The sequence below is a fragment of the Rhipicephalus microplus genome, chromosome 3 (genome assembly GCF_043290135.1).
Source record: "Rhipicephalus microplus isolate Deutch F79 chromosome 3, USDA_Rmic, whole genome shotgun sequence".
Taxonomy (NCBI): Eukaryota; Metazoa; Arthropoda; class Arachnida; order Ixodida; family Ixodidae; genus Rhipicephalus; species Rhipicephalus microplus.
Window position 1 is genome coordinate 37,104,974 of NC_134702.1, and position 288,358 is coordinate 37,393,331.

Here is a 288,358-nt window from a genome sequence, read left to right on the forward strand (position 1 = left end):
AGACTTCTCGGGTCTGAAGTGTTAGGGGGACCCGTAAAATACGGCGAAACACACGTACCGTGCATTCCAAGAAAACGTTAGGAAACGATGCAACAATCCCGGTGGTCGGTCGTTGAAGCGTGCGATCCGCGAGAATCGCGAAAAAGCGAGACCACAGCGAAACATTTGCGCAGTGTTTCGTATTTTCAGTTTGACGATACAGTATAGGAGGGAGGAAAGATTAAGCGGAAGGACAGGGAGGTTAGCCAGTTCTTAGACCGGCTGAACGATGCAGTATAACGAACTATTGTGACCTACAGATCGTACAACGACCTGATAAATTAAAAAAAACGTTATACGGTAGCCGAGCAGTTATTCACATTTTAACAACGTGTTTCAAGTCAGATTTTCTGTGGCACTACACTCAGAAATAAATTACTGTATACAGCTATACAAATGTGTGAATAGACGAAGCTATAATTGTAATTCATCGCAACACGAATCAGAAAATGACACTGTCTCGATCTCCTTAACGTAACCACGTGCGTAATATTATTTACGACACATCGGAATAGTTAATGACGTAGAATTGGGCAGGCAGCATTGGTGACTCCATCTCACAATTTGTATTTAGGTGACAGCGCATCAACTATATATTGTAAGTCATCTGTGTTGTTATGAAGGTGTCGGCAAAATGATAAATTGCAGTGGCTACATAAATATGATCCTTCGTCCAACCGTTACAGCTCTCTACCTGAAGTACAAAAACGCACGCACATAAAAGGAACTAAACATTTGGAGGAGGTTCGAATTTTTGAAACTTGGATATCATGAGCGAAAGGTATGTAAAAATGTTATTATAGCTCGGCCGCTTATTTTTCTTTTGCTTGACCATGGCGGCGGTTGCAGTATAGCTTCAATATTGACAAGCTTCCACGCTTACTGAACTTCTCTAGAACGTGCTAATGGTGGCTTCCCTTTGCACCAGTGTTTCAGCAAGCGCATTTTCCTTCGCTTGAGATTTCGCAGCATGCTTGTATATCTATGGGTGCTTGATTATCGCATTCAGACTATCGCTTGCGCTGAAACGCACTCTAAGGCGGGCCCACTCGACGTGCCGTTCATGACGAGGCCGCGCGATCGAGCGCCGTCGAAGCAGCCGTGGTTAAAGAACGGTGACGCGTACAGCCGCGGCGAGGCTACAAAGCGAGCGCAACTGTGATTCTCGGCAGCAGATCTCGTAGCGTGACGTCGCAGCTGCCACACTTTCGCACCGGTGGCTCAAGGTGATTTGGACGCGAAGAATGGTCTCAGAATACATGATGACATGATGCATTTACAAGCTGCGAATGCGGAAGCATCAATGCCCAAATAAACGCCTGAGCCAGCAGGCAGCAGCCGCGTGTGGTGCCAATGCCAAATGTCACTGACGTCCTGGGTGACAAGAGACCGGGGAAGCGGCAGAGGCACCTTTGAACCTTTCATTTCAATATTGTGTTGAAACTTGGAACTACTCCATCGACAATCATTCTAATGAAAATAAATAGCAAAAAAAGTAACGCAGCTTCACTGACTTAACGTCGCGAAGAGTGATGAAACTGCAAGGTGGTGGCTTTCACCTAGCTTTAGTGTCCCCTTTAGACGTACTAGTTGTTTAACTGTGGTATTGCAACGACAATGCGGTGATAATGTGGACCGTCAGCTCCGGCTGTAACCGAAATTGGGTTTAATGATCTTCGGCAACAGATTTTTTCCAGGATTCGCAAGCCAAAGTCGAACTCTCTCCGGTACTCAGCAGTCAAGCCATTTTCCTCCCCGAAGATCTTTGTCGTAGCGTAGTGGTGACAATGCCTCCTTAGGTCGAAACTCGGGACCTTCAGCTCTTCTTCGCTGTCACATAGCTCGACTTCCTTTGCTCAGAACTCAGCTCGACTAGCTTCCCGCCATTGCTCTGGTTACGCAGATTCTTCCGGAGGCAGTTCCTGTTTCACCCTCGCCTTATTCGTCACCGGGCTACGAAATTCTCTGCGCCTACAGCGCAGGCTTTTATACTACTCGGTACACCCGTCGATCTTAAACAACTACGCAGTTAAAAAGAGTTTCAAGAAAGCTATTTGTACAAGTGTGGAGTGCGTGAAAAAGACGAATAGACATACATAGCTATATGAATTCCTGAGGTACTACGAAGGAGAGGGGGCTAGTGGGGGTTTCCGGCTCACCACTGGCTGCTCACATGTCGTAATCGGAAGGCCATGCCTATTTGCTCTTTAACGGGCCCTCTGAGATGTCGTTGAATGGATCTTGAGTGCGTTACTTGACAATGGAAATGAAGAATACGCACCACACTCGCTCACTGCGTGTACTCGATTCCTTTTCCTTCGTCTTGTGTATTTCTGGCTCTCTAAATTTTCTAATGATGCATTGAAAACCAATCGATCTATTCATCTTACTTCTAACATTGGAACGTGGCCGCTATTACAAAGCTTGTATGAACGGTTATACATTTCATTCGAATCGTCATACGCATGTTACCTTCGACTACCCAAGCACCGGCGTGAAAAGTGACTGTCATTTCTAAGTTTTCTTTTGAAAAAAGTCCAGATTTTTGCGTACCACAACAACTCTGTGATCGCGAGTCGCATGTAGTGTAAGACTCCGTATAAATTTTGACCGCTTAAAGTGCTTTAACATGCACCCATATTTAAGTTCATGGGCACGCTCGCATTTCGCCTTTATTGAAGTGCAGACACCGCTTTATGGAATCAAATCCTCCCCCTGTTTGATAATCATAAAAAACTAAGCGCCATGGCCGTAAGGTATAACAACAACAACAACAACAACAACAACAACAACAACAACAACAATAATAATAATAATAATAATAATAATAATAATAATAATAATAACGGTTAACGTCCCAAAACCACGATATTATTATGAGAGACACCGTAATGGAAGGCTCCGGAAATTTTGAATGCCTGGGGTTTTTTAGCGTGCACGCGAATCTAAGCAAATTGGCCTCAAGCCTTTTCACCTCCATTGAAAATGCGGTCGCCTCATCCGGGATTCGATCTTGCGATCTTGCGGTCAGCAGTCACGACCCCTAAGCAACCACGCCGAGTTCGCTGGCTCCAATAGTTTACTTCTATAGGCGTATACCACAAAACACAGTAGCAATAGAGAACACCACCCGAACAACTTTTGTTTCGCTCCGTGGCCGTGTAAACATTGTTTTGCGACATGCGTTATGATCGGCTGTCTCAGTGTCAGATTTACATAATTTAATGCCAACATTTTGGAGGCCAAGTTTAGAGCAAGTTGAAGTTTTACATGACGTATATATTATACAGCAATTCATGGTACTTACCGCGTATAAAATTGCATAATTATTGCACAGGAAGTCATGCCATAGTTCTTCACAAACCAAACTCATCGACACTCTGAAATTACATGCGGCAGCGAGCACTAGAGGCATTACTGGCAGCGAGCATCACTAAAACCACAAAAAAATTCTCAGCCGAAGCACCCCACGTTTTGTTGAACACATCACGGCCTTCACCAAATTCATTTTGTTCAGCAATACATTTCAACCAGAAAGTATATTACAAAAAGCTTTATACCACAAGAATGCTTAATTTACTATTAGTTCACAGTTCGTGCTCTCCCCCTTGCCAATAGTGCAAAGAAATTGTCAAAGTGGGCCGCGCCTCCAAATGAGGACGATGTGTCGCTATGGAATACACATACGCTTCTCGATTTTAGTAACTCGGCTGGTGTGATGGTGTCAACCACTCCCGTCCTAATCAAGCAAATTGTAGAAATTCGCTTGTCATGAAATCCCACCTGGTTAGCTCAGTCCTTCCAGGGTTCACAGAGCCCAGTTCTGTTCGGTCTCGTCACTTGCTGCAGTGTCGAATGCTCTTTAGGTTACGCAAGCCCGGACGTGTTCCACTTATCTGCGCTGGAGGCTTAGTCGCGGAGTGTCTGCTCACAATGACCTACTCTCGGATTGCGTCTGCTCTTAAAGCTGACGCAGAGCAAGCCTCATTGATTGATATGTGGGGTTTAACGCCCCAAAACCACCATGTGATTATGAGAGACGCCATAGTGGAGGGCTCCGGAAATTTCGACCACCTGAGGTTCTTTAACGTGCACCCAAATTTGAGCACAAGGGCCTACAGCGTTTCCGCCTCCATTGGAAATGCAGCTGCCACAGTCGGGATTCGATCCCGCGACCTGCGGGTCAGCAGCCGAGTACTTTAGCCACTACACCACCGCGGCGGGTCAATGCAAAGCAAGCTGAAGTTTGTTGCAGAAGCGAGTGTGTGGCAGTACTATATATAGTGCCGTACTGCACTATTAAACTGAAGTTGAATTGTATACTTTCTGTACCACTGTATGAGTCATATGTCATTAAATTTGCGATTATGACTGTACCCCAACCCTGCAACAGCTTTGAGTGTTCATAACGTGTTGAAATTAACTAACTGTTTTTTTTTATTTACTGGATGGATGGACGAACTTTATTTTGTTTTTCAGAACGTGCTTTAGCACGTTGCAGGCCACTCCCACGTCGGGACAGCAAGACCAATATTTTTTTAAAGGCCAGGTAACACTTTTTAATTAGCTATTAAATGGATTCACTTGTCGGCGCCACAGTGTACGCTTGTCGGCGCGACAGTCTACGGGCATTGAAAATAGGGATGGCATGAAATGCAACGTCCTCCTCTTCAACCTGTATGTTTTGCTGGGCAACCAATTCTCCAATACAAAGGCCCCCCGCCAGCTTTGTGCTGAACGCAGAAACGTAAAGTATGTTGTTAGCTTCATTTCCAGAGACGCGAGCTTGTGCTGAATCTCTAATATTCCTGGTGACCTTTCCTCCTAAAGTCCACTCGGCTCCTTATGCCTTCGCATAAGACGACTGTAAGGTCAAAGCTATTTTAGCCTGCATTTTCTTCTGAGTCGATTGGTTGTACAGGTCCTTCAGCCTTACCCTCTGACAGGTGCATAGGAAAAAAAAATTTTTTCGCAAGAGGGGAGAGGGGGTGGCACAATCTTTTACTAAGTGTGGGGGCCGGGCAGGCAGATGTGGTCGAGAGCCATTTTGTGCTCTGTGTACGCTATCGAAAAATATTTCAAGGTGGGGGAGAGGGAGGACACGGGCCTGTAGCGCTACCGCCGGGCTACGCCACTGCCCTCTGCTTAAGCTATATGAACCTCGCGATCTCACCTGGCACTGCACCACCCTTGAAATCAGTCCACCTGTGGCCTGTTGTTGATGTCTTGTGATGACATCATCATAGGACGTCATAATGACAGCACAAACTTGCGTATATGTGACGTCATTAATGAACACGACTTTTTCCATCGTTCCCGCTTACGCAGACGCCTCCGACAGTCCTTGCTTTACGCTGGACGAATCATGCCAGGCTCTTAAAGGGGTCCTGCAAGACTTTTTTTCAAGCAGCCTTAAAGGAGCGCATCGCCTTAAAATTCTTTAAAAAAAGCGTATCGTCTTACGAATTCACAATTTTCAAAATTTTTCAAAATTCAAAATTTTTGGAATTCATTCACAACGAGCGAAGTTACCAAGACTTGTCTCACGCTACACTTGCATTCTCTCATTCCTCGTCCCGACGAAAGCGCTGGAAGCTAAGCAGGGAGGGATGGCACGGGAAAGAAAAACGTCACGCGCGCCTCGTGACCTCGAGCCCTTTTTTTTTTTTCTGCGGGTTTTCAGTGCGATTGAGTGCGCACGCGTGGACAAATCAAACTCCCGCACCGATCTAACTAACGAGCGCGGGATGTTCAAATCAGCCAATGGCTGATATAATGTCCCTTACACACTGATTTATGGTATCCTACGTCATTTCACCAGAGAAGAGAAAGAGATTTTTAGGTGAGTTTGAGAATTTATTGCAAAAAATAGCCCGTGAGCTGCGATGATATATTAGGCTCGTGTGTTCTCCGGAGCCTAGACTACCGATCGACAGCGTTTTCTGACCATGTTCAAAAAGGGTTGCAGGGCACCTTTAATAGCTCAATGTGTGGTTTTCAGTTCATATGAAGTTAAATAACGACGACTACATACATATATTCGAACACTCTACGCTATTACAATCGATGCGAACCTAAGTACAAACAGCGCTCAGTACAATTGCGGTGAAATAAAGCCGCTATGCGCAGACAGGAGAGTTCAGACGTATGGCGTGGTTTCGACAATGTTCAGGCTTTTCGAAGTTTTTTTTTTTTTCTTGCAAGCCCGCGCATCGACAGGCCCGGCGCGCTTTCACAACGCTGACAAAGTATCCTCTGGTGTCCTTCTTTGATTTTATTCTTTTCTTTCGCATCCCTCTTTTATTTTATGTTACTGTATTCATTCATTTCTTTCCTTCGTTATTTTGCTCTTTCTCGATCACCCGTCCCGTCACTCTGTATCTCGCTCACGTTTCATTAACGCCGTGTCTCGTCCGCCGCGCTCGTTTTCCTCTAATCCCTTCTTCGGCGACGCGCAGTCCGCGCCTCCCTTTGTGTTCGCATCTCACTCAGTGACTCGCTTCATTACGCGCGTGACGCCGGGTACACGCGTCGCCAGCCCGAGATCGTGCTAATTCTCTGGGACGTGTAAACGCTGTGGCAACGACAGCGCCTGGCGAACACTCAAGAAGAAAGAGCAGAGAAAGCGCGAGCGACGAACAAAGGAGGCAACCACGCCGCGAAATAACGCGCGAGTGACGTTGGAAAACGCCGGAAACTTCGATGACACCGACTCGCCCGGTGCTGCCCCTCTCGTTCTGGCCGTCATCCTTAATACTCGTGAACTGCCACTCCACCACAACAAACTTGTAAATGCACGCCTTGAGCGCGCTGTAGGCATTAAGTGACACGCGCGTGGCAGTAAAGACCGTTCCGCACGCGTTATTACGATAACTTTCCGGGTCTAACAGCTGCAATGTCGGCTAATAGCTTAGACTAACCTAACAATGCTGCATTGCTAAACAAGTTAATTACATTTATTACGAGTATTTACGTTGTCATCGTGTGTAGTTACTGACGTCGTCGTTGAAAGCAGAACACTTGGCAATGGCTTGCATCCTAGTGAAGCGCGAAGTGCCAGTCGCGGTGTCTTGCAACGAAGCGACATCAACGACATATCGCAGAAAGACGCTAAGAAAGGAAGGGAGCTCGTCCCATCTTCTCTTCCTCAACTTCCCTGGCAATTAGTGAGTGAGTGAGTCAGTGAGTGACAGTTAGTGAGTGACAGTGAGTGAGTGATTCAGTGAGTGAGTGACAGTGAGTGAGTGATTCAGTGAGTGAGTGACAGTGAGTGAGTGATTCAGTGAGCGAGCGAGTGACACTGAGTGAGTGATTCAGTGAGCGAGTGAATAAGTGACAGTAAGTGAGTGATTCAGTGAGTGAGTGACAGTGAGTGAGTGATTCAGTGAGTGAGTGATTCAGTGAGCAAGTGAGAGAGTAAGTAAGTGAGTGAGTGAGTGAAAGTGAGGGAGTGAAAGTGAGGGAGTGACAATGAGTGAGTACGTCCTTAATACGCATTTCTCGGAAATCCTCTCGAGGTATATCCATATTTCTCCTTCATCGTGTCACCGCAGGCGACGTCTCTCAACCGTGCGAAACCTAACGACAGCGCGCCATTGCCACGACTAACTGGGCGTTGAGTGAGCGAGGAGGCCGAGAGTGGAGGCGCTCTTTTTCTTTCAGGCATCGCCGTCAGCTGCGCACGACAGCTCCGCCGTCGCCGACAACGCTGGGCCCTTGTCGAGCGACGCGGACATCTATTATTTAAATTTTGTCCCTGGCCACCAGCCCAGTCAGATGCTCGTTCTCTATTTGCCTCGTCGTCCTGCGCTCACTTGTGCCCGCCCACTTGCTCGGCTCTGATGACGGCGGCGCGGTTCCTCCACGTCCTGGAGAGTTTGCGTATAGCGTCCGTGAGGAAACTTTAGACAAGAAATACGTCTTCTTTTGTTATTATTTAAAGAAGGCAGAGGAGAAGGGAGGTTCGGTGGCACGCGGATTTATAGCCGCGCAAGATATGCCGTCCATTTCGCCACACCGGCGCCTTCTTTGACGAAGCTATTTTTGGGGAGATTTGATACCGTTTAAAAAAGCACGGCGCGCGCGAATGAACAAGTATGACGCGCACGGCGTGGTTTCATAGTACATTTAGGCTTCTGAGTTACGCTGTTTTGATGTCACCTTATAACTAAGCGCTATAGTGTAGAGAACACAGCTGGACGTCATATCAATACCTCAGACACTTATACGTGCGAAATCATGAATACACCTTTTCCACGCCAAGAGAATATTTTCTGGCTACGCCCATAGTGCAGTATTTCAAACACTCCAAAATGATAAGCACTCCTCAACGGCTTACCTCAATGAGGCAGCCATGACCCGCGGCTTAATGAAGAGATTTTCAGGATGAGGTATAGTTCGGGACTGCAGAAGTAAACCATAGTGCGAAATAAACGAGCATACAGCACTGGCACCTGCTTCCAAAGCGTTGAGTAAACGCCAAATTTTGCGTGTACAGCATCAGCGGGAAAAAAGATTGGCACAAGTGACCAGTTGCCGGATCGGCAAAATTGCAAACCGTGGCGCTGTGTTTTTTTTTTTTTTTTTACAGCGAAAGTTGTTATGAGATCACTTTTTGGGTCACACGCAGTTGTTGCCTGCCGCCACCAGTGTCCGTAACCACATCACGCAAAATTAAAAAAAAACTTGCACTAATGACACAGTGGGGCTTTGGCCCGGGTCCACTGGGTGCCAGTCCAGTATTCTACCACTGAGCTACACCGGTGCTAGTGACTTGTTGTAAAACTTGCTTCAGGCAGGCTTTATGTCACGAAAGCAATCGCGTTATTCCAACTTATAAAGCGTTTTACAACAGCGTAAGAACAACCAGTCATCACACAATGCGAATAGCGTAACGAGTGGGCCGTCCAATGTTACAAACCATCATAAAAGCTTGTTCTTGTTCCCCTATTAAATGTGACGCATTTACAGGTCCCTGATTCAATACCAGGTTTCGGCACCAAAATGTTTAGGAAAGGGACGACCCACCATGCCCATGGCGAAGCCCACCTGTTTACCTCTTCTTTATTCCGAATTCGGAACTATTTTTGAACATGATACTGCACTCTTCCTCGTTTACATAAAATAGTTAACACCCACACGTCAGCCATAATTCTTCATCGTCGTAAGCCACTGCATGGACAATTGGAACAAAATTCCTTGCAAGTGTTTAGCGGATACCACGCTTCTCATAAGAATGACAAAAAATAGCATAACGAATGCCGGCCTACTACCCAAAAGTTTATTATTAATGCCCTAGTTGGTACCAAGCAACTGTGCTTGCAGGAGTTGCGCAATGAGTGTTTTGAAAAGGATCTGAAATGCCGCTCTTCTAGCTTTCGCTATGTATGCCCAGCCGCGGTGGTCTAGTGGCTAAGGTACTCGGCTGCTGACCCGTAGGCCGCGGTATCGAATCCCTGCTGCGGCGGCTGCATTTCTGGTGGAGGCGGAAATGTTGTAGGCCCGTGTGCTGAGATTTGTGTGCACGTTAAAGAACCCCTGGTGGTCGAAATTTCCGGAGCCTTCCACTACAGCGTCTTTCGTAATCATATGGTGGTTTTTCGGAACGTTATACCCCACATATCAATCAATCAAGCTTTCGCTGTGACTGTGCTGTGTCTACCGCGCAAGCCTGGCGCTTTTTTTTCTTCTCAAAGCGCAGCGATATCGTGACTGTGACGCACATTCCATTTCCCAAAGCAGGAATGGGCAGTGGATGCACTTCAACAAGCAGCTTTTTCTGGGCAGCTGCGATTAAGATTCGGTAGCTCGCAACTTCAATCAAAAAAATAAAAACAAACGAAAAGGGGCATGACGTGCATAACCACATCTGGCGATAAGCAATGAACAACCATTTCTTTCTCTCGTATTATAGAACGTCCTTTCACTCAACGCTTCACCTTGACTTGAGAAAGTCGATGGGATTGTCATCTCTCGGCAGGGCAAGTAACAGCGTATCAGCAATACCCTGCAGCGATTCTTGAGAAGCGCGGAGTCATTATCACTCGGGCCGCGGTGCAGTGCTCAGCTCGGTAGAATGAAGGACGAAGTTCGAGTGAAGGAGCGTTTGCGAGTACGGGGACTTGAGATGTGGGCTTCAGAATGGGCCAGCGTCGAGGGTGGCTGCTTTCCGCCTGTCCGCCAGCCACCCCTGCTTTGGAAAATGGAATCTGCTTGGCAATCTCTCTATCGGCGTGCTCGTTAATAATAACGCATTGTGTAGCAGTTTTGCGGCTCCGGCCACCGTTCATTTCTGCTAATCTTTTTACCGTTTCAGTCTTGTGTTTTTGTCCCGTTTATCACGCCCTGTGGTATTTTTCCTTCAGAACTTGTAACCCTGTTTGCACGACCTGCTGTTGTGGTCTTGCGGATACAGATAGCGCTTCCACGACTGCTGGCCCAAAGGTCGCGGTATCAAATCCCGGCTGCAACGGATGCATTTCGACGGAGACGAAATGCTGGAAGACCGCACGCTTAGATTTAGGTGTCCATTAAAGAACACCATCATTAAGGGTATCTAACGGGGTTAAGGGTATCTAACTGGAAGGGTATCTAACTGGGAGACAAAAAGTTAGAGGGGCAGATGAGATCAAGAAGTTTGTGGGTATAAAATGGCAGCAGCAAGCACCGGACCAAGTTAACTGGTGGAACATGAGAGAAGCCTTCGTTCTGCAGTGGACGTAGTCAGGATGATGATGATGATGATGATGATGATGATGATGATGATGATGATGATGATGATGATGATGATGATGATGATGATGATGATGATAAAAAAGGAACCCCGGGTGGTCAAAATCGCCGAAGCCATTCATTAGGGCTAAGTCACAATCATATGATACGTAAAACCCCGACAATTAATATTAACTTAGAAGTACTTGTTGCTGGCCTAGTTCGTACAATATAATGAGGGAAAACTCTAGACGCCTAAAACATGACAAGAACAACTCTGTTGTTCTTCGTTCTTTTTGTCGTGTTTTAGGCATCTAGAATTCTGCCTCATTAGGGTTAATATTAAACCCACTTTGCACGCACTTTTGGTCGTTAGGCCCATCACATTTTATTGCAGCCTCCTTTACCTATTGTTAGTGTGAATCATTACACTCACGAGTAAGTACGTCGACGCGATGGTAAGCTAAGCAAGCGGGCTCATCTTCTTTATCCTCTGTCCCAGCATTAAGTTGATCCCCGAGATCAACAACGACGCGCTTATAACAAGCGCGCGGTCACGGGCCGGCTGGGAAGTGCGCTGTGGTCACATCGCTACTCGGCACACCCCGCGACCCATCGACGATCGGGTCCGGCAGCGCCAAAGACCACCGGTGCGGATCATTATCTTAATTGCCGCGAAAGGCTCTCCCATCGCCCCGTCTGCGGCGCTCTCATTAAGAACGCTTGTCGAGATCCATTCACTGCTTAGCAATGTTTCCTTTCTTCTTTTCCCTCACGTCCATTCCTTTTTTTTCTCTCTCTCTCTCTCTCTTTCTCTTCCCTCCCTTTTCACCCGCGATTGGCTATCGGTGTTTGAGTCACGTCTTCGGGATTACTGCTCTCCTCGTCCGACTCCTCGCTTTCTTTCACGTCTTGCCTCGGCGCTGACAGAATAAATCGGACAGTGGTGCGTGTATACCTCTCGAGACCCAGGGTTCTCCGTCGAGCACGCAGCCTCCAAGTGAGGCGAAGGGAGCGCAATCCGTAATTGCGTATAGGTTGGCGGCGAGCTTGTTCTTCGCTGGCTGGTGCTTTTCTGTTTCTCTTCGTGCGTCATCTTCTTTTCAGAAGATCGCAAGTGGCCCTAATGCCGCCACTGTAGCCTGATTCAATGGGGTATGAAAATTGTCCACATGGTTCACGAGGTCTTTCACTATTTCTTTTTTTTTTTCAGTTCGCTGCTTGCACCTATACAACGTAGGCCCGAAGGGATTGCAATTAATCACATGTGTTAATGATAAAGCCCTTTTTTTTTCAACTTTTCAGAGAAGGTAGTCGCCTCTGTACTCTGCACTGATGCATCAAAGCACAAGCCCGTGGTTAACGCCTAAAGAGGTATCGGGCACGCCCTCTTCTGATCGCAGTTGTAGCACTCTATTATGATTTCATGTACAGATAAGAGCACCTGAAGCTGCAAATGCAATGCAGCCCACGTATCCTGAAATGCCTCGAGATTATCATCATTAATTGCAGCAAACGGTATAAATCCAATATTTCACCACTTCAAACAAGGCAAACTACCTGGAAAATCTATATGAAAACTTGAAAAGTGCGTTTGAATAGATATGATCGCAATCGAGAAGGCAGGCCAACTTCGGCGCAGTAAAGCTCTGACGACGCAGCGTAAATATAACTTGATCGAATGAGTTGGTTTCGTAGTACGTGCTGTAACGAATAAACTAATTAATTAATACTCTGGAAAGAACTGCCTGCTAAAATATTGGCACGAAAATATTGCGGGCCAAGAAACAACAGCACATTCATACAGTTTTTTTTTTTTTACAGCGAAACCTGTTATGAGATCAGAACACGGGTCACGCGCGGCGCCAAGTTTTCCTCCTCCGCCAGTGTCCATAAACCAGTACCGAAAGAAAAAAAAATAATAAAACCATCAAAGTCACAATGTGATTCAAACACGGGTCCGCTGCGTGCCAGCCCAGTATTCGACCACTGAGCTGCACTTTGAAATCATTTCAAAATTGGACTTAGGCAGGCTTGATGCCGGGAAAGAAATCGCGTTATTATGAGTAATACAGCTTCTTGGAACATCAAAGGATCAGGCAGGCGTCACACAATGCAAATTACGTAACGAGTGGTTCGTCTAATGCTCCACCCCATTAGAAAACTTGTTCTTGATCACCTAATAACTGTGGCGCATACACATTTCAGGCATATCCATTCATCGTCGTAAGCTACTGCATAAAAAGAAATTGCGCTGAAATCCTAACAAATGTGTAGCGGATACCGCTCTTCTCCAAAGAATGACAAATAATAGCTTAGTGCAAGCTGGCCTACAACATACAATTCATGACTAATCATGGCGTAGTGGGTACCCAGCAGTGTGCTTGTAGCACCACAAGGTGTGTTTAGAAAAAGCTCTGAGAGGCCGCTCTTCTAATAGTGTCCCACGCGTAAATTGGAAGTCTGCATAACAAAATTACGTTGCCGTGTAGCACCTCTTAACTTCTACTTAAACAGGTCTGGTCTGGTGCCATTCCCTCTGTGCTCAAGTTGTAATGAACCCGAAAGTATCGACTATTTTCTTCTCACACGACACCGTTTTAAAAATAAAAAAAATGTTTCGAAGTTTTATTAAAGAAACTAGTAACTCCTAATACTTACTACTCCTAATATTTAGTACTTTGGGGCTGCTTCATTAAGACTCAGCGACAGGAACATCTGCGGGGCTCTCTGCGAATTCCTATGTAACACAAGAAGATCTCCTTGCTGAGCCATGTTTACTAGCCAATCCAACATTAATTATTCAACTATTACACGGTAATGACTTAACCTTCAGAAGAATTTCATATAACGATCACACATCAGTTATTCAACATATTCTATTATTTATCTTCTTTTCCTTTTTTTTTTCAAAATGTGCCAAATGAATCCCGCCAAGTCAAAACAAAGTAATCCTATTTCCCTAGCCTGGATAACCTTAAGGTATTGACTTACATTAACCGCCAGCTTCTTGGCTAACCCCTTTAGCGGGTGAGAGCCACAACAAAGGATCAAGCAAGCAAGCAAGTTTTTGCTGTGACTGTGCTGAGCGTTCCGCGCAGGCCTGGCGATTTTTGTTTTTTTTTCTTTACAAACTACGACATAAGTGAGCATCGTCGTCGAAAAAACTATCAAGAAAAGCTACGTGATGTATAGCGTTTCGATTTACGCAGAGCACACCACATAACGCTTAAAAAATAAACCAACAGAACGTGCGAACGTGTCATGCCCAGTGCGCGTAAAACTAGTGTAAACCTATGAACCTTGCGTAATCACTAGTACCACCTCCCCCCCCCCCCCCAAACCATGGCCCACGCAGCATTCGTAAAACTCATTTCAAAGCCATAACGTCACGAATCACGCAAGTATTACGCAGGCGTAAACATTTCTGTGCCATGCGCAAAGTGTAATAACCGAAAACACGGCTTGCAAAGCCAGGGATTTTAGCATATGATTAGACTATGAAGCCCGGAACATCACTCACCCGTGGCATCCAATTAGGCAGACAACCGTTGGTTTGTTGCATCGACCGGAGGAACGACAAAATCACACACGCTCGTTTCAATCACCTTGTCGACTATGCTGTACTGGCTGTACTACGAAGTTGTTTGCTCATTGTCGTCAAGCGAAGCACGTAAGATGAGCATGAAACAGAGGAGGCGTTGGATGAGCATTGTAGCGGTGGTGAAAGAATATGCGGAGCCTCTGATCGCACCCGTACAACTACTATAAAAAAAAGGTAGTGAGGCTTTTCGATGACGCCGCGGTGACCGAGCTTATCTCGGTCACACTTGCATGCCCGCCGCTTCACGATGCGTGATTCGTTCTTTGCGTTTGAAACACGGTGATTCCTGCTTGACATGTTATAGCTGCAGGGGCGTAGCCTCACCGGGCCCGTGCCCCCCCCCCCCCCCCCTTCCCCGGAATTTTTTTCCACCAAGGCATAGAGAGCGGAAAATGACCATTTTAAGTGGGTGGCTCTCCCCGAAATAATGTAGGTACCCCCCCACCCCACTCAAAAAATATTTCTGGGTATGGCCCTTTGTTATAGCACAATATAATAAAGCCTGGTGAAGAATTTGTTGTGGCTTAATTCAGCTATGACTGGGTGTAAGTAGCGAGAGGTGCAGTTAATCTAATTGTTTAGCTTGGTTCTCTGAATACGGCTACACTTATCGAGGCGTGCGGCTTGTGCTTCCTCCGTCTCCTTGGCTCGCTGCCTTATCTTAGTTTGTTTCCGACGATATGACGAAGCCTGGCTTCGTTCATTCTATGCGACTCACTTACCGTATCTGCCGCCGAATCCCACCGAGCCACCCCTTGTATAGATTATTTTACGGGTGGGTTTTTAAATGCGGCCGTAGTGGGCTGTTAAACTTTGACAACTAAACAAACAGTGTTATGGTAGACGCATACGCCTGAAAACGGCTAGGTTGCTGCATGCGATGTTCCATGTTCTTTTTATTTCACGCCGCGATACACAAAAACGAGAAAACATCGGCCCCTAAGATGGCGTTGCCCAGATGCCTTACGGAAAATAGTCTATATATATATATATATATATATATATATATATATATATATATATATATATATATATATATATATATATATGAGATCTAACAGACAGTAATGCCAAGGAATGTACAGGGGAAGTTATTAAAACCAATGGAATGTAAATAACAAGAAAGAAAAGTGGATGAAAAAATAACCAACTGTGAGCAGGAATCGAACCTACGACCTTCGAATAACGCGTTCGATGCTCTTCGAAGGTCGTAGGTTCGATTCCTGCTCACAGTTGGTTATTTTTTCATGCACTTTTCTTTCTTCTTATTTACATTCCATTGGTTTTAATAACTTCCCCTGTACATTTTTTGGCATTACTGTCTGTTAGATCTCATTATTATTGTGTTAAAACACGGAAAAACGAGCCCTTAAGTATACACCTCTTTCCCTTATATATATATATATATATATATATATATATATATATATATATTCTGACGTTACGGCAGATGACGCGGCGAGTGGCGCTGCCAGCTGCGGCGCTGCCAGCTGCGGCGCTGCCAGCTGCGGCGGTGTCTAGGCAGTGGTTTAACTCACGGTGCGGCCACCGGCCACAACGAAACAGCGATAATACAGCCAACGTAGCCCTATAGCTACAGAGAGAACTAACCCCCAGTTCCACGCAATACGAACTCTGCAGAAACAGCAGAGCTGTGGTAATCCTTTCGTTTCCCTCGTGATATTCCGTGCTGTTTTGTGAATTCGTGTGGCACGCGGCGCCAGCCGAGACCTTAAAGTGGCGTAAAACTTATACGCGAGGAAACAGACAAGACACGTTGCAGGGCCCCGTTCGCCTGCTGCAGCGGCGGCGTTCGTGTGCAAAGAAGAGAGCGGCGAGCACGCACGCAGCCCGTCTCCAGTCACGCGCGCCGAGCCCAACCAACCGTCCCGACGCAGGGCCGCTGCGTTCGTGCGTGCGCGGGCAACACGCGTGATTTCCCTCCCCTTCTCTTCGTTTCCCCTGCTTTATCGGGGAGCGCTCCCTCTCCTCTCCTCCCCTCTCCCATTTTCCCTACGCCCGCGTTTCCGGAGTGAAGCAGTGGCGCTCGGCCATCTCCTAAATGAAACTTTAATGCGCACTGCTGCCTGCCTGCCTGGACGCGCGGAGATATGACCGGATCCCTCCGTCCGGGAGAGCTCTGCCCGGCAAAGCGGCGACGGAGAAAGAGGGCGCGCACGGGGCACGTGCTTCGACGCCGAAGCTACAGCGAGACTCCGGCTTCCTCGTCCTACGCCATGCCGAAGGACCCGAAACGCAGATACCGACGAGAGGCTGCTCGAGCACGCTCGGCCTTTTTTAGTGTGCAGGACGCACCGAGCCATTGCTCCTCTCCTTCTTCGCCGCCTGCTTACCCCTCACCTATACGCGTCACCTCTTCTCCGCCTCTAAACCACCTCGCCTTCTTTTTTCACGTTGCTTTCACCTTTTCCTTGATTTTGACAAACACTGCTCTTACGTTCCTTTCCTTGACTGTTTCTCTCTGCGTAACGTCTTTTTCATTCTCGTGTGCGACTAATTCTTCGTGTTTTGCTTTAGCACTACGAAGTTGTAATGCAGGGACATTTTCCGAGTGAGCGAGAGTTTCTTCTGGTTGCCTGCAACGCCTCCACATGCTCTCTTTCTTTCTGTGTTTTTTTTTAGGTTGTTTGATTGACTTCAGCGTAAACTTTAGTGTGACAAACAGCAACCGCATGTAGCGCACATGAAATCGCATTGGCTGCACAGACACAGACCTCTCACCAACAGGTCCAGCCCTGCCAGGCGTCAGTCTTGCAGACAGACGTTAGTCTCGCAAAACGTCCTGCCCCACGAACTTGCTCTGCAACATGGGCGTCAACAGGTTTCAAAAGGGGCACTTGCCTTCTTCAAGTCGTACCTGTCCTTGCCCTCCACACAACACGCACCGGCGGACCTCTCCTTGAGCCGCGATACAACACGAGTTTGCAACCATCCGATAAAGAATCCTGCCCACGCCCATCTCCTGCAAGCCACGCTTTCGTACACGTTTGATCCACAAGTACATAGAACTGAAGATCCTTAATTCGTCAGCATTATATGGCTATTTTATTGAGCGAAAAATTGTGCGGCTTCTCGACCTTAATGCACCACCAAGCGACTCGATCACGGAACATACTGCCATGTTGAACAAGCAAGGAAACAGCAGCCGAGGTTCACACTGGCTTTCGTTTACGGGCAGTGTCTACAGCTACCACAACAAGCAACTGTATCTACTGCAACTATACCGTACAGTCGTTGCAAGAGGTCAAGAGGTCACAGTTACCAAAGCTATGAGAACTATGCTATGTGTGAGATTACGTACGTCTTAGAGTGTCCGATTCCCTTTCCTTCGACATTGAAAGGGTGGTGAAGAATTTGGTTAACTCGATTAAAAGTTTAAATATAAAGAATGACAAGGCCCTTTCTTGCAACCACTGAATATAACGATACCATTTGATGGCAACTATGGCTGAGCGTAATGAAGGGCTGCTAAGGTCTAGGACGCAGGTTCATTCCCGAGTGCCACAGCCCCATTTCGATGGCGGCGAAGTGCAGAAAAAGACCCGTGCACATGCTTACATTATGACACATGCAGATGAATTCCAGGTGGTCAAGATCAATCATGAGTTTCCCGAAAAACGGCGTTTCTCAGTCACATCGCGACTCTGACCCGTAAAACAGCAAAATTTTATTTATTTTATTTTTGCCCTATTATAACAGCAGACGCAGGATTTAACCCACTTGTCTTCGAAGCACGAAACGAGTAAAAAATACTGAAAAAAGCAAAAGCCCCAACTCGCAATCGGAGAAGTGCGAACTACAGCCAATCATCGTGCGCGCCGTTCGTGGCCAAATCGAATCTGCTCGATTCCTCACATTCGGAAGCGCAGCATGGCGGTTCATATATTCACGTATACTACACCCACCCTCGTTGCTAGCGAACCTGCTAATACCAGCAACACTAGCGGGTGGGCAGGCGAGCAGCCGCCAGCGCCCGCGTAGCGCTTCCTCGCGCCGCGCCTGCACAGACACACGCAGCCGCCCCGATTAGAAGCAGAACTCGGCATTGCTGGAGAGAAAGTTTCCGGCCAATAAATCTAATATCGCCGCCGGCGTTCGGCTATATACGCGCGAGTTTTTTATGCGACTCGTTCCGTTTCCGTAACGGCGCGCGGCAGAACTTTTTTGCCTCGCGGCGGTGGATGCCGGCGCTGCCCCGTCGTCTTCCAGCGCACATACCGAGCGTGAAAACCTCGCATCGACGCGATGAAGCAGCGAGCGAACAGTAAGCAGGCGAGCGCAAGTTGCGCGCTCTTGCGGCGTAATTAAGTTTGCAGCGTCGGCAGCATCCGCGTTCTGGAACGACGCGTCGGCCGACGAATTTTCTCCGGGCCGCTTCGCCGCTGGCCTGGCGCGCTGCTTTTGATCAGCGTTGACGTCGATGCGAGGAGGCCGCCATACTCTCATAACCGCGTACGCCTCTCAGGCGCCCCACACGCACTACGTATTACAACGCAGTACACGCGAGCTTCCTCTCCCTACCGTCGCGGTGCAGCCGCCTATTCCCCTCGCACCGTCGCGAACGTAGCTTCTCTTCGCGCGGGGCAAAATCGAGCACGCCTAATTGCGAGCTCGATTGGGCTGGAAGAGAGGCGCGCGATCGTGGTTATGTCCGGTTAGACGTTAGTGGAACTCGAGCGGAATCTCTTACCACTATTTCGACGCGTCGCTGTGTGAGAGAGACCCAGTAACTAGGCCGTTCGGCGGGGAACTAGGTCGCGCGTTCGCATCGTCGACCACGTTCTGAAAGTGGTGTGGAGTCATTGTGGAGTGGCGAAGAAGTCGATAGTGTGCCGAACTTGATAAATTGCGCGCGTTTAGGGCACACGTGAAAAACAAACAATGTCCGTAGCGGCTAATTCACATTCCGTGCTGTGCTTAAATTTACCTCGTCTCCATAAGGGCACGTGGGGGTCTTCTAGTGTTGCGTGATGGAAGAAGGGAGGTTCGTCGCAGCACTCCCCCCCCCCCCCCATTTTTTTTCCCGCGCTCATCTTGGTCGAGTATGAAAGATAGAAAGCTTCGCAATGGATGCCAAAATACAAATGAGGCAACTAAGTGCTCCCGACAATGGCCTGTTTCCGATCCCCAGTGTTCCGGAGGTAAATACAAACAGTCCTTGCTTTTCAGCGTTCGAAACCTGCCTGTACATAACTCTGAATATTAAACCATCATGTGACAGGTTCAACTAGGTGAAGGTTGCGAGGCAGGCTTAGCGCATTCCTCGCATGATTAAAATGGCGGGAGAGGGGAGTACATACCCCCTCCCTACGTACGCCCACCTTTGCTAATTTTTATTAGCTGCTCCTAGGCTGGTCCATTAATTGCTCGAATACATCCACGCACCTTGCGATTGCTGCTGTCGTCAGAGAGTCGATCAACCCCCGTGAATGTGGTTTTACCTCATAATTATATTATGTGCTGTGAAGCACTCTTTACAAAAAACCAACCCCATTGTGGTTGATCAGCTGCTTAGGTGTCTCTCTGCATAACTCCAGGACGAGGGTTCGATTCCCGGTCATGGCGGCCGAATTTTCAATCGGAACTAAACGCAAAAGCAAAACTGCACATGTATAAATATCCACGTTTTAATAGAAAGACCTCAGGGGGTCAGAGCTAACTAGGAGTCTCCCACTACGGCGTGCGTCGTAATCATAACAGTGGCGTAGCCACTACGGACATGTGCATCTTGTGTCTGCATCATGAGGAGTTGTTGTAAAAACAAATCAGTCAATGTTTAGCACTCCTCCCGTGTGCTCCATTCTTTAATATTCCTTGCGATTCATTTGTTTTCTTACTTGCAGGAAAAGAAGGAAGAAAAGAAGAAGTAATGTGTATTACAACGAACTACGTACGCCAACAACAAATGTTATTGAAGACGCGGTTATGCTCAGCATGCATGTACTTCAACGGGCGGTACGGAAAGCCAAGAAATATAACCAATATTCTCCCCGCCTATAAGCTGACTATAAATATCCGCACAGTCACAACGCTTTTATCACCGTTTCGAGCGTGACGACACAACACGACAGCGTGACCTTTCTGTAATATCCAGCTTCTTTCAACATAAAGATAACAAGGATAGCGGGTCGGCGAGAATAGGTGAAACAGGATGAAGGGTGAAGTGACGCCACAACTGACAACTCAAGGACGTCAGCGCAAGCTCTAGAAATAAAGTGAACCAAATCAGCGAAGCGATGAAGAAAAGACCGTAAAGAAAGACTTCGTAATGAAGAACGACAACAGTTGAAACGTACTACAAGCAGCCCATCCACGAATACGCCATAAAATAATAAGTATAAAAGGAACGTACCAGCGACGCACAAAAGGTTAACAAAGCCCGCGACGAGCGAAAGGGGCAGTCAGCGGTACCGTCTCGGCTTGAAAACTCATCCTTCACAAAGCGGTAAAAATGGAGGCACTGGGTGAAGAAAGAAACCCGACCCTTGCGGTGTCGCTGTAAAACTAATAAAACGGCGCCACAGCGCGCCCTTAAGAAAAAAAAAAGCAGAGTGGGCCGAAAGGATACTTTACGGTTCTCAATTGGGAGAGAAGAAAAAAAGCGACGTCTCCGCGGCCCGTTTTCTTTTCGTCCCTAATTCCCCGCCGTTTCTTTTTTTTATCTCCACTTTTCTCTCGTGTTCTCCTCCCGAACGCCGTTCCATCTACTCCCGGGCAGGCCTCCCCCGCCGTCATAAATTAAGCATTCCGAAATCGGTCGTAAATCCGATTTAGGTGACGCACGAACAAAGCACAGATAAATCGCGAAGAGGTCTGCTGCAGTTTCCCTTTGCACTTTTCCCTCTCCCTCTCCCGCTTCCCTCTTGGGCCTCCTTTTTTTCTTCCCTCAGCCTTTTCTCTTCTCGGGAACGGATTGTCCTTTCATTCCTTGCACTTCCATGCTTCGAGCTGGAAGAGAACTGCGTGTTCTTGTTTTTCCCCGTTTCTGGCCGGCCGGGAAGCATGGAAGAAATTGTTTCGTTATTCTCCGGCATCGCGCACCAGATATGGGGAATTGAACAAGTGATCCCTACGGCATCCCTATATCGGGCACGCGACAAGGCGAGCGTAGACATGCGTCTTCCCAGCGCTCCCTCCTCCCCCGTTTCTTTTCCCATAGAAGCAGAAGCGATAAACGGAAGGAGGAAAGGGAAGAATGGGAAGATGTTGAGGGAATTGGGGAGGGGGACGGCCATCCAAAGGTGAAATGCCGGCCCCGCGTGTATGGCGGTCGTAAATACGATCGCCGCACAACTGCTCTGGCGGTCGTAGGCGGCCGTCCTCTGTGGATGGTGACGGTACGCGAGACGGTAAAAAGGGGGAGGGTGGGGCATCTAAGAGCCGTTCTGCTTGCTGCTCGGTCCTGTGCGTGTCTGCGGCCTCACGCTCGGCCCCAATATCCAGTGGGAGCGGGGCGCCGTTTCGTTGTTTGATGGCACCATTTCAAAGCAAGGAGAGGAGCGGGGGGGAACGAAAGGGATCGGGAACTATTCCCCAACATCACCGTTTTCATTCGTAAAGAGACACCAAACGGGCCTTGGCGGCGTTTGCCTCTTCTTCAATAGCGGTCATTCGCGAGACATTGCGTCGTTTCGGGAGCCGTCCCACGCGCCATAACTACGCCTATATCCGCAGGGTTGCCTCCGTAAATAATCCCAATTAATTTAGCCGGCCCTTCCGAACCTCCTCCTCTTCCTATCACGTATGTGTTGAATTAAATATATACGGCCTGGCCAGCTTCGATCGCTTCGAGTGTACTTAGGCTTCCGCGAGCTGATATAGTTTTTTTTTTTTTTCCTCGAGAGCACACGCGGTACTGCAATGGACGAAAGCTATAAAGACGTGTCTTCCATAGCGACGAAAATCAATTTCCAGACCTTAGTTGTGATATTCAAAAAAAACGGTTATATGTGCAGAGCGTTGGATGAGGTAAAAAGCGTCGTCATGGAAGTATTATTTTGGACATATTTCAGCAATATTTTGAGAGTCTGTAATTACAAACTTTTGAGGCAATCAGCAAGGCACAAGAGGTCGCAAATACTCGACCCCATCGCTGTGGTGGTCAAGTGACAGCGACGCTATCAAAATCAGCACACGCTGCGCTATAGGTGCTGGGTTTGATGCCCATTATCACAAAACAACAGTTCTTATAAAAGTTAATGGTACCATTGTGCCACTCAGGGGCAGGTGCAACATTGTGTGGGACCACCTGGTTCGTATTGTCTAGTGTGACTCTGCGTAATTCGTAGCAGCGTGTGTTTGCTAGAAGAAAAAAGTTTTTGCCAAGGTAAGCTTCTGGCACCCTTATATTTACACTCGATTACGCAGGTTATAGCAAACACCATCTAAATTTTCGATGAAGTGGAGAGTTAGTGTGGGAACGTCAATGGGAACTAGCAAAGAATATTTCCTCCTTTTGTCTTGATTTGCTTAGCGAAGACCTTCTCACTGCTATAGCGGTGCTTTTGGTATTGTGGCAGAGTAATTTAACAATACGAGAAAAAGCTTTTCTCTGCTGTCCTTTTAAGCTCATTAAGATGTCTCCCTGCGGCGTTAAGAAGGTCACACAACCATTTCGTGTGCGATTGACCCTATTACATTCCACATGAACTAGCATTACACTATTGAAGTGGCAGCTCATACAACATGACTGAAATGAAATATCTTCAGTTTCATTATCTTTGCTTCCAAAAGCACTCAGGACTGATCTTTCGAGTGAACAGTATACTTGTTCAGTTGTAAAGTCTCCAAACCTCCAAGCCAGCACCTCCAGGTGATTACAGCTTATTTCTTCAATATCTCCACAACGTGCCGCACTTGTGACCAGGGGATGAATGTGTGTGTCAACCAGACATTTTCAATTAAGAGGCTAGCATCTGTTTTCCATAACCTTCCAATGTTCAATGCTCTTTCTTTTATATTTATATATTTTGGGCTGAATTTCTTTTGCAGAGATGTGAATCATTTCTTCCTTCTAGAAAGACAACATTTTACATCTTTTATACAATTATTTTAATCGCATGTTCCCCACTTGTTATAGCTTCATTCTTGCTCTTGCTTTGAGAGTGGCCAAAATCACCGCATTCTGTTTTCGAGCATAGAACGATAATTTTCAAGCCCCTTTTTGCTCCCTCCTTCCGAGATAGTATCGTGCGTAAACTAGGAAATACCATCTTAGTAGTAGGTTAGCCACAGTTGGTTACCTATAGTTGATATCCCAGTTTCCATTCCTGCAAAACAATACAGCGAAATTCAGAAAACCATTTCTATTAATTGATTCCAACATACCGTGTAAGACGCACCAGTTTTTCACTTCTTTGTTGGTTTCCTATTATTTCTTGATACCCTAAAATTAGCTTTGTACTATATACTTGAAATAATGATTTTTCCCTTCGCTGGTAATGCAGTCCCTATTGTGCATCTTGTCAGCGAAGGCTCTTCGAACACCGCCATTATGGTTTCTAGGCCGTTGATAAGCGTGACCCACAAAAAATGCACTGCCGAGGCTGTGACATTGGCTTTTTTTCTCTTGTGCAACAGCCCAGAAAGGAGAGGGTCCTCCTCTCCATGAAAAAAGTCTATAGAAAGTTCATATCTACGTGTAGTACTATACCACATGCATTGACATTGCATCCATGAAATGCTTGAAAGTGAGTCAAGAGAGGCACAACATTAGCCACAGTGTGGCAAATACACTTTATTAAAGACTATGTTACAAGTGAACAGACCCACTCTATAAACATTTCACTCAAGCCATCAGCATTCAAACAGCTTGTAACTCAGATCTTATGATGACAAAATCGAATAGGCCACAAATGTGCTGTTTTGTTCATACAGGTGACGATGCAGACGTACGTTGTAACAACATGCATCGTACACGTGAAACGTGGATGCATTCCTGAAGCAAGCCTTTTTTGTCACCTGTTATCACAGCTTGGATGGGATTTGTTAACTTAACTGGTAACACAATGTAAGTTGAAACTATCCTGAACCACAGGATAGGTGAATGACAATGAGGAGCGATGTATATACATATGTACACACACCAAGGACATCCCATCAGAATAGAAAGTACTTTTGAGCAAGAGGAATGTGGTCGGATGCTGGCACTGTCAAATGTTCTCTTACTTCTTCGCCATTTTCAATTTTTATCCACTCGACATCGTATGTCTCCGGATTCACTGCAACAAGATTTAGAAATTAAAATCAGTGAAGTGACAATGGACAGCAGGCATAATTAGTTTCCCAAGAATAAAAATGCAATGCCCATTTCGTTAGCAATACTGAAAAAATGGCCATTGCTGCCAACTCATATGATAGAAACGGTCTGTAAAAAATCCACCAGAAGAACCAATTTTCTCATGCGCACAATGTCATCGCTGTGTTCCTTTCTTTCAGAGCACTTCCAAGCTCTAAAAGTGATTTATATATCAATATCAACATAACGAACATGGATATAACAAAATATCCGTTACAACGAAGTCAATGAAAAATAGTCTTGTAATTGATACAGTATTACAATTACCTTTATAATTAATTTTTGGAATTAAATAGCTTATTTTCATTCAAGACGAAACATTGTCACGAAGTTAGAGTGTAGGAGCCAGTAGTTGCAGTTTGCCATTCACCTGCCCAAACAATGACCCTGAGCAAAAATGGAACTGCCACAAAGGTTAAGTGTTTATATACCTAACGATAATGAAGCCAAAGGAAGTACAATGAAAATGAGCTTTTCATGTCCAGTTATATCATTGGTTACACCAAACGAATGTAGAAAGTACAACCAAACTTTCATAACATTCTTTGGTGGCAGCCAAGCTCCCAACCTTTTTATGATATCATAGGGACAAGGCTCTATCACAGGCTGCAATTTGCCATTTTGTATGATATCGTATAACTAAGGCCCTGCGTGGGCTGTAATTTGTCCAAAAGATGCACAAGCTTATGATCATACCCAGACCGAGAATAAAAGCAGTTTATTGAAGTACTACTGAAAATGCCTGCGATAATAAGGCTTGTTGAAAGGACATTAAATATTAAGCTGAAGATGATGAATCTAGTGATTTTCACATACTGCCTGCCACCTTGTTAGCTAATAAAGTCCTCCTAAATTATTCCACCAGTGCACCATCATCAGAACTACGAGTGGGAACATGCGAGTGCATGGCAAATAGCCCCAATCCTTAATGAAATTGATACTCAAATGAGGCTGTTCAAAATAAGGTGGAAATGGCAACGATTTTTCGTGCACTGCTCTTACTACCACCACGTGTCGGCTTTTGCAGCCCGTGGAAGCACAGCAATGAGCAGTATTTTTTCTTCTGTTATTGCTACCATAATGCTGTATCTTGATCTTATCTTGTGACACGCTCAAATGCACTCACAAACAAACAGGTAGATGAACAGAGAAACAGCAGTATTTTTATCAAAGTTATAGACAGCTCACTGCTGTGCTTCGATTAATTTTCCTGCCTTATCACTGCAAGTGGCCGGTGACACCTAATCAGTCGACATTTTGCCAGAACCAGCAAAGTGGCCCTGCCCACATATAGTGAAACCGTGGCACCTTTTTCCTTTTGTTTTCATCAGCCACCACTGTAAATCACCCAATGTCAGATTCCATTCTGTTCAATTTAACATCGGGTTCAAGCCTATTTGCCATGAACTTTCGTGTGTCCAATTGTACTGCTTCCAATAGTACATTTCTGTATCTTTCTGCTTCTCTAACATCTTGGTGTATTAACAAAATGTTTTACAGCAGCCATTTACAATTAGATCTGTAAGCAATGCACGGGAGGGTACAGTGTATTGAGATCCAGCTAATAAATTATAACGAGACACAAATGTCTCAGACCACACACCTGAGAGCTTCGGAGTCAAGCTGTTGTGTACGAAGTCTGTTTTCCTCAGCTTCCTCGAGCCAGACACAGGCAGGAGCATCTTTTTAATCCCATAGTCGAGAACTATGCCCTTCTCCAGAGAGACCTAGAAGGAAGAATAAATATGGCTTAGGGCATGAGAATCACTGGTCTGGCTTCCCTCACAATAATCGGCAAGAAGTGTAACATAACATTATTCTGAAGGAGATGACAATTCCTCCACTACTTCCTGTGTCTTTCTTTAATGAAAACAAGACTACTGTCACTGAATAAGCTAATATTTCTATATGAATTGCTATGCTGTTCTTCATTTGCATGTGCATCTGTGTGCTTATGCATGTGTGTACGTGTGGAGCAGAATGAATCACGGAAAGCCTGTTAGCTTTTCGATAAGTGCCTAAACAGACCCCACAGAAAAACATTCGGTTAGTCTGTACCGGGGAATCGAACTTCTGCAACATTAAAAAAGGCACCCATACAGTGAGATATAGCTTAGTAGAATATAAAAGATACAAAAACATGAACAATTGACGATGAGATCACCCCGAACCAACTGCAGCAGCCAGCCATGACGACATCATGTGCTGTGAAACTATATTCATAAGCAGTACTGTCAAGCATTTTCCTATAAAGTAGGACTGTGCTGCATTCTAGTAGAAGAACACACCTACTCCAGAAAGTGCTGCGAATGTTGCATGGGCGTTTCCACTGAGATTTTCATACTGGTCGTTCTCATGTTGCAAAGAACACCACTACGTGAGAGAATAACACTCGGTGGCGTATCGAGACGAGTAGAAAAACGAGGAAAGAAAATTCTAGAGCTCAAGCTTCCGCTTGGCTTACCACAGCTAGGGTAACTCAGCTAGTGGCCTGGAACACAATTTATATATGCCGCCTCATTCCTCATGAAATTGCCGGAGGTGACAAAGGCATAGTTTGTGAAAACAAAAAGATCACTTGCATGCACACCTCATGTGCCTTTGTTTTATAAACAAAGTACTTTTCTTAATGCTCAACTAAGTATCTTTGAACAACTACAACTACAAGGGAATGAAGGGCATATAGAGACCACACGAGACAACTTATGTCATCCATGGCTTACACTACATTCGAATCCTTCAATGAGAGACGCTGATGCAAGAGAAAAATGGGCATAAGAGACATCATTGTGCCAACATTGAAGTAGGGGTTGATAAAGAAATGCATACATGGTACACTGTTTATAAGAGACACCTCACATAAAAGACAAGAACTGTTCCCAGATGCATGTCTGTTACAAAGGGGTTCAACTGTGCTCTTTATTTCTGCAACTTAACAAATAACACACTTCTCTCACTTGGGGACGATGCCAAGTAAGACGATAACAATTAGTTAAAAAACTGGAGAGAAAATCTTTCAATTATGAAGCCATGCACTCCTTGTGTTGCAAGCCACTTTGATCATGACTGTTGGCCTCAAGATCTTAGGGTGGCGCCCTCTCACTTGTGACATCAGTTTGTGGACTTTGCTCTCAACCGCGCTGCAGCAGCCACTACTCCTGTGCACGGATCCTCTGCTTCTGGCGGGAATTCTGTCGAACGAACAGCCTCACGAGGGTCAACTAACGCCCACAATGAATATTTTCGAGTGTAATTATGAATTTGATTTAGTTGCAGCCCAATCGACAGGGCCAAGAAACCTCCCAGATGTCCGATGAGCACGCCAATGCCATCAACCCCACTGCTGATAAAAAAGTGAAGCTATGTGTGATTGTTCTCGCTCGTCATCTGCAGTTTCTGCCCTGCGATACTAATTAGTTCGGGTGTTTCAAAATTTCAATAATACCTCTCTTCAGTATCTGCAAGCTTGTAAATGCAGCTAGCGAAACGTGGCGGTGTCTCATCGACAGCGCAATAGTGTATACGACGCAGGCCATGTTATTGAATGTGCGCAGTTGATGTCGTCAATAGAGATCGCATCACCGCCACGGCTCTGGTCCTGCAAACACGTGGACTTGAAAACCCGCCGCACAACGTCTCCGTGGTGATCGAGTGCTGCGCAATATTGAAGTAGTGCTCTGTGCTTCAGTGTGCTTCGTCCGCCCATGAAAAGGACGTCAGCTTTCACAATCCTAAAGAGAAGGGCATGCCTGCCCTTCTTCTTAAGATGTCTTTTTTTTTGCAGTGCAACGATAGTTACACTGAACACGAGGGTATGTATGAGAATTGCTGATTTCTGCTACTCTGGCATTCGCAAACAACACATGACATAATTACTGCACACAGCTGTTTATATTGCTGCTTCAGTAGTCAATCGAACATTCAAGGCATCTACTAAACATGCAAAAAAGCATCAATTTACGAAATTTGAGATAATCGTGCTTGGATTGCAGTTATGAGCGTCTACAGGGTGCAGGCCCGTGTCGTATCGCAGTAAGAGGAATCTTGCGGGGAACGTGCTGGTGGGAGTCTGGAAGGGGGAAGTTCCGCCCTAATGCAACCCCCGGCTGATGCAAATGACTGCAGTTTGTCTCAGTAATGTTTGCTCAGTGAGAGCGATATCACGAAGTTGTTCATATTATTACCACACAGGGCCGTCGCTTGGGTATCAGAATATAACAAATAGTTATCGCTAATTGTATATACCGCGCACAGGGCCACGATTGCGTGACAACTTTTAGTGAATGTGCACTGAACAGCGATAACAGGTTTCACTTATGAATTAATGATAAGCAGTGCCCCAGGCACGTGCTTGTCTTGATTGGTAAACTATGTATATATGTACGTACACTAACCGAATAAAGCCGTAGTCTTAGGTGCCCTGCGCTGCTCAGCTGCTTTCACGAGGCGTGCTTATGCGAGGCGATTTGGAGACCGCGTCATCGGCTTCTTGTCTAGGGGCCTTTGCGGCAGGTTTTAGAATGGAACCTCGCCTACACCTGTAGCATGCGTGCAATGAATACTAGCTGAAGTACTGGCGAGGCGCTGAAACACGGTTGAAAGCTTACCGAAGAGTGGAGCATATGGCGGCTATAGCAAAAGTCACTGTCAGCGAAGTGCTTGCTGCACACAATCAAAGAAGGCGTGAGCACTTTGCCTTTCTGAGTTTGAATATTCGTTTCTTTTCCAGCTTCGGGTCCTTAGAACAGTTGTGAAAACTAATGCCCTTTTCACAAATAGAGGCATACAATAATAATTCACCATTGTGCAACACTCTCCTTAGGAGATAAGCTACCGCAGTTATAATAAACAAAATGCTGTGCTTTTAAAATGAGCATTAAATGCAGGCACCCCGGTTGTTAGATCAGCGTTGGTAGACACCACACAAGATAACCAACTGAACTGCTTCTTTGCCGAGTTTTACCACGACGGTGGTTTTTATGCGACTGTCACAAACGAGTGCTCCAGAAAGCACACGCCGCCGAATTCTGGCGACGGCGGCGAGCACCAAAGTCAGCGTATAGAAGAAAACAAGCATCAAAGGACTCCTCGAAAGCGCAGTTTCACCGACCAACCTCCTCGCATCGGTCGGTGAGAGATCGCAGAAAAAATCTTGAAAAAAAGGGGCGTGGCGATGCAGAGTTGCGTCACCTTATGAGAGAGAGGGTCCGCACTTTCGAAAGCTCTGGTGGTGCGGAACACCGTCAAAATGACTAGAAACATCTCCCCAAGTGGCTTCCAGAATCATCGAGAAGGAAAACGCGACTAACCCCCTTTTTTTGTCACGTGTCTCCGATTGTTCTCGCAAAGACTCGCCTTTTTCGCGGCCTTGGCGGTGCAACGCACCGAAAAATTTTCTGGAACCCGGGGCGAAATGTATTTAAGCGAGCAGCGGAGAGTGGTGATCAGGGGAAGAAGGAAAAGTTTGCACCAGTGTGTGTAGAGTTGTTCCGCCGTAGGGCGAAGGCTTTGTCCTCAGTGACAAAGCAGGAGATGAAGAGGATTTCCACCTTGTTTGGGTGAAGGCTTGTGCTACAAGCCGAAGAAGAAGGGTGTATGATTACCGCCAGTGAGTGAAGACGCATTTGCAGCCGCAGCGCGTGGGAAGCCGACATGTTACCGGCGAAGAAGTTTGGTGCTTGGAGTTCGGACATTTGGCGACGCAAGGTTTCCTGGAAGAGAAACCTCAGGGGCAGTGGAACAACAACAGTGCAGGAATTTGAGTGAGTGATTCCTGGAAGACTATCATTCAAACCTTGTTCCAAAAACTTTGGACTGAATAAGTAGACAAACTTTTTAGTCTTTAAGTGTCTTGGTTGTTTCATGCATGAGATTAAATTGTAGCGCATGTTGCTGTTCGTGTCCGTTATTTTGAGTGTATCTGATTCTATATTGTAGCTCGTTGGTTAATTGGTGATGTATTGCATTGTATTGTCGAGTGTGCATATTTGTGAGCTGTTTAATTTGCCGTACTTGAGAATACATTTTTGCTTGTTTATGAAATCTCGGCTCTGACTCGTTCTTTGGACCACAGCCGGCGTCCGCTAGGGCACCAAATTAATAGGACCACATCAAAATTGTCCGTGCTTTCGTGGTGCAGTACGGGGGGGCCAATACTTCAGCCCTCAGATTTAGCCCAGTGATTGCCTTCCTAATTAACTAGATCAGTGACAGCAATGCCGCGCCTCAAAAGCACGTAAATCCTCGAACTTGCACCGTAAAAGTGCAGTTCGCAGCACCACCATCGGTCGCACACCAGGCCAATACATCATGGCAATGCAAATCCTGAGGACCCTGAAAGTAGCCCAAGCTCAATGCATTCTGATTTAAAGAAGTTTCTCCAATGATACATTACAAAAATTAGGATATCTACTACAGTGAAAGCTTGTTACCTTGAGCATTATTAATTGAAAAAAGCAGATACTCCTGACGTGTTCTCTGGTCCCAGACATCATAAGTGTTGTTTAATGGCATCAAACTCTTGTCGATTGAGTCCTGTTTGCCCACAACCCGGTTAATTCAAGCAGTTTTAGGAGCGCGTTGAGCATGAAGCGCCATATATGCAACACAAAAATTTTCAAATGGTGTTCGCAAACAAGTAAAATGACTGCCGACTTTCAGAAATGCGTGCTCAGCATTCACAATCTCATCACGATCACGTTGCTGATGATGATCAAGGCTTCAGTGGCTGTGGCAAACTTTTTGGTTTTGGTTCTTCCTCGGCGCTCACCAACTGCGTGGTTGCTCTCTATGATCGTGTCGATGCCAACTGGGGTGAAAGCTATGACAAGTGGTATTTCCGTTTTCACTGCATGCCTTAATCGCTGTGTCGCCATCCATGGTCGTGCATTATGAAGCCAGGTTTCTTAAGCATGAAATGTGATGCTCAGCTATTTCATTTCGACTGTGAGCGTAAGCCATGCACACGCCTTGAAAGCTGTGTGGGCACCATGAGTGTGTCGTTATCGACCGTGGTTTTGTACAAAACAAATGTGACACTCAGTAGCTACATTTTGACTTTGGGCTATGCACACACAGTTCAACAAAACAAAGATGGCAAAAGCTGTTGAAGCTAGATGAAAGGCTTCAGCCACAGTCCACGTGCTAGCATAAAACTCACTTGCTACATGGCGTTGGATGAACTACAATTTGCCAGGCATTCTTCCAGCGAGAAATTTACTGTCACGAATGGTGGTGGTGTTGGTGGAACATAATAAGGGATGGATTCAAAAGAGGTTTCGGTTCAAGACATGGGAGTCTTTAGTCGCAGTCAGACTGTGAACAAAGTTGCAAATGACGAACATTATGGTTTTTCCACTACACTTATGCAGCCAAAGTTCTGCATTTACGTATTCATCAAGAAAGCGAGAGTGCATAGATGTAATAGTCACTTGCTTATTGTTTTCTTGATACTTTCAATAATTCAGCATTCAGTTAATTCGGGAATTTTTCTAGTCCCGTGAAACTCCCAATAACGAGATTTGACTGTACTTTTTTTCTCTTTAGAGTAACCTTGCCTATGATGTAAAGCCGTCACTGATTATCAGCATCAGCGGCATTATACACAGGTGGCAAAACTAAAAAGCGCCAAAGAGCAGCACAACAATGCACTCACCTTGGATACAAAGACAGCGGAGTTTTTTCCAACCGAGAGGCCACGGGCACCATACATGTCTCTCATAATTATTGGCTCGCAAACCGGAATGGATCCATTTGCCACACCTGTCGAGAAATTTTCCAAATTTAAAGCAAACCGTGTCATGCAATGCATTTTGCTAGGATGTCACTTCTGTGGGGAGCTAGAGCCCCTCTTCACTAAGTCTTGGAATTTACAGAAAATAGTACAACCTCTATAATATTGTTTTAGTATTTTCATATACATACACTTTACTAGCTTGTCTTCTGTCAACTAAATTTGTTTTTTGCACCATTTTTTTCTTCTCAGTTTGGTAATATCATCATCATCAGCCTGACTACGTCCACTGCAGGACAAAGGCTTCTCCCATGTTCCGCCAGTTAACCCGGTCCTGTGCTTGCTGCTGCCAATTTATACCCGCAAACTTCTTAATCTCATCTGCCCACCTAATCTTCTGTCTCCCCCTAACCCGCTTGCCTTCTCTGAGAATCCAGTTAGTTACCCTTAATGACCAGCGGTTATCATGTCTACGCGCTACATGCCCGGCCCATGTCCATTTCCTCTTCTTGATTTCAACTATGATATCCTTAACCCCCGTTTGTTCACTAATCCTCTGTGCTCTCTTCTTGTCTCTTAAGGTTACACCTACCATTTTTCTTTCCGTTGCTCGCTGCATCATCCTCAATTTAAGCTGAACCCAGGTTTGAACCCAGTCTCCAGGTTTGTGCTCTGTAGCTAAGTACCGGCAAGATACAGCTGTTATATAACTTCCTCTTGAGGGATAGTGGCAATCTACATGTCATAATTTGGTAATGTACAACCTGCTAAAATTAACACACCAATACAGCTACATGTACAGCTGACCACGAAAGCTTGCATGACAAAACATTTTTAAAAAAGACTGTATATCAGCAAACCCTAAGCAAAATCGGCCCATATGAACCTTGAAAGTTTGGAACAAAACCCTGTCTAAACCAGTTGTATTCACTGACACTTGGTGAAAACTGGATGGCATTTCAGTCAGCTGTCAGCTCGCAAAAGATCACATGCTACATGATGCCATCAGGCAAAAATAATGTTCCACATTTGCCACCATGACTGCAACGGCACTGGCTTTTCTGTCCCTGCACACAGTAGCCATATGATATTGTACAGATGGCTTGCTTGAGCTTCTTTAATTTTGGCGAATCAGAATGCTTCTGTTGTTCGGATTGCACTTTCATTTCTTCAATTTTGAAACGAAGCCATGTCTTATCCACATGACCAGTCTCTCGAAAAAAATCTCCGCTTCCACCATGGTAGCGCTGGAGAAACGCTAAGGCCGCACCCACTCGCTGCATTTTGTGATGGCCAGGCAGCATCTTGGGGAACTCACTTCGCACGCAGTTTGTGGCCGTAGAGTCTCTCACACACGATAGAGCAGAGAGCTGACCACAAGACGAATCTCTCGACACAAACACAGTGACCCAACGACTGTCCCGAATCACCTGATACACTCGATGAATAAGGTCATCAGCTGACACTCACTTCCTTCCCTGTCTCTCGTATCATAAACGTCTGTACGTCCGGTTTGAGATTCCCTATACCACTACCGCACATTATTTTCACTCATGAAAGTTGTGTTATATGCATTACTCATACGTCAATGAACTTCAACTGCACTGTACCCCTCAGCAGGGAGAAAAGGAATTATAGCATGCACTTGACACTTGGAGGCAGACCCTATCATCCAAGGCATGTTCACGTGTATGCTGTGCAATCAGAACTGACAGCTGTGACCTCATGCTGCAAGCAGGTGTACGACCATTTTTTCGTTTTATGGTAAATTGTGAAAGATGCATACCCATTTGGGCAGATATTATCTGGCCTCCTTTCATTACCGTCTCGGGTTTGGCTCCGAAAAGGGATGGCTTCCACAGTACTAGGTCAGCAATCTTGCCAGGCTGCAGAAGAAAACAAAGGGTATGTCGACTTCATTAGACAAATGTGGCAATATATTGTTGCCAAAAGCTGTAGCAATCCACAGGGTTATTCACTATGCATAGCTAAGTTATGAGCCACATGCCATTTGAATATAAGAGCATGTTTACTTTGTATTCAGGCTCCTGGAGTTTTTTTATGCAACATCACTGTTAATTTTATGCATTAACTTTTTCGTTGCCACATCTATTTAAATTTATCACCGATGATCAATGCTTTGCATCTTCAATTCTGTCATGTTACCCTTGTTTCTCACACACCCAGCACTTTCTAGCAGTTAGTCCAGCCACTCAACTTTCAGAATCAATTCGAATTTGCCTGTTTTGGCAACACAGTGATTTTTGATAGACCTTTGCGCGAACCGATGTGGGCGTGTTGTGGAGAAAATGCACTCGTGGCCGCTCAAGGGTTATGCTACAGTGACATCAAAGTTTTGTAATAAAAAAAAACCTTTGCAAGTGAAATATCAAATTAAGGTGTCAGGCGTGCAATCTGACCGTGTTGAGCAGTAATATTTGGCAGAAATTTATGCCAGCTATTCAATAGAGAGCTGTTGGGAGGAATCAAGAAAAATTTATTCTTTAAAAAATATTTCCAAAGGTTCTCTGCGTGTATAAAGTGTAGAGGTATACATTAAAGGTGTGCCTATTTGTTGTTTGTTGTAATGTATACATTTTTGTTGTAATGTATACATATTGTAATGTATACATTGTAATGTTGTAATGTATTTGTTGTAATGTATACATAAAACCTGTGCCTATTTGTTGTTGACGTTGTTGACTGTACTTTAATGATATTCGTAGAGAACTGCAATCGCATTTTTAAAGGCACATTGAGGAGGACCTCACTTACGATTGCTTCATACAAATATCTCAAAATGGTATAATTCATAAATTGAGTCATGTATTAAGAGATGTGCATTAAGAGCCACAGTTTCTGCTAACAGGAGCTATCTGTAAATGCGACTATAGTACTTGTGTTTTGGTTGAGAGCAATATTGGCTTTACTTAGGGGCACACTTCGTGATTTTCTAAGATTAATAAGCTGATACTAGTTAGATGTTGATTAAGTTTAATTTTTTGGTAGTATTGCATGTGTAAAGTGGTCATTACATTTTTGCTAACTGTGTATATATTTCTTTCAGATGGTCCCATATGCAAGAGATTTCTGAAATCGCAAGCGTCTGCCTCCTTTTCAAACAAGCAATCAAGATGCTTCATGAACCGCGTACAATCAGCAAAGTTTCTAATAAATGGAGTTCCGTCTCAAAGCCAAGCTTTTTCGGCTGTATGCTCCGCAGGGGTCCACGGGCAAGTGGAAATAATTGGGACCAGTTCAAGTGGTTTATGGTCTAATTCCTAGTGGGGACTAGTAGCCAGTAGGTCCCAACTGGGACTAGTCCAAGTAGTTTATGTTCTAATTTCTAGTGGGGACTAGTTGCCAGTGGATCTTATGTGGGACCAGTTCAAGTGGTTTATGGTCGAATTCCCAGTGGGGACCAATTGCCGATGGGTCCCAGTAGGGCTCCACTGGCAACTGATCCCCACTGGGAATTTGACAATAAACCTTTTGAGCTGGCCCCAGTTGCTCCCAGTAGGAATATTTTCACTGGGCCCTGGTAGTCGTCATGATAAAAAAAAGGTTAGGGGTTCCGTGGGACTCTGAAAAAGCCATTGAGGTTCCCCAAGGCCAGAAAGTGTGAGAACTCCTGGTGTAGTCGGCACCTTGCCACTGGTCTTGCTGTAGTAGCCTCAAGCAAATTTCAACGAAGTCCAGAAAGGCCTCTCTTCCAGCTTGTGCTGTGACTATGTGCGCGTTCAGCGCTGGCCTGGCATTTTTTCATAATCCTACTTGAGCTCCCACAATATAGTCAATCCACCAGAAAGTCAATCAACTAACCGTAACAGATCCGACGTAGTAGTCGATTCCATGAGCAAGTGCAGGGTTGATGGTGTACTTTGCAAGGTACCGGAGGACTCTGAAATTGTCGTTGCTCGGTGAGTCCTCCTTCAGCTTGCCCCGACAGATCTTCATCTTGTCAGCAGTCTGCCAGGCCCTGCTCACGACTTCGCCAATTCGTCCCATTGCCTAGAAGCACAGAGTTTGAAAGTAATGTACCGCTTCTATATATTCACTATAAGGATCTTTTACTCCCATAGATGATGCATTACAGTTACTGATCACCTTCTGTTGCCAAAAATCGTCATCAACAACAAAAGAGTCAATCTGGTTTGTCAAGTATACACTGTTTTGGTGTTACAGGCAACAGAAGACCATCAATATCTGCTATACTTTTCCGACAAAGGTTTTGAAAACCCAACTGAGCATGCAGTTGTGATAAAAGCCCCATGTTCAGTATTTGACACAAAACAAGAAGCACAATGGTTAACTGTAGAGAAAATACTTTACCAGAGCGCTCGTAAATTAACACAGCCTCAAACAGTTAATAGTACTGCTTTGTCCTGCTTGTGGTCCTCTTTTTGATTGTCACAAACTTTTCAGTGGCAATATGTCATCTTATGCAGGTTCAAGTGGCACAAAAGATTTTTGTTAAATACAGAACAATTAGGAAACTTCTAAATGTGCTGCATCAAACACAATTAACAACAGGTTATTTCAAGAAGAAAGTTGCAGGTGCAAAATCATGGTATGAAAGATGGAAGTACTTACGAGTGCATCAGATGTATAGATGCCGATGGCGCCAATGTCATGCAGGACATCTTCGGCTGCAATGGTTTCGACTCTGATACGAGACTCAGCAAATGCCAAGTCTTCCTTGACATTCCTTGAAAGAATGAAGAAGGACACTGTGTAAGTGAAACACAATTCATACACTTTAAAGAAGTGCAAGAACACTAACTAAAGAGAGATGCGATTCGAAAAAAAAAAAACATTGCATTTCTCTGTACCCTAGGACAATCATATTTCAAATATGTAATTAGTTTTATAGTGGTAAGTCACTGCCACAAACGAGCACGCAATAGAGCACGCGCCTCCGAATTTCGGCGATGGCAACAATATCGGGTGCCACATTGTCGCCCTCCGAAGCCAGCGTTAAAGAAAAAAACAAACATCAAAGAACTCCTCGGGCGCGCCGACTCTCCCCAGCGGACACGTCACTTCGCTGACCAACCTCCTCGCATCGGTCGGCGAGATATCGCTGGAAAAATCTAGAAGAAAAGATGCGTGGCGATGCAGAATTGCGTCACCTTACGAGAGAGAGGTCCCCCTTTCCACCGCTTTGACATTAGAGGATGTTGCTGGAAACGTCTCGTCGAGTGGCTCCCGGAACCATCGAGAAGGAAAGCATGAGTCACTTACTGGTTGCGTCATGGGTCGGGGAGAAATCTCGAAACGTCTCGCCCCTTCCCCAGCCTCAGCTGTGCAACGCGCCGAAGAATTTTCTGGAACCTAGCGCGAAAGTATTTAAGCGAGCAGCGATTTGTGGACAGCAGGAGATGAAGGAAGTTTGCGCTAGTGTGCGTAGCGTTGTTCTGCCGAGGGGTGAAGGCTTGTGTCTTGAGTGACAAAGCAGGCGATGAAGAGGATTTCCACCTAGTTTAAGTGAAGACTTGTACTACAAGCAGAAGAAAGGTGTGTGATCACCGCCAGTGGGGCGAAGACGCGTTTTGCAGCCACAGCACGTGGGAGGCTGACGTGTTACTGGCGAAGAAGTATGGTGCTTGGAGTGCGAACATTTGAAGAGGCAAAGTTTCCTAGAAGAGAAACTTTGGGGGCAGCGGAACGACAACAGAGCTGAACTTTATGAGTGAGTAATTCCTGGAAGAGTATCATTCCAACTTTGTTCCAAAAACTTCGGACTGAATAAGTTGACGTACTTTTTAGTCTTTAAGTGCCCTGGTTGTTTAATGCATGAGATTGCATTGTAGTGTGTGATGTTGTTCGTGTCCGTTGTTTTGAGTGTAGCTGGTTGTGTTGTGTAGCCTGTTGTCTGTGTGGCAACATATTGTATTGGACTATTGCCGAGAGTGCATATTTGTGTGTAGCTTGGTCTGCCATGTTTGAGAATATATTTTTGTCTGTTTATCAACTCTCGGCTCTGACTCCTTCTTTGGACCACAGCCGGTGTTCGCTGGTGCACCAAATAAGACAACATCTAAATTGTCCGTGCTTTCATAATGCAGTTCGGGGGGCTGATACTTCGGCACTTGGAATGAGCTCGGCGATTGCCTCTGTAATTAACGGGACCAGCGACAGTTGCACAGTTTTCATTTTGTGCCATGACTATGTGTAAAGTATAGTTTGTTTTGGACAAACATTTATGCCACTAAACTTTTATGTTTCTCAGCCATTAATGACTCGTATTGCTTCACATTTACTGTATAATGTAAATAACTATCAATAAAGTTGGTATAAGACATTTTAAAGGATAATAAATATTGTGATATGAGAATTCTTAGAATGCTCTGCCCATTATACTGACTGCTTATGCTTTAAGTTCGTAATAATTATACAGCAGATGTCAACTTCCGAAGGAGAATATACTTGCACCCTTCACATGCCCACAATCAACTCACCCTCCCATACTCTACACCCAAGTTGTTCAAGAAGACATTGAAGGAAGTGTTAAAAAATGTTACAAGTCCTCTATCCTTGTATGCGTGATTCTTGTAAAGAACTTCGTCTTTCCAATTATCCACAGCTGAATTCATCCTGTCATTGTAATTCACCGCTGCCAGCAGTGAAGTATTACAACACATACCATCTCTGCTAGTGTTACAACTGTTGAAGAATTCCATTCATGCTTCTCAGTCTCATAACTGTCATAACCAATTCCTTTAGGTGGCATAATAATGATGGTATAATGACAATGGCATTTTTCGGTTAAAGCTACAAGTCCACTGATTTAAGCATTGATAATAGAAACCTATATCCCTTGCTCTATCAGGGCAGATCACATCAGTTATCACTGGTGCTGTATCCTGTGGAGCTTCTGCATGTGCTATTTACATTTCACTCTTCTAAGACCGACTACCAGTTAAACTGCCACACGCATTTCTTATTTTGATTTTGCTGTATTTCGTTTATACCCACAAAGATTGTCAGCAGTGCTTGGCCCAGACCACACCTCAGTGTTCAAGAAACTTTGCAATTGTAGTAGATTGTTTTGTCAAGATTTTGCACGGGACGCAAAGAGTCAAGCTTATTTCAGAGCTTGCGCGACCACCAGTGATAAGACTGGAATATTCAATGCATGATGTATAAAAGATGATGCATCCCAACGATAATCAGATTATCGACGCCTGACGCTCTTTTCGCCATTATCAGTGTACAACATGCATTGTTTGCTGTAATTTGATTTTGTTGCCTGGCCACAAGTTCGGTCAAATAAATAGTTTCATCTTTGATACACTGACTGCTGCCCCCATCAACGTCGTGACACCGTGACATATTGTGGAGGTGCTGCTTGGTCAACATTCTGGATGCCCCCGTGAACTACAGGCCCAAGCCACCAAGAAGCTGACACAAAGGCCATGCCATGAAGAACACGACGCAAGGGACAACCCAAATCAAAGTTGCCATAGGCAGAGGGGCCTCGAGCCAGAGAACGGTCTTTTTACCGAAAGCAACAGACACTCCAAGACGGTGACCTCGACCACAGGCATGATGACAACCCCTGTGCCACCTACATCAATCCTGCTCCAGCAGCCTGAAGAACAATGAACGTTTAGCAGACATTCAGTCAAAGATTCAGAAAGCTGGCTGGAAGCATACGACTGTATTGCCGTTCTCAACCATTGGAACAACGATGAAAAGCTATGGCATGTCTATTTCACTTTGGAAGACACCGCTCAGACCTGATTCGAGAACCAAGAGCGCAGCCTGACAACGTGGGACATTTTTTACACCAGGTTCCTCGCCACATTCGCAAGTGTCGTTTGCAAGGAGAGGGCAGAAGCTTCACTGGAAACATGTATGCTGCTGCCGAATCTAAACATGACCCTTGTCATAATATGTGCTGCGCGGACGCGAAACAGAAACTAAAAAAAAAAAAACGACAATAGTGTGCCGTGCGGTGGCGAAGAGGATGTGATGTGTGCGTGTATGTGCCGTGCGGTGCCTACGAGGAAGACGACAGCTCGTGAGGCGCGGCCTCGAGGGTGCGTGACCCGTGCCTTCGGCAGTGCGCGAGGTACGTAGTTCGAGGCAGGACTACCTCATTGGGCGTCTGGCCCATAGGTACGACCCAGGCCACGTCGCGACACTCGTACCAGCCGAGTGAACAGCTCAGCCTCCGCTAGACGACCGGTCTAGGAGAGCTGGCGCCAGGTTCCTGAACCTGTCCTTGTCCCGCTGGTCGTGGAGAGCTGGCGCCGGGTGCCTGAACCTGCCCTTGCGCCGCTGTTCCAGGAGGGCTGGCGTGGGTTTCCGAGGCGGACTACAGGTGCTCAAGGGCACCACTCCCTGCCGCCGGAACACGTGGGTCGTCGGCTCCAGTTCGTCGACAGTGGCGCTGAGCCACTGGAGTTCGACGCGGCGACCCTGCGTCTCCCGACTTCGTCACTGCAGGTGACGACGCCGCCCAACGTCGACTTCGCCACTGAATGTTGCCGACGGGGCATCAACGACGGCCCAGGCTACTACCCCGACGACCTGAACTGTAGGCCGAACGTTCTACTTATTCATTTAGTTTAGCCGCGTGTTTTTGTGTTAGGAACTTCGTAACGTGTGGGTTGTCCATGGGTGAAGGGTACAATAGAAGTTGGACGTGTGTTTGTGCACTGGCGTGCTGTCTGATTCTTTCTGGAGCGGTCCTGCCCCAATAACATCACAAACTGGCGAGCCTGCCAGGATCCGCTCGTTAAACCAGTGAAAGAAGACAGTTTCGCTCGAGGCAGACACACGTTCAGACTGCACCATGGACTTGGAAAAACTCGCCGCTATAGGGCTCCAACTAGGGTTCTCGGGTGCAGAGCTAAACAAGTGGATTGAGGCCCAACAGGCTAAGCTAAGGGATGAGAGAGCTGCAGAGCGAAAGGCAGCCAAAGAAGCTGACGAGAGGCAGCGTGAAATTCTGCAGCTTAAGCTAAAGCTTCAGGAAGGAGCTCAGAACATGCCTGTAGCAGCTAATGACGCTTTGACTGCGCCCAGCACCTCCTCACCCCTCAATCCGCAGAAGTTACTGCCTGTATTTGACGAAAAACGCGATGATCTGCACGCGTATCTGCAGCGATTCGAGCGCGTAGCCACAGGACAGGATTGGCCGCAAGAAAAATGGGGTCTCGCTGTTAGCCTGTGCCTAACGGGGGACGCGTTAACCGTGATAGGCCGAATGACTGCCGCTGATTCGCTGGACTACCAAAAAGTAAAGAAAGCTCTACTGCAGAGATTTCAGTTTACGGCTCAAGGCTACCAAGATAAGTTTCGGAAAGCACGAGCAGCAGATGGTGAAACTGGACGACAGTTAGCAGCAAGAATTACCAGTTATTTCGACCATTGGATAGACATGGCAAACGTATCCCAAACCTATGAAGGTCTAAGGGATCACGTAATCTCTGAGCAATTCTTGCGTTGTTGCCATCCAAAGCTGGTTGTTTTCTTAAAAGAGCGAGAGTGCAAGTCACTAGATGAACTCGCTGATTTGACGGATCGCTTCCTTGAGGCGCAGAATTTGACTAATATAGGAAAAGGTCCTGACCCCGCGAAAGAATCCAGTGGAAAACCTACCGAAGCGTCGCGGAAACCGCAACTCAAGTGTATCCTGTGTCATCGTTTCGGACATTTGGCTCCTGACTGCCGCAATCCACCTAAGCAGATGCTGAAATGCAAGTTGTGCGGTAAAACGGGACATGTCACAGAAACTTGCCGAAACCAGCATGGGAACAACAAACCGAGTTCTTCGTGCGCATTTAGCGAACCTGACTCTGCCCGGGCTGGTGCTAGAAAAATAGCCAAGCGTCCAGGAGGGAAGATTCCTTGCTCAAGTCACCACGACGACAAGAACGTGCAGGGTACAATACGTTTCCTGGCCGACGGGATGCCAGTGGTCGAAGGTCTGCTGCTAGGAAGAGAGGTTTAAGTCTTACGCGATACGGGATGCAACACGGCAATCGTCCGACGGGAGCTCGTTCCTGATGTGTGCCTGACAGGCAAGAAAATCAGTGTCGTTCTCCTAGACAGGTCAACTAGCCATCTCCCGGAAGCTATTGTACAAGTCAACACGCCGTACTTCACAGGGATGCTGAAAGTGGCTTGTATGGATCAACCCCTCTATGACCTTGTGCTGGGAAATCTTCCAGGCGTCAGAGGACCATACGATCCAGATTCTGACTGGAAGCAGGCGACTCATACCCAGGTGCATGAGTTACCTGCGCAAGCACACCCGACCAAGTCACCTGTCACCTCAAGATCTGCTTCTTCAAGCGTGGCAAAAACCAAAGCCAATCAACAAGGTCAAGAAAATATCAGGCCTTTGTACGTGTCAACAACGCTCTTACCTGACGTTACCAGAGCCCAACTCGTCGAGGAACAGCGAAATGACCCGACACTCAAAGCTGTCTTTGCTAAAGTGAATAAAGAGTTCAAATCGGGAAAGGGCCACTGTTACGATTTCAACGAAGATAAAGGATTGCTTTATCGACGCTACCGCCTTGCCACTGGCAGGACGTTTAAACAGCTGGTCACTCCGAAAGCGTTCCGGGTAGGCATACTGGACATTGCTCATGGCAGTATCATGGCGGGACACCAAGGCATCAAAAGAACTACTGATCGTGTCCTAGAAGAATTTTATTGGCCTGACCTGAACGGAGACGTAAAGCGCTTTGTCAAGTCTTGCGACAAGTGCCAGAGAACTACCCCTAAAGGAAAAGTTGGAGTCGCACCACTAGGCAACATGCCTCTTATCCGGACACCTTTTGAAAGGGTCGCGGTTGATTTAATCGGCCCGTTTTCACCAAGATCGGACCGTGGGAACCGATATGTTCTGACACTTATCGATTTTGCGACTCGCTACCCTGACGCTGTAGCATTGCCCGCAATCGATGCAGTTCACATTGCGGAAGCACTCATCGAGATTTTTTCCCGCATCGGCTTGCCAAAGGAAATCGTCACCGACCAAGGGGCAAGTTTTACCTCAGAATTAATGAACGAGGTTAGCAGGCTTCTCTCCGTGAAGATGCTAAAGACAACCCCATATCATGCGATGGCGAACGGTCTCGTGGAGAAATTTAATGGCACCCTGAAGACAATGCTAAAGAGAATGTGCCAAGAGAGACCTCGATCTTGGGACAGGTACCTAGCTCCGCTACTCTTTGCATATAGGGAAGTTCCACAGACAAGCCTCGGGTTCTCTCCGTTTCAGCTCATTTACGGCCGCCACGTCCGAGGACCGCTAACCGTGCTGAGAGAACTGTGGACAAATGAGGGGCTAGACGCAGAAACGCGGACGACTTACACCTACGTCTTTGATTTGCGCAATCGCCTAGAGGAGACTTGCAAGATAGCCCATGAACAGCTGGAGAAGGCTCGTGTGAAGCAGAAAACCTATTATGACAGGAAAAGTCGCCCTAGAAAATTATGCCCAGGCAACAAGGTTTTAATTCTGCTCCCGACTGACTCCAACAAGCTGTTAATGCAGTGGAAAGGGCCGTTCCAAGTCATCGAACGGAAAAATGATGTCGACTACGTCATCGATGTGTGTGGGAAAAACAAGATTTTTCATATCAACATGCTCAAAAAATACGAAGAGCGCGAAGTGACGGAACCACAACAGGTGTCAGTTGTTGCAGAGCTCCACGAAAATCTCCCCGAAGAAGAAGACGAAGTCAAACAAATGCCCATATTGAGCTTGTATCGCACGCAGTTCAGCACGGATGTCAAGCTATCACCACACCTCACTGCTGAACAAGTTCAGAATGTGCAAGCACTTTTTCAAGAGTATGCGGACATTTTTTCTGACTTACCAGGGAAAACAGCACTCGTGGAGTGTTCGCTACGTCTGACCTCCAATAAGCCTGTGCATGTTCCGCAGTACCCCATCCCCCTTGCCTTGCAAGAAAGAGTAGAAAAGGAAGTGCAAGAGATGCTGAAACTCGGTATTATTGAGCGGTCTCAGTCGCCGTACCACGCTCCCATTGTCGTGGTGAAGAAACCGGACAACACGATTAGGTTGTGCATAGACTTCAGAGAATTGAACAAGATTCTGGTCCCCGACTGCGAGCCAATACCACGCATCGATGTAGTTCTTGCACTTGTTGGACAAAAGCAGTTTTTCTCCAAATTTGATTTCACGAAAGGATACTGGCAAGTACCGATGGATCCAAACAGTCGTGAAAAAACTGCTTTCTCCAGCATGTCTGGGCTCTATCACTTCCTCTACATGCCTTTTGGCATTAAAACGGCGCCAGCAGTATTCGCGCGCCTTATGAGATCAGTACTGGGTGGTGTCGACAACGTTCACCATTATTTCGACGATGTCATCATTGCGACCAATACTTGGCAAGAGCACATCGACACCCTCAGACAAGTTTTTGAACGAATTAACCAAGCTCACCTCACCATAAAACCAAGTAAATGTGAGATAGGAGAGCGAAGCATATCCTTCTTGGGACACCGAATCGGGGAGACTACAGTTGAACCGCTTCTCAAAACGCTAGACAAGATTCTTGCCGCAAAACGACCTACAACCAAGAAAGCAGTGCAGTCGTTTCTTGGCTTGACCGGCTATTACAGGAAGTTTATACCTAACTACGCCGAACTGACCAAGCCGCTGACGGACCTTACAAGAAAGGGACAAAGCCACACTGTTTCATGGGGCGCACATCAAGAGGAAGCGTTTACGGCCCTCAAGAAGAAGCTCGGCGATGCTCCCATCCTCCTTGCTCCCGACCTCTCGAAGGAGTTCGTTCTTCGTACGGATGCCTCCAATACAAGCCTGGGCGCAGTATTGCTCCAGATGGGAAAGGGCCAGGTGCTGCATCCAGTTGCTTACGCAAGTCGTAATTTATTGCCCCGAGAAACCCACTATTCAACAATAGAACGGGAATGCCTTGCACTTGTTTGGGCAGTGCAAAAATTTCATATTTACCTCTATGGCAATTCTTTTGTCATTCAGTCAGACCACCAACCATTACAGTATTTAAATTCCGCCAAACACGTGAACAACAGAGTGTTGAGGTGGAGTCTCCTTATGCAGGAGTACTCATTCACAGTTCATTACATCAAAGGTTGTGACAATGTTGGAGCCGACTACTTGAGTCGCGCATAACTGCCGTTTAGGTAGCAACGTGGTTCTTAATACTACTAGCCCTCAGTCGTGAATAGTTGCCTCCTAGTTGCGACATAGCAACCCTACTTGTACGGTAGTTTTCCAACCGAACTGTAAGCAGCCTTCTGTGAACATTCTGCTACTATGTACATGCGACCCCTAAGACAATGCAGTGCAGTGCAGGGACCGTGCAGTGACCGTGCAGTGCAGTGACCATTCGTTCGCCCCGCGCCCTTGTAGTAGAATAGTTGCAAACAACTTTCTCGGAAAAGGGGGTGATGTCATAATATGTGCTGCGCGGACGCGAAACAGAAACTAAAAAAAAAAAAAAACGACAATAGTGTGCCGTGCGGTGGCGAAGAGGATGTGATGTGTGCGTGTATGTGCCGTGCGGTGCCTACGAGGAAGACGACAGCTCGTGAGGCGCGGCCTCGAGGGTGCGTGACCCGTGCCTTCGGCAGTGCGCGAGGTACGTCGTTCGAGGCAGGACTACCTCGTTGGGCGTCTGGCCCATAGGTACGACCCAGGCCACGTCGCGACACTCGTACCAGCCGAGTGAACAGCTCAGCCTCCGCTAGACGACCGGTCTAGGAGAGCTGGCGCCAGGTTCCTGAACCTGTCCTTGTCTCGCTGGTCGTGGAGAGCTGGCGCCGGGTGCCTGAACCTGCCCTTGCGCCGCTGTTCCAGGAGGGCTGGCGTGGGTTTCCGAGGCGGACTACAGGTGCTCAAGGGCACAACTCCCTGCCGCCGGAACACGTGGGTCGTCGGCTCCAGTTCGTCGACAGTGGCGCTGAGCCACTGGAGTTCGACGCGGCGACCCTGCGTCTCCCGACTTCGTCACTGCAGGTGACGACGCCGCCCAACGTCGACTTCGCCACTGAATGTTGCCGACGGGGCATCAACGACGGCCCAGGCTACTACCCCGACAACCTGAACTGTAGGCCGAACGTTCTACTTATTCATTTAGTTTAGCCGCGTGTTTTTTGTGTTAGGAACTTCGTAACGTGTGGGTTGTCCATGGGTGAAGGGTACAATAGAAGTTGGACGTGTGTTTGTGCACTGGCGTGCTGTCTGATTCTTTCTGGAGCGGTCCTGCCCCAATAACATCACAACCCTCTTGACAGAAGAGATGACAAGACTGTTTCGCCACGCAGACCCCAAAATGGCCAAAAAGAATGAAGTTTGCCTCCTCATGCAAGGAGTCAAGCAGGGCCTTCGTGCGGGGCTGATGCAGAAATTACCGACCAGTGTCGAAGATTTCCTTTCTGAAGCGATGACTATTGAGAATACATTGGACGTAGATGTACAGAACTAGCAATAAATCCAGCATTTGACGTCACAATTCAATGAAATCTGCCAACCTGCGTGAGATAATCAGAGTAATCGTGCAGGAGGAGCTGCGAAAATTTCTGCCTCCATCGTAGCCTCAGGTGAGATGCTATCCTTATGTATGTGACCTTTGCATACAACATGGTCGTGCAAGGAACAACACAGATGACACTATACAAGTTTGTCTAGGGAAAAAGCTAGCCCGACAACGACGCTTGATGCCATGTTGCCCAGCGTCCCCAATAAGAAAAACATTAACACCGTGTACCTCCAGCACACCAAAGAAGCCCGACAACTGGCCAGTCTGCGCATCCATTGCCAACAAAAAACCGAAAGCTATCGCTATGATCTTTGACGATGCCTTGTAGAATACCAGCTTAGTGACCGTGTCTGAGCCTGGACACTGATATGACAACATGGAATCAGTAAAGAACTCTTGCGACAATACTTTAGACCTCAGAGAGTATTTCGACGTCTCTGCGCACTAAACCACGAGGTTTTCCTCGACAGCATCATGAAGTCTCAGTGACAGAGGGCAGGTCCTGAGGTCGTGCATGTGGTGCACCTTAAACTGTTCTACGCGTATTAAGAAACTCGCTGACTCAGGCTGTTACTCGTTGTTATTTATTATTGCATGCTTTTTTTCTTTTTTCATGTTCTGTTTTAAGCATCGGGGCAATGCTTTTTTAGATGGAGGCATTGCAACATGCATTTCTTGTTTCGATTTCGCCGTATCCAGTTTACACTCATAAAGACTGTCAGCAATGCTCGGTGCAGACCACGTCAGAGTTCGAGAAGCTTTGCGACTGTAGTAGATCATTTTGTAAAGATTGTGTGCAGGACGCAGACAAGCTCACTCCAGAACTTGCACGACCACCAGTGATAAGGCTGGAAAGTTTTATGCGTAATGTATAAAATATAGCACGTTTTAACAATGATCAGATTATAGATGGTAGACGCTCTGTTCGTGATTATCAGCGTACAGTGTCCATTGCTTGCTGTAGTTTGAGTTTGTTTCCTGGCAACAAGTTCGGTCAAATAAAGAGTGTTATCTTTGATACGCTGACTGCTGCCCTCGTCAATGTCATTACACCATGACAATATCTATATATTCTTTGCTTAAATTTTTGCCGTATTTTTTCAGTGTGTGCTCTTTTTGAAAGTATGTCCTTAGCTTACCTCTTTTTAGATTGACACTTAGTTTATGTACAGTAAAACTTCATTGCACAATAAGGCCTTCAGTAATTTCCAACCTAAGACACTGCTTGAAAAACACATCTAAACTCTGGCGTGTTTCACATACTCTGATATTTTTGCACAACAATTGGTGTGGAATGTCATTCTATCGATCAATTTTGTGTACTTAGGTTTCATATTCCACAAGCAACGTGCCGATGGTAAGCAAGGCTGTCAAAGGAAACGCCAAGTCAGTTTGGACCCTACGTGATTTTTTAACATGCAGTTACAGGTATATTTAGGCAACATAACCTTTCGCTCCTATTGGCCACACTGATCGGGAATCAAAGTACAACCTTTGAGCTCAGCTGCACTGTGTCGCACCCTGTTCTGCCATACCACAAAATAACACGAAGCGTTATTGAAATACAGTGGCTACTTCAGCTAAAGGATGCACTACCAGCCCTATTCCTGAGGTTAAGAGGGCCCACTGACTGCAATGACTTGCAGTGCATTTAACACAAGACATCCAAAGCCAGGAAATGGATATCGTAGGATGTGATGAACATAGCCTACAGACATCTTACGCAAGATGAATTGGCCAAACATTCTTTGCATGTCCATGAGGGACATTATGGAGACACGTGGTGCACATATTGTGGATGCGTTGGGGCCTTTCCCACTACTCTAGCAGTTTGTTATGATGAATCTGATGTTTACAGCACATTCTGAATAACAACTCATTCTATGTAACAAAAGTAATAGGCATAGTACTTACACAAAAAAAGACACAATGCATGTGTACGTGCACACACACACACACACATGCACACGCACATGCTACAGGCATAACGGTTTTGCATTATAAATGGAACCTGTAGCACATAAGTACGGGCTACAAGAATTTGACCTGGAGAAGACAATGAGGACATTGCAACACACACGAGATGGTCACACCTGTGATTGCTCGCATGTGACTAAGGGGCTTCAGATGAAATATATAGTTCATGCTCTAACAGTACCGACGTCTGTCTGTGTGTTTCCACAAACCTTTAAGAAAACATAAGTGATGATGATGATGATGATGACGATGATGACGATGACGATGATGATGATGACGATGATGATGATGATGATATGTGGGGCTTAACGTGCCAAAACCACCATATGATTATGAGCGACGCCGTAGGGGAGGGCTCCGGAAATTTTGACCCCCTGGGGTTCTTTGACGTGCACCTAAATCTTAGCACACGGGCCTACAACATTTTCGCCTCCATTGGAAATGCAGCCGCCGCAGCCGGGATTTGATCCCGCGACCTGCGTGTCAGCAGCCGAGTACCTTAGCCACTAGACCACCGTGGCGGGGCAAGAAAACACAACTATACAGTAGACTGCTCTTATACGAAACGTGAAGAGACCAGGAAAATGTGGTTCATTTAAGAGGAGTTTCGTTTACTGAGAGACAAACAGGGGTACAATATTCAAGTACAAAACAAATCATATTAGAGGCAGTTGTTCTACTTAAGCAGCAATTTCATTTAAGAGAGAGTCGTTTAATAGGAGTCTACTGTACTACTAAGAAAGTTAGAGACAAAAACTATTTGGAGAGGACAACTAGAGTGTTAGGGACATCCATGTTTATGTTTCCAAACCGATGCCCGCAAGATATGTTACTTGTCACCAAATTCTGCACCAACATAGGGACGTGGCCTGGATCTCTTGCAGGCGATGAATTTTTACTTAGGATAATCAGAAGAACATTTCTGAATACAGAAGAACAACACACCTGTCTAAGTGGTGGCAGATGATGAGCATGTCGAGCGCCTCTTCAACGGTGTTCTTTGTGTACGGTCTGGTTGGGTTCGTTGACGAGGGAAGGACGTTGATCTCCCCGCAGATGCTAATGATGTCCGGTGCGTGGCCACCTCCGGCGCCCTCTGCATGGTACGCATGGATTGTTCTTCCATCAAATGCCTCTACGGTCTGCTCCAGGCAACCCGACTCGTTCAGCGTATCTGTGTGAATCATGGCCTGCCACAATGCAAGGGCACAGTAAAGACTGTGTTCCATGAACAATCAGAGCCATAAATGCAAAGCTTAAAGGAATGTTATGATTTTCCTATTTAGATATGTGTAAAGTGAACTTTCACTACACGAAAACCGTAGAAACCAGGAACATATGTCCCGCTTAACATGATTTCTTTTTGCTGAGAGATGTACAGGGTTTTAGTATTCAGGTACAAAACCAGTCATATTAGAGCCAGTATATTTTTTTAAGCAACAATTCCATTTAAGATACCTTTATTTACCTAGAGCCTACTGTATAAAGCAAGGAAATATTTTCAGTGAGACAAGCACTGGTCCGACTTCAATGATACATCTTGCATGTGTGAAGTTTAAAGTTTCTTTACAGTATTGACAATACATGCAACATAAATTTTCATAGTGCTGGGTGTGAGAGGGAAATTCAAATACTAGTGACTATACATAGTCCTGATTTAAGACCTTTAACAACATACAAAAATTACCAAAAGCTTTTTATGTTTAAAAACATTGCTGCAAAAGCTTTACAAGAACACAACTTTGCAGTGAAAAGAAACAAAAACATACTGCGACTCTAGTAAACTACTTTTGTCCAACAAGCCCGAAAAGTATCATAAAAGTCAATGCAATTGCGGGGCGGTTGACAAGAACTGTATGTCAACTGACACATAATATGGTAGCTCCCAAGCCATGGCACCCTTTAACAAGAAAACAGTGTTGGATAAGCCTTATGACAAGAGCACATCATGGCATGAATCTGTGCAACACTATAAATGAACAAGCTGACAGTGTTTTAATGTTTCCATTTAAAATATTGTTATAGCATAGACTAAAAGCACAATGCTAAGCAGACAGCGGAGCTGGTGAGCACCTATATGTAGTCCTGGCTGTTGCTGTTTTCCCAAATTGTGTAAACTTTTTCTTTCTTGCTTTCTCCATACCTTAATCTTTTTTTTCTGTTTTTGTTAGTTTTTTATTTCTAGTTTTTCTCTCTCTAATTCACTTTCTTGTTTTTTTTTTTTTGTCTCTTTTTCATCCTCTCACTCCCTTTTGATCTCTCTATTTCTCGCATCCTCTTTCTTTTAATCTCTTTCTATACCTCTTTATAGTTCCTTCTCTTTTCTCTGTCTCTCTCCCTCTTTAATTATCTCTACTTTTCTCTTTCTAGTTCTATGCTATGCTTTACCTCTCCTTCTCTTTTCCCTTTTTCTCTTAACATTTGTTCCTCTCACCCTCACTTCCCTATCCCAACCTCTTACTATACCATACCACAGGCGGTTTTACCAGTGCTTGCCGTTCTCTAGCAGCATTGTGCACTTACTGGAAACACGAACTAGAAAACGCCCTGTTCACAGTGTTTTAGCACAGTTTTAGCCTGGATTGGTAACTACGGTTGTTCATGTTTTGTTGTTTTCTCCAGATAAAATTATCCTGATGAAGTGCTTCCAACTCAGACACTGCTGCATGGAGTCAGGAATGAGGATGCAGCCTGCAATCCATAGCTAATTTCCCACTGAATTTTTCTCTTTCTGAATTTTTATCTCTTCTTTTTATCTCTGTACTCGTTCCCTCACTCATCAGAGTTATGGCATCCCGGGCCAAAGAAATCAGTGCACGTGTTCAGGGAGCAAAGCGGAAGAATAGAAAAATTATGATGAAGAACAGTACAAGGAAAGTGCATACAAGTTCATGACAATGAGCACTGTCTGATCCAAGCTCAGGAACTAACAGCCACCTTAAACAGCTCCACTATTAAATGACTAGACAATATGAAGCTGCCTTTAACACGCATTGCAACTCTCACTAAACGTAACGGTACTTGCGAAGTGCGTCAAAGTGTTAATATATAATCGTCCTAAGGAAACAGCTGAGGCACAATTCATTCTAAAAAAACAGGGTGTGCAAACACGGACACAAGAAGCAATGCTGTATGACCTGCAGGGTCATTCTAAAATCCTTCTGAATAAATTTTCTGCTTCCTACGGTTAATTTTGTATTCGAATTCAGCAAATAATGTAACAGTTTTTGGAGTGCATCGCTCCAAGAATGATTTGGCATAATGATGTTTGTTTGCTTTATATAAACTTTTAAAACCAATGCACACATTTTACAGCAGCTTAGTGCGGTAGTTGTACTTTGTACTGTACAACAGTAATTTTCTTTGCCTTGTTTCGCAGATGAACACATGACAAAAATATGCAACAGTACCATGCACTGTCATCTTTTTATCATTTTATGATTTGGCTCCATTTCTGCATTACTTGCCCAAAACTAACTAATTAATTCATCTGAGGCACTTTTGCAATAAAACATGGTAGGAGAATCATGTCTACACTGATCACATACAGCGTTGAAAAATGAGCAAGAGAGAGACAGAACGAGAAAAGTTTGTTCATAACAGGGCGAGGAGTCTTCCTCATAGGTTGGAACCCCGTGTTAAGGGCCCCGTCGGTTCACATAACTTGACATGCTCACTGGATAAGCCAGCCGAAAAAATGTGCAACTAGCCAGTGTTGACTGCTGCTAAGAGCTGTGCAATTCACTGAAGCAAGAGATGGCACATATTAAAAACAAAATTTAATGACATAAACATGGGTCTTTAGGCAATATCGCCTAAACTGTGAGCTACTTGAATGCACTCTATTCCTTGCTGCTTAGTCCAAGGAACACTAAACGTCACTCACATGACATACTGATGTGGTATAATTCTGCTGTATCTCAGTGTTACACAAGAGAGTACAGTACGTAGAAAATCTTGACTTTTTTGCCAGAACACAAGAGACCATATTTTCTTCTGATCGGTCAAGATAATGTGCTCTGCTGCATTTTGGTGACATACCTGGATGTCATAATAGTCGGCCACGTGAAGACAGGCGTCGATGGCAGCAGGAGTAGCAGCCCAGTCTTCATGCAACTTCAGCCTAGATGCGACACAAATGAGGAATAGGCAAATCAGTTCTGCAGTAGCCCACTGGAGGTTTGTGATAGTGACAAACCATTGTTTATAATTTAGCAGCACGAAGCTACAGCAGAGGACACACAGTGGCGTTGCATGAAGTGTGCACTAATTTGTCAAAATCGAAGCTTTGGTTTGTGTATGCTTCCAAATACGATGTTTCTGTCGTGGTTTATTTTCATTTCATCAGCTTGGTTTCTCACGACTGCCCTTTTACCTCATGGCTTTCGCCTTACTGAAATTCTAGGTACACCTCCACCTCATATCGATGCATGCCATTTACATATACGATGCCTGCTACTTCTATGTCATTTTCAACAACTCAGAGAGTCATCACTAAGTTATTGCTCAATGCTGTGTACAAGAAAAAGTGTGAAAAGCAAGCCTGCAGACTATGTAGTTAATTTTCAGGTAAAATGCACAAATGATTAGGTGAAAGTTTATCGCCATTTACACCCTTTACAAGAATATAGAGAGTCATAAGCAGTCTTTCTGGAAAGATCCACTTTCACAGACCATTCGCAGCACTCACTTTGAAGCAAGTATAATAAAGAACTGAGACAGCCAGAACTGTTATTTGAGACCAGGTAGGAGCGTAGGCCTAGCCAGCGAAAGCAGCGACATTGTCCGGGTCGAGCGACTCGTGATTAGCGCTGACAATGTGTTTGCCGAGCTTTGCATGACTGACTACTTGTTCATCACATACTTCTCCCTCACTGAAGACGGAGCCAAGTAGGTGTTCGTGAGGACAAGTGGTTCGTGATATGGTTTGAGACAATCCACGTGTACGATTTCGCGGCCTCGGCGACGCAGGTCCGCAGTGGGTGTGAGGGGTTCGATGAAGTAGTTGACAGCGGAAGTTTGTTCTATGATGCGATAAGGTCCATGCTACCTGCTCACGAACTTTGTAGAGGTACCAGAAGCAGCAGTGGGAGGCATCCACAGCCAAACAAGGGAGTTGAGCAAAAAGTGGTAGTGGGACCGTCCATCGTCGTGACAAAATTTCTGTTGCCCTTGTGCTGTAAGGGTGCAAGCTAATTGCCGACATTCTTTTGCATACCGAGCGGCTTCGGAAACTAGTGTGCCTTCAGATGAGCCGGGTTGGTAGGGGCAAATGGTATCGATTGGAGATGATGGCTCTCGACCATAGAGTAAAAAGAAGGGAGAAAAGCCTGTCGTCGCTTGAGATGCTGCGTTGTAAGCGTACGTTACGTAGGGAAGGATAAGATCCCAATTTGGTGTGGTCGGAGGCGACATACATAGAAAGTATGTCACCAAGAATGCGGTTGAAATGTTCGGTCAAGCCGTTTGTTTGTGGGCAATATGTGGTAGTACAGCAGTGAATCACATGGCATTCAGCAAGAAGTTCTTGAATAACATCCGCGAGAAAGACGTGGCCTCGGTCGCTCAAAAGTTCACGTGGAGCGCCGTGATGCAGAACAAAAGGTTGCAGCAGAAAAGATGCAACGTTGTCACACATGTCCCGTTTATTAGGGAGGCGATCGCCGGGCTAATTCCAAGGGCCGAAGTATCGGCCCCCCGAACCGCACCACGAAAGCGTGGACAATTTAGAAGTGGTCCTTTTTGGCGCGCCAGCGGACGCCGGCTGTGGCCCAAAGAACAAGTCAGAGCCGAGAGTTGTTAAACAAACAAATTATATTCTCAATAATGGCAGATCGAAAACAACACACAAAAATGCACACTCCACAATAGTTGCATACAATATGTCACCAATCAAACCAATCAAACCAATCAAACAACGTACTACACAGTACAATCAGCCACTCTCGAAACAACGGACACAGACAACAATTCACACTACAATGCAGTCGCATGCATTTAACAACCAAGACACTTAAAGACTAAAGAGATAGAAAACCTATTCAGTCCAAAGTCCTTGGAACAAAAGTCTGAATGATACTCTTCCGAGAATCACTCACTCAAAGTCCAGCGTTGTGTCGTTCCGCTGCCCCCTGAAGTTTCTCTCCCAGGAAACCTCGCCGAAGTTTCTCTTCCAGGAAACCTCGCGTCTTCAAATGGCCACTCTCCAAGCTTCAAACCTCTTCGCCGGAAACACGTCGGCTTCACACACGCAGCTGTTGCCGCGCGTCTTCGCTCGATAGCGGTAAACACACGCTCTTGCCTGTAGCTCGAGCCTTCACCCTTCAGGTGGAAATCCTCTTCTTTTCCTGCTTTGTCGCTACCGACAAAACCTTCGCCGACCACACGGCGGGATCCCTTCGCACTCTGGCACTAATTTCCGTCTTCTCCTGATCTCTCATCTCGGCTGCTCGGTTAAATACCTTGCGCGCGACATTCCAGAAGGTTCTCGTCATTTCGTCGGCGCGATAGATACGCAGCGAAGGCTGGGAAGAGGGCGAGACGGTTGGAATGCCCTCCGCGGCCGATGACTCAACTCGGTATGACCACGCCCCTTTCGTTCTAGAACTTTCGCGGGCTATCTCGGCCGCCGATGTGGGGTGAGGAGGTTCGTCGGCGAAGCCACGCTTCCAAGGGGAGAGCGCGCGCCCGGGGATCCTTGGATGTTTGTTTTCTTTTTTTTTCTTTTGACCTCCCGGCGTCTCTTCCGCGCGTTACCGCAAGAATTTGGCGGCGCGCCCATTTTTAGCGCTCGTTCTGTGACAAACGTCACGTGCCGTCGCGGCTGGTAGAGCGGGCATTTCTGCATATCTCGTGAGATGATTGATCGCTACAATAATCCAGCGATTCCCAGCTGATGTATATGGCAGAGGACCATAAAGGTCTATTCCAACCCGGTCGAATGGTCGCACTGGGCACGGTAACGGCTGCATTGGCGCAGTAGGACGGCTAGGATCGTGCTTGCGGCATTGGCACTCTGTGCAAGATCGAATGTACTTTTGAACGAATGTGTACATGCCGCGCCAATAAAACCGAAAACGTAGCCTGGCGTAGGTTTTAAACAAACCGGCGTGTGCACACTGCGGATCGGCATGGAAAGCAGCACATATGCTGGCACGGAGATGCCTAGGTATGATGAGTAGCCATTTGCGGCCGTCAGGGTGGTAGCTGCGGCGATAAGGTATTCCATCACGGATGGCGAAGTGGGAGGCTTGTCGGTGTAGCGCTCGAGATGGCGGGCGGGCGAGTGTTTCATGTAGGTAATCCATCAGAAACGCAATCCACGAATCTTTGCGCTGCTCCGCAGCCATGTCGATGGGTCCTGATATAGTGGAAGGAAGTTGTCTTAAATGGAGACACTCGCAATATCAGCAGAAACAGGCGAACGCGAAAGAGCATCGGCATCAGCACGCTTCTAGCCTGAAGGATAAATGACACAGATGTCATACTCTTGGAGCCGTAAAGCCCATCGTGCCAAGCGTCCGAAGGGATCCTTGAGGTAGGATAACCAGCAGAGCACGTGGTGGTCGGTAACAACATCGAAAGGGCGGCCGTACAGATAAGGCCGAAATTTTGTAATGGCCCAGATGATCGCTAGGCAATATTTCTCAGTTACCGAATAATTTGCTTCTGTTCTTGTAAGAGTGCGGCTCGCATATGCAACAACATATTCTATGTAACCAGGCTTTCGTTGCGCGAGTACACGCCAAGACCGACACCGCTAGCATCCTTGTGGATTTCTGTGGGAGTGCTTGAATCGAAATGACCCAGTATGGATGGTGTTGTAAGCAGTTCACAGAGCTTCGCAAAGGCACTGTTGCAGGCTGGAGACCATGCAGATAGATTTCGGTCTCCCTGAAGTAGGTCTGTAAGAGGTGCCATGATCGAGGCGAAATCCCGTAGGAAGCGGCGGAAGTATGCGCAAAGCCCAATGAAACTACAGAGCTCCTTGAGAGACGCGGGCATCGGAAACTCACGAACAGCACGTAGCTTAGCAGGGTCAGGGAGAACGTCATCCTTCGACACGACGTGTCCGAGAATGGTCAGCTTGTGTGCTTCAAAGTGACACTTCTTCAAGTATAGTTAGAGGCCTGCTGCAGAGAGGCAGCGTAGAACCTGTTCCAAGCAACGAAGGTGCATAGGAAAATCAGGCGAGAATATCACCACATCATCTAGTAGCACAAACACGTGTTCAATTTGAGGCCTTGTAGGATAGTGTTCATCATGCGCTCAAATGTTGCCGGCGCATTGCACAGGCCGAATGGCATCACGTTAAAATCGTATAAGCCGTCTGGTGTAACAAAGGCAGTTTTTGACCTATCATCCGGATTCATGGGCACTTGCCAATACGCAGAGTGTAGATCAAGGGAGGAAAAGAACTCTGTGCCCTGTAAAGAGTCGAGGGCATCATCGATCCGAGGCAAAGGACAAACATCCCTTTGTGTTATTTTTTTTTTTAGACGACGATAATTTATGCAAAAGCGTATCGTACCATCCTTCTTTTTAACTAAAAACCGGCGATGCCCAAAAACTGCTTGATAGTTTTACCACGCTGCGCTTTAGCATGTCACCTACTTGTTCATCGATAACACGGCGTTCAGTCGGCGAAACACAGTACGGTCGCTGCCATAGAGGTGGGTGATTACCTGTGTCGATCTGGCGGCATGCAATAGATGTTTTACCTAAAGTAGAGCTGTGACTGTCAAAATATGGCCGAAACTTGTCAGGGAGGCTCAAAAGCTTGCACCTCTGTTGTGGGTTTAGGCCTTCGTCGATGACACGATTGAAAATGTCGGCAGTGGAAGGGCCATTCACGGAACTACAGGAGAAGGCGCTGACTTCCGATGATCCATCAGGAACATCAAGTGTAGCGATGGTTTCGAATGATTCTATTGAGCCGACACACTCGCCCCGAAGCAGCGTAATGGTGAATGGGAACGGATTCGCCACAGGCACGTCGGTCACACCACCTTGAAGAGTAACGAGAGCTATTGGGAGCGGTGATAGGTGGCGATGAACGAAAGAAGCGGAAGGCGTGAAGAATGCGGTAGCGTCGACAAAGGTGAAACACGACACAGGTGCGAAGACAGTAGCGCGCAAAGGGATCTGGGTGTCGTCACTAATGACCAACTCCGCGTAGGAAGGGTGATCGGCCGCAGGTAGAGCATCACCAAGGGGACAAAAGACGACTACGGCACGGGCACAATCAATGACGGCTTGGTGATGGGAGAGAAAATCCCAACCTAAAATGATGTCGTGAGAACAGCACGGGAGCACTTCGAACTGCACTGTGTGAGGCACTCCTTGAATTACAAGTCTGGCGGTACACGCGGCCACAGGCTGCACAGGCTATGCAGTGGCAGTATGAAGACATGAACCCAAGTAAGGCGCTGTCACTTTTCGAATTGAACGGCAAACCTTTTCAGCGATGACAGAAATGGCGGCACCAGTATCAATAAGGGAAAGTACAGGTACACCTTCAAGAACGGCATTAATTACATTCGGCGGTGAACGAAGAGGGCTTGTGCTTTGCGATAAGGACGCAGTCTCGCCTCAGGAACTGCATCATTTAATTTTCCGCGTCGATTGTAGGGGGGCATCAGCACATCAGGGAGGGCGAGCGACGACGTGGAAAAGGAGATCGGCGATCAGAAGCTGGTCGGTGGCTTGGTCGAGAAGGGTGCAGTTCGGGGTCTGGAGTGTAAAGAAATGTGTGGTCGTAATCATATGGATGTGGGTTTTCACGTGAGTGGAGTGGGCGGCGGCGGCACAGACGTGCGATGTGCCCGGGTAGACCACACGAAAAGCAGGTCGGTCGGTTGTCGGCAGTGCGCCATGAATTAGGGACTCGGTGGACTGGAGGTTGTGGCGGCTGTGCGGCATAAACAGGAGCAGGCAGTGGAGGCGGCGCTCGGAACGTCTGTGGTCATGGTCGTGCTGCTGCTTTGGTGTACGCAAATGGTGCATTGACTGGTGGCACCAGCTGCGGAGGAAGGACCTCAGAAACTTGGTCTTGTATAATAGTGCATAGTGTAGGGCTGAGCGGCGCACTGCGCTTCGGTAGTCCAGAGATGAGCGAGAGTTGGCGTGCAACTTTTTCGCGCACAAAATCTTTGATCTGCTTGAGGACCAGATCTTGCGAGGAAGTTAAGCCGGACATCGATTACTGATGTGGGACAGCACAACAGGTGACGAGATGTTGCCGGCGGAGCTTTGGCAGAGCTCGGCAACTTGGGCGACAGTAGCCGGGCTTCTTTAAATGGGCATCCGAAATGCGTCCTCGTCAATACCCTTAAAGATATGCTTGACGCAGTCAGCCTCTGCCATGTTCGCATCGACGCGTTTGCACAAGTCAATGACGTCCTCTATGTAATTAGTGAAATTCTCACCAGGCAGTTGAGATCTTGACTGAAGGAGCGGCTCCGCATGAAGTTTGCAGATAGCAGGACGTCCGAAGACTTCGCTGAACTTTGTCTTGAATGCTGTCCAGGTTGGAACGTCGGTTTCATGGTTCCGAAGCCACAAGTGGGCAATGCCACTGAGGTAAAGCCGACGGTGGCCAGTCTTGTGGTTTTGTCCCATTTGTTCAAGACACTCACGAGATCGTAGGTAGCCAGCCAGTCATCGACGTCGTGATCGTCAGTGCCACTTAATATGGGAGGGTCCCGCTGACGGACCCCGCCGGAGCATACGATGGCCTGGAGAGCCATAGGTGGAGGGTTTGTGGCAGATGCAGTGGTCATGGCAGCCGGTCGAGTCCGGCTTCGCAACTCCAGGATTGCGAGGAGACCCAGCAAACTCCACCAAATATAACAAAGAACTGAGACAGCCAGAACTGTTATTTGAGACCAGGTACGAGCGTAGGCCTAGCCAGCGAAAGCAGCGACATCGTCCGGGTTGAGCGACTCGTGCTTAGCACCGAAGATGTGTTTGCCGAGCTTTGCATGACCCATTACTTCTTCATTACACAAGGTAAAGATTTGCAAACCCTTGCAGAAGATTTTGCAGACGTACACACATCTGGCAGATCAGTGTGAGTGGCGATACCTCTGCTACCTCAAATATACCATACAATGGACACGCCGTTCACATTTCGAGAGCTGAATATGGTGCTTAGCAAATTAAAAAAAGACGCTGTGCTGTGGGTCCCGATATGATCAGCAATCAGATGCTGACAAATCTGCCATATGATTGAAAGTGTGCCCTCTTGGGCATATTTAATTATGTCTGTAGCACAGGAGAGATTCCATTTGTATAGAAGACAGCATGGGTAATGCCAGTGCTGAAGCCGGAAAAGATCCTGCGAGCCTCACCTCATCGACCAGTATTGCTAACATCATGCGCATCTAAGTTGATGCAAAGACTAATACACACAAGACTAACTTGGTACCTTGTGCAGCAAGGAAGATGGCCCGCGTGTATGACGGGATTTCGCCCACGCCTGAGCGCCCAGGACAGTGTTTTGGACCTGCTGAGCCACATCGAGCACCACTGTGTGAGTGGCTTCTCTACACTCGCCGTCTTCATGGACGTTGCCAAAGCATATGACTGTGTGCTTCAAACAGGCATCATCAACAGACTCTAAGCCATGGGTGTTTCGGGAAATGCTTTTTGTTTCGTAAATGAATTTATCAGAGTCCGTTGTGTCTGGGTTAAGCTTGAAAATATTATGAGCGAAGAGCGAAGCGTTTTCCTCGGCGTTCCACAAGGAAGTGTCCTATCTCGCTTGCTTTTTAACGCTGCCATTGCCAGCCTTCTTGGCACTTTGAAAGCAGTTAAAATATCAGTCTATGCCGATGATGTCTGCAGCTGGATCTCAGGGTACCAACACAAACGTCTGGCCCGGATAGCACAGGGCGCCATTTCAGTCATTGAACGACATTTGTCGACACTTGGCCTATCTCTATCAGCGGAAAAATCTGCCTTAATGCTCTTCTCAGGGGTGCGACACAAGGTCGCTTAGTATCAGAGGCCATTCCATTCGTCATGCAACAAGTGTTCGTTTCCTGGGCATTACCATCGATGACAAGTTACTATGGCAACGAGCAGTTGATGGTATTGCAACGGGTATGAGCCCTTCGACTTTAACTGTAACAGTAGTATGGCCACATCCATACAGAGACTCAACGCTATTCGTCACATGGCAGGTGTACGCTGGGGCAACAATTCTATGTTGATGCTTAAGCTGAATGCTGTGCTCATAACAAGCTGCATTCGTTACCAGCTGCCGCTGATATCGCCATCACCGAGCCAGTTTGAATGCTTGGAGGCAGTGCACAGAAAGGGTCTTCGATTGGCTATGGGAGACCCTCAGGCGACGTCAAACAAGAAGATTAGCGATAAAGCCGAGTTTCTACCACTCCACTTCCTAGAATCTCAGGCTCTGTTGACGCAACTATTAAGACTGGGCGAGTCCTCCACAAAGGCGGCCCTTCTCCGGCGGCTAAGAGCAAGACCTGAATCACATTTTTGCGCTGCGCTCAACACATTTCGACATTTAGGCTTGAAATCGCCTCATCAGAGCCCTATCGACCCGCCATAGTCCTTAGTGGACGTTGCATGCAACTTCAGGGTCCCTAAACTGCCGACGAAATGCGCTGTTCCAACTGAGGAAGCAAAGTTTGTGGTGTTGGACCATTTGAGCACCACGTACCGTGGTCACCTACAAATTTACACAGATGAATCGGTGTGCACAGGATAGCTGCATAACGGCTTTCTGTATACCCTCCCTGAATGTGTCATGGTTGGCCCGCCTGGATCATGTTGTGTCGTCCACAACAGTAGAAAGTGCAGCAATTACCGCGGCTTTGCAAAAATTGCAAACGCTTTCTGCATGAGATGTGGCAGTGCTGACTAATTCGCAGTCGGCGTTACAGCAACTGCATCGAGGGATACCCCGAGAAAAATTTACGAGACAACCTCTGGTGCTCATTAAACACCTGATCGGCAAGAACTTCAACATACAATTTCAGTGGATACCATCCCACGTTGAAATTGAAGGCGATGAAAAAGCTGATGCCCTTGCACGCGAAGCGTGAACTTGCGTTCCAAAAATGAGAGCTCCTAAATATTACCAGAACAACAAGATAGTTATACGCAATCACTTCAGGGTGATGCACAAGTTTTCGCAACAGTCATGTGTAATCAAGGGACTTTCGAGAGAACAAGCGATGCTGCTTTATCGGGTAAGAACCGACTCTGCATACACGTCGGCTTGGTCATTCAAGACAGGACGAGGCACTTCCCCGTTTTGTGCTGTTCGTGGTGACATCGGTGATATTGAACATTTCATTTGGCTGTGCCTGCAGTTTGACAGAGAAAGAAAAGAGATGATACCCAGCTTGCAGAAAGGTTGCCACAAGCACAGGGCATTGGAAGATGTCATTTTTCCAGAAGGACCCACGGCGACGAGGAAGAGCGTGCAACGTATCTTGACTTTCTTGCGAGACACTGGACTGAGTGACATCTGGTGACTGAACCCTTTAATTCAAGAGATGCTGAGGCAGAACAATTGCCGGCCTTTAAGGCCAGGCTAACTCCGCCTTTGCAACACCACCACCACCAACCACCACCACCTTATGCAGATCACATCTTTTTTTCTTTGCACTCCTATGTTTCTTATTTCCTATGTAACTAAAGGTGCAATTTAAATGGTAATGCTGAATAGCATTTCTGATGCATAGTCATGAGTTTATGTATGTTGTTTAATAGTTCACAGAAGCTGTAGAACTGCGTAATAAAGAAGACAGCTTGCTCTACTGCATTCTCACATCTAAATATCAGAATAGGCTATTCAAGGTCTCATAAACTCAAGCGATAATAAGAAATCGACTTGACACTCTACTGTGTTTACCAACATGCAGACGCTAAAAGGAGCATAGAAGCATAAACTAGATGGCATATGCCACTGCTGACGATTGCATTTTACGGGCACCTTCCCTTCAGGCCACTCAACGGCCTGCTCTCAGACCCCTCTAACACGTCAAAAGTGTGCCCGCTTTGCCACAGTTTTCCCTTCTCTTAAAAGTTGAATTGGTGAAGAACCCTTTTGTGTCCATTCATTGAAAGCTTGAAAGCTTTTTTTTTGTGGGGGTGTGTTGGCATAAAGCATGTACTGACTGGGGCAGACACGAAACTGCATGCCCCGCACACTGAAAAGAGCTACACAAAAGTCTCAGGCATGTGCCAATGGGGCAGGGGGGAACGCAAGCCATCATAGTTCATTATTCCACCTAGCAGTTGTCACATGCGTTGTGTTGCTACCGAGTGCCCCAACCAAATGTAACTCATTTGCGACTACTGCACTTTGCTTAAGAGGTCCCCGAAAAACTTTTTTTAGCGTGGTCAGAAAACGCTGCCTATCGGTAGTCAAGGCAGCCGAAAACACGTGAGCCAAAAATCATAGCCCAGTACGTTGCCTGGAATTCACAAACAATTCTCAAAGCCAGCTCTCACAAACAAATGCTGCCATAAACCTGAATCTTCGCGCCATAAACCCAAAGTTGGCCATTGGCCAATTCCAGCATCGTGACCTGCATAGTTACCACAGCCCCCGCGGAACGCTGTGACACGCCTGCACGCTCGCACGTGATGTCGCTGAAAGTAAGTTCACGTTGATGCAAACTAAAAATAAAAACAAAACAAGAAATTTCCCAAGGTCACAACACGGACTGATAAACAGATGCAGCTCCTTGTCCCCTTGCCTTACATCCCCTTGCATAGCTTTATGCACCCTCACTGGTACGGAAGGAGAAAGAAGGCACTTGAAGCAGGTGATAAATCGCAGTAAGTCTGCTCATACTTGACAGATTCTTAAAGTGTTTGCAGCAGTAACTTCATGAGGCAATGAACCTGTTCAACGGAGACATTCAATGATTCCATGGAAAAGTGTCACAGGGCCACTTTAATACCCGCACCAATAATTGTTACTGTGGAAGCAGACTTTGAGTGAAACGGCAACAACTTTTTCCATGCCTAGCAAACATGCGGCACACAGTCATAGTTGATTACATATAGCTTCATATGGTACTATGCACAAACTTTCTGCTAAAGCCACTGTGAAAGAAAAAAAAAACACAAGCTTTACGGTGAAGACACTGCAGTGCAATTTTCTACAGTAAAATGAGTGGGCACACAGGGACCTCTATTGTTTGTTTGTTTTTTGTTTCTTTAAATCACTTTGGTAGTCCCAAACAAACACAAGCTTAAGGGCCATCTTAATAAGTATTAAAAACGAGAGGACCGTGGGCTTGAAAGCAAACTACCTAAAGCCAAAACTCAGCAAAAGAACAGCAGGATCACATCTTTTGACATACAACTGTTACATTAAATGCCACTTTGTCATTATTAACGAAACACTCAACTTCTCGGAGGAAGTAGTCTCGACGCACTGAAGAGATGCACAAAAATTAGCTCACTGCAGCGACAAAGACAACACGATGGTTCAGAAATTAATGTAAGAAGGTTGGCAAGAGTTCTCATGCTAACTAGATTACAGGAATTTCTCTTTAAACTCGTCAAGTTGCCGATTTTTTTTCATTATAACTGCTGAGTAGCAGCTGCATGATTCGTTAGTACGTACTCACCCCATCGCACCAGCTTCTACTTGAGACACGAGCTCAGGTGCAAGGCCATCAGTGTATGAAGTGTTCCCTTTGCCTGAAAGGCGTTAAATAAGCATTAAATCTGATTGCAGGAGCATGTGACCGACTAGTGCGCATTTTCACAAAAAAAAGGTAACCACGGCAAATGCAAGTGACAAAGGATATACAAGTACAGCCCACATCGTCTGTATCTGAAGCCAAGGTGAAAGCCTCTGAGGCATCGGGCAGGGTGGAATTCAGTAACGACAATAATGAAGACTAAGTAATGTAGACAAAATGAATTCAAGTAAGCAAAATAAAAACCATTGGTACTGATCAGCAAACTACTTTACAAATGAGCACTAAATCTGCAACAACCTTAGTATTCGCATATATTCTATGGCTACCATTCCTTTCACATATTTTATTTCTACATAAGCAAGGCAGGCACTGTGAGAACTCACAGAAAATGTCATAAAAATAACAATTAAAAATAAAACAATGATGGATCCCATACAGCTGAGTGGGCTGTGTTAAGACAAAGTTTTTACTGGTTTTTGTGGTGAATGCTGCCCTTCGTTTGCAACTGTTTGCAAGCGTGGAGCATTAAACCAAAGCAAACAGAACACTTACCAGCAAATGCGTCACTCAGTATAACCTAGTGTTGCACAACATGCAGATCACAAGCATCATGATGAAGGAACGACAATGACTTAATGAAAACTGTGTGGTATAAAAACAGCAAGGCACCAATAGGATAACAACAATGGAGCAACAGCAACAACAGAATGACCACAATGGAATGGCAATTGCAGCTGGAAAATGATGGCATGTGTTCCATTCATGGGGCATGTGTGCTCGAGCCGACATATTTCGAGAAGTGGATTATAGTATTCTTCAAGTGCAGCCTTCAAAAAGACAAGCACGCTTGTTGAAACGTCAGCTAAAGCACAGACCCTTTGTTTACAGATTGTTTTTTTATCCAGCAAATGAGACAGAAAGCTAACTGTTCCGAAATAATGCTGCTGGGTATTGATTCCTGCATCCTTTCTGGCAGTGATAACACATTGCAGTATGTCAACTGAATCTGAGGCTGAAGCTACTTCACCAATAACTTGAACTGATAATAAATAATGCCACGTTCCATTTCCCAAGTTTTTGTTATCGTCCCAAAACACCACACCATTCTCAGCGCGAACCGCGCCTGCAATTTTCGAGAAGGTTCCGGACTGTAGTAGATCATTTCGATAAGATCACGCCCACTGTGCGAACGGTACAGATTGTTCTGGAACCTACGCCGCCGCCAGCGATAACGCTAGAACATTCGACGGCAAGAGTATAAATGCCGAAGCGCTTCGCCGCTTGTCAGTTGTTGATCGAAGGCCGACGCTGCGTTCGCCGCTATCAGTCCGAGACTGCTATCTGTGCAAGACTGCTGCTGTAATGAGACTTTCCCTTTACCGGGCACAGGTTCGCCCAAATAAACAGTTAAATCCCAACATGAAGTTTCCTGTCTTTGGCCACGTCACGACCCCGTGACATCTGGTGGAGGTGCTGCTTCGTTCATGTACCGGACGCGTATGAGGAGCTCTTGTTTCTGGGACACGTTATCAGCAAGTCTGGAGTTCGTCCCGATCCACGGAAAACAGCCGCCATCGCCGACTTCCCGCCGCCCACTGACAAGAAGGCCGTGCGCCGATTTCTGGGCCTGTGCGCCTATTATAGGCGGTTCGTGAAAGACTTCGCCCGCATCGCCGATCCTCTCACTAACCTTACCAAGGCCGACGTGGAGTTCAAGTGGGAAACGCCACAGGAACACGCTTTCCAGGAGCTTAAACATCGCCTCCAGATGCCTCCGTTACTTGCCCATTTCGACGAATTCGCCGAGACAGAAATACATCCTGACGCAAGCAGCGTAGGTCTTGGCGCCGTTCTTGTGCAGAGGGCTGACGGACTTGAAAGGGTTATTAGTTACGCCCGCCGATCGCTATCCAAAGCAGAAGCAAATTATTCCACAACAGAAAAGGAGTGCCTCGCCATCATCTGGGCTACGTCGAAATTTCGCCCCTACCTCTACGGCAGGCCCTTCAAAGTTGTGAGCGACCACCACGCCTTGTGTTGGCTAGCCACCTTGAAGGACCCTTCAGGTCGCCTCGCACGATGGAGCCTGAGACTTCAAGAGTATGACATTACTGTCATTTACAAGTCCGGCAAAAAACACTCTGACGCCGACTGTCTCTCTCGTGCGCCTGTCGACCAACCGCTACCCGACGACCCGGATGACGAGTACTTCTTGGGAACGATAACTACGGACGACTTCGCTGAACGACAGCGGGCCGACCCGGAACTTAAGGCCCTAATAGAATACCTCGAAGGCAGGACCGCCGAAGTCCCGAAGGTATTCAAGCGCGCACTTGCGTCGTTCTTTCTACGAAACGGTCTTCTACAAAAGAAAAACTTTTCACCGCTTCGAGCTAAGTACCTCCTTGTGGTGCCTTCAGCTCTGCGACCAGAACTCCTGCAGACCCTGCACGACGATCCGACGGCAGGGCACCTCGGTGTTTCTCGCACGCTCGCGAAGATACAAGAAAGGTACTACTGGCCACGTCTTACCACCGACGTCACTCGTTATGTGAGGACATGCCGGGACTGTCAGCGACACAAGACACCGCCGACAAGGCTAGCGGGACTTCTGCAGCCAATTGATCCACCTTGCCGACCTTTCCAGCAGATTGGTATGGACCTACTGGGGCCGTTCCCGACGTCGACTTTCGGAGACAAGTGGATCGTGGTAGCTACCGACTACCTCACCCGCTACGCCGAGACAAAAGCCCTGCCAAAAGGCAGTGCATCCGAGGTAGCTAAGTTCTTCGTCGAAAATATCGTCCTACGTTACGGCGCCCCGGAGGTCCTTATCACCGACAGAGGAACGGCATTCACTGCCGACTCAACTCAAGCGATCTTGGCATACAGCCAAACAAACCACCGCCGGACGACAGCGTACCACCCACAGACCAACGGCCTCACCGAGCGGCTTAACAAGACGATAGCCAACATGCTGTCAATGTACGTCGATGTCGAACACAACACGTGAGACGCCATTCTTCCGTATGTGACCTTCGCATACAACACGGCGGTGCAGGAGATGACGCAGATATCTCCATACAAATTGGTCTACGGAAGGAGCCCGGCAATGACGCTCGATGCCATGTTACCCAACGTCACCGACGAAGAAAACCTCGATGTGAGCGAGTACCTTCAACGCGCCGAAGAAGCCCGACAACTTGCGCGTCTCCGTATCAAGAATCAACAGACGACCGACAGCCACCGTTACAACCTTCGACGACGCTTTGTGGAATACCAGCCCGGTGAACGTGTTTGGGTGTGGACGCCGATACGCCAACGTGGACTAAGTGAAAAGCTTCTGCGACGGGTACTTCGGACCGTACAGGGTGGTTCGACGTCTCGGCCCACTTGTTTATGAGGTTGTCCCCGACGGCATCACGAACTCTCAGCGACGCCGATCGCGACCTGAAGTCGTACATGTCGCGCGCCTCAAGCCGTTTCATGCGCGTTAACAAGCTGAAACAGTGTTTTTTTTTTATTTTATTATAGTTGTATCGTAATTTATTCATTGTACTTTCTAGCATTATTATTGTACCTTCATCTTTAGTTAAAGCATCGGGACGATGCCTTTTTTTCAGAGGGGGGCAATGCCACGTTCCATTTCCCAAGTTTTTGTTATCGTCCCAAAACACCACACCATTCTCAGCGCGAACCGCGCCTGCAGTTTTTGAGAAGGTTCCGGACTGTAGTAGATCATTTCGATAAGATCACGCCCACTGTGCGAACGGTACAGATTGTTCTGGAACCTACGCCGCCGCCAGCGATAACGCTAGAACATTCGACGGCAAGAGTATAAATGCCGAAGCGCTTCGCCGCTTGTCAGTTGTTGATCGAAGGCCGACGCTGCGTTCGCCGCTATCAGTCCGAGACTGCTATCTGTGCAAGACTGCTGCTGTAATTAGACTTTCCCTTTACCGGGCACAGGTTCGCCCAAATAAACAGTTAAATCCCAACATGAAGTTTCCTGTCTTTGGCCACGTCACGACCCCGTGACATCTGGTGGAGGTGCTGCTTCGTTCATGTACCGGACGCGTATGAGGAGCTCTTGTTTCTGGGACACGTTATCAGCAAGTCTGGAGTTCGTCCCGATCCACGGAAAACAGCCGCCATCGCCGACTTCCCGCCGCCCACTGACAAGAAGGCCGTGCGCCGATTTCTGGGCCTGTGCGCCTATTATAGGCGGTTCGTGAAAGACTTCGCCCGCATCGCCGATCCTCTCACTAACCTTACCAAGGCCGACGTGGAGTTCAAGTGGGAAACGCCACAGGAACACGCTTTCCAGGAGCTTAAACATCGCCTCCAGATGCCTCCGTTACTTGCCCATTTCGACGAATTCGCCGAGACAGAAATACATCCTGACGCAAGCAGCGTAGGTCTTGGCGCCGTTCTTGTGCAGAGGGCTGACGGACTTGAAAGGGTTATTAGTTACGCCCGCCGATCGCTATCCAAAGCAGAAGCAAATTATTCCACAACAGAAAAGGAGTGCCTCGCCATCATCTGGGCTACGTCGAAATTTCGCCCCTACCTCTACGGCAGGCCCTTCAAAGTTGTGAGCGACCACCACGCCTTGTGTTGGCTAGCCACCTTGAAGGACCCTTCAGGTCGCCTCGCACGATGGAGCCTGAGACTTCAAAAGTATGACATTACTGTCATTTACAAGTCCGGCAAAAAACACTCTGACGCCGACTGTCTCTCTCGTGCGCCTGTCGACCAACCGCTACCCGACGACCCGGATGACGAGTACTTCTTGGGAACGATAACTACGGACGACTTCGCTGAACGACAGCGGGCCGACCCGGAACTTAAGGCCCTAATAGAATACCTCAAAGGCAGGACCGCCGAAGTCCCGAAGGTATTCAAGCGCGCACTTGCGTCGTTCTTTCTACGAAACGGTCTTCTACAAAAGAAAAACTTTTCACCGCTTCGAGCTAAGTACCTCCTTGTGGTGCCTTCAGCTCTGCGACCAGAACTCCTGCAGGCCCTGCACGACGATCCGACGGCAGGGCACCTCGGTGTTTCTCGCACGCTCGCGAAGATACAAGAAAGGTACTACTGGCCACGTCTTACCACCGACGTCACTCGTTATGTGAGGACATGCCGGGACTGTCAGCGACACAAGACACCGCCGACAAGGCCAGCGGGACTTCTGCAGCCAATTGATTCACCTTGCCGACCTTTCCAGCAGATTGGTATGGACCTACTGGGGCCGTTCCCGACGTCGACTTTCGGAGACAAGTGGATCGTGGTAGCTACCGACTACCTCACCCGCTACGCCGAGACAAAAGCCCTGCCAAAAGGCAGTGCATCCGAGGTAGCTAAGTTCTTCGTCGAAAATATCGTCCTACGTTACGGCGCCCCGGAGGTCCTTATCACCGACAGAGGAACGGCATTCACTGCCGACTTAACTCAAGCGATCTTGGCATACAGCCAAACAAACCACCACCGGACGACAGCGTACCACCCACAGACCAACGGCCTCACCGAGCGGCTTAACAAGACGATCGCCAACATGCTGTCAATGTACGTCGATGTCGAACACAACACGTGAGACGCCATTCTTCCGTATGTGACCTTCGCATACAACACGGCGGTGCAGGAGATGACGCAGATATCTCCATACAAATTGGTCTACGGAAGGAGCCCGGCAATGACGCTCGATGCCATGTTACCCAACGTCACCGACGAAGAAAACCTCGATGTGAGCGAGTACCTTCAACGCGCCGAAGAAGCCCGACAACTTGCGCGTCTCCGTATCAAGAATCAACAGACGACCGACAGCCACCGTTACAACCTTCGACGACGCTTCGTGGAATACCAGCCCGGTGAACGTGTTTGGGTGTGGACGCCGATACGCCAACGTGGACTAAGTGAAAAGCTTCTGCGACGGGTACTTCGGACCGTACAGGGTGGTTCGACGTCTCGGCCCACTTGTTTATGAGGTTGTCCCCGACGGCATCACGAACTCTCAGCGACGCCGATCGCGACCTGAAGTCGTACATGTCGCGCGCCTCAAGCCGTTTCATGCGCGTTAACAAGCTGAAACAGTGTTTTTTTTTTTATTTTATTATAGTTGTATCGTAATTTATTCATTGTACTTTCTAGCATTATTATTGTACCTTCATCTTTAGTTAAAGCATCGGGACGATGCCTTTTTTTCAGAGGGGGGCAATGCCACGTTCCATTTCCCAAGTTTTTGTTATCGTCCCAAAACACCACACCATTCTCAGCGCGAACCGCGCTTGCAGTTTTTGAGAAGGTTCCGGACTGTAGTAGATCATTTCGATAAGATCACGCCCACTGTGCGAACGGTACAGATTGTTCTGGAACCTACGCCGCCGCCAGCGATAATGCTAGAACATTCGACGGCAAGAGTATAAATGCCGACGCGCTTCGCCGCTTGTCAGTTGTTGATCGAAGGCCGACGCTGCGTTCGCCGCTATCAGTCCGAGACTGCTATCTGTGCAAGACTGCTGCTGTAATTAGACTTTCCCTTTACCGGGCACAGGTTCGCCCAAATAAACAGTTAAATCCCAACACGAAGTTTCCTGTCTTTGGCCACGTCACGACCCCGTGACAATATAACAAGGCCATTAATGCAAATTTTAAAGAAGGTCATGGCAAGCAAATGATCCCTGGAGGAGCATGGCTTCTTGGTGTTAGCAACTAGCGTCACATAATGCTGTGGTATGGCGAGTTGCTATGATGATATGGAAAAGGCAGAGATGAGAAAGCACTTTCTTTTTTTATTACAGCACAGATTAGTGGACTGCTATTGCTTCAACCAAACTTTTATACAGATCAACATCAGCAATGCTAAGCTAGTGCATGAGATCATTTCATTGATGTTCGGAGAACTTGGAGTGTGTGAAACTTGGCTGACTGCCCACTCTTGCAAACAAATAAAAAGAACAGACAGCAAAGACAAGGAAAATATAGGCAACATGAAACTGTAGGCTAGTAACTGTGACATAACTGCAAAGGAATTAAAGTGGACAAAAGCACCTCTGCAGCCCATAGGAACTGAACCTACAACCTTCAGAAAACGCATCAGATGCTCTGCCGATCGAACGGCGGTCCCTCTCCTGTCCACATTACATACAGGGCATTTCTATCTGCGTAAACCTGGGAGTGTAGCCATGACAGCGTGCGCGGAACATTTCTTTTTTTTTTTTTTTTTGCTAGTTGACATCATGCAGCAAGTGATCTAATGCAACAAAGTTAAGGAGCCTGAGCCACAAAAATTTCAGCGCTGGGGTGAGCATTCGTGCGTGCATCCAATGGGTGGGTAGCTGGGTGGGTGGGTGGGTGGGTGGGTGGGTGATTTAGTGAGAGAGTGAGTGAGTGAGTAGCGAATAATGGTAAGTTGCTCTTACCCGTGAATCCAAAATTCAGTGGCATGCAGTCTGTACTCATCATCATGTTCCTGCAAAAGAACGAATTGGCAGACTTAGTTTCACAATGACTATCAAATTGAAAGCAATTAGTGTGCCGGTAATCTATAAGTTGGAACATTAAGGACATGGATTGCTACCCGACTACACACTAAGCATCCAAAGACTTTGCCTAGTACAAGAAGAATGGCTTGCAAGAGTTAAGTGTGCCGATACCACTTTGTACACTGTCTGCAAAACTGAAGCAAGCTAGAACAATAGCAGCAAGGATGGATAGTGACACTTGGCCGCAGCCAGAAGCACTGCAAAAGCAGGCACCTATACAGATATTGCCACATTAGTTCCCCAAGCTTTGTTACCGCCCTGTTACACTGTCGGTAATTCTGAGCACACACCGTGCCTGCAGTGTTCGAGAAGCGTCAGGACTGTAGTAGATCATTTTGTTAGGATTACGCCCACTTCATGAACATTACAGATTATTTTGGAATTTACGTGGTGGCTAGCGATAACACTATAATATTCGACGGCACGTGTATAAAGGCCAACACACTTCACCTCTTGTCAGTTTATCTATGGCCGACGCTCTGTTCGTCACTATCAGTGCCAGTGGGCATTGCTATAATCTGACCTTCAGTGAACGGGCTACAAGTTCGGCCAAACAAACAGTTTCATATTGTAATTACAGTCTGCTTCCTTCGTCCACATCATGACCCCGTGACAATATTTTAAGAACTCAGAGTATGTGTTTGAAAGATGGCAACTGATCCAGTATCACCAGCACATCGATACACTGTTCAAATATCCACTCCAGCCTCAAGACTGATTTGCACTGTTACAATAGTTGAAAGAGTTTCGCTGTTTTCTTTACGCGAGAGCGTTAAAGCGCTCCCTTTACAAAAATTCCGGCATCAGTCTCATTAGTAGTGAGTGAAAAATCATCTCATGTGTGAGTGAAAAATCAGAACGATGCAAATAAAATCAATAATAAATAATCCTGGGGAACCTGAGTTATTTGTGTGGCAAGCAGATGTCCCATCACACGGCCATGCGTCTGCTTGTGAATACATTGAAAATAACTTCCTCTGCTTAGAAATGCAGCAAAAGTGACACATGCTTCACAACGCGGCATAAAATAATGCAGTAATAATACGTGGTATGAGCGCCTGTTGCAATATGGCATCAGGACATGTGATTATTATAACAACTTCATGGTGTAAAGCCGGTAGCCCCCTACAAAAGGCACACACACTACTGCACCTATTCCCTTAAAGCCACATAGTGGGTGCATAGCAAGTTCGAAAAAGTTTCATGCATTAAGTGTTTGAAGTACACAGAGGGAACACAAGATCGCTATCAGGTTCAACTCTTAAAGGCAAAGCTTTAGGGTCCCCTAATCTTTTTTTCTAATATTTCTTTCTACTAGCACTATATCAAAAACTCACCGAATGTTTTCAGCTCCCGAAGTACATGTGGTTGCACGGGTCCCTTCCGATGGCCCTGAGCCACCACCAATCAGGGTTGTGATACCACCAGCAATCGCCTGCTCAACCAGTTGAGGGCATACATAGTGCACGTGCGTGTCTATGGCACCAGCTGTTACGATGAGGCCCTCACCGGCCACAACTTCTGTGCTGCACCCTATGATGAGCTTTGGGTCGACTCCCGCCATTATGTCCGGGTTCCCTGCTTTCCCGATGCCAACAATCTCATTTCCCTGCATTAATGACGTGAAAGGCATGCAGAATGAGTAAAAAACGAAGCTCGGTAGATGAAGCACTTACAAACTAATCTTTTCTTTGTAAACGTATAATTCAATTACAATAGTCTCATACTGAAATGAAAAAATTTTGGTTTAAGTATATTTTTGCACATATTCTTGTTTTGAGCATCTTCAGCTTGTGTCATATCAGCATAATTTTGACTCAAACACTTACCTTAAGTGCCCGTAACCTTTAGCAGCTATACTTGTAGCAACACAGTTTGGTTATTGCAAACAATTGCCCACAGCCGTTGTTATACTCCAAGAACAATGTCGTGTTTCAATCCATAAGTGCTGCACACTTTTACTCAGCATGGCTAACTCAAATTTAAGCGAGCATTCTTGAGTATTGAAAAATCAAACTTGACATATAATCAATTCGAACATCAGGAAAAAAATTGGGGTTCCAGTACCGAAATTTCTGGATGACAAAGACCTTGGAACGCTTTGTCACAATGGAATGCACAAGCAGAAGTCACTCATTTCTGTGCAGGCACGAGTAGTCACATAATGTACTGAAAACTGCCTAATCAAGGAGGCTACTGCCATTTCTATGTACTGCCATTTTTCTTCTGAAGCTTGACCGTTAACTGAAATATTCCATTCAGGATATGCTTTTCTGTGGAAAAAAATTCACAGCATATCTACAGGGTTAATGATGATGTGTGGGGCAAAGCTTCGAAGGCTTTTATCAGTAAACCATGAATCGTCCATCCATCCACACCTGCTGAGTGAGTCATCGAACTAGGTGGTCCCATACCACGATGAGCTATGAGAGAGAGACCCACGACTTTGGGAGCTTCACCCTTTAAAACAGCATCGAGCAATAGCCGAAAACTACAATACTGAGGAGCACGTAATTCCGCAGCTAATGAAGCTTTTAACCTCATGACTCGTGAATTAATGTGCAATTAGTTAATGCAGACTTGTTGATGAAGAAAGAAACTTGAACTTGCCTCGCCTCCTTCACAGAATGCAATGCCGTGCTGCAGAAAAAAGAACTTCACAAAACTTTGCGAAGCGCTCATCACCAATTATCTTTATTGATTTGTAGTTAACAAACTAATCTCAGAGCATGTTAATCATTATAAGTACTATGTACTAAATGCATCAATAATAAATCATTAACCATACATTTTAGTGGGTGTTTACATGTATGTACATGCACACACGTGTTTGTGCGTCTTTAACTGCATTTGTAGATTTTTCTTAGAATTTGGGGTATTGAGGAAATGTTTCCCCATTTTAGAAATTTTTTATTTAAAATGACTGCTTCAATTTACCATTTCCTTTCATAAATAGACAAAAAAATTTTTTTCAATAATTTTCAACAGTTTGCTATAATTCATTATGCATGTTTTTGGAGCATTGCTTTTCCACTCCTTAAAAAGCAAAGCCATATGTTTGTTATATTCATAAACATATAGGTATAACATAGTTATATAATAGGTATAACATATATATAGGTGTAACATATATATATAGGTATAACATATATATATAACATAGTGAACTGAGCGTCAGATGTTAGTGATGAATTGCCAGTAACACCGAGAAATAATGTAAGAATAGGTGAATCGAGAATATAGTTTATTTATTTATTTACAAATACTGCTGTCCCATGCCTGGGACATTGCAGGAGCGGGTACAGAAAAATCAACGAAAGCACAGAAACAAACAATAGTGCGCACAAATTTATGTGACTAACACATAAAATTTTTCCCGAACTCTACAGTGTTCATTCTACGCAATGCACCATCAAGCTTGTTCCAAACTTCCACCACACGTGGAAAAAAAGAGAATTTGAAACAATCCAAACGAGACCTGAAGGGTACAAGGTTCAAAGCGTCTGTACTACGTGTTGTACGCGCTGGTATATCAGCGAAAGATAAGGGCGCGTGAACGCGGGTCATTTTGTGTACAATCTTGTGCAACAAGATAATACTTTCCTGTGTACGGCGGTGTTCCAGTGAATGAAGTGACAACAAATGAGCAAGTGAAGACGGGGAGAAGTCCCGATCATAACGGTTAAAAACGAACTGTATAGCCTTATTCTGCACAGATTCTAACCTGTTTTTATCTTGCTCAAGATGAGGCGACCAAACCACAGAGGCGTACTCGAGCATCGGTCTCACTAGTGTCTTGTACGCAGTTAACTTACCATCTTTTGTCGAGTTTTTCAATCTTCGCTTTAAGTAACCAAGTTTCCTTAGAGCTTGACAAGTTATCTGATCAACATGTTTGCCCCATTTAAGGTCATGTGTAAAGGTGATGCCTAGGTATTTGAATTCACTCACATGTGCTAGGGTGGACCCATTGTAGTTATAACTGAAACTGAGAGGCTGTTTTTTATTTGAGAAAGTCATAGCTACAGTTTTCTTGTAATTTATAGGCATTTGCCACGTTGAGCTCCAATCGCAGAATAACGAGAATACGTTGTTGAGGACTGACTGGTCTTGAAAGGTAGTAATACAGTTATACAGTACACAATCATCGGCATACAGACGTATGTTTACAGGGGTTCCACAGATGACATTAACAACATCATTAATAAATATAATATACAAGAGAGGCCCTAGCACAGAGCCTAGCACAGAGCCTTTCTATGAGAAAGCATTATATTAAAAAAACTACATTTCGAAAAAGGCCAAAGTGATGCCAGCAGAAATGCTATGTCATGATATTTTGATGCAGCCACAATCACTCGTTGTGTCATACCTTGATTCCAATGTCGGCCTTCACCACGCCCAGAAGTGCATCAACAATGACAGCATTCGTAATGACAACATCGAGAACTTCCTCTGCATTGCGACCAGCTGCTTGCCCCTGGCCGTCTCGTATTACCTGTTGGTTCGTAAGCACAATTCCCTCCTTAGAACCAAGAATACACAAGAAGAAATTAAGCCCTCTACAAGCCCCTATGATTTCTAGCTCTCATAATAAACACTGTTTACACCCAGCAGCACCTTCACTTTTTTCCCTTTATATGCAGTGATGGAAGTGACTTTTTACTTTTTGGAGCATACTTTAGAGCAAAAAGGTACTGTTTTGGAGCAGAACAAATGTTAGTTTGGAGCAGCTACTGCTGCTTTAGGAGCACATACAATATTTGCCATACACTAATTGCAGTTCAAAGCATCATCAAAGCACCTCATAAATATTAATACTATTTATTATTCAATGTTTAACAGACAACAATCAATGTCAATTTCATGAAAAAACAATTAAAAGGATGGCTGGTTGTCAAAATATGCTGTGAAATCAGTCATGTAATTAAAATACTAGCATTTTAAGTGGAATTCAAACCAAACCGAAAAAGCTGAGCACCACATTTCAGAAGTAGCCACAGTCCAACACAACTTGCCAACTGAGCAGTAGATAATTGGTACAAAATAAAAGCAATTCTGCTCATTTTCACATTTCCCAACACTAGCCTGAAAGCCAAGCTGAGAAAAAAAACAACCAAATGAGCTCAATATGCCAGTTCTTGTCACACAAATGAGATCAAAGCTGATATTGCTGTACACTAGTAGCACATTGGGACGATAGTATACATATTCTTTTCAATTTCTTTAGGACTTATGGGCTGTATGAGCAGATTAAACAGTAAAAGTTTTCTCAATTTCTCAGTGCCAATTTCATGCAGGTTTAGAGCAATTACTACGAAAAATAGCTGTTTGGAGCAGCATCGAGCAGCATTTCTCTTTTGGAGCAGTTTGGAGCGATTGAAGCTGCACTTCCATCACTGATCTGTGAGATTAATCACAGAAAAATCTGGAAAGACTCCCAATTGATCACATTAGCAAACATACAGGGTCTGTATAAAAAGTATCGGGAACAATTTTTATAGACATGACTATGCGTCGCAGCCCTCCAACCCCACAGGCAATGGGGAGAGAGATGTTGACCTTCAAGAGGTGCCAAACGCCAGTCACCTGCAAGCACTCATTCAAGCTAGAACGTGTTTTTTGTGGACCCCAATCGAGTTGCTGGGTGCAGTTGGAAAATGCAACAAACTATTGAACAGCGATAGGACATGTAATTTTGTGTTGGACTGGGGAAAAGAAGGTACAAGGGCGTTGGACATTATTCACCAAGTGTTAAAAAAAGATGAAAGCATAACACAAACCGCAGTTTTTAAATGACACAAGGTCAATAGGGTAAGGCCAGCCTTTGCCGAAAACTGAAAATTACATTGTGACAATGCAACCAGCAGCACCTGCTCCAAGGTCTGCAACTAGCTCGTGATTAGCAGCACTGCAACAATTCCCCAACCCACTTACAATCTTGACTTGGCATCAGGAGATCATTTGTTTATCGACGATTTTTCACAACGGTGCAAGGGTGTGGCCATGTTTGATCAGGTGATTGTAACTGGCCTTTGGCGAGCAATTGGCCTGTAGCCATGCTACACAGACTGGCTGCAGCAGGGTGTAAGCAACTCGCATGCTTGCGCAGCTAAACATAGTTCGATACTTGATCGCCTAAAGATTGACAAGGTTGAGACGTTTGCGCTTGTTTGGCGCATACTACGCCACAGAAATAAGCGATATATTTACTCCACTTCACACTTATCAGTGTATGCCATTAGTTGTTAGTTTAGCAACTGCCAGTATCTGTGGTTATGAGCCATCATGGCAGCACCCACGTGGAGGTGACCACACACTTCTATCCGAACTCACATTTGCTGCTCGCCCATGCACTACCTTCACAGCAATAAATTAATGGTGAACTCAGCTATCCCTCTGCATCAACTCATGCTGAGGCAACTCATCAATTCTGTTTTGTCGTCTTTATTATTGAGATCAGCTGTGTTTGTTTGTTTCTAGCTATAGATGCTAAGCCTTCTCTCTGAAGGCTTGAAAGTATATCTTGGAAACACTGCAAAATCCTGATCAAGAAGCACTGCTCTTGAAGCTGCACGAAACAAATACAAAGCAAATAAAAGAGTAGTTCTCGGATTCATGAGCCACACAGCAGTCGACGACAATGCGACAAATTCAAGATAGAAGGAAACCACATCTGCAGGTGCCTCTTTGGCACTGCCATCTGCTTCCGTTTACTTGCCTAATGCGTCTGCACAGACACTGTGGGGACGTCGAGCAGTTAATACAGCGCAAATGGCGACATATTGAGCAGCGCTGCCAAGGGCCACATTCTGGGATTGAAAGGCCCGGTGCCAGAGGCACCATGTCAATTTAATTGTGCAAACCAGCTACGATAAATCATCTGCAACAATAAGTAAAATCCTCCCTCAGAGGACACCATATAGCGCTGTCAAAGAAGCATGTATATGTGTCTTCAAGGACCTTCCAGAATCTGCCGATTAACGAACCTACGAGTCTTCAAAAAGCTGTTGGCAAAAATTTCTTCACACTCAAGGGATGTAGTTTCATGTCTTTTAAAGCATTATATCAATATCTTTACAAAATCTAAATCAGACAAACAAAAATCTGTTTGTGCAATTCGGACAAAAGCTTCTCCACTTTATGCAACGACAGTGATGTCATTCTCCCCGTCAAACCCAAACATGTGCGCCATTAGCAGCGCCATCAGTGAAGTCGTTTATTCAGTTACAGCCATGCCACCAAGCTCGCACTTAGCAGTTTAAACTTACAACTTCAACACATGTAGGCCATGGGTCGTATGAACTCCCAAGCATCAGACGACTTTCAAAAAACAGCGCCCATAGCAGAAACATAAGGGAACTCATGTTCACTGGGCCAATGCTGCAGTCCAAACACGAGTACAGACCCTGGTGGTCAAGTGCAAGCAGCAACTGCGTACCAAGGATCTGGCAGCCTGCCAAGCCGTGATAAATCACGAAGCAGAACCCGAGCACCAATGGCGGGTCAATGCTGCTCACCATGACACCCAGATAACTCAAGAGCAAGCAACAACGGTGGTCCGAGGAAGCAAGAGTGCGGAGAGCAGAGAAGGATCAATTTGGAAATGGCAGGAACGCGTTTGCCAGGAGATTAACCCACTGCTAAACACCAGAGCTGCACATTCCAGATTCGCTGCTTAACCATCTGCATAGAGTGCTTGAAGGTGATTTTTTTGCTAAACTTCTTCTACAAATCCTGTAGATCAAAATCTAACATTTGTATTTCTGGCTTACAACTATAGGGCACTTCACCAGGGGTTGTAGACTATTCCTTCTATATCGCTTCTGCCACTTTGCGGGATTTCGGGGAACTCATTTGCAAGATTCTGTGTCCATGCACTTTAAACTGTTCACTGACTTTCCCTAGTGCTGCCAAATGCTGGCATTCTGGTTAGGCTAATTGGTAAAACAGCAGCTAGAAAGGCATCAGTCTCGTGTTCAATTCTTGGACCAGGACGAATTTTCTTCATCTAAGAAAATTTATTTTCTGAGAAATCATTATGGATATTCTTGTATCATTGTGGTAAAAATAGGTGGTTGTCTATTATCCCTTTCATAACGATTATGCCAACTTATGAGATTCCACATAACACATTTGCCATTATTTTTATTCATAATCAGAAGCAAATAAATCCACATACGAACTGTCGCATTGTCGGCCCTATATCAAAATCAGTTTGACAAGTTGGAATGAAATTGTTCTTAAAAAAACAATTTCCTATAGAACAATTACTATAAACAAGTCACTCAAGACAACCCTTTTTGTTTTTTGGCTAACCGGCAAATGCAGTGACCATCTGCACTCTAATAATATTTACCGAACAAACTACACAGAGCACATTTGACTTCTTTGAAGCAAAACTGCGATTCGGCCTAGTTGGAATCTATCCATCCTGAAAAATGTATGCGCAGGCGAACAAGGACAAAGAAAGGAATACAAACTGGCGCAATCTAACAACTGATTTATTAATCGAAAAACATTGACTCTTTTTAACCCTCGGAACAGCGCTCCCTGGTGACCTAAAAAAACACACAATGCACTGCGCACTTACGACAACGATAACAAAAACATAAAAACGATAACAGTTTCATTGATTGACAGACAGGAGCGCGATTTCTTTTGTTAGTAAAGCTACTGAAGGGTGGCTAACACAGTTGTCTTTCTGCTTGTCTATATGATATGCCTCCATTATCTCCCTTGACGTCTTGTTTCTACTCCTATACAGCAAGGTAGTGTCGCTAAAGCAAGGAGACTGGCAGGTGCATTAACACGAGGCTAAGAGAGCATATGTCAAGCCTGAAAGGTCGGCCTGTAACCCATTTGGCAATGCATTGCAATGAGTGCGCATGCTCTCCTTGCTTTAGCGACACTACCTTGCTGTATAGGAGTAGAAACAAGACGTCAAGGGAGATAATGGAGGCATATCATATAGACAAGCAGAAAGACAACTGTGTTAGCCACCCTTCAGTAGCTTTACTAACAAAAGAAATCGCGCTCCTGTCTGTCAATCAATGAAACTGTTATCGTTTTTATGTTTTTGTTATCGTTGTCGTAAGTGCGCAGTGCATTGTGTGTTTTTTTAGGTCACCAGGGAGCGCTGTTCCGAGGGTTAAAAAGAGTCAATGTTTTTCGATTAATAAATCAGTTGTTAGATTGCGCCAGTTTGTATTCCTTTCTTTGTCCTTGTTCGCCTGCGCATACATTTTTCAGGATTGACTTCTTTCCTTACCTTTCCGCCACCAAACTTGACTTCATCCCCGTAATGCGTGTAGTCTTTTTCAACTTCGATCACCAGACATGTGTCTCCAAGTTTAATCTAGAGAGAACAGAGTGCACATAAATACAAAATGGCACATACACAGTGCATACACATTTCCGGGACATGACGGCAATGGCAAAAATAATTATAATTGCTATATAATTGCTATCACAATAAAAATATTTCAGTAAAACAATTACCCTGTCACCAACTGTAGGCCCGAAGCTGGCAATGTAGTCCGCCCGTGACATCTTGTGTGGTTTTGAGGCGTGCACTTGCTCCTGAAAAAATGAAAGGAGCAATTGGTACAAGATCACAGTCTTAAAGCCTCATAAAGAGTAAAGCTTGTGACAGCTTGTGCATGTTTCAAGAGCCAATACATGACTTCAAGATCACCAAGTGTGTAGTATCAGTGCTGTCAGAATAATATTTATCAAGTGCAAATAACCAACTGGAAACATTTTCGTACAGTCTTAAAAGGACACTGAATAGGAACAATCTCTTAGTTTAGATGAACAAAGTGTGTTTCTCATAATCATATGGTGGTTTTGGGATGTTAAACCCCACATATAATTATTTGATAAACAAACTGCATTCTGAAAACTCTAACGCCATATGTTTCACTATGATAAGTTCACTATTACCGGAGAAAATCAAGGTTGAAGTATCACTTTTAAATTTCCTGGAAAAATATTGTAGCGCTGACTGAAAAAGCGAAAAAGAAGAGGAGGTAGGACGCTTTCGAGCGATGGTAATTCGGCAGTGACGGTTTAGCGCTGGCATTATCAGTATAAATAAACGCATCATATCTGTAGCAGCTTTGGTGGAGCGGTGTTGGGTAAATCGCCGTACTGGATCCCGCAGCAGAAGTTCTTAGAATAAGCAGACACTTAGCTGGCCTACCCCTGGACAACGTCAGCATGAACGATGACACAGCAATCCCGTTGACGTACTACGCTGCTACATCCACCAGTGCCACCGACATGGCACAAGGTGGCCGTCGACCTTGACAACCAGACTACCTGAACCACAGATATTCTCAGGTGAAACTGACGAAAACCTGGATGCTTGGCTAAAACACCATGACAGAGTGAGCCGCTACTACGAATGGGGCCCGCTGGCGAAGCCCGTGCATGTAGTATTTTTTTTCTTTTGCCGGGACCGCTTTGTTTTGGTTTGAGAACCATGAACTTGTCCTTACCTCTTGGGATATATTTCTTGAGGTACTGAAGACCTGCTTTGGGGACACGAGTTCTATGAAAAAGAAAGCTGAGCAAACTCTGTCACATAGGGCTCAGTTGCCTGGCGAAACGTGCACAACGTACATTGAAGAGGTATTGAAGCTTTGCGGAATCGTCAACGCAAATATGTCCGGCGAAGACAAAGTCGGCCATTTGTTAAAAGGCATCGCCAAGGACGTGTACAATTTTCTCATAATGAAAGAAAACTTGAACACTCCTTCTATTTTCAGGCAGCAGTGTCGCGCATTCGAGGCCTTGAAGACCCGGAGAATTTTACCCAAGTTCAGGCGCTAGGACAATGTTCCCACTGTTGCAAGTATGGACGTCGCCACCTGGCAAGACGTTCCCTTCCTCGTATGTCGGGTAGTTCAAGAAGAGCTCGTACGGCTTCAAGCAGGTAACGCTTACCACCAATGCTCGTTCACCACGTGCTCCGAATCACCTCCATACTGAATGCGAGAGCGCCACGTTGAAAACCGACCGCACACAGAAACTTCAGATTTCACTCCACGGCTTTCATTTTCCTCGATGGGTCGCGACCACTACAGGATGTCATCACCTCAACGTGCCCCTGCAGACCTCCGATCATTGTCAACCAGGCCTTCACCAGAAGACTACTATGCGTCATCATGAAATGTTCCTGCAGAGCACGACCTGTCTCCGCGTACTTCTGCCACCTCGGCTCCTTCTAATGTAAGCCGACAAGTCCTCGTTTGCTACACGTGCGGTCTCCCAGGGCATATTTCACACTTCTGTCCCAGCCGACCGCCTGCGCCGCCACGTTTTTCGAAATACCCGGCTCGTGTGCATGAAACACCTGTGCCGCCACGTTTTTTGATGTACCCGCCTCGTGTGCACGAAACCTGGGCCGCTCACCCGACCGACCACCGTCCTCGACAGCTATGGGCTAACAAATTCTGCAGCGAGTCCCCCGCCTCCGAGCGAGGTGCAGTCGCGAGAGGGTCAGTTTCGCCAATTCCTCCTTCTTCTGTGATGTTGACGAACAAAGTGCGTGTGTGTACAGACGGTGTAGATACTCTTGCTCTTGTAGACACTGCTGCTGCTATTTCGGTTCCGAGTCTTCGTTTCAAGCATCGTTTCTTGAGTCACTAAGTGATGTTCGTAAGGGATCGTAAAGAAACTTTTCGTGGAGGCGAAGCATTAAGCCCTGTTGGTATTTGCTCAGTTGTACTCACGATTGGTGGACAAAATTTCCGTGCTGAATTCACTGTACTGATTTGCACAACTCATGACATCATTTTAGAGATAGACCTCCTTCATAAATGCAACGCTACGCTTGACTGTGGAACTGGAGAGATTCTTCTACAAAGTATGTTGCCTGCTGCCATAGTTGACGATTTTCCGACTTTCCCCATCGATGCCCTTTCGTTGTCTGAAGATGTGAGGATCCCTAGTCGGACAGCAATGTTTGTTCCCGTATGCTCTTCTCAGATCCGCTCAGACCCTGCACAGGACTTGTCAAGCCCGATCATACAAACGCCATTAAGAAGAATGTGCTGGTCCCACGGTCTGTCCTTACAGCCATCGACGGATATGCTTGTTTGTGGGCGGTCAACGCAGCCTCAGAGCCTGTTATTCTACCAGCCAGATTTAAACTGGAAACGTATGAGGAGCAGGCCACAGTTGATGTCAGAATGGTCTCAGAGTCTCAAGCCATCAGTCAGACTGCGCCCAACTAGTCAGCCGAGATGAAAGGCATGATTAATAAGTCGTTGCCTTCTTCCGAGCAGGATGTCCTCGAGGAGTTGCTTACACGCTACGCGGAAGTCTTTGATTTCGCTCAAGGCCCTATCGCGTATACCCGTCAGAGAGGAAAGTGATTGCCGATCAGGTCAACCACATGCTGCAAAAAGGCGTTATTCAAGAGTCAAGCAGTCCCTGAACAGCTCCTGTTATATTGGTAAAAAAGAAACTCTTCGCAATTTTGTGTTGACTACCGCCGTCTCAACACCGTCACAAAGAAAGACGTGTATGCACTACCATGCATCGATGATGCTGTTGATTGCCAGCACTCGGCCGCATACTTTTCATCGGTCGCCCTAAGGTCTGGATACTGGCAAATACCAATGCATCCGTATGACAGAGAGAAGACTGCTTTTCGTCACGCCTGATGGGTTATTTGAATTTAACACTAAGCCGTTTAGTTTATGTAATGCGCAAGCTACCTTCGAGCGATTCATGGACACCATTCTTCACGGTCTCAAATGGGAGATATGTATGTGTTATCTCGATAATGTAATTATTTTTGGCAAGACATTCCACGAGCACAACTATCGACTTAGTGTTGTTCTAGATTATGTCAAACAAGCTCGTCTCGTTTTAAATGCAAAAAAGTGTCATTTTGGTGAGCGTCAAGCCCTTGTGCTCGGATATCTAGTGGACAGGGACGATATACGGCCAGACCCACAAAAGATCCACGCTGCCCGAAACTTCAAGCAACCAACGTCAGTGAAGAATCTCCGTAGCTTCGTGGGCCTGTGTTCTTATTTTCGCCGGTTTATCAATGACTTTGCCCAGCTTGCTCAACCTATGACAGAGTTGCTCCACAAAAACGCCCCATTCCGATGGACCGCTGAGTGTGAGGCGGCTTTCGAGCAGTTGAAGTATTTGCTTACTTCCGGGCCCCTTTTGCGCCATTTCGACCCGGAGGCACTCATGGAACTGCATACAGATGCTAGTTATATCGGTGTTGGTGCCATGCTAGTCCAGTATCACGACAGCCGCCAGCACGCCGTGGCGTATGCAAGTCGTACTTTGACTAAGGCGGAGAGGAATTATACGGTCACCGAACTGGAATGTCTTGCGATTGTTTTTTGTCGTCCAAAAGTTCAGACCTTATTTGTACGACCGGCAATTCAAGATCATCACAGATCATCATTCTCTTTGTTGGCTCGTCGGACTACGTGACCCAGCTGGCCGGTTGGCTCGTTGGGCCTTACGGCTTCAGAGAGAGAGAGAGATAAAGATGCAAGGAAAGGCAGGGAGGTTAACCAGACGCACATCCGGTTTGCTACCCTGCACTGGGGAAGGGATAAAGGGTAGAAAAGAGGTTGCAGAAAGATGAGAAGGTACACACAATCACGAGCACACTCGGGCAGCACACACAGTCTATAGGCGGTCGCTCAGGTTTGTTGACTTTAGGTAAAGTAGCAGTGCTTTAGTTGCTTTCTGCGCAACTGAGGCAGATGCCCAAGGTCCTAGTATCTTCTGCACACAAAACGGTCCGGGGTCAAGTTGATTCAAAACCATCCGGAGCTGGCATCGCTGTGCGTCGTAGCAAGCGCAGCTGCACAGGACGTGTTCGATGGTCTCTTCAGCTCCGCAGTAGTCGCATGTAGGAGTGTCTTCCATACCAATGCGAAAGGAGTACACCTTTGTAAATGCAACACCCAACCAAAGGCGGCATAACAGTGTCGCATCAGAGCGGGAAAGTTGTGATGGTAGCTTTAGCTTGAGCGAAGGATCCAGTTCATAATATTGACACCTTTGGAAGCTGGTAGACGACCAGAACGTGCGTGTGAGATCTCGAGCCAGCAGGTAAAGTTGTCTTGCTGCATCATTCCTTGATAGAGGAATCGGGACTACACGGGTTTCTTCATGGGCTGAGCGGGCAGCATCATCGGCTAATTGATTTCCGATAATACCGATATGTCCAGGCAGCCATTAATATATAATATCATGCCCTCGTGCTAGAGCTTCATGATGGCAATGTCTTATTTCTAGTACCAATTGGTCATGACTCCTCCTACGCTTGGCAGACTGCAAACTCTGAAGCGCTGCCTTCGAATCGCAGAATATGACCCATTTTCCTGGACGTTCTTGAACGAGATATTGTAAAGCAGCCCTTATAGCAGCAAGCTCTGATGCCGTAGATGTAGTCATATGCGACAACTTAAACTTGATTGTCATTGCTGCAGCCGGAATTACAGCGGCACCTGATGAGCTGCTGGACGAGACGGACCCATCAGTGTATATCTGCGTTCGGTCTAAGTACAACTCATGTAATAATAGCAGTGTTGCTTGCTTCAATGCTACTCTGGAGTGATTGCTTTTCTTTTTGATTCCCGGAATTTGTAGACGTACTTGCGGCTGGTCGAGGCACCACAAAGGACATGCCATTCTCGCAGCTGGCGTATATCCTGATGGAATGCTGTTTAGGTGCTTGGCTATGACGTCTGAAAACGTAGCACGTGGTCTTCCGGAAGGTAGAAGAGCCAAGTGGTGGTCGGGGACACGGCTAGCATGTCGAATGTGCGCTCTGAGGCAATCCACAACTCTATATGTCTTGACCGGATGGTCTTTGGCAAGCATGATTGTGGCATAAGTAGAAGCGCATCGGGGCAGTCCTAGGCAGATACGCAGTGCCTGACCCTGCAAACTCTCCAATGATTGAGTATTCGATTTGCAAGTGTTAGTCAGTACCGGCAAGCTGTAGCGCAATAGACCCAGAAATAGGGCCCTGTACAGCTGTAGCATGGAGGCCACAGAAGTTCCCCATGCTTTCCCGCACAAGAATTTCATTATATGCACAATAGATAGCAGTCTCTTCTTCAAGTACGCACAATGCGGGCTCCACGAAAGACTTCTGTCGATTATTATGCCCAGGAAACGATGCGTCCGTGCATATTTGACACTCTGCCCATTGATGTAAACAGCGTATAGCGTCATTGGTTTGCGTGTAAACGCCATCAACGCGCACTTCAGATTTGATATATTTAGGCCTTGTTTCTGAAGGTAGGCTGTTGTGAGGGTTGCTGCCCGCTGTATTCGTGCACGCACCTGAGGGCGAGTAACTGCAGCACTCCAGAGGCAAATATCATCGGCGTATATGGATAGGCACACCGACTTTGGCAGAACCTTCACCAGACCAATGAGGGCAACATTGAACAATGTGGGGCTTAAAACACCTCCCTGAGGTACTCCACAGTGGGTGTAATGTTGAGCAGTTGTACCCTCATATGTTTGTACAAAGAAACCCCTGCCAGTTATATAATCTTTTATCCATTGAAACATTCGTCCACCAATGCCCAATGCTGCGAGAGAAGTGAGGATGGCATCGTGAGCTACATTATCATATGCACTCTTCACGTCAAGAAAGAGTGCCACTGATATGCGCTTGCGACTTTTTTCTTGTTGAACAAATGTCGATAAGTCAAGGACACAGTCAATGGAGGAGCGGCCCCGACGAAAGCTTCAAGAATATAACTTTTCTGTGACCTACAGGAGCGGTCAATGTCACGCAGATGCCGACTGCTTATCTCGTCTTCCATCTCCGACTGTGGACGCTGATGATGATGATTTCGATAACTACCTGGCTGCAATCTCCTCGAACTTCCCAAATTTGGATGTCTTCCATCACGAGCAACAGCGTGACCCTTCGCTGAAACCAATGATCGATATGGCTAGCAGCTCTAAACGCGCCACGCCATTCGCGATTCATGACGCCCTACTATATCGCCAGTCCTCAACTTCACTATTTAAAGAGAAAAAAAAGATAAATCTAGTGGTTAGTTCACTAAGTATTACGGCTAGGTGGCGTTAGCCGTCGCCCGATCTAAAGGGTACAGCCACATCCATCCATCCATCCATCCATCCATCCATCCAGGGCTGTAAGTAGTTGTGCTAAAACTTTCATGAAAACTCACCTGCTTTCTGTGGCCAAAACCTCTCGCTCTAACTCTCTCCATCACAAGCGGAAGGTTTCTGTTTGAGACTTCACCATCACATAAATTGTTTCCACCTCGAACGATTCTGCAACAAAAAAACTGCGAGAATTAGTTTTGAAACTTAATGCAATAAGCTTTTTGCTTGAAGACACTAACCTGGCCATCCTATATTTAAAACCAACAGACAATCAAGACGTTATTTGTAGTGTAATATCACATAAATGTTAGGAAAGCAAAGCGGACGAAAAGACAACTTGCCACGAGTGGGGATGAAACACGCAAACTTCTAATAACATGTCCGATGTTCGACCAATTGAGCGACGGCAGCAGTCATGGCTGCGAGCAGTGCTGATTAACACTCCCATGTTTAAATGAGGACATACAGCCACTAAATTGTACGGGAGGGCGACCACTGCTTCAGCTCAAGTGGTAGAGAATTTCAGTCATCATTCGAAGGTTGCGGGTGCGGTCCCTACCAGCGGAAAATTGTTTCTACATCCACTTAAATTTTTTTCACATTTATTTTATAATTACTACAAATAACACCTGCTACACTTCATTTGGCTTAATTGGTTATAATCTATATTGTGTTTACCAAAGAAAACGAACCTTTGAATTCCCCTTTTCTCTTTTAATCTTGCCCTACGTTATGTAATGCTTACCTGTCATTAGTACAGCTACATGATGTAAATTATGTAACTTATTGCATAAGTCTGGCAACACAATCAGCAATGAACAGGCTCGGATCTGTGCTGGCTTCAGAACTCTTATGGGCTTTCTAAACACCCTGGTTTGTCCGTATCAAAGAGTTGTGTGGGGTGTGCGTGTCCAGAAATTCCTAATGATCTAATCTCAAAAACGTAAAATAGAACTCTGTAGAAATCCCAGGTACAGTCTCTGGGTGCCCTCAGCCATCCCACTGAGAGGATCGCAGTAAGCAGATCACTGACACTGCAACAGGCTGACAAAAGAGAGAGGCTTTTAGCTGTTCTTGCTGTATTTTGCTTTGTATATAATAGGCAATACTACAAAAGCTAGAGGGATTTCTCCCACTGCTTGCATTCAGAGGTCAAACGTAGAAGCTCCAAAGTTTTCAACGGCTGGCTCCGTATAGCTGAAGGTACAAAGGTGCTGCTTCTTGACTGAGGATAAAAAAACAAGGTGCACCGACAAGGACGAGTGGCAACTTTCGTCGAGAACTTATAAAGGGGGCTGATCTGCCATAGAGTCCTTTTATGAACAGTTCGCTCTAGTTAGCTATTGCACAATGGGGAAATCTTAAAGCACTTGAAATTGGAGTGATTTGTTTGCATGCATTATTTGCTTACTTTGAACCAGAAATTTCCACAAGCGGGACGTTCCTGGCGTCTCCTGGTTCAAAGCGAATTGCCATGCCAGCAGGAATGTTCTGTACGAAGAAACCAGAGACACATGTTTCGTAAAAGTCTGGCAGTGTATTTGATATACCTCCTATCAGTCTCGCGAAAAGCATTTCTCCTCGTAAGCTTGTGCTGGCATGGGGGAAATGACAGACAGCATTGCTGCCATCGTATCCTCACTAGCGCTCGGCATCATGGGCCCACCACAACCAATCAATGAACATGATGTCGGAGCAAGAATGAACACTGTTGACGCATGCTTGATCCGCTGCGAAGGGCGCGGGGAGAGTGGCCCACATGGCCGCTTCCCTTTTGCATTCTTATGCTTTCCATAAATACATGTTGTGAAAGCGTAGGTGTATACGACACTCATCTTCAGACCGTAAAGGCCAGAGTTCAACCAGAGTTCGAATCCCACCGTGCCAAGAAAATTTATCATGCTTTATTTATTTATTTATTCACTCGCCCTTTAGTTTACCTCCTTTCTGCAGCTGATCACATGACATCCTTCCATTCACCCCTCTCACAAGGCTCCTCCTTTCATCCTGGTCATGAAACCTGTTTTAGCGAGCACCAAACGACACTAGTGTAGGATTCGCAAAGACATCTATGCAGTAAGAGACATCCTGGTCTGGGATCCTGGACCCAAGGTTCCACAGAACTAAATTACCATACTATGCACTACTGTTTCTTCGAGTTCCAAATCAGTAGTTGCCCAAGCTTCCTACTCACCAGTCGCATTCCGTATGCTTTCTCCCTGTCGAATACGAGGTACTTGTTGGTCTCAATGAAAGGGTAATGACTGCCAACCTAAAAAAGATGTACAAAATGTCCATAAATGTCAGAAAAAATACCACACTAAAGCTCCACAAAATCTCATGAGGATTATACAATACATGAAAAACAGGAAGGCCAACACAGCTGCAGTTTTATAAATCTCAAAATTTCACAGCTTCTGCTCAAGCAAACTATATCATATGACTAGTGTTACAGTTCTACATCATGAATATGAATAAATATTTTTATTCTTATTGCCCAAGTCCACTGCAGCACTCATTCACATCAAAATATCTTTCCGAAAGTGCATCTAATCTATGAAAAATTAACTGCTTTATTGGTTAGTGTATATATTACTTGACTTGCATACCGCACAAACTTTTATATGAACGCCCGTTTCTCCCTCCAAAGCAGGATTGTTTTAGCGCTGTGCACCAACCTGACCATAGCCTAGCACAAAGCAGTGAAAGTCTTGTATTCCACACAAACCCACGCGATTGCCTCTATTTTTATAGCACGTTATTCTTCCTGCAGCATTATTAGAGTGCTTTAGAATTCTTGCGCATCCCGTGCCAGGCCCATATAGCACATTTGCTAAGCTATATAGCCTATATAGCTCAGCAGGTTAGGTTCGGAAACAAGCTTTCAGATTTAGCATTGTGGGTAGAAACATTGAATCCAGTGATAGTATATTCTATTCAACGATAGTACAGTATATCCCCTGTTGAACAATATCTTATAAACATTCATCATGTGTTTCAAGTAGAAACTCTACAGTGAAGGTGCCCCGATTTCTGTTGACATGATAGCACAGCAGCATTATTATTGCCCATGCAGTTGTTATGCCACAACATTAGAAAGAAAGTCTCCCCAAGAACATATATGCAGTACAGGCTATTCGGGTCAGCAAGGTCATATGGTGATCTTTACAAGCTTTCAAAAAGGCACTGGGATAGCATGAAGACTGTTCAGCACTTTGTACAACTAGGATATCTGTAGTGCAACACTATGATCCCAGTTCCACGAGCATGCGCCAGCCAGAACGTTTAAGCAGAATGCAATTAGTGTAAGAGGCATTGCACCAAGCAATGATTTCATTGCACACCTGACGTTCACTTTAACACATAGAGCACATATTTTTTGCTCTCTCTGATTTCACTGTGTTGCAATTTACTGCAAAAGTCACCTCCCATTAAATTAGAGTTTATATAATTGCCCTGGTAAGCTATTTATCCTTCATTAATCTTTAGTGTTCAATGTCCAATAAGCAAAAGATGCATAAAATTGATCCTGGTAGTTCAATGCACTGTCTTCAAAAGAAGTCCATTGTCACAAATGTCAGCGATTCTGGTCTGCGCACCCCTCTGTTGCAGGAAGAATGCATTTGTATTGGGAAAGACACTTCCGGCAACAGACTCTGTGAGAACAGTGCCACCAAGACTTTTCCACACCCGCAGCGAAAGGGCACGCACGCGTTTCGAAGAAATGACCTCTAGGGGGGGATGCGTACGCCCTGAAAGAATCTGGCATCTTCAGTAGTTGACATCGAATTAGCAAAAAGTTCAGTCATCGAGGTTACGAGACTCGCGTAGTGACGAGCATGGTGTGTCCCGCATAGCGAATCAAATCGGCAGCAACACCAAGAACCCTCGTCATTTACCTAAGCTGGCGAGACCATCAGCGGCACCGCGTCAACTCCCCTTTGAGCCCTAAGAGCTGGCATGGTCACTACAAAACTTTTTATTTGATTATTTTTTTTCCGTTACTGTTTTTTTATTATAAACAGTTTTAAATGTCGTCTTACTGTGCAATAAGTCGCTTGAGAAGCTCCAACGTGGGAGCACACTCTTTCTTGTAATTTCTCTTTGTGTTCCTTTTAGTCTCCATCACGCAAAATTACTTTATTAACATACCACGTTGTCTATATTTGTACCTGTAGTAACTCATTTAGTAGCACCTAGTATATTTTGTAGTTGTTGTTTTTTTCATCGCACATATTTATTTTTATTTTTATTTCACCTTCCATATCTTGCTGTTGCCCTCTTTTTAATTAAACACTAGTCTGTTCCTTTTCAAAAGTCCTGGTCTTCTATATCAGTTCGTCAGTGAACTTGAACATCACTACGCGTGCAAACTTGCATGGTTTGAGTAGCCTACGAAAATTTTAAATGCAGTACTTCGAGGCCTTTCATGTGTTGAAGGCTTAAGCATGATGTGTAAGCCGGCGAATTTGTCGCAACACCGTTGCTAGATCAGCGGGGCCTCAACAAAGTGTGTGGCATCCATTTAGAATAACTTCTTCTCTGACAAGAGTGTGATTACTAGTTACAAAAAAAATCACTGTAAGCAGGGTTACGTGTACATGTTAATTTTGTTGTGCGGATAATAGCGAATGTATTCATGTCCCAATAGGGGATATTCATAGTACCTAGCACTCTGGCAACACTGAGCACATCCGCCATGTTTTGTAGGGCAGTCACAGAATCGCCTGCTAACATCTCCTTAAAAATAGGCCACGAAGATGTTGAGCTGCTCTCATTTGCGGAGTTTTCAGACCGAAAAATACAGCTTTTTCTGTCGTAATCCAGCGCCGAACGGTCAGTGAACCGCACTGTGTTGCCACAAATCGATGAGAACGCAATACTGGAGTTCTGCGCTCTTTAGAACTCGTCCGGACAGGAGCTGCATGAGGTGCATAGCTTCACAAAGCCAGACAGCTGTTCTCTAGTGGCATGTGCTTCCAATCTGTGGCTAGCATTCAAGAAAACTGTTCATTGATGAGGAGATGCATTTCTTAAACTTCTCATATGACCTTACGCACCAACACATTCACATTGTATTTTCTACTGCGACTACAATAACACACTTCAGGTATCAGAATCACATTTTTTCTGTGCAACGCTGGGCTGCTTTCCTCAAATCATTTCTTTAGCCCCAAGTATCTCTACACCTTTCGCAACAGTGTGTGTTGTATATTTTAAAAATACACAAGGCATGAACTTGTGCATCAGCAGTGCGCCAGAAACCAAACAAAAAGTGATTGCGCCTTTCAACTTTATCTGCAGGAATCGAACTTTAGTTGTTTATAATGCCTTGTGGGGGTAATATAGTTCAAATACTGAGTGTTGTTCTGGTTTTCTTGAATGCTATACATGAATGTTCAGTTTCCTTAACTTTCTAAAATATTGTGTTCTTTGTTTTTGCATGCCAGAGGGGCGTGCATTATCGTGTGTCACGTGCTACTGCAAACAGCATACAGACATATAAGTGTCCGGCATTCACAATCAGCGGAAAGATGAGCACGAGGATCTTCTGAACAAATATAGCCCCATCTATAGTATGGCCAGAGCACATACGCAGCTCCATAACTGAGCACTCCATGCTCGCAGAGCATACTGACCGAAGGAGGCATGCAGAAAAAAAAAAAATCAGATGGAGTAGAGCGAGGGGCAGAAGCAGCGTGCGAGGTATGTGGACATCGTACTTCGACCCACAGAGGTCGGTGCACACTGCTTTTCGAAGCCATTTGTACAGCGGTGGCAGTCTAAATTTTGTGATCCGGTCTTTTGTGGTGGGACTGATTTACTGCGGGCACACATAGCAGCATCTGTGGCACTGCTTATACACGTGTAAAAAAGAAGTCTTTGTTTTTGTCGATCTGCAGCACTGACAGGCTATGTTGATGAATCATGCTCTCTCACACGCGTGCTATGTCGGCCACCTGTTTTAAAATTATCGCAAAACAAAGATAAACGGAAGTTATCGCAAAACAAAGATAAACAATCATGGCCTTCCACCGTAAATGCTGTGATATGCTACTGGTTTCGTTTTCATGCCCAACACATCATGGCAAAACGATCTTACGGGATCATTGACAAATGGCACTGTGAATTTTGAATATCACCTATAGTACTACACTCACTGAGACATTACAACTGTAGCCATGTATTCTGTGGCCAACCCCAGCTGACCATTTATGACGTGGCTACTTCACCAAGCCACATACGGCAATAGCATTTGATGGTAGCCCCTGTTCTTGTATTAAAGATAACTCAAGTTTGATTTGATTCTGTAAAAGCTTTGGCGTGGGCCTGAACTCCTCGTTTGGGGCCTTAAACTACCTACGATCTTGTTTTTAACATTTTACGGAAAGAAATCTATTGAATTCAAAATGCAGTCACGATAAATAATGCCAAACGCAGAAGTTCATTGAGTTACGGGCGTGCCGTAAAATTAAAAACAATCCCTTTTATTCTCTGGGCCTGTCGGTATTCCCAGCATCAGCTGTGATGTCACCATTCAAGTGTGTTCATGTCAGCAAGAAAAAACAGTTTGACTGCCCATAAGTACCCATACTGCCTCTCTTCCTCCTCATACGGTGAGGAGCAGCTCTTGGCCAAAAGGAGAGACTAGCCAACGAATGGAATGTGGCGAAAAAAATAGCACAGTGAGTGAGGGCTGCTTTTAGATTATGAAATGCTTGCAAGTTCGTTAATATGGCAAAGCTTTGAAAAATTATTGCTGCTACGCATTTGTTGAAGACTCATGCACAACTACAACACCAATGCTAAATTTTTACATCTGGGTAATTAAGAAGCCTTTTAAGAGGTATGAGGATCACCTCTAATTACCTGTATGGGGCGATCACTTGTGTTGACTGCACGGATAGAGTATATTGTTCGGCCCTCGTTAATTAAGATGTCAGAGTCCTGCTCCAAGGGCAAAATTTTTCCAGGCACACTGTTCAGCAGCTGGACTGTTTCTTGATCCAACTGGTCCAGCGACAAAGGTGCAACTCTTGCAAGGACGTCTGGCTGCAGATAAAGAAAGCAAAGTAGGTGGCTTTAATTTTGCTCTCCCATCTATATTCAAAAGAAGGCCAAGTTGTTTGTTCATACCATCAGACATCTACTTATGCCAATTAATGCTTGGTAACATTGCAAACTAATAAATAGTGAACGCAGAGCACCTAACACGAAATGAATTAGGAAAGATTAAGACATACTTCACATCACGCTGATGCACTTACAGTAACATACATTTTGGATCAAAAGAGAGGAGACCCTGAAATCAATCTGTTATCAGAGATTGTAGGTGATAAGCTAAACGCAGCGGAGTTGCATATGTTACTCCCATGTTTCCAGCACCTTTGCCTGCAGATAGTAAATGCTGTCCAACTTCATTCAGAAAGTGTTTCAATGCCCCATTTAACTGAAATACTGCAGAGTGCCAAAACACTGTTTTGCCATACTTGTCTCCTGTGAACAATCAAGACTGATTCAGCATTCAAAGCTCAAGACAAGGCATCACATATGGCCTCAGCGATTTCCGCACTGAATTAATGCTGATACACATGATGTCATTTAAAGGGGCCCAGCAACACCTTTTGAACATGGCCAGAAAACGCTGGCGATTGGCAGTCGAGGCTCCCGAGAACACGCCAGCCAAATGATATAACGCAGCATGTGGCCTGGAATTCACAATACATTTTCAAAGTCAGCCAAAAATTGCTTTTTCTTCTCTCAACAAATGACGAAACAAGCTGAAAAATCACTCATCACACACATTGTATCAGCCGGTGGCTGATTTCAGCATAGAGCGCTCGGTCGTTATCGGACCCGCCGTGGGAGGCCGTGACTTGTCCATTCGTGCACATGCGATTGAACTGAAAAGCTGTGTATTCGAATAAAAAAAAAGAGAGAAAAAGGGCTTAAGGTCGCAAGGCGCGCGTGCTTCGTGACCTTTAGCACATTGTTCGTGTCGTCCCTCCCCGCTTAGCTTCTAGTGCTTTCATCATGACAAGAGATGAGAGAACGCAAACACAGCCTGGATAAATCTCCTCTCATATACGACAGATTCTAAAAATTTCTGTGGTGGTTAATTTGTCAGCCAATGAGCTCCTTCACTAAATCCATTACATGCAGTGGCTGATCTCGAGGGGGGGCAGCAGGGGCTATCCCCCCTCTAAAAGTCTGTGTCAGCACTCCCGCCTTGTTTTAGTGCTCATAGTTAATCTCCTGTTACCAATTATTACAAATTAGTGAAATCTTTGTGAGAACACATTAACAGTACGTATGCTATGAAGGACTTCTTTTCCTAGTAAAAAAAAAGTCATGACCACGCCACCCTCTCAGGTGTTGCTTCAGGCGACCACCCTCTCTAAAATTAGTGGCTGGATCTGCCCCCGATTGCATGGCTACTTGAAAAAGTGTTGCAGAGCCCCTTTATTGATGTGCAGATCTCTTTTCATGGTGGTTCTCTACATGCAGATCGAGGTGATAACCAAGTTTGCTTAGTTCATCTCCCTAATGTTGTTATCTAAGACCAGCCCTAATCGGGAAGATATAATTTTACTGCCTCGTGCACCTTCCTTCTCATCTGCTTTACTGCTTGCATTTCACCTTCTCTACCTCGGTTGGATCACAGCCAGCAAGATAGATATGCTACCTCAGAAAAGAACACCCAAGTCTGTCCAATATCCATGGAGTCGGGGAGACCGGGGCAACAGTTATCACTACCAGAAGAGCCAGAGATAGCCCCTGCTCCCTCTTTATTTTCTTCTGAAGAAAAGAGACAGCCCCTACGAATGCAGACCAGAATGATAATCACCCTTCTTCCACACTCGTATCTGCACTTGCGCTCCCACAAAAAAAGCTTTTTATAATCTGTTAATCTTTCCACGTGTGGTTCAACATCTTCTGAAGACGCATGCCTCTTCCTGCATTTGTAAAAGCTGCTGCACAAGTGGCAAGCAAAGCGAACAACGCAACGCAGGACTGCATGTGCTTAAGATATTGATGGCCCATGGAATGACTGGTACAAGACTACAAGTGAGCAAAAGAAAGCCTCAATGAGGTCAAAAGATCAGCTAGTGAGAAACATTCTAGCTTAGGCTTGAGATTCTCACCAGATGAGCATGTGTTTACCTTGAGTAAACAGTTTTTATTGCAATGGACGCTGTATATGTTAGTTACAATCAGCTGCGCATTTCCCAAAAGAGAGCTACACTAGACAACTTGGGAGCTTTGTAAAAAAGCAGTATACTGCATCCATGGATGTTTTCACACCAGAGGTTAACATTTACACACACTGAACACTTACTTAATTGTAGTACTTGTCTTATGAAACTAGAAGAAAAAAGCTTTTGCCAGAGAACACTAAAACCCCCAGTGCAGCGTGCCAGTAGCAGACATGAAGTATAAGGTAAAAAATGACAGAAGTGTATATACCACATTACTGTATAAAATTTTTCAAGTTTTCTTTGTGAGCGCCCGCTCATTCCTGAATGGAATAGCGCACAGTGCCAACTGCAACACTTGGGGCATTAAACTTCAAAGTAGCTCCCTTCCTCATTGTCTAGCATATGATAATGAAAAGCTTTTATGCACTTTGGGCACCATTAGGGTACCTACATGACAGGCAGCATACTATTGTTGCATGCTTGACACATAATATTTTTTTTATGTAATGCATTTGTATTGCACTGTTTTCCACAACTGTCTTGCTGGGCCCCCTACTGTCCAGTTTTCATGAGCCAGAATATAGGCTCTGTCCAGAAGCACGCTTTGCCTGTTTAGTTTTGGCTCATTTTGTTCGCGTGATACATTATCATATGTAAAATACACATCCAAACAAAGCAAACTTGAACACCCTTCTGCCATTCCAAAATACAAGTCGGTATCATTCAGTGCAGCCTATCCTAGCATTATTATTCAGCAGCCAGCTAATGAAGCAATTTGCACTATACTTTAGTATAGCTCAAACTGTGCAAATGGACGATGATGATGATTGCATGGCGTGCACCTATCACGATTGTTAAGATTAACGTGAAATTCAAGGGAAGAAGGCAGCCATGCCATCAGTGTCTGTTCCTAACATTCGCTGCAATGAAACACAGGACTATGACTGCAGATCAAACTAAAACCAAGACAATAATGATTCATAGATTAATGAGCGAGCATTCATTGCTTGAAGGTTTGCAAGCTGGGGACCCATTAGGTTGACTTCAGCTCTGGTCTGCCCTTACACTTAAAGATTATGGCCCGGGGTTCGTAAAGCTAGGATGTCCACGAAGAAAGGAGAGTGATATCCTGTCAACCCAGCCCTCACAGCAGCTAACGGCACATCTGCCCAACTAGTATTTTCACTTTTGTGCTAAATGAGAGGTTGGGTAAGTTTACGAGGCCAGGACAATGAACTTTTACTGCTATGGCACTTACCCTTCAGGTCTAGCCCTAAGAGTTACTGACTATCCACAAATTGATCCACTGTGCTTGCATGACGATAGTCAATTCAAGGGCCCTGAAGTCAGGATGCCGAAGCAAATTAGAGTAATCGTGAAGGCTCTACCCTTGGATCAGATGACACCACTCCAACATTGCCAACCTTGACACATAAGAACTACGGACTCACAAGCATGAAGGAGAAGCGTGACGACTGGTGAGAACATAAAGCTACTCCAACGTATTCAGAAACCACTGCATAGAGCCATTGAAGAAGTCATGAAAGAAAGTGGTCTAGTACTTTCATCCTGACTATGGAAAATCAGTAAGCTCATGGAGTCACACTTATCTTTTTAACAGATGGCACAGGACTTGAATAAAATAGACTACTAAATTTCCACTATACCTCTTAAAAAACTAAAGCACATCATCAAAAGTTGCGAAAATTTTGAATTTCGCATCTGCGGTGCTATGTCAGAAGATGAAGTTCACATGGAAGATTGTTGTATGCAATCACAGAATCAACAAGAAGTTGAGTGACAAGGCCTAAACTAAGATTGATTTACTCGCAGGGCAAGAGAAAATTTTTCGACAGCAACGGAGACAAGACTGTCACTTTAAGGAATATCGTTCCCAATGTAACGCACGATTAAGCAATGTAACTGTAATAACAGGCTCCAAGTATGATGCAATGATACCAGCGGAGTATGAGCTCAAAAAGATTCTAACTAACTTTATCAGTTGTGCCAAAAGTACAGTTTTAGGACCAGAGACATGCATAGCATTTACAATGGCTTCAATAGTCATGATGCACACGAAACATTTTTGTTCCAAGTGTGCTGTCATCGAAGGAAAATAGATAGATAATTGCACTTTGATGACTATATTGACAGCTTACATATGCAGCCAAACACAGTCAAACCACAACATAAAGAATACAGATTTAATGAATTACCAGTTATAACAAATTAAATTAATAGCCTTGCCATAAACATAGTGTTATGGGTAACGAGCTTTTGGATATTACAAAGCCACTTCCACATCAAATTTGACTTCATTACAGAGAGGGTTAGTGCATGAAACTATGACTGGTAAACAAAATAATGCTCCTGTGTCCTTTTACATACCACAATGTGGCCTCACTGGAATGGCATCTCATATTTGTGTCTCATAACTTAGTACTAGTGTATAAAGTGTAATATGACCTAATTAAATCTCCTGAATTTTTTTGCATCTTCATGCAAGTACCTGCTTTTCATGATTTCCACAAACCATCTGAACTTCTCATATATCATACCGTAATACACAATAAGGTTGCTAATAGTCACTCATACCAGATTACACAGCACATACACCTCAAACAAACTGGGTTTTGCAATCCCACTGTTAAACTGTCACGGTAACTGGCACATGCAACTGTTCTATCGTTGTGGTTAATCTTACAGGCCAGCTTAATCTTGTGGACATGAGAGTAAACTAAGCTGGAAATGTTATAAGCAAGCTCCACTGCATAGCTATAAAGATTTCACACTTCCGTCATTACTATAGTGAGAAATGGCAATACACTATTTCACTCACTTAGAGCACACATCTTGGAGCAGTTGCATTCGATTAATTTTTATTATATATGCCTGCACAAAGGTGAGGTTAGGCTCATCTCTTTACAGTTCCCTAAATACAGGTGCATACAATATTGTTACGAATGTGACAGCTTCGTTGAAAATTAGAAATGAGCACTGATAAAAAGACATGGGACTGTTGGGAGCCACCAGCAGTCGGCAATCTTTCACGCCAGTTCTTTCTGTTTCTTACGTGCTCTCGAAGAACTTTTTCCTGGGCAAGTCGGTGTGCAAGTTTGCTGAACATCTCATTTGTGGCATAAAGCTTGGAACATGAAGACGGGGAAACATTGCGTCACGAAGACAGTCTTTTTTCCTTTCTTGTCTTCATGTTCCAAGCTTTCCGCCACAAATAACATCTTCAGTAAACTTTCTTGCTTTCGGTGCGGCAATACAATATGAAGCTGCAGGGGTTACAAATGCGTCTGCAGTTAATAAACGGCCCTTACCTTTCTCTTTTCAAACAGGGACACATCAGGAACAGGGAGAAAGCTTCCTTCCAGAGCACTTTCCAGGTCTCCATTGCGTCGGCAGATTGGAAACTCCAAATACACCTATCAAATGGCCATGAAAAGAACGATTAAAGTAAAGTATGAGCTTTAAGTGGGTCTTCCAGATGAATTTTCGTAAGTAAAGAGAGAAAAATTTTGTTTATTTTTGTCACTTTCATATACAAAAAAATATCTGCCATATCCTGTGATAACAGAGATGGCAGTGACTGCAAGATGAGGCTGTTGCTAATGACACAAACCAAGTTTCAGTTTAGCATTTCATTTTCACTTGCAGAAAAGTTTTCAAGAAAGTGCCAGAAAAAAATAAAACATGTTTGCATGCAACACGTAGCTGAGCGACAGCAAAATCTATAAAAGTGCTCTTGTTAAAGCGAAGGATAAACTTGCTTTGAGCAATGACCTCGAGTAGAGTTTCAAGGTATCAATTACACCATGCGTGAGATAACTGTACAAATTAGGAGAGTGTCCCTTGTGTCATCATTCAACATTTTGCAGAGAAGCAAGGTACCTGCTAGAAATACTGTGGCTGATGAAGAATAAGAATTACAGGTTAGCCCTTTGTAACTGGTGGGAAGTTTGAAGCCATCCACTCGTTAAGCAATTGTCATTGTGTGAAGTTTGATGTTACTTTAAGCTTCTACCACGCTACATTATATCTGTCAACATGATTCCTTGCACGACATAACGCATGTATAGGGTCCTTTTGTGAAGGAGTTTCTAGCACTGGCGTGGCTACATAGAAGGATGCTTTTCTGCTATGCAGAGTACCAGGGTTCTAATCCCTCTCAATCATAGACATTTTCTTATAGTTTACCATAGAACTATGCCCCCAAAATCCGCTTCTAATACTGTTTAAAATGTGCATTAAAGTAGGGCAAAAACATTTTTCCGGAGGAGGAGAGGCACCTCCTTAATTTAGGGGAGAAGGAAGTTCTTTAAAATAGTGATTTTTCGCCATGTATGCCAAGGCTAAAAAAAATTTCGGAGAAGGCATGGGCTTGTTGTGCCACCACCTGTCCATGCCTCTGTCGGGGGCCAATTTCGAAATCCAAATATTCAAATTTTTAGCCCCTTAAAATTTTCAACTGCCAGCAAGGATTTTCAGTCCAGATTTAATTTACCAAAGTAATGAAACAAATTACACAGTGTAAGAGCATAGCCCTTCCCTTACGGTAAGACCTTACTATAGAATGTGCAGCTTACACAACACTTTATCTCGAAAATCACAACTTATGTCTGGGATGAGATTTAATGATCATATATTTACATATAGTATAGCTTACGATGGAATGCTGGTGCATAAAGTGCACTGCTCAGTGTTCAAATAGCAATGTATGAAGCAAAAGTCAAGATACCTTGCACAGAACAGCTACTGACTTTGTTACTGAGACAATTAGTGAAAAATAATAGGTGTTGCTCACAAGCTTTGTGCCATCAGTGAATGTCGCTTCGACAGTCATTTCAGGAATCAGCTCTGGCACACCAGGCAATACTTGATTTCTGCCTGCAAGAGATGGTTTGAAACGATGTAAGAAAGTATTTCATGTAACAGGTAATCACGTACAAGCCATTCCTACTAGTAATCATCAAATAATGAGCTAGTATACTTGCAGCTTCATTATTTAAGGCTTTCAAGATGGTCAAAAGTAAATAAAACAAAAATGTGCTGGTATTCTGATAGAAACAGTAACACACTAAAACATCTGTTGTCCTACAACATCTTGAGTGCAGCACAGCTTAGCCAGTGGTAAATCTTTGCATGTAAAGAACTCTACCACTTGAGAAAATGTGAAATAGGAAAAAAAGGTACTGCCTTTTTGATGCTTGTTCGTTATAACTAGTGGCTAATAACCTCCATAACCTTAACCATGCAGGGTGCTGCTACTTTAAGCAATATTCATTATGGCATATCAAGCAGCTAATAATACTGGATTAAGTTGGGTTTATGTAACTCAGCCAAAATTACTATGCCTTACAGTAAAATTGCAAATGCTCCCGATAACTTTACCTTATAAAATTCTGATCTGATGTCGATGTACTTCCACTCGAAGTTTTGTAGTCAGGATCAATTTACACAGCCCTATGAAAGCATGAGGCATAACTGTATACTTGATGATGTACTGCATATTTGTGCAAATGGTGGTTTTCAAAGCTGGCAAAGTGACAGTGAGTATTCCCTAAGTGCACAGGATCACTAAAACTGACATAGTACATTCAAGAGGATATGTACAATAGGAACAAGACCCTCATTTTACCTAAAAGTTCTCGTCCTTTCTTTGTTGCTTCACATACAGTAAGTCCATCCCTGGCCATCTCTTGTACCTAAAAATAATCAAACCTTACCGTTAAGATCACTTCAATGAATGCTCAATGTGGGAGCATATATGTGAAGTGAAATGAAGCATCAATTTGTGAAAGCTTCTAAAAAAAAACTGTAGACGTAGAAGAGTACTTTTGTGCAACAGTCGCATAGCCCTTTTCAAGAGAACATTTTATTATTGCGATAGGATTTATATGAACACTTTCGGCTGAATTTTGCTGTCGCCGTCATGTCACTGATATAAATATGTATGTATATATTCATAAAAGGCACGAAGAAAAAAATTCAGAAAATTTTAAGGCACCCACCAGAGATTCGAACCAGCAACCCCTCACTTTTCAGCGCACTGCATTAACCAACTTGACCACACCGCTGATACTTCTGCCTCACTAACGTAAATGGACTTAAACATTCTTGAACAAAGCATGTACTTTGTTAGGACAATCCATACATGCTTTCCCTAAACACTGACATGTCCGACGGCGTGATCAAAGGAGGGGTGGGTTCACTGAAGCACATACAGTTGGATTAAAGAGGCATTCCAAAATGTCGCTGGCTCCACTTTCAATCTGAAACAACAGGAAAAATGACTCGCATCATGTCCAGGACCAATGGGGAAGTTGCTGGTCCTGTCATGCATGTGACTTTTGTTCCCATCGAAATGAGCACCACCACTATCAGTTTAGACGGGCAAACTCAACTCACTGCCCCAGATGAGCTCTGGTGATACTTGGGCCATCAAAACATCGTTCGGCTTCGTTGTCGCAGCAGTGTACATCTCACCAGGAACCTTGCGGACTGACGTCATGAACTTCTTGCTGCATGACTTCCGTTTGGTGTGCCTTAAGAATGTGCTGGTGATAGTCACTGGAAACTTCATCGTTAATGTACTTTGACGTAAAAACCAGTGGCTTGTCGCGTTTCTCGATGCCGAACTTGGACTTCGCTTCCTGTTGGACGCCACGCAGTCAACTATTCACAACACCTGCTTAGATATCATGGTCACTGCATTACTGTCAATTCAAGCATAACCCAACTAAAATTGGCCAACGGCCAATAATTGGAAAACAAGTGGACAGTGCTCGTCAACCTCTATCGTCGGCCGACCAATGGTGGCACAAAGTGGGGCCCTGATTGGCAACCGGTGTCGCTTGTTATTAATGGGCTGCAGACGTGCGGCCAGTGGTCGGCAAATGCTGGGGAAATTGTTGGCACCCAATGCCCGGGTGACCAAACGTGGTCCATTGTAGGGCCATGCTTCCCTACCTACCACGCTTGCCCGTTACTATATATGGGCTAGCCACGAGCTAGATTGCAGTAGATTATTTGCACAAGATTACTATATGCGAAGCTGCTCTTTGACTCACGTGTGTAATGCCGTACGTACGTGCATCCGTACGAACACGCCGCAACACGTTCCTCTCGCTACAGGCGTTGGCGCGGTGCCAAGTAGGTCACGCCGCAGCTGCGCGTTTACATCACGCTATCCTCGCACGCTTACCTCGCAGTTGTGCGCTGATGTCACTTCCTCACCCGTAGCGCGCTCGCCACTGCACCCACAGCTGCCAGCTCCTCCGCCCGCTCGCAACACACTTCTCTCTCGCTTCACCCTCTCCACCAACCGCAACGCTCAATCGCAGATTATCTGCGATGAAACTTGCACGAAACCCAACCCGCCTCCCATGTCTTTGCGTTTCAAGCAACTCAAACAAACGTTTACTCGAATACTGAACTTCGCTTCAAACCGCTCTAGCAGCACCCGCGTCGACGCCCGTTTCAACCGGGTCAACGCCGTGCATTCATTAGCATATCGCATTCATTGATGTGGCCTTGTACCGAAACTGACTTTTTGGTTATCTTAATTAACAGTTCGGCCTATAGATAAGCACACAAAAACCACTATACCAAACTCACACTCATACACAAAGCATGTGTTTAGCACATTTGACTAATTTGACACTAAAGTTTTATGATCCGAAAGCACTATATGATTATGAGACACACCTTAGTAGAAAGTGATGAATAACTTCGTCTTTTAGGCATTAATTTGCACGTGCACCTAAATCAATGTACACAGCTGCTTTGTGTAATGAAATTGAAATTTGCTTGATCAACTTGCACCAACTGACATGATGTGCACCTCCGCAATGCAACGTGAGGATGAAATGATGAAAAATAACAATGAAAGGATGGCAGTGTCACAAACGAGCGCTGGAACCAACCTAAAAGTGCGTCTAAACAGAACAGCGCCGGCCGCTCATGCGCCGCGATTCAAGGCGCCAGCAACGGTCGCTTCTCCAGAGCGTACACCACTTCAGCTCCTCCACACACAACGCACGCGCGAAAGCGAACACCGGGCAAAGCCAGCGCAGCAGCCACCGGCGCGCATCTGTCTGCGCAGTAGAACATACTAAAAATCAACGTCCTACTCTGGATTTTTGCGAACACGCAGCGCCACCTGTCGGCGCAGTTTTGAACAGTGTAAAGCCCGAGTCCCGACTCGCTTGCACAGTTTGCTGCGCCACCATCTGCAACTATAGCGTACGAAACAACGATTGAGCTAAATATTAGATGTATTTTAGCATTGAACGCTCAGAAAAATAGCTACGAATTTCTCTCCGCTAGCTGGACGCGTTACCAAACCGCCGTGAAGTGCTTGCTGGTTCACTCGCCTAAACAATGGCGAAAACAAGAGCAGACGCAACAGCTCTGCGCTCTACAACAAAGACTCCGGTCGACGCTACTGTTGCGTGTTCGGAATCGCCACGAACGTAGATGATTCCAGTTTTACTGATTTCCGCAGCTTTGGTAAAGCAGAAGGGCGAGAGCGCTAAATACAGCCGTTGCGAACACGTTCACGTCGTGTTGGGTAAGCAAATACTCGCGTTGTCCACATCCGTTCGCTTGGGTAAGTGTGATAATATAGGTCTTCTGCTATTGTTTCGAGTAGCCTTGACGGAGAATCGTGGCAACTTTGATTATGAAGCTTAACAGACAGGTGACGCCCGGCCGCAAAAAAACATTGCACACGCTGCTACCACCAATAATCTGAAGTTGTCGCCACCACACAGCATTACGCACACTAGGGCTTTGAAGGCTCTAAGTGCCTGCTTTAACTAGGAAATGCAAACACGTGCGTCATACAGGTAAATGGCAAAATGATCGCGACCGCAGTTTTTTTTTCTTTTTTGCCGTTAGTCTCTGGGATTACAGGACCTATCCGGAGGCATCAGTTTTGCCTTTCGTTGTGCATGGCAGTGTGCACGCATGCATCCCCATTTGCAGTATATAGAAACGGTAGACAACTGTCAACAGCTGCATTCGAGCACGACGCGTCTTGAAACACCTAAATGCAAAGCAAGCAAGAAATTGTTGGAGATTGCAACTGCAGAGCTATAATCACCACGGCCGTTCGTGCCGGATAAAGCCAGCTTCGTACCACTGATCGCAAAGATTTTGTGTGTTAGCACTTCACCGCTTTAGCATCATGTGTATGCCCAAGTTTAGTGCTTGCCTCGAACTCAATGTCATGCAATGCCCGCTTGCACTTGAATTGCGAGGTGCAGCACGCCGAAATAAATTAAACATACTTTGCATTCTGCCCGCATTTCGTTTTGATACCCTTCCTACTTCTATGAAGCGAGCTTGGATTGAAGGAAGAAGCTTGCTAAATCCTTGAGTTTCAGGAAAACGTGCCTCAAGACCAACGAAAGAGGACGACCTACGCACGTTCGCTTGCGGATGGCTTCCTGTGCACTACCCAATTATGGCCGACACCGACACGGCGATGGGGGCGCTAGTGCCATGGCGGCGTTTTTCGCAGCGCCGCCTGGGCAGAGTCTGACGTCTACAAGCGGGCGGTAACTGGGAGTCAGGCGGTCGATGAAGACCTGCCAGAAGAGTAATGTAACGGGCCGGCGACGAAGGGAACAGCAATCAGTGCTGGAGTCTCCGTGTTTCCTTGAAGAGAAACATTCGGGACTATATTCAAGAATTTGTGGACAGGCATAATAGGTGAATATTTCAAGACCTTAAGTGTTTGGATGATTTTATAATGCATGAGATTGAATTTGTAGCACAATTGCATGGTTTTACTGTTTCCGTTGTATTGAATATCATCTGATTGATATGTGGGGTTTAACGTCCCAAAACCACCATATGATTATGAGAAACGCCATAGTGGAGGGCTACGGAAATTTCGACCACCTGGGGTTCTTTAACGTGCACCCAAATCTGAGCACACGGGCCTACAACATTTTCGCCTCCATCAGAAATGAAGCCGCCGCAGCCGGGATTGCATATCAGAGTTATATAGCAAATGGGCTAGTAGAATTTGCCTTTGTGTACATGTTTATGTAGGATGTGCATGTGTGTACATGTTTATGTAAGATTGTACTATCTTAAGTATGTGAAAACATATTTTGTTTTGTTGTCAACTCTTGGCTCGGACTCGGTCTTTGGATCACAACCAGCGTTTGCTGGCGCACTAAAGGGGCCTACCTTGATTTGTCCAAGCTCTCTTGGTGCGTTTCGGGAGGAGGTGGGGGGGGGGGGGGGCGATACGCTGGCCCTTGGAATCTGTTCGGCGATTGTCTTTCCAACCACAGGATTAGAGACACAGAGGTAAGGAGAAGGTCAAGACTGTGCTTGTCTGTGTTTATAGTCGTCCCTGTGTCTGCTTTGCGCTGTAAACCTTCGAGTAAGGATGATGTGACTCAGGAGCAGTAGCAGGGTGGAGGCCGAGAAGCATGCAGGGAGTTTAAAAGTATATGAGAATTTTCTTAAATAAATTTAAGGGAGGTCAGTCATAAGGCGTTGGCGCAATATTATACGCACATACATTTTTGTGGACTTGTGACGTCTATCTCCACAATTTACTTGCCACAATTTAATCAGCATTATTTGGCTTTGTTAGGCATCCAAGAATGTTGCTTATGGTGACCCTTTAAGAATTGAACAAGCTAGCTGTTAAAACTCCACTATGAGCGTAGTCAAAATTGTATCCGAAAGAGTTTTTTCGAGTGGGTAAGTGGCCATCGCAAGCCTTCTATCTTGGGCGCAGGCCAACACATTGTGCTTGACCTGTCCAGACAGAACTGCAACAATCGACACAGCACTCTGCGGAGGTTGTTGTTGTTTTTTTCGTTCACACAGAGTTGCACGTGCATGCTATCTCTTAAGTGTTGACTAACACGTGTCAACGTTTTTTGGCACGTGTGTCCAGTTGACCTCAATGCCTTGTCAGCATTGTTCTGTTCGTTCCTGCTTTTTCCAAGACGCACACCCATACTCCGCCATATTGTTTTATGCAGTGACCCATTTTGGAAACTGAAGCAGCGGGGATATCGTAGTAACTACACTGTCGAAGAATCGTCCTCGTTCCTACTTTCAAATATATTTGTTTCTTTCCAACATATAAAAGATGAAAACGCTATTGCGCAATCAGATATTTATATTATAATTGTTGGATTTAAACGACCTAAACCACGATATGATGATGGGCGACACCGCAGTGCGTGGGCTTCAAGAATTTTCGCCTACATCGAAAATGCTGCTGCCGCGGCTAGGATTTCGGCCCGTGACCTCCGGATCAAGAGTCGAGTACCAGAACAACAAAGCCATCATGGCGGGTAGTGCTACTCAGTCTAGGGGCGGAAAGATAGATGGATGCAAAAGGTTTCAAATAATTCTGCAGCGGAATGTAGCTGCGGTTGTTGCAGAGGGGAAAAGCACCAGTTACTGAGACACCACACAGGGCATGCACTAGAACCTCACAAAAGGAAAGTTGCATCCAACATGAAAATGGCCTCGATACACGCGGAAATCTGTTACAAGCATGCATGCGTATCGGTGTGCCAAATAACGGTAATACTACTCGTTATTTACTTCATTAAAATAGATAGTTAATTATACTCCTTACTTGATATATCGAGGTTTGACTGTTAGTTACGCTTAATAATAGCCACACATTTAATAAGACTTACTAATAATGCAATATCAGTATGGAGCGCACCAATGATGGCGACAATGTAAACAAACAGTACAGCACTTCAGTGTGCTGTCCTGTTTTAGGTGCACTTCAGGCTAATACAGTAGAGTATCGTTAAGTGGAACCTGTGGGGGCAGGAAAATGAGTCCCATCAAAAAGGATTCCATTTGCTTAGAGAGATGAAATGTGGAGCAGAATCGAAGAACGAAACCGATCGTATTAGAGGCAGTTCTCTTAGAGCAGCAATACTATGTAAGAGACTTCTGTTTATTGAAAGTCTACTGTATTTCGTTATTTCATTGTGACAATTTACCAAGCAGTTCAACTGGCCCAAGTGCTTGCTCCTTTCAGAAATGCCTGCTATGTGTGAGCACTTGCAGCCTTGCACCGCTGGCTTGCTAGAAAGGCTCTTTGTCTTTTAAAGAAAGAAGAAAGAAAGCCTGATGCAACTCACTGAATAAGCTGGATGTTTACGCACAAAGTGCAACTCTTTCCGCGCTTTCGTCTCTGCAATTCTTCAGACCAATTATCATCTAAGTTGATGACAGCTCCAAGCTGCAGCATTCGACAAAACAGCGTGATTCAGCGCCACAATCCACAAACTTCAGCACAGTGCTAAGCAAAAGCATAGAAGAAGTGCCTCGGTGATGCTAGATATTGTAGCCATCTTTGTTTATCTGAGGAGGAGCACTTCCGGCTTAAGAAGCGTTTTATAAAGTTAAACATTCTAAATTACTAATAGGCCTTTTGCAAAACCATTGTATTTGCCGTCAGAATTTCATGTAACATTACATACATGCACATGTAAGCGATACGTGTATACATGTATGCAATGTTACATATATACAGAGTTGTTCCCGTCTCATAGTGCATACATAGGTACTATAGCTCTGGAATAGACTTGAGCGCAAATGTACAACGCAGAATAAGAGAGGAAGGACTCTACAAGCGCTCATACCAACCGCTTTTTTCCGGAAAACACACGAGAACATGACGTTGTTCGGCACACCACAGGCGCACCTAAGCACACGTCCAGCAAGAACAATTAAAAGGAGAAAGATGAAAAAAAAAATGATTCTTGCTGAATGTGTGCGCAGGCGCACCTGTGTTGTAGCGAACTTTATATTCCAATGTGTTTTCCGAATAAAACCAGTTGGCAGTGAGTCCTCTCTTCAGTCGTCCTCTTTTTTTGTTGTTGTTGTTGTTGTTGTTGTACATTTGCGAATCTGATTTGATTGATATGTGGGGTTTAGCGTCCTAAAACCACCACATTATTATGAGAAACGCCATAGTGGAGCGCTCAGAAAATTTCGATCACCTGGGGTTCTTTAACGTGCACCCAAATCTGAGCACACAGGCCTACAACATTTCCGCCTCCATCGGAAATGCAGCCGCCGCAGCCGGGATTCGATCCCGCGACCTGCGGGTCAGCAGCCGAGTACCTTAGCCACTAGACCACCGCGGCGGGGCTTACATTTGCGAATCTATTCAAGAATGAACCAACGCGCTAAACAAGACATTTTATTAAGGTACTAGTTCTCCTTGCATATTTTAACTGACGCAGTGATACATCACGTAAAAGTGATCGCAGCGACAAATATGATATCTTTGTTTCGTGTACAGTAACACTTTTGCAAAAATCAAAAGACTAACTCAAAGTTCTGCTTCTTGTTTTTCTTTTTCTCTTTCATATGCGACAAATGTAGTACAAAAGATTCACTACTTGTGTTCCGTTATCAGTGCACCGCGCTAGTACGCGCCTGACGCTTATCCTTTCAGCACAGAAAGTGGATCCTCCCAATTTTTATTCGAGTCCCCAACTGCGTTTGTGTGCAATCTTCAGCATCAAGTAACACACTGCCTACATCAGTGGTTCTCACATGGGTCCTGCAAAATATACTCTCAAATAAAAAAATTTTTATAGGGCACATTTTGACCCGTTGAGAAATTTAGTGTGCTTCGCGGCATAAGACTTTTGCATTGCAGCAGAGCTGGCCTATGTTCTCCTTTCTCCAAGAGATGGCTGTAAAATTTTCGTAGCAGTTTTCTATGACATATGCGTGTGAGCATGCCTTTTCCACACCTAGCATAGATCGAATTGACGTGCCACTATAGTTTGACCACTTTTTTTGCCAGGTAGAATTGAAAGACTCCTATTTTTCTTTCTTTTCTTTTTTACGTCCTCACTGCACGACTCTTTCCCGTAATGCGTCTTCTTCTTAAGTGCCCCGTTCGCAAGAAGTACACAGATAGCGGGACACATGTGACAACAAGCATCGCGACAAGCGCTACAAGAGGCAACAGACGTTCCCGGCGTCTGGAGAGCACGACGTAACCGACATTGTACGCAATTGTAGTCGTTTACTGTGCACACATCGCCGAGTACACAATGCGGGGAGATTCTCGCGTGGCTCGGACCTCTCGGTGAGCGAGCACCAGTCGAGTGGTTGGTTGGCCCGCCCACAATTTCTTTTTACGCTTGAGCCGCCGTCCCCTCGCGGTTCACGTCCTGTACCGCGGAAGCGCACCCCCCTGCCGTTCCCCCTATCTACTCTCAGGCCAGGGCCGCGCTATCTCTACCAGGGCTCTGCTCAATCGTGCGAATAGCAACGGCCGCGGTCGGCGGCGAGGCAATGGAAAAAAAGCGAGCACAAGTTCAACGCCCTGCGTCGCCACCGTGTATGTTGTTTTCTGCGCGTTCTACGACTCGACCTTGAAGATTCATCGTACGCGGGCGTCATGTTCCACAGCGGGAGAACGGGAAGGACAAGTTCTGTACGGGGGGGGGGGGGGGGGGGTAAACAACAAGAGGGAAGGCAGGGAGGTTAACCAGGCACATGCCCGGTATGCTACCCTACGCTGGGGGAATAGGAAGGGGGCATAAAGATGAGAGAGAGAGGAAAGAGAAAGAGAGCGAGAAAAAAAAGGAGGATTGTCAGCCAATCGGCTGGCGCGTATGCAGCGGTGGCACTACACAAAGTTAAAGGTGGTCACATAGGCCTGTAGTCCTCAAAAAGCACAAGACAGCTTTGACTGCTTTTTGAGCCGACGAAAGGCGATGACGGTGTTCCAGTAGCATCTGCACAGAGAGTGGCCGATCGTCTAATTGTCGCAATGCGTCCGAAAGCTTCTGTCTTTCAGAGGCAAATCAAGGGCAATGGCATATCAGATGGTCGATGTCTTCTAGTTCAGTACGGGGCGATAAAAACATTTAGGCGTAAGCACGTTCGCAGACGAGCGCCCCCCCCCCCCCCCCCTGTTATCACCAGTATTATAAGTCACGCTGTATTTCAACGAGTAAACAACTCGCCCAAAGTCAAGGTATACTATTGGTACAAACTGGATCTGACCTGGCCGCGCAAACCGCACGAAACCAGTGGTCAGTGAGAACAAATGAGTGTTTAGCTATGAAACGTAGCCGACGAAGGCAGAGAATCGGGTTGGACGATGAAGCTCGTAGAAACAAAACGGAGACATGTCGCGCAAGACAGGGTAAGGTTGAGACAGCTTCACCGTAAAGAAGAAAAACAAGAAAAAGAAGAAGAAGAAGAAGACAAAAGAATGGTTCCTCGCTTCGTCCTTTGTGTTTTCTCTGCGCTCCCAGTTCGCTGAACGAAGAAAATGAATTACCAACTGGCCCACATTTTGATCCTTTTACAAAAGAATGCGACACGTGTATATGTTCCACCAAGTCCACAAGCTTCTTTTCTCCCACCCCGCTGCCCCAAATCTGCGCCTATAATTACCCGCTGAGCCGCCAAGTTTCCTCCTCCACGAAGATCGCATTTCAACCGCTTAAAGTATGTATGATGCACCAACAAGGCCGACAATCTATACTCTTGTCCAGGTCTTGGCAGGAAAGGAGTCTAGCAGACCGACGTTTTCCCATGTAAACGAATTAACACTCCTGAGAGAAAAAGCTTATACCCAAGAGCTCTTACGTCACGTTATTCATGAAACATGCTGCAAAGAACAGTATATATCGACGGTTTTAAGAGGACACCACAATGTAAACGAGAGAAAAAGGCCGTCTACTGTTCCGTACATGGAAGTGGTCAACATGCAATCATGGCCACTTCCCATCAAATGAACCACGTCTATAGGGCTCCAAAGTTTCAAGGCCACTCTGCGGGCGGCTAGATCTTTCGCCACAGCTCGCTCCAGCCAGCCTAGCACACAGAACCTTACGTAAGGAAAGTGGACACCTATCACTGTCAATATCTGAAGCTTTGAAGCGCGCGGCACCGAGGACAAGTCCGATAATCTTGTGACACTGTGTGCGCACGCATGCTGCGAGTGTCAGCATCTATTGTCGTGTCTAGCAGGACATGGCCTTGTAATATAATAACCGTAAACATGTGATCGATATACGCGAGAAAAAATTATGAGAATAATTGCGTGGTTGTTTTACGGGTTTTGACTTCCCAAAGACGCTGCAGTGGAGGGCTCTGGATAATGGAGTCTACAGGGGATTAACGCGCAATGAAATTGCTCAGTAAATGGGCCTCTGGAATTTAGTCTATATAGGGATGCGGCCACCACGGCAGTGGTGTTAACTTTTTTTTTTTGGCAGTCGCCAGGACACTTTCAAAAAGTCACCAATTTTAGCCAAAATTTGCTAAAGGATGATAATGATCATCATTTTTTTCTGAGTTTTAAGTTTTTGACTTGATATCACGTGAATAGATTATATTTGATTTAAACAATCTCAAATGAATTTCTGTTGAGGCGAATGAAGTTGGACTGCGCTGCTACCTCGGGGCTACGCCACTGTGAACCGGTCAGCATTTGAAGTCCACCTGTTTGCAGTGAGCCGTTCAGCTGTTCGGAGCCCCTCTGCCACACTGAGCGGCTTTGACCATTCTATGGGATCATACTGGAACAGAAGGAGTGCTCGGAACGGCCACATTGCACGCTAAAGATCGCAATGCCACAAGCAGCTTTATCCTATAGGCTTTGGCCTCATTTATTGAAGCTCATTCCGTGTATTGCACTGTTCTCACAGTTTTATCATTTGCTATGTCTGTTTTAGAACACACTACATTAAATTTTGAAAGTCCCCCGCAAAAGTCGCTAGGACTCCAAAGCGATAGAATAGTCGCAATAGCACAACTGAAAATACGCTAAATCTAGCGACTTTCGGGCTAAGTTAAAACCACTGCGCCGCGTTTGGGATAGAAACCACGTCTTCCGGGTCAGTATAGCCGAACACCGTAACTACTGCAGGCCACCGTCGCGGCAAACAGGAGGAGTACAACAACGAGAATTAATATATATTAGTGCTAACGGAATCAATGCCCAGACCGGGACTGTTCTCACAACAGGCTATCACGCACAGCGGTTAAGAATTAGTTAATTAATTAATATAGCTTCTGCTACGCTTCTTCACAACACCCGGGCCTTCTAAATCACGTCGCGTGTTTCAAAGTTATTACCAAAACTCACTTGCAACCTTTCTTGTTCTGCAGGACACGGTTCCAGGAGCCGTAAAGCATTCGAAGAAATCGGTTCACCCTTCCGCTTGGCCTAATAGCCGGGTACCGACAAAAATATCCGAAAGAACAGTTCGAAAGACCTCAATGAACATGAAAAATATTAATAATAAATACGCAAAACTTTCCACAAATTCGAAACCTGAACACAATGGTTGCGGACGTGATACTGCGGGAAGGTCCGGCCTGTCTGAGCGTGCGTTGATGCAGGATGTTCAGTTCCAACCAGGAGGGGTTGAACGTTCCTCGACCTTACATATCGAAAAAACGCAGCATCACGATACGGGCGAATGTCATTTTCTTGGGACAGACAGCAGTGCATGCATGGTGTAATGGTCCAACAGTCTCCAAACTAAATTTCCACCTTTCCGCGCAATGAATACGTGCAACGAGGATACTCCTCTGCCTCACAATGTGCAATGACATCGGCACTCACCTGACAAGCTATGAGTGCTACAGCTTCGGGATGATTGAGCCGCAGGCCACGCGCCAATCGCTTCTGGGCTAGGTACCCCGCCTGGTGCACCAGCAGGCCTTCCAGTTCCTTGGGAGTCAGTCGCATTCTTTTTCTTCTTGCTGCTACACTGCAAGCGCTCTTCGGCACTCCTCCAGGACAGCCACGACACTGTACGGGGAAACGCGACACACCGGTGTCCAGAAAATCGCGAAAAGCGCGCCCTGTGGTCAAAAGACCCACGCAACAAAACAAAAAAAACAAGCAGCGATGAGCCTTAAGGACGTCAGGTGAGGCAAGGAAGTAGGTCGAGTGTACGTCTACCGCGGACGAAACACAGTACTTCTACCGAAGGCGCCACCGCGCGCATCCAGGGTGCTTACACAGGAGTCTATACAACAGCCGGTTCAGCACCACGTCACGCCAGTGGATGTGACGGCACAAGGCCGGCAAGGGGCGCAGATCAGTGAAAGGGCAGCTCTCCGGTCGCGCCACAACGTGAAGGGCGCTAGGCGCGAGTAAACACCTGTGCGGGGTAACAAACAACGTCTCCGCAGCCGGAGCTCCCAGTGTACGGCGAAACACGTGTCGCCCACCGGTGTGTCGAACCAGTGAGGGGTTGGCCAAGAAGGGGGGGTACAGTGGATGGCGGCAGCCTTTATGTAGACACTTTCGCAAGATGGGCCTCCCTTCCGGGGAGCCACGCGGCGCGCCGTTATCTGATATTCATGCCCGTTCTATTCTTATCTCACTCATTGTAATGAGGTTAAGACGACGACGGTGTTTTCCTTTTCACCGCCGTGAGATATCTTGACCTCTCTTTCCTAAAGTAGCACGCAGCTCGCTTCTCGAACGCTTGTCGCTAAGCTTCGAGTGCTCGTTGAGCAGAAGGAGCGCGGCGCTGCGTTGATAATGCAAGCATGTTTGCGCGGCTGTACAATAATTGATATGTGGGGTTTAACGTCCCAAAACCACTATATGATTATGAGAGACGCCGTAGTGGAGGGCTCCGGAAATTTACACCAGCTGGGGTTCTTTAACGTGCACCCAAATCTGAGCACACGGGCCTACAACATTTCCGCCTCCATCGGAAATGCAGCCGCCGCAGCCGGGATTCGAACCCGCGCCCTGCGGGTCAGCAGCCGAGTACCTTAGCCACTAGACCACCGCGGCGGGGCCGGCTGTACAATAAGTCTCTGCGAAATTTCTCTTTCTTTTTTTCTTTGTTTCTATCTTTTTCTTTTCACTTTTTCATGGTGTCCGCGCCTATCCTCTCAGCTTGCTCGATCGCCTCGTAACCAACGGCAAAATGATAAGCAATGAAGCAATCAATAGCGAGTGTTCATCTGACGACTTCTCTGCAGAAGAATCACCATGCAGCAAATGAAGCGCTTAAGCTGTGCATGCTGGTTTGGGAAAATGTCGAAGGCTAAAAGTATGTACAGTGTCAATTTTTATGAAAGGGAACACAGGAACGCGTGGCCTGCGCGCTCCGCTGGCAGCGCGTTCAAGTGGAAGCAAGAGCAACGTACGACACCTTCTTTTTGCGGCATCTCGCGGCGAGCAAAGCTACCATTTATTGCTGATATGGAACCAGCGGCAAGATAGCATCCCCTCCCCCTCCAAGGCGATTACCAGCCTCTTGCGTTATTCACATTGATAGGGGGAGGGGGGAAGGATGTGGTATTTTCCCGCTGGTTCCATATCATCAATGAATGGTTGCTTCGCTCGCCGCGAGATGACGCGAAAAAAGGCTGTGGTTGGTCTCGCTTCCACTTGAACGCGCTGCCAGCAGCCGCCGAAGCACGCAGGCCACGCGTTCCCGTACTCCCTTTCATAAAAATTGACACTGTACTGTGCACGGCGATTGAAACGCGATACCCAAAACGCGTGGCTGCTGGGGATGACGGTTAATTTAGAGCGTTCGCGACACGCAGTGACCACATCGGGTAGAGGGAGAACGTTTTATTTCAAAATATATATAAACAAAGCATGTGGGAGGATACGGGTTCTCTATGATGATGTCGGCGATCACCCTAACCCGTCGAACCAAGGCCTGGCGCACCCACTGTACTGATCTCTACTAGGGACAGCTAGATGGCGCATCGAGCGCACGCGGTTGAAGCCACCGGAAGAAGCCGTTGGTGTCCCGGAAGCCACTGCCATGAGCAGTCGCCTGCTGCGGGCGCGAAGGCTTTTTAATGAACTGCTGGCCTGCAGATAGCTATGATCTCAGCAAATCGGCCGGAACTGTCAATGCGAAGACATTTCACGCATAGGTACATCCAAATTGTATTCCTTTTTGACACATTCTGCAAGGATTTTATACATTTGACCACCTATTTTTATGGAGGCGCGTTAAAGGTGTCTGCGTGGTTTTAAATGCAAAGCATTTCTTAGCGAACTTCGGCGACTTTGAGCGTATCTATCTATCTAGCCGCCTACGACGTTTAGCTCTCCTGGCCGTTTGGATAATGGTATCGATACCAAACTCGATATGGCATAACATGACTGTACGACGAGCATATTTCACTAGTCATAACATGAAAATCATGACATTCATTACATGAATGTCATGATTTGCATTTCATTGTCTTGCTGCTCCTGCGGTGGTCTCGTTCACATGAAATATCGCACAACTGGCATAGTATGACATGATTGCATGGCGAACGCAAGCGACAGACCCTGACATAGAAATCGTGACATGCATGTCATGTTAGTCATGAGTCATGACTACACGCCACGCTCTTGATGCGCTCACCGCCGTCTCGCTAGCTTCACATATATCAAATTCGGCGTTACGTGATGCGAATGGATGACAAAGGTATGATACTGGTGCAAGCATGTTAAACATGAGATGCGTGTGATGTAACAACATGACTACATGCTACGCTCATGATGCGCTCGCGGCCGTCTCGCTAGCTTCACATGTACCAAATTCAGTATTACGTGACGCGAACGGACTACCTATGTAAACGACATGTCCAAACACGATAATCAAGACATGCGTCTCATGTAACAACATGAGTATACATGCCGCACTCATGATGCACTCGGGGCCGTTTCGCTAGATTCATTTATGCCAAATTTGGTATTACGTCACGTGAATGGGTGACGAAGGTATGCGACTGGTGCGAACATGATAATCATGAGATGCGTGTCATGTAAGAGCATGACTACATGCCACACTCAAGGCGCCAATACACTTAGACGTGACCCGGCGCGCGTGTGCTTTAGCGTTCGTGTCGTCGCGTCATCCCGGCGATGCCACGCCATGGCGCCGATCTGCCTGGCATATACTCGCAGGCGCGTGCCGCACTGCGTTGCTTTGACGCATGCGCGTTTGAGCACGCCCGGCGTCCCTTCGTCACGAAGCTAGGCAGACGCGGTGCATTCTGGGTAACGTGGGTGGTGCGAAATGCAGCATGTCGCGTTTCACACCGGTCGCCGCCGGGTTGCGCCGACAGACGCTGGTCGCGTCTGGCGTCAGACTATAGAGTGTTCACGTTTTGCTAGTGCAGCGTCGCTGCGCCCAGCGTGAGCTCGTCAACGTTACCTCGCAGTATATTGGGGCCTTCATGATGCTCTCCGCGCCGTTTCGCTAGCTTCAGATATTCCAAGTTTGGTATTACGGGACGTGAATGGACGACGAAGGTATGTGACTGGTGCAAATATTATATACATGAGATGCGTGTCATGTAACAACACGACCACATGCCACGCTCATGATGTGCTCGTGGTCGTTTCGCTAGCTTTAAATATACCTAATTGGTATTCCATGACGTCAATAGACAGCGAAGTTAATGACACGTCCGAACATGATAATCATGATATGTGTGTCATGTAAAACATGGCTACATGCAACGCTCACAGCACGCTCGCAACCGTTTCGCTAGCTCCACATATACCAAATTTGGTATCAGGTGGCGTGAATAGATGATGAAGGTAAATGACACGTCCCAACATAATAATTATGACATGGAAGTTATGTACGGCATAATTTACCTCCGCCTCGTAACGTTGTTCTGATTTTAAACTGAGATATAAACCTTCCTCATTCGTGCTTCGCATATCATCGATTCCCACTGTACGTGTGATCTGCCAATTTTTTTATATGCAGTTTCCCACGCTCGAGGCCTCAAATATAAGAGAAGTGGGTCAGTAACTTAAAGAGGGAAAATTGGACGCCGTCTCCAGGAAGCAGACTTTGCAGTGATCATTTTGCAGAGTGATGTTTCGACCCCTAAGTTCCAAAAACTCATCCCCGAAGCGATGTCTTCCCAACGTTGTTTTCTTTCCCAGATCAATCACAATAGACAAACCTTTGCAATCATTCTTTTTCTTTTCGTAAAAAAATGTCGTGACAATTTGTCTCTCCGTCACCTAACCAATGAGTAATTGCAACGTTGTACACAACTGTACTGCGCCATATTCGAACGGCGTCGCTACGGCGTCTGTCACGTTTGATGTAGCGTTAGTTGGCGTTCCAGGTGATGCCTAATCGTAGTGTTCGTTGCATCGTTGCATGAACTAGTAGTAGATCACAGCACCCCGCCGTTTCGGAAGGCGTCGCTACAGCGTCTGTAATCTTTCGTGTAGCGTTCGATGACCGCGAGAATGTTATATAAAAAGAAAACGCAAAAATTACGATAACAACAACTGCCACTAGATAATATATTATTTACACGCCTAAAGCGCCCAGAAGACGCCAACTTACGGGACAGTGAAGGGACCTTCCGGTGGCTTCACAAGCGCCCTCATCAGAGCGCAGGGATGCGTCGTACAGCCTTTTTTTAAATTAAGGTCAGTGGACGCACCTCGCGGGAGGCCCGTCGCAGGGGGCACCGTGCAAATTTGGTGAAGGTAACCACTCAGTCTGCGGTGGTGACAACGGACCGCTGCTTGCGTATACGACTTTTAAAACGGAGCGCTTGCATATACCGCGTCGTGCGAAGCTTCTGCAGCTGGTGGGCGTGCATAACGAAAGATAGCAGCGCTTGCACGGATCCACCGAAAAGACGGAGCAAGACGGAGAACGACTGTTTACGTATACGGCAAGGGTCTCAAACTCAATTCAGCCCAAGAACGGGGGGGAGGGGGGGGGGGTGGACTACGACATCGAAACACCGTAAATGAGGGTTCCGGAAATTTAATAACCATATCTGGAATTCCACGTCCCAAAACCAGGTCATCATTATAGTGGAGGGCTTCGGAAATTTCGACACAGGCCCCAGGCACTTCAGCTCTATTGAAATGCGACCGCCACGGCCGGGATTCGGTCTCTCTCTCTCTCTCTCTCTCATATATATATATATATATATATATATATATATATATATATATATATATATATCGGTTTACATTAGATCGGTTTGCAAAACGTCTGATTAGACAGCTTCGAAATTTATATCTGCTAATTAATGTTTTTCCTGCTAACTACAAATGCCCGCGAAATACAAAAAAAAATTATCACGTGACATCCGTTCCCACGCCAGTGCGCACGATGATTCTACAGTGCTCCCTTAAGTTCTGCGTACGAACGACCAGCATTTGCCCGATTGCGCTGTCTCGACAGGGCCGTAACGATGGTGGTTGCTTTCCGACGAACGCGTTTTGCTATCTGCCGCAAAAGCGATAACCGCCGTGACTGCATATCGCTGTCATAAACCGTTGCGAGGGAAGCGCAACAGAATCGAAAGTTGGGCTAGTTGGATATGCATGGTATAACTGTCAGTTCAAGCGCACGAATAAACAGAAAGGAAGAGAGGAGAAGCGCTTTCTCGCAACTAAACTGTTTATTAGAAAGAGCAGAATATATATACAGGCAATTAAAAAACAACGCATGCGTGTGCAGGCAAAAAAGTACACCCGTGGCACATCGAGAACACAGGGTAAAAGAAGAAAGATTATCAAAAGCAAACTCTTTATCGTGCAGCAATAACCGTATAGGCTGGCTGACGCATTGTTCCCCTCTTCTTCTTATGTGAAAAGCTTCCGTCAACTCACGAGTTAATTTATTCTGCTGCTCTCTAACGTTCCGTGTACGAGCGAACGTTAGAGAGCAGCAGAATCACGGCGCGCGCCTGTGGGTTTGTCACGTTTTTTTTTTTCTTTTGTATTTTGCGGGCATTTGTAGGTAGCAAGAAAAACACTAATAATTAACAAATATAATGTTAGAAACTATCTAATCGGACATTTTGCAAAGCGATCGACAACTTTCTGATAGAATTTTTTATCTATCTTCGTTCTTTCAAAAGTTAGTTAATTAAACAAATCTAATTAAATACTATTTTAGATCACAAATAAAACACAAATAAAATAGTCTGACTCCAGGCGACGGGCAGCAACATGCATTTGGTCACGTCGTAATTGCGGCGGGTGTCGGCATATTTTTAAACTCTAGATAAAGATAGCATGAATATATATATATTGTTGTGATCAAGTGTTTGTCACAGAGTTTACGATTCTTCCAAGGAGCACACACGACATAATCCTGGGGATTGACTTCCTTCGAATGTGTGGCGCCACTGTTGATTGTAGAAATGGAGAGGTGTACATATGTGATGCTGCCCCTGGAGAACTATTAGAGAATTCAGACAGGGAGCACGGTGCGCTCCGGGTCAGTGAAGATAGCATTGTGCCGGCATTCTCTGCAGTCTGTGTTCCTGTATACTCTTCACGCATTGAAAACAGTGACAGTGCGTTCGACGCATTAGTGGAGCCCTTTCATCTCAGTTGCATTAAGAAGAACACATTGGTGCCGCATTGCATAGTGTCACTCGTTCAAGGACGCACAGGACTATGGGCGGTAAACTGTTCAGCTGAGTCGGTGGTTCTACCAGGAGGACTGAAGCTTGCCAAGTTCAAAACATACTCACCGATGGCAGTGGCTGCCCTCAGTGATGCTCCAGGTGGGGCCTCAGCCAATACTTCTACGGCCGATTCAAAACTTTTACCTATGATCGACAAGTCACTTACTACTGACAAACGCCGCATGCTTCTGGACGTTTTGTCGAAATACGTGGCGATTTTCGATTTTTCCCATGACCATGCGCCCTCGATTCCCGCGTCTCGGATTCTCCACAGGATAAACACGGGAACAGCACAGCCCATCCGCCAGAAACCCTACCGAGTGTCGCCGTCTGAGCGCAAGATAATTGATGAACAAGTGCGTGATATGCTGCAGAAGGGTGTCATTCGAGAATCATCGAGTCCTTGGGCGGCTCCCGTGATTCTAGTCAAAAAGAAGGATGGTACCTGGAGATTCTGTGTGGACTATCGCCGTCTAAACTCCGTCACAAAGAGAGATGTCTACCCTCTCCCACGCATTGATGACGCTCTAGACTGCCTCCATTCAGCATCCTACTTTTCGTCCATAGACTTACGCTCAGGCTATTGGCAAATACCTGTGCATTCAATGGACAAAGAAAAGACGGCTTTCGTTACTCCGGATGGACTATATGAATTTAACGTGATGCCTTTTGGTCTATGTAACGCGCCCGCTACATTTGAAAGATTCATGGACACCATTCTGCGCGGCCTGAAGTGGAACATCTGTATGTGTTATCTTGACGACGTTGTTATCTTCGGGCGTACATTCAGTGAACATAACGAAAGGGTAGAGCTGGTTTTGAAATGTATTCGAAATGCTGGCTTGGTTCTTAATGCAAAGAAGTGTCATTTCGGAGCTCGACAAACACTGGTGCTGGGACATCTCGTCAACAAGGATGGCATCAGGCCCGACCCGAATAAGACGGCGGCTGTTAGAGCTTTTAAACCACCTGGCTCAGTGAAGGAGCTTCGGAGCTTCTTGGGCCTCTGCTCTTACTTTCGCCGATTTATTCCCGCCTTTGCAGAAGTTGCCTTTCCACTGACCTGTCTTCTCCGCCAAGGTGCTAGTTTTGAATGGACTCCTGATTGTGAAACTTCTTTCAACCAACTGAAGTTCTTGCTCACGTCGCAGCCTATCCTGCGGCACTTCGATCCTTCTGCGGCGACTGAAGTTCACACCGACGCAAGCGGCATTGGCATAGGTGCAGTCCTGATACAGCGATGTAATCAAGTGGAACACGTAATCGCATATGCCAGTCGTACTTTAAGTAAGCCGGAACGCAATTACACTGTGACCGAACAAGAATGCCTTGCACTCGTCTTCGCTGTGCAGCGATTCCGCTCATACCTATACGGTCGTCCTTTCCAAGTAGTTACGGATCATCATTCTTTGTGCTGGCTTATCAACCTTCGGGATCCGTCAGGCCGTCTAGCACGCTGGGCCCTCCGGCTGCAAGAGTACAACTTCACGGTATCGTACAAGAGCGGCAGGAAACACGCGGACGCAGACTGCCTTTCAAGGATGCCAGTTGATGCTACAGTTTGCGACGCTGACGATTTCGATCATCTGATTGCGTCCGTAGCACCAGCGTTCCCGGATAAGGCCACCTTTGAAACTGAGCAGCGGAAGGACGTGAGTTTGAATCCGTTATTCGTGATCGCACAAGCATCCACTCCGGAAAGCCGCTTTTGCGTCCGTGATGGTCTACTGTACAAGAAATCCATCTCCGGCACCGGTTCCCGCTTCCTGCTGGTGGTTCCAGAGGCACTACGGTCATCTGTTTTGTACGCCATGCATGATGACGCCACTTCAGGTCACCTCGGAACGACGCGCACTCTTCATCGTACCCAGGAACGCTTCTACTGGCCACGTATGCGCCAGTCAGTTGAGTTGTACGTGGCCAGTTGTGCGCAATGCCAGGCGCACAAATCTCTCTCAGCAGCTCCGGCCGGACATCTACAACCTGTGACGCCTCCCAGTTCTCCGTTCGAACAAATTGGCATTGACCTGGTGGGCCCTTTTCCGCGTTCATCGAAAGGCAACAGATGGATTGTGGTATGTGCTGACCATCTTACTCGGTACTGCGAGACTGCTGCCCTGCCATCCGCGACTGCTGGTCAAGTGTCGTCCTTCCTTCTCCATTCTATCATACTGCGTCATGGGCCCCCTCGCGTCATCATAAGTGACCGTGGACGTCAATTCACGGCAGACGTTGTCGAACAACTTCTCCGTATGTGTGGCTCAGAGCTCAGACACTCGACGCCTTATCACCCGCAGACGAATGGTCTCGTCGAGCGAACAATTCGAACACTGGTGAATATGCTTTCTATGTACGTTGCTTCGAACCACAAGAACTGGGACGATGTCTTGCCGTTCGTCACATACGCGTTTAATACTTCCCAACATGAGACCACCGGCTACAGCCCGTTCTTCCTCCTCTATGTTCGCCCCCCCCCGTTATACTCTGGATACAATATTTTCCTTCTCTGATCGGGACCAATCAGAAATCTCCCTAGCAGAAACTCTTTGTCTCGCCGAAGAAGCTCGTCGTCTTGCTCGTTTACGTACAATAGCCTCGCAAGACAGATCGAAAGTTCGTTATGACAGCAAGCACCGGCAGGCCACATATATTCCGGGAGATCTCGTGTTGGTGTGGAAGCCTTTACGCAAACGTGGCTTGTGCCAAAAACTGCTCGCGCACTACATCGGACCTTTTGTTATCCTTGACCGCCTGAGCGCAGTCGACTACCGCATCGCACGTCTTACAGCTAGCGGGAGACGTTCCAGAAAGACAGAGGTCACGCATGTCGCTCGCCTGAAGCCTTTCAGTCAACGCGACACTGCATGAAACGCGCGGCGCGCTTTGTCTGCGAGGGGGGAAATGTTACGCCACGTATGTGCCGGACGAAGAAGGAAAAAGAAGCAAGGGGTGTGGAAGAAGAAGATCATCATCATCTGCCTGCGCCGATACGGCTCGTCCCTCGAACCGTGTATCAATAAACCCCCAGACGCCTACTGAGGTCGTAACAATATATATATATATTGTAAGCACATTCCAAGCATTTGATCGTTCTCACTTGCACATACCCATCATCATCGTTCTCACTTGCACATACCCATCATCATCGTTCTCTCTCTTGGTGTGGTTCTGAGCCGAGCCAGACATCGCAGAATAAACGCTTCTGCTCGCCCTGCCTGCTCGCCGTACCTAGTCTGCCTGCGTCTTTCAGAGTGGTGGAGGTGCGGGGTAAGATCCCGACGTCCTCCTACGTTCATTTCCCACCTGGAGCTCCGATCTGGTCGCCGATTGCACCCAGCCACCCACACAGGTATGCAGACATCGGACCTAACGCCTAGCCCTAACGCTACAGCCCCTACGCCGGCGGCTGCCCGCTCTTCATCTACTGTCACCAGCCCTCAGCGCGAACCGCCCGTGTTCGCGGGTCTTCGCGGTGACGACGTCGAGGAATGGCTTGACCTTTACAACCGTGTGGGTTCAGCCAATCGATGGACCGAAGCAGAGAAACTGAGCTACCTTCCTTTCTATTTGACCAGCGTAGCCAAAACCTGGTATTTTAATCACGAAACTGACTTCGTTGATTGGTCGACCTTTGCCAACAAACTGCGACAAATATTCGGATGCTCATCGGGTCGTTCCGAAGCCGCGAAACAGAAGCTGGCTGTGCGTCTACAACTGGCACATGAGTCGTACACTTCGTATATCGAGGATGTTTTGGCCCTCTGTCGCCGTGCGAATAAAGACATGACGGAAGATGAGCGCGTTCGCCACATCCTTAAAGGAATCGGCCCAATCGCATTCAACGCCTTGGCTGTTGGCAATCCCGCTACGGTTAACGACGTCATTTCGACATGCCAACGCCTTGACCAGTTGCAGTCCCTTCGGCTTCAACAAGACAGTGATCCACGCCTGATGCCTCCCTCTGAATTAAAAACCCTTATCCGCACAATTATCCGGGAAGAACTTCGAGACCTTGAACAGCAGCGGTCCACTGTCGCCTCCGCTCCGTCTCCACCATTCGACCTGCGGAATCTTGTTAAGCAGGAGTTAGCGGCAATGGCGACACCGACATCCCCGGTCGCTCCGCCAGCACGCCCGATGCCCACATACGCCGATGTGACGCCCAGGTCGACACCGGCAGCACCGGTTGTTCAAACGGTAATGCCCACATATGCGGAGATCGCTGCGATTCCGCCTGCTCCCGGGGCATCTAGCTCTACGGATACTGCTAGTAGCCATTTGGCTGCTATGCGAGGTGGAATGACTGCTGCACCCTTGTATCCTCAGTGGCGTCAATCCCGTCCTATTTGCTTTTACTGCGGTATACGAGGCCACATTTCTCGTTACTGCCGTCGCCGCCAGCAAGAGGAACGACGAGGCTATGCTGAGTTCGAACGAGACCGGTTCCGAAGACCAGATCTTTATGCTCCAGACACCTACCCGTCCGCGCAGTACCGGTCTCCGTCTCCTCCAGTGTCCCCTCGTCAACATCAGGAATACCGCTCCTCCAGACGACGCTCTCCATCGCCCTATCGCCGCTCCGCATCGCCACTTCGTCCAATCATCTCCCGTCCTGTTGACCAATCTTCGGAAAACTAAGGATTGCAGTTTTTGGAGGGAAAACTGCGTCCCGTCGACCAACAAAAATACCTCCTGTTCGCCCAGCTAATATGTTGTCAGTGACTATTGAAGGTATTCCTGTGCAAGCTCTCGTTGACACCGGTGCAACCACTTCTGTTTTGCGTAGTGACTTGTGCTCGCGCCTCCGTAAAGTCAGAACGCCCTATGTGGGACCTGTGTTGCGTGGGGCAAATAACGTGCTGATTCAACCTGACGGACAGTGTACGGCTCGTGTTTCTATTGATGGTATACGTCACCACATCGAGATGATTGTGTTGCCCACGTGCATTCATGAACTTATCCTTGGTTGGGACTTTCTGCATTCTGCTTCCGCTGTTATATCCTTTAAAGAGAACGTCATTCACATAACGGATACAACGGATGCGCCCATTCCAGTTTCATCACCCTCGATCTCCAACTTGGTCATTGTTGAAGACTGCGTCCTGCACCCTGGTCACGAACACGTGATAGCTGTCGCATCTACCCAAGTAACCGACGGTGATGCACTTGTGGCTCCTTCGTTTCGCTGCACCTCCCGTGGAATTCTCGTCGCCTCTTGCCTCCTCCGGTTTTCCTCTGGCTGCGCTTTTCTGCCCGTTTCTAACACAACTGCAGAATCTGTGCTGCTGCCCAAGGGAATGACAGTGGCAAAGATTGACTTCTCTCCATTGACCTCCATCGCGACACTCTGCCCGTCTTCGTCACCAGTACCAGCTCCAGGTTCACGTTCTTTCCCTTTTCGACCTGTCATTGGTTCAGACCTCACACCAAAACAGTCTGAAGCACTATTGGCCCTTTTGGCTAAGCACAAAGCCTGCTTTGATAGCTGTACCACAACACTGAGTCAGACTTCCGCGGCTGTACATCGCATTGAAACCGACGGTTCTCGTGTGATACGCCGTCGCCCATATCGGGTTTCGCAATCAGAGAGAGAAATAATTGAAAAAGAAGTGAACGAGATGCTATCGCGAAATATAATACGACCTTCTTCGAGTTCCTGGGCATCTCCAGTCGTTTTAGTTAAAAAGAAGGATGGCTCTGTTCGTTTTTGCATTGACTACCGCGCGTTAAATAAGATCACACGCAAGGACGTATATCCTATGCCTAGAATTGATGACGCTTTAGACACACTGCAAGGGGCGAACTATTTTTCGAGCCTTGACTTACGATCAGGTTACTGGCAAATCCCCATGAACGAGGCTGACAAAGAAAAAACTGCATTTGCCACACCGGACGGCCTTTATGAATTTAATGTAATGCCATTCGGCTTGTGCAACGCTCCAGCCACGTTTGAGCGAATGATTGATACTGTTCTTCGTGGCCTAAAATGGAAGACCTGCCTCTGTTACTTAGATGATATCGTTGTTTTTTCAAGTACCTTTGCCCAACATCTTCAACGATTAGACGAGGTGCTACAATGTCTCTCCAAGGCTGGCCTTCAGATAAATACAAAGAAGTGTACATTTGCCAGCAAAAGCATCAAAGTCCTCGGTCACGTCGTTTCCAAAGACGGAATCCAACCAGATCCCGAGAAGATCGCAGCTGTGCTACAGTTCCCTCGACCGTCCAACCAAAAGACGTTGCGCAGCTTTCTTGGTCTCGCGTCCTATTTTCGTCGCTTTATACGCAACTTTGCTACCTTAGCGGCTCCGCTAAATAAGTTATTGGCCACTGGTGCTCCTTTCTCATGGTCCAACGACTGCGAATCTGCATTTGAAATTTTGAAAGAACGCCTGACTTCCGGACCAGTGCTGCGCCACTTCGATGAGAGAGCGCCTACCATACTCCATACTGACGCAAGCGCACAAGGCATTGGAGCAGTCCTTCTGCAGCGTGATTCCACCTCTAAAGAGCAGGTTGTGGCCTACGCTAGCCGGACTCTGTCAACAGCTGAGCGGAATTACACCATCACGGAGCAGGAGTGCTTGGCTATCGTATGGTCGATACAGAAATTCCGCCCGTATCTCTACGGTCGGCACTTCACCATCATCACCGACCACCACGCACTCTGTTGGCTTTCATCAATGAAGAATATGTCAGGACGTCTTGCGCGCTGGATACTGCGCTTACAAGAGTACGACTTTACAGTTACGTACAAGTCTGGCAAATGTCATCATGATGCCGACGCGCTGTCCCGGTGCCCACTTTCGCTCTCTCGTGACAATACGTCCACCGCATCGCGTTCGAATGACTCTGACACCCAGCTTGCCTCACAACACGTATCGCTCGCATCGCTGGATCCAATGCAGCTATCTTCGAACTCCGATTTACGTTCACTTCAGCTGGCAGATTCCTACTGTCGGTCTTTCATTGATCGCCTTCGCGGTGTCACTAAACCACCCAACAGCCGCTTGCGACGCCAGCTTCGACAATTTCGCCTTCAGGACGGTGTGCTTAAGCGCTACATTTACCATCCCACCGGTAACAAGTGGGTGCCAGTTCTTCCCCGCTGCCTTCGTCTTCGAGTTTTGGAAGCATTCCACGATGATATTGCTGCCGGTCATCTAGGCTTCCACAAGACCTACGATCGCATCAAGACGCGCTGCTTCTGGCCTGGCTTGTCCACAACGGTGGCCAAATACGTGGGCTCGTGCGCGTTGTGTCAGCACCGCAAGCGATCCACATCCCCGCCTGCTGGTTTCCTTCAGCCTCTTCCCTGTCCCACCACACCATTCGAATTTGTCGGAATAGACTTGTATGGTCCTTTGCCGTTGACACCTTCCGGTCACCGTTGGATCGTCACTGCAGTCGACCATCAAACAAGATACGCCGAGACTTCACCTCTTCATTCTGCTACCGCCACAGAAATCGCCAATTTTTTCTTGAACTCCATCGTCTTGCGCCACGGAGCCCCTCGCGTCCTTTTGAGTGACCGTGGCAAAGCCTTCCTTTCCAAGGTCCTGGATGAAGTCCTGCAGGCGTGCAATACAGTGCATAAAACCACTTCTACATACCATCCGCAAACGAATGGCCTTACCGAGCGCTTCCACCGAACACTCTCTGACATGATATCGATGTACTTGCATCCTGACCACAAAAATTGGGATAACATTTTACCGTTTGTCACCTTCGCATACAATACTGCGGTACAACGATCAACTGGCTACAGCCCGTTTTTTCTCGTGTACGGCCGATCTGCCTCCTCGGTCTTCGACACGGCATTTTTCTTTGCACCGGCTCCAAGCAGTACCTCGCTCCCAGAAGAGTTCGCAGCCCGAGTCACACAATGCCGTGAAATTGCTCGCAAAAACACGGAAGCAACCCAAAAGGAGAGAAAACATCGCTGTGATAAAAAACGACGCGACGTGGCCTTTAATGCTGGCGATAAGGTTTTACTATGGACCCCGGTTCGAGCGTCGGGCCTTTGCGAGAAATTTCTTCACCGGTATGTTGGCCCATACACCGTTGTACGACAGACATCTCCAGTTAACTACCTCGTCACCCCGCTTCAGTCTGTCACTGACCGCCGTCTGCGCAGCACGGAAATAGTTCACGTCTCACGCATGAAGCCTTTTGTTACTCGTTCGGCCGATCTCTGACTGGCGGCCAGGTTGGCCGCTTCGCAGAGGGGGGGGGAAATTGTAAGCACATTCCAAGCATTTGATCGTTCTCACTTGCACATACCCATCATCATCGTTCTCACTTGCACATACCCATCATCATCGTTCTCTCTCTTGGTGTGGTTCTGAGCCGAGCCAGACATCGCAGAATAAACGCTTCTGCTCGCCCTGCCTGCTCGCCGTACCTAGTCTGCCTGCGTCTTTCAATATATATATATATATATATATATATATATATATATATATATATATATATATATATATATATATATATATATATATATATATATATATATATATATATGCAGAAGAATAACTTCGGTTGCCGCAAGGTTATAAATATGAAAGTAGATGCGCTTTCACATAACAACTGTTTATTGTGCCGACGTTTCGACAGGAACCCTGTCTTTTTCAAGGCATAATACTATTTACACATGTTCCGTGCCTTTTTATATCCTGTCGAGACAGGAGGGGAGGGGTCAATTGAGAGAGAGAGAGAGGGAGAGAGAGAGAGAGAAAAAAAAAGAAGAAACAGCGAAACGGGAGGACAAACCTTAAATAAAATATAGAAAATCTAGGAGAAGAAGCAAGACCGACACGGCGTAATTAGAAAGGGGCAGCATTTCAACAGAGTAGGGCAGAGGTAGATGAGGAATGTCATCATTGTCAACAATACCTCCCCCGCACCCACACTTCCCCAAGTGGTCAGGGAGCCGCCGTTTTTGTATTTCACCTTTCCGTGTAGTCCGCTGGCGGCTCGTTCCTCTTTGAAGTGTATGACAAGTTAATGGGGAGGGCTTAAGCGCTTTAAGTGCATGCTGGTGGCGTCGGGAGGAGCGAAAAAGCCGGTGAATGAGGCACCGCCATCGATATTCATTATATGCATTGGCTCCTTGTCAGTGAAGGAACAGAATGTGCGTTAAAAATTGAAGGAGAAAAAAAAAACAGGGGGGGGGAGGGGGGAGACACAGCCAGAGGCGGGGGCGTACGAGCTTCGGGAGACGCCATCCTACTCCCAAGCACTGCGGCGTGACTCTTCCGATGCCACCTGTCGAGGCGGCAAAGAGAAGAATATGAACCCAGCAGCCCCAGAAACAGCTGCTGCCCGTTCTCCAGGCCAGCATACCCCGTCGGGACCCCCCTCACCGAGTGCACAACTGCCATCACGCTTGCCACGGCTGTCGTCGACGCCTACAACACACACCCCGGAAACGGTGACGAAGGGTAATCCGGGCCAACAACAACGGCCAGCTGTACCAAAATCAACAGCAACGAGTGGCCAGAAAAAACCACCCGCAAGGAAAAATCGGCAGCCAACATCATCAACGAACAAGCAGCAACCACCAGCAGCCAACAGCAGGCGTCTACAGGCCAACCCGTCACGGGAGGCACAACGGGATGGAGCTCCAACCCAAACCAGGTACGACCTCCGGGCACCTTGCGGCCCTATTCGCCGCGTCTGTGCAAAGTGACATACTGGCTGTGCGTGTGGGCAAACTCCGTCCGTTTCAGATGAACTAGGCCATAGAACGGGTCCAAATTTTCTTAAACTTAGAAAAGTGGTTGACAAAAAAATACGGCACGAACTTCACGTGCAAAGCCTCGAGCAATATGTACTGGCGGGTACGGCTCCGAAGGGGCTGCGCTTGTCGCTAACACCATCGATGCATAACTTTGCCGAAGGGGAAATGAAACGGTGGAACGAAATTCTCGATCACGCCACACAGGAGCTAACGAAGGTCACCATCGAACACTGTAGAAAGACTCTAAACGCACTGACAGACGAGGAGCGGTATTTAAGAAATAACTTTTCTCTTTCGGAGTGGGAAACTAAAGAACTAGACGTATTTGAGCACAAAAAAACGGAGGAAATTGAAAAACTTAAGAGGAAGAAATTTGCGCGGGACAATGTGTCACAAGCTATACCCACTGCTGCTTACAGAAAAAATACCAAATCATCTCACGTTCAAAAAAATTTGCCACCACACCCCAAAGAGCCAAACGTTATTAACCTTTCCGACAAAGAACTTAGCAAAGAAGAATTGAGTATACTATCACGCGGACTTACATTCTGCCCTGGCAACGGAAGGTATGATGAATTCACGCTCCTAAAAGACCTAGACAACTTCGCACGAAATTTACGATTGGAGGAATATTTCTTTGATAAACCCGAAAAAGATAACGCACTTTTTCGTGGGGTAATCGGACGGCAATGGACCCCAGACGCCAACAGAGATCGACATCTGGATCTCTATATAGACGCGGTTCAAAAAGATATTATACATGCGTACAAAGTGCACAAACCAAGCATGGATAACATATCAAAAAGAGAAAACGAGGCACTACTCACGTTGAGCAACTGCGAAGATCTCGTCATCAAACCAGCAGACAAAGGAGGCGCGATTGTTGTTCTGAATAGATCGGACTACATTGAGGAAGGCAAGCGACAACTAAATAACAAACAATTCTACAGACACCTCGACTTTGACCCTACCACGGAGCACAAAAAAATCATTGTAACAACCCTAGAGAATCTCACACGTGAAGGCGCCATTAATTCAAAGCTTAAAAAGGCACTTATTACGGTACATTCGGCGCCTGGTCGTTTTTACATGCTGCCGAAGATTCATAAAGAGAATAACCCTGGCAGACCCATTATATCAGGCACGGGAACGTTAACGGAACCCATTTCCAGTTATATTGATTCTTCAATAAAAGACATACCACCCACACAAGAGTCCTTCTTGCGTGACACAAACCACTTCCTTCGGGAAATAGCAGACGTGAAAATTCCAGACGGTGCATTTCTCGTAACATTGGATGTTAGCTCACTCTACACAAATATCCCACATGACGATGGTGTAAGGGCACTTGTTGAATCGTATGGCACACACAACCCTGTCGCTTATCCAAGCAAAAAAGTAATTGAAATCTTCACAAGACTTGTACTCGATTTGAACAGCTTTGAATTTAACAACCAGTACTATCTTCAAATCAGCGGTACGGCAATGGGTACAAGAATGGCCCCAAACTACGCTAACATATTCATGCACCACATAGAGTCCAATTTTCTTTCATCTTGTAATATCAAACCATTACTCTATAAACGGTACCTAGATGATATATTCATAATTTGGACACATTCGGAAAACGAGCTCCTCAAATTCATACAGGCATTCAACCAGGTACACCCCAGCATTTATTTTACACACACCTACTCTAACACTGAAATAAACTTTCTTGATGTACTCATTCGAGTTGACGATGGTGCGTTGGTAACTAACGTATACAGAAAACCTACAGACAGGCAACAATACCTGCACTTCAAAAGCTGCCACCCGCGACATTGCAAGACCAGCATTCCCTATTCCCAAGCACACAGATTTCGACGAATCTGCTCCCGCACCGAGGACTTCCACAAAAACAACACACATATGCGCGAAGTACTCCTTAATCAAGAATACCCGCCAGCTATCATCGATGACGCCATCAAAAAAGCTGAAAATCTGGACCGCCAAATTCTTCTCAACCACCAGAGAAACGCCGACCAACACCGCAACAAAAACTTGCTATTAACTTTCACAAGCAACCCACCGAACATAAACAAGGTCCTAAGAAAACACTTTAACATATTGGAACAGAGCGTGCGACTATCCGAAATTTTCACTTCTCCTCCTTGTGTTGTATACAGAAGGCCGAAAAATATAAAGGATCATTTAATAAATTCAAAGATAGGTGTGAAACCTCAAATTGGGTGTCACCCTTGCGGAAAAAGCAGATGCAGGGTATGCAAACACATGCAGACAACGACAGTGGCGAAAAGCACCCACTCGGATTTTAAGCACAGGATAAGAGGTGCACTAGACTGTGACTCAGACAACGTCATATACCTCCTGGAATGTGGGGTATGTAACAAGCAATACGTGGGCCAGACAGACACTCCGTTTAGAATTAGATTCAACAACCATCGGGCACATGTACGATCTCTGCCAGGCCTTCCACTTTCAAAACACTGCACATTAAAAGACCACAGCTTTGATGACGTCAGGGTTACACTACTAGAAAACAACTTTCGAACAATCAGAGAACGGGAACAACGGGAATCTTATTTTATCTACAAATTTAACACGATAAAATACGGAATAAATGAACACCCAGGCACTCTGTCTGCGTTACGACCGCTAAAAGACGCAAACGCTTCTCTCTAATCAGTCCGGTTTCATTACGACAATAATATTACCCGCTAACAAAGCTTTTGGCCTATGCATCTGACAACATAGAAATGATTTGCCTCATCAAGCACAGCCGGAACGCACAGATAAGTGGTCCCGGAAGTCGTACGGTCCCCCCCCCCCTTTTTTTTTTTTTTCCTTTCTCTTCTTTAAGTTGCAACGCAGATTCTGTTCCTTCACTGACAAGGAGCTGACAGCTAGGTGGTTTCGTTAACTTTTTCGTGCATGCGCGCATGTCTTCCCAGTGAGCCGCAACTGTGTGGTGACTGTCTCGGATGTCGTACAGTCTCCCCCCTCCCCCCCCCCCTGGTTTTTTTTTTTTCTCCTTCAATTTTTAACGCACATTCTGTTCCTTCACTGACAAGGAGCCAATGCATATAATGAATATCGATGGCGGTGCCTCATTCACCGGCTTTTTCGCTCCTCCCGACGCCACCAGCATGCACTTAAAGCGCTTAAGCCCTCCCCATTAACTTGTCATACACTTCAAAGAGGAACGAGCCGCCAGCGGACTACACGGAAAGGTGAAATACAAAAACGGCGGCTCCCTGACCACTTGGGGAAGTGTGGGTGCGGGGGAGGTATTGTTGACAATGATGACATTCCTCATCTACCTCTGCCCTACTCTGTTGAAATGCTGCCCCTTTCTAATTACGCCGTGTCGGTCTTGCTTCTTCTCCTAGATTTTCTATATTTTATTTAAGGTTTGTCCTCCCGTTTCGCTGTTTCTTCTTTTTTTTTTCTCTCTCTCTCCCCCTCTCTCTCTCTCTCAATTGACCCCTCCCCTCCTGTCTCGACAGGATATAAAAAGGCACGGAACATGTGTAAATAGTATATATATATATATATATATATATATATATATATATATATATATATATATATATATATATATATATATATATATCGTGGTAAATACCATTCTCAGTGAAATCCGAGTGCTTCGGGCAGCTGTATATCTACAGGAAGAGATTAGTGATGGTAGCAGCTTTACCAGGTGAAATGAGGACCAGTTACAAAGAAGAGATCAGACGTGTCAGAAAGTGAGAGGTCTGATATACTTGAATTTGACCTTGAGTGTGTCTTCTGCATTATTTGTTCTTCTGTCCTTTCTTGTGTCTATTATTTTTAATTCTTGTTGCATATTGTCCCTACAGTTGTCACATTTATGTGGAAACGCAATTTTGACGTATATGAGGGTACATATGTCCGAGCTTGTGGGTATATACAACGCGACCCCTCGTCCCCCACCTCACTCTTCGTTGCCTGTTCGATGGATTATTGTCTCGGGTACAGCAATACGATCATCGGCAGCGGCAGCACTAATGGCCTCTTCCAAGTTACGCCAATTGACCGGGTCCTGTGCTTGCGGCGACCTCGATATCCCGGTGAACTTCTTAACATTATCTGTTCAGTTATTCTCATGTCTCCCCCCGTGCACGCCTGCTTACTATTTGAATTCAGTCTGTTTTTCTTAATAACCGGCGGTTATCTTGCCTTCACGATACATGCATGTCAATTTCTTCTAAATTATAGTGACTAAGCCGTCTTATGATGCAAGTGTGCAAACAATGACATTCGAATTTGTGTACTTGCGACCTGTATTTGGGTGTCTAGAATGAGGTAAAGTGTTTAATGATTTCATTTATTCATTCATTCGTTCGTTCGTTCGTTCGTTCGTTCGTTCGTTCGTTCGTTCGTTCGTTCGTACGTTCGTTCGTACGTTCGTACGTTCGTTCGTTCGTACGTTCGTTCGTTCGTTCGATCGTTCGTTCGTTCGTTCGTTCGTTCGTTCGTTCGTACGTTCGTTCGTTCGTTCGTTCGTTCGTACGTTCGTTTGTTCGTTCGTTCGTTCGTTCGATCGTACGTTCGTTCGTACGTTCGTACGTTCGTTCGTTCGTTCGTTCGTTCGTTCGTTCGTACGTTCGTTCGTTCGTTCGTACGTTCGTTCGTTCGTTCGATCGTTCGTTCTTTCATTAGTGTTGCCCGAAAGTCGCAACCGGGATTCCAGTACAGCTGACCCTAAAGACGACACCTTTCTTATCTTTTTCTAGAAGTAAAGCTTGAAGCAAAAGTCGCACTCATTTCCCCGTAAAGAGAACTCTGAGTTGTATACGAAGCAGCCATGGGTCGACTTTAGGTTCTGTGAAGAAGTGCTCTTTTCTTTTTTTTTTATCACCGTAGACATTCACGGTTGCGCACGCAGCCACTTCACGAGCCCTCGCCTCCGCGGCACTCGTGCTCATGTCTTCATTCGTACTACTATACTACGCTGTGTGAGAGAGAGAGGAGTAGTCGTTTTTATTATAAAGAGCAGCGCGGCGCCACTAGCGGTCTCCACGCATACATACCAGGGTATGCGCCAGAGAGAAGCGAGTGCTCAATCGCACAGCAGGCGTTAGCCAGAAATTTTTTTCAGGGGTTACATGGAGGGGTCACCACTTTGATTTCGGGAAGGGCACCCCCTTAAAATTGCCATTTTCACCCTCCATGCCATGGTGAAAAAAATTCGGGGGGGGGGGGGGAAGGGTACACGTATTCAGTGCGCCACCTTCTGGCTACGCCCCTGCCATCTAGTGAACGTTTCGAGTACTAGCGTGGCTACGACGACGGACAAGGGACTTCGACAATAAGCTGCTTCGCATGAGAAATTAACGACGAGACGACATCAACGAACGACAGCACGTGGCAACGCAAGTCCGTACTGTAGAATAAAAAAAACTCTCGCGAGGGATATAGCGACGACACAAGAGGCGACACAGGATCGACTTTTGGTAGTCCAATATGAATATTTCTTTCAATAATGCATATATCCATACTAGCTCACCCGCATTTCAGAGCGCATAGCACACAAGGGTTTCCACTGTACGAAGCAAGGACTATGTCAGGTGAGAGAGGGAGAGGAGGAAACGTGAAGGATATGAGATAGTGAGTGGAGTACTGCAGGCAAAGATAAGAGGGGTTATTGTCGGTGCGACAAGAGCAAAAGGACTGCTCTTCTGAGGACAAGAGGAGGAAGAAAGATGAGCACCCGAGGCCAGCTGATCGCAAATAGCTATAGCTGTTGAAGGGGTCATATAAGATACGACACCCAATTTTCCATCTAGCCTGTGCAGTGTTGCTTAATCCTTGTGCATTCAGAAACACGCTGGCTAAACTTTTCCGCGTTTGGTCGAACACCTAATTTACGACTGAGCGTATTTATAAACGCGCAGTAGGCCTGAGAGTCGGGCAGCACTGGCGCACTCGCGAGAAGTGACGTAAGAAGACACTAGTTTTGCCAGCGACAATTTCCCTTGTTAATTTGTTGACATGTCTGAAAATTACAGAAGTGTCAGAAAAATGCTTTTCACATCCACATGGAAGTGTGGCAGCTTGGGCTAGTTGGTATGGCATGACGATAGTTCTCGTGTCCTTTGTCTCCTTCTTGTCTCTGTGTCGTCGTTTTGTTCTCGCGCTGTAACTATCGTCACATCCACAGTTACGGCAATGCATCGCAAGGTGCGAGAAGGCTGTTCCCTTAAGAGAGCTATGATGCTCTCTAACATTCAGGCAATTACTAAGGTAAGTGTCCACGCATGTGTGCCGTCCAAAAGGGGTGATCACATACCTTTTTTTTCTTCCTTTCTTTTAATAAATATGTTTCAAGTTAGCGCTCCTCGTGTGTTCTTCGGTTTTTGTTTACTGCGCTTCAAATTCATTCGTTAATGTACAAACTCACCCAAGCTTCCGTCCTTCTGAAATACCCCTTTTAAGTTCATTTTTCATGTCTGTACAAGCACAATAGACTTTCTACTTGTACTTTTCGCTGAAAACCACGAATCGTTTTGAGATTTCGTCATGAACCCTTTAACCTTCCACGCCCAGAAGACGGTTACGCTTCTAAGCACCAATTCACGAGTTTGTTGCCCACCATGGCAAGATGAGTTCCGATGTAGACGAAATGTTCATGTTCACCGTGCGTTCTGTTCCACTGAAAGACCTCGCCCAATCGGAATTAATCCGAAGGCGCTATATAGTTACGACATGTAAAATAATGACGTCGTGGGTTTGGGCACGTTAAACGCCGTCATCGATGACACCTTTATGTTACGCGCCAATTTTGATTATCTCCAAAGTACCCTGTTTCTTCACCAGCTACTTCCATCTTAGGCCAGCACGTTTCCTAATTTCATCACTCTATTCAAGTTTCTGCCACTCTCAGCTGCGTTTGTGATCACTTGGTATCCGTTTTGGTCACCTTACATAGCCATCTATTGTATGTCACACAATACGTGGCGTGTCCAGCATACATAATATTTAAAACGTTAGATAACGTAGGATTCTCCTCAACTATTGCGTCTCTCATAACCATATGGTGGTTTTGGGACGTTAAACCCCAAAATATCAATCTATCAAATCTCCTCAACTATCGTGCAAAAGAAAGTATAGCAGAAGTTTCACAACGCGACCTCCAGAAATATATATATATATATATATATATATATATATATATATATATATATATATATATATATATATATATATATATATATATATATATATATATATATATATATATATCACGCAGCCGCAAAGACCGCGGGATTCGATCCTGCACCTGCGGGCAAACGTCCCACTTGCGCAGGACGTCTTTCACCCGTTTTTCCCCACTGCTGGGCAAAATATTGTGCGTGTTATCACTTCGGAAATCGTGCAGCGTTCACTCAAAGGACCAAACGACAGGAAGAAACAGGACCGGCGATAGCAACTCGCTGACTCGGCATGCCCGTAACGCTGACTCGCAACGAGGAGGCGCTACGCTGACGTCCCGTCTTTGGTCCTTGCTCTCCTTGAGCGCTGCGCAATTTCCAAGACGATCGAAGGCGCACCGACTAGCTGCAGTTAGCAATATTAACGCAGCGTAGCTGAAGACAATCCAGCAACGCTAGCTGTCAATGGTCGGTCAAAAAAGTATTCGGCAAGGGAACGACGACACAACAGCTACTATAAGCAAAGACCATTTACACCTTCGCAATGATGTTGCTACGTGGCGCCACGGATAACTCGAAACTCGATAAGGAAGAAGACGATGTCGGAGCTCTCGTGCAGACATGCCTGCTTATTAAATCGATAGTACGCATATTTCTCCGACGCCTCTTCCCCGTAACACTTTGGTGGAGAGTGCGGGTCCTCCCAGAATCTACATCCACGGCGATTCTACGAAGCGGGCGTTCCTTGGCTGCCTCCACAATGGCTGATCACGACGAGAACGAGGATTCGTCGGTACCTTCCCCAAGCGTGCCTCGTCAGACCACGCAGCGTCTTGTGAACTTGGAACTTTGGAACTGTGGAATTGTGAGCTTTGGAATGTGCGCGCAAGTACTGCCCCGAGGAATACGCCTAGCAACAGTTGCCTCGGCCAGCGACTACAACATTTCCGATTTAACAGAGGATATATACACCGTCACCTCCCAGTCTTGAGTTGGACACTACCTGAGATGGCATAACGAAAATGATCGCATCTGATCTCCCTGCCGAGCATGTTCACGCGCTTCGTGGCCTTCTTGCGTCGTATGAAGACATCTTTGATCTCCACGACCGACCACTAGGCCAAACGACCATCGTAAAGCCTCGGGTTAACACCGGCGATTCAAATCCGGTATACATCAGCGGCCCTATCGGATATCCTCCACCAAACGCCACGTGATCCAGAAATAAGTCGACAAGGTGCTTGCTCGAAACATCATTGAGCCTTCTTCTGGCCCCTGGGCTTCGCCTGTCGTCCTCGTCAAAAACAAAGATAACAGATGGCGTTTCTGTGTCGACTACCGGAATCTTAACAAGGTAACGAAAAGAGACGTGTACCCCCTGCCACGGATAGATGACGCCCTTGACTGCCTTAGTGGAGCAAATTATTTTTCTTCCATCGACCTCCGTTCCGGCTACTGGCAGATAGCAGTTGATGACATGGACCGTGAAAAGACAGCATTCATAACTCCCGACGGACTCTATCAGTTTAAAGTAATGCCGTTCGGGTTATGCGATGCCCCAGCTACTTTCGAACGAATGATGGACGCGCTCCTTCAGTTTTAAATGGTCAATCTGCTTGTGTTAGCTTGATGACGTCATTGCCTTCTCACCGACTTTTGAAACACCCCTCGAGCGCCTCTCGACTATTTTTTCTGCTTTCCGCAAGGCAGGGCTTCAGTTAAAATCGTCGAAATGTCACTTCGGCCGCCGCCAACTCACTGTCCTCGGTCACCTTGTTGATTCTCCTCGTGTTCGTCCCGACCCTGAGAAAATCCGCGCAGTCAAAGATTTCCCTTTTCCGACCTCCGCGAATGACGTTCGGAGCTTTCTGGGCCTCTCCTCCTACTTTCGCAGATTTATGCGGAATTTCGCTCACGTCGCGCGCCCACTCACAGAACTACTGAAGAAAGATGTGACTTTTGTGTGGGGACCTGAACAAGCCAGAGCATTCGCTAAGCTGACCGCCAGACTTACGACGGCACCGATTCTCGGCCACTTTGATATGTCCGCTCCAACCGAAATGCGCACCGACGCAACTGGCCATGGAATCGGAGCAGTTTTGGCACAAAAACAGCATGGCTGCGAGCGCGTCATTCCATATGCTAGCCGTCGCTTATCGCCAGCGGAACGAAATTACTCAATCACTGAACGTGAATGCCTTGCGCTCGTCTGGGTAGTGGGTACATTTCGGCCATATTTGTATGAACGGCCATTCACAGTTGTCATTGTCCATCGCGCCTTATGCTGGCTGTCGTCCTTAAAAGATCCTAGTGGACGTCTCGGCCGGTGGGCTCTACGGCTACAAGAATATTCGTACACAGTCGTTTACAAATCAGGCCGCCACCATGAAGATGCCGACTGCTTGTCGCGTCATCCAGTCGATCCACCGGACGTTCCTGAGAGCGGCGAGTCTGCTTGTGTGCTGGCACTTTCCGCCTTCGGCAACATCGGAGATGAGCAACGTCATGATTCTCACTTGAGAGATATCATCCTTCGGCTGACTGGTCCCACAACTCCTCCGTCTCTCCATATGTTCCTGCTCCGAGACGGCGTATTATATCACTACAGCATGCATCCTGACGGACCTGAGCTGCTACTGGTCATACCCCAACATATGCGTCAGACTGTCCTCGCGCAGTTACATGACATCCCAATAGCTGGTCACTTAGGAGTCTCAAGAACTTATGACTGTGTTCGACGTCGCTTCTTTTGGCATGGTATGTACCGATCCGTCCATCGTTACGTTGCATCTTGTAAATCCTGTCAACACCACAAAAAGCAAACAACCCTTCCAGCAGGACGCCTTCAGCCCATTCAGATACCATCGGAACCACTTTGTAGGGTAGGTCTTGACCTGCTTGCACCTTTCCCTTTATCGGTCAGTGGGAACAAGTGGACAGCAGTCGCCACGGACTACGCCACTCGGTATGCCATCACGCGGGCCCTTCCTACCAGTTGTGCAACCGACGTCGCCGACTTTCTCCTAGAAGACGTCATACTACATCACGGCGCCCCTCGACAACTACTTACCGATCGGGGTCGCTACTTCCTATCGCAGGTTATACAAGACATTGCATTCCTGCGCTGCAAGACACGAGTGCACAACAGCCTATCACCCTCAAACCAACGGGCTCACAGAAGGGCTAAATCAAACTATCACAGAAATGCTCGCCATGTACATTCTAAGGCTAAGTTACCCGAAAAAGGAGTAACGGAGCGCAATAGGCGCGCGCGATGAACGAATAGACCGTTGAGGAGCAACCACAGAGGGAAACGTGCCGCTAGTCTCCAAACACACTCCAAAGGGATGAACCACCCGGGGATTTTAGGCAGCGCGAAAAACGTTGCCAAGGTCACTAACCGTCCTTCTCCTCCTCTGTTGGCTCAGTCTTTCCCCGTATTTTGCTGGCGATGGTTCGCGTTGCGTCGCGCTCGGAGTGCTCGACCACGGCCACCTGGATTCGACGACCTAAGAATTACGACGTGGTGCTTGTGTGTACGCTTGGATGAGTGTGGGCTGCTGCTTTTGCGTTTCGCTGCACCCATGAAGTCTGGAGCAAGTCTCGACACGTCACCACGCCGCGCTGTACATCTCTGGCTTCAAGATAGTCATTACCAACACACAACAGCAACCATTGGGAAGGCCAGTATGGCGGCCGAGAAGACAGCAGGCCTATCGGATATATACTTCAGTCCGACTCAGGGCAGAAAACAGCGCTGGATTCTGAGGCAAGTAGATTATCATCCTTTATTCTACTCTACTTGTCGCGTGTGCGATACGGATCGCGCTTGCCGGCAACGGGCTCGGTCGTGTTGTATATCGCACGCACGAAATGCCTCGCGAAGGTCAGCTTCGGCGTCTGCAGTTTCCCTGTGCTTTGCGACCACCTGGAAATTGGCCGCCATTGCCGTCAGCCTCCCGTACGCTCGCTCATCGAGTGCTCGCCTGTCTTCGCCACCGCGATGAGCTCCGGGCTGACGATATCGGGCTGAGACCTCGTCGCTGTGTTCGGAGTCGTCGAAAACACGTTGCGGGTTCTCGTAAAGAGCTTGGTTGTAGTATATTGCGCGCTGTAAGTGCACCAGCACGGGCTGGCGGGGCTTTCGCTAGCGTCGGAACTCACTGAAAATTGGTCGCCATTACAGTTGGCTTTCCCGTTAGCCGGTCGCAACAGCTCGGCGCCATCCGTTGGCCGCGGCGGCGGACTCGCGTTTGCGCGCTGCACTCACTCGAGTTTGTGGAAAAGGGCCGCATGCGTACGCTCGCTCTCCTGTGCAAAGTTCGCTGGCGGCAGACACTCCGCGTGCAGCGCCGTGTTTGGTCTCGCGTTCGCTTGCTCGAGCTGAACGACGTCTCTCGCTTAGGACTCGCCGACTTGTTAGCGGCACGGTGGTTCGCGCAGTTGTGGCTGCGGCCACCGCTCCTAAGATGTTGCGCTACGGGCCGGGATCGAAATGAGTCTTTGACGATGTGTGACATCACGGTGAAATTATTAGCATGTCATATCTCACGTATGTTTTCATTTCACCTTGCACGTATTTCTCATATGCATTTGTATTCATCCTCTGTCACGTGTGACTCACTATTTTACATACTTATTGTGCAGCCGTGGGCACACACCGTGCTGAAGACTGTGTGTGCTGGCGCCTGCGATGCCTGTCATACATCTCTTTCGTCAGAGCAGCTTCAGAAGGACTGTGCGAGATGCGAAGGTAAAGTTATTTGTGTGTCATATTTTAACGCTTGTTTTTATATAACGTGCACGTACTTGTCATATGCGTGCATCTTCATCTTCTGTGACCTGTGTCTAACTATTTCTACTATATTGTAACGCGGACTGAAAGAGCGAGGAAGAAGAAGAGATCGGACGCGCTCGAGCGATGGTGATTCGGCAGTGACGGTAGAGCGCTGACATTTTTCTTTGTAAATAAACCCATCACATCCGTAACAGCTTTGGTGGAGCGGTGCTGGGTAACTTGCCATCCTGGACCCCGCAGCAGAAGTTCTTCGAAGAAGCAGACGCTTAGCTGGCCTACCTCCGGACAACATCAGCATGAACGACGACACAGCAATCCCATCGACGTCCTACGCTGCTGCATCCACCAGTGCCACCGACACGCCACAAGGTGGCCGTCGACCTCGACAACCAGACTACTGGGCACCTGAGCCACGAATTTTCTCAGGTAAAACTGACGAAGACGTGGACGCTTGGCTAAAACACTTCGAGAGAGTGAGCCGCTACTACGAATGGGGCGCACCGGCGAAGCTCGTGAACGTAGTATTCTTCCTTGCCGGGACAGCCTTGCTTTGGTTTGAGAACCATGAACATGTCCTCCCCACTTGGGATATATTTGTTAAGGAACTGAAGGCCTGCTTTGGGGACACGAGTTCCATGAAAAAGAAAGCTGAGCAAACGCTGTCACGTAGGGCTCAGTTGCCCGGCGAGACGTGCACAACCTACATTGAAGAAGTGTTGAAGCTTTGCGGAATTGTCAACGCAAATATGTCTGACGAAGACAAAGTCGGTCATTTGTTGAAAGGGATCGCCGAGGACGTGTACAATTTTTTGATAACAAAAGAAAACTTGAACACTCCTTCGATTTTCAGGCAGCAGTGTCGCGCATTCGAGGCGTTGAAGACCCGAAGAATTTTACCCAAGTTCGGGCGCTTGGACAATGTTCCCACTGTCGCAAGTATGGACGTCGCCACCTGCGAAGACATTTCCTACCTCGTACGTCGGGTAGTTCGAGAAGAGCTCGTACGACTTCAAGCAGGTGACGTTCACCACCAATGCTCGTTCGCCGCGTGCCCCGAACCACCTCCCTACTGGATGCGAGAGCGTCACGTCGAAAACCGACCACGCACAGAAACTGCAGATTTTACCCCGCGGCTTCCGTTTTCCCCGACGGGTCGTGGCCACCACCGGATGTCATCATCTCGACGTGCCGCTGCGGACCCCCGACCGTCGTCAACCAGGCCTCTACCAGAAGATTACTATGCTTCATCACAAAATGTTTCTGCGGAGCACGACCCGTCTCCGCGTACTTCTGCCACCTCTGCTCCGGCTAACGTAAGTCGATAAGTCCCCGTTTGCTACACATGTGGTCTCCCAGGGCATATTTCGCGCTTCTGTCCCAGACGGCCGCCTGCACCGCCACGTTTTTCGACGTATCCGGCTCGTATGTACGAAACGCCTGTGCCGCCACGTTTTTCGACGCACCCGCCTCGTATGCACGAAACCTGGACCTCTCACTCGGCCGACCACCGTCCCCAACAGCAATGGCCTAACGAATTTCGCAGCGAGTCCCCTGCCTCCGAGAGAAGCCTGACGCCGCCTCCGACACGGTCCCGCCGGTCGCCGTCTCCGCGTCGTCGGTCACCTTCCCCGCATCAGCTGGGAAACTAACTGGTGCGACCGATGGAGGTGCGGTCGCGGGACGGTCAGTTTCGCCAATTCCTCCTTCTGCTGTGATGTTGATGAACAAAGTGCGTGTGTGTATAGACGGTGTAGATACTCTTGCTCTTGTAGACACTGGTGCTGCTGTTTCGGTTATGAGCCTTCGTTTCAAACATCGTTTCTTGGGTCACAAAGTTATGTTCGCGTGGAATCGTAAAGAAACTTTTCGTGGAGTTGGAGGCGAAACGTTATGCCCTGTTGGTATTTGTTCAGTTGTACTCACGATTGGTGGACAAAATTTCCGAGTTGAATTCACCGTACTGGCTCGCGCAACTCATGACATCATTTTAGGGATAGACCTCCTTCATGAATGCGGCGCTACGCTTGACTGTGGAACTGGAGAGATTCTTCTACAAAGTACGTTGCCCGCTGCAATAGTTGACGATTTTTCGACTCTGCCCATCGATGCTCTTTCGTTGTCTGAAGATGTGACGATCCCTGGTCGGACAGCAGTGTTTGTACCCGTATGCTCTTCTCATGTCCGCTCAGGACCCTGCACTGGACTTGTGGAGCCTGATCATGCAAACGCCATTAAGAAGAATGTGCTGGTCCCACGGTCTGTCCTTACAGCCATCGACGGACATGCTTGCTTGTGGGCACTCAACGCAGCCTCAGAGCCTGTTGTTCTACCAGCCGGATTCAAACTGGGTACGTTCGAGGAGCAGGCCACAATTGACGTGAGAATGGTCTCAGAGTCTCCAGCTATCAGTCAGACTGCGCCCAACTACTCAGCCGAGATTAAACGTATGATCAACAAGTCGTTGCCTTCTTCCGAGCAGAATGTCCTTGAGGAGGTACTTACACGCTACGCAGGAGTCTTTGATTTCGCTCAAAACAAGCGTTGTTCCATGTTGCCCGAATCCCGTATGCACCACCGCATCAACACGGGAGATGCTACACCGATACGCCAGAAACCCTATCGCGTATCCCCGTCAGAGAGGCAAGTGATCGCCGATCAGGTCAACGACATGCTCCAGAAAGGCGTTATTCAAAAGTCAAGCAGTCCCTGGGCAGCTCCTGTTATATTGGTAAAAAAGAAAGACAACTCTTGGCGATTCTGTGTAGACTACCGCCGTCTCAACGCCGTCACAAAGAAAGACGTGTATCCGCTACCACGCATCGACGATGCTGTTGATTGTCTGCACTCGGCCGCATACTTTTCGTCTGTCGACCTAAGGTCTGGATACTGGCAAATACCAATGCATCCGTCTGACAAAGAGAAGACTGCTTTTGTCACGCCTGATGGATTAATTGAATTCAACGTTATGCCGTTTGGCTTATGCAATGCCCCAGCTACCTTCGAGCGATTCATGGACTCCATCCTTCGCGGTCTCAAATGGGAGATATGTATGTGTTATCTCGATGATGTAATTATTTTTGGCAAGACATTCCACGAACACAACCATCGGCTTAGCGTTGTTCTAGACTGCGTCAAACAAGCTGGTCTCGTTTTAAACGCAAAGAAGTGTCATTTTGGTGAGCGTCAAGCCCTTGTGCTTGGATATCTAGTTGACAAGGACGGTATACGACCAGACCCGCACAAAATCAGTGCTGTCCGAGACTTCAAGCAACCGACGTCTTTGAAGGATCTCCGTAGCTTCGTGGGCCTGTGTTCTTATTTTCGTCGGTTTATCAAAGACTTTGCCCAGCTTGCTCATCCCCTGACAGAGTTGCTCCGCAAAAACACTCCATTTCGATGGACCATTGAGTGTGAGGCTGCTTTCGAGCAGCTGAAGTATTTGCTTACTTCCGGGCCCCTCTTGCGCCATTTCGACCCGGAGGCACTCACGGAACTGCATACAGATGCTAGTGGTATCGGAGTTGGTGCCGTGCTAGTTCAATATCACGATAGCCGGCAGCACGTCGTGGCGTATGCAAGTCGTACTTTGACTAAGGCGGAGAGGAATTATACGGTCACCGAACTGGAATGTCTTGCAGTTGTTTTCGCCGTCCAAAAGTTCAGACCTTATTTGTACGGCCGGCAGTTCAAGATCGTCACAGATCATCATTCGCTTTGTTGGCTTGTCGGACTACGTGACCCAGCTGGTCGGTTGGCTCGCTGGGCCTTACGGCTTCAAGAATATAATTATTCTGTGACCTACAAGAGCGGTCGATGTCACGCAGATGCCGACTGCTTATCTCGTCTTCCATCTCCAACTGTGGATGCTGATGATGATGATTTTGACAACTACCTGGCCGCAATCTCATCCAACTTCCCAAATTTGGATGTCTTTCGTCACGAACAACAGCGTGACCCTTCGCTGAAACCAATGATTGATGTGGCTCGTAGCTCTAAACGCGCCACGCCATTCGTGATTCATGACGCCCTACTATATCGCAAGAATTACTCCAGCCATGGTTCCACACTACTACTCGTCGTGCCAGAATGCCTGCGTCTTGCGGTATTCCAAGCCATGCACGATGACATCACGTCTGGGCACCTTGGATTTGCCCGAACGCTTCACCGTATCCGACAACGTTTTTACTGGCCTCGACTCTGGAAGACCACCAAGCACTACGTCGCAAGTTGTGATGTCTGCTGTTATGCCAGCGAGTCCTCGTCAAACGTCCGTGCCTCTGAAAAAGGCAATCTGGGTCAAGGCCAGCCCGCAGTCCGCCTGGCGCGAACAACTCGACGGCGTGAACACGCGCGGCGCATCTCTGGCCCACGTGCATTGAGTCAGCTGCGCACGTGACAGCGAGCCGGCGTCCTCGTGTCTGGTGGTCTGACGCATGGCGCGGCGACCCCATTGGAGGAATCTGCCTTGACGACCAGCGGCGCTTCTGATTGGACATTTTGGTTGGACCCGGTGCAAATAAAAGAAGCCCTGCGGCGCGTCGCGATCGGCGGTCCTATGAGAGAGGAGGCCCCGTGTCGGAGAGCCGACATGTGTGTGAGTCGGCGGTCTTAGAAAAAAAGCTGACCTATGTGTTAGAGAGGAGAGCTCGGCTCTTCGAGTCTCTGTCGGCCCCAGTGCCGAAATTGTAACGCCTCTGTAAATATGCTGTACATAAACCTTGTTTAACTCACCGTCGTCTCGTCCGCTCGTCTTATCAGCTCTGCGCAGAAGCAGTCGCGAGCTGAGAAACATACGCTACCAAACGGCTGGTGACCTTCCCGGCGGAGTTGAAAGCAGTGGCGCCTTCGGGGCCGTGTCGGCGTCGCCGTCTTTCGCAACAGTGGTGGCTTCGGCGGGATCGGTCCGTCTTTCGCAACAGTGGAGGTCAGCGGTAGGATTTCGGAGGTGGCTTCGCAACAGTGGTTGGCAGCTGCGGGATCGACCGGCGTCAGCGACATCGATGCGGTGAGTGCCTGATGTTTTCCCCTCAGTTCACCAGACTACTCTAGCTCAGGTTGTAGTAGTTTAGAGAAGGGCTGTGTGAAGCATTGAAGGGAGCTTTGATCGTTTCAAGCCAAGTCGAAGCGCTTTGAAACCAAAGTTAATGCGGAGGGGGTAAACACGGGAGTGTGCAAAATTGCTTGCGCGTCTTGCTAGTAGGCTTATAGTGGGTACGGCAAGTAGATTCTTAACAGGGGCAAACAGCAAGAGGCTAGTGTGAACGATGGAGAACCTTAAAGTGAAGGAACTCATCGAAATTTGTGAGGAACTCGGCATTACTTTGGGCCGTGCGAAACGAAAGCAAGCGATCCTTGAGATCATGAAGGATGAGGGAGTGTCGGCTGAGGAAGTCGATGAGGCCTGGGTGGATATCAAAGCACGCCGCGAGGAGGCTGAAAAGCGAGAAGCTCGCGAACGTGAAGAAGCTGAAAGGCGCGAAGCTCGCGAAGAAGCTGAAAGGCGCGAAGCTCGCGAACGTGAAGAAGCTGAAAGGCGCGAACGTCGCGAGGAGGCCGAGAGACAGGAGCGCCTCGAGATGAAACGAATAGAATTGGCAATCCTACAGTGTTCGCAGGCGCCTAGCGCAGCTTCTCCGACGATTCAGGTCAGCGGTATTAGAATTCGGGATCAACTGCCACCGTTCGTAGTAGGCGAGGACATGGCGAAGTATCTCGTCAAGTTTGAACACGTCTGTGAGCGAAATGCTTTGGAGCAGTCTCTTTGGGCGCGGAACCTGCTAGCTCTTCTTCCCGGCGAAGTGTCCGACGCGATAACTTGCTTGTCGAGGGAAGCGTTTGAGAGCTATGACGAGGTTAAGGAAGTGCTCTTGAGACGTTATAAGTTGTCACCCGAGGCTTTCAGGCAAAGGTTCCGGTATGCTGAAAAGGGGAATGAGTCACATGTTGACTTCGCGTTTCGTCTTAAGGCCGATTTAATTGAATGGCTCAAGGGCGAAGGTGTTTATGACGACCGCGATAAAGTGGTGGAATGCGTTGCATTGGAGCAATTCTACCGCTGCATCGAGGATAATGTCAGGCTTTGGCTGCAGGACAGACTTGGTGAAGTACAGCTAAACAAGGCAGCAGAGTTAGCTGAGGAGTATTATACTCGCCGAAAGTTGCATAGCAGGGCAGTGCGCGTTGAAAAGGATGAAAGAAAAGAGGGCTTTTCAAAGAAACCTGATCAACGGAAACCCGTTCCGCACCGTAATTACAAAAAGGACCCGTCTCTTACGAAGGACAGTGTAGGGGAAGGGCAAACAGAAGCGGAGAAATCGAGTGAGGTTTCTACCACACAGGCATTAGAACCGGAAAACAAACGGAAGCCGCTAATCTGCTACAACTGCAAAAAGGAAGGGCACATCGCGAGAAACTGTCAGGAAAAGTTTGCTTTCGCAACGATCCGAGAATCAGAAAAAAACATTCGGTTGTTGGAGCCGTATCTCCAAGAAATTAGGGTGAATGAGAAAACGTGCCGAGCACTTAGAGACTCAGCGGCAACCATGGACGTTGTCCATCCTTCATTGGTGTCTCCGGATGACTTCACAGGAGAATGCGCGTGGATCAGGCAGGTCGCCGAGGAGCAGAGTGTTCGCTTACCAATCGCCAAGGTTGTCATTAAAGGCCCGTTCGGTGAGCTTCGCACCGAAGCGGCTGTGTCTGCCGCGCTAAATGATCGTTTTTCTTATCTTTTCTCCAACAACTCGGAGCAGCTTCTCAAAGAGCAGGGCAAATCGTTCTTCCCCAACTTAGCGTGCATGGCTCTCACGCGATCGCAAGCGCGGAAGCAATCGCGGCAGCTTGATCTGGTTCCATGCGGTGAACTCTCAAGTGACCTTGTCGGCGGGTCGACGGAACCCCAGAAAGGAAAGTTTCCGCATGAGTCATGTGAGCAGTCACGCGAGCGGCCCGTCGCCGAACCGACCGGCGCGGTTTCCGTAAAGGGAGACGACATGGCGCCATTGAGTCAGAGCGAGGGGGTTGCAACGCTCTCGCCTGTAGCGGAGAGTTTGAGCGAGCTGCCGAGAGTTGATCGAGAGACGCTCATTCGAGAGCAGCGTGAGGATCTCTCGATTGAAGCGCTAGTGGAAAGCCAAATTGAAGCGCTAGTGGAAAGCCAGAAAAACGCGGCACAAGTGCTGTCGAAGGAGCGCTACGAGAAATCGGGGAAGAAGCGCACTTTTGAAGTTGATAATCAGGTAATGCTGCTGCAGCCGTCCAAAAGGAACAAGCTTGAGGTTGATTGGGAAGGGCCCGCCACAGTATTATCGAAGCCTTGCGATTCAAATTATGAAGTGAAATTAGGAAGGCGGCCGGACAAAATTTACAACTTGATGAAACCATACGTTCAACATCAAGCGGTCGTAAATCTGTTGTTGAATGCTTCAGTGGAAGAGGAAGCAGAAAATTTGAGTTCTAGTGAGGTAATCGAAGGGGGATCGAAAGTAATCCGGGAGCGGATAAACCTAGAGCCTAGCTTAAGTGAAGGAGGACCTGAGAAAGAGGACCTGAGAAAGATTGGTTCCGAGTTTGAAGACGTGTTTTCGGACCGCCCCGGAAACACGACGGTGATCGAACACGATATCGAGCTAAGCGGTGAGGAGTCAATCAGTAGCAAGCCGTATCGTTGTTCCCCTGTGCAACGTCGAAAGTGTGAGCCGCTCTTGGTGCCGCATAGGTATCGTCGCCTAAAAGTGGCCGGTTACTGAGGTGGAGCGTGATACTCCGACAGCGCAACTTTGACGTTCGCTATCAAAAAAAAAGGAAAGCTAAACGCTAATGCAGGTGCATTGAGCAGTGCGTTCTAGCTAGTACCTTCTCAACCTTTCGGTTTCTCGCTGGCGATTCGGGGCAAAATTTTGACCTCATCACGACCTGGGCTGAGCGCTCTCGTTCAGAGTGATCTCAAGGGGCCAGCTTTATGTGGTATTCTAATTCGTTGCGTTGTTGTAAGTGTGAAAAATTCAAGTTCTTACTTTAAGAGTCTTGTGTCCCACATGTGCCTCTTGATGTAGAGGGAACAAAATTCCGATAGACACGTAGATAGGTATATGTTGTACTATACTTTGTCTGGTGTTCTGTTGGGTGACCGAGGGCACTTGCTTGTGTCGTGTGTTGTCTGTTGTCGATCCGTTCTTGGCAAGTTGCAGAACCATCGACAAGTGCTGAAACCGAAGATGGTCAGAAGAGACGAGTGAAGCTGGTCGACAAGTTGTGGCGACAAGCCAGTGGAGCTGGGATCCGTCGTCAAAAATGGGATGTGTTCCTGGAACAGTCTGGAGCTGTATTCTCCCCATGGCCCTGGAGGCGAACCTGGAGGGACCTGGCGAACGAGCGCACCTGACATCCGAGCCCCGTGGAAGCAGCTCGTCTTTCCGGTGCATTGTCTGGCGGCGGGGGTGCTGTTATGCCAGCGAGTCCTCGTCAAACGTCCGTGCCTCTGAAAAAGGCAATCTGGGTCAAGGCCAGCCCGCAGTCCGCCTGGCGCGAACAACTCGACGGCGTGAACACGCGCGGCGCATCTCTGGCCCACGTGCATTGAGTCAGCTGCGCACGTGACAGCGAGCCGGCGTCCTCGTGTCTGGTGGTCTGACGCATGGCGCGGCGACCCCATTGGAGGAATCTGCCTTGACGACCAGCGGCGCTTCTGATTGGACATTTTGGTTGGACCCGGTGCAAATAAAAGAAGCCCTGCGGCGCGTCGCGATCGGCGGTCCTATGAGAGAGGAGGCCCCGTGTCGGAGAGCCGACATGTGTGTGAGTCGGCGGTCTTAGAAAAAAAGCTGACCTATGTGTTAGAGAGGAGAGCTCGGCTCTTCGAGTCTCTGTCGGCCCCAGTGCCGAAATTGTAACGCCTCTGTAAATATGCTGTACATAAACCTTGTTTAACTCACCGTCGTCTCGTCCGCTCGTCTTATCAGTTCTGCGCAGAAGCAGTCGCGAGCTGAGAAACATACGCTACCAAACGGCTGGTGACCTTCCCGGCGGAGTTGAAAGCAGTGGCGCCTTCGGGGCCGTGTCGGCGTCGCCGTCTTTCGCAACAGTGGTGGCTTCGGCGGGATCGGTCCGTCTTTCGCAACAGTGGAGGTCAGCGGTAGGATTTCGGAGGTGGCTTCGCAACACTGCCAACGCCACAAACAACCTACCACACCATCGGCCGGCCCACTGCAGCCGGTTAAGCCACCGACATCACCATTCGAAAAAGTCGGCATAGATTTACTGGGCCCTTTCCCCAAGTCTACCACCGGCCGCCGCTGGATTATTGTGTGCGTAGATTACCTGACGCGGTATACTGAAACGATGGCGGTTGCTTCAGCCACATCATCTGATGTGTCATGGTTTCTTCTACACTCGATCATACTTCGTCACGGGGCCCCTCGTGTGGTGATAAGTGATCGCGGCCGTCAGTTTACCGCTGACGTTGTCGAAGAGTTGCTACGGCTTTGTGGGTGTCAGTATCGCCATTCCACGCCATACCACCCTCAGACCAACGGCCTCACTGAGCGCACCAATCGTACCATCATCAACATGCTTTCAATGTACGTCGCAGCGGATCACAAGAACTGGGATGCCGTATTACCTTTTGTTACATACGCCTTTAATACCGCGAAACACGAAGTCACAGGTTATACGCCTTTCTTTCTTCTCTATGCTCCTCCTCCGCAAAGTTTCCTTGACACCATACTTCCATTTTCGACGAACGAAAATGCCAGTGTCGCGCAGACTTTGTGTCGCGCCGAAGAAGCTCGTCGACTTGCTCGGCTCCGAACTCTTTCCGCCCACGCTCGCGCGAAAGACCGTTACGACGCAAAACACCCGCCCGTGACTTTCGCTACAGGTGATTTGGTCTGGCTGTGGACGCCTGTTCGAAAAAAGGGACTTTGCCAGAAGTTTCTTTCTAAGTACTCAGGACCGTTTGTGATTACTCAGTGCTTAAGTGACATCACTTACGCTGTCGCGAGAGTGACAGCTCAGAACCGGCGTTCGCGCAAGACGCAAATTGTGCACATTGCCCGATTGAAGCCCTACAACAACCGATCGCTTCTTCTCGCTCGGTGAGCTTCGTCTGGCCCGGAGGGAAATGTAACGCGGACTGAAAGAGCGAGGAAGAAGAAGAGATCGGACGCGCTCGAGCGATGGTGATTCGGCAGTGACGGTAGAGCGCTGACATTTTTCTTTGTAAATAAACCCATCACATCCGTAACAATATTATTGTACGTGCAGCCGTGGGAACACAGCAGGCAGAAGGCTGCGTGCGCTGGCGTCTGTAATGACTGTCATCTATCGCTTCCGTCGGGGGAGCTCCACAAGGAGTGAACAGGATTTGACAACGAGACTGGCAACCATTAACGAGACTGACATCCATTAATCCCTAAGGACTAACGGCATCGGGTCTAACAGTTAGTCCCCACAGACGAGCACAACGCACGCACGAGTTCCAGGACTCCCAGCCCCCTGAAGGAACTCACTTGTCGTGGGTACCCTCCCCCCCAGTAAACAAGTCATGGCGCCGCCCCTGCTGTTATTCTAAAATTTTTGTGACTAAATATTTTTACAAATAAATAAATCACCCGTCGCAATAGCCCCACCGCTGTGGTCTAGTAGCTATAAGGTACTCGGCTGCTGACCCGCAGTAGGCGCGATCGAACCCCGGCTACGGCGGCTGCATTTTCGATGGAGGCGAAAATGCTGTAGGCCCGTGTGCTCAAATTTGGTTCCGCGTTAAAGAACCCCAGGTGGTCTAAATTTCCGGAGCCCTCCACTACGACGTCTCTCATAATCATATGGTGGTTTTGGGACGTTAAACCCCACATATCAATCAATCAATCAATCAATCAACCCGTCACAATCAAAGCACGCTTAGCACTGAGGTGTACGTTTCCTTGCGCGCCAGGTGCACGCAGTCAACAAGCGGCGCTGCACAAGCGAGACACGTTATGCAGTCACCTTGCTCGTTGATAACGACACGTCGAGCGAGCTGCGCCTTGCGCAACGTGGCTGCTCTCGCCCAAGTGCCTGCACAGAAATAATAAACGCAGAAGTTTTCCAGGTCGCGCAGCTGGCTGTGCACTGCAGGAATAAAACAATAAACAGCCAAGCACCTCTATACGGCGCGACAACAACTCTGTGCGACCGCACGATGTCACACCATCGAAAACTGCAGCACAGCTTGAGCATTCTCGTAAGTAGCCTAGAGGAGTAGTAAAATTCCAATCCGTGGCATTAAGTGCCGAAACCACGAAATGTATGCGCGCATAAGAAGCACCTGAGAGGGTGTAAAAAGGGTTGTCACACCCTTTGTTACATACCTTGCAGGTTTATGTAAGTGTTTTGGTGCACCGCAACCTTTTAGTAGGGTGCTTACATTCGTTTTGGTGTATAGCCATTGATTGGCACCAAGGGTGCTTTCGTAGATGCCCAGAAGGGTGTTGGTGACACGCTATATCATGTGCACGGGCGCATCCAGGAGGGGGGGTGGGGGGGGTAGACCTACCAGCCCTCTTTTTTTTCCAATTTTGCATCTGTATATAGTACATATAGTTATCGTTACACATACAAACCTACATATACGTACATAAAGTATAGATGAACTCCTCCCCCCCTCTCCCTCAAAAAAAAAAGAAATTTGGTATACGCTGCTGCACCTCGGCTCGCTCGATTGATTGATTTCTAGGGTTTAACGTCCCAAAGCCACCATATGATTAAGAGAGACGCCGTAGTGGAGGGCTCCGGAAATTTCGACCACCTGGGGTTCTTTAACGTGCACACAAATCTGAGTACACGAGCCTACAACATTTCCGCCTCCATCAGAAATGCAGCCGCCACAGCCGGGATTCCAACCCGTGACCTGCGGGTCAGCAGCCGAGTACCTTAGCCACTGGACCACCGCGGCGGGGCACCTCGGCTCGCTTGAAGTTACACATTTAAAAAACAGGCAGCTAGCATAAAGCGACCAAACTAAGAGAGTTCTGCCTGCGGGACCTTTCGCGGGAAACGGCAGGCACGAGTAAGCTCGTTTACGCGTGTTCATATTCTCGTTACACTCTCGATAAAACCGAACGAATCACGACTGCTTCACGTTCGCACGACCAAAGAAAAAAAAAACGTGGGTGCCACTTCAGCCGCACAAACAAAATTCGAAAGTTACATTCAACCACATTCATTATAGAGTTCGCCATATTAATAGATATCGCACACTCTATACTCTCTCAGTCAGGCCTCGTTCACCTCGGTAGATCAGTGGCTAAGATGCTCGGCTGCTGAACCGAAGGTCGCGGGTTCGATGCCGTCCGCGGCGGTCGCATTTAGATGGAGGCGAAGTGGTAGAGGCCAGGCGGTCAAAATTTCCGGAGCCTTCCACTACGGCGTCTCTCATAACCATATCATGGTTTTGAGACGTGAAACCCAAAATTATTATTATTAGTCAAATCTCGGTTAAAGGGCTATATATATAACCAGGAAACCAGACTCGCGTGCTTTCTTTCATGGATATAACCAGAATACTACTTGAAAAAAAAAATGTAGTTCAGGGCCCACTTCAGAGCAAAACCAAGGCGGTAAAAGAGCCTTTTTTTTTTTTTCACATCGCCACGCAGCATTGATTATAGGGGATCACCGTTTTTTTTTTTTTTTTTTCGAGCGATATACGATTCCTTTCTTATCAGTCGTGATCAATGGCTTCACGGTGAAATCGTTTCACGGCATTGCATTGCAGCTGTTATGCCAGCGAGTCCTCGTCAAACGACCGTGCCTCTGAAAAAGGCAATCTGGGTCAAGGCCAGCCCGCAGTCTGCCTGGCGCGATCACCTCGACGGCGTGAACACGCGCGGCGCTCCTCTGGCCCACGTGCAGTGAGTCAGTTGCGCACGTGACAGCGAGCCGGCGTCCTCGTGTCAGGTGGTCTGACGCATGGCGCGGCGGCCCCCATTGGCGGAATCTGCTCTGACGGCCAGCGGCGCTTCTGATTGGACATTTTGGTTGGACCCGGTGTAAATAAAAGAAGCCCTGCGGCGCGTCGCGATCGGCGGTCCTATGTGAGAGGCGTCCCCGTGTCGGAGTGCCGACATGTGTGTGAGTCAGCGGTCTTAGGCGAAAGGCTGAACTATGTGTTAGAGAAGAGAGCTCGGCTCTTCGAGTCTCTGTCGGCCCCAGTGCCGAAATTGTAACGCCTCTGTAAATATGCTGTACATAAACCTTGTTTAACTCACCGTCGTCTCGTCCGCTCGTCTTATCAGCTCTGCGCAGAAGCAGTCGCGAGCTGATAAACATACGCTACCAAACGGCTGGTGACCTTCCCGGCGGAGTTGAAAGCAGTGGCGCCTCCGGGGCCGTGTTGGCGTCGCCGTCTTTCGCAACAGTGGTGGCTTCGGCGGGATCGGTCCGCCGTTTCTCAACAGTGGTGGCAGCGGTGGGATCGGTCCGCCGTTTCTCAACAGTGGTTGGCAGCTGCGGGATCGGCCGGCGTCAGCGACATCGATGCGGTGAGTGCCCGATGTTTTCCCCTCAGTTCACCAGACTACTCTAGCTCAGGTTGTAGTAGTTTAGAGAAGGGCTGTGTGAAGCATTAGAGTGAGCTTTGATCGTTTCAAGCAAAGTCGAAGTGCTTTGAAACCAAAGTTAATGCGGAGGGGGTAAACACGGGAGAGTGAAAAATTGCTTGCGCGTCTTGCTAGTTGACTTATAGTGGGTACGGCAAGTAAATTGTTAACAGGGGCAAACAGCAAGAGGCTAGTGTGAACGATGGAGAACCTTAAAGTGAAGGAACTCATCGAAATTTGTGAGGAACTCGGCATTACTTTGGGCCGTGCGAAACGAAAGCAAGCGATCCTCGCGATCATGAAGGATGAGGGAGTGTCGGCTGAGGAAGTCGATGAGGCCTGGGTGGATATTAAAGCACGCCGTGAGGAGGCTGAAAGGCGAGAAGTAGAAGCTCGCGAACGTGAGGAGGCTGAAAGGCGCGAAGCTCGCGAACGTGAAGAAAGGCGCGAAGCTCGCGAACGTGAAGAGGCTGAAAGGCGAGAAGCTCGCGAACGTGAAGAAGCTGAAAGGCGCGAACGTCGCGAGCGCGAGGAGGCCGAGAGACAGGAGCGCCTCGAGATGAAACGAATAGAATTGGCAATCCTACAGTGTTCGCAGGCGCCTAGCGCAGCTTCTCCGACGATTCAGGTCAGCAGTATTAGAATTCGGGATCAACTGCCACCGTTCGTAGTAGGCGAGGACATGGCGAAGTATCTCGTCAAGTTTGAACACGTCTGTGAGCGAAATGCTTTGGAGCGGTCTCTTTGGGCGCGGAACCTGCTAGCTCTTCTTCCCGGCGAAGTGTCCGACGCGATAACTTGCTTGTCGAGGGAAGCGTTTGAGAGCTATGACGAGGTTAAGGAAGTGCTCTTGAGACGTTATAAGTTGTCACCCGAGGCTTTCAGGCAAAGGTTCCGGTATGCTGAAAAGGGGAATGAGTCACACGTTGACTTCGCGTTTCGTCTTAAAGCCGATTTGATTGAATGGCTTAAGGGCGAAGGTGTTTATGACGACCGCGATAAAGTGGTGGAATGCGTTGCATTGGAGCAATTCTACCGCTGCATCGAGGAGGATGTCAAACTTTGGCTGCAGGACAGACTTGGCGACGTACAGTTAAACAAGGCAGCTGAGTTAGCTGAGGAGTATTATACTCGCCGAAAGTTGCATAGCAGGGCAGCGCGCGTTGAAAAGGATGAAAGGAAAGAGGGCTTTTCAAGGAAACCTGATCAACGGAAACCCGCTCCGCACCGTAATTTCAAGAAGGACCCGTCTCTTACGAAGGACAGTGTAGGGGAAGGGCAAACAGAAGCGGAGAAATCGAGTGAGGTTTCTACCACACAGGCATTAGAACCGGAAAACAAACGGAAGCCGCTAATCTGCTACAACTGTAAAAAGGAAGGGCACATCGCGAGAAACTGTCAGGAAAAGTTTGCCTTCGCAACGATCCGAGAATCAGAAAAAAACATGCGGTTGTTGGAGCCGTATCTCCAAGAAATTAGGGTCAATGAGAAAACGTGCCGAGCACTTAGAGACTCAGCGGCAACCATGGACGTTGTCCATCCTTCATTGGTGTCTCCGGATGACTTCACAGGAGAATGCGCGTGGATCAGGCAAGTCGCCGAGGAGCAGAGTGTTCGCTTACCAATCGCCACCGTTGTCATTGAAGGCCCGTTCGGTAAGCTTTGCACCGAAGCGGCTGTGTCTGCCGCGCTGAATGGTCGTTTTTCTTATCTTTTCTCCAACAACTCGGAGCAGCTTCTCAAAGAGCAGGGCAAATCGTTCTTCCCCAACTTAGCGTGCATGGCTCCCACGCGATCGCAAGCGCGAAAGCTTTCGCGGAAGCTTGACTTGGTTCCATGCGGTGAACTCTCAAGTGACCTTGTCGGCGGGTCGACGGAACCCCAGAAAGGAAATTTTCCGCATGAGTCATGTGAGCAGTCACGCGAGCGGCCCGTCGCGGGAGCGGCCGGCGCGGTATGCACTGGGGGAGACGACGTGGCGCCATTGAGTCAGAGCGAGAGGGTTGCAACGCTCTCGCCTGTAGCGGAAAGTTGGAGCGAGCTGCCGAGAGTTGATCGAGAGACGCTCATTCGAGGGCAGCGTGAGGATCTCTCGATTGAAGCGCTAGTGGAAAGCCAAATTGAAGCGCGAGTGGAAAGCCAGAAAAACGCGGCAAAAGTGCTGTCGAAGGAGCACTACGAGAAATCGGGGAAGAAGCGCGCTTTTGAAGTTGATAATCAGGTAATGCGGCTGCAGCCACCAAAAAGGAACAAGCTTGAGGTTGATTGGGAAGGGCCCGCCAAAGTATTATCGAAGCCTTGCGATACAACTTATGAGGTGCAAGTAGGAAGGCGGCAGAACAAAATTTACAACTTGATAAAACCCAATGTTCAACATCAAGCGGTCGTAAATCAGCTGTTGAAGGCTTCAGAGGAAGAGGAAGCAGAAAATTTGAGTTCTAGTGAGGTGATCGAAGGGGGATCGAAAGTAATCCGGGAGCAGATAAACCTAGAGCCTATCTTAAGTGAAGGAGGACCTGAGAAAGAGGACCTGAGAAAGATTGTTTCCGAGTTTGGGTATGTGTTGTCGGACCGTCCCGGAGACACGACGGTGATCGAACACGATATCGAGCTAAGCGGTGAGGAGTCAATCAGTAGCAAGCCGTATCGTTGTTCCCCTGTGCAACGTCGAAAGTGTGAGCCGCTCTTGGTGCCGCATAGGTATCGTCGCCTAAAAGTGGCCGGTTACTGAGGTGGAGCATGTTGCTCCACAGCGCAACTTCGACGTTCGCTAAAGAGAAAAAAAAAGAAAGGTAAACGTTAATGCAGGTGCATTGAGCAGTGCGTTTAGTTAGTACCTTCTCAACCTTTCGGTTTCTGGCTGGCGATTCGGGGCAAAATTTTGACCTCATCACGACCTGGGCTGAGCGCTCTCGTTCAGAGTGATCTCAAGGGGCCAACTTTATGTGGTATTCTAATTCGTTACGTTGTTGTACGTGCAAAAAAAAATTGAGTTGTCATTTTAAGAGTCTTGTGTCCCACATGTGCCTCTTGATGTAGAGGGAACAAAATTCCGATAGACACGTAGATAGGTATATGTTGTACTATACTTTGTCTGGTGTTCTGTCGGGTGACCGAAGGCACTTGCGTGTGTCGTGTGTTGTCTGTTGTCGATCCGTTCTTGGCAAGTTGCAGAACCATCGACAAGTGCTGAAACCGAAGATGGTCAGAAGAGACGAGTGAAGCTGGTCAACAAGTTGTGGCGACAAGCCAGTGGAGCTGGGATCCGTCGTCAAAATGGGATGTGTTCCCGGAACAGTCTGGAGCTGTAGTCTCCCCATGGCCCTGGAGGCGAACCTGGAGGGACCTGGCGAACGAGCGCACCTGACATCCGAGCCCCGTGGAAGCAGCTCGTCTTTCCGGTGCATTGTCTGGCGGCGGGGGTGCTGTTATGCCAGCGAGTCCTCGTCAAACGACCGTGCCTCTGAAAAAGGCAATCTGGGTCAAGGCCAGCCCGCAGTCTGCCTGGCGCGATCACCTCGACGGCGTGAACACGCGCGGCGCTCCTCTGGCCCACGTGCAGTGAGTCAGTTGCGCACGTGACAGCGAGCCGGCGTCCTCGTGTCAGGTGGTCTGACGCATGGCGCGGCGGCCCCCATTGGCGGAATCTGCTCTGACGGCCAGCGGCGCTTCTGATTGGACATTTTGGTTGGACCCGGTGTAAATAAAAGAAGCCCTGCGGCGCGTCGCGATCGGCGGTCCTATGTGAGAGGCGTCCCCGTGTCGGAGTGCCGACATGTGTGTGAGTCAGCGGTCTTAGGCGAAAGGCTGAACTATGTGTTAGAGAAGAGAGCTCGGCTCTTCGAGTCTCTGTCGGCCCCAGTGCCGAAATTGTAACGCCTCTGTAAATATGCTGTACATAAACCTTGTTTAACTCACCGTCGTCTCGTCCGCTCGTCTTATCAGCTCTGCGCAGAAGCAGTCGCGAGCTGATAAACATACGCTACCAAACGGCTGGTGACCTTCCCGGCGGAGTTGAAAGCAGTGGCGCCTCCGGGGCCGTGTTGGCGTCGCCGTCTTTCGCAACAGTGGTGGCTTCGGCGGGATCGGTCCGCCGTTTCTCAACAGTATATCTATTTTACTTTCGCAAACCAGCCCGAGAAACAAGAAGAAGGCACAAGTGCTATACATATATGAAAAGTGCTGGCTACCAAATATGTTGCTGATAGCCAACAGAAATGTTATAAATGAACATTAGTCAACACGTGCGTGGCCTTCGACGGGGGGGGGGGGTGAAAAAGGGGCAATTGCCCGATACCCCTCAAGCCTCACCACCACTTGCCACCCACCCAAAAGCTACTCGAGCGTTTGCCTCTCTAAGGCATAATGCAACACAGTGCACCCCCCCCCCGCCAAGATAAAATCCTGCCAACCCCCTTAAACACCTGCCACACTATTTTCGATAAAAGTACGAATAGACAGCTTTTTTTTTTCTTTCTTTCGCTCCCAGTAACTACATGCGATCACTAATGTGAAAAGATGCACAAAGAAAAACAGAGTGCCTGTATTAGCAGCATGCAAATACCGGTCTGTCAAGTTCCCTTATATATATATATATATATATATATATATATATATATATATATATATATATATATATATATATATATATATATATATATATATATGTGTGTGTGTGTGTGTGTGTGTGTGTGTGTGAGAGAGAGAGAGAGAGAGAGAGACCGGTAATCGGAAAGCGTCAAACGGAGTTCTATTGTAACATGCACAGCAATGGGGAAGTATTCGATTTTTTGTTACTTTTATTTTCTTCTGTGGGAAAATTTTACGTGTGGGGTCACACTAATCTGCAGTATACTTTTTGAAAATAATATTCGATACAGCTGTCAATCACGGCTTTTGCTACATTTATCCGTTTTATCACTGGCATCGTGAGCCGCTCAATTATATTACCCACGTTAGACCAGTGAAAAAATCTGTTCGAGATAAACATCCCACTCGTATATGTGAGCTAGTGGGAATATAAAGAAATTAAAATAATTATTATTATTAATATTATTATTATTAGTAGTAGTAGTAGTAGTAGTAGTAGTGGTAGTAGTAGTAGTAGTAGTAGTATAAAGCAATACTGCATCATTATGTTTGAATAACATTCAAAACAGTGACGGTAACCAAAGTTCGTTTGGTGTTTGATGATAATGCATCTCGCGAAAAAAAAAGAACATCATTTCAAATGCAACACTAGTCTTAATGCACTAAATGTATCGTATATCACAACATGCACGCTTCGCCAAAGCCATTTTTAAGGTAAACTTGGTTGACGTTTAGCCGTCAACAATGTTAAAGGCACCTCCGTCACCACTATCCGATATATCAACGCCAATTCGAAGCACTTTCTTCTCGGAGTTGACGCAGCGTGCACGAAACGACCACGTGATGACGGCTACGAACTGGACTTGGTAGAAATGTACAGGGGAGGAACACGGCCCAAAAATGATCCGCTAGGCTGCCGCCGACCCGTTCAAAACAAGCAACCCACACTCCCCGCCAAGAAAAGCGCAATACGGAAACGAGTTTAACGCAGCGCCGTTTGAAAGACGTAAAAACTAGAAGTACGACGGCTGTCGCATGTGTTCCGTACCTTCATTTGGAAGTCGACAGCCCGTTTCGGTCACGTAGCAGGAGCGAGATACGACGTTCGCCGGCATTTTCAACAGGAACCACCGTGCCGCACACAACGACTCTTCGAAGTAGACTGAATGCTTCATCTACTCGCCGAGGCACGGCGCCACATTCCAACCAAGCGGGGGAAAAAAATCGAAACTGACTGCTTAGGCTCGGTGTGGTAGCGCCATCTGTGCGCTATCACACGAACTTTTTTGTTGCTTTTTTGTTTCTTGGTGAGTCGGCGTGCACTTTGGTTGGACATTGTTTTTTGCGTCGTTTCTGTAGCTGTTCTGTGGTTTAAACAACGTGTTTTGACATCGTTTGACATCTGAACGCTCAGCCAAAAAGCGCAAGCGGTCACGCACCAAATTTGACGCCTACGAGTTCTCATGCATTTTCACTGCGTCCGGAAAACTGAAAAACAAGGCTACACTTTTCCTTCTACGATTCAGTTCACGAAATAGTTCAAATACAACGAAGGTAGGAATAAATAGAACTTATGAATACGAACACACACACACAAACACAAATAAAAGCACGAACTTATAGCTGTCAGCATGCAGTCCTGCCCTGATGCCCTCAGGGAACCGCGCACATCGATGCAGTAGAGCTTTTCGTCGCTCCTTCGTCCCAGGGTGTTTTTGGAGGGGCTTTCTCGCTGTTCAGGCTGTTCGCTTCGGTTGTTGTTTCGCTTTTGCGTTTCTCTTTCTTCGTTTGTCCGCTTGATTCCCTTCTCTCGTACGAATGCTCTTTTCTCTGTCGATGCCAGGAGACCTGGTGCATGGCAAGCGCGGCTTCATTTCCATTCTTCCCGGCGTCCCTAAAGCAACACGCGGGAGCACAGAGGCAAGCCGATTTGCAAGGCCCCCGACTGTCATGGCAAGTTCTCGAGTACGTTGAGTAAATGGGAACGTCAAGAGTGGCGTACGTCGCATGTGGTTCTTCAATACCGAGACCTCATCCTCCTGAGACGCCAGCATATGTGGCATTCGTCGTTTCAAGCAGTTCGAATTTTACCAATTCATCAAGCAAAGAAGAAGAAGAAGAAGAAGCATGCAGAAGAAGAAGAAGAAGAAGAAGAAGAAGAAGAAGAAGAAGAAGAAGAAGAAGAAGAAGAAGAAGAAGAAGAAGAAGAAGAAGAAGAAGAAGAAGAAGAAGAAGAGGAATGGGGAGGAGGAGGAGGAGGAGGAGGAGGAGGAGGAGGATGCACCAAGAACGTTCTGTCAGTGTTGCAGTAATTGCGTGTAGGCTTTGAAATATGCGTACCATTTATAAACCCTCTCGTGAGCCCCCCTATGTCGAGACGGCGCATGCTACTGGGACTACAAAATGTCTAAAACTGTGCTGCAAAACTGTCTATTGTCGGGGAAGAGCCAGTCCGCGAAAATTCGGCAGATCCCGCTTACTGTGGCAATCAATGATATGCGAAGAATATGTCAAAAAGCTTGCTATGCGGCACTTTTAAAATGGCCCCGCCGTGGTTGTCTAGTGGCTGAGGTATTCGGCTGCTGACCCGCAGGTCGCGCGATCGAATCCCGGCTGCGGCGGCTGCGTTTCCGATGGAGGCGGAAATGTTGTAGGCCCGTGTACTCAGATTTGGGTGCACGTTAAAGAACCCCAGTTGGGCTAAATTTCCGGAGCCCTCCACTACGGCGTCTATCATAATCATATGGGGGTTTTGGGACGTTGAACCCCACACATGATTCAATCATCAACTTTTAAAATGAGCGTTGCTAGGCGGATTGATGTATAATACTCGGTAAACAATGTGTAGAGATTTTATATGGATTGACGTATATATCTAGAGAACATGCTAGTGCGAGAACTTATCGTTCAGGATGAGTAAGGGGAGCCTACTAGCACGCGCACTGCCAGCACCAGCAGTGGAGGGCTGAAATGTCGGTTACTCCAAGCGTAATACAGCAACGTATGCTTTCTTCTTCTTCTTCTTTTTCTTTTTCTCTCTCCTCTTCTTTCTCTTTTTCCTTTTCTTTCTCCCTTTTTTTCCGTTTTCTTTCTCTTTTTTTTCTTCTTCTTCTTCTTCTTCTTCTTCTTCTTCTTCTTCTTCTTCTTCTTCTTCTTCTTCTTCTTCTTCTTCTTCTTCTTCTTCTTCTTCTTCTTCTTCTTCTTCTTCTTCTTTAGTTATGCATGTGTGTATAAGACACACACACACGTCCCAATGTGCGCACAAGTATGCATAAACTTAACATGCAAGAATATACCCCTCATTCCTTAATTCCCTTCTCCCATATCCAATTCTGGTAACACCCCTCCCCAAACCCCCAATATCGACGATGAATTTATTTATTTATTTATTTTATTATTTTTTCGTTTTACAAAAAAAAGAGGAATAAGAGCTAAATGTCATGTGGCCTGATGGAAGCTCTTACTCTTTTGAGCATTCGACATGCATGCAAATGGTTTTGATGCATGTAAAACAATAAAGCATCAGCATGTACATAACTAAGCGCAAACAGAGCAAATACAGTTTCACATCATGCAAAATACCTCTAGGCAACAAAAAACGTTTACGAACTTTTCATGAAACGATAGAATAAAGCACTATACGTATTTCGTGCTGACCGGTTGTGCCCCCGCGATCTCGGACGACAACGCAGTTCTGGCCGACTGGCTCACCCTACGCCATCCCCTGACGCCGACAAGAGCTCTCGCTGGGTGGTGCCCCGTCCTCGGACTTCTCGCTGCGACCGTGTCAATCTTTCCTACCTGCTCCTTACTTCCGTATGTGGCTCTCCCTGCGCCTCTCTCTGCTCCTGCTCCTCTCTCCATCTTTATACCTTTAATTCCTCCCTATTCTTTTTAATCCCCCCTTACTCCCATCCCCTGCGCAGAACTGTGGAGGTGCCCTTCATTGAGAGAGAGGTAGTAACGAAACTGCGCTTATTTATTCCTTTTCCTCTTTCAAAAGTCACTGAATATGTAAAATAAAAATATCGTGCAAACACCTCATGAAACTAAACATTACGTGTTGTTATTCCCCCAATTGTACATGGTGACGGCTCACAACATTGCCACGTAAACACCTGCCCTGAAGTTAGTAGTAAGTTCCAAACCACCAACAACAAGCTCAATTCATCGATCTGTTAAATGTTATTATGAAGGCTCCCCCGAGGAGCCAAAGCGTTGAGGCCACTGCTATGCACGAAGGTGGCAAAACATGTAGTTGGTATGATGATAGTTTTAGCGCGAGAACAAAACGACGACACAGAGACAAGAAGGACACGAAAGACACGAAAGACACGAAAGTCCTTCTTGTCTCTGTGTCGTCGCTTTGTTCTCGCGCTATAACTATCGTCATGCCATACCAACTAGCCCAAGCTGCCACACATGTAGTTGGTGGCACGCAGAGCGCCCGCGCCAACGCAGCAGCTGCAGGCGCTCATTTCTCTCCTCACTCAAGACTGCGCGCCGGGTTGCGCCCGCAGTGTTTCCTGAGCGCGCGTGCGCAAGTGAAGCGCCATTTCCTCTCGCTCGCCGTCGGGAGCACCCAGTGCGACAGCCCCGACGACGCGCGCGGCTCAAGGGCCCCGCATTCATTCGCCCGCGGCAAAATCCAATGAAAAGGACCCCCCTCCTCGACGGCAAGGGCTTTGGGCATGCCGCGCCCTCTCTCGGTCTCCCGCTCGGACCAACGTTACTGGAACTTTGGCTCGCACGGCACCGCGACGCCGAGAAAAGACGGCACCAACGGCACTTCGCTAAAAACGGCCCCCAAGAGCGTACCACGATAGACGGGACCATTGTGCAGCGCCGAAGCACCAATAGTGTGAAATTAGGGTGCGAGGAAGAGGGAGGGAGAGAATTCGATACACCTCCTTTCCACTAGAACATCGCACACTTTACCGAATGCTGGGCAAGACGGCAGTACAAAGTCACCAATGTTATCTATTTATGTCATGTCATGTAATTCATGACTATACACGCCACGCTCATTGTGTGCTCGTGGTCGTTTCACTAGCTTCACATATAACGAATATGGTATTTATTACCTGGCGTGAAGGCATGGCGAATGTATATGACTGATGCAAACGTGATAGTCATGACATGCGTGTCATGTACACCTTGACTACATGCTACGCTCATAGTGCACTCGCGGCCATTTCGCCAGCTTCACATATAACGAATTCGGTATTACGTGAAGTGAGTGGACGATGAAGGTAAATGACACGTCCAAACATGATAATCACGATATGCCTGTCATGTAAAACATGACTACATGCTACAACTACAGCGCACTCGTGGCCTTTTCGCTAGCTTCACATAAACCAAATTTGGTATTACGTGACGTGAATGGATTACGAAGGCATATGACTGCATGGTGAAAACATAATATTCACCGCATGGAGTCATGCGCGGCATAATTTACGTTCACCTCGTAACATTGTGCTGATTTTAAAGTGGCATATCAACCTTCCTCATTCGTTCTTCGCATCATATCATCGATTACGTGGGATTTTTTTTTTTTTAAGAGGCGAAGCTTCTTAAAGCGGCACCCATTCGTCCCACGTCATAGTCGTAGTGTGTAACCAGTCTTACGCTTTCACCTGCAAGGTGGTGCCGGTGGGAGATTCCTCCTGTGCGTTGTTGAACAATAAAAAATTCGCAGCGTGCGCGTTAACTTAAAGCCGAATTTTCCTGTCTCTCATTCCCAATTATCAACCATTGGCATGCACATTGAGCACTATCTGGCAAGAAAGGGTTGCTAGGTTATACTCGCTGGGCGTAACCTCCTTGGTTTTAGTAAGGTTTAGCGAGCGTTGGGCCGCAGTGTCATGAATACAGTGAACTAGTATATACCATGAACTCGAGGTGGTTAAAGGTGGGAAGTAGACAAGAAGCGCAAGCCGTAAGAAAGTGTGCGTGTGCCACCTCTCGTTTAGTCCTTGGAATGTCCGCTGCATGGCGGTGCTTCTATATATGCGGAATATATGATGAAACGATGCGAGATGGTGGTACTTGGAGTGTTGACTAGATGGACGAACGGACACACAGACAGATGTATGGACGGACGCTAGGATGGCTGCACGGATGGATGGACACATGGACGGACGCAGGGGCGGATGCATGGACGAACGCAGGGACGGACGCACGGATAGACGTGTGGACGCACGAACAGATGCACGCATGGATGGGCGGATTGACGCACGAACGGTCACACAGACGGACGCATGGACGGACGGGAAGCAAGAACGAATGGACGGACGGATGTTTCGCCCCACTCTCCATCATTCACCCCGTGAATATGCTGCCCTTTTTTTTTTTTTTTGCAAGGTACTTTGAGGTAATTGTGTGGCTCTGCTGATAGAACTCCTGTTAGCGCCGCAGAAGGCCTGGATTCGTTCTCAATCAAACCTAAAATTTCATTATTTATTTGATTTGCGCCTTTCTCGATTTATCGGTTGCGAACAGAGCTGGCTTTTCTTTTGGCCCGCAGTCACCAACGCCGTAATTTCTGCGATACGAGCTCTTCGCCGCAATCGCATTTGAAAGAAATTGCCGCCCGCATATTCCCACGGGGGGGAACTCGAGTAAAATGCGTCGCCGAGTGGTGGGGTATCGCGCGAATGTTGCGTGATTGGGTATGGTTTGGGAATGCCTAAGTCTCATTTCGTCTTTATATTCTTATTTACTGAATTAAGCAGAAGCGTTGCTTCAACGGCAAGAGAAAGCCAAGTAAAGACGCCCTTGACCGAATTCCGGACGCGCGGTTCATTTCTTATTCGCAACTTTCACCACCTAGAGATGGCGCTGGTGCAAGTCCAACATGGCTGTCGTTTGAGGGATCGTGCAGCCAGCGCGCCCGCAGCCTCCACCGGTGTGCCCGTCACTTCGACCTGCGTAGTATTTTCGGCTGCAGCCACCGTGTTGTCAAAGCTTTGCTGAGAAGGTCATTGACTCTAGCATGTGTTATATCCCACACTGCGTGTTGAGGAACGCGTGTGCGGCGTATATTGAAGGAAAAGCAGTTTCGAACGCCGGGCACGTCGTCTGCTCCGGTGTACAGCGTTCTGAACGCCGCTCGTGCCACGGCTGGGGAAGACCGAGCGGCCGCGCTCGTGCAAAGCAGGAAACCTCGCCCTTGACTGTACGGCGTCTGCACAGTGGCATCCAACATATTTTGTGATTCTTCTAGCTCAGCAAGCAAACAATAAAGAATAAATCAATGCTACTACGACTCGCAGTAACTGTCCGACTTCACAATAACCGTAGTAGAAATTGCCGGCGACAAAATATAAAACACCAGCGAGCCGCCAAAGTGAGGCCGACTGAACGATGGCATGGGCGGGCTGCGTGGACATCCCCCAAAATGACAGTTACGACGGATGCCGATGGCGAGGCCACCATCTGTGAAAGTTGCGAATACATGCGGGGTGCCCGGTGAATGGTTGTGTAACGTGAGCAGTCGTTTTTGTTCTTGTTCTTTTTTTAAACTAGCAGACGCTGTATGCGTCGGCCTTGCGAGGTAAGAAAGGGGGAGGGGAACAATCGTTTTGCGGGTGTCTTCCTGGGCCGGCACGAAACGCGATCATGCGCAGTGGGTTAGTGGACGGCACCGCCACCGCCGACATCGTCGGGCTCCGCATTTAGAAGTGGTGTCGAGTACAGGGGTAAGCTATTCCTCGGGAAACAAGGATACGTCTAGAATGAACTGTGAACGCATTAGAGAATGATTCGCTCTATAGACTATGCATGGGAGAGCAATAAGCCGTCCCGATGCAAGTAGCGCAGGCCACAGGGAGCAGACGCGAAGTGCGCGTGTTTAGAAAAAAGTGGGTAACGATTTCGAGTGCTTGTAACTCTACAATGGGAGCTCAAGAAGCCTTCCACTGGACGATGATTGTGTTTAGAAAAAGTGGATAACGATTTATAGTACTTGGTACTATGGGAAAGCATAAATCCGTCCCGCTCCCGCAATGGAGGATGAGAGTTCCTGTTTAGAAAAAGTTTATTTACACTATGTACAGAAAACAAAGCTACAACAACATCCCAGTATTAGGGCACATACACTCCGTTACATCTATGTACCACGACAAATATCACTACTTTGGAATGAAGACATCATTGCTCTAATGTGCATGACACAGATGGCAGGCATGTACACAAGAACATGTTGAGAAAAAATTGGTGAACGATTTAGAGTACTTGGCACTCTACTATGGGAGAGCACTAGGAGCCCCGTGAGCCTCCGATACACAAAGGACGCATATGACCAAGGAGGATTTAAGAAAAATTGCTGGAGTGGAAGCTCCCGCAATACCTTGCCAGCAGAAGTGAAGCCAGCTTTTGCCACTGCCAAGATGGCGGAAACATGCTCCTTTCTGATAGTGGCCCCTTAAAGATCAAGTGGCTTTGATATGTTATATAAATGCTACGTTAGTTCTATATTAAAAGGTAGTTGTTCCCGACGAAATAACATACAGAAACGAGTATGGATGACTGAATCTTCAAAGACATTGTCTCCAATTAGAGACTCACTAAGAAAAACTAGTAACTGTAAGGCGCACTTAGAGCAATATGTGATCCGAAAAAGTTTCCACATTAAACTCGTCGGGCGTGTGAGGGTAGCGCCCCGTTTTTAATGGCTGAACAGTGATTCTTTAGCATGGCCCTAGTAAGATGACCGCCACAGCCGCCATCTTGCCAGAGGAACGGCTTCACTTCTGCGCAACCACTTCCACTCCAGCAATTTTTTTAATCCTCCTTGCATATGACACTGTGTCCATTGGGTGTGTAGAAAAGTGAATAACGATCTATAATACTAGGTACTCTACTAAGGGAGAGCTTAAAGCCGTCCCGTGGGCCCCACACTTGATCAGGGGGGGTTAGAAAAAGGGGGTAACGATTTAGAGCACAGGGTACTCTACTATGGGAGAGCTTAAAGCCGTCCCGAGAAGGAAGATCACGCTTTTTTAGCGATCGAAGGAAAGCACGACTACACGCAAATGAGCACAAATATGTCTTGTCAAGAAGGCTAATACCACAAACAACTGTCAATATATCGTACTCTGAACAATCATTCCAAACATATGCCACATCGAAAGGTCTCCGTACGTTCTCTGATTTCTAGCAGAAATTTGTCTGCATATCTAATTAACTTTGAGCACCACCAGACAACCTTCTGTTCAAGACGATTGTCTTCTATCTTCCTTCATATCTTTTATTTTATAATTATCGGAAACAAAGAAATGCGTGCCTAAAACTGATCTGCGAAGAAAATAAGTGGAAATCTCAACGCCTCGTTGGAGTCCGTGGATATGCTGTGATTTTTTTTTACATCCTTTTATCCATTTCAAAGCAAAAGCCATAGAATAAACACACCGAAGAAAGCAACCTTCAGAAAAGATTACGAAGCTAATGTAGCAAAAGTATCCCAAAAAAGCCTTTTTGTTTGCGGTTTTAAAGTAATAATAATAATAATAATAATAATAATAATAATAATAATAATAATAATAATAATAATAATAATAATAGTGGAAGGACAATGCGAATCTCCTTGCTCGAAGGTGGTGCAGCAGGCCTTTGAGACTTCGAGACAACCAAAGTGGCACAAATGGAGGTGATACAAGAAAAAAAACAAAAAGAAAATGGAAGAGCGTACCCCACCGCGCGGGGTGCCGCGACACTGGGAACAAAGAAAAACAGAGACACAAAACTTTGCAAAGAAGGGAGCACTGCGCAGGGGACCCAGGCCTAAATGGAGCGGGGATCGACGGCGCGACAGCTGGGGGTCCCGACGGTTGCCTCCTTCTCCTTCTCCTGAGCTGCTGTTTTTCCTGGACTGCAACGTGCTCGGCCCGTCAGCAGCCCGTGGATAAGTGTGCAGGGTCCGCGTCTGTCAAAAGGTGATAGCCACTGCCCCCTGGAAGTCGGCACGAACGACGTCTCTTTGTGGCAGCCATCCCTCGTCCCCCTGTACCCCTCAGCAGAGGCGTAGGGGGGGTGGGGGGAAGAAGGGAATTCAGTCAAATTTATCTACATGGTCGTTCAAGTGTGTTCGTACGTGAGTGCATGTGTATATGCAAATTTTAAAATTATCGAGATCACTGGCATCCCCCCCCCCCCGCCGCCACCACACCAGTGAGAAGCACCGTTTCAGCCCTCTACCTTTAGTGGCTCGAGCCTGTATGTTTAATGGTCATGTATAGTTTTTGACAATAATGTCTGCAGAAGGACCCTCGATGTTGCTAATATGTAGGGCTTGCTCGATGAAAGACTTGCGCGTATAATGTGTGTAACAAATATATCAGGCACTAATTATTACGCACAGAATATTTGATGGCAAAATAATGACATTTAGAGTGTGCATATTGGTCTGCCTATTTCACTGGCTGCGTAAGTGCTTGGGCTCCCACTGCCGATTGATTAAGTTGACAAGTACCAAAATTGATACGACATGACAAGAGCTAGCATGTGAAAAACATAAATGACTTTTCATTACACAAAAGAACATAGCCTGTCTTTAGAGGGGCCATGAAACACTTTTTCGAGTAACCATGAAATGGATTTGCTAAAATAGCTTATTACCTGATGAATTCAATGCCGCAAATAAAAAAATTTAAATCGTCCAGTACGAGCGAATTTACAAAGGTTTGTCGCACGCTGCAATCGCATTCTCTCTTTTCTCGTGCCGACGAAAGCGCTGGAAGCTAAGCAGGGAGGGATGTCATGGGCAAAGAAAATACGTCACGCGTCCTCGTGACCTTGACCACTTTTTCTTGTTTTTTTTTTCGAATACGCGACTTTTTCAGTGAGATCGCGCGTGGGTGCAAAGACAAGTAGCGGCTTCTCCCGACGATTTATGCAACGACCAAGCACGCTTTCTTCGAATCAGCCAATACCTGATAGGTGGCGGTCTACGAGTGATTTTCGAGCTGCCTCCGTCATTTGTCGAGTGAAGAGACAGCAATTTTCAGCTGACCTGCAGTGATAATTTATTGTGAATTCTAGGCCGCGCGCTGCGCTATAATATTTGGCTCGCGTGTTCTCAGGAGCCTCTACAACATATTGGCAGAATTTTCTGGCCATGCTCAAGAAGTGTTGTAGGGCCCCTCTCATTTACGCCGTGTCATACATGCGTGATATGGTCAAGAAGTTACAACGGCCGTTTGATGAGTTTTATGTATACCAAAATAGACATGGTATGATAAGAGCATGGTGAAGATATAAATGACAAGTCATAACACGAAAACCTTGCCATGCATGTCATGTAGGCCATGACATACATGATGCTGCTGATGGTGCTCTCACGCCCACTTTATTAACTTGATGTGTACCAAAACTGGCATGGCATAAAAAGAGCATATGCCTAACATGAATGACCGGTTATAACACGAAAGTCATGTCATGCGTACCATGTGCGCTGTGACACACATGACATATAATGTTCTAACTACCGTTTTATTAACTTTAAGCATATCAAAATTGACAGGGCACTACAGCATCGTAAGATCAAAAAAGAAAGATTGGTCATAACACCCGAAAAATTTTGTGCATGTCATGCACGCCATGACATATATAATCCGGCCATGGGCACGTAATGGTGGTTTTATCAAGTGTTTGAGAACCAAAAATACAATGCCTCTTAAAAAAATTATGCCTGGAACGTGAGCCGCGAACACGCTGCCCTACCCTCTGATTTTACCCTCCTCCTTCGGTACGAAGGCGACCGTCTCCGACAGCCGCACTAGGGTGGCTAGAATCCTAGCCGCACCGTGCGAAGACAGCAATGCTCTCACAGTTGCCTCCGAGCAGCCGTGATGTCACGGGACAGAGGGGTACGGTTATTTCATGTGACTGCGCGGTACGGAGGCGAGCGGTCTCACGCGGCAGCCTGTCACTACACAAGGCAGGAGGCATGGCCTCCGAGATTGCGTGCTGGCAGGAGGCTCCCAATTGAAAAGAGAGCGACGTTCCAGGCAGAGTTTTTCTGGGAAGTGCTGGTATAGATTGGCATCAACTAGCATCAAATTGGCTTGTCCAAGCTCACTTATGCTGCGATATAGTGGCTTACCTAGGCTTCTTTTAGGCATACCCCGGTTTAATCTGGTGGCTTAATTTTATCAATGAGTATCAATCAGTGTTGATTTGTATCGTTCACTATCGAGTGTTTTGACTATGCTTATTTAGCACGAGCTTAGATTGACTTGTCTTGTCTTGACCTATAAGCTTATTGACAAGATAGCCGAAGCATCTGTTCACTCCACACGGCTTAACGCAAAGCTTAACATCGTTTGTAAAGGCTGCTTCACGTGGCGATCATAGGATGCAGCTATAGCGAGACAAGTATTTCTTGAAGGGCAAGTCCCTGCCAAGGATTGAAAAATGCACGGCCACATGCTGGACAAGTAAAAAACTAACTTCGCATATCTTGCATGCTGTCGGTCGGATTCCAGCGGTCGCGTTTCACTTGTGCTTCTCTCCCCCCCCCCCCTTTTTTTTTTTCTTCACTCGCTGTTACTAGGGAAGCGATACATCCGCTGGCCTTTCGCGCGTGAACTAGAACACAAAGGCGCACAGCAGCCTGTAATAACGGCCAAGGAAGGGATCTCAATACGTCAAGAACAACGTGTTTGCAGCATCGTTCCCGCGTTTGTCTATGCGCGCCGCCATACACTTTCAGTTCAGTTTATTACCTTAAAGGTAATAAACTGAACTGAACCAATACGGCCACCAGGCGGCGCGGAGTCTTTCGAAAGGTGTAGACTTAACTAGAAGGAGGTTATCTGATTGGTGGCTAAAGTCAAGGCACGAGTGAAAATTAAACTCTTCACTGCAAAGTACGAATCCTCAAACTCACTTTTTAAGGAAAAAAAATATAGTTTTGGGTTCATTAGGTATTACGGCTTGGTGGCGCTAGCCACCGCCCGATCTAAAGGGTACAGCCATATCCATCCATCCATATCCATCCGGTGTCTCCACTAGAGTGCCCACCTTGGAAGCGAAGGCGTGCGCACATCCAGGCACGCTACAAAAAACTCGATGCACGGGGAGGTGCACGAGCCCATTCGGCGAAAAACTGCATTGCTGCGCCGAATGCCCATGCGCCGAATGAAGTCGATGCCACGGCTTGGTGCCTCGGTTATTAACAACGGCGCGTTTAGACAACATGCTGCTGCTGGATCAGAAGCCGTGGCCGATAACCTCAACACCATGGTGCACGTCATGGTAGACGGCGCAGCAATACAGTTTTCCACCACGCGCTGCTTATCCCGCAAACTTTTGCTGTTGACGTGTATACACGTGAGCACCAGATCGCGCGGGAATGCACCGTGACTTACGCACTGATAACCGACTCATTAGATCGTGTGGTGCCTTGGCTGTGTTTGCTTTCACCGTCCCAAATACGACGTGACAATGGACACGTTTAGTTGGGCGTACGTAACGAGCCTATACGTACGCGGCACGATACGTTGCATGGGTACGCTGCATGCGAAGCGCTCAACGACACTTTCAGTTCACCGTATTGACCGTACCGAGATACGTTTGGTTCAACTAGACGTATGTTCTTAGAAATAAAACGAAAGAAAACGCGGCGTGCGTAGACGTGACGAGGCGAAGCGTACGCGGCGTGACGCTCTCGCGATATCTCGAATGAAATAGGAACCAGATAGCAAAACCCAACGCCTCCTCTAGAAAGATGCCTGAGGAATGGCTCGCGCTCCCAGCAGAGTTGGTCTGCCTTTTGTTTTAAACAAGCTCCGCGCGGTAGCGCTCGCGACCGACACTATTATCACGGCGACGGACGGTACCAGCCACGTGGTACCAGCTAAGCGTTCTTCATCTGCGGCCCACAGGGGCGCGTCAGTCGAGAGTTGTTCGAGATCTGCAACTGTGCACCACTGTTTCGGAGGCTATGCAAAGTGTTGCGTTGTTGCACCATCCGCCACAGGTGACGCTAACGACCGAGAACATTTTCAAAATGAAGGAGAGAAAGGGTGTGGCAGCTGTTTTTTTTTTTTTTTCTCTCATGCGGCAGGCATCTTCCTAGAGGAGGCGTTGCAAAACCGCATCGATGGCGTCGAACGCAGAGAGCAACAAAGCCGACCCAAATCGAGCATATTTTACTTTGTGGGACGATGTTGCGCTGCTATAGCGGAAGTGCAAACCAGCGATCCGTTTAGGCACCCGGAGCAGTGGGAAGAGATCGCTTGGCGCCTCAGGGAAGTCATGAAAAAACCATTTACAGCGCGCTGTGTGCGCGAACGCCTGGACCTGTTGCTGTTTTATTTCTAATAACATACGTCTAGTTGAACCAAACGTATCTCGGTACGGTCAATACGCTGAACTAAAAGTGTCGTTGAGCGCTTCGCATGCAGCGTACCCCACGTATCGTGCCACGTATATACATAGGCTCGTTCTGTACGCCCAACTAAAAGTGTCTCTTATGCAAGCTGTTAAAGGTTTATGCGGGCTCTCGTCTGGTGCACCGTCGATATCGTCAACGTGACAAAAGGGGATGGACCCAAGGAGGATTAAAGAAAAATTCCTCCTTGGATGGACCTCAGATCAAGTTACTAGAAGGGCTGGAGGAAGAGGTAAGTTGGCGGTTAGCTCGTTTCACCTGCACCCTGGAACTAACTTCCACGGTTACGTTATCGAGTTCGGTCAAGCTGCCTTCGTGGCAGATGGTGGCGAAAGCGATGCTGAATTCGAACCGTGAGGCCGTGTAAACTGATAACGATCTTTTCCACAACTTCATGGAAATTAATTTCGCTACTACACGTTCTCTATTGGAACAGATAATCAAGGTGAAGTTTTCATTTTTTTAATTTTTTGTGTAAACCTGTGCACCTAGATGTCAGCGAAGCCAAGGACTTCAATGTATTCTTTTATATTTGAAACGTGTTCTTAATTGACTATGGCGACTGTTGGTACAAATAACAGCCACGCGAACACAATTTGTGAAACGCGTCGATCCCTAAGTAATGCAGGCCGATGCGTTTTATATAGTGTTCAATCTCAATACATGGAAATAAACCGGATTTTATGAACTCCCCGTTCTAACGAAGATATTTCGATTCCCAGGCACGTGCTCATATATGACGTTCAATGTTGTCGTGAACTCGAATAAACGAAGCTTTTTTATTACTAAAGCTGATTTCACAATCTTTTTCAAAAATAAATGAGTGAAATTCAACGATTTACTCTCAATTATTACTCGGACGTCTTTTCTTTGGGTGCGCCCTATAACAGTATTGTTTTAGAGCATACGGGCACTCTATAGTCACGGTCCAGTTTTACTTTAACGTGGCTACACGCCACTGTCGGCAGCGCTTTTACATAAAAATGGTGCTGTGGTATAGCAGCGATGTTTGTTGACTATGCAAGTACTTCCACGGTACGTGGGGTTCGTTTCCGTTATTTTATGTATGATTTATGCGGCGTATGGCACTGATCGTCTCCTTCTGGACTTCTGATTGATTGATTGGTTGATTGATATGTGGGGTTTAACTTTCCAAAACCACCATATGATTATGAGAGACGCCGTAGTGGAGGGCTCCGGAAATTTCGACCACCTGGGGCTCTTTAACGTGCACCCAAATCTGAGCACACGGGCCTACAACAGTTCCGCCTCCATCGGAAATGCAGCCGCCGCAGCCGAGATACGAAACCGCGACCTGCGGGTCAGCAGCCGAGTACCTTAGCCACTAGACCACCGCGGCGGGGCCCTTCGGGATTTCTTGGCTCCGTGCACGTACATTAACTGCATTCGTTGTCTTTGTCACTGAATCTTGGTCGTAGCTTCAGTTGACCGCAGGCCCATAGTCGGAGGGTGAGAGAGATGCCTTAGCCCCCCCCCCCCCCAAAAAAAAATATTCCTGGTGACCGGCCTGCTTGACCGTCTACATCACCTTCATCCCCCGGACATGGGTGAAATTAATGCTCGGACTGCCCTCGCGGACATTTCAGAGGTGTAAGTGATTCTTAAACAGAGAGAACAGAAGGTAAAAGTCAGCCCCGTAACTGTCTGCAACATAGTGCGACACCTGAACAGTGGCTCACGAGGGATGGGGGTAAGAAGGGATCAAAAGGGATAAGGAGAATGAAAAGGGATAGGAATATAAATAGGGACAGAAATACCCACATACAGAATTAAGTAAACAGAGGATAGAGAAAGATGGACACGGTCACAGGAGTCCGAGGACGGAGCACCACTCGGCGAGAGCTCTTGTCGGCGTCAGGAGATGGCGTATAGGGCGAGCCATTCTGCCAGAGCTGCGCTGTCGTCGGCCCATCACGGGGGCCGTGTAATGATGTAGTTCCAATGGTATCTTTCGGGGGACGCTACGCTACAATTTTAGATTTCGAAGGACTGAAAAAATGATTAACTCGATTTTGTGACAGAAAAAACTAATTAACTTGATTTCGTGAACTTCCCGATTTAACGAAGTAATTAAAACGCCTCTATCAGGTAATTAAATCGAGTTTCAACTGCATATGTGGTGTACAAAACAAGGGAAACCCCCCAATACCTGTGTGGCAGGTTATACGTTATAAATATGAGCCGAATACCGCGCAATCCACCCTCGTGTATACGCAGTCGAATTCTGATGGGTGTTTAGGGAGTGGAGCCTTCGTCCGTCTAAACATGGGGTATCGAGCCCTCGACTTTCTGAGCATGTCTCAAATGAACTTTCGGCGTTTACTGACCATTGTAAACTACTTGTATATAACCACGCTTCAAGTTATAACTTGAACATCCTCGCGATGGTTGTAGTAGCGTTTTCTGTATATGACTGAGTTTTTGCTGAACTTTCCCTTCAAGAAAAAAAAACGCATAGATCTTAAGGAACAGAAAACATCACGTGTGTGTGCGAGGTACACCTTTCTTTCGTCATTGTGGCCCCGTCGTGGTGGACTAGTGGCTATAAGGTACTCGGCTGCTGAGCTAGAGGTCGCGGGATCGAGTCCCGACGGCAGCGGCTGCATGGAGGCGGAAATGTTGTAGGCCCGTGTGCTCAGATTTGGGTGCATGTTTGGGCTCTGGCGTATACACAGCCGACATAGTTCTCTTTCGCGCTGGCCAACATGGTATGGCGGAACAGGGGAGTGCTGCAACAGCTTATTGGTGCGTACGCGGTCCACGTTTGTCGGTCTGTCAATCGTGCGCGCCATCGGCAAAAGCAGGCATTTATTCTTAGGTTGAAGAACCGATGATCTCATGGTCTAACGGGTGCAGTTGGTTCTACTTTACCTGCTTTTCATTTAACGTGCAGATTGCACCACGATAACTGATAATTACGAGGCATGTATCACTCACGAAAAACTCTTACCAGCCTCCTTTCTCAAGAGGGCGTTAGTTATGCGACACATGTGTTTAGAAAAAAAAAAAGGTTTAACGATTTACAGTACCTGATACTGTACTATGGGAGAGCTGAAAGCCGTCCCCGGTACCTTGATGGCAGTTTCGAACGGATAACCCGTGATGACTTCTGGTGTTTTTCATCGATGTGCCACAATAGCATAGGTGGCGAAGAAGAGCGTGAGAAAATAGCCCGCTGATTTTCTTCACTTTCCTTCCATAAGTTTGGAAAAATATATTCAAATAAATGTTCTTTTGGGCCACATAAAAACTACAAGAGATTGCTTTGAACATTCGGCATGTTCCTTTTATCTGAAAAACTAACAAGAGACTTTCCTTATCCTTGAAAAAAACGTGAAAACGTCCTTTCAGCTTTCACGTTGCGTGCTGGTAAATGAGGTGACCGGCAGATTTTTTTTATTTTTTTTTTGTAGGGGGGCACAAAACTTGCAATCTTGAAACCGTCTAAAGTGTACCTGGAAAAAAATGTTGCCGCGTGCCGATAGCGTGGATTAACGCCTCGTATATCCGTCCGGCTTTCTTCCGCCGACTGCGTTTCGAAAGCGATTGATGCAGCGATCGAGACCAGGACCTTCCTCGGTGAGGTGGTATGTGGAGATGAACAGATTAATAACCGGGCTGCGATGTACCGCGCGCTGATGGCGGCAAAGCGAGCGTGCTGTGTGCCGGGCGAGTGAAACGGCACACGCGCCGGGAGGGTGCGATCTGATATTGCTTGGCGATGAGGATGACGGAGGCTAACAAAGAAGGCGCTAAATGGCCTGGAAATAAAGTCGATTGGCGGCAGGCGACCGTGCAAACGGACGCCCGAGCGAGCTCGATCGTTCGTCTGGAAAGAAGGCGAGGAAATATGGCGGAAGCAGGACGACTTCATTGCGCCCGCTGGCCAGAGAGTTGCACAGCGCTCATAGGCACACGTCGGGGCTTGTACTGCGCGTAGTGCTTCTTGCGTACTGGTCGCCTGTGATGGGAAACAAGTTTCAGAAGGTGCGCGGGTTCTGGGCACCGTTCACGTATACAGTGTATACAGTGTGTGTGTGTAGATATTCGGCTTCATAAACTTGAATATTAACGTGATAGGCTCGCAACTGTACAGGTCAGCCTCTTAGAGAAGGACACTAAGTGAATCAGTGGGTGCGTCCTCCCTGGTGTCAGCTATTTTAACAGGAAAGTGTTTTATGCCGGGACCCACCTCGGTTCCGCTGACATATTTCCGTCATGAATATGACGTCATAAAATATATACCAACATACTGCAAAGAGAGAAGAAGAATGACAAGGAATGGCTCTATATAGAGGGGCGGCGAACTAGCGACCTTCCAAATCGCATCACACAGCGCTAACCACTCAGCCACAAAACGGAAAGGCATACCAATTGGTGGTATTCAGAGCTCCGCAACTTAAGCGCGTTTTCGCCATCAGTATAGCGAGATGGCGCGAGGAGCGCGCGTTGGGCCCGGTGATCTTCGTGTTTAGGAGAGCGTCGCCACCAAGGACCGTGGTCTCTCCTGCGAGCGCGGTTATCAGACTCGTGATTCGGGAGAGCAAAGGGTCACTTCACCTCGCTGCCGCGGCCGCGTTAAGAGAGGAGGAGCACGCTTCTCACGCATGAAGTAAGAATTGTGACAGTTGTTCGTGCTTCTTCCATGTATTCTTGTGTGTTCGTTTCGTGCGTCTTGTGACGAAAGAATGCACACTAAACGCTCAACTACATCGGTGAAAACACGTTTCACTTTCTTGTTCTACTGACTCCTAAAAAGAGGGATCGGCCACATTTTTTTTAATGTGAAGCATTTCTTGGCGAACTTCGGCGACTTTGAGCGTATCTATCTATCTATCTATCTATCTATCTATCTATCTATCTATCTATCTATCTATCTATCTATCTATCTAATCTATCTATCTATCTATCTAGCCACCTACGACTGTTAGCTCTCCTGGCCGTTTGTATAATGATATCAATGCCAAACTTGGTATGGCATAACATGATTGTATGAAGAACATATTTGCCTAGTCATGACATGAAAATCGTGACATGTATGTCATGAATGTCATGACTTACATTTCATGGTCAGGCAGCTCTTGCGGTGGTTTCGTTCACATGGCATGTTGCCAAACTAGTATGGTATGGCATGATTGCATGGCGAACACAAGCGACAGACTCTAACATAAAAATCATGACATGCGTGTCATGTAACAACGTGACTACATGCCACGCTCATGATGCACTCGCGGCCGTTTCGCTAGCTTCACATGTACCAAACTCGGTATTACGCGACGCGAATGGACGACATAGGTAAATGGCACATCCAAATATGATAACCACGACATGCGTGTCATGTAGCAACATGACTACATGCCACACTGATGATGCGCTCGCGGCCGTTTCGCTAGCTTCAAATATGTCAAAGTTGATATTACTTGACGACAATGGATGACGAAGGTATGTGACTGGTGCAAACAAGATAATCATGAGAAGCGTGTCATGTGAGAACATGAATACATGCCACAGTAAAGGCGCCAACACATTTCGACGTGACGCGGTGCACGTGCTCGACGGCGTTCATTTCGTCGCATCACGCCGGCGTTGCCGCGCCAGGCGCCTGTCCTGCCATACTCCCAGGCGCACACCGTGCTGCATTGCTTTGTTGCATGCGCGTTTCAGCACATCCGGCGTCCCTCCGTCACGAAAAAGATGGAGACGCAGTGCTGTCTGGATGACGCATCGGTGCGAGATGCAGCATGTCGCATTTTGGGCCGGTTCCCATCGGGCCGCGCCGATGGACGCTGGTCGCGCCTCGCGTCAGACTATAGAGAGCTCGCGTTTTGCTAACGTTGTGCCTCTGTGCCCAGCGTGCACGCGCGTCAATGCTACATTGGAGTATATTAAACCTTTTACACTCTTAAGATTTTTACACCCATAATGGTGTATTTGTTTTGTCCCATGGGCAACACCCCTTTAGGGTGTCTAGGAACACCCTAAACAATAAGGCAACAAGGTGTTTAGAAACACCCTGAAACCGTAAAGTGTAAAGAAACGTTACACCCTACTTTATTACGTGTTTATGAACACCCTAAACTATGGGTGTTGGATGAAGCTACACCCATGCGAGTGGGATGTACACTGAAAACCACCTTGAAACGATGGCAGTTAGATGGATGAGCATACTTGATCAAATGGAGTGCAATTAACGGGCGACAAAAGCAGAGACACAAGAGGTGACGCATAGACTTCTGTATTGTTGTGCCACAGACATGTTCCTCGTTCGGGAGCACGTCTCACGAGATCGAGCCCTGTTCCGACGAACTGTCTCCCCCCCCCCCCCTCCCAGCGCCGCCTTCCGTGCAGAAGAACCGTACAGTTCCGGGGATAACGTCGCTTCCTCCGCCGAACCACCTTGCAGTTCCGGGTATGGCTGCGTCTCCTCAGCCGAGCCACTGTGCCGTTCCGGGGAACTGGTCTCGCAGAAGAGTCCCAAAACGCTATTTAAGGCCGTGCCGGCCCCATGTTAGAGGGATTTTGTCCCAGCCGACGTTGGCGTGCTGGCCGGCTCTGTACAAACGACAACCTGCTACAGTAAACGCTCCCTTTTGTTGCTGTTTTCAAAACGGATTGCCTCCCTGCTTCGCCTTCGAGCGAAGGCTTCAGCGAAGTCCGCTCGACGGCTCGCCGCTCTTCGCCACCGCTACCATCGCGACAGAGCAAATTCCTAACAGTGTTGAGGAGAGCCGTTCACATCACTTCATTCCATTAAATATGCATCACCAACTGGCCCAAGCCTCAATTGTTCTCAGGGAGAAGCATATATGAACCTTCTCTGCGGCTGACAGAGAAGAAGGAAAATACTGGTGTCACCCACTGCACTTATACCTGCATGCATGCAGCTGAAAAAGGTGTCATGGTCTTGAATGAGCTGCATGAGACCAGTGTATATATGTGTACGTAGACTGGGCCGTAAACGACAAAGACGTGGAAGGCACTTACACACACACACACACACACACACACACACACACACACACACACACACACACACACACACACACACACACACACACACACACACACCCCACAGTAGTGCAAGCAGTAACCTGTAGCGTAAGGTCCAACCGAACATAACGCCGAAGCAAAAAACAATTAAGCCCATATGTTAACATCTGCCTTTATTATAGAAAAACTGCAAATCTGACAAACAGGACTCTGATGGCATTCTACAAAATTTTGAAATATGTCACGTGACCAAGTTTCTTTCTCTATATACTAAAAATTCATTGTTTTCAATACAATAAATCTCCACAACTTTCAAAATATTCGCGCTAGTCGGGCAAACGACCGAGACGTATGGCGTTTGATTGACACCTATACAATAGAAGCAAAAAAACACGTAGAAAGAGTAAGCGAGTTTTGGAGTCACATTTACAACCTATTACATCTCGCAGTATAAATTTCGACATTAAAAAAGAAAACATTCAACAAGGTAGTGTAATTGGGGTTGTATTACTGTAATGTCAGTGTTGGTATACTTCTAACTGCAAAACCACTCGTCACTGCTGCTTGGACAATCATCTTCAGCTGCTGAGATGACTGGTGCCTTTGAGAGAAGTGGGGCGGAGCTGTTCTTTCTGTACAGGAAATTCAATCCCGGAAACCTAAAATAATACACAAGGAACAATAACTGAAATTTCACAGAGTGCAACATACAGTGTGCACCATGCATAACTAACTGCTTTCTTATGTGTAAGTATAAATTGAGTAGATAGCAAGCATATTCAGTGACATCGGGCTCCACTGCAGTGAGAGAGAGAGAGAGAGTAAGAAAGGAAAGGCCGGGAAGTTAACCAGACGTTGGCATCTGGTTTGCTACCCAGCGCTGGGGCGGGGAAGTAGGGGCAAGAAAGAAAGGGTAGAAAGAGAAAAAAAAAAAAAAACGCGCGCGCACTCACTGCAGTGAGAATTGCTAGAAAAGGTATGCTGAGCAATAAACGCCATAAAAAGCGTGCTGTGGCAGAATCATTATACCTTTCGTGCCGTAGATATGAACCTTACTTTACCCTTTCAGCTTGCTCGCGCAGGCAAATAAAAAGGTGCTGCTCCAAGTTGATAATGTTCCATTAGCTGCATGCAACGACCAATCTAAGTGAATGTCAAGTTCTATGCTTAAGTATGCATCAGCACAGCTGCATGTGTATTTCTGCAGATCTACCACGGTACTCATTCGATTAGTTTATTAAAAGGAATACAGTACGACGCCCAACAACATAACATATATTATCTGTATTGCACAAAAGCACAATGCCACTGAGCATACATGACGGTATGCGCATTGAGAAGTTATTCAGTGCAGGTAACTTGTAAAATTAAGTACTGTACAGTTACGTATTAAAATTCGAATGATACTATATAGTGTTTTTGAACTGGCTCACATTGACACGATTATATAATGGAAGAATTGGCTATTGGGTCATTCCACATCAGACGTCCCAGCCATTTTGGTGACCACCGCAAATGTATTCGAAAAAAAAAATCGCACTGATTTTACTGCTATAAAAAAGGTAACTGCTAGAATATTTCACAGACAAATAATTTATTGGTCACGTGGCTGCCTCCTGAACTTCCCGGAATCTCGTCTGTATGTTTGTGAAAAAAAATTATTTCATAAGTATCTCTTCTTCCGTGCCAAATTTGGTCTACAAGTTAAGTGAAGGGCTTGCGTAAAGTGTTTGAAGCTCAGTAATAATGTTACCAGTTTTCGACCACATACGCCTCAAATAATTTATCCGAAGTGTGTTATATCTGCATTTTTCTATATCAATACTGCACTTTTAATGAATATCTGAGGAGTGAATGCTTAATCCACATAATGTATATCTGGAAGAAAAAATATTTTAGACCTCTCAAGCTGTCAAACTAGGAGAAAAAATCGCAAATTTCACAAAATAATTGTTTTGTCTATAATGAGACGCAGCTTGCACCATGTGGTGGTTGAATTAAAATAGACTTTGTACCTAAATCGAAGCAAATAAACAGTTCTTTCCATGTGCCAAATTTTGTCATAGCAATTTATGTTTTGAGAAAAAGATCACAGCATATCCACGAAGTGAATAATGATGAGTGGGGCGTAGCGTTCGTCCGTCCGGACGCACAAACTGATGGACAGACAGTCTGACGCTAGTATGGACGAACAGAAAGACGGACGGACTCACGGACAGACCGACACACGGAAGCCCGGACGGATAGATGCACAGACGATCGGACGAAAGCACAAATGTATGGACGAACGATTCACCCCACGAATCATCATTGTCCGTGCATATGCTGTGAAAACCACTAACGCTATCTATTGTGCAACTCATCAAGTGGCTACATAATACTAGTACGACTACAGAGGAGAAAATGACCCACGGCCTCAAAAGCTTTGCCCCTAAATGATTTTTGAAGTTCCAAGTTCCCCATTCACCATTTGGTCATACAGCAGCCGACGCCTCGAAGTTCCCCATGCCGTTGATGGAAAAATTCAAAAAAATATTTTATTCCTTGAAATAGATATTGTAATGATAAAACTTATCACATACAAAGAACTGTTTATTTGCTTTCAATTTAGGTAAAAGGTGATTTTTAATTGGACCACCACATGGTGCAAATCGCGTCTCAATACGGACAAAAATGACAATTCTGTGAAATGAGGGATCTTTTCTCGTAGAGGTTAACAGCTTAAGATGTCTAAAAATAATTTTTCATCAAAATATCTTTTGTGTGAAGTAAGTAGTCACAGCTCAGATATTCATACAAAGTGCAGTATAGCAATGAGAAAATGCAAACATAACACACTTTGGCTAAATTCTTGCAGACGTATGTGGCCGAAAATTCGTATTAATATTGCTGAGTTTCAAACACCTTACATAAGCCCCTTTACTTAACATGTACCAAAATTGGTGTAAAAAAAAAAGGTGCGGTACTTGTAAAATATTTTTTTTCACAAACAACACTCAAACAACAGTCTGGAAAGTTTGAAAGAAAACCACGTGACCAAAAACTTTTTTCTCTCCGAAATATTCAAGCAGTTCACTGTTTTCAGTGCATTAAATCAGCACGATTTTTTTTAAACACCATTGCCCGCAAATTTGGCTGGGAAATGTCGAATAAAGTGACCCTGTTACCTTCACTCAATGACCATTGCATACTGCTAAATTAGGCCCATTTGTTTCAATCAAGCTGTCAGGGTGAGAAAGCATAACTCCTTCCCGATGCAGACGGTAGGCTGTTCAGTGGCTGTGCGTGTTGTGTTCCCAGATAGATATGCTGCCCAGTCTTACATTTTGGCTGCAACGCATGCTTAGATACCGTGCAGTATGTATAACATTAAAGTGTTCTTGTGCAACAAAAAAACTAATAATACGCTTCACATAGCGAAAATACCTTTAACATCTGAAGTACTTAGCGAAGTTAAACGCCAAAGCGAGTCGATGGCAATAAAACTCTGAATGACAAGAATATTTTGAAAGTTACACATGATGGAAACAATCTGAATCAAATGTGCTCGAACGTTAGCAGTTATGTTCAAACAAGCGTTTGCGCTGTTCAAGTAGGCAGTTCGACCACACACACAGACTAAAGGTCTGTTCAAACAAAAGTCCAGCTTCAGTGCTCGATCCGCTACATAGGCACGGCTATCGGCAGTGTCACGCTGTGTATACGTTGCGGGTGAACGAAAATGCCGGTGAAGAAAAATTTAACGAAATTGAATATATTAGCAAGTATAGGCAAACTTTGCGAGGCGCACCTAACACGAAACAATATGCTGTGTAGTCACTCGACGCATCAACCCGAGTTACCACGGTAGTGTTACCGCACAAAACGAAAAAGAACCGAAAAGAACGACATGGACACCACGCCCATGTTTTCCGTTCTCGGTCTTTTTTGTGCAATAAGAAAAAAAAAGAAAGTAAATGAACTACCGACATGCCCAAGCATATGCGTCTTACATACGGTTGATGCTTAGAGCTAACAGGCGCCGTCCCCACACGTGTATTAATTAGTAAACTAAAATTGATGTGCAGCACGAGCGGGCCCCGTTAAAGACGGCTGCCAACAAAGGGCACCGCAAAAAAAAAAAAAAAAAACTCCCAAGCATTTCCCCGAGGGTGAACATGGTTAAGTGCGAATACACGGGGTGATGCTATGAGGGGTATTTATTAATTCACACTATTATATTTATTAATCACACTATGGTGCCTTTATGGTGTAATGGTTCCTGGGAATCGCAATTTGATCACACGGGGGAGTTTACGTTAACTCACTGGTGAATGCCAACGGATTTTAACTTTACTCCCCCTCACGACCCGCTCTCGACGGGAGACTGAGAGAGAAGGCGGGCGCGCGAGAGAGAGGGGTGCGCGCGCAGCTGCAGCGAGCGAAGGGGGAGGGGGTATAAGGCGCGTTACTGACACCGATATCAGCGTCGCGTCCGTGGCTTATTCGGTACAGCGTCGCGCTGCGGCCCGCCAAGTCCTCTTTCTTTTAAAGATAGAGAGAAGACTGCGGACGCCGCCGACGGCGGTGGATGGTTTGGGGTCGCTTATAAAGTGTATTCACGCTTAAAATCTGTTCAATTTCTTCGCTGAACCTCAGCGGCGCACGCTCACTCTGCTTTGTACTACAAACAATCCAAACAAACAAATAAAAAAACTTGCATACAATCACACTTCGCCATCATCCCTGTGAAACAGTTCGGATATATTCTCGCTAAGTAAACAAATGATGATTTGTCATCAACTAGTTGAAAACAAAATTGTTTGAAGGCGTTATTCTCGTGCTCACGCAGTTAACAAAGCGCTGAACGGAACAACGTGAGAGCGGTACTCACTATTTCACTTCGAGTGCTTCACAATGTGAATCCACAGGTCCAGTCTTCAGGATGGTGCACCTTCGCAATAATCAGCACTGACAGAACACACAGGTCGAGCACAGAGCGAGGCACATTTCAAACTAAACACCGACTAATAAACTCTACTGATCGTGAAGCCACGCGCACCACACGGACACACACGGGAGGGTTTTTCGCGAGGGCACGCAGTGACATGTAAGACGATGTCGACCCCTTTCCCGCGCTGTGCGCCCGGCACGCAGCAATACCGGGCAGCCAAGGTTGTCTAGGCGACGAGACTTGATGGCGCCTTGTGGCGCTCTCAGACCGGTGTTATGACCGTCGTCAATAGGCGCCATGCTGTCGCTGAGAAGCGTAGCCGGGCAGCGCTCCCTCGCCTGGAACCCCAGTTCTCTCGGAACTGGTATCCAGAGCTGACGGGGGAGCGGTGCTATTTTAATCCTCAAACAAGTAGCCGACTGGCCGGCTGCCTATGCCCGCCAGGTATTGTCCCTGCTAGCCGGAGGATGAGACGTCGTGTCGCCACGACGCCGTAAGCCATTCCAGAGAGGACAACAAAGACAGCATCTTCCTTGGAAGAAACCGCGGCCGCCGCCACAAATTGCCCTGCTAATTGAGCGAACAAATCGGCGGACCGTTTCATGTCTGCTGTCAGGAGCTTGGGACCCCTCGACCAGCGGCACACACACGACGAGAAAGAGCCCCTCTGTCGCCACCTTGCAGTGCAGTGATCACGACCTAATATTGGATGTTGACGTGGGCCGTGCATGCTCGTACCCCTCGCCTGTTGTGTGTGTGTTATTGGTGTTCCACTTAAGAAGGAGGAGCCTGACAGGGCTTATAACGACGCCGCAGAGTGCGGGACGTCGCTCTGAACCATGTAACGGTTCAACCACCACGCTCGTGGTTTGTGAACTCCTAACCTCATGCTGTAAATAATTGTAACTAGTGCCATAAATCTGTTTGTTTTTCGTATACCCATCTTGTAAGCGCTCGTTTCCTCAACCCGAAGCTACACCACGCTACCACAAGAGACCAGGTAGGCCCCGGTCCGCAACAACTGGGGATCAGAGCAGGGATCCGAAGCGACTACTGGAGAACAGCGCCGAGAGCCACGACAGCTGGGTGGCAGCGGTGGGATCCACAACAACTGGTGATCAGCGCTGGGATTCGAAGCGACTACTACGACTCAGCGCCGAGATCCGCAACAACTAGTGGCAGCGGTGGGATCCGAACCCACGCCCCCGAAGAGACTGGTGCCTAACATAGACCAGATGATTTCGTAGACTGATTAAGTTTGGCGCAACACAGTGGAGTTGTCGTTGCGCGCTATGAGAATAGAGAGCCACGACAACTACTGGCAGCGGTGGGATACGACTCAGCACCGGCATCCACAACAACTGGTGATCAGCGCTGGGATTCGAAGCGACTACTATACGACTCAGCGCCGAGATCCGCAACAACTGGCGGCAGCGGTGGAATCTGATCCCACGCCCCTGAAGAGACTGGTGCCTAACATAGACCAGATGATTTCGTAAACTGATTAAGTTTGGAGCAACACAGTGGAGTTGTCGTTGCGCGCTATGAGAATAGAGAGCCACGACAACTGGTGGCAGCGGTGGAATACGACTCAGCACCGGCATCCACAACAACTGGTGATCAGCGCTGGGATTCGAAGCGACTACTACGACTCAGCGCCGAGATCCGCAACAACTAGTGGCAGTGGTGGGATCCGAACCCACGCCCCCGAAGAGACTGGTGCCTAACATTGACCAGATGATTTCGTAAACTGATTAAGTTTGGCGCAACACAATGAAGTTGTCGTTGCGCGCTATGAGAATAGAGAGCCAGGACAACTGGTTGGCAGCGGTGGGATACGACTCAGCACCGGCATCCACAACACCGGCTAGATGCGGTTTAACGCTAGCTCCGGCCCTCTGCTGATAGCGCGGGCACTGCTCTTTTTTCGGCAGCGATCTGTTGCGTTATACTCGTTCCTTAACAGTGCATCCGAATCGCAGTGAACTTTGTGACGGTGCAGTGCGGCCAGCACGAGCTACTAGTCAGAACGCGCATTCGTAATATTCAGGAGCAATGTTTAGCGCACCTTCACCGACCTAGTGTAGGGAATTTTGGTAAAAAAGCTAAGCTGATGCTTTTTGCTTAGTTATATATGGGTCTTTCGGGATTGCACATTCAAGGTCACGCAGGCGATATGTTATCAGCACTTTCATTTCGGTAAATAGATTGCAACATTGCATGCATCAACCGTCACACTATTCGATGAAAACATATTGCCACGTGCGTACTGCTAGGAAGACGAAGACGACAGCGCATACGCGCATCTGCACGCTTTTATGCAGCAAGCAATAACAAGAAAGAAGAGGAACGCACTGTCACGCAGTAAATAAAAATACTGACCTGCCGCTACTTTTTCAACCTGTTAAGTACTACTTCTGTCTTCACGTTGCGGCAATACATTTGTACTTAGCTTGCAGTCCTTGAAACAAGACCACGGCTGAGAATACTTCATCAATGCTGTTTTCTAACTACCTACAAAGTCAAGGCTTTGACCGAAGCACGTCTGCTGGGGAAGTTACATAAATTAAAAAAGGGGATCCACAAAAAAAAAAACGGAGACAGAGAGAGAGAGAGAACTAGAGAATGCGTTTCGGCTCCCCTGAGCAGAGCTTTGTTCGCAAGTTAGTCCACAAGGCTCCCGTCATTGTGACCAAGGCTGCGTCAAGGTCACCGAAATGTCCTTATTCTGCATTTTTCTTTATGGTCGGTGTCCTCTTCCTAATTTCCATGACGCACTCTTAAGGACACATGAAGAGGAACATTCGCTACAGTAATTAAATAAAACGTGCCTGCTAGACATACATGACGTCAATGTTCGTTTTTAAGGGACCTGACGGCCTGCTGACGTGGTGGTTATGCCTAAACAACTGTGCTGTTGTTGTTTTTTTGCAGGTGGTGGACGTTTTATCTCCAGCTTTAAAAGCTTCGATCTTATGGATAGGGGAGAGGGGGGGGGGAGTGTCCCATGCATGGCAATGTGCGACACATTACCTTGTTCAGCCAAATCAGTGTACTTTGTGAGTGTTGAATAATCACGCAAATGACACAGATTAAAGAAACAGGTTCAGGAGAATTGGCCCTTACTCTATTGAACAAGCGTCGCTCCTACTGTATCTTCCATCTTATAGTAGTTTGCGTGCTTTATCGATGAAAACTGCGTTTCGGTCACATTACTCTCTGCTTCGATTCATTACTAGACTCGCAAGCAGCTAGTAGTGGGAGCCTTGCTGGTATCAAGATGGTTAACGTATACTAACAGTATAAGCAAAACGGCCCGAAAATGTCGTGCATTTGTAGCCTTGTAGGCAAGTGTGCTCAGATTTGGGTGCACGTTAAAGAACCCCAGGTGGTCGAAATTTCCGGCGCCCTCCACTACAGCGTCTCTCATAATCGTATGGTGGTCTTGGGTCGTTAAACCCCACATATCAATCAATTATTTGTGGCCTTGTTCATTACACCCCAAATATAAGGGTGTAAATGGGGTGTTTTGAGAGTGTTTTAATTACGAACACCTCAAATTTTAAAAATGGAGCGTAAAAAAGGTGTTCAGAAGGGTGCTTTTAATGCGTACACCCGTATTACACCTTTTGGTGTGTAAATTATTTAGAGTGTATGATGCGTTCACAGCCGTTTCGCTAGCTCCAGATATACCAAATTTGGTGTTACGTGACATCAATGGATGCCGAAATATATGACTGTTGCAAACATGATAATCCTGACACTCGTGTCATGTAAGAACATCACAACATACCACGCTCATAGCGTGCTCGCGGCTGTTTCGCGAGCTCCACGTATACTAAATTTAGTATCACTTGACGTGAATAGATGACGAAGGTAAACGGCACATCTAAACATGATAATCATGACACGGAAGTCATGTACGGCATCATTCACCTCCACCTCGTAACGTTGTGCTGATTTTAAAGTGACATATCAACATTTCTCATTCGTGCTTCGCATATCATCGATTCCCACTGTAGGTGAGATCTGCCTTTTTTTTTTTTTCTGAAGAAAATGCCCCTGTGTCGTACCATAGTTCTGTGTCTTCTAATACATATATGCCTGTTAGCCTGTTGACAATATGTATAGATTTTAAATAAAGCATGAAGATTGGTACGACTGGCACCAAACAATCTTTACGCAGCACTATAGAATACGGCTGTCGCGGTCGGGGTTCGAACCTATGGCGTCATGTCTGAACAAGAAAAAGCTAACAACTACAAAAATACATCTGTGGAGTGAAGCGTGGAATGGAACGGAGACAATCACCTTATCTAATCGGTATATGGAAGAAAGAAAGAAAGAAAGAAAGAAAGAAAGAAAGAAAGAAAGAAAGAAAGAAAGAAAGAAAGAAAGAAAGAAAGAAAGAAAGAAAGAAAGAAAGAAAGTTCGGCAGATCTTAAGTATACCTCGGGAATCGTTATACGAAGCATGTGAGTGGAAGGTATATTATCTGTTTTATTTTTTTATTGAGCGAGAAATTATGATGCGGCGCCAAATATATCTACAAATCCACGAACACACATACGTTAAATAGACTCGTATGTTTTACATTAACACTTGTTTACCTCTGCGTAACGATGCGCAAACACCAACGTGCAACACTTCTGGGGCTGCTAATATCCATGTCGGTGTTTGCGCTGATGCGCGCGAGGGTGGTAGGCCTGAACACTGCTACACAAATGAACTTTAGCGGATGCCACCTAATCTCAATTTACGTTAACTCGACGTGACGGTTGTATCACAGGAATACATATGTAATATTTATAAAATCGGAGATCCAGTGACTGCAACCACAATTCACGTTACCCTAATTTTATAAGGTTTATTTGAAAAGTATATCCGAAGTCTGGTATGACTCTGTGGTAGAATACTTGATGGCCACGTAGAATGCTATTTAGGGTTCGATTCCTGTTGGGACACTGACATTTATTGTTTGCATTCGTCCGGTCAATGCTGCCTACGGCAGAGATTTTTTTTTTCTACTTTATGCTCATGGCGTTAAAGTTGCCCATGCATGTATGTTCTGGCTGTTCCCATGGATAGATATAAAATGTCAATCACCTGTGACACACACCCGCATGCCAGTGGCACATACCCGCCCCCGGGTATTTGCCACTGTTTTTTGGAAAGTGTTGAACAATGTGCGCAACGAGGTTGTGACATTATTCAGGTCATTCCCAGTGAATCACATTCGACAAACCATCTCACCCTCCCACACTAATTTTGGTGTACCCCAAGTTAAGGGGGTGATCATGAGAGCACCAAACGTCGGCGACTACATAGATAGATAGATAGATAGATAGATAGATAGATAGATAGATAGATAGATAGATAGATAGATAGATAGATAGATAGATAGATAGATAGATAGATAGATAGATAGATAGATAGATAGATAGATAGATACCAAGTGCTTTCAGAACGCAAAGAAATACTTCACATTTAAAGGAAAGAATGAAGTGGGTAAAAGAATAAAGCAGATATATATGAATATGCTTCAGATCTTAGCGTATGCGTGAAAATAGAGAAATCATTGTTGTCACGGCGATACACTCAAGGTACTGATATGTGTTCATGTTTAACATAATCATGCGAGTATTTACATATTTTACCCCCTTCTACGAAGTGTTTTGTTTTTACGCTTCTTTTCTTCTGTCTTTTATCCCACCCACGCGATCTCAAACAGTTAAAATCTTTACTGGATTAGCTCCGCCGCAAAGGTGGTCACTTGTGCTGTGAATTAACAGCGGGGAAACAAGATTGTTTCAAAAAGAGCCCCGCCTCACTTTAAACTGCCTTGTTTCTTTCTTCTGTGTGCATCTGCAGGGAAACCGGGAAAATAACGAGCAATGACAAGAAACATTGATTCGCCGTGCAGTGCTTTGGTGCAGTACGGTGCTGTGGTGGCGCTTACTCTATTTGTAATATAGATAGATATAAGTTCGTTTCTGCTTGCTGTTCCTTTTTTTTTTTGGTACCATCCTGCTGTTTCTTTTTTTTTTTAGAATTTACCGTTGTTAATACTTGTGATATCTCATTCGTATTGTGATATATGCAGCTTTCCCTCGTATGTAGCGTTCTGTTCTTTTTCTTCTTATTTTTACTGTTGCATTATCCGCTACCTTCTGGTGATCAGGTTATGGCAGTGCAAAATAATAAACAAAAAAGGGGAAATAGGGTTTGCTCTTTCGGTTGGAACGGTATTCAGTATAGTATCAGCAAATGTGATGGTGTATGGCAAGCCAGTGACAGTTCGTAATCCTTGGGACGACAAAGCTGCTGTAGATAACGGCGCGAGGAACGAATCAGTCGACACAGACAATGGCCCTGTCGCATGCCGAGTCTTTGTTGATTTAATTGGCGACGTGACAATAGGGAGCTTTAGCATTCGGGTTTGCGTGTTAATCATCATCAACCCGACCACGCCCACTGCAGGGCAAAGGCCTCTCCCATGTTGCGCCAATCAACCCGGTCCTGTACTCTCTACTGCCACGTTATACTTGCAAACTTCTTATTCTCGTCTGCCCGCTTAATTTTTGTCTGCCCTTCACGCGTTTCCCTTCTCTTGGAATCTAGTCAGTTACCCTTGATGACCAGTGGTTGTCCTGCCTACGTGCTACGTGCTGACTCATGCCCATTTCTTCTTCTTGATTTCAACTACAATATCCTTAACCCCGGTTTGTTCCCTGACCCACTCCGCTCTCTCCTTGTCTCTTAGGGTTACACCTATCATTTTCCATCGCTCGCTGCGTCGTCCTCAATTTAAGCTAAACCCTCTTCGTAAGCCTCCAGGTTTCTGCTACGTAGGTTGCAGCTGCAAGATGCAGCTGTTATATACGTTACTCTTTGAGGTTAGTGGTAGATTACCATTCGTGATTTGATAATGCTTGCTGAATGTGCTCCACCCCATCCTTATTCTTCTGGTTACTTCACTCTCGTGGTTCGGCTTCACGGTTACTATGTACACCTTCCAAGTAGACGTGTTCCTTTACGACGTCCAGCGTGTTCATCATAATCAACCTAATCCCCATATACAGTGCGCGAAGGCTGCTTCTGCGTATACCGTCGATATTTTATTATCCGTACTCTTTCAGCAGGTGTGATTCTATCTTATGCTATCTTGTTTGCTCATTTCAAAACGACAGCAATTTCTTTCCCGCCCTCGACCGCTGCTTCCCTCCTTTTGGTGCTTATTCAGTCTGCAACTAGATACTACGTCATTGGTTATCTACCGAATATGTGCTGCATATGGTCTATAAATGTTTATCGATTACTTTTGGGACCGATATGATTCGATGCTATAAGGTGCTGGTGGCGTCCCCAAATTTATTGGCCATGGCATTTACAAACGTTGACGCATGCCAAACGTATGCATGCCACATTGTCAATGTTTGTTAATGCATGCATAAGGCACAGAACGAAGCACAGACGGAGCACAAAGGTCATCGTCGTGTGCTATGTGATCTTTGTTTTACCACTCGACACGTAAATTGACAAGCACTCGTCTCTTTCTGTCTTCGCCCCCCCCCCCATCTGTATAATGTTTCGTTATTAACATATGAAGAATATTAGCCCTGAATACCATGCAATTGTAAGGGCATATTGTGCTTGAAGAGTTATCCATTATATATGTACGTGTTCTCACTCTTGTCTAATTAACGTGTGGCTGATAGCTGCCTATTGCGTTATCTCTCTTGTGCTTTCACACGTTGCCTTCTCTTTGCAATATACCAGAACTCAACACGCCAAAATATAACTATTCTCCACATCCGTCTAGTGCCTTACTTGCCGATGTATATTGTACAAAACTGCCGGTATTTGTTTGTTTGGGCCAACCTCTCTACTTTTTCTCGATTTCATTTATGCCTTTTTTATTTCTTGGGTTGTTCACATATCTGAATACTGCGACAAAAAAAAAATCAGTTTCACTGCGAGGGCGAAGTAATGAATGAGATATCAATAAACTTGAATGTAACATGAACGGCAAGCTGCTCAGAACTTGCAGTGCGCTGCTCAAGCACGAAAGACCCATAAAAAGAACGCACACAGGATAAACGCACCTTTCGACGCTGGACACTTGCAGAGCGCTGCTCAAACACATAAGATGCATGAAAAGAACACACACAGGATGAGCACGAAATGACAGCTGTCAATACTGGACACTTGCAGCGCGCTGCTCAAGCACTTAAGACACAGGAAAATAACGTGCGGTTATTTATACAGGACGATCAGAAAGTAACAGTGACAATTTTTACGTTGCGTTTGAGCAGCACGCAGCAAGAGTCAACTAAGCACAACCAACTAGCCCCTGATGTGACTCTTCTAGCTATATGGTAGCTCACTCCTGTCGCAAACGCAGCAAACGATGCCGGTGCAGTGAGTGGTGCACAGTAAATTTTTTTACACCCTTAAGGGTGTAAACTGGCTTGTCGCCAGAGGAACACCCTATGGGTGTTTTCAGATACACCCTACTTAGAAGGGTGTTGAACACCCTAACATTTTGCTGAACACCCTTCGTGTAGGGTGTTCAGCTAACACCCTTTAAGAGGGTGTTGAAAGGGTGTGCGACCTTCGAGTAACGCGTTATTCAAAGGTCGCAGGTTCGGTTCCTGTCCATGGCAAGTTATCTTTTCACCCACATTTCTTCACATTTAAATTACAATTCGGTCTAATAACTTCCCCTATACTTTCCTTGGCAATATTGTCTGTTTGATCTCATTATATATATATATATATATATATATATTAACGAGATCTAACAGACAGTAATGCCAAGGAATGTACAGGGGAAGTTATTAGAACCTATAGAATGTAAATAAGAAGAATAAAGAAAAGTGGATGAAAAAATGTGTGTGTGTGTGTGTGTGTATAAGCAAGCTTACTGAAATGCAATGATATTTCTCAAAGCCTTCTTTGTAAAGCCGACTATAGAAATTTAGACTGCCTTCTATAGTTATACAATTAAATACAAATATTTAGTGTTAAATAGCATAAACATCTGGGGTATATCAATTGGTGGCTCAGTGAGTCGATACAGCAAAGGTGCTTGGTATGCATACGTTTGTGTAGACACACAAACACATTATATTCAAAAAACATTATTACCCGTAACAGTGCACACTTCCCATGCAGGATGCAGACATATACATATTTCAGCAACTTAATTTGCAGTTACACTTGGTATCGCAAAACCATGCGAGTTCAGCCTCACCTAGTTCATTTCAAACTTTCTGATTATACAAAAATAACAGAGCTGCTCTGGCAGACATCGTTTCCACTTATTGATAAATATCTTTTCCCACTTCCTAAAAGCAGACATATCTTGGCGTAAGATAAATGTCAAGTACATGTACCACCACACACGTTTTCTCTCAACTGAAAGGAAACACAGTTATTATGATATTTCATACATACTACAGTTAGAGCATTTTACCGCCAATATTCGAACAGGTAAGGTCAGTGGCCGAAGAAAAATGATTAACAGATCAGCCCGCACCCCATGAAGCTTCACCACATATTAAAATTGCAAGTTTTATTTTTCAGCATCTTTCTAGGTAATAGAGACAGCATCCATTTCTCAAAAACACACTATTCACAACAAAACCAAAACGAGGGCCGACAGGTGGAAATGCCTCAGATAGGCTGACCAAAGTTTCGATAGGAGAACCTATCTTTGTCAAAGGTGCCTAGCCTTCTCATCATTGGCATATTAGTTGCAAGGGGGTTAGTAAAGACGTCATCTCCTGGTGGTGGCATGTGTCCCTGTTGGCAATCGTAGCCTGAAAAACAAAACTACAAAGCAGAGGAGTGCAGTCCTTGCTTCATTTCAAGTTGGGTGGTAGTGATTCAGAATGTTCTCAGAGGGTGGAGAAAAAAAAGAAAAAAAAGGAAACACCCAAAGTAGGAGCGGTGTGCTGCCAATGGGTGGCCGCTACAGACAAGAAAAAAGCAAAGAGGTTAAAAGTTGGAAGCCAGCAGACTGTCCCCGCGTTTGGCCATCACGAAGGGTTGCTGATTGGCCTATGCCGTTCTCGAACATTTATGAATGGGACTTATAAGAAAGAGGTTACAAAAAGGTGCAAGAGAGAAGCAGGCGGCTACTTTTAAATGCCAAGATTTCAAAGGTAAGCGACACCATATGTGTTTGTAAGACCTCGTGTTTATTGGGGAAGGTCATTGGTTAAAATATGCTTTCACTAAGTGTCCCGCTCAACGGAATTGCCTCAAGAATTTGGCGGCATGTTGGCAGAGAAATACGCAAGTTCGGAATGCAAAAGGAATAAGCAACTACGAGAGAAACACAAAAGAAAAGAAAAAATGAAAAAAAAGGCGGATTGGTGATAGGCAACACGCTAGCGTTAACAAACGAGGAAAGGAAAAAGAGACGCAGAGAAATTTGTGGCTTGGCAATGACTTAATGGTGCACGGTAGGAGTGTTTTTTGAAGCGACAAAAGAGGAAAGGAAGCTGTGGTTGAAAGGTTCTGGAAAATAAAAACTTCATAGTTGTGTGTATATAGACACATGTATATCTATAATTAAAGTTTTAAAATTTAGAGTGAATATTATTATTACAATATGTAGGTTAGGAGTGATTCCATGTAATACCAGTTATGTCTATTTGAAGGTTGAACGTTTCTAGTCCCTAAATATGGCCGCAATTATGCAATGGCTTTCAGCGATTCCAAATTACCACGTGCAACATTGATTCCTGATGGGTGTAGGGACATAAATTTGTGTATAAATTATGATTTCATGTATTTATTCTCTCGTGGTGACCGGAAATTATTTTGTAGAACATAAAGCTTTGCTTTTTAGAAAGTGTGGTCCTGTTGGTAGAAGTGACCAGCTACTACTTTCGGTAAATTGAGCTTTGTGTTTGCACGGTGGCCGTTCAGTCTTACGTGAATTGGCGGCCCACTTTCGCCTATATATTGTTTTCTACAGCTGGCACACTCAGAAAAGTATATTAGGTTGTTTAAAAATGCAGGTGAAGCTCTATGTGACCTTGTGAATGTAGTCAGATGCTGTGCTTTTTATGTTGGTAGCCGGCTGTATATATTTGCAGGGTGAGCACCTGGGCCGGCCACAGGGATCAGACGTCCTAGTCTAAGTTTGCGTGAACAAGCATGTCTTTAAGTTAGCGTTGCAAATGCCACGTGCCACGCATTTCTAATTCCCGCAAAACTTAAAGCAAACACTAGGACGTCTGGTCCCTGTGGCCGGCCCAGATGCTCCACCTGTAAAAATATATAGCTGGCTAACAACTTAAAAAGCACAAAATTTGACTACATTCACAAGGTCCCATCGATCTTCATCTGCACTTCAAACAACCTAATATACTGTCTTAAGTGTGCCACCTGCAGACAATATATAGGCAAAACTGGGCAGCCAATTCACGTAAGACTGAACGACCACTGTGCAGACACAAAACACAATTTACCAAAAGCAGTAGCCAGTCACTTCAACCAACAGGGCCACAATTTCGACCAAGCATAGCTTTATGTTCTACGAATTTCTGCTCACCATGAGAGAGGAAATACATGGAATGACATTTGATACAGAAATGTAAGCACCTACACCGATCACGAATCAATGTAGCACGTCGCAATTTGGAATCGCTGAAAGCCATAGCATAATTACGACAGCATTTAGAAAGGAGAAAGGTTCAACCTTCAAATAGACATAACCGGTATTACATGGAATCGCTCCTAGACTACAAGTGTACTATTGATGTTCTCTCGAAATTTTTTAAATTATAAATATAGATATACATGGGTCTATACACACACAACTACGAAGTTTTTATTTGCCAGAACCTTTCAACCACAGCTTTCTTTCTTCTTTTGTCGCTTCAAAAAACACTACTACCGTGCACCCTTAAGTCATTGCCAAGCCACAAATTTCTCTGCGTCTCTTTTTTCCTTTCCTCGTCTGTTAACACTAGCGTGTCATCTACCTCCAACCCGCCTTTTTTAATTTTTTCCTTTCTTTCTGCCTTTCTCTCGTTGATGCTTATTTCCTTTGCATTCTGAATTTCTCTATTTCTCTGCCAACATGCCGCCAAATTCTTGAGGCAATTCTGTTGAGCGGGCCACCTACGGGGATAGTGAAAGCATATTTTAACCAATGACTTTCCCAATTAAACACATTCTCTTCCGAACACATCTGTTGTCGCTTACCTTTGAAATCTTAGCATTTAAAGGTAGCTGCCTGCTTCTCTCTCGCGGCTTTTCGTAACCGCTTTCTTACGAGTCCCATTCATAGATGTTCGAGAACAGCATAGGCCTTTATCGTCGGCAACCCTTTGTGATGGCCAAACGCGGGGACTGTCTGCTGGCTTCAAACTTTAAAGCTCTTCGCTTTTTTTGCCTCTGTAGCGGCAGCACACCGCTCCTACTTTGCGTGTTTCCTCTTTTTTGCTTCCATTTTTTTCTCTACCCTCCGAGAACATTGTGAATTGCTACCAGTCAACTTGAAATGAAGTGAGGACTGCACTTGTTTGCTTTCTAGTTTTTTTTTCTTTTCCGGCGGCAATTGCCAACAAATACACGCACCACCACCAGGAGATGACATCTCTACTAACCCCCTTAAAGCTAACATGCCAAGGATGAGAAGAAACGGCACTTTTCACGAACATAAGTCCTCCTATCGAAACATCAGCCAGCCTATCTGAGGAACTTCCACTGTTCACCCAGACTATCCCACTCTTCACAAGTTTTTTCTGATCCTAAGGCAGTTTTCAAGGCATTCGAAACACTATGGGCTGTTTATATAAGCTCTGCACACACAATTTAGCCATCTGATGTACAATATGCAAAGTATAACAGAGTGACTTGTTGGGCTTTACACTCTTACAGAGTATAAAAGAAGGAAAATTCGTAACTTCATATCTAACTCAGAATACATGCAACAATCATTACCTCTTACAAAAAATTAGGAATGTAATAAGCACCAGCACAGACTTCGCAGAGCTGCTCAGAAATGCATCTTGATAAAATAGTTAAATATTGCAGTAAATTACGAATGCAAAAACACAACACCAGTGCACTAGTAGAGATGCCTGGTTGGCACCAAACTGCTGTACTTAAGATGCATCATGGAAGCAAGACCACAGCCCACAACTAATATACGCTTCAAGTAACCCTTGACTGCTAAACTGAAGGCCACAAAATCAAACCATGGCTGTGGTGGCTGCAATTTCGATTAAGGAGGAAATGCATGACACGTGTCTGCTTAGACGTGGATGGATTTAAAGAACCCCAGGTGGTCAAAATATCTGAAACCCTCTACTCCAGTGTCCCTGATAATTATATCATGGTTTTAACACGTTAACCTCGGTAAATATTATTCTCATTACACTTGACATGAAATAAAGCAAAGCAGATATTACTATGTAGTTGAAAAAATTCACCATTCAACCCTCCGATCCAAGGACTCACGTTACAATATTCTAGTATGCCTTCTATCAGTTATCATTGACAATGTTAAACATGAGTATGTATCACTGTAAAATATCCGACATGGTTTGGTATTGGCAAAGTTAGGTACGATGAAGTATGACAGTGGGAAAACACTTGATTGTACTTATGAATTGAACTTCCCAAAGGCAATGAAATAACTACAGTGACAAAAATATATTAAAATAGAATATTCAGTGAAGGTTACACTGAAGATAAAATCATTAATGTGCTACTTTTTATCACAACACAAAAAGTTTCTAAATGGCCAATTGCACATAAGGCATCAATTAACATGACATGCAAGTCTGGCGAGCAACACACTCAGTAGATCTTGGAAAAAACAAAATATCCAATAAAGAGCTCAGTAAGCAGCCCTGACACATTTTTAAATGCACTGCCTAGTTACATTGAATTTTAGCCTTAGGAACAGAAAAACACCTTGGCAGATTGTGTCCAGGGGGACACAAAGTAATAAAATAATGCTGTCATCTGGCCTATCAACCAAAAATATTGAAATTTTAGTAACGCAAATAAGCAGGTATGTTTGCATTAAAAAGTTGGAGGCAGTCGTGTTTCTACACAGTCCCACTTGGAAAACTTTTTTGATTATGTTTATGCTCCTAGATATCCCGTTTGAAAGTTTAATTTTGCTTTTCATGATTACGCATGCAAGGCAGTGAGGTTTAGCAAAATATCACTCCATAGCGGAATGAGCAGTCGGTTCTTGCTATCGCCAGCGAATAGCAAGAGTAACCATTTTAATGTTTGCCCATGCCTTCCACCGACGGTCAGATTAAATGCATGAAATCAGAGTCTGTGCTAGTGCTCACTGTCCTGCACACATAATAATGCAAGCCGCAACTAAATTTCCAGCAGGATATCTGAGCACAGGCATGCTAGAATTCTTACAAGTGACAATATGTAGAAATGTGACTGGCTCAAATATTTAACACATACATGATCTCCTGCTGTGGTCACTATTAAGTTGATTAATAAAACTTAATGGCACCGCTGACAGTGATAATTATTGTCTCACATTGCATCCTCCTCGATACATAGCTATCAGCAGAGGTGGCTTTACATAGATAACTTACAGCGCTGACTTCTCTTTTAAGGAAAAACAAAAGGGTTAACTTTGAACACCCTGAACCTTTGTGCTCCTTGAATACAGCTACCAGGTGGCTCTCTGCAGCTCGCTTTTCAGAAGAAACAGAAGCCATGCGCCACTGATGTGCACCAGCAGTCAAATTTTTCACGAGCCAGCCTTGGATGATGGGCTAGTCCAGACGTCTTCCACACTCTCTTCCTACGACGAGCATGTATAGACTGCGAGAGAAACAAAAAACAATTTACTGATGTGTCTGTTAGCGAAGCAGAATTTGGAACTCAATTTAGAATGATCTGGAAAGTTTTGTTTTAAAAGAGTAGGATGTACGAAAACCAGACATGCTACAACAAAAACATCCTCAATGTTTTTGGCGAACATAGCTGCAACCTTACGAAAGAATATGCATTTTTCACATAACAGATCTGTCACAAAATATACTTGAATAGCGCTCTGGCATAGTGCGTATACATGCCAATTCAATAATAGGGCAGTGCGTACATGACGGTATGCACTTTGATCAAGTATCCATTGGAGGTAACACATAAAGTTATATTACGAATTTTAGTTTGAACACAACTAATGCAACTCTCTTTCGGCTGCCTACATTTGAACGATTATGCCGATAACGAAGAAAATTGGTTTCACTAAATTACTATTGTCAACTGCTAAATTATGGCTGTTAATTTAATGATTCCAGGTGGCTAAAAAGGCAGTGCCCCTCACTCATCCCTAACATACCCCTCATTACAGGCTGTCTAATAAATAATGGGAAAAAATGTGGAAGTGCTAATACAACGCACCCATCTTGAGCTAAATACCATCCCAATAAAGCATGCAAGCTTCTGCAACGATCTCTAGTAACAAGAATACTGGAAGGCATTGGTCACGATTTAGCAATACACAATAAACGTTTGATGAGACTGATTTCTGAAGTTGTGTAATTGCGTCAATGCCAACAGCTTGGAAACATGCAGTCTATATTCATGATTGTCAGATGAACATACTGTCCAATTTTCCATTTTCACAGCAACACGTGCATGCCTTATGTATGCATACTATGATGTATAACATTATTGCAAGTTTTGAGTGTTAAATGATATATTTGTTTCTCCAAACACCACAGATCCCTTCTATAACTGTAGTGCATGCCTATAGAATTTACTGAAGCTTGTCATTTGATGTGTGAAGACAAAACAACATGCTGACCCTAATTGAAATCATGACGTTTTGGCCCCCACACAAAAGCCCTATTCACAAGTGACAAAGACTGTGCTTTTATTCGAGGCCAATGTGTAGTTTTTCAATGTTTTCATGTGTGTTTCTGACCAGATCGGCAAAAGCTTGTCATCTGTTATTAAATGCCATTGGAGGTGATGGTCTAAACTGTTCTTACTGTTCGTACAAGTAAAATTGCTTAGCGAAGTTTGAACACAAAGTTTTGGCGAGGCACATACAATATTTAATAAACCACCACAAAATAATGAAATCTAAGCATAGCGAAAACAAGCTGAATAAAATAAAATGTGCTCTACCGCATGAACTACTGATCGAATTAGGGCTCGCACAGTTAAGCTACAGTTATTCGGCCCCAATAAGCCATGAAAATTTTGTTCGGAAATACAGTTCAAGTTTAACGAACGGCTCAAAATTCATGGGTTCCGAACGAATCAGACAACCTATGTTGCGAGTGTATAACGTAAGCTCAGATTTGACTAAACGGACTGCATAAACACGTAAGCGTACATACGTGCAAGCCTTGCGAGCCGTATCTAAGACGAGGCAGCATGCTGCACGCGAACTCGAATAACACGGTAGTTCAAAGATGCGTGCCGGCGTGGATGCATACACCGGCATACGTTCGGCTGCCTGCAGCAATTTCTGATAGCAGTTTAAAAAAAGGGCGTACAACATACGAAACTTTTCAAACTGCTTTGGACGTACAACGTATGAAACGTACAACAAATGAACCCGTTGACTCCTGTAGCACACAATATGAACAGGCATGCAAAAAAAAAAAAGCCTCAAGTTAAGAGATCCAAACATACGCGCCCTAGGCGTAATCAACGCTTACAGCTAACAAACGCCGTCTTCGCCCAACAATTATTTAACCAAAATATTGGTCCATCGCGAGCAGGGCTCCCTGCCAACACCACTGCCGACAGAGGCGAGCGCCGTCACAACTCGCACAAATCCGCCGCCGAATTCCCACTGCGCAGGCACGCGCCATGTGCTTCACACACCGAAGCATGCTTGAATCGAAAGTAAAAGCTCGCCCACGCTTCACTTCCTACAAAAACGCCTTCATCCTGATGAAATGACACACACAAACAGGTTCGCTACGTTAAAAAACTTCACTTATCGCCCACATGTAACGAAAAACGTAGCATGGCGTCGTTATCACGCTCTCGGTGTTGACAAAGCGCCGACAGCAGGAATGTGGTACGTACCTGGCGAGTGTTCCAAAATGCGACGCCACACGTCCTCGCTTGAGTAGAGTTCATCTTCGTAATAGGCAGCACCGGCAGAACACAAAACACGAACGCAGCGCGCAAGCACACCTCAAAAAACGAGAAAAAACGATGCAGAACCGACAAGCTGCAGCGCCCGACCAGCGAGCACGCCAAAACAAGTTCGGGGTTACAGCTCCGCAGACGTACAAAGGCGCAATAAAATGCTTAAGTAATGCGGTAAAGTATAAAGAGTAAACGGAAATATATATAACATAAAAACAAAGCAGGAAAAATAATTTTATTTTCACAAAAAAACTAAATAAGAAATTAACACGTGACTTTAGCGCGCGAAGTTTGAAACGCTTGCAGGTACAATGCATTTTTAACAAATGAAGAACAGCGGTAATAATCACCTAAAACACTCATGTTCTTGACTTCGAAATGTACTATGGTTGACGCACACATTTACACACAAAATTGTATTGCAATGATTGATGGTGCCTATGCATACGCGTGCCCACCACGGGGGAAGGGGGGCGGGGGCAACCCTTGGTCACTTAGGGGGCAATGTAAATCCCTATAGGTACATAGAGAAATATAGAGGGGGCACTGTAACTCGACGTAAGTTTTTTAACTCGACGGGGGTTGCAGCGCCCCCTGCTGATCACCTCATACACCCCCCCCCCCCCCCCGAGGGGATGTCAAAGAGAATAGATAGCAAATACAAATTTTACGGCGTGAGTCGCAGGTCCCACAATATATATATATATATATATATATATATATATATATATATATATATATATATATATATATATATATATATATATATATATATATATATATATATGTGTGTGTGTGTGTAGGGGGGGGGCGAGAGGCGTGTCTCTTCCTCCTCTCGTACCCTTCTCCCCTTCGCTTCGCAAAGGCGCTGCGTGCACTGACCGTGCCATTCTCTGACCTTTATTTCTTCACCTAAAAAACCACTTCCCGTGCTCCCGCATGGTTGCAGAAGTATAGTGCATTGTTTTCTTTTTGGACCAAGCACGTCTCGTCTTCGATAATCTTGTGAAAACAACTTGCACTCAAACGGCTTTTGACCGAGCAAGGGTTTTTTGTAATAAATTCAAGCTTTTTTTTCTCAATTGCTTCTACACATGAATATGTGCTGTCCGTAGATCGTGACAGTAGCCCATTCATTTATTCACATATAATGTGGACGATATAAAGCGGCAAAGCATGTCGAATCATACAGTGCGAGAAGAAGTTAGTCTCTTTTACATTTTCTCAATTATTCTTAGTGTTCTGTAAAATTGGTTAATGCCTCAATCATTTCCTTGATTTTTTTCATCCCTGCGACATTGTTATCTTAAGAAAGGCATGCATTCCTTGCGCTATGCGTGGTATTTGATTTGCAAGCATGGATGCAGCTCGATTCTTGCACGTGCACTTCCGCGCCGGTGGTCTGGTGCTTATGGTGCTGAACTGTTGACCCGCAAGTCGCAGGATTGAATCCCGGCAGTTCACGGCGGCCACATTTTTAATGGACGAGAAAGAGTGCGAGACCTGTGTAGTTAGACTTAGGTGCACCTTAAGTAACCCCAGGTGGTTTAAATTTTCGGAGCCCTTCGGTACAGCGTCTCTAATGATTATATGGCAACTTTGGGACGTTAAACGGAACAATTTTTATTCCAACAATTATAGGTGTACACCCTTCTGTTCTTCAACACCCTCACGAACGGCATAATAACACCCTTTTTCCCGTTACACCCTTCTCCGAGGGTGTACCAGCAAAGAAAAGGGTGTTAAATTCATTCAAAGAGGGTGTAATTCTTGAAAACACCCTTTTTACACCCATAAGGGTGTAAAAAATTTTACTGTGTGTGGCCTTCGGACGGCCTGCAGCTTCAACGCGAACGTTGCAGTAAAGTAGGGTATGTATTTGGGCTGGTTGGCCCATGATTGTACGTCTTGTAAAAGCACAAGACGTAAAAACCTCCTCCGAGCGAGATGAGCGCGCGAGCACGGATGACCACGTCCTCCAGGGCAAAGTAAAGGTCGGATGCGCGCGTCTCTCCTACTCCTGCGGAGCGCGAGCGGAGCGACGAGCTTTGCATAGAGGACTTTAGCTTTGCCGCGCCCGTCGCACCGTCTCTCGGGAGGTAGTGAACACGCTGAAGCACCTCCGAGTCCAGCGTACCACCAGAAGTAAATGATCTGTAGCAAGCAATAGCTCGCTTAGTGGGCTGTAGACCAGTAGTCACGCATACATACATACATATATATATATATATATATATATATATATATATATATATATATATATATATATATATATATATATATATATATATATATATATATATATATATATATATATATATATATATATATATATATATATATATATATATATATATATATATATATATATATATATATATATATATATGGGAAAGACGTGTATACCTAAGGGCTCGTTTTTCCGTGTTTTGACACAATAATAATGAGATCTAACGGACAATAATGCCAAGGAATGTATAGGGGAGGTTATTAGAACCAACGTAATGCAAATAAGAAGAAAGAAAAGTGGGTGAAAAGATAACTTGCCGTTAACTAGGGTCTCGTACTGGCAGACTTGGTGTCGTTAAGTTGTATACGAGGGACTATTGGTCAGCTACCAGCTCGTAAGAAGTTCACGTGCTGCGTGATACCATGCAGTCTCATAAAAGAGTGTGCCACACTCACTGCCATGGCTACAGGTGGCGCTGACTGACACATCCACGTTTAAATTCACATATAAATCCAATAAAGTGGCTGGGGAATAGCCCTCGTGATAGCTCAGTGGTAGAGCATCGAACGCGTTATTCGAAGGTCGTAGGTTTGATTCCTCCTCACGGCAAGTTATTTTTTCACTTGCTTTTTTTTCTTCTTACTTACATTACATCGGTTCTCATCGCTTCCCGTATACATTCCTTGGTATTGTCTGTTAGATCTCATTTAAATGTATATATATATATATATATATATATATATATATATATATATATATATATATATATATATACATTTAAATGATATATATATATATATATATATATATATATATATATATATATATATATATATATATATATATATATATATATATATATATATATATATATATATATATATAAAACGAGTCCTTAGGTATACACTTCTTTCCTTATTCATTAACGAGGGTCTCGTACTGGCAGACTTAGTGCCTTTAGGTTGTATACGAGGGACTATTAGTCAGCTGCCCACTCGTAACAAGTTCACGTGCTACGTGACGCCAAACGGGCTCAAAAGAGTGTGCCACACTCGCCGCCATGGCTACTGCAGGTGGCGCTTGCTGACACTCCCACGTTTAATTCGCATATAAAAACCCTATAAAGTGGCGGGGGGTATAGCTGTCGTGGTAGCTCAGTGGTAGAGCATCGAACGCGTCATTCGAAGGTCGCAGGTTCGGATCCTACCCACGGCAAGTTATCTTTTCACCCACTTTTCTTCATATTTACATTACAAATTGGTCTAATATCTTCCCCTATGCTTTCCTTGGCATTATTGTCTGTTAGATCTCATTAATTTTGTGTAAAAACACGGAAAAAAGAGCCCTTAGGTATACACTTCTTTCCTTATATATATATATATATATATATATATATATATATATATATATATATAGAGAGAGAGAGAGAGAGAGAGAGAGAGAGAGCATCGGACGCGTTATTCGAAGGTCGTAGGTTCGATTCCTGCTCACAGCTGGTAATTTTTTCATCCACTTTTCTTTCTTCTTTCTTCTTATTTAGATTTCATTGGTTCTAATAACTTCCCCTGTACATTCCTTGGCATTACTGTCTGTTATATCTCATATATATATATATATATATATATATATATATATATATATATATGCGGGATTCCTGATGTTCAGATAATCAAACTGCGGCTGCATTCCTCTCGTTCTTTCTTTCTTCACACCCTTCTCCCATGAGCTATAGGCGGGAACAGGGCTGCTCACCCCCGCACCACTGGCAACAACAGCACCGTGAGCTGTGGTACAACTGCAGGACGCTCCATGGCTCGAGTCCTCTTCCACGGCCGTTGGAGGGAATCATCCAGTGGCCGTGTCTCTTTTCTCACGGACTGCGCCAGTTAACTCGAGACGGCGGCGGTCGTACAGCTCCGGCGCCACGTAGATTGGCCGGTAAGGATGCCAAGGCAAACACGTTGACTGCGTCCCCTATTTCCACAGCTTTCGTCCCGATCTGTCCCTCGCGCCGGAAGTGAGGGGAAGATCCAGATATAACAAAAAAAAAAGATGCAGAATCGGAAGGAGATAGAAGGGAGGGTTAAAAAGGAGGGAAGTGAACGAAAGAAGACGACGAGAAAGAAAGAAAGCACTATGCCAGCTGGGCGTGCCTGTAGCGACCCCTGCCGGTGCCCTGTCCAGATGAAGCGACACGGGCCGGCCATTAATCCCGGCACTATCGAATTTCGCGGATTCCCGGGGAGCTAATCTGATCGGCCCGCCGGCCCAAGCCAGCAGCGGCCGGGCAGCAATCCCCTCTGGCGCACAGATCTCCCGCCTTCGGGGATGGCGTCGTCGGAGTCCAAGACACGAGCTGTAATATAGCTACAGCCAGTGCAGCCACTGTGACTTGGCTCGCTTCGTCTTCTTACGGATCCAAGCGACGCGCCTGCCGTATACGTCAGCATGCCTGCGAACTCCGTCCCTTTAATTGTGTGCAGTGGTAAACAGCTTGGCGTACGAGTGGATAGAACAGTGATACCGATGATCTGTTGCTCTGAACATAGCCCTTCGTATATGTGACCTTCCTCGTGACGGTGAAGTATTTTGAAAGGAAGGCTGAACGGCGTTGAAATGACAGAAATATAGAATAGCACTGACATGGCGACACAGAAAAGTACACACATTTACGTACGCATGCATTGAAGTTATATTCTGGACCAGACGCGCTGTGCCAATGACATTTAATACAATGCAGGAAGAAGAAATTTTCGATCCTCCAAAACAAGAGGTTTGCACAAGACACGAGCAGTGGTGCTGTAAGGGGGTGTATACGCACACAGCACGTAGCGTATCCAGAGAGTGAAGAGTGGTGAGAGGTTGTTGGAATGCTCGAGTTACCTCAGTCTCCGAAATTTTTATTTTGTGTGTGTATGCAGGTGCGCAAACGTAACACACCCGCACGACTATATATTGTATAATAGAGGCCCCCCCACCCCACCCCCAAATAAAAACCTCCGAGTTCGTCCCTGGTGCAGTGGTACAGTGCACTGTACTTGAAAGTGTACTCCAAAGATCATGTCCAACAGGGTCGTCACCAGACATGTAAGGCTACGGCCTTGTAGTGGCACAGTGTTAACATTAAAAGAGACACGTGTACATTCGCACATGCCTCTCTCTTATGGTTCAAACGGAGGGACACGTCAAAGTTGCGAGCATAAAAATGCTTCTTTACTTTTGATGTTCCTCTGTTTCAAGCTTATGTACCTTCCCAACCAGACACAAATGTTCTCCTTTACATTATTCCCTCTGCGTCACTGTGCAAAACTACGAAACAGGTTGCAGAAACGTGCTTGCTATTGCACGGAACTATGCAGGGCTGTGGGGAAGAGAGTTCTTGCTCGTGTACATACACGTTTGTCGCAGGAGATTGTTATGTGCACACGCTTATATATATATAGGAGAGGGAAGGGCCAGAGCACGGGACGCGGCAAAAGTAAACTGCGACATGTGTGCACGATGAGCTTCCCCGTGTGCGAGGGGTCGTTTGTTAGGCCCCGCGAGGAGGACTGGGCACACGGCTACAGATTCGCCAACGAAGCCGCGTGCGTCGATGGGCTTGTCCGCTGTCGTCTGCGGCAACAGACGATGTTTGCTCGTTCGTCTGTACATGTACACACATAACTTGGCGTCTTACTTACGGTTTTTCTTTCTTCTTCTTACTAAGTGGGGAGAGAATGACAAGACAGGAGGTAATGGCTGCTCTAATGCACAGTCAATGGTCATTCAACATATCGAAGGAAAGCTTATAAGAACGATAGTTATAGTGCTAGAACAAAACGACGACACAGAGACAAGAAGGACACCAAAGACACGAGCGCTTCTTGTGTCCTTCTTGTCTCTGTGTCGTCGTTTTGTTCTAGCGCTATAACTATCGTCATGCCATACCAACTAGCCCAAGCTGCCACACTTCTAACTTATAAGAACGTAGCGTTTCCTCGCATTAACGTGCAAACGGTGCTGTCTTGTCATACGTTTATAATAAACGCCGCATTGTCCCGTGCATGACATAGTGCGTGACATGTCAAGGATAAATCATTCTAATGATCATCTCAATAGTATAGGAAGCATGTCTTGCTACTTTAACCCTTTCGGCGTGGCGTCGTGAGACACCACACGAGATTTTTGTTAGAACCTCGAAAACATAATCAAACCCGCTAATTCTTCTAGAAGTATTTCTTCAACTATCACCACTGCTGTCGACACCACCGTTGATTCATCTTTACGGAGCATCGAGCCGTACAGATCAAGAATCTGGACTGAGGTTGTTGATGACGATGACGCGGGCAAGCAGAGGCGTGTTGACTTCGACATCGTAACAAAAGGAATAGTTTACTAAGACACGATAAAACACCATCCACACAGGCTATACTCAAACGCCACACAGGTTACAGAACGCCACACAGGCCAAACACTGCACGAGAGTCTCTCTGTCACGTCACCGTCCTCTTTCACTTGCTCACAAAAGGGCACGTGTATTTCTAACAGGCGGGAAGGCGGCACTTTCAGATCGAAGTTCTAAAGTTGTTTCAAGAACTTCAACACTTTCAAATACTTCGTTCGTTCAGATTGTTGTGCAGTCTAGGGCATCGCAACAATATATTTGCCATTTTAGTCATTTCAAAAGTAGAGGGCCATTATGATCTAATTCGATGTCATGGTTGTGAATCCATAAATACTCACACTACTGACAAAAATATTTGTTTGTGGTCTTCTGAAACCATAGCTATTAGTAAAAAAACGTACAAATAATGTGTGTGACAAAAATAAAAAAATCCATGGTTGAAAGGGCCAAGTATTTCTATCAGTTGGTTATTCCCCGTATATATATTGAGGACTGGTACCACGCTACCTCGAGTGTCACAACCATCACTGACAGCAAGCGTTTCTGCGAAGGGTTAGCTAATATTATATAACCAGGAGAGGGGTTTTTTATCTGTACTCACTGCACCTGTTTGTTTATTTTCTTTTTGCGCATGAATCAACTAGACTTATGCCATCTGGTGAAATATTGTTTTACGTCAATTCAACGCATTCTTTTGTTGTGATTACATTATTTGTTGGGATTGTGACCACTGCCATCTTCAATGCACTTTGGGCGAGAGGATGTTCAGAAAAATTATTTAACTACTTAGAGTACTTCGCACTCTATTATGGGAAATCATTAGGCTGTCCCAGATGACGAGGATGATCGAGTGCATAACCAAAATAAAATAAAATAAAATTACAAAAATAAAATTAAGAAAAAGAAAGAAGGTCAGGCAAGATCTCCTGTTGCTTGATACCTTAGCCGCTTACGGGTTACAGCGAAAAACTTTGGTGCTCGTTGTCACAGTTATTCAAACTTGCCAGTGAAAAGGTCTCAAGCATTGCAATGTATTTCAGAAGTCTAGACTGTTTGGTTTTAGTTAGCTTGGGAACTGTTTTTTTTTTATGTATCATATAACGAAACTGGTTGTAGGACAAATAGATCTGTTTGAGAATAGCCAATAGAGATGACTCGAAAGTTTTTTTTTTAATTCACGCATTTTGTATCTATTTAAAAGGGACACTAATTTCCGAACACGAATTCACTCCGTCATACAGATCTCCTTATAAGAGGTGGCTCTGAGCAGGTGTTAAGCTCAGAGAATGCTGAAAAGGTATTTCATTTTGATAATAAAGCCGTGCTGTGCGATTAGTGAACTCTCACCTCGAATCGAATGCGATTCGAATAGCGCCGAATAGTGGCCAAAAATTGAATATCAAATTGAGCAGTGATTGCCCATATACTTCATTGAAGATTGAAACAAAACATCCACGCATCCACACGAAGTGACTCATGGCGAGTGGACGAAGCACTGGAGGTCGTTCTTACCGTGTACATAACCCGCGACATTGGCCCGTCGTGCATGTAAATGAGTGGCAATGCGTGTGTATACAATAATGTGGGTTTAGCCGTTGAGCCGCTGCTTCCAGCGCATTCAACTCCGAGGTATACAGTGGCAGGTTGTTGTCGGCGTTAAACCGTTTTGCCGTTGCTTCCAGAGCCCTCGCCTCCGGAATATAGCTTGCTCTCTGCGTCGGCGTGAAGCCGCTGCAAGCCGCACTCTCGTCTTGAGAGTAGCAGCGGCTTGTTGTCGGCGTCGCCGCTGCTCCAGCAGTTCTCACCTCCCGGGTAGCTTGCCTGCGTTGGCGTTGCCTTTTGCGAGCCTGATTGATTGATTGATTGATTGATTGATTGATTGATTGATTGGTTGATTGATTGATTGATTGATTGATTGATTGATTGATTTTCTCTTCATCCTGGCGAGTGAAAGGGCATTCTTGTTCTTGTTCAATTATTGTCCGTGGCGCATCCTCCCAATGAGGGACTAGCCCAAAATTGAGTGGTTTTATAAAATATTGTGCAGTTTTAGAACAATGGAGATTATATAATAGAAAGATTACCGATGACCTAGAAAATTGTGGTGCTTGATTGAATGCATATAAATATTTAAATAGAGACAGGAATTTTTTCTTAAAATAGAGCAGCACTCTGACTTTTACACGTTAGTATAGTATTACACAATAATTAGTCGGCCTATTAGTTTTGTTAATATAGTCCCAGACGGCCGCGCATACTATCGCACTAAAGAACCCAGAAATGGAAGCTCCAAAAGACAAAATGACAGGCACTGATAAATCCATACCAATACCACGTAAAGGTATTTCTAAAAGGGCTTTTCGTATTGTGTTAAACCGCGTGCGAGTAAAAAAGAATTGATTCATTGTTTCCAGTTCACCACGGAACGCGCAGTGCGAAGGTGCCTGAGCAGACTTGTGTTTGCAGAAATTTAGATCACGTTTGTTTTGACCGAGTTTTCTGCCATGACAGAAACTAGAATGTGTGGAATTTCATTTGTTTTGTTTGAACCTTACAGAATGTGGCAAATACACACATTGGGGGATTGGCCAGGATTTAGTACATTTAAATTCCGTGGAAAAAGATAACACTGAATAATATGTCAAATAAATTCTGTTTTCACTAAGAGATTATGCTAGTAGACCAGGCTGACGAATCAACCTGCTCATAGCAATCTCGGGTATGTTGGATTCTAACGTGTTTTCCTTAATATATGTATATTGCTTATGTTATGTTGTAGTAAAGAATTCTACCATGGAGTACATTTAGAAGCTTGAATATAACCGCGAACCGCATCAAAAACATCCCTTTGGCAATGTCCCAAACCTGAGGCACCAAAGCTTAGTGTAATTTCTGCAATTAGGTGTTAGCTATATCTTTACAAGCGGGGTAACAAACAGTCCTCTTCTAATATATTGCCACAAGTTTTTCATCATCCTCTGACGACGCTCCCTGCTTCCTGCATTTGAAAATGCCGCCAAACAAATGACAAGCAAAGCGCGCAATGCATTGGCGGTCTGCGCGTGCCACCACACCAATTGCTGAAAGAAGACTAACCGCTCGTGGTGTTACCGGTTCACGGCTGCGTAAGAAAAGAAGAGGTCGAAGAGGTTCGTGTGGCCAGCGAGGAACATTTTGTGTGTAAGGTTGTCTTATAAGTTCTCCGGCACAAGTTCGCCCTGAATAAATAGTATTTTCCAAGAGTCGTTCTTGGTAACAAATTTGTGTATTGGCAACATGTCAAAAAATTATGTTCAGTGTTTTCTATATTCCCGCAGAATTCGCAGAGGGGCGATATTGTCAGACCACCTTTTTGTAAACAAAAGTTCAGAGTGGGCACACGGCATGGAAATCTGGTGATAGTTTTTTTGTGCCTTACAGAACATGGTGTATATGGGGGGGGGGGGGGGGGGATTTGCCAAATGTGTGATTTGAAACGCACTTCTTCATCGTCATCAAGATCATCAGGTGTTGTCTGCATCGTCGCTGCCTCTCCCGGGCGAGGGCGCGTTCGCGTTCATTTTCATACACGGCAGGTTGAGATTGTGTGGTCAGGAACACGCCTATTCTTCATCGTCACCATGAGCGTGGACAACGCCCAACAACGGACAAGCTCATCAGCGTCATCGTCGTGACGTCATTGGGTACCTTTCATCGTCATCGGCGTCATCGTATGCGCCTCCGTACGTACGCACAATAGACAAATCTAGAAATGAGACCGCTTTGCCCATACTAGAAGAAATGAGATCTGATTACGTACTTGAGCACACATAACGCATGACGGCCTCTGAAAGACCTACGGGTTATCATGCGGAAGCTGTGGGCATATGGAGAAATTCTTATAGGGTCCAATGGAGGGGGGGGGGGGGGCATCAATTAAATGTGAAGTGATGGCCATGGGAGAAGGTGTGGTCGAATGTCATTTTTGGCTCTGTATCTCTGTATGCCACGGCGGAAAAAAAACGTACGGAAAAACGAGGGGAAATGAAAAAAAAAAACGGGGGGTGGGGGGTGGAGCGTGCACAGGTCTGGTGTGCCACCCCCTCGCAACGCCACTCCGCAGAAACACCACTTTTTCCATGATATCTGCCTTCAGGCTCTCTTGCCGGGCTGTTATAGGGTGTTTCTTGCAGTTGGAAACGTGTGCTCACTGGCCACTTCAGTAGCATGGTGTGGGAACAAAGCAATATGGACGATGCCTGGATACGTCAACAGTTCGACAGCCTCCCACATCGTCCCCTGGTTTTGCTTGATAGAGCCATGACATGCGAAAACGACATGCTATTTAATATAAACATGCGCTCGTTTTTGAACCAGGAGATCGGTGAAGGTTTCAATCAGGGGCCTACTGGAAGGACGTTAGTTTTAGCACGTCAGCCAAAAGATGTTGTGCCATTGACATTTGTCACATTGGCGTACTACTGAATTATTAGAAACTTCATCTACCAGTTACAAGAAAATTGGATCGAATCATATGATTAGGTATTATTAGATGCGAATGCGAAACTTGAATATTCACACAGCTCTATTAAAGCCAATTTTCTCATAGCGCACCCACGGGGTCACGTCGACACTGTAGCATGACGACGTGCTTCGGTGTATATTTTGGTATCACCGCGCACCAGTATATAAGTCTCTAAGACGTCAGGCACCAAAGCATACAAAATGGCCACTTGCACGACATCAAAAATATGCAAAATGGGCCCCGTTGTTTTGTCAACGGAGCCACGTGACCGCCCATGAGTGGTCGTGTAAACGTCACGACATCTTGCACGAGCGCGTAACGAGAAGCCCATGCTATGTCGTGACGTCAGAGTACAGCACAAAATTAAACTTTTAAGAACATCCCGTAATTCATTTTTCAAGGTGCACTCGTGTTTCTTTTTTTTACCAGTGCGTTTCCTGGGTTCTTGAGCGCTTGATCATTCATTTGACGCCACAAAACTATAACTGAAAATTCTCGTGTCAGTATCCTTCCTTAACAAACACACAATAGTTACCTGCCAAGATCTTGTACTTCTATGAGGAGGAGGGTGCGGGTTCGGTTCCCAGCCATTGCAGTCGCATTTCGATGAGGGCGGTATTCAAGAACACTTGTGTGTACTATATTGACGAGAACGTTGAAAGACCGACGTTTGAAGATTATGAGCCATGCGACGTGGTTCATAAGCGTATAGCCGGTTTGTCTCGTCACGTGACAGTTCTTATGTATGTAAGTCGGGTTGTACTCTGCAACGAAGCTGGTAATTCTCACTTTAAGAAACTTCACTCAATGTCACATTTTGGCAACGCATTCCAGACGTATAGTTTCTTATACCGACTTCCTTCTTGGTGTCTTTTTGTCACGCCCAATGTATATTTTAATGTGGATTGTTTTTTTGTTTGTCTACTTGATTTCATTTCTCAGTTATTCAGTCTTCTATACCGCACCATTCTTTTTTTTTCATAGTCACGTTCTTGTAATTATCGGCCGTTTTTATTTTACTTTGTTTTGTTCGGGTATGCCCGGATTCCACTATAGACCAACCCCACTCGTGTTCTTGAGTGCCGTCGCTACCGGCAAGCCGCTACTGCTGATTCAATCAATTTGGCCACGTCAACGTTGCCTCTGTCGCCGAGACTCAGTGGAGCGAACAATGCAGCGTTTGGAACGCGACCGCCTACTCAGTTGCTGTCCCTCTCGTCTCGTACGTATACGGTGTTTCATGTTACTTGCCTCGGCTTTTCCTGTGCTGCCTTGTAACCTTGTTCCCATTTTTACGTGCACATCCATGTGTTTATGGAAAGTGATTAACGATCTAGAGTACTCAGTACTCTACTGTGAGAGAGCTGAAAGCCGTGCCTTCGGCCCCACACTTGATGAGACCGTGCCTCACATGTAAATCCATACTAGATGGTGAGCCTGAATTATAAATCCCTTTTGCTGCGTGTTTCGAAACATTCTGATACATCCTACAACACCGCGAACTCACAAACCCTGGTCTGTTTTTTTTTTTTTTTTTTTTTTAGGGGCAAAGCTCCTTAGGGTGTAGTATGTAGGTCTGTCCAATTTCTATTGGTGTAGGTAGCCATCAGAGGCCCATACCCGTTCTAAAGAGAGTATGCGCCACAGGGGAGGCGAGATTGCCTAGCTTGCAGGTAAACACAAAAATTTCAGAATGGTCAAGTAGCGCAACTAAACAAAACCTCTGTAGCAGCTCAAGCATCGTTCAAAATGTCTACGCACACATAGCTTTTATATACATTTTAGGGGCGAAGCTCCTTGGGGTTGTTGTGATCGGCCTGCCTGACATGGCGCCGCTTAGACGTAAGACGGTTGCTGGACAGTGCTCCCAGAGGTGAACCAAAAGCGACAACGACACGCTAACCGTACTTGGAATTTTGCGAGGCCGACGTCTCCCCTCGTAGAATTCTTTGAACTTACCTGCCCGACCTACAGCCTATGAAGAGCTGTTTACAGTCAAAGCGGCTTAAAAAAGCTGGTTATGTGTGTACGTCTTCGCTCTTCGAAGGGCCGCGGACAATTGGCCAAGCGACTGAGGTCTATGTTCGAGTGCGTTCTCAAGTTCTCTGTGCTGCCGCCATGCCACCGTTTCTACTAACCACTGCTAGCCTGGCGGCGTTGACTCCTCTTTGCATTGATTACGGACTTGATTTCTACATAGAACCCAACATACTCACGCTGTGGTGGTGGTGGTGGAAGTGGTTGTAAGGAAGAAGAAAAAGGCACCTAATTTCTGTCTGCCTTCAGGCGACACGGCGCAGTGCCTTATAGGGGTGGGGGGAAGTAGGGATTAAAGAATAGAAGGAAAATAGATGAAGAAATAGACAGGCAAGCGACGGAAAAAAAGAAGGAGATAGGTAAGTGGGGATCGGGTCGAAGCAGTCCAAGGGCGGGGCGCCCCAATGCGAGAGCTGCACGGCGTCAGGAGACAGCGGAGGGCGAACCAGTCGGCGGGAGCTACGCTGGCGTCGGAGATCGCGAGAGCACAACCGTCCAGCTTGAAATCCTGCGAGCGAATTACGCTGTGCTGTGTCGTGCGCCTGGTGCAGTGTTTGTGCAGTGTTTTCTCCCTCACCATGGTACGAACTGGGCGTGCCTCTCCCCTTTTTCCCTGGGTTGGGAAGGGGGTAGTGTTTCACCCTCACCTTTCGAGGGTAGAGGTGAAGAGGACAATTTGATTGGACCATCCTGGGTTTCATTGTTTTCCATGCAAGGGATCCTGGGAAGACATGGACTTTAAAAACACGAGCGCAGAGACGCTCGAGGGATGCTACCAAAAACATTGTAGTATCACGCTACCTTGGACTTGTATATAATGTAAATAAACGCTCCTGTTAACCGCACTGGCTCTCCCCTCGACATCTCACCGGGACGTTGGCTGGCTCTGGTCTTATGGGCAGACCCCCGACTACATCAGGTTGTGGGTCTGTTCATCCTCACTTGGTGTATGTAGTCACCAGTGGCACATACCCGTTCTAGAGCGGGTGTGTGCCACGGTGGAAGCGAGATGGGAGATGGCGTTACTTGGAGTGTTCACTAGATGGACGCACAGGTGGTAGCATGGACGGATGGACAGAGTGACAGCAGATGGACGGACGCGCGGAGCGGATACGTGACAGGAGATGCGAGATGCGGTACTTGGTGTGTTCACTAGATTGACGCACGGACTGACAAACAGGCAGACTAGAAGGTGGATGGACGCGCTGACGGACAGACGGATGAACGGACTCACGGATGGACGCATGGGCAGACAGACGGACGCATGGATGGACGCACGGATGGTCACGCAGACGGATGGAAGCATGGAGTGGCTGACGGACGCTTCGCCCCGCTCATCATCATTCACTCCATGTATATGCTGTAATTTTTTTTTCCCCGGAAGGTATTAACCACACAATTTACGCGGACGATATTACCATTTGGTGTACAGGTGGCAGCGACGGGCAAGTCGAGCGCTCCCTGCAGGAGACCATAGACACCACGGAAGATTACCTCCGTCCCACAGGCCTGAAGTGTTCCCCAAACAAGTCCGAGCTCCTCCTCTACCAACCCACTAGGCGAGGACCCAAGCCCAAAAACTGGCAGCTGATCTGATATCAACCTCTACACCGGAGAAGGCGGCGCAATACCCAGAGTCGACTCCATTCGGGTCCTCGGCATGACCATCGAGTTCAATGGTTCAAACGGCAAGACTTTACTCAAGCTCGCCGCCAAGACGGATAACGCCGTTCGGCTGGTTCGGCGGGTGGCCAGCCGCTACCAAGGCCTCAAGGAAGACAACCTAATCCGCCTGGTCAATGCCTTTGTGCTCTGCCACTTTTCATATGTCATGGCCACGCATAATTGGCAGCATGTCGAGCGTGACAAGATCAACGTCTTGCTCAGAAAGATTACCAAGCGGGCCCTCGGTATCCCGATCAGGACGCGCACCGAGGGCCTGCTCCAGCTCGGAGTACACAATACGTTGGAGGAGATTGCCGAAGCGCAAGAGCGGGCCCAGCTCGCGCGCCTTTCGAGCTCCCTGACCGGCAGACATATACTCCGAGAGCTCGGTCACTCTCCGGCTGAAGTGGACAAGAAGATGAGACAGGTGCCCCGTGAGATTCGCGACCTCATCACCGTGGCACCAATACCGAGGAATGTCCATCCCGAGCACAATCGTGGTAGGCGACGAGCTAGAGCTGCCACTTTTCTCAAGCAGATTCACAGTGAGGAGCGCGGCATCAGCTTTGTCGACGCGGCAGCGTACCGTGCTTGCCACGCCTTCTCCGCAGTCGTCGTCGACTCCAAACAGCAAATCACCAACTGCGCATCGGTTCACACTGACGATCCGACGATTGCCGAGCAAGTGGTCATCACCCTGGTCATCCTGGAAGGTGAAGTGGATGTCATCTATAGTGACTCTAGGTCAGCTATTCGCGCTTTCGAGCGCGGTGTAATCTCCAAAAAATCCCTGCGCGTGCTCCAGAGTGGTGGCCGCGACGGTATAAAGCACCACGTACTGATCTGGTTTCCTGCACATGTTTGACAGGTCCAAGGCGCTCCCCCCAACCTCAACGAGTCTGCCCACCGACCGCGCCGGTTCCGGGCAACGATCCGGGGCCAACGGGGTTGCGGAAAACAGGGATGCGCCTGCCACGTACAACAAAATAACAAAACATTTTTACCTCGTGCGAAGACTATATCCACTCCCTCATTCAAAACTTGATATGCCACAGGCCCTTACGCTCAAACTACTGCAGACCAACACGTACCCTAACCTGAGATCCCTTCACGCTATTTATTCTGACGTGTTCCCGAATGACGCTTGCCTCGCATGTGGGGATGTATCCACGCTGGTGCACATGCTCTGGAAGTGCAAGGCAATGTACACTAACCCCGACATTACATCGGTCAGGTGGGAGGCGGCCCTACGCAGCTCCCTCCTGGCCGACCAACTTTGGGCCGTCCAGCAGGCCCGCGGAGCGGCCGATAAGCTTGGCCTTACGGTCCCGGCGTGGGAGTCACCCGCTGCGCGCTGACGCGCGCCTTGCATGACCACAATAAAGTTTCGCAAGCAACTAACCGGCCAAAAATATTGGCAGGGAAGGAAAACCTTGGCGAGCAGCCCACAGACATTCGGCACTTTTTTGTATGTTTAACAATGTGCCAAAGAAAAAATTTTTTAACATATACACAAGATTATCAATTGTCTTCTTGAATGCCATATGCACTTTTCTCCAAAACTGCAAAAAGAGGCTTTGCTTAGTTTAGAGAAAAGAAAGCTTTTAAAAACGTGGTTTATAAAACAGCGTTAAAAAATTATAAATGAAAGTACCGGAAGTATCTTGGGGTGAAAAGCTTCCATGCTTGTATCGTAACCTTATAAAATAGTGGCAACAAATAACCTTGGAAAGGCTCCATGGGCATCGCCAAGGGGATGCAATAAGATAAAGACTATTGTGAACTATAATGTTTTAGTTCACGATAATAAAGGCCCTTGAAAAGGCGTTTGTAGCGCCCCCTTCCCCAAACAAGCTCTTCAGAACCCGTCAGTTCTAAACATCCCCACGCTCACCACCCACACCGAAACTCAAAATCTGGTCGTTGTTGCATCGCTCGCCGATTAATCGAATAGTTGTTTACGTCCAACAGTGGTCGTGCCACCAAAATTGCTGCCGGAAGAAGAAACGAATTGGATCGAGGTGCTCATTTTAGCTATAGACCGTGGCCTCCGCGATTAACACCTGCAGTGCAAAACGTGGCGCGCTTCCGGAGCTGATCGCGGAGGCCAGTGAAAATTAGGGAGCTCACTCAGACTCGCTATTTCTAGTTTATGGCTCATTCGGACTCACACCCATCAAAATTTTTCTGAGCCGTACTCACACTCACGAACATTTTTTCTCGCTCCGCCGCTGTGGTGCAGTTCTAGTCTCTTTCTTCTAGTCTCTTTCGTTCTAGTCTCTTTCGTTCTAGTCTCTTTCGTTCTATAGTCTCTTTCTGTGACATGCCCCGCCGCGGTGGTCTAGTGGCCAAGGTACTCGGCTGCTGACCCGCAGGTCGCGGGTTCGAATCCCAGTGGCGGTGGCTGCATTTCCGATGGAGGCTGAAATGTTGTAGGCCCATGTGCTCAGATTTTGGCGCACTTTAAAGAACACCTGGAGGTCGAAATTTTCGGAGCCCTCCACTACGGCGTCTCTCATAATCATATGGTGGTTTTGGGACGTTAAACCCCACATATCAATCAATCAACATTTTTCTTCAGCCGGACTCACTACCATTCACTCACCAAAAATATTACTCACCCGGATTCACTCAGACTCACGGCTAGATGTGAGCCTGAGTGAATCCGAGTGAGTTGACTCATTAGTCTTTGAGCCTAAAATTAGCATGCTCGACAATGGAGTCAATGCTCTACAACACTAATATCCCACGCAACCGGTGCCAATCGTGGCGCCTTTTGATATATTATCTTGGAATACGAGCAATGATTAGTTGCGAACGAGTAAGGATATTTTTCTTGAGAGAGATGACAACATAAGATATATTCATCAAGAACTTCCTTGGAGTAGTTGGCGGGGGGGGGGGGGGGGCAGAGTAGTTCATGGCACAGCCCTACGCAATTCACACATCTTAATAATAAATACTGAAATGGCGTATGAACGATACTTCTTTGGAATACGTGCGAGTAGACCTGAGTATGAATGTGAATCCAGGTGAGGGTAATAGTAATGCTGAAGATGAGTAGATGTTTGGCGGAGCTATAGACGCAACGTACGAAGCCAAGAAAAATATAAAGGAGGTGTTATTTGTATAGGTTTTAGATAGAGTGGCAAACGTTAGAATAATGGAAATGGCTGTGAAATAAATACAAGAGTTTAAGTTTGTACAGTGTGCAACTTTAATTATATGCCTGTAATTTTTTTGATAATTAGTTTCTGACATGCCACCAAAACCTCCTTCCGCTAAACCAGTGTTGCCAGATGCTGCCGAGCAAACAAGCGAATGTGGCCACCAAAGAAACGTAAACAGTCAATTTTGTCATTCTTTAGAGCATTTTAATTGCGAATAAAAGGTCACTCAAGTAGGAAGGAAAGTTAGAAAAGGTTACCTAATTGTTTTGTACGGCGAAAATCTGTGCAACTGTGAACGAAAGCACATGGCTACTTTTTAACATTGTCAGGCTCCATGGTACTCTCCATTCGGGTGAATCAAGGCAAGTTTGCCAGCACATGATTAACGTTCGTTGCAATTTCCCTACACGTGTGTTTGACTGAATGTTTACTTAAACGTACTCCCGCGTATGTTTGAACTCTCCAGCGTAACAGCGTGCTTGGGGCCCAGTCAGAAGGGGAAAGGGTAACCATACATTTACTGCCCCATACATTGACTATGCATGGTTCAGAGTGAAAGCGCGTATAGACATTCATTCACTCACGGCGAGCATCCCTCTGAAAGGCAGAATGCACTTTACTCGCTGTTAATAGTAAGGTTGCATAGGCTTTCTGACTGATTCAGTTGAGAGGAGCGTCAATAATACTAGTAAACTGCGGTCAACGCATTTTAGTTGCGAATTCGACTCGAGAATTCGACTTGCAACACATGAACACAGTATAGGGGTGCATGGAAACAGTGCTTTAGACCATACATGTCTTTGTATCCCACGGACATGCTTAATTAAAAAAAAGATAAGCAATGAAGCCGCTAAGACCAAACAGCCGGCCCACTGTGTGAAATAGTCTTTTCGACGATTCCATGACCATCAAATCGCCCCTTCCATGAACGTGATTTCAAAGAATATCAGAACATTTGGATGACGCTAGCATAGGCGTCGGCAGGGTGGTGCAAAAGGTGCACTTACCCCTCAGGGCCACACCAGCACTTGACCTCCACCCAAGCCGCGCCTCCCCCTCTTAAACGAGTACAGGCATTTGCGTACCACTGGCCGCAAACAATAGGCTCACGGCCCTCGTGTTTGAAAAGATCTTCTGCAGAAGGAGCACACTCGCCTAACGGGATCAGGTGGCAACATAGAATGAGTCACCTGTATTCACGCCTGCTGTACTCATTTATAACTTTTTTTTTTTTGCAAAAGCACTCAAGCAATCTCCGAAAGATTTTCTGCAGCATGCCTGGATTTAACGCAATCGAGCGCAATATATTCTCATCACAACCTTGGCGACAGTTGTAAATATATAGCGGAGTCCACACCGCTGTCTTTCGGCTTCTGTTTTAAGGATCACCCGCTCCCACGGTCACTAACGTGGAACACTCACTGTGTCTGATCACGTCGCGTAGCACGTGAGCATTTTACGAACGGCATGCAGTTGACCAGTAAACTACCGCACGTATGCCTGAACATTTCAAAACAAACTTTTCCTGCAAACCTCTAAGGGACTCAATTCGCCTTAGATGACCCGCAGGTGACTTTTTTTTTTTTCTCCAGTCAATGTATCGCTCCTGTTATACCACCAGTTATTGTAAAGCGGTACCTACAAGTACGCACCTGACCAGTCCACCTTCGAGGGTGGCTTTCTTTCTTTACTTCATTATTCATTTCTTTCTTTCTTTTAGCCGGGGGATGAGGGCCGGTTTTTTTGCGCGCAACACCACTACCGAAATATGCGCGATGTGGCCACTCGCAGCGTCGGCGCGCAGTGCCAAAGAAAAAGAGAAAAAGAGGTGGGCCGGACCTCGCCGAGTGACGTCACGGCGCTGACGCTAACTCCCTTGGCGAGGCGATGCCCGCCGATTACGTCTCGACACCTCGGTAACGCGATTCCTCACTCTCGCGTGCGCCATTCCTTTCCCTAAACAGGTGGAGTGGGCTCGGGAGAGGGCGCACTTGGAAGGAATGGAAAGGGTCTTCGAGAAAAAAAAAAAAACTCAAAGGAGTTGGCGAGTGAAAAACAACGGCACGAAGTTATACAAGTGACATGTACTGTCTTCTGGAAGAATACGAACTTCCCTTTGGCCACAGTTCGCTGTTGCTTGATATAACACTTGAACGAGATGGAACAATGTGATTCTTTTTATTTCTCCGTTTTCACCCACTTCGCCGCACTCCAACTTTTCTTTTTTTCGTTCCCAAAAATTTCGGGACACGTATAAGAGGGGCTATCCCCATCGATTGCTGAAAAGAGGAGAGAAAGCGCGTGACGTGTATTATCGATCCGCAAGAGCATAGTTCCTGCACGTGGTGCCATCTGGTGAACGCCAACCGAGTCGCTCGGCTGGTTCGGCTGCGCGCCCACTCCGTTTCCCTGTGCCACGTGGTCTGTGCTCTTCACTCATCCTCGGTTGTGCCGACGGTGCAGTCTGGCTTCGCTCTCGTTGGATTGTGCGATTCACGGAACGGATAAGCGTACTCATCACTACGAACGGAACGATTATTCCATAACCATCAAATCGGCCCTTCCACGAACGTGACTTCAAGGAATATCAGAACATTTGGAGGACGCTAGCATGGGTGTCAACAGGGGGGTGCAAAAGGTGCACTTACCCCTCAAGCCACACCAGCACTTGACCCGCACCCAAGCCGCGCCTTCCCTCACCCAACCCGATAAAACACGGGCTTGCACTCCCCAAGACAAAATCCTGCCGGCGTCCATGGCCGCTCGAGTAGCTTCGCCTTAATGAGTAGAACACGCTAGCGTTATCGGGCCATGTGTGCATTGTGTCATCTTGGTGGATGTCTCAACCGTAGCTCAAGGAAACGAGCGTCTGTGCTACCTTTACAAAAGGATAGCAAATACAGAAGCTCTATTTGGCGCATCAGTGAAGAGCCCTCTATAGTATCCGTAAGGCAACACGCATATCGACGCAGCTGCTCACTTTGTTAATGAATTTGCTGCTGATTATTATTAATTACGCCTTAGCGTTTTGTCAACGGTAGGCCACAAAACCAGTCACTTTTACGCAATCCATATGTTGTGACGCCTGGTAAAATTGCATGCTTCTGCGTCAAAGTATTAGATGCGTTAATGTAATTCCCTCACACAACATACCATTCGGGTGTGTGTGTGTGTGTGTGTGTGTGTGTGTGTGTGTGTGTGTGTGTGTGTGTGTGTGTGTGTGTGTGTGTGTGTGTGTGTGTGTGTGTGTGTGTGTGTGTGTGTGTGTGTGTGTGTGTGTGTGTGTGTTTCCCGAACAGTTCGAAGCACTTACGTGGCTCTGTGGTATAAACATCCTTACCACACTTGAGGACATGGGTTCAACTCACATTTGATCTGTAATTTTTATTATCTCTTTTATTGGCATTTTTCTAAATTCTTTTTGTTCACAACCAACGACGCCGTCACCTGAACCGCAATTTCGGCGGAACGATCTCTTTAACGACGCTATCACGGTAATATTACGCAATACGTGCGTTCGGCTTTGAAACGCCGCTGGCGTCAAGGGGAGGCGGCATATATAGGGTAACTGCGCGGTTAGGCGTTGATGAGCCACAAAAACTGGGCAAGCACCATTACTCATAGTCTAACAGAAACGAAGAAGTCATCCGCAGTCAAAAACGTGCGTGCCGTACAAGTTGGGAAGAGCTCATTGCTCACCATGCTCCACTAAAATTGAAAAAGGGAACATGTGGGCGGTGACACTGATTACAATTTCTGGACGGACGTAACAGTTTATTGAGAAATACTTTATCGAACATCGTGGCTAACCAAGTTATGAAAAATTGGGGGACCATTAAGCTCCGCCTTTAATATTATGAACGCTATAGCAAAATGCGGCCCCTACTCCACCCTTCGACAAATAAATGCATACTTATTCATATGTTTTGTTACATACACACGCACGCACACAAACACGCACACAGTAGATTGGACCAGCGCGCGCTATTATCGCCGAATGGGCTCGTTTTCGTCCTGACACCTGTCGAACAAAATGCGTTGAAGGGGCCCTGAAGCACTTTTTCAAATAACCATGAAATGAATTCACTAGAAGAGCTTATTGCCTCACGAATTCAACGCCGCAAAAGTTTTAAGAATGCGTCCAGTGCGAGTAGAGTTACTAAGTTTTGTCGCATGCTGCAATTGCATTATCTCTTCTCTCGTCCTGACGAAAACACTGGAAGCTGAGCAGGGAGGGGTGGCAGGGCAAAGAAACTACCACGCCTCGTGACCTTGAGTACATTTTTTTTTTTCGAATGCGTGGCTTTCTCGTTGTGATCGCGCGCTCATGCGTGGACAAGTAGCGGCTTCCCGCGGCTATCTCGGTAACTTGATTTTTTGGTCAAAGACGCACAGACGATTTTTCGCTCACAACCAATGGGGCCGGTGCCGGCAGCGGGTTATCTGTGACACGATCTCTTTAACGCTATCGCGTTAATGCCGAGGCCGTATGTTTCAGCTTCACTGGTTGGTAATCAGTCCGGAGCGCTTTGGGGGGTGATTTCAGCATAAATTAATCGAATGCTTAACTTCAGCGTCTCTTTAAGATTAGTAATCCGAAAGGTTCAAGTTGATGTTTTCATTTCGGAGGTGGTAGCCAAATAGTGCTCCTGGGAGGCTATACTACTGGTGAGGAGTTAGTCATATGATACTAAAGCGTAAAATCATCGAATATTGCCAGTGTGCTAAACTTGCAGTGTTAGAAGGGAACTCGAAAGCAAAAATAAGAGAACAGGGGTATCCGATATTATACTTGACATTAATAAGGGTCCCTGCAACACTTTTTGAGCATAGTGAGAAAACGCTGCCTATCGGTAGTCGAAGCTATAGGAACACGCGAGCCAAATATGCACAGCGCGCGGCCTGTAATATACAAATAATCTTCGAAGTCGGCTAGACATCATTCCCTCATCTTTCCACAAGGGATGTCGTATACTCCGAATCATAGAGTTAATATACAGACTATCTATGCCCCGAATTCACGGCCATTGGCTAATTTGAGCACTGTGAGCTGCATAGTTACTTTTGCCATCGCGAGAGCCCGCCATGTGCCCACGCGCTCACAATGCAAATCGCGCGTTCAAGAAAAAATAATAATAAAGACAAAAAGTGCTCAACATCTTGACGTGCGTGGGTCGTAACCTTTTTCTCCCATACTATTCCTCCATGCTAAGCTTCCAGATCGCTCGTCGCGACGATGAGAAGACCGAAAACAGCCCGCCTTTTCCACAATGCCGTGGCGCATATGCACCCTTCCCTATAGGGGTGGCGCCAGGATTGTCAAACCAGAGGGGGGGGGGGGGCACCAGAATAAGTAAGTTCCTTAGAATGGGGGGAACTTAGCCATTGTGTTGTGACTATGTGCACTTTTGAGGGCAATGGGGTACAGGTGAAAATTTCTGGTGGGGTGGGCAGAGGAAGCTCCATTCCCTCCGTGCCCCCCCCCCCCCCCCCCCGACGCCACCCCTGGTTTCCTGGTAAAGTCGCGAAACAACTCCCGGTCTCGGAGGCCTTTGTTCTAGCAATGCCAGTTCTCCCATCCCCTACCAAACCCTGCCAAAACTACGCTAGCGGGCAGCACGAGAAAATGGAAAAGGTGGATTGCAGCTTGCGTGCGACAAATATATGACACTCCCCTCGCAGTTGTTGCATTCCAAAAATTTTTGTTACGGTTGACTCGTGAGACTTGCAATAAATTCCTTTAATGAATACATTCAATGGTTACTAGTAAAAATGTAGGGCCCCTTTAAGTGAAAAAAAAAGAGAAAAACTTAGGCTGCTCTACTGCGATAATAGGGGTGAATGAATCTTGACGTGAGCATGCCTGACAAATGCTAATTCTTTCTCTACCACATTGCGCAATGCTCCCTAAAAACTCTTACTCTTACCTTCCTGCATACCAGGAATCAGGAATCAGACCAGCATCTACTTGCTTAACCAGTCGTTACAGGCAACATTTGATATATATATATATATATATATATATATATATATATATATATATATATATATATATATATATATATATATATATATATATATATATATATATATATATATATAGATAGATAGATAGATAGATAGATAGATAGATAGATAGATAGATAGATAGATAGATAGATAGATAGATAGATAGATAGATAGATATCCGCGCGACAATGAAATGTTGCAACGCGAAATCAGAAGTCACCTTCTCAAGAGATCCGACGGCCATATGAAAAACAGCTGACCCTGCAGCGACAAGCGTATACGATCGAGAGTGCATCAATTATTGGAAATTGGCGCGTACAAAAACACGCATGCACCACTTGCGAGCAGGCTGCTACATTAGCACACGTGTTTTGAGAGTGCTGCAGTCCCTCCGGCCAACACACAGCATGGCCGAGTGGGATGCTGGTCGTCATGTCCTGGTCACTGGTCGTCCAGTCCACCCGTGACAGGGCCGTAAGGTTAGACCGGCCGGTCCCCACGGGGGAATGAATGAATGAATGAATGAATGAATGAATGAATGCAAAACATTATTTGAAATATTTTTTTTTTCTTCCGGCGAAGGTAAAGCCCTCAGTTCAGGGCACCTGTGGCATTTGGCATCTTGCAAGCTCTGTCGATCAGCTTGAGATGTTCTTCGGGCTTAGAGCAGGGCGGCGCAGCCTCCCACTGCTCCGGTGTTGGTGAACAGTTTCTCGGCACCATCTGTGTGAGTTGGCAGGCCCATGTCACGTGGTAAAGTGTGGGGTGCTCTCCGCATAGCAGGCATTTTTCGGCCCATATTGCCGGATAGATTTTACTAAGAAGACTTGAGGTTGGGTTACGTCTGCAGCTTTCTCAAGGCGACCGACTGCTCTCCGCTGAAGTCTTTGTGGGGAGGGGGGTACACATCCTCCTCGGGGCTCTCTGGTGCTCTAAAATTGTGCCATAACGTCTAGTAACTGTGGCTTCGTCGTTGTGCGCCCACCGGCCAGCGTATGCCGAGTGGCGAGGTGCAGCCACAGCATCTGCACTGGACTCCAATATTAAAGTGGTACTCTCTCTCTCTCTCTCTCTACGCACGTGACCGGTACCCCATCGAGTGCTACATTGCTTGACGCTCGCGGGTGCCTATAGTTTTTGCATATCGGTGCTATCGGCAACACATAGCTCTGCAACGCATAAAGAGCATCACTTGGAAAAAGAAGGGACGAGGGCGCGACAGACCATCGGGGGTCAGAGTCATGAAAGAGTTACCAAGGGACCGGAAACTCAGTCGAGGACAGCAGAGTTGGGTGGGGGATGAAATAAAAGAAAATTGTAGAAATAAAATTAACTTGGTTCGCACATTATAAGTGAAATATGATATTTATTTATTTATTTATTTATTTATTTATTTATTTATTTATTTATTTATTTATTTATTTGGATACCCTAGGGTCCCGGAGGGCATTACATAGGCGGGGGGGGGTGATTTATAAGGGATTAAATACAATCATATTTCAGGAACACAGTATACAGATTACAGCAAAAGGAAAACTAGAAATATAATGCAGAAACAATATCGTTTCGCAAATCACTGGTAACATTTCACAAATCAACAATAACATTTCACAAATGAACACAATCAAATATAAGTATAAAATGCTGTTAAGGGACTCTATTGAAAAGTGTTCTCGCGCTCGAGAAACGAGTGGAGCACTAATTGAAAATACTGATGATCGTTGATAGTGGTAATGCTAGATGGCAGTTAATTCCATTGATCTAATGCTCGTGCAAGAGGTGAATTCCGGTGCTTTTCAGGGTGAGCGAAAAAAAAATGCCTTGACTCTAAAGGTGTGGTCGAATCTAGACGAGATGTGCTGCGCGGGTATAATATGAGATCGCGAAAAAGACGTGGTGCTATGGTAGAGGGTGTGAAAGTAGGATAACCGGCCGTGTGTTCGACGCAAGGCGAGTGAATGCATATTAAGAGTGCTTTTTAGTTTTGTGACACTTTGGAATCAAGTTTAAGATGATAGGATCAACCGGGCTGCTTTGTTTTGGGCCGCTTCGAGGTGATTAGACCTAGTGACATGATGTGGATGCCAAATAATAGATGCGTGTAGGGACGAACGAGTGAATTATAAGATATAATAATCTGGTAGGCGTCGTCTCAAGAGGCCGAGCTTCTTTGGGGCTTTAGAAGTTGTGTACTCTATGTGGTTATTCCAGGTCAAGGTCGAAGTAAATGTTACACCTAAATATTTATATGTAAAAATTGTGCCAAGGTCTATATTGTCAATTGTGTATGATGTTGGTGTGAGAATTCGCTGCCGTACTAAACTTCATGCGCTTTGTCTTATTTGTATTACCTCGCATCTGCCATACGGAACATGGCGGGTATCATCGGTAAATGCCTCCATTCTGCGACAGACACAGAAAATGCTGAGGATAATGATAATGACGAATCTGCGAAGAAGCGATAGCCTGTTCGAAGATAGAAACGCAAAATCATCATTCGACAGTGGCGATGGTTTTTTTTTATGTATATAGCGTCATTTCGGAAAGAACTTTCTTCCTCTACGGCGACGCTGCCCAGATACAGACAACCCTGGGGCCTTTGAATATGGACGGGACAGGGAGGTTTGTTGCTCTCCCGTTTTTAAAGAAAGCCCGCGAAGAAAAAAGAACAGACAGCTCGTGCTCCCTCCCTATGCCCCGCGTGAAGGCGGCGGCCCCCCGGGCCTCTCTGGTCGTGCGTGTCGGTCCCCGGAATCCACGGACGAGTGATCCATCACTCGAAACGAGCTGGGACGACGGCGGCCGGCATGGGATGCACGCTCAGCAGCCGCCACACTGTCGTGGCGGGAGCCTTGCTGCAACTTGGAAGTGGAAATCCATCTTGTGGCGCCATCTCTTTGTAAAAGCAGGAAACTTGAATTACTAAATGTAGTTCGTTGTGTGTGTGCGTGTGCGTGCGTGTGTGTGTGTGTGTGTGTGTGTGTGTGTGTGTGTGTGTGTGTGTGTGTGTGTGTGTGTGTGTGTGTGTGTGTGTGTGTGTGTGTGTGTGTGTGTGTGTGTGTGTGTGTGTTACGAAAAGATGGCCCCACGCCCCACTTTTCCTTTTAGTGGTGAAACTCCTTAAAGGGACTGTAAAACCAAATAACAATTTTCGTCAGAGTGAAAGCTCAATGTATGACAACCTCTAAAACGACAATATTATCAGCAACAGGGCCATATTTGCCTAGAAATTAAGGTAAATGCACAAGAAGACAAGCGAAGCAGTAGGACATTTTCAAAATTGCCCCGATGACATCAGATGGACCGCCTACAATCAATCAATAGTTATTAATCTAGCTGCACTAAATAAAGAACCTTCTGTGCATCAGGAGACGCAATAAAATGGTACTTGTTCGTTTCTGTTTGATTCATAGAAAAAAGAACCGCCGGGCGTTACTATGGGGGATGGCACGAGTAGTTAAAAAATTCAATTTTTGCGTAGTTACACTGGACAGGTGGTGCCATCTAGTGGGTGCAGTTGAACGAAAGAACGTCTTCAATCTCGGAGACAATGGCGGCAAACTGATCAATGGCCGTTGTTGCTGTTGTGGCTCCTAGTGTTTTCTGTCTGCTGGCATTAGCGTAGTAAATCCGGGAAATGTTGTGCGCGGCAATAGTGCCATGTGTCGGTCCAGTCGGTGTGCTTCTTGAGGCGGGTAGTTTGAAGCGCGCTAACCCGCTGCGAACCACTAAAGGCTGGTGCACACCGGCGACTAGCAGCGGTCGCGCGACCATTTGCGACTGGTCGCAACCAGTCGCGAACGGTCGCAAACGGTCGCAAAGCGACTGCGTTGGCCAGTCGCTTCTTGACCGATTTTTCAGTCGCGCGACTGCAGTCGCAAAGCTGCTTAACCAATCAGCGATGCTCAATTTTTTTTTTCATTGCGCTGGCTTCCTGCCGCCAGATACAAACGAGTGCGTTCCTCTAGGTCTGTGGCACCATGGCCACCACGGAATACTTGGCTTGGAGATGGCGGGCCGCAGCAACTCGAGCAAATTGTCGAATTTACGTGGTGGCATTCGCAAGAAGCTAAACATCGTCAAAGTAAAGAGAAAATAAATTGTGCACTGTCTTTTCCCAGTATTCGGAAACTTTTTTTTTGTCTTGAACTTGACTTGTCAGCGCATTCAACGCAGCGTGTTTGGAAGGCGTTTGTACTTCATGCCTTGGCAACGATTTAAGACTCCACGTTCGAGACGCATTTGTGCTGCATTGTAGGCTGTGGCAAGTCAAGGGAAATTTAAGGATGGTTTCTGAATACGTACGACTCTCGGAAATACTCCTCGTCGTGTCAGCGCAGCTCTGAAGGCAGGCGGCTTGCATGGCCGGTCAATTCCCGCGATCGAAAGGATGGTCACATCCACTACAGGCTTTTTTTTCTTTGGAGGCATCTGTGATGCCAGCGCTGACACCATGGCACAGTGCATCAGCACCATGAAATTGTCTTGTTCTTCGCTTGAATCGAACTTGACGCTGTTGGGAATGCTGTGCGAGAACGGACTCAGCTGGCGGCGATCAGCTGATCGCGCCGGTCTCAGGAGTTCTCGCTCAGAACGAGATCCGGACGTGACTCTCCGGTTTTGCGACTTCCGGTCGCTCGCATGCAGCCTCTGTCGGTGTGAACATCAGTCGCTTTTTGGTCGCCAGTCGCGAATGGTCGCGCGACCGCTGCTAGTCGCCGGTGTGCACCAGCCTTAAAACGTGATTTCATGTCAAAATAGGTTCTTACTTGGCACAAAGGTTTCTGGATCGCTATTTCAACAATCAACGTCGACTTAATAGTTGCCTTTAGTGTCCCTTTAAGGTCGAGACTTCTCCATTGTCGGCGTTGTGCGCTGTGGCCGCCGCTGACGATCAACGATGCTGATGACGACGTAAAACAAGCGCGTATCCGACCGCACATTTCCTTTCTGCCATCATAGCACAGTACATGCTGTACCCGCTGTACGCCATGATGATGACGATGACACCAATTATGATGAAGAAGATGATAATGATGATCACGGACAAATAGTGCTTGATTTCGCAATATATGACGTCTCGATTTGCGATGCATTTCGTATAACTCGAAACAACAACAACCACCAGGGGAACGTGACCAGGCCTCGTCTTTTTCAACTTCGGGCTAGATGCGATACCAGAGAGCAGTAATAATGAAGGCGAAATGAAATTCAGAACTCAACACAGCATAAGAGTTATGAACAATAAACATTGTATGTAACTGTACACCGCTTGGCGTTCACTTACATGCGTCAGAGGTCAAAATCACGGCTGATTTACGGAATGATCTCACTGATTCGCCCATTCATTATCATTCATTCCCCTTTCCCTCATCAGAGAACTTTTTGCGGAAAATTGAAAGCAGCGCTGCCAGCTACATTTTCTTTCTTTCTTTCCCCATTTCGATAGCGTACCGTCTTTTTGTGGTAAGAGCTGTGCTTTTTTTAGTTTGCAGAAGGGTGATTTACTAATACGAGGAAACTCGCCTTTCTCTTTGATGCCTTTTTAATACTTCCGTCCACTTTGAAAATGAGGGCCTCTGAAAGTTGGAACTACTTTCACGGACATTTCTATGTGTATAGAAGGGGTTCAAGTGACGTCATCCGCAAGGGGCTCAAGCGCGGCAGCCACCGTACTTGTGCAACGTTCTAGTGACGTTGGTATTTGCGGTCTCACGCTCGAATATCATCGTCGGACCACAGCTGAGTTCTCGAGAGCACGGCTTATGTTGATATTTCTCTAAGAAAATTGTTTAGTGAGGTACAGCGCTGCCAAATATCAGGCTGTCATATGCCGAATCGCTGACGGTCCACGGCTATGACAGCGCACTCGCTGGCGCCACTTGGCGGGAAGCGCGTAGTGAATATCCCCTGTATACTTGCACTTTATCAGAATATATCGGGTATTTTATATATTTTTGTTGCAGCAACAGTCACGTGCTCAATCTGCTTGACCCTTACCGTGGTAAACATTTGTTCCTTAACGTTTGCGTCCTCAGTCATCCAGCTTGGACCACGTAAAGCAAAACAAGGATATGGCGGTCTCATTCTCGTCGCATTTAGCGAGACGTAATGCCGTCTTTGTGCCCTTACAGAGAGGTGTGGCAGCTTGGGCTAGTTGGTATGGCATGACGATAGTTATAGCGCGAGAACAAAACGAATGTCTGAACAAACGAACAAAACGAACAAGACAAGAATGTCTTTCGTGTCATTCTTGTCTCTGTGTCGTCGTTTTGTTCTCGCGCTATAACTATCGTCTTACAGAGAGCGCGGTTCGGGATATTAAAGGGCGACTCGGTCTTACTGCTGCCTGCCTCACTCCACAACCGCGCTTCATCGGCTCCACGAGAGCGCCTGTGTCGTCGACCGAGAAACAAGCAGCTCTCCGTTAGGCAAGCCGCATGCGCGCCATCAGCTCTCGAAACAAAGAGAAGCAAAACGCGAAAGAGGCCGAGAGTGAGGAAGAAAGTGGGCGGAGAATATTGCCGCCTGATCCCGAATCCGCGAGCCGGAACAATACCTGCGTGTGCGCACTACGGTTGCGCTATCAATTTCTGGCTGCCCTCCGAGACCGAGTAGCAGCAGGCAGGGCAGGCGTGGAGCCCTTCTCTCTTCTTTGTGCCTCTCTCCCCGCCACGTCGGTCCCAATTCCGTATTACGGCTCCGACTCGGGCGTCAGCGAACATCCCATGATTAGAGAGGAGGAGAAGGGAGACGTGAAAGAAGATCCCGCCGCCGCTCCTTTACCGCGCTCAGTCACCGGAGGGGAGCGTCGCGCATTCACTCTCCCGCAGTCAGGCTTGTGCGCGCTCCAGTGCCCCCTTTTTTCTGCTATTTCCTTTTTCTTTCATTGCTCTTTCCTTTTCCGCGGGCATTCCGAACACGCGCCACATGAGAGCTGTGAAGCTGTCCCCCTTCCTCAACTTCCTTGGCACACATACACACACAAACTCACACAACGCAAGCACGAAGAAAAGAACATTGCTGCCCCTAGTCATTTTTTATATTTTTTTCTTTCTGCGTCCGATCCCCACGCTTAGGAAGGGACAACCACTGATCGCAATATGGCGTGGCGTCCTTCTCCTCTCGGCGTTCACCCTTGCCATTTATTCGTTCTCCATCACTCTCCCCCTTTTCGTGCCCCCCCGGCGTCACCTCCGGCGCCAACCTCGGCTTCTTCTGCCACAGCTTGTCACGGAACCCCCCCAACCTTCATCAGCATGCAACGAGCCCTCCTCGCCTGCCCGCCCTGCTGCGCTGCGGAAGCCGTTGTTGCTGTGCTGCTTCTCTCCTCGGTTTAACATGATCCGTCTTGCCAATACCCCGAAACGGCCCCCTTTTTGAGTCGGGTGAACCCGGTCTAATCTCTCCCGCCCACTCGCATGTCTTTCCGAGAAAAGAAGGAGGAAATATAGCAAGTTAACAGCCTGTTGTGAAGAAAACAAGATCTAAACAGAAAGAGAGAGAGAGAGAGTGACGAATCTGAGAAGCACCAAAACGAAGTGAAACAAGACACCGCAAGTAATATACCGTAACGTAATAAAGTAAGGCCGGACGGTCTCCCAGCATGCTAATGAATGGAAGTTGAGCGTTCAGGATTTATAACGAAGCTAGCGAGGGGAATACGTCACAGGAAAGGAGAAATCGAAGGGGTCCCCAACAGGGCCTTTTCTTTCACACGTGTCAGTAGCGCCAGTCGCCAGCTGCAAGGAACGAGCATGTGATTTTGTCCTTAAACAGAAGTATAATGTGATTTTGTCTGTAAGGAGATGTTATAGCAGTGGCCAAAATGTTTGCACCACTCTATGATTTTCGTTGTGCTGAATTTTCGCAACAACCTGATCACACAGGTTGCTGCTTGCTAAGTTGTTGCGTTGCCTCTGTGGCGTCTTAGCGAACTTTAACAATATGGATCCACAAGCCCTTATTGTGAGTCGTCTATCACTGCAGTTCACGGGACAAGCTTGCTATGGTCGTCCTGGGGATGTAGCAAGACGATACATGGTTACCTAAGAGTAATACTTGCCGTTATTATTTTTTAACATGCTGCAGGCTTTTCACGGCCCATGCAGGAGGTGAGACAAAAAGAAATACATACTAACCATTTATCGTCTTGGGCACCATTCCTGCTTTTTGGCATGGATACATGGTTTATAAGAACTTGTTGCTGGGTTAGTTGGAGAATATACTCGACAGCATCTTACTTTTAGGTCTTAAAATATACACGTGCATGAACGTTTGTCCCGCCTCTCGCATGTCTTCGTCAAATCAAGATGTCGTCATAGTTACGTGGGCCCGTCCACAGTTCCTTACTAAAATTTATGGACGATACCTACTTGCTCATTCATGTAAACACCCCACCCAGCCCCCCATCTCCGTTTAGGCTGACTTATTTGTAGAAATGAACAGACGTCAAGAAAGTGCTGTTCACAATAAAAAAAAGCGCACGGCAAGTTTGTAAACAGAACAAGATATAGCGCAAAAGTTTCCAATTACATATCTTCTTATTGAGTACCGGCTCCACGTCAGCCGGCGAAGTTCCCTTCCAGTGAAGACTATAATCTTGCGCGTGTTTCAAACCTTGGGGGCTGTAAGTGTTCACGATGAGCAAACTACATTCTTTCTACATTCTATATACTGAGACATCGCACACAACTTTTCTGCTTACTTCATTGGGGGAAGGTAAGTATAAAACCTCGAATTGAAGACATCGAGACGTTCCACGGTGAGTAGTGAATGCAGGCTTTTTTTTTCCCTTCTTTGTTTGCAGAAGGGGGGGGGGGGGGGTCACTGTTGAAGTTTGGCACCTAAAGCCAAGCTTGCGCCGTGGACACCCATATTCAGCTTAATCAATGAACAAAATTTAGGGAGTGGTGCCCAGGACATCCGAACCAGCACTCTGCAAACGCAGTAGTTCACAGTTGTCTTCAGCAAGGACACCGTATTCGCCACTGAAACATGTAGGCGCACGATTGTCGAACTCTGAGAAAGTCGAGCACTGAGCCAGGAAGTTTGGCAGCTGGTGTGATTAAATTAGGAAGTTTGCAGGCTTAAGATCGACTCCAAATATTCGCTCAGGACAATGCTAATCGAAAGTCCTTTGAAGAATATGCGTACCTTGTCCAGCAGTGAGCACCCACGTGATGATGATGACGATTACGGTGATGTGCGAGCACAAGCCTGCACGTTAGCCCAGCTGTAATCCCTAAGAACTTACATATCGCGTGTCTTGAAACGTTCTCGCATCATTAGCGTCTAGGGCAAAACCCAGTGTGAAGCCAAAACGAATGAGAAATAGGATAAAATAACGGTGTCCTGAAGTGGGGAGCAAACGTGAAAGTTTCAAATAGTTGCTGCCATTTAGACCCTTGTCGATGGCGCTCGCTCTCACGGCCCAAAAAAGGAACAGCGACACGCCGAAAGTCTTTCCAGCTTTTGTTTTCCATCCTTCTTCGTTGGACTGGCGTGGTGGCAAGAGAAAGCACTTACGACAGGGCGCTTGATACCCGCGGACTGCCGTAGTAAGTACGACAGCGTTCCCCCCCCCCCCCCCCCTCTCTTCCATGCACTTCACGCGCGTTTGCCCAGTCCCATTTATATAAATCAACTTGTCTGTCCATTTGTATCGATGCGTGTTCAGCCCCGCTAGAACTGGCCGCCTTTCCATTCGCTGTGGCCGCGTCGGCCTTCTCTGCTTCTTCTGCCCCTACGACCTCTCCACGGTCCCCCAACAGCAACACTGCGCAGATCCTACCTTTCAAGCGCTTCTAAGTTGTCTCCCTCGCCACACACGCATCTTACCAGCTCACCGTAAAAGACTTAAAACGCCATGGCGAGGGAGGAGGGAGTGCAGGCGTCGCCTCCTGGCCTATCGTCGCCTACTCGCCGCAGTCTTTTCCCTGTGTTACAAATATCTATCTTATTTTTTTCTTGCATCGAGTTGTACTGTCGTGGACGCCACTGGAGGGGAGAAAAATGGACGTGGAGCAAAAGAAAGAATGCAGGCCGACAGACGGCGGGGTGTAAAGAATAAAACTAAAGCGCGAGAAATGGTGGGGAAGGGGGGGGGGGGGGGATAAGCGCAGTGCCGTCGCCGCCACCACCATAATACGGCGCTTTTATTTGTTCGACGATTCATTTGAGGCAGAGTGAACGCGGCTCCATGCGGTGCATTGAGAAACAAGTAAGAATAAAAATTGAGAATGCACAATGGTAGAAGCGAAAAACCAGAGAGGGTGGTGGACCCCGAAACTACGGGTGCGTCTGTTGAGAAGCGAGTGAAGTTAAGACTTTCATGGAGGGATGAAATGAGCGAGAGAGGAAGAGAGATTGGGGAGAGGAGGAGTAGCAGGCGAGAGGGGTCATGCTGAAAGAGGATGATGAGCGTCAGGGGAAAGCGCGTGTTGGTGTAAAGCGTTCGTACGGCAGGAATGAAAACGAAAGAAAGTGTGTTTTGTTGTGGAGAAAATGAAGGTTGCCAACAGAGTGGGGGACGGAGGGAGTGCCTGAGTGACGTACGCATCTGCGCGATGCGAGGAGGAAATTCCCGCCGGGCTTTGGATCCCCCTTGCCTCCGTGCCGTCCGGTTCGAGTTCGCATGCGATTCTTCCTTCCAACTCAGGACGTCGAATCAGTGACGGCTGCCGTGGCAGGCGGATATGATCGGCCGACCTATTGGCAAACTCGCCTGGTCTCCTCCTCCTCTCCCTGCGTATTCTTCGGCTAGCTCTGTTCTTGTTCCCTCTTTTCATCCGGGTGTCCCCTTCTTTTATGTCCCTTCCGAGAAACACTCCTCTTTCTCTTCTAGGTTTGCGGTGTTGGAGTCCGATGAAAGAGAGGGAGGAGGAGGGGAGCAAGGCATTTGCGTGCGACTGTGTGAGCGCGGTGTGAGATTATGATGTGGTTTATATTGCGGCGTGGCTGCTATAAAAGAGATAGAGAGAGAGAGAGACGGTGGGAGACGAAGGAGTGGGAATATTTGTACCGCCCGTGTTGGCATCAAGGACGTTACCCGTTTGCACCAGAGAAGTGCCTCCCCCTAGTGCAGATTTTTGGTTCGCTTTAATGTGGTTGCAAAGGATAAAGGTTGGCATAATGGTTGGAAGCCTCCGCTCCGTGTCCGGCCGGTTGGTTGAGCCTCTCAGTGGCTATACGCTCGGTTGGTCTTCCACTTTGCGTGTTCGGCTCACACGGAGTCGGAGCTCCGAACAAGGGTTGCACCTCTTGTCGTTCCACCATGTGGAACATGCCTTGGAGGAGAGGGCAGCACGCGCGACCGAAAAGCGGACGGATGACCGTAATTATTAGCCCTGCTATAAAGCAGGTTGTCTTTCCTGCTCGCGCGCATTCCCGTTAGAAGTATGCACCGACTAGCCCAAGCTCTCACTTGGTCTCGAGTGTAGCAACCCTGCGCGCGCCTCCGTCTAACTAGGGTGACGTGTAGTTCTAAAGAAGGAGAAGGCGGGGGCGGGGGTGATTCTACAGACTTGTCAGAAATAATGATCGAAACTGCCAGAGCGCTAGATCTCTGCGATCTTCTATTCATTCGCTAAGCGCGTTAATGACACTATAGGTGTTGCCCCGCCGCGGTGGTCTATAGTGGCTTTAGGGCCAAACAACGAAACGTTCCTTTCCTCAGTGAGGAAGCCTTCATTTCTGTGAGGCCGCCTTATGTCACTCTGAAAGCTTCCTCACTGAGGAGCCCTCGGTGAAGGCTTCCTTGGCGCTTCCTCAGCTTCCGATGGAAGCGGAAATGTAGGCCCGTGTGCTCAGATTTGGGCGCACGTTAAAGAACCCCAGGTGGTCGAAATTTCCGGAGCCCTCCACTACGGCGTCTCTCATAATCAAATGGTGGTTTTGGGACGTTAAACCCCACAAATCATGACACTATAGGTGTTTTTCGATACCATCTTATAATATGAATTGCCAAAAGCAGATGGGGCTGTGTGCGCTGTCTATCGAACCATATCAAAGGACATTTCAGCGCGTCGCTTGTGTTCTCACTTTCAAAGCACGTGAAAGATAAGGTCAATTTTTATTCTGTTAGCATAAAACACCACTTTCAACGCAGCAAATACCACGGCAGTGCGTGTGGGCGGGAGACAGATCGAACCCCACCCCCCTTTTTTCTACCCTTCTCTCCTTTTATCCTCTACCTCTATGCCTTTCGTTCCCATTTCCCCATTTCCCGTGCGGTGTTCTTGAGGTGACCTCCAGAGAGAGACGGTTACGATGCCACGCTTATTTCGTCACTTTTTCATTTAAAGCCACTTCACTGCTCTCCGGGAAAGTGGTGGTGGTGGTGGCGGTAAAAATTTAATTAAAAACTCCTGCAAACTTGTGGCCTGGGTCCCGGCCGGCCCCGAGCAGGACCAAGAACGCGGACTCGTCGCCACTTCACGGGCTTGCTTGATGGCCCATGGATGATATGGTTGATTGATTGATTGATTGATTGATTGATTAAACATTATTTTCGTCCTGAGAAGACACAGGGGAGACCCCACGCCATCCTCTAATCCTACGTAGGGACCATCGAGCCGAACTTGGCGGCCCGCTCACGGGCACTCTGGACGGTCAGGTTTTGATCGTCAAGTTCTGGGCTGCGCAAGAGCGTTGATTTAAGCAGTGCAGCGCAGCCGTCCTGCTCACAGCCGGTTCATCTGGGTAGACTGCATTTTCTTAGCTTATAAGCACACATTTCCAGAGACTGTTCCTGGTAAATGGGAAACTTGGAAATTCATAATTTCAGTGTGATTGGGCGAAAACAAAGGGTCGGGGGAGAAAGAAGGCATGGACAACAGACAAGACGTCCAGTTCTCCGTGTTATCAGGGTCTTCTCAGTTTTTTATTTGTTCCTTTTTTTTGCGGTGGGTGTGTTTTCTGTGTTGTGCATGTCTTCTTTTTGTTTCATTTGTTTTTTTTCTATCCTTTTTTGCAGTGTTATAGTGACTCAACAAAACAACTCTTGCCTCAAGGACACAATGCGTATAAAATAAAATCGATGGAGCAAAGCCACTGTTTAGGCTCCCATATATATATGCGCCTTCACGCATAGATTTCGATGACGTATTCTTGGACATACATTACTTATAGTCGGTAAAAATAAGTTATACCTGGCTCTGAACGCTGCCGCAGAACTCGCGCTGCCACGAAGCATATTTCAGGAAATTTAAATGAGTCAACGAGGCACATACGTTATCAACAAACTTTCGGGTTTACGGCGTCGCACTGGTGTCTAGAAGGGGAGGCGGGGAGAGGCTGGAAACCAGATAACTGCACTCTGACCTTAGTTTTCGTTTCTAGTAACGAAGCGCGACAACGGAATTCTCAAAGAATAATTCGATGTTTCGCCTGAGTGTACCCTCGTACGAGCGAACTGGAGCTACCACGTTCACACACCCTGGCTTCAATATGCCCGTAGGCCTGGCTTCCCTTCGCGAAGTGGAGTCGCCCTCCGGAAACCAAGAGAGGAGGTTAAGCTAGGAGAGAGAATATTGAAAGGCTGCGAACGTGGGTAAGGGGGAAAGGCGCGACACGGTGGTTGGGGAAGCGCAGCAGGAGGGGACAGATTATGAGGACCCAGCTGATGCTGTCTGACTCACTTTCAGCTTGTTTTCTTTTTTTTAATCTTTCTTTTGTGTGGGACCTTTCCATCTCTCCATTGGTTGGCTCTCCACGTCGGGGCACACACGCGGCATGGTGACGAGACCGCCTGAACGAATCGTATTCAGGGGAGCCAACTCTTATGTGAGGATGACGTCTCTGCTGTTAGTCTGCTTGCAGGCTCTTCGGCTGTTTATTTAGTGGGGCACGTCTGCGAGGCTCAAGTGGCAGCGCGGAGTGGGATGTGTGGGAGGGTGACCGTGAAACGACCGTGAGGTGCATTGTCTAATATTGCTGTATGATGAATGGAAACGTTAATGTCAGTGGCAGATGCTTCATTTTACGATGTGCGTAAACATATATGGGTTATTCTATACCAAGTGTACCAGGTACATTTTTGTTCGTTTGTGATCATGTTGAAAAATAAAATCTTGCTAGTATACTTGAACGCGAACACCTTGAGTGGAAATTCCTGCTTTACGGGGCGCCACGAGCATTAGACATTGTAGTAAAATTGATTTAATCGAAATAGACAATTAAGACATTACGCCAACTTTGAAAGGAGAGGGGCGGGGGTGGATTCGCTTTATTTGTCGACCCTGGTGACAAACTTGTCACCAGCCCGTTGTAAAGGGGACGCTCATAGCATCCATACATCCACGAAAGTGTAATTGCGTGGTGCCAAGTAATTGATATAAAAGTACTGGTTTGAGCAATTCCCACTGAAAATTTCTTTCCGTGATCTCAATGCGCTGATATTTCATTATAGTTTGTTAATATTTGTTTTGATTCATTATTTTTGGCATTGGCGAAGAGTCACAAAATGCTGCGCATGTTTAGCGTTTTGTAGCAAAAGGAAAAAAAAAATTTTGCGGGTTATATATTCATTGCAGGCTTTAGAGGTTTTTATAATAAATGATAAAACACTGTGGAAGTAAATTAAAGATGAACATTGCCGCAATATTGCGACAAAGGTGAAAAAATAGCATCTTGACGCATTTTGCGCCTTCATATTTCTAATGTGACGGTTCAAGTAAAAATATGGCCTAAAGATCTTTGTGTAGTATGTTTCGTTGGTGTGACATACCGTAAGTTCGAAAAGGGTAGTTTTTGTTTTAAGCACGGAAAAGATCGAACACAACAACTACAATGTTGTAAAAAGTTGGCATTTGCACGTTGGAACGGAATTTCAGCGGGGCCATATGCAGGCGAATGAGGCAAGTCATACAACTGCTCATGACTTGTTTTAGTAATACCGCTGTATACAACGTCAACAACAGCAATTGTGTTAAAATTAAGGAATGGTATGTTCGCCTTTCAATCATCAAGGGGCACTTAATATTAAACACTAGCTTGCTTAAGTTGTTTCCGTTATATTTAGAGTATACAACGACGCGTGATCGCTTATTACTGGTTTTCGTGATGAAAATATGATGCATCCTAGGTGTAAACGTTCGAGATTGTTCGATATCGTGCTCATTAATAGCACTTATTTCACCATTTCTAAGTGGAATATAGCATCTTCACTCCCCCCCCCCCCCTTTTTTTTTAATGCTAGGAGCAGTGAATAAGAGGAATGAAAATCTTAAATTTAAGCATTTTCATCGCCATACTGTAGTGAAAATACTAAAAGCCCGTTCGGTAATGGAGACAGGCTTTTAAACACAACTTAACTTTGTGTTGTCTATTAAACCCAACCTAACTAACAAACATGCTTTCGACCATCCTCCCCCTCAGGTTGGAGCAGTCCTGCCTCTTCGACCTCACTCGCTTTATTCAATGAACTGCCGGCAGTAACCAACAGTAACATCACCGAGAGCTGTTCCATGCTGTCGTTTGAAGGTACATTTTTAAAGGCGATCGTTAGAATTACAATTCGAAGACCCTTGATGATGGAGAATATGCACGAAAAGAAAACGCCTGTGGCGAAGCCACCATCAGATGCGGCAACAACTTGCTGTGAAGTGGTGGATTTCGATGGTGGCTGCTGAGATAAGCATTAATATTGAACGATAAAAATGAAGCGGATTGGGTTATAAGACAGCCAGAGGCTCAGAATGTTTCGAGCATTTCATGGAATGAATACGACCACAAGTGCGAGAAAGTGCTTCGAAATACGTGGCTTCTCACAAAATCCTTGCTGCTGAAGCATTTGGTACGAAATTCAAGAATACCTTGATCTTGATTTCGTCTCGTAATAATGAAGCAGAGATGATCATGTCAGTGCGTTTATCAAATATTATCTTATTACTCTAGACTTTTCTAATGTCTCATTTTATAATGTGCACCCCCTACCCTATACATCCCCCTAACTCTTAGCTGTAACCGCGCCACAACTAGCAGCCGAACCGCATGGAAAATCGTCGACGTGACCCAGTCTCAAAAACAAAGCCCCGCACTGAACTATCCTATCACAATACTGGCGGCCGGGAAAGGCACGCGAATCGTTCGTTGCTACTGGCAACCACACGCTCACGGCGTTCCGTACCGCACCGCGATGTCCTACCGCGAGCTACCCTCATTTCAAGGCCGCCCGCACGATGCTGCGGATGCGGGGCGATAAACTAGGATCGTTACGACTCGAGTACGGAGGCAATAAACTGGCTCGAGAGCATTTTAACGAACAGCGGGCTCACGGATGGCAGCAGGGACGGCCGAAACAGCCGTGCCTCGGGAGAGTTTTCTAGGCAGCGCGTTAGATGGCGCCACAAGTTGCTTGCCAGAAGACGTGGCGCCCCGCATGGAGCCTCTACGAGTGCGGCACGGCTGGATTCCTGGCGGGGAACGGCCCTCCCGCCGGCACAAAACTGCTCCCAGCTGCTGCTGCTGCTTGCAAGCCGGTCCGGACGGACGCACAGGAGAACCCGCGGCGCGCGTTCGTGTTCCGCTGTCGAAGTCGTCAATCCTTCGCTGCAGCCGCCGCGCCCCCACGAGCGAGGAGGCCTCGCGAGCTTTTTGAGAGAGGCCGGGGACCGCCACAGTTTGCGGAACGCCCTTTCTTGCGCTTCTCGTGAAGAAGTCGGCACAGTCCTTTGGCTATGTTCTTTCTTTCTTTCTTTCTTTCTTTCTTTCTTTCTTTCTTTCTTTCTTTCTTTCTTTCTTCCTTTCTTTTTTTCTTTCTTTCTTTCTTTGAGAGTTCCCTGCTCCTCTTTTCCTTCCCGTCACAGGTCTCAGCTTATTATTTTCTTCTTACTGTTACTTCAACTGCTGGATGGACCACGTGCTGGAGCACGGAAATTGTTGCTGTCTCGTTGATTTTACAAAGGAACGTGAACTGGCCCTTCCTCATGAAGAGCTCCTCAAGCTTGATCCGCCATCGCTGAATGCGCATTTCACTGTCTGACTCATCCAATTCTAAGGGAACTCTGCGAAGAAGTTACAGAGAAGACGCAACAAGAAAAGTGCTGGAATTTAACTCAACACTCGTCCGATTTGTTACCTTGCACTGGGGCAATAGGTACATTAGCGAAGATAATGGAAGACCGAAATTGAGCGAATGACACGCACATTTGGGAGGTCGCACGAAGTTTGCCTGTCTGTTGCAGAGACAAGTCCCACGCACCCCCTCAAACGATTCTTTCGTGGATCAATAACGTTGCTTACCCACCTTACCTACCTGTCCACTTCGGGCACAACGTCGTCGTTGCTTTGTGCACCATCGACGTACATATCTATGGGCTCCAAGAAGGGCAGCTCAAAACTTCTATAGGACGTGCCAACCTACCGTATCCTCGCTCATTTCCGCGACGTCTTGGCGACCCGTTGGAGATATGTGAAAGAACGTCTTCCGTAAAATGTGCGTTATGGTGCGCGGAGCCACATAGAGGCGGCTTTGTGGCCGACGCTTGTTGCGGCGCCTCCTCCTCCCTACTATTTATTTATTTACAAAATACTGCAGGCCCATTTAAGGGCCCCAGCAGGAGGGGCAAGATCATAACATTGCACACAGGTGTAAAGCAGCAAGAACAATAAAAGTACACGTCATATACAAAAGATACAAAAACATAGATCATGGTTAAGTACGCTCAAGTGCCACTACAGAGCCGGTTAACAATTGAGGTAGGCAGTTCCAGTTAATAACAAGGGGGGGGGGTGACATCCCGCCCTCTGTTTGGTGATTAGAAGAGGTTCCTCCCCCTCCCCCCTCATGCGAACACGTATGACATGACGCGGTTGCGAAAACTGCAGACAGAAACTCGCGCTGAAACCATGCGATCGCACCTCGCATATATCTGCGGACACATCATCGTTGGCGTAGGCCTTCTATCACTTCAGGGGTTTTTCGCAGCCGCTGTTGCCTTTCCCGAAAGTATTCTCTCAATATATGTTATTCGCCTCACGTTTAGTCCTCAAAATGTCTGCTGGATGGCGTTACTGCTATATGATGAATAAATGATGAAAATATGGGACATGGCGGTACTTGGAGTGTTCACTAGATGAACGGATGGACGGTGGGACGCTCGGACGGACAGACGCACAGATGGACGGACGCATGGACGGATGGATACACAGACGGATGGAAGCATGGACAGACGGACACACAGAAGGACGGACGGAGTCCCGCTCATTATCATTCACTCCAGGGATATGATGTGATTTTTTTTTTCATCAAAGTCGATCATCCATCTCCTTGACAGGAATTCAATCCACCACAAGGAGAACATCAAAGAAACATCACAAAATTATAACTGTGATGCCGCGTTACAGATTACGGTGATCTGTGATACTGTAATAATGTCCTGGATAATTCCATCCCACAAAGATAATTTCTTGCGTCACTCGTGTTGACAACAATATCACCGGCGGTCATGTTTAGCGCTGAATGGAGTTTTGGAAGTGCACCTAGGGCCGTGTCATGTTCGGCTACATAATGGCACGCACAGCAAGCTATGCTACAAAGTCTGCCTCTGGCAGACGCGCCTCCTAGAACGGCTTCAGCAAATACAGCGGACGCGACGGAGCAGTCATCGATGCAGCCCTCGGCTTGTTCTCCCTTAGCTGCCCGCCACTCGGCTGGAAAAGCGGGCTCTGCCGCAGGGCATGCGTGCGTGCGCCTTGGGTTTCTTCCCATACCGCTCACCCTGGAGGCTCGGCTTCTCTGTCGCTGGTGTCGGATGTCACCACTCCGTGCTTTCCTGCAGGGCACGTCACGCTTCTCGCTTTTTCCTGTCCCCGCTTGTCAGGCTTCTTTCTTTCTTTCTTTCTTTCTTTCTTTCTTTCTTTCTTTCTTTCTTTCTTTCTTTCTTTCTTTCTTGCAGCACATCTATCTATCTATCTATCTATCTATCTATCTATCTATCTATCTATCTATCTATCTATCTATCTATATATCTATCTATCTATCTATCTATCTATCTATCTATCTATCTATCTATCTATCTATCTTTATATCTATCTATCTTTATATCTATCTATCTATCTATCTATCTATCTATCTATCTATCTATCTATCTATCTATCTATCTATCTATCTATCTATCTATCTACGGGCCTGGAGTGCCACCCCTTCCTTGGCTACGCCGCTGGCGTATATAGTGTGTCTTCTGCACCTAAAGAAAAGTTTATTGGGAGTACTCTTTACAGCAAAAGCTGTTATGAGGTCGCAGCAAGGGTTGGGTGTACCGTAGGTGTCCGTCGCCGTAGTCGCCGCCGGTGGACCGTAGCCACTATCGCGCGAAATAAAAAATAAAGGACTAAGCACACAGTGGGATTCGAACCCGGGTACCTTGCGTGAGCGCCCAATATCCTACCGCAGAGCCATGCCGCTGCTGGGAACTCCGTTGCAAACTGACCTTAGGTCGGCTTTATGCCAGCAACAAAATCGCTTTAATATTAGTAAAAAAAAAAGCCTTTTAGAACAGCAAAGAGACAACCAGGCGTCACACAATGCGAATTGCGTAACGAGTGGGTCATCGAATGCTTCAACCCATTACAACATGATCATGATGATGATGGTGCTGGCCTAAATGAATGGTTCACAACCATGACAAAAGATTCAGGCATAATTCTTCATCGTCGTCAGCCACATCATTTAAAAATTTTGCAAATGTCTAGCGGGTACCACACTTCTCCGAAAAAGGACGAAGTATACATGGCATAGTGAGTCTCAGAAGAAGAGGAACAAGAAATCGCGACAGTCGCACGTTCCGAGCGGCGACAGACAGGAGCACTGACGTTTGCCTGCTCTGAGGGTTTGGCCAAAGATTTAGTAGTTGTGACTGATTTTTTTTATTATTTTTTCATGGGCGTTTCTATTGCGTTCTATTTGATTAGCGAGTGTGTTTTCAGATAGTAAGACCAGAAAGGTGCCGTTTTCCTCACCTGGACCTGGGGCTTTCCTCTGGTCTACTTCTCTTCTTCCGCAGGAATTACCAGTCGGCTTGTTCCTACGCAATGGCATCTCATCCGTGCCTGTGGCATTAGTCCCAAGCAACGGTGGTATCATACGGATGAACAATCCAAACATGATTCCGACGGAACTGAGAGCCGCCACATCTACCAAAGCATCACATAGTTCAGACAGTTCGGCAAGGGTGGCATTCTTTGCTTCTCGTCTGACCAGCTCTGTGTTCGAGACCTACTAAAATGCTCGGTCTTCGCTACCAACCCGGTGATCGCATTCATTCCACCTCACCTAGCTTGTGTCAAAGGCCTCATTCGGGGCGTCGATGTCAACTTGACTCCAACTGAATCTGCTATAGGAAACGCCAAGAGCGCACTTTTACTGATGTTCAATGATACTAGCATTCTAGCATACTAGCATTCTGCTAAGGATCCAGATGTTGCTAACATGTTTTCCTTTACTGTATGTTGTTTATTCATAATAAAGTTCAAAGTTCAAAGTTCAAAGTTCAACTGAGATATTAGATATGTTTTCAGAAGCAGGTGGGATAGCGGTCTATAGATGTACTCGAGTTGTGGACAAGAACAAGGTCCCGACGAAGTCCGTGATTGCTACATTTGCCGGGTCGAATCACCCAACCGAAATCAAAGCGTGGCCTTTAATATACAGAGTGGAGCCGCTATCACTTCGTCCCCTACAGTGTATTAAGTGTTGGCGTTTTGGGCACACAGTGAAAGGATGCAGGTCAGTACCTAGATGCAGAATTTGTGGTGAGACGCACAACTCAAACGACTGTAAAAGTAATGAAGAAAAGTGCTGTCTTTGGCATGAAGCACACTGTGCTGATAACCCAAATTCTTGAAATTGTAGACAGAAGACTATGCTCCCGAAAGGATGCCATTGCGGAAATTCAGGCCAGAGCTCAAGGGTACGCAGAAGCAGCTGCCCGCCGTAACATAGCAATGGAAGCATCATTTTTCGTATCAATTGCGGACATGATCGAGAAGGCTGTGGATAAGGCTATATATGCGACGCCTTGCTACCACCCTGTGTGAGTCGCTGTCGCATATTATAAATAACCAAATCCGCAAGTCTATGGAGCGCAGATAGATATAAGTACAACTTTAGAAAATGCTGAGTCTGCACACCCGACAAGTGAGGCAGAATCTGAGATAACTCCGTCGGATGCACATGTCTGCAGAGCCCTCTGTAGAAGGCGTTCAGAGGCAAAGCGAGGTTGCACAGGAAGCTTCTCAGGATACACATGATATGGACATGAATCTCAAATGCCTCAAGCGTTCTAGATCCCCTGTATCGAAAAAACCTGGCTTGCCGAACAATGTAAATAGCAAAAAAAAATACCAGGACAACCTTTCAAAAACCGATTTTCTAAAAGAAGGTATCTTAGATAAGGTATTTGCTGAAATCATTCTAACGAAATCATAGGGTCTCTTAAATTTATACCTTTGAATTGCCGGCTCTTTTCACTCAGCCATAACATATCTTTTATACCTGTCTTCCAAATTCTACCCGGCTATTATTGCATTACAAGAAACATGGCTTTCCCCACATCACTTGTTTCACCTACCCAACTTCCAAACTTTTCGTCTGGACCGTCCATCCACGGAGGATTAGCGTTCTTTATAAACAATAAAATTAGTTTAAAAGTTAAAATCTCATACAAATGTGTGTCTTCTGAATGCGAAATTTTCGCGTCAGATATTGCCTTGCCAGGATGTTTGCCTTTCTCGCTAATAAACGTCTACTTTCCTGTAGGCGTTGGAGACACGAGATTGTTAGATATGGCTGCTAATTCAGGCTGTAAATAAAAATATATATAGTTGGAGACTTCAATTCTCACCATACATGCTGGGGTTTTAGAACGGATAAATGTGGACAACGGTTGTTAGACTGGTCGGTAGACAACAATTTATTGTGCCTTAACGCTAGAACTCCCCCATTTATTCGAGGTCATTTACGCTCCGCCTTAGATTAAAACTTTGTAAGCTCGGCTATTGCTAGTACATCGTGGACAGCCCTTGATTGCGCCTCCAACAGTGACCACTTTCCTATAATGTTCGAGATTGATTGCCCCGGTAAACCATCATGCTTCCATGCCCGGATCTATATAAATTATCCAAAATTTCAACACGACCTAAAAGCTGCTTTAGACTCTCCCTCTCAAAATGGTGATGACACTAAAGCTATAAAATTAAGCGCAGTAATTAAAACCTAAACATAAGAAAGCTTTATTTCGATATATGTGATCTCGCAAAATCCTGCCGTCTACAGTAAATACTGATTATCAAAAACTATGATTAGAAGAAATGAAGAACTCCTTAGAATCAACTGGCAGAGGTCTAGAAATTAAATTTTCTTCGGCTATGGCTTTCAACTGGCAAAAGTCTAGCACAAGCGCTGACTTTGAAAACGTAACGCTGTCTGAAGCATCAAAAGTAATTCGAGATCTACCCTTGTCAGCTCCTGATCCAGATGGAATCACAATTCCTATGTTTGAAATCTTATTCAAGCGGCGACGTCCTCAATCTTATAAACTACTCTTTAAAGAACTCCTAGATACCGTATGACTGTAAAATAGCTAAGGTAATCTCTTTAATAAGAAACCAAGGATTAGGTTTTAACATAAAAAATATCAGATCCATCTCGCTAACTTCCAGCATGATGAAACTCATGAAGAGGGTCATAAATAGCCGAATAAATTACCGAATGACGAATAAGTTATTATTAAAGCCAAACCAGATTGGTTTTCGCAGTGAATGCTCAATTTGGTGCACCCATGGGGATTTAGAGAGTCGAATACAGCTTGAAACAATTCGCCGCATTAGTAACTCTCGACATAGCTAAAGCGTATGACATGCAGTGTCGAGCACTCTATTCTACTGAACATCTTGCACAGCCCAAAGTTTTCTCATTATTGAGTGGATAGCAGAATTCTTAAAATCAAGGGAATTTTACTGCGCGAAGGATGCATGTTGTTCGCATAAATTCAAACAGAAACGCGGTGTTCCCCAAGGGTCCGTCTTATCTCCAGCATTATTCAATTCACATACGAGCTCTATTCCTATTGTTCAGGATGTCAGTGTCTACATTTATGCAGATGATATCGCGTTCTTCGCTGCAGAGAGCGACATTTACTCACTACACCGAAAATTCCAAAGATAAATAATACTCTAGAAATTTGGTTGCAATACATTTCATTATCATTGAACATCAGTAAAAGTGCGCTCTTGGTGTTTTCTATAGAAGATTCAGTTTCAATTTCTGTATTATATAATCGGGAACCTATTCCACAAGTAAATTGAGTCATGTACTTAGGAATGATATTTAATGAAAAGCTAAATTGAAGCCCACACATAAAATATACAACAGCAATGACACAATGGGCGTTAGGTTTATTACCCAGGCCAAGACACAGAAAATACGGGCTCCGTAGAGACACGATGTTAATTATATATAAAATGTATGTGAGACCAATATTGAAATTTTTGTGTGTATTATTCTCGGGGGCCGCTGGTTATAAAATTAAACCGCTAGTAATGTTAAAGCGAGAAGCCCTGCGAATATGCCTGGGGCTTCCCAGGTTCGGGGCGAATAATGTATATATATATATATATATATATATATATATATATATATATATATATATATATATATATATATATATTGTATCAAGAAGCGATTGCCAACACTCCTCTGTCAATTCCGTATCCTAACGGTTCAAACCTTCTTAAAGGGGTACTGACACAACAACTTTGGCCTCGCGTATTTCCGTTGCAATGCATTGCTGGGAGCCTGTTAGTCATGACACGACACATCATTTGCTGCAGCACGCGACGGATAATTATTTACAGGTACCTCATTATCAATCAGTTTTAGTTTCGGTTTGAGAGACTTCCAAAAACTGGGTGCAACTGTCGCCACCTAGCGTGTGCAGCTCTTGACCACGTCACCACACAGAACTGTGACGCACTTCCGCACGGTCCGCATCTAGAATTGCTTTCGGATAGGAAACGGGACTGGAATTTCTCCAAACACAAAAATTTCTAAGCATGCGTCATGGCCACGCACTCGCAACCAGCCGCCAAGAAATAGAGACTTCGGGAACTAACGTGGCCAAAGAAAAATGGTGGCTGTGACGTCATCGTAACTTGTTTTATTGACTACAGCGTGGTGACGTGACGGAAGTAGGGGGTTACCTCGGGGTCCCCTTCGAGGGAGTCTGTAGCGCTATGGAGTCGGTCGCTCACGCAAACTTCAAAATTAATTTTTAATACCTTCCAAGCTATATTCGCTGTTGATATCTTGCAGATGATATACGAATGTTCACGAGAATCGAACCCACAGGCTATCTCGGCCCCGAAATTTTGTGTCAGTACCCCTTTAAAGTTCTATACAGCTTACCAGCGCGAAGATCAGAGTACGCGTTTATCAGCGACCCTGACTCTTTCTTTCTTGCACATTGGCCTCGATTTCATACACCTCAGATAATTTTTGTTAAACAGAAACTGGATTGCATAAACGTAGACATTAACACGGTAGTTTAAACTAATTCCTCAACCCTCAACATTAGGATTGAGTACGATGAAATCTTCCCACCACAAGCCAAGTTGCAATCCCTATGGTTTTTGACCAGTATACATTAAAATATTACTTGATACATGCAGAAACAAAGAATGTAATAGCTACGGATGCTCCTGTCAACAATGAAAAGGCAGGCAGAAGAATTGCGTCTGATTTCCTCGGCTGGTCTTTTTCAGTGAGGCTTCCAGATTTCACTCCTATATTTGAAGCCGAGCTAGTATATATAGCTAGTATTTTAGCCCTTCGAAAAATTCGTACGACCTAAACCAGTGCAATCATCCTAACAGACTCTCTTTCGGTGAGTGCAGCTCTGAGGCTCAGAACCATCTCGTGCCCTAGCAGCGTTCCACACATTAGCACCACCGCATTTAAAACTCCTGAAATTAGTGTGGGTTCCAGGTCACTGCATATTACAATTAAATGAATTGGCACATGCCTTGGCGTGAGCTTCACTTGATGGACCAGTAATTTCGGTACTTCCCGAGTTAGAATACTTATCAGGGGTGAGATAAGGGAAATTCGCCACTTTAACAGATAGTTTGGAAATTATCACAAAATGGACAAATTATGAGCACCTCAAATTTCTATGGAAAGCTCAGTGGAGTCCGTTAGAAAAACTTGAAATTATCATCTCCAGATTCCGGTGCCATGTTCCCCCTATAAATATTTATTTACACAGAGCTCAGTGGTCTGACACTTTCCCCCCTTTGTCCGTTCTGCGAAGAATCAGAAATTATTGAGCATTATTTTGGCTCATGTCGGAACTATGCAGTAATTAGGAAATTACTTCTAGCTATTCCATTCGCGAAGCTATAGGTTTAAATTTAACCACAGAAAATGTTCTAAATTTTGATGTCTCTGTTTTGGGATTGCCACAGAGATGCATTCGATGTGGTGGGTAATTTCATTCAAGACTCTTGACGTTCTTTAACAAAGCTCACGTTAACAAATACTAAAGAAATAGCGGGCCGAGAAGTAATTTTTGATACCAAATTAATAGGGTTTGGCAAAACCAGCTGTCTGATCGGCTCCCAAAATCAAGATATATTTCTTAGTGTCTATTTTCTTGTTGATTTTTTCTAACTCTCCGAATCGTTGTTTTCTTTTTTTTAATGTACTGTTTTCATTCTAACCCCCCCCCCCTTTTTTTTGTAAGCAATAGGGCAGTTATCGTCCATATGAGACTATATGTTCTCCTGGCCAATCCCCCAGAGTGGGTATGAGCCACAAGAGAAGGTTAACAAGAACAAAAAAAAAAATTGACGGCACATCCACGAGGCGAATGATGAGGAGATTGGGCGGAGATCCTGGAAGTAATACCGTGAAATTTTCTTCCGTTAATTCGCCTGGCGATATGCGCGCTTCTTCACCGCACCCATTGTGGAACGTTTTCAAGATCTGCTTCGTAACGTTGACGTGCTGCATCGGCCTCTCGAATTCCCGTACGGAAGGATCTTGCCGACGCAGACGTGCCTCTGCAGCTTCTTGTTCCCGTATGGCGGGATCGTGCCGACGCTGCCTTGCTGATGTGGCTTCTTGTTCCCGTACAGCAGGATCTTGGCGGCGACGTCGCGCAGCTTCCCGGCGCGCTTCTGCCTCGCGTGCTCTCACTTCAGGGTCCTGTCTGCGAGCGCGCGCCGCCGCTGCCCTGCGCGCCCGCCTTTCGGCATCCTTATCCATACGAGCACACACCGACGGCAACGAGCATCGGCGACTACAAACCTGTATCGATATGGTTTTGATTATAAAATCATTGCTTTAGAAAACACCTGGCGTCAGTCGTTAAGCAGCTGGCGTCTTCTTTTTGTTTTGCTTTAGAAACATCTGGCGTCTTTTCGTTTTGCTTTTAGAAACCATCTGGCGTCTTTCGTTGGTTTATTTCATAAATCAACGGTGCTTTGAACAAATTTTTTTATTGTTTAATCACGCACAGGAGAAATCTCACCAGGCACTACCTTGAAGGTAAACATTGGCTGCTACTGGGATCGAGAGCAGAAGTCGGCTTTTAACACTTCTACTTCTACTAACGTTTTCTATTGGAACATGCCAATGGCTGCTAATGGGGAATGAGAGACAGAAGAATTCGGCTTTTAGTTAATGCGCACGCAGCGAATTTTTTTTTTATTGTTCAACAACGCACAGGAGAAATCTCTTCCACCGGCACCACCTTGGAGGTCAAAGCGTATATATAAGACTGGTTAAGCACTACGACTACGACTACGACTACGAGGGGCGAACGGGTGCCGCTATAAGGAGCTTCGCCCCTAAAAACAAGAATGTCTCCCTATAGTACACAAGAATCATGATGATTATAATGTCGTTGTGGGTACCCTGCAAGTGTACTTGTAGCAGTCACCCAAATGGTACTCAAAAATTCTCTGAAAGATCGATCTTTTAGCTTTCGCTCATTTGGCAGGCCCCAACCATATGGTAACTTTTGGTAAGAGAAAGCTGGACGAGCGATCTTCCCCAACCCCACCAAACAGGGCTGTGAAACGACCCTGCTGAATAGCTCAGCACTAGAGGAAAAGCCAACTCTGGTCCAGCGAGCTCGGGTGGCGGCTTCTAATAATGACGTCCCAGACTAGGGCTGCCGACCAGCCCGGTGGGGATGGATCATGTGGCACTGCCAGCTTAAATAAATGTTTTAAATCCGAAGCATTTCTTAGCGAACTTCGGCGACTTTGAGCTTATCTATCTATCTATCTATAGCCGCTTACGACTTTTAGCTCTCCTGGCCGCTTCGATAGTGTTATCGATAACAAACTTGGTATGACATAACATGACCGTATGAAGAACATATCTGACTAGTCATAACATGAAAATAATGACGTGTATGTCATGAATGCCACCATTTACATTTCATGGTCCTGCAGCTCTTGCGGTGGTTTCGTTCAGATGGCATGCTGCAAAACAGGTATGGTATGAAATGATTCCATGGCGAACACAAGCGACAGACCCTAACATCGTTACAAAAAAACCTAAAATCATTACATGCGTGTCATGTAACAACATGACTACATGTCACGCTCATGAGGCTCGTGGCCGTTTCGCTAGCGTCACATATACTAAGTGGGGTATTAGGGGACGTGAATGGATGACGAACGTATGATACTGGTGCAAGCATGATAAACATGAGATGCGTGTCATGTAATAACATGACTACATGCTATGCTCATGATGCGTTCATGGCCGTTTCGCTAGCCTTACATGTACAAAACTCGGTATTACGTGACGGGAACGGACGACATAGGTAAATGACACATCCAAACATGATAATCATGACATGCGTGTCATGTAACATCATGACTATACGTGCCACAGTCATGATGCGCTCTCGGCCGTTTCGCTAGCTTCACATATGCCAAATCTGGTATTACGTGACGCCAATGGATGATGAAGGTATGTGAATGCATGGTGCAAACATAATAATCGTGAGACGCGTGTCATGTGAGAACATGACTACATGCCACAGTCAAGGCGCCAATACAGCTCGACATGACGTGGTGCGCGTGCTCACCGGCGTTCATTTCCTTCGCGTCACGCCGGCGTTGCCACGCCAGGCGCCGGTCCTGCCCTACTCGCAGGCACGCGCCGCACTCCGTTGCTTTGACGCATGCGCGTTTCAGCGCGTGCGGCGTCCCTCCGTCACGAAAAGAGGGAGACGCAGTGTTGTCTGGATAACGCATCGGCATAGAGTAATGTTACACTCTATGGGATCAGCGCGAAATGCAGCATATCGTATTTCGCGCCGGTCGCTGTCGGGCCGTGCCGACGGACGCTGGTCGCGCCTGGCGTCAGGCTATAGCGTTTTGTTAACGTAGCGTCGCTGTGCCCAGCGTGCCCGCGCGTTAATTAACACTAGATTGGAGTATTCCGGGCCCTTCATGATGTGCTCGCGGCCGTTTTGCTAGCTCCGCATATACCTAATTTGGTGTTATACGTTATGTCAATGGATGACGAAATATATAACTAGTGCAAACATGATAATCCTGACACTCGTGTCATGTAAGAACATGTCAGCATACCACGATCATAGTGTGCTCGCGGCCTATTCGCTAGCTCTACATATACTCAATTTGGTATCACGTGGCGTGAATAGATTACGAAGGTAAACGACACGTCCAAACATGCATGATCATGACATGGAAGTCATGTACGGTAACATTTACCTCAGCCTCATAACGCTGTGGTTATTTCAAAAGGGACATATCAACATTGATCATTCGTGCCTCGCATATCATCGATTCCCACTGTACGTGGTATCTGCCAATTCGTTTATCTACTTAGCTTAGCTTTTATCCACTTAGCTTTTATCACCACTCTGCAAGCTTGCCGCCGTCGCTTCAAGTTGCCATAAGCAAGGCTGATCAGATTTATCGGAGATTAAAGTGGAGACATTTCTTGGCGCTTCTAGTACTATAGAAGCGCCAAGGCAAAACTAAAATATTCAGAAAGATTAGTCGGAATCATGTGCTCGCAGCAGCTTCGACAGAGCAGCCGTGATGGTTATGCTATTCGATGAAAGAAAATGATTTCCTGAAACAGCAAATGCTTTAACCGGTCCATTAAAAAGTTTTTTTTCGTTCCCATCTATAACTGCATCGGCCTGTAGCAGCCTAATAAAAACATGAACAAGTGATGCAATATTACAGGGCCCCTGTTCAGTGCTAGCCTGCTCTTCAGTGTTGCAGCACAAAGCTGAAAGCATCGCAAAGAGCCTTCAATGTAATCGTCACTGCTGAAATGCTGGAAAATTATCACTCTATTGTACCTAATTTTCCTCTGAACATTTTCTTTTCCTTGGAACAAAATCATTGAGTGATTTCAGTGAAGAAAAATTTCGCCTTAGTTGTTGTTTTCTCCAGCGTGCAGCCGATAGTGACCACTGTCGAAAGGGGGGGGGGGGGGCTCAGCCCTCCAACTTTTCTCAATGGGGGGCTAGCGCCCCCCTTGCCTCCCCCGGCTGATACGCCTATGGGCACTGAGGACTTTCCCCCCTCCCAACCTCCAAAAGCTTTTTTTCACCCAACGTGTTCTGTATAGACAAGTAAAGAATGACAGAGACCTTACCGAACTGCAAACTGATTTGGAACGTGTTCAAGATTGGTGCTCTACGTGGAAAATGAACCTAAATTATAAAAAGTGTGTCCATGTCTCTTTTAAAAAGAAGTGGAAACCTATTTAAACAGAGTATACTTTAAACAATGAACGTCTAAAAAGAGCAGATAGTTATAAATACCTAGGGGCAGTCTTGTCATCCGAATGCTCGTGGAATGCACATGTAGATGATGTGGTTTGTGAAGCTTGGAAGGCGCTTAAACTTTATCCAACGTAATTTAGAAGCTTCGGAACTGAAGAACTTAAAAAATACAGCCTATTTAACATGCATACGACCAATACTGGAATACGCTTGTGCCGTATGGGATCCTTCGCAAGCCACAATGATTGATAAAATTGAAAAAATTCAAAACCGGGCGGCCAGGTTCGTCTTGGGACGGTACAAGAGAGGGGAGAGCTGCACTCAGATGAAAAATGAGCTTGGGTGGGAACTGCTTTCCTCGCGTCGGCAAAAGCTGCGACTGAAGTTCTTTTTTTTTCAGATATATAATGATAAAACAGGAATTAATAAAGAAAAAATATTTTAAGGAACCTCATTACGGTTCATCTAGAACTGACCATGTTTTTAAAATAAGAGAATTACGCACCCGGACGAACCTGTTCGCGAATTCGTTTTTTGTTAGAACTGTTAAAGAGCGGAATGGATTGTCTGCCATGCAAGTGTGCTGTAAGAACGAAGAATTGTTTATGTCGTTTCTGTAACCCCCTGTCTGCGAATTCATTTTTTGTTAGAACTGTTAAAGAGCGGAATGAATTGTCTGCCATGCAAGTGTGCTGTACGAACGAAGAATTGTTTATGTCGTTTCTGCAACCCCCTGTCCGCGAATTCATTTTTTTTAGAACTGTTAAAGAGTGGAATGAATTGTCTGCCATGTAAGTGTGCTGTATAAGAATGAAAAATTGTTTATGTAGTTTCTGTAACCCCCCTGCTGTAACGCCTCTGGGCGATTCGGGGTTACCTTTGAATAAAGAATAAAGAAAAAACATGGTTTTTGCTCTGCCTCTGAGATCAGAAGCATTGTACGCTTCCTGTCCCTCTCGTGGCTTTTATGTGCCTCAGTTCATCTTCGACCGAGCGATGTCACGAATTCTGGTGACAAATCGCGTCATGATGACATCATATGGTGACGTCAGCATATGATTACTTTTTTTTCATCGCTGGTGTTGATGCCGACGGTAACTTCTAGCATTTGATGCGCACGACGCGCGAAACAACCGAGATGGTTCCAGTTTCCGTACATTCATTAAGTCGTTCCTCGGCAGTCTGCTAGAAGGTGACCACAGAAACACATCGAGAAGGCATCTGCGAGCCACCAACAACGGCTCTGGCCCCTGCAGTTTCTATGGCGGCGGGCACCCTTTGACGCCCATATCTATACGTCGACAACGCCGTCTGGATCCATCGCCCCCATCTGCCGCATGTCTTTGGATAAGAAGTCCATGTGCCGCACGAAAACGAGAATGGGTAGGGGGGAGGGGTTACAGTAACACTAACGGATGTGCGGCCCAGAAGTTTCCGCTGACATATGTAAACGAACCCTGTGGCTAGATTCGCTCCCTGTTGCGACAAGGTGCGACGACAATGCGCAAGCACTTATAGGGACATGCCACTCCCGAGTTTACCTGGCAGATACACGAACGTGCACAATCGTCTGATAGCCATGGTGCTATCAAACAAAATGGTGACCCAAATGGTGACACGTGCGTATAACCGAACCATCCGTCATTCTAAGCAAAGAAGATATCAACTGTCCCGCAAGTGCACCGAAGGCATTTGAACAATTATTGCAATCTTTTCAATTGAGTTTGTACCCATTGTATACCGTGGCAAAAAGATTGAAGTTCCACGTGCCATGTTTCCCTTCGCACTTTTCTTTACATTGATTCCATTGCAATAAAGCCTTCAGCTGTTAGCGCTCATCCTGTGCGTTCCTTCGCGGTATTACGTCTATTTCGCGCTTTTTTGACAATGTGTGATGAACTAGCCCAATGAACCACGCGCACTCCTAGATCTCGTGGCATGTTTGCCGTTGGCGCGCGGCTACTTTGCGCCACATCGGCTTATTCATGACCCCATCCGGCGACAGAACTTTCAGGTAGGCTCCATGGCTATCTTCTGGCTACTTTCGAAGTCCTGTTTTGGAACAAAAAGTAGCTATTGTTGTAGTTAGTTGCTGAGAAAATACTCAGTTTCTAAGATTTTCTGCGCTATCATCCGATGCGCGTGTATATATAGTCTTATATACCACACTAGCAATAGGCCGGTGCACGTCGAGACACCCGCCGCAAGCAACGGGCGGCGTGCCTGCATGGCATGGGCGGCCATGGAGGGTAGCACTGCAGGCCTGTGACCCCCCCCTTTGTTTATATTTTTTGCCATGACAATGACATACCGAGTGAAAAATGACCGTCTCATGGAAATGGCGCCACGTATGTTTCCATATCTTCGGAATATTTCTGAGAGGAAAAACAAAACACAAAAGTAACAGGGGACGCTTATAACGGTGTGAATATGAAGACGACAGCCTTTGTGCCTGCAGTGCAGTGATGTGTAATGAAGCTGCGAGACCGTACAATGGGGCTTTCAAAATGGCACAATAGTGCAAGAACCCGCAGCTTGATTGATTGATTGATTGATTGATTGATTGACTGATTGATTGATTGATTGATTTGTGGGGTTTAACGTCCCAAAAGCACGATTTGATTATGAGAAAGAACCCGCAGCTTGTACAGCGTGCTGGAAGCATGCATGCACAGAAAGAGATGACACGGGGTAAAGAAGTTACGTCAGCGTGCGTGAAAAAAAAAACGCGATCGCTGCTTCATGTTCTCATTCCTGCGGGCCACAAAGGGGCGCTATGTATACAAGCGCCCCTCAAAGGGGCGCTATGTATACAATGCGCAGTAACCACAGTACATGTGGTTACTGCGCATTGTCAGAAGGATATATGAAGCGCTGCGCCAACACGTGGCGGTACCACGTGCAAGAACCGCACCTTATCCGAACGCCGCACTTTATTTATGTCGACTATCGGCCGTCAGCGTGCTACACCTCTCTGCTGTGTGACGTCAAACAGCAGGCGCTGGCGACTCTGAAGAGAGTGAGGTTTCTGTATGAAAAGAGGGCACCCGAGAAAATGGCAACATTGCGTGCCGCTTCTTACGCACGACCGCGAGATTTGGCTGAACTGTTCCTATAGTGTATAGCAAGTCATACATGCGGCACGCAAATATATATATATATATATATATATATATATATATATATATATATATATATATATATATATATATATATATATATATATATATATATATATATATGACACGACATTACAGCACCGCTCCTGATATAGGCGCTCATGCAACAAGAAGGCTTTTTTCAAAAGTTACTGTGGTGTTGTCACGCCCCATTGTGGCCAGTCAGGCTGCACATTGTTAACGAAGAACCTGTCGTTTGAGGGGCACCTTGTCTTTATAACTGGGAATGACTTCGGCAAAAATGCTGGTTTCAGCAAAACGAGAACGATCGATAAAAGCAGGGTGATACCGGTATACACCGTATTTGCATACCGTATTTCGGTCACTTGCTATAAAAGACCGCTTTCCGCAAAATTTATCTTAGATGCGAAGAAGCTTAGGGTAGAGCTCAATCCGGTGTGCGGCGTGCCCTACTGCGCACGTCGCACTACCCTATACTGCGCATGCTCGCCCACTCTCGCCTCGCAACACAGAGGCAGGGAACGTCTGCTAAACCAACGCTCGCTCACCCCTCTCTCCTCTATTGGCATACTCCCCGTTGCATTCACAACCGCATTGCGCATGCGCGTTCCCTGCCCTCTCTTTCCTCTCTTACGCTCCCTCCTCTCCCGCCTCGAAACGCCGATGCAGCCATCGTCTGCTAGCGAGTTTCTCCATAGAAAAAAAAAAAAAAACTGACTGCTCGCGTTGCACAAGCGTTCACTGTCTCGATTGATTGATTTGTGGTGTTTAACGTCCCAAAACCACCATTTGATTATGAGAGACGTTGTAGTGGAGGACTCCGGAAATTTCGACCACCTGGGGTTCTTTAACGTGCACCCAAATCTGAGTACATGGGCCTACAACATTTCCGCCTCCATCGGAAATGCAGCCGCCGCAGCCGGGAATCGAACCCGCGACCTGCGGGTCAGCAGCCGAGTACCTTAGCCACTAGACCACCGCGGCGGGGCGCGTTCACTGTCTCCCCCGCAAGCATAGCACAGAATCTTGACCTCCAAAATAGTGAACAATAAAAATTCGCAGCATGCGCATTGATTAAAAGCGGACTCACGGTCTCTGTGTCCGACCGGAGTCTTCCGTCTCTCATTGCCGATTAGCAGCTATTGACATGTTCCAGTTGGAAACACCGGTCCTTCAATGCACGCTCTGTGCCTTCCCAGGTTTCTCTGCTGCGCAACGCTGCAATGCGCCAGCGTCAACGCCGCCGCCACTGTATAAGCGTTAGCGCCCGCGGCTTCGTATCTATAGCACATGGTTCCCTTAAGCGGGATATGGCATCATTTTTTTTTTCTCTCACAGCGAAAGGTGTTATGGGATCACAACTTGGGTCGCGCACTGCCGTAGTTGTCCGTTGGCGCCGCCACTATACCGCCGGTGTCTGTAACCACATAGCAAGATATTGGAGAAAAACACGAGTATACCAATGACACAGCGTGGCTCGAACCCGGGTCGGCTAGGTTCTAGCCCAGTATTATACCACCGAGCCACGCCGGTGTAACTTGCCTTAGGCAGATTTGATGTCGGGAAAAAAATCGTGTTAATCATAGGTGTTTTAGAACAGCAAAAGAACAACGAGGCGTCTGACAATGCGAATAGCGTAACAAGTAGGTCGCCCAATGCTCCAACCCATTACAAGAGCTTGTTTTTGATCACCTGCTAACTGCGGCGCTTAACCACTTCAGGCATATTTCCTCATCATCCTCAGCCACTGCATGACACGACAATTAGCACAAAATGCCTTGCAAGTGTTCAGCGGATGCCACGCTTCTCAGTAGAATGACGAAAAATAGCATAGCGAGTGCGAGCCTACAAAACAAACGTTTTTATTGTGAATTTCGTAATGGGTATCAGGCAAGTGTGCTTGCAGCAGTGTACCACATGAGTGTTTAGAAATAGCTATGAAAGGCCGATATTTGATAGCTTTCCCTGTGACTGTGCTGCGCCTTCCGCGCTGGTTTGACGTTCTTTTTACTTTTTTTTTCAAGCCCACGTTGTGGTCCATGATCCAAGGAACGCGTGCACGTATACGTTATAGCTGCTTTAGTTCGAGGTTGTAAGCAGACAGTGTTGTGTTCTCATTGAACTTTGCTCGTAGGCAGTTCATCTGGGCCCACTATAGCAAGTTAGGAACAACTGCACATATATCGCGCTTGTTCCAGCCGTTTGAGCGTGCGACACGCGCACCACATTTTGCTTATGTTGCAATTATGCTGCAAGAGATGCTGTTGCATAACCGTAGAAATTAATACTGTCAAGATGAGCCATTACCAATTTCGTGCAACGCATGCTGCAGCGCGGTTAATTGAAAGAGAACGCAGTTTGCTCCAGTTAGTTATTCACGTCTCGCGTTTTAATTACGATTTCATGACTCGTGCAAAGCAGGCCTTTAAATGCGCGTCTTATGCTCATGTGAGCATGCAGCGTGTATTTATTATTTATGTTTTTGTCCGCATGGGCGTCTGCAGGGGGGTGACAAATGGGAACTTGCCCCAATGCCTCACCTTCACTTGCCCTCACCCAATCTTCCCCAGTGCTCTCCCCCACACAGCCACGATGCAACACACCGTAGTTGCAACTCCCCCCCCCCCCCAAAAAAAAAAAATGAAACCCTGCCGATGACCATCATCATCAGCCTGACTACGTCCACTGCAGGACAAAGGCCTCTCCCATGTTCCGCCAGTTAACCCGGTCCTGTGCTTGCTTCTGCCAATCTATACCCGCAAACTTCTTAATCTCATTTGCCCACCTGACCTTCTGTCTCCCCCTAACCCTCTTGCCTTCTCTGGGAATCCAGTTAGTTACCCTTAACGACTAGCGGTTATCCTGTCTACGCGCTATACATGCCCGGCCCATGTCCATTTCTTCTTCTTGATTTCAGCTATGATATCCTTAAAGGGGTCGTGAAATGCTCGCTGTAAAGTGACAATGCGAAGCCACCGGCGTCCACCCGTACTAACTAGGTGACGTCATCATAAGTAATGCTTTGCCAATCGAGGAGCGCGGAGCGCTTCAGTACTTGCGAGTGCGTGCAATTGGGACACTCACCAGCGTCTTTGACACGCAATCGACGCTAACTTGAACTCTGACATCATATTACGCAGCGTCCTTGTCGGACGCGGATCGTGTATGGCAGACGCCGATGAGCGCCTCTTGCGCGTTCTCGATATGCCATAGAGTTCCGCGTTCCTCGATAGGCAAAGCGTCAATGCAGGTCCACTCGGGCTGATGATAAAGTTAGTGCATGTGGCTGCCGATGGTGCCGCATTGTCGTTGTAAAGCGACCATTTCACGACCCCTTAAACTATGATATCTGATGACCATATTTCTTCGCAAAAATGCATTGGGCACTTTAGTATGAATTATTTCAGATAATGCGTAGGCGAACGCTGCTCAAAGTGGCGCTGCGACACCTTTCAAGCCCAGTGTGGAGCACATTAAGGGGGCGGGCTGTCTGGTGTCGTGCAATGTCGTATATATCGTATGCGGTCGTCTTCGCTTTGCGAGCTCCAGTGTACTCTATAGCGCAACGAAAGCAGCGAAAGAGAAGCCTATTTCCCTCTTGTTCTTCTAACGCCGAGATGGTGGTATGCAGTGCGGACGTTGTATGATGGCAAGGGAAACCTGACAACACCGAGCACGAGTGAACATCGAAAGAGGAAGTGAGCGAGAAATAGAAAGAGAGAGAAGGAAAGAAAAAAACTGGAATAATGTATAAATAAATGCAAAGAAAGAGGAACACCGAAAAATGAAACTGCAAAAAAGAAAATGAAAGAGAAAAAGAGGACAAAAGAAAGAGAAAACCGAAGATAAACAAAGGAGGCCTCCCATCTCTGCAGCTCCTTCAGGCTTGAAGCTCCTTAAGTTTACTTTTAATTGCGTGCGTGTAATTTCGACTATAGTAGTCTGAGACGCCGTTCGCATGCGGCTAAACTCATGGTATTTAGCCTTTTAGTCACGCAAAGAAATCGCTACGTAACATGGGGACCACCTAAGCACGTATATATGTGGCGTTGGCAGAAACATTTATGACGGACTTGATGTCACGAAGCATCAGCAGATTGTCGTGACCTCTGAAGCTGTGCTGCAGGACGAGGATCCTATATCAGCAGGGCTGGGCATACTCGGAAAAGTATTGACGAATACACTGGTATCGAAATACACATGCTGAAAGAAATAACACAGATGCTGAGATAGATTTGTAAATGACACAGATATATATCCAAGATAAGTTTGCAAAAACGACAATAAATAATCCTGGAATACAAATGCAGGAACAGTGGGACAATAATGCAGACACTAAAATATTTTTAGGTAACGTCGGTGCAAATGTTCTGCAAACTTCAAGTGAAGCATAATATTGTAAATGTGTTACAATGCATTATAAATAGAAGTTATTCATATCACCCAAATTACGAATTCAGAAAAAGTACACCTTTATTCGTACACACGCCATGCATCTGCACTTTATGTACGCCGAATTGGTGGATGCGTTGATTGTACCTCATTAGTAATATAGCTTCTCGAAAACACAACAGCTCAATTCCGACAAGAAAAGTAGCGAGTTACCCGTGTATCCTGATACAATTGATACGTCGTAAAAGTATTTCAGTACATATACTATAGAATACAAATACATTTTGCAAATGCGTCTTCGTACAGAAATACATGTAGATACTCAAAAGTATATCTAATATACGAGTACAATTGCGATACTCAGGCATCTTTATATTGCGCAGTCCTGCTCCACAGCAACAAGCCGATGTGCCCCAGTGAAATCACGATGTGCCAAGACCTTTCGGCTTGTTTTGAGTCGCTGAGAAGGTGCCGGCTCCGCCGGGACGGCCCGCGTGCATGCTGGACCCTCGGGGAGGGTGCTCTCATATATGTCTGGCGGAACAATGACGTTGTTATCATCATTATCGTCCTTAACCTGTTAGGTATATAGTGTCTAGAAAGTATAGTTATAGTTAGGAACAAAAGTTGATTATCGCTTTACCGCCGAGAAACCTTGCTTGATATCTGGGGAGCTGTATGCTCGAGCTGTTGATCTATCTATAATAGAAATGTCCATTTCCGCTAGCGCTTTCCGTTACTCGAAAGAGCGTTAAGCCGTATAAGGTTATCACGCTCTTGAACACGTAATTGCACCACATCCGCGTGGCGCACTTCCAGCAGAAAGAAAATGGATGAAATGCGTAGTTACACATATCTGTCCTTGCATGTATGAGCGTGTTCCAGATGGTTTCGAATCATGCAGGCAATGTGTACCGCGACCTTCATGTGTGCGTTAAACGGGAAACCGCATATAACGTGATTCGGAGGCTAACGTATAGTAGTAAGTGATTCCTAAATAAAAATAAGATAAAAGTGAGCCCCGTAACGGTCTCCCTAGGGGAGGGCACTTCAACAAAATAGCTCACGGGGGATGGGGGTAAGGAGGGATTAAAAGGATAGTTTAAAATGTGTAGAGATAGAGAGAGGGAGAAGGAGAGAGCGAGGCACAGGGACAGCCACATACGGAAGTAAGAAGAAGATAGGAAAGATGGGCACGGTCGCAGGAGTCCGAAGATGGGGCACCATTCGGCGAGAGCTCTTGTATAGGCGTCAGGAGATGACGTAGGGCGAGCCAGTCGGCCAGAGCTGTGCTGTCGTCGGAGATCGTGGGGTCACAACTGGTCGGCACGAAATCCAGTGAGTGAGACCGCCTATAACGCGGTCATAAATCTTGGAGGCCGTGCATTAATGCACGGCCTCCAAGATTCGCGCAGATGCGGATCTCGGGATACCGTGTTCATTGTTTTGAAGCGCATTTTGTTCCTCTCATTCGTGTCAAGCTTATGATGTCAAAATAATGTTACGGAAGAACAGGCAGAAACGATTGAGGGTTTTAGCGGCGGCCGAAATGTGTATTTAGAAAAATTGGCAGGTCCCACTTACAGTGGGAATCAATGATATGCGAAGCACTAATAAGAAATGTGTATATGTCACTTTAAAATCAGTACGACGTTACGAGGGGGAATTAAATCATGCCATACATGTCTTCCGTGTCATGATTAACATGTTTGGATGTGTCGTTTACCTTCGCAATTTATTCACGTCACGTAATGCCAAATTTAGTATAAGTGTAGCTAGCGAAACGGCCGCGAGCCCGATATGTGCGTGGTATGTTGTCATGTTCTTACATGACGCGCGTGTCAGGATTATCATGTTTGCACCAATCACATATTTTGTCATCCATTGACGTCACGTTACACAAAATTTGGTACTCTCTTAGAAAAAAGAGTGGTAGTACTTGCTAGCTTTGGGGTAGTAATGGTTTGTCACATATGTTACAACCTTGGTGGTAAGCGCAGTTAGTAACGGTGAAGGTGGTAACAGTTACTACCTCTGCTAATACTACCAGCAGTTAGTAACTGTTACTACGCTAGCCGTTACCACTCATGGGTAGTAACTATAAAGGTTTCAAGGAAAAAAAGCAGTAACCGATACTACGCAGGATTCATTTTGGCATATTATTTCTGCACTGCTAATATTGCCTAGTCAATGTCTTACAATTAGACAAATTCGCTGAAAAATCTGGGTGTGCCATGAATGCGAAGAATGCACAGACCAAAGAAGTTCACTATATTGTACGTATGCATGCAGCAAGAAGTAAGCGTGGGGTATATATAGCCCCTACTTTGCAGGGGCATGTCTGGCACAAGGTAGCACTTGCGTTTCAGGATGAACTTTAACAAATGTAAATCTATAGCATTATATTATACTACCTGGTTACGTGTGTTTGGTGACGTAGCACAAGACTTTTAAACAGCCATGCTAACAAAAATTATACCTCTTATTTCATTATCATCATCATCATCATCATCATCGTCATCATCATCAGCCTGACTACGTCCACTGCAGGACAAAGGCATCTCCCATGTTCCGCCAGTGAACCCGGTCCTGTGCTTGCTGCTGCAAATGCTCCCAGATGCTTACGTCAAATAACTTCTTATTTATTATAAAATGACCACAAAAGAGCATTATGTGCAGCGGCTGGAGCAATGTACCGAACTCATTCTCAGTGCATTTGAATACACGACTATAATATAACTGCGTTTAAAAGGTAATAATCGTTTTAGGGGTTTGGCGCACCGAAACAATGATAATATTTGGAGATACGCCGCAGTGGATTAACTGTGACTGTCCTCGAGGCTAATTGTGACCGTCTGAATATCTTGATCTGCCGGTCTTGATGTGCTGTATCTTGATGTGCTGTAATTTACTAAGTTCATTCTGATTATCTGTTACGACACGTGTAGCACTTGCTTATGGTTCGTTAACTTGTACTTATTCGTTTCGACAATATCAGAATGACGTTCACATATCTCGGTTGCGTAATTTAAAACAAAATGTATTTCCTTGATCTTTGGATACTTTCTGCGTCATTTTTCTGTGTAATGACTATACGTCGAGACTATTCCTCCCATAAATTATCAGAATCGGATTCACACACTATATTGGTATAGATAGTCATATATAAGCCGGGTAGCAAAGAGGTAGTAATGGGGCAAGAAAGTTAGTAACGGCAGCAGTTACTACCTCTTTCATTTCAGTTACTAACTGTTTACTAACGTACGTAGTAAAGAGTTCTCAAAAAGTTAGTAACGGTTGCAGGTAGTAACTTTTTACTAACGTAGGCAGTAACGGTCGAATAAAGATAGTAACCGCTGCAGTTACTACTTATTGGCCTGCAGTTGCTACCTTATTGCTAACTTTTTTTAAGAGTGCATATGTGGAGCTAGCAAAACAGCTGCGAGCCTCATCATGAAGCACCCAATATACTCCAATGTAGCGTTGACGCGCGCGCACGCTGGGCACAGCGACAGTATACGTTAGCGAAACGCGAGCACTATATAATCTGACGCCAGGCGCGACCAGCGTCCTTCGGCACGGCCCGACGGCAACCGGCGCGAAATGCGACATACTGCATTACACGTCGATGCGTTACCCAGACAACACTGCGTCTCCTTCTTTTCGTGGCGGAGGAACGCTGGCCACGCTGAAACGCGCATGCGTCAAAGCAACGCAGCGTGGCGCGCAGCGGCGAGTATATTGACGGCGTTGCTATAGCAACGCGTGACGCAACGAAATGAACGCCGGCGAGCACGCGCACCGCATCACGTCGAAATGTATTGGCGCCCTGACTGTGGCTTGTTGTCATGTTCTCACATGACACGCATCTCATGATTATCATGTTTGCACCAGTCACATACATTCGTCATCCATTGGCGTCACGTAATACCAAATTCGGTATATGTGAAGCTAGCGAAACAGCCGCGAGTGTATCGTCATTGTGGCATGTAGTCATGTTGTTACATGACACGCACGTCGTAATTATCATGTTTGGATGTGTCATTTACCTATCGTCCGTTCACGTCGCGTCATACCGAGTTTGGTACATGTGAAGCTACCGAAACGGCCGCGAGCGTATATCATGAGCGTAGCATGTAGTCATGTTGTTACATGACACGCATCTGAAGTTTATCATGTTTGCACCAGTATCATGCCTTCGTCATCCATTCACGTCACGTAATACCAAATTTGGCATGAGTTAAGCTAGCGAAACGGCCGCCAGCGCATTATGAGCGTGGCATGTAGTCATATTGTTACATGAAACGGATCTCATGATTATCATGTTTGCACCAGTCACAAACCTTCTTCATCCCTTCAGGTACCATGATACTAAATTTGGTATATGTGACGCTAGCGAAATGACCGAGAGCGCACCATGAGCTTGGCATGTTGTCATGTTGTTACATAACACGCATGTCATGGTTTTCATGTTAGGGCCTGTCGCTTGTGTTCGCCGTACAATCACGCCATACCATACCAGTTTTGCAACATGCCATGCATGTGAACGAAATCACCGCAAGAGCTGCAGTACCCATGAAATGTAAATCATGACATTAATGACATATATATCATGATTTTCATGTCATGACTAGTGAAATGTGTTTTTCATACGGTCATGTTATGTCATACCAAGTTTGGTTTCGATAGTATTATCTAAACGGCCAGGAGAGCTAAAAGTCGTAGGCGGCTAGATAGATAGTTACGCTCAAAGTCGCCGAAGTTCGATAACGAAGCATTTGAAAGTGGGTAATGATTTAGAGTATACAACTCTACTATGGGAGAGCACACAGCCGTCCAAAGAACCTCACACTTGATGAGGCCCTGTTGACAATAAGTACGCCGTGCACGCACGACGAGAGGGGGGGGCAGGGGGTTAAAAAAGGTAGTTAACGATTTAGAGCACTACATGCTCTACTATGGGAGAGCTGTGTGCCGTCCCTGCATGTCTCCTGAGCGCATGGCAATGCGTAAACGGAGGAATGGCTGCGATGTGTTTTTGCTGGCGTTTCTATTCTTTCTGGTCTGCTTCGTGGCGCAAGTGCAGTGTTTCCCAACACGTCTATTTATTAGCCTATATACGTGAAATGTCAGTTATGAACCACCTCTAATGCTTTTTTATGCAGCCGCCCACATATTCTTATATATTTATCAAGCATAGCGCTTGTGCGAAATCAACTGATATTGCTTTCTTTTGTGCGTTTTTGAAGGGAAGCTCTGAGCTGTGGGAGGTCCTCTCCTCCGTATGTAAGCCCGCGCGCACTTTCTTACGGCCTGCGCTTCGATTCTAGTTCCCACCTTTCACCACCACTAGTTCATGGCACTGCAACCCAACCCTTTCTAAACCTTGGTACAACCAAGGAGGCTAAAAAAAATAAAAGAAAGAAACTACCCAGCGTGATTACCGGGACAACTTTTTCTCGTCATAGTGCTCAAAGTGCTCCCTTCTGTTACTAGTTTTCTTTAGTAAACATCAAATTCAAGGCAACTTTTCTTGGAGATCACCGATACTCGTCTCTGTGGGTTATTCCATTAGAAACAACTACCCTTTAACCAATAATTAACGTGCGCGGGTTTCCTCCTTGATTCAAATCCAGACACGTGCGGCTGGCCAGAAGCGGGGCGTCGACTGAGGCCTGCGTTTCGTGTCTATAGTTTACCCCTGTATATACCAACGCTATAGTTCATAGCACTAAGGCCCAACCTTCAACTGCAACGAACTGTAAAGAATCTGCCCTATTGTTTTCTCTTTGGGTGCGCAGGCCGTGGGCCGCTCCTCTAGCCCGGCCGTGTGTATAGCCACCTCTAGCTTATTACTTGCTCAACAGATGGCGCAGTTTGTATACTGTCTTGGGAATATTGAGAATAATATAACTACATAAAACTATAACTAGGATCGTGAGTCCGTACATGCGTCCATGCTTTCGTAGATGCGTCCGTCCGTGCGTCCACACCTCTGTCCATCCGTCCATCCGGACGAACGAACGGAACGACACTGTTGTGCAGCTTCTAATCGCCACCGGTAATCGTCGTTCTACGTCAGGCGACATTCCGAAATGGCGTCAACACATTTGTGGTGAGGCAAATTCTGCAGATACGTCGGCTCGCTCGCCAGAAACCCTTAGGACACGCCTGACCGATGAACTGCCTGAAGGGGCGATTGCAGTCTAAGCTGTCGTCTTCTCTTCGTTTCTTGGATCGTCAAGGCAACGAGCCGAGCGTCTGGGCTCAGTATACGAGAATGTTTCCCACATTCCTTGGCGCATTCTTGTCTTCGCAGCCTGCCCGGAAGCCACCATACCGGAAGCTAGCAGCTTTTGATGAGTCAACCTTGAACTTTGACCTGATGGGTGTCAGTTGTGCCGTACTGTGTCAATGCCTCCTTTAAGGAATGAAGAGGACACGGTATACGCAGTAGGCCCGGGAGCGTCCACACACCGATTGCGTTCTCGCTTCTGAGGCTACACAACGCGGTCGTTTAATCGAAGCTTAGTGCATCACAGGCTCGTACCTCCGACAAGCATCACGCCGATAAATGAGGACACATCATGGTTTCAGTGGAAGAATCGGGCTTCAACGATGTGACGTATAAGGTCGATGCGATTCTCGAGACGCGCCAAACAACATTCTGCACCTGCAGATCCCACCGCAATCCGCCCCAGTGGTTATGTTCTCGAATGCCCCTGAAGGTCACGACATTGAATACCGTTTGCGGCGGCCTCATTGGAGGCGAAATCATCGTTGTATATAGCCAAAGACGTGTACGTTAAAAAAACAACCGATGGTCGAAATTTGAGGAGCTCGCAACCCTCTCTTATATATAAACGTATATACACGAAGCTTTTGGACGAAAATCCTGAACAGTTATGATATTATTTGTGATATTATTAAAAGACCACAATGGTATTTCTTCAAGCACACTTCATGCGGTTCCGGAAACTGTTCCTGTTTCCGCTTTTCGGCACACTTCAATGACATCCTTGATTGACGCTGAAAGGCGTGACTATATAACGAACTATCGCCTATTGCGTTCCATTCGCGCTCTACCAAGGCTGATTGCAATATGACGGAAGGGATGTGGCACGCGTCCTGTATATATACAATTCCGCCCGACTGCGTGACTCAGGGGTGGAGACATGCAGAGATAATGCTTAACAAGTATACTTGTTGTTGGGCGGGATACGTAACCTGGTGATTCCAGTGATGCAAAAGACGAACACACGTGAGATTGACGACATACACGCGACAGAGAGCTTTGTCACGCGTGTCTGCAGTTGTCAGTCTCTCGCATGTGTTCGTCTTTTGCAGCGCTAATATCAGCGCGTTAAACTGATACGATCGGGCGCAGAGTATAGGTAAAACTGGCTCTGAAACGGCCAAATTTACCATGGCTCTGAAACGACCAATCAAATGTGCAGACACGCTACCAATCGACTAACGAAAAAAACATGCAGGGACCCTTCCCATCAAAAAAAGGGGGGGAGGGACAAGCGAAGCTTGGAGTGTTCCTGCCTTACTACTACTTTTCTATAATTAAGTAAATAAATAATTAACTTGCATTCTGTAAGGCTCCAGCCTAAGTTTTTCCTTCCTCCTTGTCGGTGATGGGTCATCCACCCAAGTGCTTAGCCGAGCAACACTTCGGTTGCTACGGGCAACAACGATGGTCGTGCGTTTATGGCCAGGCAACCGCGAAATGTGGCAAGAACGGGTGAAAGGGAAAGGGGAGTGGCGTGTCCTAGAGCACCGGTAACTCTGGTGTGCGCTAGAGTGTATATGCTTCCTTCGCGAGCAGATTTGTCCATCAGTCCGCCATTATGTCGAACGGCTGTACCATAGAGAAATAAAGAAAGGTGAAGAGTGGACACTCCCGTAGACCCCAGCGGCCCAATCGACCCTAGCACACCTGGTGGTTGGTGAGAGCAAGTGGCGTGCGCTTCCTGTTTCGGTTTCACTAGCGCAAATTTTGAATTTTTATTTTTTTATTTTTATTTTGATTAAGTTATAATAAAGAGAGATGCAGGTAGTGATAATTCACTACGATTTTATTCATCGCGCTTGTTCTTGTTCTTTTGTTCACTTGTTGATCACTTGTTCTTTTGGAACAAGTGATCAATGTATATATCAGTCAAAGAGACAGAGTATCCGCAATGTTTTATTCAAAGGCAAGGTAGAGTCTGAGAATATAAAAAGCACAATATGACAAAGGTAGACAACAAATGCATCTCGCCTTACAAATAAATTGTATCACATATTGTAACAAATACAGAGAGAACACAGACAACGCACACATCGCTAGAGTTGGCAGAAGCCGAGAAGCTGGTGAAGTATGACACACCGGGCCCATGGGTAAGTAAGGATCTATGGCAAAAACACAGCGCACAATGCTGAAGAAGAAGGAAGAAGTGACATATACACAGCAATGAAGTCGCGAATCACGCCTGGGGTTAACCAAAATAATGCATAGAAAAAAAAGAAAGCACAGAAACCACACGACACAATATAGCAGAAAGGCAAAGCTGCAGTGTGCTGGCTGTGCTTAAGAACAGCTAGCCCAAAATGAAAAAAAAAAGCAGACTTAATGCCTGCTTGTCCTCAGAAAGGTAGGGCTTTGCAGCTTGCTCACTATGCTACAACACTGGCAGGTCTTGTGGCTCTTCTTATCATCAAAAACTTAAGATCCCAAGTGATTTGCGTCTGGGTGTTGTTGTGACGCTTGCGAGCTAAAATAGATTGTAGTCATCACTTATCCAGAATTGTGGACCTTAATTGGTGTTACAAGAGCGGTATTACAGGGCTAATAAATAGCAGAAGGAAACCACTTTGGCTCATTATTTTTCACAAAGGCTCTACATCGTACGTTATCACTCACAAGCTATATAAAAATAAAATGGCAGCGTCCGCAGCCCCATCAAACGCTACAAGTTTGGGTATTCTTTTGAAAATTTTGATGGGCGAGATGAGGAGGTTGATGAGAAGCTAAAATACAAAAAGCGTGATAACGTGAACTGTGCCCACTTCATACTGTGCTCCTTACCCGCTCGAAGACAATTCAACAAGCGGTTTTGTTGTCGATATATTACTTGAGCTGGAGAGATAAAGCATACACAGTGACCAAGCGACCCACAGTAAAGCGTACAGTTCGCCCGCATTTGCTACAAAAATACAGACAGGATACCCAACATTCTTTTTAAGGTTATGGATATCACTTCGAGCGAATACACAGTGTCCCTACTCCTCATAGCGGGTAACCAAAACAATGTATGCAACGAATGAGTGGTTAGTTTGGTGAGGCTGTCTCCGCAGTCTTTTGATAGTTTTCCGCTGTGCTGCTACTTTGGCTTGCAGATGTTTAATGGTTTGCTTGTACTTCATTGATGGAGACATTGTCGCTGGCACACAGGAACGCACTGCAATAAACAAAAAAATGGATGTAAAAGCGAAGAACAACTAATCCCATATGAGCACTTTCCTCACTCTTTCAGACCCAAGGTGCACAACTTTCTGTGGTGCAAAGTTTTCGATTCCACTACCTAAAAACAAACCATTCACAATGTTGACAATGCACAAAAAAATGAAAATCACTGAGAGCCCACCCTTACATTTTGTAAGTGCACACGTAGTGTCCTTTTGAGGATAGTTTCCTCAGAATGTCCTAAACATAAAATAGCACATTAAAAACAGCTGCAATAAAAGCATAGTCACCATTTTCTCTAGGGCACTCAGGCGTGGAGCTGTTGGCGGAGACATCTTCTGGAGGGTCTTGTGAAGCTTGTTCAGTGCCTCTGACAGTGCTGTCGGAACAATCTTGCGAGCGGCCTGCGGAAGTCTCAATATCAATCCACTCTGGTGTTGAAGTGAACATACAACTTACCGGTCACACAAGTTCTTTTTGTGACAGCTGAACGACTGGTTAAGGTTTTCTCCGGCAAGACGAAGTCAGCAGAAATTCTTTCACCAGCTACAAGGGAGCTGCCACCTGCAGAGGTTTGGTCAACAGTCAATTTGGGTAAAAAAAAAAGAAATCGCGACACTGAACGCACCCTGTTCATCGGGGCACCTCAATGTGTGGGAGCCGCTTCTTGAAGCCTCTACCACAGGTCCTGAAGAAATGAAATTACGACAATGTGTCAGTAAGAGGCTTAAAATAACAAAAACTGAAGCTCATCCGCACCTTGCAGTGCAGCTTCTGCAGTCATGTCACAGTCACTATTTGAAGCAACGCTCAGAAAATCTGCATATATGTGCAGTTGGTACAAGTTACAAAGCTTGTAGCATGGGGAAACTTAAACAACTCTTTCAAACGCATAAATTGGTAGAACGTGGAAGAAAAGAGAAGGCACCAACAAGAAAACAAGTAATTTGTGATTTTTGGAATTATCAACAGTGCCAGCTTTCACTGATGAAAGGTACAGATGCTCGCGTCCGTGGCAGACGCAGCACGCGTCGCCTCGGCTTGACGCCGTGCCGCCTATGCTATACTGCATACGTTGCACAATGTTCCCGTCTAGCCGCCGCATAGAGCCGCAAACTTTCTTTTTAGCGAACCTCCCCGTCCTTACAAGCTACAGAAAAAGGTTACAACTGCGTGAATGAGACGCCACGTAAGAAACAAACTCGCACACACGAAGCGCAACGTGTGTGTGTGCATCTTTCTATGTTTGTTGCATGGTGTCTTATTCGCACAGGTGTAACCGTTTTCTGAAAAAAATGACCGAACAAGACCAACAACATGTCATTCAACAAGCTTCGCTTTAAAACGTGCCTCACCTGTTATCTCACGCTTGAAAACGCCGACGCAGCCGACGTTGACGAAAGCGACGAAAGCTTCTCGCTGTCAGTCATGCATGGGCTTGTCGCTGGGTGGATGGTGTTTATGACAGTACGGCTGAAGAAAAATAATCGCGTAAGGTGTGTTGAATAAATTGTTTTTATGTATAAATAACATACCCAGTTTGGGCGTATAATTATTATTTTGTGAAAACAATTCTGTTGCATTGATTTAACTGTTTTTTTTTGCGCTTGCGCTCTCTGACGTTTGATGAGAGCACTAGTTGATTGCGTAATCGTGACGCACTTCCTGAGGCCAGGTTTCGCGGAGTGTCCTCTCTTGTCTTCTTCTTTCTCTATGGCTGTACAGTGAGGCCACTCGTCGCACGCGCAAAAGAAAAATACGCTACGATGTTCCGTCGCGGGTGGCGTGACGCAGACTTATATCGCGCGCGCGGATCAAGATCGCATTGTTGAAGTAAAGCGATATATTGCTACAGGTTGCGAAAAAGCTAGAGGCCCGTGTGCTTAGATTTGCGGTGCTCGAAATTTCCGGAGCCCTCCACTGCGGCGTCTCTCATTGTGATATGGTGGTTCTGGGATGTTAAACTCAACAATTAAGTAAAATAAGTGAAAATGATTGACAAGATAGAACATTTGAAATAACGCCACTCTGTCACAGAACACCTGACTCAGTGGTTTTTACGTCAAGCGTACTATGCACAATGTTTCTGCAACGACGATTTTGTAACTGCCCAGTTCATTTTCACCGCGCGAGATGGCGCCATATATCCAGTCTAGGGGGGGGGGCTAACACGTTCGATGTTCTAGCCATTCTAGCTTTGGTAATTTGGCAGAAACATTGTAATCGCTTTTGGTGCTCGCACTTATGCTTATTTTGTCTGGATGTCTCAATGGAGTCTCCACAGTGCTGATATCGCGAGTTCCTACGAACGAAGGTATATATAGATTTGCGAGATAGCGCGGTTAACGTAAAGCCTATCTGGCGGGTAGTTTACGTTACGTAAAGGTTTACGCTCTGTAGAGACTCGCACATGCGCAGATTTTATCCGGTAACATGGTAACGTTAAGAAGTATGCGTACAAGCTAAAAGCCCCTAATGGAGGCCATGATGAGACTGAGGTCAGCGTAGGCAGAGAACGCCAGGGCACCGCGCCATTGTGCACGTAAAGTTGGCTTCGCCGCATGAATTTGAACATTTGACGTCACTTTGCACCACGTGACAGGGCTCCGAATAGCAGCATGAGCGGCGGAAGGAAAATGTATATACAGATACTGTAATGCGTACCGTGGCGGCGCGCCATCTAGTGGGAGACTTATGAACTGTTGCACAGCTGCTTCTCTAGTGGTCGGCTCGAGAACTAGTGAACGTGATGGGCCGAGCTCTCGCACCGAGCGAAAGGAGCTTTGCCCCTTTAAAAAAATGTTAAAGGGAGGGGGGGGGGGGCATGGTTGCATTGTGCTACCCCCTGGCTACGCCACAGATGCTCGGAGCAAAGCGGCCGAACTTCCATCTCAACGGGAAAGATCAACCATCGTGAGAGCGCCACAAAACAGCAGGACACAAGAAAAATAAAAGACGAGAACAGCGACACAGTACCAACTAGTTTTATCGAAGGAATACTCACACCATTAAACATCAACATGCTGCACAGGGGCACCGTCAGAACAAAAAAAAAATTAAACCAGACTCAAAAGAATTTAAATCAGCATCGTACAGTTAACGTTTTTGTTTCTATCATTCTCATCAGGAAAAAATTAAAATAAAACCTATGATTGCACCCAAGAACTGCGAAAAGATGCATTGGCCTTCGACAGTTTCAAGTACTTTCTTATTTTTTGTTTGTGTGCCGTAGTCAGATACAACTTTAGAAGTCCGCGGAACTTCCTCCTCAAGTGATGACGCACACGATGCTTCCACCCCCACCCCCCCCAGGTGGTCGAAATCGAAACGCCCTCCTGTACAGAGTCTCTTACAATCATATGTCAGTTTTGTGACGTAAAACCCCACATATCAATCAACAATGCCTGTGTGCTGTTATGCCTGCGAGTCCACACCGAACGTCCGTGCCTCGGAAAACGGCAATCTGTGTCAAGGCCAGCAGGCGAGCTCGCCTGACGCGAACAACTCAACGGCGTCATCACGCGGCGGTGCCTTTCTGTCGCGCACGCACAGCGAGCCCGTCGAAGCAATCGGCGCCTTCCTGTCTGGCGAGTCTGACGCAATGCGTGGCGACGTCACTCGTCCTTGGGTGCAGCCACGTGCAGCGCAGCGGCTCCGGATTCGATGAGAATGACGCGGCCCAGCGGCGAGCCCATTGGAGGATTCTGACCTCACGGCCAGCGGCGCTTCTGGTTGGACATTTGATTACTCAAAGAATCCTCTCGGTGCATATAAAAAAAGCCCAGCGGTGCGTCGCGAGCAGTAGACCTATGTGATAGAGAGGAGAGCTCGGCTCCTCGGGTCTCTAAGCTGTCGGCCCCTCTGCCGAATTTGTAACGCCTCTGTATATTATGCTGCACACAAACCTTGTTTAGCTCACCATCGTCTCGTCCGATCGTCTATCAGCTCTGCGCAGAAGCAGTCGCGAGCTGAGAAACCTTCCGGCGGAGTTCGAAGCAGTGGCGCCTTCGGGACCGTGTTGGCGTCGCCGTCTTTCGTAACAGTGGTTGCAGCGGTGAGATTCGTGGCGCCCTTCGTAACGTCGTCGGAGGCGCGCTTCGTAACACCCCATGGGGGTGCCGCCCATGTAGTCATGTTGTTACATGACACGCATCTCATGATTATCATGTTTGCACCAGTCACATACCTTCTTCATCCCTTCAGGTACCATGATACTAAATTTGGTATATGTGACGCTAGCGAAATGACCGAGAGCGCACCATGAGCTTGGCATGTTGTCATGTTGTTACATAACACGCATGTCATGATTTTCATGTTAGGGCCTGTCGCTTGTGTTCGCCGTACAATCACGCCATACCATATCAGTTTTGCAACATGCCATGCATGTGAACGAAACCACCGCAAGAGCTGCAGTACCATGAAATGTAAATCATGACAGTAATGACATGCATATCATGATTTTCATGTCATGACTAGTGAAATGCGTTCTTCATACGGTCATGTTATGTAATACCAAGTTTGGTTTCGATAGCATTATCGAAACGGCCAGGAGAGCTAAAAGTCATAGGCGGCTAGATAGATAGTTACGCTCAAAGTCGCCGAAGTTCGATAAGAAATGCTTCGCATTTAAAAGTGGGTAACGATTTAGAGTATACAACTCTACTATGGGAGAGCACACAGTCGTCCGATTGACCTCACACTTGATGAGGCCCTGTTGACAATAAGTACGCCGTGCACGCACGACGAGAGGGGGGGGGGTTAGAAAAGGTAGTTAACGATTTAGAGCACTAGGTGCTCTACTATGGGAGAGCTGTGCGCCGTCCCTGCGTGTCTCCTGAGCACATTGTAATGCGTAGTCGGAGGAATGGCTGCAATGTGTTTTTGCTGGCGTTTCTATTCTTTCTGGTCTGCTTCGTGGCGCAAGTGCAGTGTTTCCCAACACGTCTATTTATTAGCCTATATACGTGAAATGTCAGTCAGGAACCAGCTCTAATGCTTTTTTATGCAGCCGCCCACATGTTCTTATATATTTATCGGGCATGGCGCTTGTGCGAGATCAACTGATATCACTTTCCTTTGTGCGCTTTAGAAGGGAAGCTCTGAGCTGTGGGAGGTTCTCTCCTCCGTATGTAGGCCCGCGCGCACTTTCTTACGGCCTGCGCTTCGATTCTAGTTCCCACCTTTCACCACCACTAGTTCGTGGCACTGCAACCCAACCCTTTCTAAACCTTGGTACAGCCAAGGAGGCTAAAAAAATAAAAGAAAGAAACTACCCAGCGTGATTACCGGGACAACTTTTTCTCGTCATAGTGCTCAAAGTGCGTCCTTCTGTTACTAGTTTTCTTTAGTAAACCTCAAATTCAAGGTAACTTTTCTTGGAGATTAAGTCACCGATACTCGTCTCTGTGGGTTATTCCAACAGAAACAACTACCCTTTAATTTTTAATTAACGTCCGCAGGTTTCCTCCTTGATTCAAATACAAACGCTTGCGGCTGGTCAGAAGCGGGCGTCGACTGAGGCCTGCGTTTCGTGTTTATAGTTTCCTCCTGTATATACCAACGCTAGTTCATAGCACTAAGGCCCAACCTTCAACTGCAACGAACTGTGAAGAATCTGCCCTATTGTTTTCTCTTTGGGTGCGCAGGCCGTGGGCTGCTCCTCTAGCCCGGCCGTGTGTATAGCCACCTCTAGCTTATTACTTGCTCAACAGATGGCGCAGTTTGTATACTGTCTTGGGAATATTGAGAATGACATAACTACATATACCTATAACTAGAATCGTGACTCCGTACATGCGTCCGTCCGCGCGTCCACACCTCTGTGCATCCGTCCATCCGGACGAACGGAACGACACTGTTGTGGAGCTGCTAATCGCCACCGGTAATCGTCGTTCTACGTCAAGCGACATTCCTAAATGGCGTCAACACATTTGTGGTAAGGCAAATTCTGCAGATCCCTCGGCTTGCTCGCCAGAAACCCTTTAGACAGGCCCGACCGATGAACTGCCTGAAGGGGCGATTGCAGTCTAAGCTGTCGTCTCTTCTTCGTTTCTTGGATCGTCAAAGGTATACACTGGGCAACGAGCCGAGCGTCTGGGCTCAGTATACGAGAATGTTTCCCACATTCCTTGGTGCATTCTTGTCTTCGCAGCCTGCCCGGAAGCCACCATACCGGAAGCTAGCAGCTTTTGGTGAGTCAACCTTGAACTTTGACCTGATGGGTGTCAGTTGTGCCGTACTGTGTCAATGCCTCCTTTAAGGAATGAAGAGGACACGGTATACGCAGTAGGCCCGGGAGCGTCCACACACCGATTGCGTTCTCGCTTCTGAGGCTACACAACGCGGTCGTTTAATCGAAGCTTAGTGCATCACAGGCTCGTACCTCCGACAAGCATCACGCCGATAAATGAGGACACATCATGGTTTCAGTGGAAGAATCGGGCTTCAACGATGTGACGTATAAGGTCGATGCGATTCTCGAGACGCGCCAAACAACATTCTGCACCTGCAGATCCCACCGCAATCCGCCCCAGTGGTTATGTTCTCGAATGCCCCTGAAGGTCACGACATTGAATACCGTTTGCGGCGGCCTCATTGGAGGCGAAATCATCGTTGTATATAGCCAAAGACGTGTACGTTAAAAAAACAACCGATGGTCGAAATTTGAGGAGCTCGCAACCCTCTCTTATATATAAACGTATATACACGAAGCTTTTGGACGAAAATCCTGAACAGTTATGATATTATTTGTGATATTATTAAAAGACCACAATGGTATTTCTTCAAGCACACTTCATGCGGTTCCGGAAACTGTTCCTGTTTCCGCTTTTCGGCACACTTCAATGACATCCTTGATTGACGCTGAAAGGCGTGAGTATATAACGAACTATCGCCTATTGCGTTCCATTCGCGCTCTACCAAGGCTGATTGCAATATGACGGAAGGGATGTGGCACGCGTCCTGTATATATACAATTCCGCCCGACTGCGTGACTCAGGGGTGGAGACATGCAGAGATAATGCTTAACAAGTATACTTGTTGTTGGGCGGGATACGTAACCTGGTGATTCCAGTGATGCAAAAGACGAACACACGTGAGATTGACGACATACACGCGACAGAGAGCTTTGTCGCGCGTGTCTGCAGTTGTCAGTCTCTCGCATGTGTTCGTCTTTTGCAGCGCTAATATCAGCGCGTTAAACTGATACGATCGGGCGCAGAGTATAGGTAAAACTCGCTCTGAAACGGCCAAATTTACCATGGCTCTGAAACGACCAATCAAATGTGCAGACACGCTACCAATCGACTAACGAAAAAAACATGCAGGGACCCTTCCCATCAAAAAAAGGGGGGGAGGGACAAGCGAAGGTTGGAGTGTTCCTGCCTTACTACTACTTTTCTATAATTAAGTAACTAATTAATTAACTTGCATTCAGTAAGGCTCCAGCCTAAGTTTTTCCTTCCTCCTTGTCGGTGATGGGTCATCCACCCAAGTGCTTAGCCGTGCAACACTTCGGTTGCTACGGGCAACAACGACGGTCATGCGTTTATGGCCAGGCAACCGCGAAATGTGGCAAGAACGGGTGGAAGGGGAAGGGGAGTGGCTTGTCCTATAGAGTTCCGGTAACTCTGGTGTGCGCTAGAGTGTATGTATATGCTTCCTTCGCGAGCAGATTTGTCCATCAGTCCGCCATTATGTCGAACGGCTGTACAGTGAGGCCACTCGTCGCACGCGCAAAAGAAAAATACGCTACGATGTTCCGTCGCGGGTGGCGTGACGCAGACTTATATCGCGCGCGCGGATCAAGATCGCATTGTTGAAGTAAAGCGATATATTGCTACAGGTTGCGAAAAAGCTAGAGGCCCGTGTGCTTAGATTTGCGGTGCTCGAAATTTCCGGAGCCCTCCACTGCGGCGTCTCTCATTGTGATATGGTGGTTCTGGGATGTTAAACTCAACAATTAAGTAAAATAAGTGAAAATGATTGACAAGATAGAACATTTGAAATAACGCCACTCTGTCACAGAACACCTGACTCAGTGGTTTTTACGTCAAGCGTACTATGCACAATGTTTCTGCAACAACAATTTTGTAATTGCCCAGTTCATTTTCACCGCGCGAGATGGCGCCATATATCCAGTCTGGGGGGGGGGGGGGGGGCTAACACGTTCGATGTTCTAGCCATTCTAGCTTTGGTAATTTGGCGGAAACATTGTAATCGCTTTTGGTGCTCGCACTTATGCTTATTTTGTCTGGATGTCTCAATGGAGTCTCCACAGTGCTGATATCGCGAGTTCCTACGAACGAAGGTATATATAGATTTGCGAGATAGCGCGGTTAACGTAAAGCCTATCTGGCGGGTAGTTTACGTTACGTAAAGGTTTACGTTCTGTAGAGACTCGCACATGCGCAGATTGTATCCGGTAACATGGTAACGTTAAGAAGTATGCGTACAAGCTAAAAGCCCCTAATGGAGGCCATTATGAGACTGAGGTCAGCGTAGGCAGAGAACACCAGGGCACCGCGCCATTGTGCACGTAAAGTTGGCTTCGCCGCATGAATTTGAACATTTGACGTCACTTTGCACCACGTGACAGGGCTCCGAATAGCAGCATGAGCGGCGGAAGGAAAATGTATATACAGATACTGTAATGCGTACCGTGGCGGCGCGCCATCTAGTGGGAGACTTATGAACTGTTGCACAGCTGCTTCTCTAGTGGTCGGCTCGAGAACTAGTGAACGTGATGGGCCGAGCTCTCGCACCGAGCGAAAGGAGCTTTGCCCCTTTAAAAAAAATGTTAAAGGGAGGGGGGGCATGGTTGCATTGTGCTACCCCCTGGCTACGCCACAGATGCTCGGAGCAAAGCGGCCGAACTTCCATCTCAACGGGAAAGATCAACCATCGTGAGAGCGCCACAAAACAGCAGGACACAAGAAAAATAAAAGACGAGAACAGCGACACAGTACCAACTAGTTTTATCGAAGGAATACTCACACCATTAAACATCAACATGCTGCACAGGGGCACCGTCAGAACAAAAAAAAAATTAAACCAGACTCAAAAGAATTTAAATCAGCATCGTACAGTTAACGTTTTTGTTTCTATCATTCTCATCAGGAAAAAATTAAAATAAAACCTATGATTGCACCCAAGAACTGCGAAAAGATGCATTGGCCTTCGACAGTTTCAAGTACTTTCTTATTTTTTGTTTGTGTGCCGTAGTCAGATACAACTTTAGAAGTCCGCGGAACTTCCTCCTCAAGTGATGACGCACACGATGCTTCCACCCCCACCCCCCCCAGGTGGTCGAAATCGAAACGCCCTCCTGTACAGAGTCTCTTACAATCATATGTCAGTTTTGTGACGTAAAACCCCACATATCAATCAACAATGCCTGTGTGCTGTTATGCCTGCGAGTCCACACCGAACGTCCGTGCCTCGGAAAACGGCAATCTGTGTCAAGGCCAGCAGGCGAGCTCGCCTGACGCGAACAACTCAACGGCGTCATCACGCGGCGGTGCCTTTCTGTCGCGCACGCACAGCGAGCCCGTCGAAGCAATCGGCGCCTTCCTGTCTGGCGAGTCTGACGCAATGCGTGGCGACGTCACTCGTCCTTGGGTGCAGCCACGTGCAGCGCAGCGGCTCCGGATTTGATGAGAATGACGCGGCCCAGCGGCGAGCCCATTGGAGGATTCTGACCTCACGGCCAGCGGCGCTTCTGGTTGGACATTTGATTACTCAAAGAATCCTCTCGGTGCATATAAAAAAAGCCCAGCGGTGCGTCGCGAGCAGTAGACCTATGTGATAGAGAGGAGAGCTCGGCTCCTCGGGTCTCTAAGCTGTCGGCCCCTCTGCCGAATTTGTAACGCCTCTGTATATTATGCTGCACACAAACCTTGTTTAGCTCACCATCGTCTCGTCCGATCGTCTATCAGCTCTGCGCAGAAGCAGTCGCGAGCTGAGAAACCTTCCGGCGGAGTTCGAAGCAGTGGCGCCTTCGGGACCGTGTTGGCGTCGCCGTCTTTCGTAACAGTGGTTGCAGCGGTGAGATTCGTGGCGCCCTTCGTAACGTCGTCGGAGGCGCGCTTCGTAACACCCCACAGGGGTGCCGCCCATGTAGTCATGTTGTTACATGACACGCATCTCATGATTATCATGTTTGCACCAGTCACATACCTTCTTCATCCCTTCAGGTACCATGATACTAAATTTGGTATATGTGACGCTAGCGAAATGACACCATGAGCTTGGCATGTTGTCATGTTGTTACATAACACGCATGTCATGATTTTCATGTTAGGGCCTGTCGCTTGTGTTCGCCGTACAATCACGCCATACCATACCAGTTTTGCACATGCCATGCATGTGAACGAAACCACCGCAAGAGCTGCAGTACCATGAAATGTAAATCATGACAGTAATGACATGCATATCATGATTTTCATGTCATGACTAGTCAAATGCGTTCTTAATACGGTCATGTTATGTAATACCAAGTTTGGTTTCGATAGCATTATCGAAACGGCCAGGAGAGCTAAAAGTCGTAGGCGGCTAGATAGATAGTTACGCTCAAAGTCGCCGAAGTTCGATAACGAAGCATTTGAAAGTGGGTAATGATTTAGAGTATACAACTCTACTATGGGAGAGCACACAGCCGTCCAAAGAACCTCACACTTGATGAGGCCCTGTTGACAATAAGTACGCCGTGCACGCACGACGAGAGGGGCGGGGGGGAGGGGGTTAAAAAAGGTAGTTAACGATTTAGAGCACTACATGCTCTACTATGGGAGAGCTGTGTGCCGTCCCTGCCTCCTGAGCGCATGGCAATGCGTAAACGGAGGAATGGCTGCGATGTGTTTTTGCTGGCGTTTCTATTCTTTCTGGTCTGCTTCGTGGCGCAAGTGCAGTGTTTCCCAACACGTCTATTTATTAGCCTATATACGTGAAATGTCAGTCATGAACCACCTCTAATGCTTTTCCATACAGCCGCCCATATGTTCTTATATATTTATCGGGCATGGCGCTTGTGCGAGATCAACTGATATCACTTTCCTTTGTGCGCTTTAGAAGGGAAGCTCTGAGCTGTGGGAGGTTCTCTCCTCCGTATGTAGGCCCGCGCGCACTTTCTTACGGCCTGCGCTTCGATTCTAGTTCCCACCTTTCACCACCACTAGTTCATGGCACTGCAACCCAACCCTTTCTAAACCTTGGTACAGCCAAGGAGGCAAAAAAAATAAAAGAAAGAAACTACCCAGCGTGATTACCGGGACAACTTTTTCTCGTCATAGTGCTCAAAGTGCGTCCTTCTGTTTCAGTATACGAGAATGTTTCCCACATTCCTTGGTGCATTCTTGTCTTCGCAGCCTGCCCGGAAGCCACCATACCGGAAGCTAGCAGCATTTGATGAGTCAACCTTGAACTTTGACCTGATGGGTGTCAGTTGTGCCGTGCTGTGTTAATGCCTCCTTTAAGGAATGAAGAGGACACGGTATTCGCAGTAGGCCCGGGAGCGTCCACACACCGATTGCGTTCTCGCTTCTGAGGCTACACAACGGGGTCGTTTAATCGAAGCTTAGTGCATCACAGGCTCGTACCTCCGACAAGCATCACGCCGATATATGAGGACAGACCATGGTTTCAGTGGAAGAATCGGGCTTCAACGATGTCACGTATAAGGTCGATGCGATTCTTGAGACGCGCCAAACAACATTCTGCATCTGCAGATCCCATCGCAATCCGCCCCGCAATCCGCCCCAGTGGCTATGTTCTCGAATGCCCCTGAAGGTCACGACATTGAATACCGTTTGCGGCGGCCTCATTGGAGGCGAAATGATCGTTGTATATAGCCAAAGACGTGTACGTTAAAAAAACAACCGATGGTCGAAATTTGAGGAGCTCGCAACCCTCTCTTATATATAAACGTATATATACGAAGCTTTTGGACGAAAATCCTGAACAGTTATGATATTATTTGTGATATTATTAAAAGACCACAATGGTATTTCTTCAAGCACACTTCATGCGGTTCCGGAAACTGTTCCTGTTTCCGCTTTTCGGCACACTTCAATGACATCCTTGATTGACGCTGAAAGGCCTGACTATATAACGAACTATCGCGTATTGCGTTCAATTCGCGCTCGACCAAGGCTGATTGCAATATGACGGAAGGGATGTGGCACGCGTCCTGTATATATATAATTCCGCCCGACTGCGTGACTCAGGGGTGGAGACATGCAGAGATAATGCTCAACAAGTACTTGTTGTTGGGCGGGATACGT

At 46.5% G+C, this 288,358-nt stretch overlaps 1 protein-coding gene and 1 long non-coding RNA gene across 4 annotated transcripts; both read right to left on the bottom strand.

Annotated features, from left to right (window-relative positions):
* Positions 1-24,085: 24,085 nt before the first annotated feature.
* Positions 24,086-163,014, bottom strand: LOC119176632 (urease subunit alpha-like). Of its 3 annotated transcripts, XM_075889239.1 has the most exons (23): positions 162,883-163,014; positions 115,117-115,305; positions 103,135-103,201; positions 102,301-102,383; positions 100,817-100,921; positions 95,158-95,340; positions 90,482-90,559; positions 89,699-89,778; positions 88,350-88,455; positions 81,643-81,723; positions 81,413-81,499; positions 76,514-76,639; positions 73,479-73,750; positions 72,019-72,068; positions 64,523-64,595; positions 52,941-53,022; positions 49,845-50,089; positions 36,997-37,111; positions 36,226-36,414; positions 34,190-34,289; positions 32,326-32,432; positions 26,275-26,398; positions 24,086-24,594 (listed from the first exon to the last, which is right to left on the bottom strand). In XM_075889239.1, the coding sequence occupies exons 1-23, from the start codon at positions 162,886-162,888 to the stop codon at positions 24,473-24,475; spliced, it is 2,670 nt and encodes an 889-aa protein (XP_075745354.1). In that variant the 5' UTR covers positions 162,889-163,014; the 3' UTR covers positions 24,086-24,472. The 3 variants fall into 3 exon arrangements, with proteins under 3 accessions (XP_075745354.1, XP_075745355.1, XP_075745356.1); XM_075889240.1 differs by lacking the exon at positions 103,135-103,201 and having other exon boundaries at positions 162,883-163,008; XM_075889241.1 differs by lacking the exon at positions 115,117-115,305 and having other exon boundaries at positions 162,883-162,977.
* Positions 163,015-197,267: 34,253 nt separating this feature from the next.
* On the bottom strand, positions 197,268-205,917 carry LOC142803684 (uncharacterized). The gene is made up of 2 exons (XR_012894227.1): positions 205,238-205,917; positions 197,268-203,008 (listed from the first exon to the last, which is right to left on the bottom strand). It is a non-coding gene; the product is annotated as an uncharacterized LOC142803684 (long non-coding RNA).
* Between the last annotated feature and the right edge of the window lie 82,441 nt (positions 205,918-288,358).

What these genes read in the sequence shown, in the direction of transcription:
- LOC119176632 (XM_075889239.1), bottom strand. An exon ending in CCCTGTTTGAAAAGAGAAAG is followed by an intron (nt 95,341 to 100,816) that starts GTAAGGGCCGTT and finishes CTTTATCTGCAG; the next exon opens with CCAGACGTCCTTGCAAGAGT. An exon ending in CCGACTATTATGACATCCAG is followed by an intron (nt 50,090 to 52,940) that starts GTATGTCACCAA and finishes GCATTGTGGCAG; the next exon opens with GCCATGATTCACACAGATAC.